This window comes from Lepidochelys olivacea (assembly GCF_965140295.1).
Source record: "Lepidochelys olivacea isolate rLepOli2 genome assembly, chromosome: 3".
Classification (NCBI taxonomy): Eukaryota; Metazoa; Chordata; order Testudines; family Cheloniidae; genus Lepidochelys; species Lepidochelys olivacea.
In genome coordinates, this window is record NC_140413.1 from 65,957,608 (window position 1) to 66,245,965 (window position 288,358).

The window sequence follows — 288,358 nt, forward strand, 5'->3', positions numbered from 1 at the left end:
CCATAAGAGACCCCAAACAATAATTCAAAGTTGAATTCTTTAACCAGGTGCTAGATTGTGCAATACAGTCAGTTGAATAACGTTTCATGCAGCTCAAGGAACACAGCAGTATATTTGGGATGTTGTATGACATTCCAAAACTCCTCACTACACCTGAAGAAGACCTATACCAGCAATGCAGGGCACTAGAGACAGTGTTGACACATGATGACATGCACGATATTGATGCAAGTGATTTAGGGGATGAACTGAAAGCTCTTTCAAGATACATTTCAGCAGGATCAACTCCAAAGGCTGTTCTGGATTATATGTGCACAAATAAGATGACCGCCCTCTTTCCAAATGGTTTTGTTGCTCTGCGCATACTTCTAACACTTTCTGTAACAGTTGCCAGTGGAGAACTCAGCTTCTCCAAGCTGAAGAAAATAAAAACACATATACTCTCCACAATGACACAGGAGAGGCTGGTCGGCCTTGCAACCATCTCACTAAAGCATGAGCTGGCCCAGACTGTGGACCTTCAGCAGGAAGTAGTTCAAATCTTTGCAACCAAGAAGGCACAGAAGGCACCACTTTGATTATTCAAACTGATAAAAATGCCAGTGTTTACGATGCAGACAAGAAAAGTTACATTTGCTGTTCAGGCATCTGAAAGTTAAGTGTTACTTAAAAAATTTGTAACAAGGCATTTTAAGTTGTTAACTCTCCTTTATTGGGGTAGGTAGCAGAGCAATACCATGAGAGGTGTAGAACAGGAAGAAGGCAGAATTGAGGCCTTGTTAAAGTTTTGGACCAAGCAATGGAGCCTGGGTGCGTCATTTGAGCTCCCTGCCTCAGGTGCCAAAATGTTGTGGGCCGGCACTGGGTCAGGTACCAGTACTCGTGGGGCCCACCACACCCCCAGCAACTCTCCCCTTGTCCATACTGGGTGACCTGGGACCCTGTCAACAGCTGTTATCAGCCCTACCAGGCACCCTCTTATACTACCCAGGCTCTTCCTGCAACATCGTCGATCTCGGAGGAAGAGGTTGAAGCTGAGTCAGTACCACTGGCTCCACCGGTCCCTATAGCCACTTCCTCCTCACCAGATGAGGCACTAATTCCCCTCTCCCTCTCTCTGCCGGATGATCACCACCAGTACCAAGACCTGCTCCAGCAGGTGGCAGTGGACCTGGGGATCCCAGTGGAGGAGATTCAGGACCAGCAACACCAGCTCCTGGACATTCCTTCAGCCTCAGGGACCATCTAGGGTGGTACTCCCCATTAACGAGGCCATCCTCCATCCAGCACAGGTGCTGTGGCACACCCCAGCCTCCTCTTCCCCCATGCCTACGAGGGCAGAGAGAAGGTATTTTGTCCCTGCCAAAGGGGCAGATTTTCTTTTCTCCCTGCTTCCCCCAGCTCCTTTGTTGTCCATGTGGCAGTTGAACAGGCACACCAGCAGCTTCAGAAATCATCTGGACCTGTTGGGGGGGAAGGTGTCCTCCCCTGCATCACTACATAGCCAATTATCAGGCTCTGCTAGCCAAATACGATTTCAACAACGATACACGGCTAGCAGAGTTCCAGGACAAACTGCCACCAGAGCAGCAGCAGCAGTTTCAGATACTGGTGGATGAGAGACACTTGGTCACCAAGGTGGGCCTCCAAGCAGCTGTGGATGCAGCCAACATGGCATCTTGCTCCCTCACTACGGGAATCGTCATGTGCCAGGACTCATGGCTCCAGTCCTCCGGCTTTCCCAAGAGATCCAAACTACAACTGAGGACCGAGACTTCAACAAGAATAAGCTGTCTTCCAGAAAAACTGACAAGTTCCTTCATTCTTTGAAGGATTCCAGAGCCACATCATGATCCCTGGGGATCTATATCCTGGCCCCACACTGCAGACAACAGCAGCAGAAGTTCTGTCCCTGCTCACATGCGCCCTACCTGGTCTATTACCAGGGAACCTCCACGCCGGTGACATCGTTCCCAGTGATCACAATTCCCTGCTTCTGTTATGTCCACCTTCTCTGCCCCCTCGCACCAGCAACCAAAGTCCCAGTTTTTAAATGACTATCGAGACCCATGAACCTCTCCCGATGCCATCCATGGAGCCCCATGTTATCTTTGCGGGCTGTCTTGCCCTATTTCCCACAATTAGGGCAAGATCACTGTCGTGGTTCCTTCCCCACTCTGAACCCTAGGGTACAGATGTGGGGACCTGCATGAAAGACCCCCTAAGCTTATTTTTACCAGCCTAGTTTAAAAACTTCCCCAAAGTACAAACTTTGCCTTGTCCTTGAACCCTATGCTGCCACCACCAAGCGTGTTAAACAAAGAACAGGGAAAGAGCCCACTTGGAGACGTCTTCCCCAAAAATATCCCCCTAAGCCCTACACCCTCTTTTCTGGGGAAGGCTTGATAAAAATCCTCACCAATTTGTACAGGTGAACACAGACCCAAACTCTTGGATCTTAAGAACAATGAAAAATCAATCAGGGTCTTAAAAGAAGAATTTTAATTAAAGAAAAGGTAAAAGAATCACCTCTGTAAAATCAGGATGGTAAATACCTTACAGGGTAATCAGATTCAAAACATAGAGAATTCTTCTAGGCAAAACCTTAAGTTACAAAAAGACACAAAAACAGGAATATACATTCCATTCAGCACATCTATTTTACCAGCCATTAAAAAAAAGGAAATCTAACGCATTTCTAGCTAGATTACTTACTAACTAACAGTTGTAAGGCTGCATTCCTGATCTGTTCCCGGCAACAGCATCACACCGACAGACAGACCCTTTGTTTCCCTCCCTCCAGCTTTGAAAGTATCTTGTCTCCTCACTGGTCATTTTGGTCAGGTGCCAGAGAGGTTATCTTAGCTTCTTAACCCTTTACAGGTGAAAGGGTTTTGCCTCTGACCAGGACAGATTTTATAGCACTGTATACAGAAAGGTGGTTACCCTTCCCTTTATTTTTATGACAATCACCATGGACTGTTGGATACTGGAAATCATCCACCATGGATACTCCATAGAATTTCTCTCCTTTCCCCAGCATCAGCCCCCCCACCCTCCACCCTTGTTGGACAGCCCCAGAGGACCCTTCCCATCAATGCATTCTCTAACAAGAAGCAGGTGCCCTTCTCACGAAGAGAGCCATAGAGCAGGTATTGCCTCCCTACCTAGGAATAGGCTACTACTCCCCATACTTCCTCCTCCCGAAGAAGGGTGGAGGGCGCTGCCCCAGTCTTGGCGTTTGGCTACTAAACACCCTTATCAGAACATCCAAATTCCATAGGGTGACGCTGGCATCTATTATTCCATCTCTCCCACACAGGGCCTAGTTCGCAGCTCTTGACATGAAGGACACCTACTTCCACATCAACAATTCACCCTGTGCACCGGAAATTTCTCCTCTTCCAGGTGGGACACCACTACCACCAATTCTGAGTCCTCCCTTTTGGCATAGCGACATCTCCATGAGTTTTCATAAAGGTAAACAGTGTTTTCAAGAAGGACTGAATTGATATTTAACATTTGCAGAAATGCAGATGCTTAGAAGATATTATAGACCTCATTCTCGTCTCGCTTACATGGATTTTACTAGTGTAACTCCACTGACGTCAATATAAGTGAGATCAAAGGCCTACTGAAGTCCTAACATGGATGAAAGTGGTTGATCATTCTGCATTCTGGGATGTTTTAGTTTATAATGTGTATAGAAAGTCTTGATGTATTAATTAAAATGTGGTTTCTTAGATCATAAAACCACTGAATTCTGAATATGACTGATGTTGAGACTCAATATGAGGCAAGACAGAACTTGCAACCAAATACGAATATCCCTGAGCACTATATTTGTGAATTTATAACTATTTGGGCAAATAGTTAAGTTTGTTATTGTAGCTCCCCTATAGATTTGTCACCTAGAAAGAGATTTTTGTACCTAATTATAAATACTCTAGATACCTTCTTCTGAATGTTTTTACTAACTTTTCAATCATCTTAAAATAATAAAACATACACAGCCTAAAAAATTCTTTCATTCCTATAGTATCCTGGCTGGTGAGAATACAGGCACAAGTGATTAATAATCTGTTTTTAAAATGACATCTTTGGTACAATGAAACATTTTTGTCATGAGTTTTTAAATGTACATAAAAATAAAAAACTCAGATTTGCAGATTCCCCAGTATTAGTTTGCCTCATTTTTTTTCCTTAGAAAAATAAAGAGTATTGCACTATCGGTGTACTCGAGTTACAGTAATGGTACTGGGAATGTCCTAAAAATTTTGACTGTGTAGTTTAGTGAGGAAATGAATAACAGTGGATATGACAAGGGTGTACAAAATAATGAATGGAAAAGAGAAGGCAAATTGGATATTCCTTCTATTTGCTTTCTTATAGTACAAAGCCAAGAAGCCAGACAATGAAACTGAATGGCAACAAATTTAAAATTGATAAAAGGAAACTCTTTTACACTTGCACAATTAATCTTTGCAATTAATTCCATACAATCCCACTGAGTATAAGAATTTAGTAGGATACAAAAAAAATTAGACATTTATATTGATAATGAGAATATCCGGCGTTTTGCATTATAAGGGAGATATATGTATATAAAAGAATATGACTGCTAATGCTTCAGGGCATAAGCCACCATTAACTGATGTGAATAGGAGAAAAAATTCTATGAGTATCTTAATCCATAATTGTCCGCTTTCCTCTGAAACATTTGATATTGGCTGCTATCAAAGATGGAATACTGAATTTGTGGTCCACTGATCCAGTTTTTAATTCCTAACTATTATGGTGTTCTAATGAAGTTCAGCATAGACCATTACAAAGGTGCAATGCATGCTGAAAGGAACAATTTAAATTATTCTGATACACATTGATGGACCCTTAATTAGTTCTGAGCACTCAGAAAAATTATTTAATTATCATTATGGATAGCTCAACGATGCTGTCTGCGGAACACAGAGCAGTAGTCCAAACTGCTGCTCCAAAACCTATTAAGATGTTAGGCTTTATTAAAAAGGCCAGAATACTCTTTATTAGAGAATAATATACAACATATTATAATGACATTATATAAACTGATGGTACCGTACAACTTCCCTTTGAATGTTTCTGTCAGCTTCAGTTACCTCATTTCAAGATAAAGAATGGAAATAAAACAGCATCCAGAAAAAGTCAACAAAAAGTATCAAAGGTATGAGGGGGTTCCAGGGAGATTTCAGAGACCAACGGCCAGAATCTCATTTACACTAAGCTCACTTATACCACACTGGCAGTATAAAGGGGTCTTAAGGTGGGTATAGATTACATTACAATTAATTTACTGATCACATTTAAGTTACAGTTATGTTTACTTTATATACTGCCAGATCAGTATAAAAGGGGCCTTAATGTAAATGAGAATTAGGCCCCAAGGGTCTGATTCTCTGCTGTATTGCACCAGATTTACATTGCTGTAACTGCATTATAATCAGTAGCGTTGCACTGGCATAAAACTAGAATAACAGAGTGGAGAATCAAGAGTATCTGGTTTCGTAAAGTTTTAGAGTTAGAGAAATGACAAAGGTATATATAATATTAGCTGCCATTGAAGTCTATGGGAGATTTGCCATTGACAACCAGCAGCCAATATTTTAACTTCACTATTAAGCAGGATGCCCTTTCCAGACAGTCAAAATAACAGAAGGCTTCATCACAGGACTCTTACCTCTGAACACCTGGCTAACTGTGTAAAGCTAGAAGGAAGCACAGTTGGAAAATTGTTACAAAATTCCACCCCATGCCCATCTGTGTCTGTGGTTTGACTCTTAAAACAACCTAAAAATGACTTGTAAGACTGTTTACACTTTTCCTGGCATATTGATCATTTTTCCCCAAACGGGTGTCTCATACAATTTAGAAGTTCTGCATCTGTGCATATCCCCTGGGATGAACTGAAAGAGACTCATTAATCAATTTAAGCTATTTCTGGATATCATTTTGACAAGCAATTGCAGTTGAAAGGAAAGTAGCTTATTAAGGGTTTTTTTTTGCCCATCTCATATTATTTTTCTTGGCTAAATTGTGAATAAAATTTGTTCATTTTTTAGTTGAAAAGGAAAAAATTGATTGAGCTTTCTTCTTGTGATGTTTAATGTTATCTTTATACACATAGGTTTTACAGATGGTATCCTCATACTGCCTTCCTTATTCAAAGACAGCACAAGTACCACAAAATACCACCAGTCACATCATTATCACTCTTAGAACATATTTTTGTACCTTCCTGTTGTTAGAAGCTTGTGTAATATGTCTAGTTCCAAATATAACCTTATATGCAGTTATATTTTCTCTGGAGGTGAACGCAGACAGGTTGAATGTTGGCCTGTTCCCTCTACACCAGCGTTTCTCAACCCATGGGTTGTGACCCAAAAGTGGGTCACAAGAATGTATGAAAGGGTTGTGAACAAAATTTTCTTTAAATAGATGACACTTGTGCTTCACTGTATTTTAACATTGTGCATACCAACAAAGTTATTTGAACATGCAGGTGCCACCAATTAGCCAATCAAATGCAAAGCACGAAGAGTTATGCGAAAGACCACTCTGGGGAGCGGGGGTCTCATGTCCCAGTCCCCCCAATTGACTACCTCGGGAAGAGATGTGGCGGGAATTATTGGCCAGCCCACCTATTGCTGCCATGTGCATGGTAGCTTCTTCTGGTGCCCAGCTGCCCGCTAAGCTGCTTGGAGGACATGTGGCAGCTCTAGGGGGAGGCAGGTGAGAGAGCAGGAGATGGAGAGCTACAGGTGAGGAAAGCAAGCGCAACCCAGCAGGAGGGAGCTGCCTGGATCTCCCGCCCAGCCCCAGCACTGTCTCTAGGTGCTACTGGGCAACTTTCAGAACCCTGGGTTCATCGTCTGGCCTTAGGCTGTAGCAGTCTCAAAAGGGAGGATGCCCCCGAGCAGCCCCTTCCTGACCCAAGGCAGCTGTTAAGAACTGGGAGGTTAGGAAGGGGGATTATTCCTGCCTCACAAAGCAGGGGTGGATACTGGAGTCCCGGGGGGGGCTGGAGTCCTGGGGGAACTGAAGAAAGGGGAGAGGCCCTGCAGCGTGCCTTGGCAGCCAGTGCACCTGGCGCTCCGCAAGTGGGTGTCCATGCAAACTTTGCTCAGCGTTCTGGTCGCTTGCAGTGGAGCCAGGGTTGGCTGTGCACACTGTGGACCACTGGATCTGCTGGTAGCGCTGCAGGGCTTGCTTGGGGGCCTGGCAGGGCTGACTTGAGGGCTGGGCTTGCTGCATTCGGCCTTTCCTGAGAAGTTGGCAGTGTTGGGCAGCTTGGGGGCAGCTGAGCGCAGCGCCCCCTGGAGACCAGAGGCAGTGGTGGAGGCTCTGGGACTGTGCTCCACTGCGGGCTGGTACCGTGCTCCTGGGGAGGCTGAGTGGAGCACCAAGCAATGGGTGAGGAAGTAAATGGGAGGGAGGCTACATCAATTGCAGGGCTTGTGACAGGGCTAAGACTGCGTGTGCAAGGCAGCGGGAGAAAGGGGAAGGTCATGCTGCGTAGTGGGTAAAAAGTATTTTGGGCCCAAAATACTTGTGTGTTTTCTTCTTAAGCTATTTACTGGGTCAGGACTGGCTATCTGTGTTTACAAATGGGTCCTGGTCCATAAAAGGTTGAGAGCCACTGCTCTATATTGTCAGCATGCTTCCTGGTCAAAATGACAGGACCCTCAGGGTTGTGATCCCTTCCCACAGTGAAAGGGGGAAACTGTGACTGTGCAGCTCTGTTTTATTAACCTGCAGATCAGTGGGGGCTAACGCCACAAAGAGACTTAGGTGCTTAAATGCTTCATTAGACTCCTAAGTCTTACATTTAGGTGCCACTGGCACTCACAGATTCCCTGCTCAGCTGCTGCTTAACCCTGCAGGTGCCTGAAGCCCCCGAGGCATGTACATGTATGTCTACTCTGCAAAAAAACCCTGCAGCAGCAAGTCTCAGAGCCCAGGTCTACAAACTTGGGTTTGCACTATTGTGCTAAAGACAGCCATGGAGTCGTTCAGGCTCGGGGTCCGAAGCCGGGGAGGGTTTCAGAGTCTGAGCAGGTACACAGCTATTTTTAGCACCACTGCAAAAGCCCACAGCCCATGTCTGTCAGCCTGGGCTGCGAGACTCACTGCTGTGGGGGGTTTTTGCTGTGTAGACGAACTCTGAGTGTCCGCTGGTGGACATGTGCAAAACTGCCGAAGTTCTGATGCCACTGAGCTGCTCAGTGCCCTAGTTCACGTCCAAACCCCAGTGAAATTCTCATATAAGGTGCTCACGCCCCTGCCTAGCTGACCTGTGGGCCCAATTCTGTTTGCATGCTCAGAGCACACCTAACCTGCACAAAGACAGCTGGGGATGAGATATTGTGGGGCTATATGTGCATCTGTCGCACTAGCCCAAAGATTAGCACACTTGCCAGGTTTGACTCCCAATTTTGTGTGATTCATAATAGGGACTTGAACCCATTTCTCCTCCATGAGTGCCCTAACCACAAGCCATTGGGTATTTGGGGGGCAGGTCTAACAGCATCTCTCCTGCTGAAGATGTTCCACCTTGAATACATTAACTATTTCTTGGAGAAGGGCTAGACCCTAACTCCCCCACCTTCCAGGGGAGCACCCCAAGTACTGGGCTCTAGGGTCTCTCTCTGGTCCAAAGAATATGTAATAAGTTATACAAAATTATGTAACCAATTACATATTCACTGGACCATAGAGAGAGAGAGAGAGAGAGAATAAGTGAGAGAGAGACTCCATAGCCCATGGTTAGGGCACTCTCATAGGAGTCCTATGTTCAAGTCCTTGCTCCAGATCAGGAAGAGGAGGGATATGCAAACAGGTTTCTCACATTGCAGCAGAGTCCACTAATTGCCAGGCTGTAATGGGGTGAGGATCTCTCTTGCTGGTTTTTCATGAGAGAGGGCTGACCTGTTTTAGGTGCCTAACTCTAGGATTTACATCTGTGAATCCTAAATGGAGATAAGTGATTAACTACCCTTGAGAAGCAAGGCCTAAGCCCCCACTTCCTCCCCAGCATTTTTTATTGGCTGGCTTAAGTGGCTCCTCACTGACCTTGCTGGCATCTATGAATCCCATTCTTAAGTGCCTAAATCTCCCCATACAATGTTGGGTGAGCCTGGGCACCTATCACAGGACTGTGAATCCCACTGGATGGCAATGTGCATAGGACTTAGGCATTGCAGCACCTAAGTCCCCTTTGTGGATCTAGCCTGAGAGTCTTTTGCTGTTGCCATTATAAATAGTTCTCTCTCCCTGTTTACTAGTATGTCACATTTACTTAAGTAAGTAAGCATTTCTGAACAGTTTCACTGTATGAGCCATAGATGAAACGGTCACCAAAGCAATGTAAAGTGATATTAAAGATGTGAAGTGTGAAAGTAGATGCACCTTCAGCCAGATCTCCCACGTGGAACCAAAACCATTCAGATATTACCATAGATTTTGGGGAGAGATGGTGCTTCAAAATAGGGTCCCTTGCACACACATTCTAGCTTTTGAGTGGGGCCCAATGTTATACGTGTGTTCAGAAAATGCCTAAAGCATCAGGTCCAGCTGGAGAGAGAGGTGTTCCTCCATCTGCTTTGAAAATCCTGCTTCGGGACCACCAGGGATGCAGCTTCAGCAAGGGCTGGAAGCAGCATGTTAGTTGTGGGATGGCATTAGCTGTTGTCGGGGTAGGTTGTAGGGCTGCAACTAGTAGCTCAGACTCTTGAAACACATATGGACTTGCTATAGAGCTTCCTTCTTAGAGAGAGAGAGACTAAAGATGTTTTCAGTATAAGATCCTTTATTACACCCCAGGTATATCTGTGGTATGCACACATATTAATAAGGTGATAAGTAACAGTCAGCATGGATTTGTCAAGAACAAATAGTGTCAAACCAAACTGATAGCTTTCTTTGACAGGGTAACAATCCTTGTGGATACAGGAGAAGTGGTAGATGTGGTATATCTTGACTTTAGTAAGGCTTTTGATATTGTCTCGCATGACCTTCTCATAAACAAATTAGGGAAATACAACCTAGATGGAGCTACCGTAAAGTGGGTGTGTAATTGGTTGGAAAACCGTTCCCAGAGAGTAATCAGTGGTTTACAGTCAAGCTGGAAGGGCATAACGAGTGGGGTTCTCCTCAGTTTTGTTCAATATCTTCACCAATGATTTAGATAATGGCATAGAGAGTACACACATAAAGTTTGCAGATTATACCAAGTTGGGAGGGGTTGCAAGTGCTTTGGAGGATAGGATTAAAATTCAAAAATATCTGGACAAACTGGAGAAATAGTCTGAAGTAAATAGGATGAAATTCAATAAGCACAAATGCAAAGTACTCTTAGGAAGGAACTATCTGTTGCACACATACAAAATGGGAAATGACTGCCTAGGAAGGAGTACTGTGGAAAGGAATCTGGGGGCCAAAGTGGACCACAAGCTAAATATGAGTCAACAGGGTAACACTGTTGCAAAAAAAGCAAACGGCATTCTGCGATGTATTAGCAGAAGTGCTGTAAGCAAGACATGAGAAGTAATTCTTCCGCTCTACTCCGCACTGATTAGGCCTCGGCTGAAGTATTGTGTCCAGTTCTGGGTGCCACTTTTCAAGAAAGATGTGGACAAATTGGAGAAAGTCCCGATGAAAGCAACAAAAATGATTAAAAGTCTAGAAAACATGACCTATGAGCAGGGGTGAAAGTAACTTAAAGGATTTACTGGTACTCCGAAGTCCTGAGCAGTGGGCGTGGCCTCAACTGGAAGAGGCGGGGCCTTAAAATACCCAGGCCCTTTAAATCAAGATTTCAAGGTCCCGGGGCTCCGGCTGGGGGCCCAAGGCCCTTTAAATCACTGCCAGAGCCCTGCTGCCACTACTCTGGGGCTCCGGCAGCCAGGCTTGGGCGGAGATTTAAAGGGCCTGAGGCTCTGGCCGCTGCAGGGAACCCTGGGCCCTTTAAATCGCCAGCCTGCGGAAGCTGGTCCAGTCTGGCATGGCATACTGGCTTACTTTCACCTCTGCCTATGAGGAAAGATTGAAAAAAAATTACATTTGTTTAGTTTGAAGAGGAGAAGACTGAGAGGGGACATGATAACAGTTTTCAAGTACGTAAAAGGTTGTTACGAGGAGGAGGGAGAAAAATTGTTCTTCTTAACCTCGGAGGATAGGACAAGAAGCAATGGGCTTAAATTACAGCAAGAGAGGTTTAGGTTGGACGTTACGAAAAATTTCCTAACTGTCAGGGTGGTTAAGCACTGGAATTAATTAATCCTGTCTCTTCTCTAGCATGAAAGACACTATCTTTTCTATGCCACTCTGATTTCTTGGGTTACAGGGCTGGTTGCAGTTTACCAGCAAACTTGCAATGCCAGTTGCCAATTACATTGCATTTCTAATTGTGTGGGCTTACCCCAAAGGGTTTGTTATGCAAAGACAAATGGGCCAGATCCTCAGCTGTTGTAAATCAATGCAATCATTGGCTTCAGTGGCGCAAAACTGATTTAAACTAGCTGAAGATCTGACTAAGGCTTTCTCTACACTGGCAATTGAAGGACAAAAATTTTGCCGCGACAAGTGCCTGAATGGCATGCTGTCAGCAGGAGCGCTCTCCTGTCAACAAGGCGAATGCCGCTCATTGAGGGTGGAAGTATTTTGTCGGCAATAGTGCTGACAAACAGCGGCTACACCGCCCAACTTTTAGCGACACAGCTGTCGCTATGCAGTTTTTATGGCAACTATACTAAATCCCAAACACCTGTTATCAAGGCAAGACTAAGACACTTCACTTAGTGAGAATGACCATGACCTTGAGTAGAATCTAAGTTTGTATTTTAAAATAGATTTCTAGCCCTTATTTCTCCAAACACTGAACTGAACGTAACTGAAACTGCAGCTGCTGGGTGGTGAGCGAGCAGTCACTCTGTTGGATTCGTAGGAGGAGTTTCATCCACTCTCCCTCAGTACACCATTAGAGTGAATGGAAGAGTAACTTCAACACCTTGCCCCCTTTCACATCTGAATTCTCCTGGCTTCTTTAAGTTCTCCTATCCTGTGTTGATAAGGGAAAGAGAGAGAGAAAGTGTGACTGGGATGGGTGGGTGTGTAGAAAAAGAGATCATGTCTGGGGTTGGTGAATGAGAGCGTGAGTGTGCATTTACAGATACTAAATGTACTCAGGAGCTCGAGCAACAACAGCTGCAAGAGGACTATATAGTATTGTGACAGGTTCCCCAGGGGTGTAACCTAGAACTGGGGTACCGCTGAGCCCTCTGTCTGACCAACCTAGGCTCCCTCTCACACTGTGATGCTGTGACAAGCTGCAAACCTCACCAGGTGCTGCACTTACACAGACATCCACAGGCAGGGACACATCCAGCTGAGTTACATGAATGCTTCTAGACACTCATGAAATAACAATAGAGAGGCTCCAGCTAATTCACCCAGGTCAGGACCCCAGAGCTGTACCATCTTTCCCTTGCCAGAATCCTGACTAGTGTAAGTTTATTCCTCGGTCTGCCACTTCTACAAAGGAAAGTGGACATGCATCAGCTGTTGTATACTGAGCAAATCCCCCAAGCAAAACACACTGTTTTAGGTAAAATATAAACCAGATTTATTAACTACAGAAAAGATAAATTTTAAATGATTATAAGTAGCAAGCATACAGATCAAAGTTGGTTACCTAAGAAATAAAAAGTAAAATTGCAATCCTGAGTTCTACAACTTAGACAGGATTTAAATCAAGCAGTGTCTCACCCTGATGGTATAGTTCCTTAATACACAAGCTGGGATTCTCCTTTCCAACCTGGGACCACCTCCCCAGTTCATTCTTTGTTCTTCACACGTTTCTAGGTGTTTAGTTGTGGGGGGGACAAATGATGGTGTCACTTCCTCTCCTTTATAGGTTCCTCCTCGCAGGAAAGATCTTTTGCTAGATGTGAGTCAAACAGTCTCCATTGTTTATGTGCTCTCTCTGAGAGGTCTCCATTGCATACAATTCTTGGGGTAGTCCTTGTGGGTGTGTATTTCCTTTAATGGGCCATCATCAGTGTGTCTAGCTGCCCCATTGTTGTACCGGAAAGGCTGATTGTGGGTGTTTCAACTTCAGACAACATATTTCAGTAACATACACATAGCAAAACTTTATAACTTCACATACTATGACAGAACATACAGTCCAACAGTATATTAATATTCAACAGATCAAGCCTTTTAGAATACCATCTCAGAAGGCATACTTTGTACCAAAAATATCATAATCATATCATCATGGTAAATATGGGGGTGCCAGAGTGCTGCTTTGGGCTACAGAGTGTCACAGGTATCCCCCTTTCAATCAACACACCAGAAAGGAATAAGTATACTACACTTCTATTGCCATCTCAACCAAGTCGCTAGCACTCACTATTGGTGAAAGCATAGAGCTGAAAATTATTCTTGCTAATTTCCAGTATCAAATAAAGATCTGGAGAAAATGTCATAATTCTACTACCTGTATTTGTTTTGCTTTAAGATATTTTTATCCTTTTGCTTTTGTTTGGATTTTAATTTCAAATGCATTTGGATAAAGGCTAACTTTAAATTAATCCCCCAAAATGCACAGCATAGGAAACATAGGAAAGTGGCATCAACTAATGAGTTAAGCTCCCCCAGAGAGAAGCTGAATGATAAAGATTTTGTTTTAAGCTAAAAATGTGTCTTAAAAAGAAGCAGAGTCTCTGGTACTGGTCAGTAGCAGAAGCTGATAGTACTAATGAGGCCCCACGGCCGGTCTAATAAGGTGTTTTCTTTTCTTACCAGAATAAGTTATCTTGATACCTATGGGGGTTTTACATTTTTATACTAAATTTAGGGTGAAAAATTACTCCTACCAGGAGAAACAATGGATGGGAGGGAAATATGGGCTGCAATGTAATGCCTAATAATGGTCTGATTAAATCAATGAATTGCCTCATCTATGTGACCTGGGGTCAGGGATAAGGAGAATAATGGATCTGGCACAGGTGGAGAGACATGTCCATTAACCCGAGCTTGGCCCATTGTGCTAGTAGCTACCGGGTCTAACGTTTAGCGGGGGGGGGGGGGGAAGTAGCCACTGGCTTCGGTTTTGCACGGACCAGTAGCATTGGGGGGGCTGTGGCGAGTTGGCAAAGCGGCACGGTATTATTGTAACCTAGCACGCAAGTGGGTGAATTTCGTGCCCGGGGACAGCACCCCACTGAAACCCGCCCCAAAGCCGGAGCCACGTCGGCAGCAGTAAGCGCGGCCTCCAGTGCAGCGCCCGAGCGTCTTCCCAGCTCCCCCGCTGTGCTGCCAACGCGCCTCGCCCCCGCCCTGGGGAGCTGACCGGTTACTTCAAAGCGGGGCCGCCCCCCGCGGAGCCAGTCGGCAAGGGCGCCAAGCGGCGACGTTTCGGAACGCGCAGTGTCGGGGCGCGGGCTGGCACCCAGCGGGGCTTTCCCTTCCCTTCCCGCCCAGCCGGGGCCGCGGGGGATGGTCACGTGCCGCGGGCGTGTGCTCGCGGGGCCCCGCTGCTGCCCGTCGCGGTCAGTAAAAGCAGCGCGGCGCCGCCGGCGGGTGGCCACTCCCCGCCCCCAGGAGCGCTGAGTCGCGGTGCCGCCCCCCCCCACCAGGGATCGCCCAGGCGGCGTGCGGGGCGGGCAGGCTCGGGCGAGGGGCGCTCCTCGCCGCGCGGGTTCCTTCCCCCGGGGCTGGGCTTGCCGCTGCCGCCCGCGGAGCACTTGCCAGCCCGGCACAGCGGAGAGGCGCGAACCGTGCGCCGGGGGCGAGAGCGGGCCTGGCAGCGGGCGCCGGGGGGCGGGGCAAAGGCAGGCGGCAGAGCCCGGGTCCGCGCGGGGAACGAGGCGCGGCAAGGTAACGGGGGAAGCCTGGTCTCGCTGCCGTCTTCCAGCCTGCGCAGCTGGCCCGGGGACGGGTCGCGCCGGCCCGTTGTTGTTACCCCCCTGTGCGGGGGTGGGGGAGGCTGAGCGAGAGAATTACCCTCGGAACAGCCCGCAAAGGCTGAAGCTTGCCAATGCTGAGCGGCTCAGTGGGACTCAATGGGGGATGCTCTTGCCTGCTAAATGGCCATTGCAGCTTTCTTGTATGCCCGGGGGCGTTATTGCATAGCATGTTACAGGGGAGAAACGCAGACCTGTATTTCTGCTTTTGCCCCCTTTGCTTTTGTGTGAGGGTTTGGGGGTTTTCCCTTGGTTCTCTTCAGTGGGGTTTTTGTTACTATAAGAGGGAAATTGTTGAGACTTGGTTGGGAGGGAAGGGGGGGTGGGGTTTTTTTGTTTTTGTTTTTTTTAAATTCCATATTAGTGAACCAAGATTAGTTTTTGGTTGTGTGTATTACTTTCATTTGCGTTTAGACAATACCTCAGAATAGTTGCTCCGCAGTTTTATGCATCTGGTTTTTTTCCTGTGAATTCAGCAAAATCAGTGTGTTCAGAACAAAAGAAACCTCTGTAGCTATGTTATTAACATTAAACTAAAGCAAACACAAATTTGATAAATCTCAAGGCATAAGTAAATTTTGAACACATGCAATTTTCCCATTCAGTTTTAAATGTATTTACTTATTGCATTTGAACTAGGAGAAAACATCTTTTGAAACTGGTAAATTATTTTTAATATAACCAAAAATGGAAAGAGAGAAGCATTTGAACTAAGGACAAGAAATCAGTGGAAGTTCTACTTGAACTGTGGCATATGGTCTTATTTCAGAATTTAAACTCTTAAAATAGTTGTGTGTCATAAATATACTGCAAGTGTCAGAGTTTGTGTAACTGGGTATTAGAGGATAGTTCGTTATTCTGTTTAGAAATATACTGTGATTTAGGTTAAAACTTTCAAAAGCATCTAGGTCCCATTTTCAAAAGTGCCTTAAGTACTAGGAACCTAAATGTCATTGAAGGTTAGCAGCTTCCAAAGTGCCTATGTTGCCTTTGGAAACGGCATGGGGCACTCCTGGAAACTTTACCCTTTGTTTCAGAGTAGCAGCCGTGTTAGTCTGTATCCGCAAAAAGAAAAGGAGTACTTGTGGCATCTTAGAGACTAACAAATATTAGTCTCTAAGGTGCCACAAGTACTCCTTTTCTTTTTATCCTTTGTGCAGGTCTTTAAGTTAAAAGTAACCTATTCCTTTCTCTGTTGTTAAATCCAAGTATTAAAAAAATCAATCAAACTCTCCCCAGATCATGAAATTGTTTTTGGGTGGGGGTGGGAAGGGAAGCTTGTCTACCTGACACAGCAATGCAGACTGATTTCTAGAGTGCACCAATGTATTGGTGTAATAGGATGTGATATGTAGAATGTATGTTTTAGGTGTTGGGACATGTGAAAAGATGCCTACTTCTTATGCTTATAAGAAGCACATGGGATTTTTTTTTTTGTAGGGGAAAAGGCAATACGCTGCATTTATTGAAGATCCAATAATTAGCATATGCATTTAATTATATACATACACACACACACGTTGTCCCGCCAGTCGATGTTACAGTTACCAGTATAGAGTCCAGATCATTCTAGTGGCCAGCTAGGTTGATCACGGGTAGGTAGGAGCCGGGTTTTGTTGGTCGTGACATGGTGCTTCGGGGACGTTTTGGCAGGACAAATCCAAAGTTTTGTGGCAAGGCACCCTGTTTATATAGTGATTTTTTTTTTTTATTGGGACCATTGAGTTTTGCACTCCTGTGCTGTAATTAATAGTTGTCTTGACAAGTGCTTGTTTTTTTAATTTTATTTTTATTTTTTATTGTTTTTAGGGAGTTACCCCATGCTGGTTTTGATTACAGCTATTTTGTTTTTATTGATAAATGCATGTTTTATTTTTAGAGTTGTTAATTTGCCCTTCTCTGACATCTCAGTAGGGCGTGTTGCAATTTCCTGGTGCTCTTACGACCGTTCTCGGTTCCTTCTTAGAACATTTGGTCTGGTGATGGCTTTTCACTTATTTTTTTTAATACACACATTTTTTATTTATACACAACACAGAATTGATTTACAGAGAGCATTTGAACAGGAACATCAAATTGCAATGCAAGAGAAAACAATTATTGCATTTTTTTAACTTATTTTTAAAATACTAAACCTACAACAAAGCGGTGACCCTAAAAGGTCTGTTACTGCCTTGAAATTAGCTCAGATACAGATTCTGGCTGATGTGTCTTTACCAATGGCCCATTAGGCCATTCCTTTCTGCTTTCAGAAAGGGTGGCTGGCAGAATATGGTCAAATTATATACCAAAAGATTTAATACATGCTACTTTATTATTTTTTATTTTATTTTAAATTATACAAAATACAAACCTAAAATCCTACTACTACATGCTTATCTGTCAAGGAAAGAGAACAGCCAGGTAAAAAGGTTGATCGGCAACCTGATCAGGTAAACAACTTGGTAAACAATCAGTTAAACAGCTGACATTTAGCAAACTAATCTTAGTGTTAGGCAGAAAAGAATAACGAATAGCTTTGTAACAATGTATTTAAGGCGAACACCTGAATGCTGTGCCCTATGCTGTGCCCTTTTTTGGTGGACTGACCACTCACTGAAGCAGCAAATAAATGACACACTTCTTCAGCTCAAGAGTCTGTCTGTGAACCAGTGCGTTCTGGGTAGTGGGGAAAAGAACTGGTCAACAGTTGGTAATTGGCCTGTGTAGACCCTGCTGGAGCGAATAGTTTGGCCTGCTGTTTAAAAGTTCTCTACTGTGAGACCACACCCCTGCAGTGTGCAAGTTCTGTGGTGTAGGCAAGCTCTAAATATGATTATTTCTAAACTAGTAATAAACAGTACAATATTTTGGTGGTCTGTCTGATTTTTGAGAACTTAAGCCCAACTCTAATTTGTGTGTGTTCCTCCATTTCTGCTCAGAAAGAGGTTCCATTTATTGTGTCCAAATGCTGGAGAGGAGGAGCTATCATTTTCCCCTCCCCCCATCTCTTCCATTTCACTCCCTGCCCACTCATGTTCTCCTTCCATGTTCTTCCAGTCCAACTCCTGCTTCCCATATTTTTGCTCCCTTTACTTCAAGAACCTCCTTCTCGTACATTCTGTCTCTCCATTCCCTACTCCCAAGATCCCTTGATCTTCCTTATGGCCATCACCCATTCCCCTGGCTGTGTTAGTCTCCTTCTCTGCCCCAGTCCACATTCTGCAACATGACCCTCTTAGGGCTTGTCTATGTGGTGAAATTGACCAGTATAGATAGAGTGGATTAATTACACTAGTCTGCTATAACTATGCAGGTCAATTTCCCTATGTAGACCAGCCCTTAGCCTCCTTTCTGCACTTTTGCATTCCCTTCTCCCTTCAGTTTCCTATCCAGTTCTCTAACAATAGAGCCTGGGGTGGCAGCCATCTTTACTAGAGGCAGCATCACATGAAAAGCTACTGGAAAAAATGGCAGCCATCTTGATTGAAGGCAATCTGGCTTCATTCCTGCTTAAAGTAATGGGCTATTGAGGCCATTTTGTGTAAGGGTAGATATTCACAAAGAAGCTGAAGACAACAGGAGATAACTAATCTGTCTCAAAAAAGACCACCAAAAATTGTGAGGCTTGTGATAACATCAAGAAGGTTGACTACTCTGCCCTTTATCAAGTATTGTTCTTCACTACAGGTTTTGCAATGGAAGATGTTTTGTTGATAAAGTATGGCAGATATTACACAGTTTGGCCTGCTGTTTAAATGCAGTTGATTTCTGTCCTGCAATTGGTGATGGTATTCGCAAATCTTTTTTTGTTTTCTTCTCAGCCTGTGATAGAGACCAAGGAACGGAGAGGTAAGCACGGTATGTTTGGATCCAATCCTACAGTCTAAGTCATATGGGTAAGGGCTGTAGGATAAAGCCCTTTATTAGCTACCTTTGCATAGTAGTGTGTTGTACAGAGAAATAGTAGAGATTTAGAATAAGAAATTGATTCTCACTGGCACTCATTTTCATATATCACTGTCAGGTTTCACCAAGAGCTCAGCCTAAACTGAATTTTTCATCAGAGACAGCATAATAAATTCTCTTATCTTCTCCAACAGAGCTGGAAGGAAAAATTTCCCCTGAAAATAGGGGAAAAAAAAGAGAACTTGTTAAATTGCTTAGCAGCTTTACTCTTGAAACATCACAAATTGAATTCCTTTGCAATGGCAGTCTGAAATCCTCACAGACTGGATCTTTTTTAAAAAAAAATTCTCCATCATATGGTACGTAATAATGCTAGAACTTCTAAATGTTTGTAGTTATTACAGTTCATAACACTTTTCAAGAAAAGCTAAATGTAGCTTTATTGTTGTCTATAATTTTTTTTATTGAATTTTGAGAGAGTGTTATACCTAGCTAACTTCCTGTACTGAAATGTTCAGGCATTCAGATACCATGGGGCCAGATTGGGATTTCACAGTTTATCTGCAGAGGGGATCCTAGAATGTGTTTGCCCACGTGTGATCTAGGACTGATGCAGATACGAGTGAATGGCCCAAGTGTGACTATTTTCCAGCCTCATCAGCTTATTCTCTTCCCGGCTTCAAGGGGCACCAGGAACCATGCTTATTTATGGACACTGTTACAATGAGCACTCAGCAGGAAGCACTAGGGGAGAACTATACCAGGGCTAATCTGAATGTTCAGATCTAGATTTTAAACCAGATGGACAGTGTGTGTAACATTATTTAGAGATTAGACTTGTCACTTGAAATTGGAATAAATATTTACATCATAGTGCAAGAAACAAAGGACTTAATTTAGTGAAAGAGCAAGTGGCTTTCAAACACCTCAGCTAAGTTACCTTCATTCTTGCAGTTTCTGATTCAAGTTGCCAATGTGAAAAAAACCAACAACTTGGCTCTCTATACTTCTATGAGTTTTATTAAAAGAACAAGCAGATATGAAAATTTAATTTTCATATCTCTAAGACGAAAACGAGTAGACATAGGAATTAAAACAATACAACTATCAAATCAAGGTCAAATTGAAGTCCAGTCAATGAGTAGCAATGATATTTGGCTTAAGTCATCATTTGGTGAAATTAATACGGTGGGTAATCAAATGAGATTGATACAACAAAGAATTACTTCCTATTGAACCTGCAACAGGAGACTGAAGGAGGTCTTGCTTAGTCTAACCATCTCTCTTCTCCCGCCCCCAAAATAAAAGATACCGCTCATGGCAGTGAAATCAGTTTAGTTCAGGGGTTCTCAAACTGGGGGTCAGGACCCCTCAGGGGGTCACGAGGTTATTACTTGGGGGGTTGTGAGCTATCAGCCTCCACCCCAGACCCTGCTTTGCCTCCAGCATTTATAATAGTGTTAAATATGTCAAAAAGTGTTTTTAATGTATAAGGGGCGGAGGGTCGCACACAGAGGCTTGCTATGTGACAGGGGTCACCAGTACGGAAGTTTGAGAACCACTGATTTAGCTGGTGAAGGACATAACTATCTGTTCTGGTTTTAGACCCCAACCGAGAGAGAACCTGAAGTGAGAGAATCATTAGCTAGTCCGAAGGAGGTAGATACCAAAGTGGTTTCTTAAATTACAACTTCAGTGCTCCTGCATGGTTTCTTCTTAAATCTCACTGTTGTTATGGTGACTAATAGTGTCCTCTTCTTACTCCCCCACCTACAAAGCATGAGAGTTTACCAACTGATTTCAGAACATAGGTAGTTACTAAAGGACGCTTAAAGCTTCAGATTATACTCTTCCTTAATTGAGGAAGCACTTGGAATGGTTCAAAAGCAGAATTAGGATTTAGGGTTTGGGATGCATTCCTGGCGCCATTCCCAAGGTATACTCAATCCACACATTGACACGCTAAAACACCAACAGAAACATTTTCCCATGAACTAAAGGTAGAAAACAGGAAAAATGAGATTGTAACAGGGTGGTCTGCCCCTTTAAGTCCCAGGGTGGGGGGCTAGGGAACAACCAGTTCTGTTCCAAGGAAGAGCCCAGCAGGCAGGTGCTAGGACTCATCAGACCCAGCTGGACAATGTCAGGTGACTGGGTCTGATAACTGCCACTAGATGATACAGAAGTGGGCCCCAGCTCCATTAGGTAGAGCCTAGGACCATTCTAATGCCATGAGAATACTTGCTTGTGACTAAAAGCCCAAGTTGCAGACCATGCAGTGGAGGACAGCATGGGCAAGGAGACCCTGGAGAAGTCCCTGTGCTGAGGGAAGACTCTAACCACTAGACTGCTAGTGGCCAGGGGACCCACAATCTATACTGGGGAGTCGGGCAGTTACATTATGATGTTGTTTACACGTTCTTTTTGTGTTTCAACAATAAACGGAGCCCTGAGGCAAGGGAGCTAAAGACTGACTTGGGTGTGGCTGTTTATTCCCCCAGCTGGTGAGTGAGCTTAGCATTTTATAGAGACACTTAAGATAAAGGTTTGAGTTTCTTCTGCTTCATGCTTTTGTGACCTTTGACTTCATGGAGTGGGGTTCTGAGTGTTACTGGAACAAGGTGATGGAGAAGCTTGGTCATAGATCTTATCACCAGTGGGAGTCTCTCAGACAGGATCAGGCTGGTATAGCCGATGACCAGTCCTTTACCTCCTTTTCTCCTAGGTGACCTCCTAAAGGGAAATAGGAGTGTTTCTTTCAGATGTTGGTGGACTAGGGCAGCGCACATGTGTCCACTTCATTGGAAGGCAGGATACTGGGGTAGATGGACCTTTGGTCTGACCCATTATGGCCATTCTTATGTTCTTATGACCCTTCACCTTCATAGTTTTGTAGACATTTAGGTGATCTGTATGCACTGTCTGCAGTCAGTGTGGCCCAGTCCTCGTCAAGGTGAGCAAGCTTCGGCCTGAGGCCGTTGCGGGAAGTCCTGTTCAGGATGACTATTTTCTGGAGCAGAGGTCCCCAAAGAATGGGGCATGCCCCCCTAGGGAGGCATGGAGAAATGTCTGAGGGGGGCGTGGTGGGGTCTGGGCCAGCCCCCACTGGGGGTAGGGAGGGTGCACCACCCAGCCCCTCCCTGCCTCCAGCTCTGCTCCGGTCCCACTCCCAGCCATGTCCCTGACTCCACGTGCCATGCCTGGCCTAGGTCCCAGCCTTGGTATAGCTCCGCTCCATGCCAATCCCTAGCCCTGGCTGCTGGCTGTGGGTCCATTCCTGGCCCGGGGCCAAGGCTGGGGGTCAGGCCGGGAGCGGAGCTGCATGTGGCTGTGGGTCTGGCTGCCGGCCCCCACCACAGCCTGGCTGTGGCTCCACCCCCAGCCTCAGTTCCTGGCCATGGCCCTGCTCCTGACCCCAGCCTTGGCCCTCTTGCCCCTTCGGCGTCTTCCTCCCCCCCCCCTACTTCCTGGAGCCACGGCCATGCTCCTGGCCCCAGAAGGTTGGGGGGCCGCAGATCAGAGTAATGGTAGGGTTGCCCGGTGTCCGGTTTTTGACTGGAAAGTCAGATTTTAAGGCGATTGTACAGTCTCCAATCAGAAGTATTGACCAGACACCAGAAGTCTGGTTACTGCAGTTCTGTTGTCACCCCTTCCCCTCCCCACAGCCAACCTAAGGCCTCTTTTAACCCCGAGCACTGGCCCCAGAGCTGGGGAGGGGCAGAGCTGGAGGCCCCCTAGCTGCTAGTCCCAGCCTAGCCTGAGGAAGGGACACTTCCTCTTCACCTGCATGGCCTGCTCCCGGGGCTGGGTCAGACCCACCTTTGGGAACCTCCCCCGGCTGCAGGAAGCTACCTCCCACACTACTTTCTGCCCTCATCACTCCCTGCGAGCTCTTTGTCTCTGAGCTGCTGCTTCTGGACGGAGCAGGAGAGACATGGTCCTCTTCAGCGTCCTTCTTTCTGTTGAGTTGAGCCTTTGGTTGGGGATGGAGTTCAGGTAAAGGGTGAAGCCACCAGCTCCTCGTGCTGGGAAACCCCCCTACCTTGTCTCAGCACCTCAGAGTTGTTTTGGTTTTTGGGGGTGGGGGGATTGCTAAATGAAGCCCCTACACTTTCAATCTGAAGCCAATCTATCCAAGTGGCACGTTAGGGCAGGACATTGTGGAGAATGTATGGCTGCAGTCCCATCGAGGTGCACAGGCTCTGCCTTGGAAAGCAACTGCTGCAACAAACGGAAGGATTTGTTTGCTGTGAAGTGTATGCCAACAATGGCAAGTCAAAGCCAGTTTCCTTTCTCCTTCTGGCCCCCGTCATCCATCCCATTTGTAACTGTATCTTGCTAGTATCTCCATTGCTGCTGGCGAGTCTGTGTTGTGCCTGTTTGATAGTGTATGTGCTGGTAAGTATTTGGTGCAGAAAATGTTGACCACAGCAGTAGTGTCCTGTTTTGGGAAACTGGAAAGTTGGCAACACTAGGTAAGATGGGGCATGACCCTCAAAAGTCTGGGGATCATTGGTCTGGAGAGATCACTGTTACGGCCACATGCCATATGGTTCCCCAGAATAGGAGCGAGGGCCCACTTCAGGAGATGCTACCTCAGTCTTCCGTCTGGGGAAAACAGCCGTGGAGCCCATGTGGCATCAGGCTCTGTTAGAGGCCTAAGTTGTTTCTTAGTAATAGCTAACCACCTAGTCATGTCCATACTCTCACTCCTAGGGTGCTTTCAGCATTCTGGAAATAAACTAGCCTGTGGTAAGATGTTATGTCTTTGCATCAAGCAAGAAAATTAGTGAAATAACAGTGAGGTTTCACCAGTGTAAAAGACTGTACTTATACGCAGTAACGTTTGTCCTACAGCCAAAGAACTACTTTTACATCTTACCAACACAAATTCTGTTTAATATTTCATTATAAGTTAATCCAGCCCTAAATTGTCGTTTGGACTATTTCTCTGACAAGTCTCAATTCTGACTCAGAGTGGTAGAGGTGGCAGTGACATTTTAATTTATAGTCTCTGCAAGGAGAAAAGTAAATCTATGATGTGAGAGTTGGACATGCTAAAACAAAATATCAGTTAGAATCCTGGTATCATGGTCCAAAACAGAACAAGCAGATTGTAGAGAAATGCTTGAGAATTTACACCATTAAAGCAACATTATTGCAGTGTTCTTTATTTGAAAGAATAAGACCTTGGTTCCAAAACTGGAACAACCATGTTTCTCATTGGGCAACCAGATGTGATTTCTTCTCTGCCTATGAACAAGTGATCAGAATTTGGTTTTTTTTTTTCCTTATTTGACTTTAAGATTTTCTTGGTTTTCAGCTATTTACTCTTCAAATTCCTCTTAGCCATACTCATGTCTGTTCTACATTTTACCTTCCGTAGTTGATTACTCATTGGCTTTACTCGGGCTGGATTTCCATTTTTTCCAAGGATACTTGTTTGGATTGAATAACATTTTTGTGTGGAGCAGGTGTTGTGCAAGGATTTGGCTACAGAGACCAGTGCTCATTCTCCATCATGGGCAGTGGGATTCTGGACTGCAGGGACAGATTAGGAAACTGCAGCAGACTCTGGTTATGTGGTGATTAATGCTTTGAATAAAGGAATAACAGTTAAATACCAGCTTTTGTTGCTTAAATGCAAAGAACACACTCTTGTAACTTTGCTTTTCTCTTTGCCTTCCTGCTTTGTTTGTCTGTTTGTTTAGGTGTAGCACTTGTTCCGTCGGCTGTAGTATCAGACTGTTTCCTTCTCTGTGCTGCCTGGGCACCAGTAGTGGGTTGTTGAGAGCTCAGGAGAGATGGTTTCCCTGCGCTGTTCTGGTGCCTGGCATCACAGTGACTAGCAACAGCTGGGAACAGCAAAGGCAAGGGAAGTCCTGCAACCCTGGACTGGAACGTGCTCAGTGCAAATGGAATCAGAATTTAGCTACCAAACCCTAACAAATCTCTACTGAGTGTGTGCAAATTGATATTTTTCTAAGAATTTTAACTTAGCCAAATTTGGGTGGATTTTCACGAGCAGGGCCGGTTCCAGCTTTTTTGCTGCCCCAAGCAGCGAAGAAAAAAAAAAAAGAAAAACCCGATAGAGCTGCCACCGAAGAGGAAGAGAGGGAATGAAGGACCTGCCGCCGAAGACCCGGACATGCCAGCCCAGTAATGCACTGAGTGCCGCCCCTTTCTATTGGCCACCCCAGGCATCTGCTTCCTTCGCTGATGCCTGGAGCTGGCCCTGTTCACAGGAGTAGGAAAAAGCACATCCCTGACACAAAAGCCACTCCCCTGCCAAATTTCAAGTTCCTGCTCCAAAATATTGAAGTGCTAGAGCTTCTCAGTGAAACAGCTGTAAGAATTTTTTGAATGTGGGCAAAACCATGTTTTTTTCCCCTCCCCTTTCATCTCATTCTTGGAAATGGCTGATCCATATTTGCTGAAACTTTCCAAGACAATTCAGCCTAATGTGGACGCCCAGCATGGGAAATGGTGGACTGAAAGGTTAAAGTTTGGCAAATTTATAAGCAACTGAAAACAATGTCTGATTATGGGAAATATCGAGCAACCTTAAAAAAATAGGGATTATTACCAGCTCTACTTATATAATATGTTCAGAAAGTTCAGCATTTTAAAAAGTCGAATTCTTTATATGAACCATAAGATGTTTCCTTTAAAGCACTAAGGAAAAAAATAATGTTTTGGTTGTGATGCTTCCTTCAGACTGTGAAGATTATTAGAGTCCTGCTGAAATAGAGGCACTTAAATTATACTCACTTTTTCCCTCAGAAGTATAGAGAAAGTAGAAATAGTGGAAAATGTTTCTCTGTTTGATTTTTGCTTTACTGTCAGTATGTTAACTCAGGTTTCAGAGTAGCAGCCGTATTAGTCTGTATTCGTAAAAAGAAAAGGAGTACTTGTGGCACCTTAGAGACTAACCAATTTATTTGAGCATAAGCTTTCGAAAGTCTCTAAGGTGCCACAAGTACTCCTTTTCTTTTTATGTTAACTCGGTCCATTTGTCCCAGTTACCATATATGTCAGGTAGCACACACTATTTATATATACCAAACAGCTCAGGTAATGGTCATGCAGTAATTATAAGCTTCTGTATGGAGACAGAAAAATATTTGCAACTTTCTGTATATAAAATTTTCTAAATAAAAACCAAAATTATTTCTGACAATTTAGGACTTGATTCTGTTGTTATACCATTGTGCCAGAGGAGCTAAGTTGTCGACCTCGGTCTTTGTCCTGGAGCTTTAAGCAGTCTTTTAGGCGTCCTGGGCCGAAGCCATGGGGTGCTTTGAAGTTAAAGACTGAGACCTTGAACTTAATTAAAAATTCTATGGGGAGCAGAGGACAGGTGTGATGTGTTCATGGTAGCTTGCACGCTGAGGAGACACGCTGCAGTGTATTGTACTAGCTGGAGTTTCCTAAATGCTGATGGCTTCCTGCCCAAATATATTGTATTGCTGTAGTCCAGCCGAGAGGTGACGAAGACATAAACAACTAAGGCCTTTGTCTGCCAGTATGGGATGGAATCTCCTAGCCAGCTGGAGATGGTAGAAAGCATTACTCATGTCTATTGTGATGTGGGAGTTCGGCATCAGCGAGGAATCTGAGAATACTCCTAGACTACAGACTGAACTGACCAGTTGTGGATGTGAACCTTCAACCACAGGGGAGTCAACATGGCTGCAAACTCCTCAGAATACTATCCTCTTCCCATCAGCATCACCTGGTCTTCCTTGGGTTCTGCTTCAGCCAGCTGTTCTTCATCCATGAGCTGATCTCCTCCAAGCACTGGGCCATCTTGATGGTAGGGGTATGTGGTGAAAGATAGGTAGAGCTGTGTGTCATCTGCATATTGCTGGCCTGTGAATCCATGTTGTTTGACCTGTACACCTAGTGGTTGCATGTAGATGTTGAAAAGGACTGGAGCGAGAATTGATCCTTGTGGAACCCCATAAGTGAGGGGTCTAGAGGTGGTGCATTTTCCCATCACTACTTTTTTTGGGTGTGTCCCTCCAGGAAGGCTCAAACCATTTTAGCATGTTATCCTGGACCGCTGCCATCTCTCTCGGGCGAGACTGCTGTATTTCATGGTCAGCAGTGTTGAACACTGCAGAGGGATCCAGGAGGATGAGAATGGATGTCTGTTCTCTATCTTTTGATTGGAGGAGATCATCTGTCAGTTCCATAAAGCTGTTTCAGGTCCGTGTCCTGGCCTACACCCAGATTGTGCCGGGTCTAGAATGTCGGCTTCAGTTAGATGAGATGATAGGCGGCCTTTGACTAGCTCCTCTATGAGCTTGCTCATGAATGATGGGTTTGACACTAGGCGATAATTGGCTGGGCGTTTACTTGATCTTGAAAAAATAAACCATGGTTAAAATGACTTTACCCCCACACTCCAGAAAGTCAATAAAAGAATATCACGTTTACCTAAACAATAACAAGAAGATGGGTATTATCCAGTGCCTTTCCTGGGCCAATAAAAATAGCTCTCTGAATTAATTGAAGCAGATATGGTGTTACACAGACTTTCACTGAGACAGTACCAAATAGTGAACTATTTTTCTACCTTTCAAACAAAGGGAAGCCTTATGCCTTCTGTTATTTACGCCAATTCACTTTGTTGAACTTATTTGTTTTATGAAAGATGAAAGCAAGCAAATGCTAACGAAGAAAAATAAATGACTCTGATGTTCAGTTGAGCTGTTCATGAAGGTTAATATTTGCATTTGGAGTGGAATTTGGATACCAATTACACAGAAATATGATCAAGAGGAACATTTTCTTGGCAAGCTGCTTGCATCTTTACTTGACCAAAAAACTATTACAGGGCCAGACATTTATTCTTTAAATATCCCCTTTTTTGGGCGAATCCTTATGCTCCATGCTAAAATATAAATCTTGGCAGCTTTTTCTTTCTCAGTTTGTACACGCTGGGGTTTATAGGGAACTAAAGGGGAAAAAATACTGGGGAAGATGGAAAGGATTATAGTGTGTGAAAATGCATATAAATGAGCAGTGCGAGAGAACACGGGTCACCTCCTGAAAGCAAAAGCCATCTTGCAGCTCTCTCTCATCTGATAGCCTTCTGTAGCACATCATACAAGCTGGGCTTGAGTCTGAGACTCCTTCCTCTCCGTAACTTCAGTGAGAATGGTGCATAGTGAACATATCTCTGGTTGTGGCCCAAGAGGGGGAGATAGAGCACAGCAGTCTACCTGACTGTCATGAAAGAACAGAACGTGCACTGTCTCCAGCATTTTTGAGGGGTAGCTATTATTCTGCCCACTCACTATCCTCCTGCTCTTTTGGATTCAGCAAGTTGTATTTCCCTCCCGTCTAAATCTAAAGAAAAAGGTACCAAGACTAAGGAACTGAGGTTCCCAATGATCCACTGATACTTCCCATCACCCAGAATTAGAATAACATGTGCATCATTATAAGGGAGTGCTTGTTTGAATATGGACATTTTTGGCCAGGTGGTACAATATGATCTGTGATGCAGACACGTTTGTGAGAATCTCAGGGATGGAAAGTTTGCCTCATTTTCAAAGCTTACGCTTGGCAAGATGAGTGGGGTGGTTTTTTGAACAAACATTTGTTCCTTCTGTTATTCCTGTATAACCCTTAAAAATGCTTAGTCCTTTTTCTTAATACTTCAGAAATTTAGTAGAAGTCTTAGCTATTAGAATAGATGCAGGCAACTCTCTCTTTGTGCTTTGTTTTGCAGTATGTGCGTATTGTAGGAAATTACCTAAAACTGAAAGAACAATTAACATACTTGTAACAATGTACTATCCTGATCCTGCAATGCGATGCATGCAGGCAAACCTCTACTCCCATGTGGAACCCTTTTGATTTCCATTGGAGGATTGAAGCCAAAGTAAGCACTATGTCCTGCTACCCTTACTCATATAAGCAGTATATTGAAGCCAAAGCAACTGCTCCATGTGAGTAAAGGATGGATCATGAATTTAAATCTTTGATACATTATTGAATCTTTTGTGCAGTGTATGAATTATTTTCAGCTTATCTGCTTTTTAAATAGCACCAAAACAGTACAGCAAATATGAATGATTGACCAAAGGATTTTTTTTACAGTAAAAGCATGACAATTTAAAACCTCTTTCCATTTAAAACATGGTATTTAAATCATGGTTTCATGATTATATCATTTATTTCAAAGATGAGTCAGCTCCCTACTTGGATTCAGTTTTTAGCTCCTAAAACCAGTGGAATCTTATGTTGGTTAAAATCATACATGGCTTACTATTAGAGCTATATATCAAAATGAACACAGAGTGCCAACTTTCTTTGGAATAGCGACACTGAATTAATGCTCTGGAAGTCTACAGATTATATTTTTTTTTTTATCATGACGGGAGTTGGCTTTCAGATCTTTTTGTTAAAATACAAAATAATCTTTCTTGTACATTTCTTTAAAATGTGCACCTCTGTGAGTTTTAAAGGGACTATCTCACTTTATTTTGTTTTATCTATTGCACGAGGCAAAAAATTACAAAATACACAAAGGGCCTAATTCAGCAATTAAAGCACATGCTGGACTTTGACTTCCATGTGTCTATTCAAGTGTTTAAAATAAGCACTTTGCTGGATTGGGGCCATAATGTGAAAACTGAACCTGTTTTAAAAAAAGGACTTTTTCCTTCCCCATCTGAAAAAACTCCTCTCCCACTCCACAATATTTATAACTGATCAGAAATTTTCCTTTAGAATGATTATTAGGCTTGATTTTATATTTTCTTGTTGTAGAGACCTACCGAAAACAAAGCCTGGTGCAATTGAGACCTGGTCTACACCACGCTAAAATTTAGGTAGGCCTGTTTACATTGCTCAGAGGTGTGAACAGTTCCTAAGCTCTGGTGTAGGAACTGCTAGATTGATGGAAGAACCTAGCTACTGCCTCTTGAGGGGGTAGGTTTACGACAGTGATAGAAACTGTCTCTCTGCCTACACCATAGGGCAGGGGTGGGCAAACTTTTTGGCCCGAGGGCAACATCTGGGTATGGAAACTGTACGGCGGGCCATGAATGCTCATAAAATTGGGGGTTAGGGTGCAGGAGGGCTCCGGCTGGGGGTGCATACTCTGGGGTGGGGCTGGGGATGAGGGGTTGGAGGTGCAGGAAGGTGCTTAGGGCTGGGACTGAGAGGTTTGGAGGGCAGGAAGGATATCCGGGCTGGGGCAGGGGGTTGGGGAGCAGGCTCCGGGGGGCGCTTACCTCAAGCAGCTCCCAGAAACAGTGGCATGTCTCCCTTCCGGTTCCTACATGGAGGACGCACAGTCAGACAGCTCTGCGCGCTGCCCTGTCCACAGGTGCTGCCCCTGCAGCTCCCATTGGCTGTGGTTCCCTGCCCAATGGGAGCTGCAGGGCAGCGCTTAGGGCAGGGGCAGTGTGTGGAGCCCCCTGGCTGCCCCTACACATAGGAGCCAGAGGGGGGACATCCCGCTGCTTCTGGGAGCTGCGTGGAATGGGGAAAGCCCCAGACTCCACTCCCCAGCTGGAGCACCAGAGCGGGGCAAGCACTGGAACAGGGCAAGCCTCAGACTCCGCTCCCCGGCGGGTGCTCGAGGGCTGGATTAAAACGCCTGGAGGACCAGATGCAACCCCCGGGCCGTAGTTTGTCCACCACTGCCATAGGGGCATAGCCACAACTGTGCCGCTGTAATGCTTGTAATGTAAACATACCATAAGACGACACTCCCTAAACCTCTGGACTCCCATTCCTGATGATCATTTGTATTTACTGTATTCGGCCTAGGGGAGGCATGTTCTGTCTGAGTGATGTGCTCTGATACTTGTGTGTGTTAATAGGAACATTCTGTGGAGATCCTCATATATTCCACCTTTCTATTAAAAGGAAGCTCTACGCAGGTTGGTGATTTGCCTGGAGAAGGGATAGGGCAGGGAAGGAATGGGATGGAACATGATGGCTCTATCTGAAGGAGTGGTGGAATTGGCTTTGAAAGGAACAGGTGGGATATGGCTCTTTATGCAAGGGTGGGGCATTGCTTATGAAAGGGACAGAGGAGGGGGAAAGCCAAAAGATGGCGCATGATTATAAAAACATATAAAGACAGTGTTAGAAATATTTCTATATACTAACATGTTTTGTGTTCACATTTTATGTCTGTACAGGTTAGTGATGTCTGCCCATAGGTTAATTTCCAACCGAACATCTCAGCAGGCTTTGTCTAACTCTGATTACACTTGGGAGTATGAGTACTATGAGTACGGACCAGTTTCCTTTGAAGGACTGAAAGCTCATAAATGTAAGTCCTATCTGGCAGTTCTGTATTCTATGCTTTGAAGTTCCTGTATTCTTAATGGATAGCTTTTCAAAAATCTTTTTCTGTGAATTGATTATCCCACACACAACTCCTTGAATTAATAGCTTCATTGATTTCTCTTTGTTGAAGTATTTTTTTTTTCTTATGCGTATCAGTAGTTTGGGATATCCTGGATACCAGTTCTTTGGTTCAAATAGAAATTTCCCCATGCTTTATGATCCACTGCAACATCCAGTTGCTTTATGGAGAATAAAAAAGTTCTCACTGATAACAAAAGAAACATGGCTGCTTTGTTCTTGTTAAAATATATCTGAAAAACCATTAAAAGGTTTAAAACCAATTTAGAAAATTCTTTCAGGTGAGACCTTTATCATTATATGTTTGCTAATAGTGGTGAGCATTAAAACAAGTATATGTAAATAAGAAAAGATCAAACAAGTGTGTATGGGTCTCAAGGGTTCAGGGGATGGAAATAGAATACAGAGATCGGGCTTACTGGTAGTGATGGATGTTTCCCTCTGAAAGCTGTTTGGTGGCTTGTGTCAAAGATACTGGCAGTGTCAGCTTGTTTCCGTTCTCCATGTCAGCATCATAATCTGCACTGCTTGTTATAAATCAATTATATAAAACAAATAGAGGGAACTTTTTAAATTTTAGAACCAGTTTATAGTGTACAAACCATAGGTTTGTATTTAGTCATTAGTCAGAAGGATCAAATTCACCATAAACTATTGTAAGTATAATTAAGTAGTGGGGGATAAGGAGAACAGCCCGTTCCAGGCAGCATGCTGAATCAATATGAAATGTCATGTATTTCATATTTATGCAGTTTTAATCAGAATGGAATCAATGTCCTATGTGTTCTACAGTCTTCCTGTAACCTGTTTTGAAACATTATTTGATAAATAGGAATATATCAATGTAAGGAGCTGTATAGTAGGCTATTGCAGAGATCTGCATTAGGTTTGTTATTATTTAACATCTTGATCTGGAGTGGGCTAAACAAAATTCTTAGTCCCATATTATACTGATGTGAGAGTTGTCAACCAGCAATTCAAACAAAAAAAATCATATAAAGGTGTAGCGGAGAGGTTAGAAATAAAATGAGTTTCAACTTGAACAAATACAAGGTAGTACAGCTGGGAAACATACAAAGTCTAGTCAGTGGACTTGATTCTGGTTTTACAGAATCTGACTAATGCATGGTCATACTGTAATTCTCAATGTCTCTGACATGGCTGTGTAGAGAAAAGTCCTAGAGGCTTAAAGTTCTACCTACCTGTCTTGCATGAAGGTTTTAATGGCAACTCCTCTGTATTCAGTAGAATTCGCCCTCTGGCCAGGAAATCAGCTGCAAGACAGGTAGAATGTTAAGGCTACAGGACTGTATTACAGAGGTAAAATATGCACTAGGTTCCTGCCCACTGCAGGAAAAGCTTCGGAAAGCAACATTAATGTGGGTGCATAGGGGCATCTAGATAAGAGTAGGTGCTTTGGTATTACAGTGTTGAGGGCCATATAAGTACCTGGGTGGATGGATGCCAAAGTGTTCAACAAAACTTGTTTTCCAGGGAATATAAACACCTTTAAAGGGAGAGGGCTATATCTGAACTTGGGTTTCAGCCTTAATTATAGCATGCTTCACTGTGCCTACTGTCATTGTCAGACCCTTATGACTCAATTGTTTTTTATTTTTTAAAAGACTAGATATTTGACAAAAGTAAAAAGAAAAGGAGTACTTGTGGCACCTTAGAGACTAACCAATTTATTTGAGCATAAGCTTTCGTGAGCTACAGCTCACTTCATCTGATGCATAAAAGTGGAAAATGCAGTGAGGATGTTTTTATACACATAGACCATGAAAAAATGAGTGTTTATCACTTCAAAAGGTTTTCTTTCCCCACCCCACTCTCCTGCTGGTAATAGCTTATCTAAAGTGATCATTCTCCTTACAATGTGTATGATAATCAAGGTGGGCCATTTCCAGCACAAATCCAGGGTTTAACAAGAACGTCTGAGGAACGGGGGGTGGGGAAGGGGTAGGAAAAAACAAGGGGAAATAGCTTACCTTGCATAATGACTTAAGAATCATAGAATATCAGGGTTGGAAGGGACCTCAGGAGGTCATCTAGTCCAACCCCCTGCTCAAAGCAGGACCAATCCCCAATTAAATCATCCCAGCCAGGGCTTTCTCAAGCCTGACCTTAACTTCTAAGGAAGGAGATTCTACCACCTCCCTAGGTAACGCATTCCAGTGTTTCACCACCCTCCTAGTGAAAAAGTTTTTCCTAATATCCAACCTAAACCATCCCCACTGCAACTTGAGACCATTACTCCTTGTCCTGTCCTCTTCTACCACTGAGAATAGTCTAGAACCATCCTCTCTGGAACCACCTCTCAGGTAGTTGAAAGCAGCTATCAAATCCCCCCTCATTCTTCTCTTCCACAGACTAAACAATCCCAGTTCCCTCAGCCTCTCCTCATAAGTCATGTGTTCCAGACCCCTAATCATTTTTGTTGCCCTTCACTGGACTCTCTCCAATTTTTCCACATCCTTCTTGTAGTGTGGGGCCCAAAACTGGACACAGTACTCCAGATGAGGCCTCACCAATGTCGAATAGAGGGGAACGATCACGTCCCTCGATCTGCTCGCTGTGCCCCTACTTATACATCCCAAAATGCCATTGGCCTTCTTGGCAACAAGGGCACACTGCTGACTCATATCCAGCTTCTTGTCCACTGTAACCCCTAGGTCCTTTTCTGCAGAACTGCTGCTTAGCCATTCGGTCCCTAGTCTGTAGCTGTGCATTGGGTTCTTCCGTCCTGAGTGCAGGACCCTGCACTTATCCTTATTGAACCTCATCAGATTTCTTTTGGCCCAATCCTCCAATTTGTCTAGGTCCCTCTGTATCCTATCCCTGCCCTCCAGCGTATCTACCACTCCTCCCACTTTAGTATCATCCGCAAATTTGCTGAGAGTGCAATCCACACCATCCTCCAGATCATTTATGAAGATATTGAACAAAGCCGGCCCCCGGACCGACCCCTGGGGCGCTCCACTTGACACTGGTTGCCAACTAGACATGGAGCCATTGATCACTACCCGTTGAGCCTGACAATCTAGCCAACTTTCTACCCACCTTATAGTGCATTCATCCAGCCCATACTTCTTTAACTTGCTGACAAGAATACTGTGGGAGACCGTGTCAAAAGCTTTGCTAAAGTCAAGAAACAATACATCCACTGCTTTCCCTTCATCCACAGAACCAGTAATCTCATCATAGAAGGCGATTAGATTAGTCAGGCATGACCTTCCCTTGGTGAATCCATGCTGACTGTTCCTGATCACTTTCCTCTCATGTAAGTGCTTCAGGATTGATTCTTTGAGGACCTGCTCCATGATTTTTCCGGGGACCGAGGTGAGGCTGACTGGCCTGTAGTTCCCAGGATCCTCCTTCTTCCCTTTTTTAAAGATTGGCACTACGTTAGCCTTTTTCCAGTCATCTGGGACTTCCCCCGTTCGCCACGAGTTTTCAAAGATAATGGCCAATGGCTCTGCAATCACAACCGCCAATTCCTTTAGCACTCTCGGATGCAACTCGTCCGGCCCCATGGACTTGTGCACGTCCAGCTTTTCTAAATAGTCCCTAACCACCTCTTTCTCCACAGAGGGCTGGCCATCTACTCCCCATGTTGTGATGCCCAGCGCAGCAGTCTGGGAGCTGTCCTTGTTAGTGAAGACAGAGGCAAAAAAAGCATTGAGTACATTAGCTTTTTCCACATCTTCTGTCAGTAGGTTGCCTCCCCCATTCAGTAAGGGGCCCACACCCTCCGCTTTCTTCTTGTTGCCAACATACCTGAAGAAACCCTTCTTGTTACTCTTGACATCTCTTGCTAGCTGCAGCTCCAGGTGCGATTTGGCCCTCCTGATTTCATTCCTACATGCCCGAGCAATATTTTTATACTCTTCCCTGGTCATATGTCCAACCTTCCACTTCTTGTAAGCTTCTTTTTTATGTTTAAGATCCGTAGGATTTCACCGTTAAGCCAAGCTGGTCGCCTGCCATATTTACTATTCTCTTGACTCATTGGGATGGTTTGTCCCTGTAACCTCAACAGGGATTCCTTGAAATGCAGCCAGCTCTCCTGGACTCCTTTCCCCTTCATGTTAGTCCCCCAAGGGATCCTACCCATCCGTTCCCTGAGGGAGTCGAAGTCTGCTTTCCTGAAGTCCAGGGTCCGTATCCTGCTGCTTACCTTTCTTCCCTATGTCAGGATCCTGAACTCAACCAACTCATGGTCACTGCCTCCCAGATTCCCATCCACTTTTGCTTCCCTCACTAATTCTTCCCTGTTTGTGAGCAGCAGGTCAAGAAAAGCTCCCCCCCTAGTTGGCTCGTCTAGCACTTGCACCAGGAAATTGTCCCCTACGCTTTCCAAAAACTTCCTGGATTGTCTATGCACCGCTGTATTGCTCTCCCAGCAGATACCAGGAAAATTAAAGTCACCCATGAGAACCAGGGCGTGCGATCTAGTAGCTTCTGCGAGTTGCCAGAAGAAAGCCTCATCCACCTCATCCCCCTGGTCCGGTGGTCTATAGCAGACTCCCACCACTACATCACTCTTCTAAACTTAATCCAGAGACACTCAGGTTTTTCTGCAGTTTTGTACCGGAGCTCTGAGCAGTCATACTTCTCCCTTACATACAGTGCTACTCCCCCACCTTTTCTGCCCTGCCTGTCCTTTCTGAACAGTTTATAACCATCCATGACAGTACTCCAGTCATGTGAGTTATCCCACCAAGTCTCTGTTATTCCAATCACGTCATAATTCCTTGACATCACCAGGACCTCCAGTTCTCCCTGCTTGTTTCCAAGGCTTTGTGCATTCGTATATAAGCACTTGAGATAACCTGTTGATCGCCCCTCATTCTCAGTATGAGGCAGAAGCCCTCCCCTCACAGACATTCCTGCCTGTGCTTCCTCCCGGTATACCGCTTTCCCACTTACCTCAGGGCTTTGGTCTCCTTCCCCCGGTGAACCTAGTTTAAAGCCCTCCTCACTAGGTTAGCCAGCCTGCTCGCAAAGATGCTCTTCCCTCTCTTCGTAAGATGGAGCCCATCTCTGCCCAGCACTCCTCCTTCATGGAACACCATCCCATGGTCAAAGAATCCAAAGCCTTCTCTCCGACACCACCTGCGTAGCCATTCGTTGACTTCCACGATTCGACGGTCCCTGCCCCAGCCTTTTCCTTCTACGGGGAGAACACCACTTGCGCCGACTTAGCCACTCCCAGTCTCTATTCAAGCCTCAGTTAATTGTATCCAATTTGCAAATGAATTCCAATTCAGCAGTCTGTCGCTGGAGTCTGGTTTTGAAATTTTTTTGTTGTAATATCACAACTTTCATGTCTGTAATCGCGTGACCAGAGAGATTGAAGTGTTCTCCGACTGGTTTATGAATGTAATAATTCTTGACATCTGATTTGTGTCCATTTATTCTTTTACGTAGAGACTGTCCAGTTTGACCAATGTACATGGCAGAGTGGCATTGCTGGCACATGATGGCATATATCACATTGGTGGATGTGCAGGTGAACGAGCCTCTGATAGTGTGGCTGATGTTATTAGGCCCTGTGATGGTGTCCCCTGAATAGATATGTGGGCACAGTGGCAACGGGCTTTGTTGCAAGGATAGGTTCCTGGGTTAGTGGTTCTGTTGTGTGGTATGTAGTTGCTGGTGAGTATTTGCTTCAGGTTGGGGGGCTGTCTGTAGGCAAGGACTGGCCTGTCTCCCAAGATTTGTGAGAGTGATGGGTCGTCCTTCAGGATAGGTTGTACATTCTTGATAATGCATTGGAGAGGTTTTAGTTGGGGGCTGAAGGTGATGGCTAGTGGCGTTCTGTTATTTTCTTTGTTGGGCCTGTCCTGTAGTGGGTGACTTCTGGGTACTCTTCTGGCTTTGTCAATCTGTTTCTTCACTTCAGCAGGTGGGTACAACTACAATACCCACCTGCTGAAGTGAAGAAACAGATTGACAGAATTTCACATTTCAGCATGAAATCTTCCCAGTGTTGGTCTCTGCCCAAAGGTGGATTTATATGGAAAGTTCAAGCACCAACCCCTCCCCTACACCCCCTAAAAAACAAAACAAAACAACAAAGAACACCCCAGCCTTTTTTAAACAACCAAAGGTGGTGCTGCAGGATGTCCCAGTTAATGGGAGTAGTTTTCAGAGTTACCACTACCTTAAGAAGAATTAGAGAGCGGACTGGATTAATGCTTCCCCTGGCACCTGTCCTCTTTCCTCATTAGTTTATTAATAGTGATGGCTGTTGGAGCTGGTTACAATGAGTTAGTTATCCCTTGGTGAAGGGGGAGACACATCTTGGGAACAGTTATATATTGAATTCATACTAATGTGCTTGATTCCAAACAATGATCATAGCCAAATTAATCTAGAAACCTTGACGTTATTAGCAGATAGGCTATACTTGAATAACCTGGAGCATTACACTATGAAAAATGGATGCCAACTGTGGTATGTCTGCCAATTTGCTTACCTGTGGTCTAAAACAATATGGAATTAAACATTAGTTCTTTGCACGGAATATATTAACACAAGTCATGATCACCGTCATGCCAGGTAGCTGTTAATAACTAATAACAGTGGATACTACTACTAATGTTCTTGCAAATGGTTTAATGGAATCTGTTTAATGCTAATAAGGAATATGTCCTCTTTCAAGGTAGTAGCAGTTAGGCAGAAATTGTGGGAGGTAACAATGGTGTGATTAAATCTTTGCCAGTTCCTTTTGTAGGGCGTGCTAAGTGTTTTCTCTTATAACCTCCAGTAACGGTGCTTTTAAGCTCTCAAATATACTCAATCCCATTATCTCCCTCCTTCCCCTCAAAAAAATTTGTTAATTTTATGACTGCCAAATTTATCAGCCTTTTTAACTAAGATGTCTGTCTTGCAGTTCCCTTTTAATGCAAGCTACCTTATGACTCCTTAATGCAGGCGGAACTTAACCCTTGAGTCAGGGGTACAAAAATGTGAAACCGTAAACAAAAGGAGTAAATATTTTAATTAAAGATGGGCCCCAGGACAAAAGCCTGGATCTCAGAACACCTGCACGTTAGTAGGTGGTGAAGTGGGAATTCTAACCAACACCCAAATATCAGTAGCCCCATCTCTGTAATGAACTGGGTTGGAACCCTTCTGAGCATTATGGCTTTCAGAGCCAGCTCTGAACCTTGAAGCCTGGACTTGTCTCTAATTTTAATTTCCTAGTTCCTAGCGTATGTATCTGTCAGTTGGTTCGGACTTTCTGCTACAAATTATTAAAAGATACTAAGTGACCAGGCTTTCTCACACACCTTAAAATATAGGGCCAAATTCAACTTTTGGTATATCAGTGCAACCCCAGTGAATTCACTGAGGTTACACTGGTGCAACTGAACACAGAATTTGGCCATTAGTCACTTAAATTGTGTATATGTGGTTCATGGTGTCAAGATGTAGCAGTCAGTGGAGGAGCACTGTGACTTCTGGCAGATGCAGATAAAGAAGCAAATTTGGAACAACCCTTCATTCTCTCTGCATCTTGAGACTTGTGGGTGAAGTCTTCCCAATGGAATTCTACAGCTTTTAAGGTGTTATGAGAGTGTAAAGGGATGTAAGGGAAGGCAGGTAAGGGTCGTGGCTAGATATACTTGAATTCTTTTTGTGTGATTGAGGGGGAGGTCCTCCATTTTTAAAATGGCTTAGCTGGCATATGTTTGGTGTAGCTGGGGGAGTAGAAAAGGGGAGAATATCTAGTAAAACAGGAAAAATCCTATCCCATAGTGATAATGCAATTGAAAGCCCTGCAGGCTTCGTAGAGCAATTATTTAGTATTTCATTACTTTTCACTACTCCCAGTTGGGTGAAGGGAACAATGTATTTTTTTCAACTACCAATTAAATTTGGAAAGCGTATGTAGAAATCCTCCAGGCAACTGGCGCCTGTATTTTAACCACTGTGCAGCTTTAGGTTTCCATAAATATTCATCATTTTCCGAAAGGCAATTCAGTTTGAAATCACTTTTTTATATGAAGTCATGCTTGTACTGTTAATGCTTTGTCTGTTTTCCTTCTTTTTTCCCTCTGTATTTAAAATCTATGGAACTGGAGTCTGGTTATATCGCCACTCATTAGGGGGATATTAACAGCTGCAAGAGCTGAAGATTTTTTGTGTGTGTATGTGCTGCGGCCTTTGAGCTAGGTCCAATATTCATTAAAGTCTGTGAAGAGACTCCCATTGACTTCAGTAGTCACTGGATCAGTCTCTTCGTGACTATAGGAATAAGGTTGTTGACAAAGTTGTGGTGTCTTCCTGGTATGTTTGTTTTCTACTGAATTCTAGTGATCCTGGGCTGGCAGAATGGGCTGCGGTACCCATTTCAGTTTGCACAAGTTATAACAGTCCAAAGCCTGCCTTGAGGATCTGGGAGGGAGAGAAATGTAGTAGAACGCCTAATATGCCTCACACTGAGCCAAGCAGTGCTGAGGGATACCTCAGAATCTAGCCATGGCCACTAACTATCATTGAGGCCAAGAGCTTAGTAGTATTCCAAAAAGGCTTTAAACATTTATATGGTTGACAACTTCTGTTACATTAGAAAGGAAGAAAGATAAAATTTAGAAGGGATACAAACCTTTGTGCTTCAGGCCATAGGCCATCCCCTAATGGGACAGGTTATCGTTCACTGTCAGTTTCTTGCACCTTCCTCTGAAACATCTGGATCTGGACACTGTTAGAGGGAATATTGAAATAGGTGGACTTCTGACCTCACCTGGTATAGCAAATCCTATATTCATAGATTCATAGATATTTAGGTCAGAAGGGACCATTATGATCATCTAGTCTGACCTCCTGCACAATGCAGGCCACAGAATTTCACCCACCACTCCTAAAAAAGACCTCACACCTATATCTGTGCTATTGAAGTCCTCAAATTGTAGTTTGAAGACCTCAAGGAGCAGAGAATCCTCCAGCAAGTGACCCGTGCCCCATGCTACAGAGGAAGGCGAAAAACCTCCAGGGCCTTCCAATCTGCCCTGGAGGAAAATTCCTTCCCGACCCCAAATATGGCGATCAGCTAAACCCTGAGCATATGGGCAAGATTCATCAGCCAGATACTACAGAAAATTCTTTCCCGGGTAACTTGGATCTTACCCCATCTAAAAACCCATCACAGGCCATTGGGCCTATTTACCATGAATATTTAATTACCAAAACCATGTTATCCCATCATACCATCTCCTCCATAAACTTATCGAGTTTAATCTTAAAGCAAGATAGATCTTTTGCCCCCACTACTTCCCTCGGAAGGCTATTCCAAAACTTCACTCCTCTGATGGTTAGAAACCTTCGTCTAATTTCTAATCTAAATTTCCTAGTGGCCAGTTTATATCCATTTGTTCTTGTGTCCACATTGGTATTGAGTTTAAATAATTCCTCTCCCTCTCTGGTATTTATCCCTCTGATATATTTATAGAGAGCAATCATATCTCCCCTCAACCTTCTTTTAGTTAGGCTAAACAAGCCAAGCTCCCTGAGTCTCCTTTCATAAGACAAGTTTTCCATTCCTCGGATCATCCTAGTAGCCCTTCTCTGTACCTGTGACATCCAAACAAAACTTGGAGGACACTGGCTCTGTTTCTTGGGGAGATCCACAGTGATACTGACAGTAACACTTGTCTGCCCCGTCATTGGCTTTGGAAAACATCTGGATCATCTAACTGAGACTCAAAGTGGCAGATCCACCACCGTGATTAAGTAGCCCACTTTAGAACAAGCTGTTTTAAGAACAAGATGTGGCTGTTCGAGCTGAACGTTCTTGAGTGTATGTGGATCAATGTCCCAACTAACAAAGCCCAGGAGAGGGTACTAGTGTGGGGTTTGTTACAGATCATCAGATCAAACCAGAGAACACTGAGTTACTCCGCAAGTACTTGTGTGGGAAGAAAAATGGTGGTGTTACGGGGGACTTCAGTTTGAGAGACATCCGTGCTTGGATGCTGTCAGTAGTAAAACATCATTAGAGTTTCTAAAAATTATAGATGATGATTTTCACATAAGGTACTGCATCAAAGATGAGGTGACTCTAATTGAATTAGTCAGTGTTTCTGCATTCAGTGCTGTGCATGCTTGATGTATCTGATGCTGAACTAGTCACTTTTATATCCATTGGCTTTTTCCAGAGACATAGTGCCCGGTACATTGACCGGTCAGGATGTTGAATGTGTCTTGTAATAAGAAACAAAGCCTTTCTGAACTCTGAGTCATGACACATTATGTGGAATGGAACCTGTTTACAAGCGAAGGTGGAACACTAATCAATTTATTACCTCTCTCCTGCAGATTCCATCGTGATTGGATTTTGGGTCGGTCTGGCAGTTTTTGTCATTTTCATGTTCTTTGTGCTGACCTTGCTGACGAAGACAGGAGCACCGCACCAAGAGTGAGTCTGATCAGAGTGTGACAGCAATGTGATGTGCTGATCAAATGTTTTTCCCATTACAGTGATGGTCCCTTCTATTGAGTTATTTGTAAAGGGTACACTGTCAAGGCTAAACTGCCCAGAATTTTACCTACTATAAAAAAAGGAGATTTTTTTTTTTAAATACTCTTCAGCTGATACTAAAACGTTTGCCTATTCAGAAGCCAGAGCAGCACAATTTCTAACATCAATCATCTTTTGCGGAACAGACGACAAATCCAGGGTGCTTGTTTCTATGCCGTTCCAGGATGTGTTTTGTCAGTGCAGATATTATACCACCCTTCTACTCTGCCTGCCTATTTTGTTCTTGTGACCAGGTTGATGGCACCAAAATATTCGAGAAGCTTTGTTTTCAGAACTCATTTGAGAGAGCACTTCTGTATAGTATGTTTTAATACCCCACCTGCTTAGCAAAATCAGAATGCAGTAGAGAGGAAGGACAGCATAATGGGCATACGCGCACACATTCAGTCTAAAAGAAAGATGGTAGGCTCCAGTTTAGGCCTCCGAACCTTGATGACATTCCTTTAGAGGTACATCTACACTGCACGCTGCCCAGCCTTCTGTTCTATCCCCCTGTTTGCCAGAGGCTGGGAATGGGCGACAGGGGGATGGATCACTTGATGATTACCGGTTCTGTTCATTCCCTCTGGGGCACCTGGCACTGGCCACTGTCAGAAGACAGGATACTGGGCTAGATGGACCTTTGGTCTGACCCAGTAGGGCCATTCTTATTGTCTTATGTTGAGACTGGCAGGGGGGAAAAGGGTAGTGGCTTCTTTAAGAGTTCCCCATCACTTGAGAGTTGGAGGATGAAAAGGCGTCACTTGAGCTGGTGGGTGGGCCCAAGGGGCTCAGGTAACTCATTGGCCCTTGTGCACCTGTGGGAGGGGATCTAAATCCTGTCCCTCCAGTCCTGAGTCTCCGCTCATGCCTGGATGCAAGTGTCCTGAGCAGCTACTCATTCTATAGGGGGTCCAGTTCCCTGATAAACTGAAAGTGGGCTTAGGAGAAGGCATCCCCTAAAGAAGCCGGATAATGGGATTGAGGCTTCTAATATCTAGAGACAACCCCCTTTCCCCAGGCCCTTAACTCTCATATGAGGGGAGGGCAATGGAGTCTCAGTAACTGGCTTGGACCAACTTTGGAGTGGAGGGGGACTGATGGCAGCCCTGTCAGGTTGAAATGATTAAGGAAGGGTAAAGCCTGGAAGCATGAGTTATTGTTGGATAGTTCCCAGATGAGTTAATAAAGTTGCAGCCTAGTTAAACCACATCCAAACATGGGACAATGGGCTAAGGAGTGTCAGTGTTTCATTTATAACACAAACAGGAGACACTTTGATCTAGAAAAGAGAAGATGTTTTAATCAGTACCAGCTGCCCTTAATCTGTTTTATTTTTAAAATAATTATTTCAACTATTGTCAGTAGGTTACTCCTGGGGGAATTCTGCCCACTGCAGAATTTTGCAGAAATTAATGTTATGCGCACAGAATTTCCTTTCCCTCACAGAAATGGGCTACAGTACTGCTAGCTGCCACTAGAGGCCGCTGGACCCGCAGAGCCCAGCTTGCACATAGAAGACACTGCTGGGGGGATGGGAAGAGAGCTAGAGGGTTCAGTTGGCAGCTTCAGTTCCCAGCATGCCCTGAGGGGAGGAGAGGGCGGCGCACAGCAAACTCTGAAAGACTGGGACCCAGCATCAGGCTGTTCCTCCCTCTGGATCTTTGGGCTCTGGGGTGGGAGAAGGTGGGTGTCTGGGCAAGGGGGGGGGCCTTGCCTGGGTTCTGGGGGGAAGAGGGTGCAGGTATCTGGGCCGGCTGGGCTCTGGGGGAGGGAAGGGGCAGAGAAATAGGAACTGGGTTGTCATAGGTGTTTCTTTAACTCTCTACTCCTGGGGGAAGTTTTGAGTGTCTGTATTGTTACAGACATACTTGCTGACAGGTATTTTGAAATAAATTACCAAAATAATTGCAACTGGCGTGATTATGTAGTATTATTTAGACAAAATTTGCAGAATTTTAAAATACTGTGCACAGAGTTTTTAATTTTTTGGCACAGAATGCTCAGAGGAGTAGTAGGAGTAGTGCATATTATGTCTAGATTTCCAGGCTCCATTGTAGCTCATTTAAAAATGGCCTTAGGAAAACTAGTATATGCACCTCATGAGTCTGTTTTTGTAACCTATACTTACAAATTGTTGACTAATATAATTTAGCAAGGCAGACTAATATAAACAGAAAAAAGAGAATCTGTATTCAATCATTGTAGCCTGTATTGTGCCCAATAGTGCAAAGCTTGGGAGCTGGTAAACATCTAAGCCTCTTTTGTTTTTTATATTTATTTTTGTTTTAAATTTCCCAGGAATTTATCAGTTTTTATTCAAAAATTTAAAAAGCGTGAGCAAATTGGTTCAAAAACTGAAAACAACGGGTAGTGACAGTGTTCTCTGTATGTGGCAGCTGAGGAAACCTTCCACTGCCTGCGGTAGTTGGGTTGTCTCAGCTGCGCGGGCCCGATTCCTTGCCTGTCTCATTCCACCAGCCCCCATGCAGGGGAAATGAACGGGGCATCCTGAGGGGCTGGGGTCAGGAGGGGAGTAGAAGGCTATATCCTGTGATTGCTCGCCCCACCAGATGCAGCCCTCTCCTGACTCCATCCCTTCAGCTCAGCCCAAGCTGTTTCTCCTTCAAAAATTCCCCAGGTCCCAAAAATGGAAGGGAAGGGAGGGGAGGGGAGGAGGAATCAGTAAAACCTGAACAATGGCTTTTTCAAAAACTTGGGAATTTTGGGGGGGGAAATGGTAAATATCAATAACAAAGGGTCTTAATATAGTAAAGCCTAAGTGTGTTGTGGTTTTTGTAACTGTATATTCTCTTCTTTACAAAATTTAACTTCCTCTGTGCAAATCTATTAAAATCTATTAGAACACGCTTACTGGTTTTGTAAAGCAGAGGATATTATTGTAATGGAAATTCTACTAATAGAATACTCTATAAAATGACAATGTTTTTTGCTCTTGGGCAAACTTTTCTAATCCTACTGAATCTGATATACCTGCGTTTTATACCATATTGATCTTCTCTGTGTAACATAGGGTTTAAACGTTATGCTGCTTATTTATCAATATTGACACATCATATAAAAGCCTTATTGAATAAGATGGTTTTCTACTACTCTTTAGGTACCCAAATTAACCAAAGTTTGACACCTGAAATCTGTATTTATGCACCTATGTATAAGCGATGACTCTTCTCCCTGCCCCACCCCCAGACATATGGTGTACCCAGTGCTCCAGGAATTTAGTGGGAATCACTCTTGCTCAACAATTCTTAAAATTTAGATGCATAAATGTAGATTTAGTTGTCTAACCTTCACCATCTAAACTTCAGTCCAAGTTTGGGAAAGCTGAGCTTGATCTTTTTCTGTACCAGAGACTTATTTTGAACAGGTTGTTTTATTTATTTATTTTTATTTATTTTTAGGGGAAATGTGTGGAGTGTTTTAAATGACCTTTTGAGGTGCACTGTATCAATTGCTCCACTTGCTTACACTACGGTGACAATTTGTTCAATATCTTTTAAAGCCCTAAGATCATGGGTTGGACAGGTGTCTGTTGTAGAAATGAAGGTGGTGATACACAGAAAAGGGGAGCAAAGTACCAGATGGCAGAATGAAACATTTAGAGTTAACTGCTGTATGGTCTGGGGCCCAGATCCTTAAAGGGTCTTATGAGCCTAATTGCCTCTTCAGGCACCTAAATTCATCATTAAGTGCCACTGACATTTTCAAAACCACCGTTCAGCTACTGCTGCTGCCTAAACTGATAGGTGCCTAAGTCCCCAAGACATCTTTGTTTCTGCCAGCAGGCACATGCAAAGCCACCTAAGTCCTGACACCACCCTGCAGCTAATGAGCTGCTCAAATCAAAGCCCCAGAGACCCCCAAAGTGGAATTGTCAAACTAGGTGGGGGAACACCTATCTTGCCAGGAGAGCCCAATCCTGTAGACATACTCTGAGCATGCCTAAAGCCTGACACCAGTTAGGCTCTGCAGTCAGGCCACCGACAGGTGGGAAGAAAGAACTTGCACCCACACAAGACAGCTGTGGACACAGGGAAACAGGCGAGCAGGAGAGGGGTATAAAGCAGTAGACAGAGACTGATAGTTTTTGCTGCTAGGTTATGGGTTACCTAACCTAAGTCACATTGACCATTTAGGTGCCTAACTCTAGAAGAGGGTTCCTGGCTGAGGATCCTGAGCAGAAGGAGGCACTTATCTCTGGCCCATCAGTCAGGTGCACCAGGTCAGCCTATGAGGTGCTTAAGCCTCTCTCCTCAGCATTTCACTCCTGGCTAGCTTAGGTAGCTCTCCTATCAGCTTCCTGGCTTCTGAGGATCCCTTTCTTAGGCACTTAATGATCTCCATGCATATATGGAGAGCCCGGGTGCCTACTTGGGGCTGAGGATTCCACTAGGTGGCAGGCTGCCTAGAGGTGAGATGTCACAACACCGAGCAGAGAAATGCCTAAATACCTAATGAGCATTAGTCTCATTGAGCCTTAGTTCCCCATCTGTTAAATGGAGAGAATAGTACTTCTACAGGGGTGTTGTGAGGATAAATGCATTAAAGATTGTGAGATGTTCAGATCCTACGGTGATGGTGGCCATATAAGCACCCTAGATAGCACTGCATCTGAAATACAGTCAAATAATGTCATACTTTGAAGATACCTTAGAGATGGTAAGTTCTTGAGTCACACACAGTACATTCTCAATACCTTTGTTCATTCCAGCATAAATTGATTTCCTCTATGGGTCTTCAGTCATTTCCCTTAGGATACGCCTCCACTGTCAGACTTCAGCACTAGAAAACTTCCCCTCCTATCCAATCTTCACCACCATCCTTGGTTCAGTTTCCTCCTATTACTCCTGGTTATACTCACCCACTTGAGCTGCTTTACAAATAAACCATTCCTTGTTGTTCGTTTGTTTTAGCTTGGCTCTGCAGGAGGGATTCATATATTCGTAACTCAGTCCTTCTAGCCTTTTAATCTTTGCTTTTCTTCCTTCCACTTTGTTCACATTCCCCCACATGGGGATGTCTAGAACTTGTACCTAGAGTTCTAGGCTTAGTCTCACTAGCTACATGTATGCAGCCTAAATTTATAGAGACATTTTCTCCCACTACATGGTATTGTAAATTTATATTTAACTCCTTTCCTCTTTCACTCTTTAAGGCTTTTTCAGTACACTTATTCCCCTCCTGTTGAATGTGTGTTGGATTATTTTCCTTCAGTTCTCGTCTGCATTATTTGTTGAAATATTTTATGTTCTGCCTAAATAATACTTCACCTTGAAATGCAAAATGAGATGTGTGTTAGCTAACGCCCACCTTTAGAACTGCAGGTCTGTACATGACAGGCATTGCCTTTCAATGAAATCTTCAGGAGTGTTTTGGTTTTATGGCAATAGTCTGTGCAGTATGAAGTTAGCTGACCAGTTCGAAGGAACTATGAGTTAGTTAGGATATAGCTCTCAGAAAATGTACTGGACAGCGGTAGCATCTGAGAAGCAAAGATCGTTATGATAATGATTAACTACTAGCTAAACTCAAATGTTAAAGCATTTAGGGCCAGTTTTTTAAAGATATTTGGGTACCTAAAGATGCAGCTAGGTGCCTTGTTGGATTTTCAAAAATGCCTAAACTCCTATGGATTTGAATCCCAGGAGACTTCTATCTGCAACTGTAGGCACCTAACATCCTTTTAAACCCTGATCCTTGGTGTTCATTTGTTACATCATTCAAATTTAATGAGTTTCACACGTTTATTTTAACAAAACTATGACATTCATATGTGACATTCTGATTTTCAAGTACTGATCTCAACAGTGTGCCTATAGTGCCTTTCATGTTCAAATAACCCTTTTATAATACTGTGACCAAAACAAGAAAGTAGACTAGCAAAGAGTGCATTAACACCAGGAACCTTTGTCTGTAGCATGAGATTCTATGGCCTAACTATATTTAGATTCATGCACAAGTCTGTGTAGACTGGAGCTATCTTGAGTTTAGAGTTCTCTTGGACACTCAATGGATGCTATATCATTCCTTCTGCTGTCTTCCCTTGCTTTTCTCTGTTGAATTTCTTAGTCTCCTAGCTATTTATCCAGCCTTCATAGCTATCCTGCTGCTCTCCTGGCCTTTTATATTGTCCTCAGTTTGAAACAATGGCTGAAATCCTGGTTCCATTGAAATCAATGGGAGTTTTGCCCTTGGCTTCGATGGAGCTGGGATTTCATCCAGAATCTGAGAAGTGTGGGTATCTTAACCACTGGGCTATAGAGTATTCTAGAGTCGGTCTCTCTGTGTTTCATGTTGAAGCTGTTCCACTTTGTTTAAATAATTAATATAGTCATTGGAACAGGAACTTGAATTTGAGTCTCTGAGTGCCCTAACCATAGGGCTATAGAGCATTCTCACTCTGTCTGGCTCATATTTTTACATAATAGAATAGCTTCATCAGGAGACAGGTGAGAGAGCAAGCTACCCCAGAATAACCCCAGTGGTTAGTTTACTCTCTCACTTGAAACTTGGGAGATGTGGAGCAGGGATTTAGACCCACATCAGGCAGAAGGGGGATTTGAATCAGTCTTCAACATCCTAGGTGAGTGCGCTAACCACTGCGATAAGGTTATAATGGGGGGACACCAGCTCCTCATTTTTTTGGTGAGAAAGGGCTTAGGTGCCGAACTGCAGGAGAGGGTCTAGGGCTGTGAATACCAAGCAGAGAGAGGCATTTTCCTTCTGGTTCAGACATAGGCACCTAAGTCCTTTCGAGGGGTGGGACTAGGCACACCCCTCTTGTCATTTCCTTGGAGGAAGTCCCTTCGCTTTGGGTGTGGTGTGTTTTTTGTTTTTTTTTAATGTCCTGGGAATGTATTTGGTTTTTATTGGGGAAAAAATTAGTAAAATAAAACAAAAAAACCCAAAACAAAGTAAGGGCGGTGGGAGGGCAGTTGTGGCTGGGGGGAAGGGGCGTGTACACACCAAGGGCCAGTTGAGGAACCTCCTGCGCCAGTCGTGCAGGACCTAGCCCGTTGCTCATCTCCCTCTCTCCACCCTTGGAGGGGGGTGAAAGACTGTTCCCCAGGAGTACTAGCCCCCCTGCTGGGCAAAGCCTCCTGCTAACCCTACTGGCCCTTATGCATGGCCCCATCTGCTTCCCCGTGAAAAATTCCCGGGTCTTGGAAAAGCCACAATTTCAGCAAGTATCAGCAACACCTGAATACTGGCTTTTTTAAAACCCTGGGAATTTTTCTGGGAAAATCAGTAAATACCAATAACGAAGGGCCTTACCTATTGCCTAGCTTATGTGGCTCATTGCTCAGCATGCTGGCCTTTGTGAATCCCATTCTTAGGCACCTGACTCCTCCCCAGGTATGGTTTGGAGAGCCAGTGCACCTAACTCAGGGCTGTGGATTCCACTAGGCAGCAAGGGCTCCTAAACATTAGGTATTGCAGTGCTGAGTATACGTCCCCTATCTAGATTTAGGCCCTTAGACTTCAGCTTCATAGATGCCTCCGCTGACCACCTGCTAGTCAAGTGATTACTAGTCACAAAAGAGACATGGAGGCAGTACCCATGGCATACATCCCACAGATGTCAGTTAATGCTTTGTAGAATGCTCTGAAAATGTTAAGTGCTGCTCTAATTATTACTGTTATTACTCCATAATACTAAACGAGGAGTTATTTAGCAGTAGATTCAATGAAATGGGAGGATCAGGGTTTTCTAATACTTAGCATATTAAAGTACAATATAGGAATGCTGGCATTAATGATCTATTCCAGCACTACAACATCTATAGAAATAAACACCTACAAACATTTTACAACAGAAAAATATGAAGTAGATAGTCTTTTAAACATGCCCTAGGTAAATGAATATTTTTGTATTTATTCCCAATTTTGATGCCCGCTGAAGTAACATTTGATGCTCAGAGGTAATCATTTTGAAGTCTAATAGCTATTTTTATTTCCATGGTTATTTTAGTATATATAATTTTGCTTTTTTTTCTCTCCCCCAGCAATACAGAACCTTCTGAAAAAAGATTTCATGTGAGTAGCTTCGTGGCAGACTTTGGAAAACCTCTGGAGTCAGACAAGGTTTTTTCACGTCAAGTAGCTGAAGAGTCCAGGTCACTCTTTCACTTTTACATTAATGAAGTGGAGCATTTGGACAAAGCAAAACAAAGCCATAAAGCCCCTGGTCTGGACAGTAATATTCACTTCCAGGAAGTAGCAAGGAGTAGTGGAAGGCTGGAGGAGGAGCTGAATTGCCTTACAAAATTTAACATTCCCAACTTCGTGAACACTGACCAGAGTTCTTCACTGGGTGAAGATGATCTGCTGATTTCAGAGCCCCCAATCATTTTAGAAAGCAAACCAGTTATCCAAGCCTCACGTCAGATCCTTGACTGAAAAACATTGATTTCTAAAGCAGAGTGTTTTTATTGTTTCTGTGGTATCAGGAACTCTTATTCAGCTGCTAACATCAGACCTTTTGCCTATTTCAGTAGAAAATATTTCATATCTTATGCCTTGTGTTTTATTGTGAATATTGAACTGATTTCACTTTCATATAAAGTGAAATACTTAATATTTTATGTCAAGACTTATTTTATGTCACTTTCAAGTGTTTCCTAAGATCAAAACCTTCTTCGGCATTGCTGTTGTTGCTTGCTATTTGTTTTATTTAACTAGCCATCATGCCCAGCTGCCTAGTGGTAGCAGAACACACTAACACGATACAATAGTTGCAATGCACTTAACTTTGCTTTGTGGGGATTGCTGCAGCTGCACAGGGAGGAGTATCACTGGATTCTGAAAGGAGTGGTGTGGAACTGGTTGTCCAGGAGGACAGTAAACTCAAATCAAGACTGAATGGAGGAATAAAAAGAGGAAGCACCTTTTCGGGCCTCTGAATCTCCTCTCCTCCCCTGCCCCCTTTCAAAAGGCAGATTATTTTGAAACATAACCAACATAATAGAAATTTGCCTCCCATTAATCTGCACCCAAGACTCCTATCCGCTTTTAGAGGCTGCTGAAACCCCATGTATCAAAATTCTAGTGATGCTGTTTTGTATATTATATTCAATGGCCATATTTAGCTTTTCAGAAAATTTCATATTCTTGCAGTTGTGGGTGGGTGACCTAGAATGAATGCGTTCTACATACAATTAATAACATTGTTTGGTGGACTTGAGTGTCAGTGCGAGCCTTTAACATAGTGAGCACAGGATTTAATACAGAAACAATAGGAAACAGGGTAGAAAACATTCCTGTTTTGCTCACAGCACAGCAGATGTAGCCAGTTACTATAGTGTATGTTTGTAATGGATTGATACTTGCTGCTCCTGTACTTGACTCAGGGCTTGGCTAACCTTGCAAGTTAGAGCGCATTAAAGCAGCCCCAGGTGCCCTAACTTCCGATGTGTCCACACTGGCAAGGCACGTAGAGCGCCTGGACTCTGCAGCTGGAGTGCTCCTAGTAATCCACCTCCCCAAGAAGCATAAAGTTCACTGTGCCCCATCTGAAATGCCCGGGCGTCCATGTGAAAGAGGTATTGCATTACTGTGCTGTGATTGGCCTCCAGAAACGTCCCATAATCCCCTGAAGTCAAGTGGCCACTCTTCTCATTGTTTTGAACTCTGCTACAGGAATGCAGCTATCCCCTTTCAAAGCTCAGTTTCTGACAGCTGGCATGCTTATCGGCTCTGGGACAAAGCAAACCATTAGTGTGGAATGCTGCTGTTGTGAGTGTGTGTGTGTGGGGGGGGCGGGGGCGGTCTGCTGCTGTCTGAATGTAGAAGACAGCATGCTGACTCTCTGACTCCCCCCACATACACACAACACACTCCCTGTCACACTCCAACACCCCCTCCCCCATTTGAAAAGTACATTGCATCCACTTGCATACTGAGATAGCTACCACAATGCACTGCTCTTTGTGACATTGCAAGAACTGCTAATGGGGCCACGCCAGTGCGCTTGCAGCTGTCAGTGTAAACACACAGCAGTGTTTTCCCTGCTGTGCTCTCTGAAGTCTAGTTTAACTCCCAGCGCTCTACCTCTGCAAGTGTAGCCATGCTCTCAGAGAAAGTGAGCAAGTGCTGCACAGTACTTGCAACTGTAGTGTTCACGCATTCTGATATTTTTTAGGTAACTGCAAAACCACTGAGACCTATCCTCTAACAAAATAAAGAGTTTGGGAGAGATTTAGTTTTATTGCAACATTTTTTTTTCTTCACCTTTTAAAAAAGACAGTTACTCACCTTTGTAACTGTTGCTCTTCAAGATGTGTTGCTCCTATCCATTCCAATTAGGTGTGTGCGCACCACGTACACAATTGTTGGAAGATTTTTACCTCAGCAACGCTCAGTGGGTCGGCTGAGGCGCCCCCTGGAGTGGCGCCTTCATGGTGCCGGATATATGCTCCAGCCGACCCAGCGCCCCCTCAGTTCCTTCTTGCCGGCTACTCCGACGGAGGGGAAGCAGGGCGGGTTTGGAATGGATATGAACAACACATCTCTAACAACAGTTACAAAGGTGAGTAACTGTCTTTTCTTCGAGTGCTTGCTCATATCGATTCCAATTAGGTGACTCCCAAGCCTTACCTAGGCGGTGGGGTTGGAGTGAGATGTCCCGAAGTGAAAGACCGCTGAATCAAATGCAGCATCACCCCTGGACTGCTGAATTATCGCAGTGGGCGGTGAAGGTATGCACCGATGACCAAGTCTCTGCCTTACTAATCTCCTGTATGGGTACGTGTGCTAGGAAAGCAGAAGATGAAGCCTGAGCCCGTGTGGAGTGGGTGGTATGGTGCGTAGTTGGGACACCAGCCAAGTCCTAGCACGCATGGGTGCATGATATGATCCAGGACGAGATGCACTGGGAGGAGACGGGAAGGCCCTTCATCCGGTCTGCCACAGAAACAAACAGCTGCAATGTTTTCCTGAAAGGTTTTGTTTGCTCGATGTAGAAGGTGAGGGCCCTGCAAACATCCAGGGAGTGCAGCTGTTGTTCCCATCGAGAGGCGTGCAGCTTCGAGTAGAAGATGGGGAGGAAGATGTCCTGGTTGAGATGGAAGGCAGACACCACTCTTAGGGAGCAAGGCCAGGTGGAGTCGCAGCTGTACCTTGTCCTTGTGGAACACTGTATACGGTGGTTCCGATGTGAGTGGCCTGAGCTCAGACACACGCCTTGCCGAGGTGATAGCTACGAGGAAGCCTGTCTTCCAGGAAAGGTACAGGAGTGAGCATGGCCATCGGCTCGAACAGGGCAGCCATGAGTTTGGAGAGGACCAGGTTAAGATCCCACGTAGGGACCAGTTGTTGAATTCATGGGAACAGGCGCTCCAACCCCTTGAGAAATCTGCTGACCATGGCATTGGAGAAGACTGAACGCCCGTTTTTGCCTAGGTGGAAAGCCGAAATAGCTGCAAGGTGCACTCTGATGGATAATATCGCCAAGCCCTGCTGTTTTAAGGACAGGAGGTAGTCCAAGATGATAGGTACTGATACCTGTAGCGGGGCCGTATGATTCTGAGCGCACCAGCAGGAAAAACGCGTCCACTTGGCTAAGTACGTGGACCTGGTAGAGGCCACTGGCCTGCACCGTCCTCGCCCTGCTCCTGGGCGTGGTAGCCATCTTGTGAGCATGACCACCAAGGTGGTGCCGTATGTGTCTGCGCAGAGTCCCCCAGTGCTGTATGGTGCCAGGGACCAGTGGCGTGATGCAGAACGGTACTGAGACTTCGATCGGTGCCTGCAGTCTTATTGGTACTGGGAGCCTGATCTGGATCTCGATGGTGACCTCCGGTGAAATCGGCGCCGGGATCGGCTCCAGGTTGAGTGTTGCTCTGACCAGTACCGGGAGCGGTGCCGGGAGTCCGATTGGTACCGGCCGTACCGCAATTCGGATCTCTGTGAGCTGGAGCGGCGTCGCGAGTACAACTGGTGCCGAGAATGAGATCGGTGCCGGGACTGCGAGCGATGCCATGAAAGGGGCCGAGACCCAGATCGGGACCAGTGCAGTCCTGCTTCACTCGGCAACGGTGGTCGTATCAGGGACGGTTTTCCCTTCGACGGCACTGCCCACACCGGAGATGCCGCTGGCTGCAGGGGAGTCAGCTCTGTGAGCGCGATCAAGTCCCGTGCTGTTGAAAAGGTCTCCAGCGTGGAGGGCAGCCTCAGCTTGACCGCAGTGTGCACCGGGGGGCTTATATGCACCGGACTCGATGGCCCTTGTGGCGCTGGAGTAGATGGTGCAGGAGCTGTTACTTGTCCTGTGCGCTCCGGCAATGGATGCGGCTCCAACTGTGGTGTAGGAAGTGTCGGTGGCTGTCAAACCGACAAACAAGAAGCAGTCAGAACCCGCTTGGGCTGCTGCTTCTTCTGGCCCGGAGATAGGGACCGGTGCTGTGGTGGTGGAGGTGCCGGGGGGACCTGGTGCCTCAAGTCTTTAGTAGAGTCCGAACGCGGTGCCGGACCAATCGGCGCTGCAGGCGTACTCCGCACCAAAGATGCCGCCAAGTCTGGGTGCGCGGAGGAAGGGACTGGGCTAAGTGCTGCCTCCATAAGGAGCTGCTTCAGTCTAAAGTCCTGCTCCTTTTTGGTCCTCGGCTTGAAGGCTTTGTAAATGCGGCACTTGTCCGCTTGGTGGGATTCCCCCAGACAGCTTAGGCAAGAGTGTGGGGGTCTCCCATTGGCATTGGCTTCAGGCAAGCCGAGCAGGATTTGAAGCCCGGAGACTCAAGCATGGGCCCGGTACCGGGAGAGGGGAGAAGACCCTGTTCCACCCCACTAAGTAAACTAAGTCTAACTATACTAAGAACTACTAACAACTATTAACAACTAATCACAAACTATTAACAGGTAATAAAGCGAATGCTAGGGAGAGTGGAGATCAGCTATGCGGTAAGAAGGAACTGAGGGGAAGCTGAGTCAGCTGGGGCATATATCCAGCGCCATGAAGGCGCCACTCCAGGGGGCGCCTCAGCCGACCCACCGAGCGTTGCTGGGGTAAAAATCTTCCGACGATCGTGCACGCAATGCGCACACACCCAATTGGAATCGATATAAGCAAGCACTCGAAGAAGAACTGGAAGAGGTATCGACTCTGAGGTGACAATTATTTACAGAAAACTAATAAATAGTTGAGGCCCAAATGGAAAACCCTGCCTAAATTTAAAATTTGTAGCATCCCAACACATTTTTATGATGGGATTAAGTGATTTTTTTAGGGAGATGTGATATTATGCAGTGGTTAACTCTGAGAATTATGGATACTTTTGTAAATCATGTCAAATTGCCATCACAAATTTCTTGAAAAGTCAAAGTAATGCCTCTCTTTTAACATGTGTATAACTATGCATTAATTTCATTATGGCAAATCTACCTTACATCTTCCCTCTGCTTGTTGTTTTGTCTATATGTGTAATTTATGATCTGCTTACACAATGATCATTTACCTGAGAAATCCATCAAAGATGATCTCTATTTCCCTCCATCAGTGGAGGAAGTTATGAAAGCCATGAAACAACAGAACTCTGGCAAAGCATCCGGAAAGGCTGGTATTCCAGCAGAACTTTATAAAGCAGCAGGCTCCAAGGCCATCGAGGTGTTTCATGACATCTTGAGTAGCATTTAGGAGAAGAAATGCCACCAGACTTCAAAGATGCTATTATTGTATCATTGTTCAAAAACAAAGGCAGCAAAGCTGCTTATAGAAACTACAGAGGCATTGCTCTCTGTACAGCAGGGAAAATACTAGCTCGCACTTTACTGAACAGACTCATTGCAGACATATCTGAGGAGAATCTGCCAAAGTGCAGTGTAGTTTCAGACCAGATCATAGTACTATGGACATGATCTTTGTCGTAAGGCAGGTCCAAGAAAAGTGTTTAGAGCAGAACATGGACCTGAATGCAGTTTCCATCGATTTGATGAAAGCTTTTGATACAGTCAACAGAGAGGGTCTATGGGCTATTTTACATAAAATGGGCTGCCCAAGAAGGTTCATACAAATCATCCATCTGTTCCATGACCACATGACCGTGCAAGTGCTCCCCAGTGGTGACTTTTATGATGCATTTGAAATCGCGAATGGAGTGAAGTAAGACTGCGTACTTGCTCCAGTGCTGTTCATCTTGTTCTTTGACTGTGTCCTCAGCCACGCCACAGGGGACTTGGATGAGGGGATATCTTTCACTTCAGAGGGAGTTGTAGAACAAGAAGTCTATTCTTATCGCACAAAGAACCAGATACTCTCTATCTACTTCATGTTGCTTTCATAAGAATAACCTCAAGTAGTGGTGCAGTCTCTGAGAACTGCAATGTCAGTGGCTGGAGTAATTTTATTCACAAGTTGGAAACAACTCAAACTTTGGGGATGTACTGGTGTGAAAGATAAACCAGCCCACGCCAAAGCAGCTGCACTTGGACAACAACTATGCAGAATGTTGCCAGCAGTACACATGCTGACTGGGTGTAATTCAACCAGGAATCTGGCATGGTTTGCAAACTAAACTTTATCAGGAAAAATCCACACAAATTTAGAAGCCTTGCCAATTTTGGCACTGTGGTGGAGATACTTGTGCTGATTTCAGCTGCGCAGGAACTTCTGATAACCCTTCTCTGACACAACGGCTAACTCAGTAGATGTAAATGGTGTGTGATACATACAGACCAGGAACAAGGCCCTCCCCACAATTTATGATAGTCTTGTGCAACATACCAAGCATGCAGATTACCAGACCTTTATCTGGAATGATGCCATGGAGGCTTGACCTGACATCTCTTCTCTCCCCCCATGGAAATAGCTGGCATCACAAGGCTGGACAGATTTCTCCAACACTAATGACACAGCCACTTGCCACTGAAGCACTCCCGGAACCCATTACATGTAGATGTAAAAAGCCAAATGTGGAGGCAGCCGTAGTTGTTCAAGACAGAGCATGGCATACACATTGACTTGCTTGTGTACTGGTCGTGAAGACTGTTTGACACTGACAATTTTGTGATGAGTATAATCTAAATGAGACCAACTACAGATTGTTCAGACTTAGACAAGTAGCATATGTCAAATATATTGAAAAAGATTAGTATATACTGTCATATTGCCCATCACTGAGAGGAGTCCAGTGGCTATTAGTAGGGCCCTACCAAATTCACTGTCATGAAAAAGGCGTCACGGACTGTAAAATTTGGTCTCCTCCCTGTGAAATCTGGTCTCTTGTGTGTGTTTACCCTCACTTCTGCACTGCCTTCAGAGTTGGGTGGCCGGAGAGAGGCAGCTGTTGGCTGGGCCCCCAGCTCTGAATGCAGTGCCCTGCCAGCAGCACTGCAGATGTAAGGGTAGCAATACCATACCATGCCATCCTTACTTCTGCACTGATGCTGGCAGTGGCTCTGCCTTCAGAGCTGGGGGCTCCCAGCCAGCAGCCGCCGCTCTCCAGCTGCCCATCTCTGAAGGCAGTGCTGCGGCCAGCAGCAGCACAGAAGTAAGGGTAGCAGTACCACAACGCCCCTAAAATAACCTTATGACCCCCCTCCCCCAACTCCTTTTGGGTCAGGATCCTTACAAATACAATACCCTAAAATTTCAAATATATATAACTGAAATGAAATTTAAGATTTTAAAAATCCTATGACTGTGAAATTGACTAAAATGGACCATGAATTTAGTAGGACCCTAGCTATTAGTTTTTGCTAGCATCATAGTGTGAAATAGTATACTCAGCTTGTAATATAATGAATAATCTCTGCATTTATCAACACAAAACACAAGGCCAACATTCTTTAAGTAATGAGCCTTATTAATTTGTGTCAAACTATTTGGATGACTAAATTTTTTTTGTATGTAGTGTTGTTGTAGCCATGTCAGTCCCAGGATATTAGCGAGACAAAGTGGGTGAGGTATTATCTTTTATTGGATCAATTTACGTTGGAGACAAGTTTTCTGTTTGACCCTGTGTTTAGTTGACACACTGAATACCCTTTCCAGACCTGAAGAAGAGCTTTGTGTTGCTCGAAAGCTTGTCCCTCTCACCAGCAAAAGTTGGTCTAATAAAAGATATTTCCTCATCCATCTTGTCTTTCTAATTTTTTCTTTTAATGTAAATTGTTTAAATCGCCTTTTCATGTTTTCTTTCCAACTTGTCTTGACAACTTAAGTACATTTTTGTGGACTTTTCACTTACACAAAAGGTTGTTTAGACATAGGTAAAAAATCTTGCACTGGCATCTCTTGCTACTACCTTAGAACACCACATCCACCGTAGAAAGTACCGAAGGGACACATCTATCAAAATAAGTTGTTGCTTTCTGCGGGGGGGGGAAGGGCCCTACATCTCCCCCCCCCAAATTTCTGTTGGCCCCCAGATGAAAAGTGGGTAGTGGTAGGGCCAGCCACAGGATTTCTTGGGCCCTAAGCTGTTGGAAGAGAACATGGACAAAGTATGTCATGTGTGTGTGCTCTAATCCTGTGCTGGAAGGTGTGGTGGTTTGGCAGTGAGCTCTTCCCTCCATCTCACTTGATAAAGGGGATATACTCTGTTTTGTGAAGCTTGTGGATGCAGAGGCTGCTTGTGTTCAAGGTCTACTGTGGATACTGCATTTACTTTGTACCAATGTAAACAGTTTTAAAAGATTTAACTAATTTTGTTTGAATTAAATCTGCAGCTGTTGGATCAAAACCTTTTGAACCTGGATTCTTCAGAGGTGGTGAGGAGCGTGTTACAATGACTGAAGGTGTGAGATCTTTAAAATATAGGCCATTTTTTGACTTCACAAAGTGGAATGGTGAAGGGTCAGACACAAAGGGAAGGCTGTTTAAGGTACCAACTAGTATTTGTTGAAAGGCTATTTCCTAATATTTCAAAATTCACCCCTGTAGCAAATGATTGATTAGTGTAGTTGTGCTGCATTTGATGCATAATATCTCTTGATACTAAACAAAAAGATTTTACAAACGGCTATCCCCCATTATGTCAAGTGAAATGCAGCTTCCTCTGCAGTGAATTGTTGATAGCAGTTTAAGAAAGTGTAACAGCAGCTTAGATTAAGAAGTGAAAGATACCCACCCCCTTGAAACTGCTGGAGGTAAAGTGCATGTAATAACTGGTCCCTGAGTGGCATACTGACACGAACAAGTCAGTGGCTCTTTAATGATTATAAATTCTCCAGGTGCTCAACTTCAAGACCTCCCCTCAAGCAGTGCCTGAACACCATGTGGAGGTGTTGGTTTAAAACTAACTCAGAAAGAAAAATGTTACATCTTGAATGAACACCTCTGCATCTTGCACAGCCCTCTATTATCTGAATTCTGACCCAGCCACACCCTTTGCTGGGGGGCAGTCTGATCAAAATCGCAGCTCAAAGTCCTAAGTTATATGTTGACAATACACGGCCATAGCAATGTCACTGTAGCTATGCTGTCATAACGACATGGTTTGTGTGCAGCCTACACTGCTGGAGGAAAGGTTTTTTCTGTTGGTATGGGAACACTACCTCCATCAGAGGACATGTTCACGGTGGTCAAGTGGTATAGCTATGTAAATCAAATAGTTAAGTGTATTTTTCTCCATATTGCTAACATAGCTATGTTGATTTAATACAGAAGTATAGACCAAGCCCATCCCTGTATAAATATTCATAACCAACTGCTGCCCTCACTTACAAATCCTTGGGGAGCGGTGCCTGCATAGGTTGGGGGCTGAATTCAGCCTCTAGCTGTGTTGTGCTTTTTTTTGAGGGGGGGGGGAGGGAGAGGAGAGAGACAAGTGTATTATCTGCTTCAGATAAAATTAAAGGATTCTAGCACAGAGAATATCAAGCCTTCATAAGTGCTAAGGTAGCTTTTGAGCTGGGAAGGAAGCGTTAAAACTTAGCTTCCAAAGTAATTTTCATTTTGCTTGGGAAAAAGATTTGTCTGAGTGTAAAGGAATTTGCCATGTCCACCCAACCGAATTTGCATCTCTGCAGCAAACCTGCAAAATAAGCAGTCTATGATGGACTGCATTGGTTGTTGAACAAGGTGTGGAGGAGCAAAACATTGACAGCCGTATTTGATTGTCAGTAAGCAATTAAACCATTTTCCTACCAATGAATTTAGTGTAGCCCTACCTAGAGCTTATCTGTTCTCTCACTGTATGATTGCTTGCCATGAAAGAGATTTAGTCATGGGCAGCAAGGGAATGTAATATTTTACATTCCAAATATATATTTTTTAAAAGTAGTTTGCTGGTAGCTGTGATAAAAGACCAGAAAATTGCTGTAGACAGTCCAGTTAAGAGGGACCAAAACCAGGATAGGTTCTCTTCTGGGACCTGTTTCTGGACTCCCGCAGGTGCCAGGATTATGCTTCTATTTCTCATTGGAGTGGAATTGTACCAGCCAACTGCTCGCAGACTGTATCATCCCTCCCTGACTGCCAACTGGGCTTGGCCCTGCTGGAGTTGGAGTCTGTGGCCAGGAACAGTGGGTAGTGACACAGAAGCACTTTCTCCAAAGCAAAGTATGATTTATTTACCCAAATGGTACAGAGGATTTAGAGCAGTACATATGTGTCGGTGGGCTCTGGTAGTCCCTGCAAGTCCTAAGGTAGCCATGCACATGGGTGTACACTCCTCCCCCTCCAATTATGGTACAAAAAAAATGCAAACTTGAAAATATCTGCCCAGCCTCAATTTATTTTATATAAAAAATAAATACATAAAACTAGTGGTTCAACTAACCAGCATAGTCCCCTGTCATAAGATAAATCATAAATTGTATGACTTTAGTTAGATTGAATAATTCTGTGTAGGAAGCCAAAAACAGATCAGATAGCTCCCCAGCAGTACCCACAAGGAGAAGACTCATGACAAAGTACATTTTTTGTTTGAGAATATATATTTTTAAAATTCTTTTTATAGGGACACTGAGAATTTATTAATACAGTAGAACCCCTTTTATCTGATCCTTCATTATTTGGCTCGGCCCATTAACTGAAACACCATCCACTTCTGGTCCTGTGTGTGCTGATCTCTCCTGTGGCTGCTAGACAGAACAGTAGCCTCCCACTTTCCAAGTCTCTGCATTATCTAAAGTTTTGATTATCTGCTCTGGCCCTAGTTAGTTTGACTACAGGGTTCTGCTGTATTTTAAGTTTCATATTTTGAAACAAATTCAGCTAATTGGACTAGCCACTGAGCTGCCTGAGAACAATTTCCTTTGTGCTTGTGCTGTATATTTCACAGTATCATTTTTTTCTAAAGGGGTTCTGGGACATAAGATGCAAAGCTAAAATTTGCTGTACTGATTTATAACCTCTAATATAACACACTACAATGTAACTTCTTATACAAATGAAGGAATTGTTATTCTTAATTCCCAAGGAACCTGCAGTACTAAATGTTACCAAGCAGTATATGTTTGTATATGTTCTATGTCCCTACACTACATGTAAGGTAAAACCAGCTATTACTTAAGGGGTACATATTTCCTAGTTTTCAAACATGGCTATTTATGTATGTCCTCCAGTGTAGTAAAACTAGAGCCGTGTGCCTGTGGGTAGTTTTTGCATGTTCTCTCATCTTAATAATAAAATCGGAGGTAAAAACTCTTACTCTAGTTTTATTAACTATTGACCTTTGTTTTCCTGCCAGTGTCCACATCGTCTTGCTGAATGAGTGTCAAAAAGCTGCAGCAACTTATTCCTTATTTTCCCATAATGCTTAGCATTTACAGAGTACATTTCAGCTGTAAATCTCCAAGTGCCTTATAGAGGGGGGTGTTATCCTCATTTTAAGAATGGGGAAATTAAGGCAGAAATGGTGAAGTGTGACTTAGGGAATGTTACAAATCAGTGGCAAAGTGAGAAAGAGAGGTAGGAAAGTCTAAATTCTGAGTCCAGTGCCTATCCCCTGGCTGTGGAAGATGGGCTAGAGGAGAGCAAGAGAGCCACATAATAAGCAGACTGAAGGCACTGCAGCCCACAGTTATGAGAACATCTAGCAGCTTCCCATACAAACGGGACAGGATGGAATTGTGGAAGCTTGCACCCGAGCACCCTCATGGAGAGTGAGCAAATACAAAACACAACCTAGTACACTACCTTATCCATCCTTGCCGGGGCATGCCAGGCCAGTTATCTATGGCAAAGGCTACTGCTATACTATGTCTAGCAACATTAGTATGGCAACCTGAAGTTTTCCATCCCCAGAAGATGGATCAAGTATATCAATTCAGTGGTTGAGATACACCCAGTCTTGAAACCTTGCTAGCAGCAGCCCAGGACACCTGGAGTGGCCTGCTACAAATTTTTGGATACTTTTTCCCATAAAAGACAGTTTCAGACAAGGTACTTCATAACATTAGGGGCTGACTTATTCAACTAAGGCCTATCTCCTGCCTATTTAAAGTAGTTAATCTCTGCAGTGGTCTATGTACTCCCGATTGTCTTTCAAAACCAATAAAGGGCATAAGTCTAATTTGCAGGTGTAAACGTGACTCCCAAGTTCCAGCAATGGCATATGCAGTACTTTAAACTTGCATACAGATAGTTTTTATAAATCATGGAGTTATATGAACAGTTTCCTCACTTGTTTCAAAAGCAATCTGAAAAAAACCCCAACCCTAGTTATGTATTTGATTCCTTTTATATAGCCACAGCTCCCATCACAAGATGTGATACTCTGCTGCATATCCTATTCTTTAGTGATGCAGATTTTCTCTGTTTAAAGTCTGCCTAGTCTAATCTAGGTCAGTGACTTATCAGGCTAGCTATTCTATTTTTTCAAAACATTTCCAGTACATGAAAATAGTTCCCTCCACAGGGTTTAAAGTGGAAAATGGCAACTAACATAAGGAATCAAGGCTCTGCTTATTTCAAAATGTAAAATCTGTTACAGGGGAACATTTTTAAGGATCAGGGCATCCATTTGCAGTAACAGATTGTGGAAATTTGTACTAAATGTCCAGGATTATTTCCTAGTTTCCAATGATACTACAAAGAACTCTACATTTTTAGTTTTTTAAAATATCACTTGTAAGCACAAATGAATGAGGATACCTCTAATGTAGGAAATAAAAGGGGGACAAAAGCACCAAATGAACATATAGAATTACCTATTTGACAGATACACTAATTCCACTATAGGAGGATTTTAAAATAAAAGCCAATGAGCTGTTTTCTCAGTCCGCTTTTGCTCTGTTTCAGGAGATTTTCCTTTTTCTCTACACTCAGGAGGTATTGTTGCAACACATGGCTCCAACTTACTTCAATTTTAGGGCTTAACATCCTCAGTTTAACTCAGTGGTTCTCAAACTAGGGCCACCGCTTGTTCAGGGAAAGCTCCTGGCAGGCCAGGCCAGGCCAGTTTGTTTACCTGCCACAGCTGCAGGTTCGGCCGATCTTGGCGCCCACTGGCCGCAGTTTGCCGCTCCAGGCCAATAGGGGCTGCGGGAAGCGGCACTGGCCGAGGGATGTGCTGGCCGCCCTTCCTGCAGCCCCCATTGGCCTGGAGCGGTGAACCATGGCCAGTGGGAGCCGCAATCGGCCGAACCTGTGGACACAGCAGGTAAACAAAGCAGCCCAGCCCGCCAGGGGCTTTCCCTGAACAAGCGGCGGCTCTAGTTTGAAAACCACTGGTTTAACTTATCCATTAGGCAGAAAGCATCTAAAAATGTTGTTTCATAGAACAGTAACTCCATACGGTCACCCGAGATGTTACAAAGTACCTGGGAGATATTACATCACACCATAACTGAGCACATAAGTAGTTTGTATACTGTAGAGAGTATGTAAGTTTTCTGTATCCTGGAGGTAGCAAGTTCTTTCCTTTCCCAAATGTGTGTTTCAATGAATGTATCTTCAAATAATGACATATTAGAAAAGACATATGGATACATGTCTTTTTATAATAAAGGGCAATAATATACGTGCTCAGTTAATTTCAAAACTAGATTTCCTTCCAACAGGGCAAAAGGTACCAGTTTTGGCCCTGGACTATGTATATCAAACATTAGAATTTCTAGAAACAAAGTTGTTTGTGTTAATATTATCTTAAAAAATGCAGTTAAGGTTTTCCTCTCGATGACCTGGGAAGCAGCAGACTTGAGAGGAGTTTTGTTGGGAGTATAAATGGACAGCTTGGAGACGTTAGGGTTTCCAGTAGCAGGCAGAAAATTCTAATTTGCTTCAGGCAAAATCCTGAACTGTCTTGTTGCTAGACATTCTTGTCCCAGTTACCATCCCCAGAGTACCTGCTTCAGAACCCTACAACTACTGGCTCCCAGAAGGTAATGCCACAACACATGAATGGTTTATTATGTTATCTGAACCCCTTTATGTAATTAGAGCTTAATTGCATATACTAAAAATGCTTCAGTATGTAGAGTTACGTATTTCTTTAGAAAAAAAGAAATCAAGGGAATCAACTGTGTCGTAAGGTAACTGAGAAGCTAAAGATGTAAATATACTTATCAAAAAAGGCATCTTACAATAAGTTAAGATTATGCTCTCTTTACTAATTAAAAGATTTCACCACACTTCAAAATGTCCCATCAATTGCTACTTCAAAAGAGGATACCATACTTTTATGGCAAACTAAGAACTACAGGATGAACTGAAAAAGTTACTCACCTTATGCAGTAATGATATTTTTTGCGATGGATGTCCTGGTGGGTGCCCACTGCAGGGGTGCTTGTGTACCTGTGCTGCTGACTGGAGAACTTTGGAAGCAGTGGCCATTAGGCCTGCACATGTGCTGTCTCTCCTTGTGCTGTGCCACAAGTCTAGTCAGCGCGCACGGGCTAATACCCATCAGCTCCTTCCCTACCGCAGAATCATTTACAAGAACTCCACAATATAGAGGGGATGAGGGCAGGTTGTGGAGCACCTATAAGGTAACATCTCTAAGAACCATCGTTACTGCACAAGGTGAATAACTTCTTCTTTTAGTGTCCCTATGGGTGCTCCACTGTAGGTGACTCCTGAGCAGTACCCCTTCTGGAGGGCCAGGACTTCATAATTGTGTCAGTAGAAGATGACAGCACTGTGGGGCCGAAGATGGCATTGGAGGCAGAGACTCGAGTGACTGCATAGTGTTCTGTGAAAGTGTGGACTGATGCTAGTATCACCACTCTACAGATCTCTGAGACAGAGACATTCTTGAAGGTGACAGATGAGGACATTGACCTTGTGGAGTGTGTATGAATAGGGCCTGGAAGGGTCATGGTGAGATTTTGGTAACGCTGTCTGATGCAATTCAAGACCTATTTAGAGAGCTTTTGGCTGAGATTGCTGAGCCCTTGGATCTTTCTGCGATGGAGAGAAAAAAATCTAGGAGACTTCCTGAAGACCCTTGTCCTGTCAAGGTAGAAGGCCAGGGCTCTCCTGACGTCTCAGGTATGTAGTATAGCCTCCCTTTTGCCTTGGTCAGGTGTAGGATAGAAGATTGGAAGGTGAATCAATTGATTCATGTGAAATGGAGAGATTACCTTAGGGATGAATTTTGGATGTGACCGGAGTGTAACCTTGTACGGAAAAAAATATTGTGGCGCTCTCTCCTATTCTTCTGGCCGAGGTAATCACTACTAGGAAGGCTGTTTTCATTGTCAGGTACGTCAGCGAACAGGTGGCCATAGGTTCAAAAGGAGGCCTAGACAGCCATTTCAGTACTAGGTTTACGTCCCACGTGGAGATAGAAAGTTCAGGTTGAGGAAAGAGGTTTACTATATCCTTGAGGAACCTTTTAGTGGTTGAGTGTGACAGCATTGAGTACCCCTCTACAGGTTAGTGAGCTTGGAGCATACATGAGTTGTTGGATCTGCTGGCACTGTGGGGAGAGGAGGCTGTGTAGTCCCAGCTCCGCTCCAGCCGTAAGAACTTCAATACCTACGGTCACATTTCTCATGGCACGTTGGATAAGGGCTATGAATGGGACATAGTGCAGCACTTTGTGAAGATAAAGGAGCTGAGGCAGGCATACCAGAAGGCAAGGAAGTCAAACAGTCCCTGTGGTGCTGAGCCGAATTCCTGCTGCTTCTAGGAGGAGCTGGACGTCATCCTTGGCAGCAACTCCACCTCTGTTGCCAAGAGCTCCGTAAAGGAGGTTGAGTTGGAGGATAATGTGGAGCACAAGACAGGGTCATCGAGTGGTGCGGTAAGTCAGGACCTCTTTTCCACTCCGGAGGGGTCTAGCCAGTCCCCGCAGTCCGTGTCTAGCATGCATGATGCAGGAGAGGGAGCTCTGGTAAGTGATCTTTTTGAGTTGATGCCCCTCAATTATATGAGGTAGAGCTGTTCTTTGCTTTGTTACACGCTTCAAGTGGGTGAAGGGATAGAAATGTACAAGACTAGCTTGTGTTTGTGTGTGCTTCACATTCCCCTGTGCAGCTAAGCAGTGTAGCAGAACTGTTGTTAATGCACACCGAGATTTCATGGGAATCTTTCCTGGAGATACTCACCAATCCTTTGCTGAAGGTTCCTTGGCAGAGGTGCTTTGTTCCTTCCCCCCCCGTAGGAAACTCCTATGTCAGTCAACAATCACTTATGCAGGAACCAAAGTGGCACACAGGCAAGCAGCATAGGGACCTGGTCTGAAGCCGCAGACATGCAGGAGATGCTCCCTTGCTTACCCTCAGGAATGAGATATCAGCTTCAACGACCCCCTGCCTGTGGAAAACGTTGGCAGAATTTACAATATTGTCCCTAGTCATCTGCACGGATACCCTTAAAAAAAAAACAGGATCTTTTGCCCCATCTTGAGCACCACCACCTCCCCCCAGGCCGAACTCATCATGCTTAGGGCGTTCACTTAGCTGTGTATTTGCCAAGGGACGATGAGAAACTGATTCATATTTTTAAAAAGGTGCATTTTACTATAATGATTCAAGGCTGTGCATGCACTAATAATCATGATTCTATTTGTTTCTTGTGATTCTGCAGATGTTCTTGTGATTCTGCAGATGTGATTCTGCAACTTCCTACACACTGGCAGAGCGCCTCCACCAGATAAGGAAGCAACCAAGGAGGAGCAAGGAGGACATTTTGAGAGGTGCTCCAATCCTCAGAGGCCAAAAAACAACACAGGGCGTGGGGAGGGACCCTGAAGGGAAAATTTAAAATAGAAAGGAAGGACAGAAAGGAAAGTGAGGAGCGCATTGTAAAGGGCCAGGAGCAGGTGATAAAAGTGATGGAGAAGCAAACAGAGATGTTGAAGTCCCTAATCACACTCCAGGCAGAACACGTGTGCTCTCCCTGCGCTGTAGCCAGTACAGAGCTGCTTTCCATGCCCTCCACAAACTCCTCCCACCACATTCCTTGCAACTTCCCAGAGCATCTTAGTTCCCTGTTCACTTCCCCCCTTCGGGCAGCTTCCAAAATGATAGTTGGACTTACACATAGCTATATGAGCCTACACTGCCCTTCACGGTTATCTCCCTTCCCATCCAGCATTTTGTATGTGTTGTTAATTGGTATTTAATAAAAACATACTCTCTGAAAGATAACCAATCTGTATTTGTCTCCTACACACAGTATTTGCTGCTGGAATTAATACACAGTGGCAATTTGATCATCTGTTGAGTACAAATCATGATCAGGAATCAAAGTTTTCATGCAAGGCAGCAAGTTAAAGCATTGCAGAGTGCTGTATAGAAAGACCTTACTGGAGCTCATTCCCAAAATTGTACCTCAAAGCCTCTGATTCAGATAGCACCCCGCTGTGCCCCTCTACTAGCCCTGGTATCTGGCTGCTCAAAATCAGCCACCCAGCGATCTGTCTCAGCGCTCCACCTGGGGGGGAAATCTTTTCACCCTTAGCATCACAAATCTTATGGAGCACACAGCAGGCTGCTATGACTATGGAAATATTTTCCTCATTTAGGTCTAACCTGCCATAAAGGCTGTGCCAGCGTGCTTTTAATCTGCCAAAGGTACATTTTATGGTTATTCTGCACCTGCTCAGCCTATTGTGGAAGCGCTTCTTGCTGCTGTCTGGGTTTCCTGTGTAAGGCTTAATGAGCCATGGGAGTAAGATCCTATTCTAGGATCGCTATAGGGATTTCAACATTCCCCATTGGAATCTTCTGGTCTGGAAAGAAAGTCCCTGTTTGCAGCTTCTATACAGGCCAGTGTTCATGAAGATGCATGTGTCATGCACCTTCCCAGACCACCCCACATTGATGTTAGTGAAACTGCCACAGTGATCCACAAGCACCTATAACACCATAGAGAAATACCCCTTTCTACTGATGCATTCCATCGCAAGATGGTTCAAAATTGGGATATGCATGCCATCTGTTGCCCCACCACAGTTAGGGAATACCATTGTAAAGCTATCCAGTATTTCATGCATATTGCTAAGAGTCACAGACCTTCGTAGCAGCATACGATTAATGGCTCTTCACACTTGCATTAATACAGCTGCAACAGTGGACTTCCCAACTCTACACCGATTTGCTACTGACTGGTGGCAGTCTGGAGTTACCAGTTTCCACACAGCGATCACCATGTGCAGCTCTCCTTTTGTTGTCCTTGTGCCGCAGTACTGGGGCAAGCTCTACACACAGTTCTAGAAAGGTGGCTTTCCGCATCCAAAAGTTCTGCAACCACTGCTCACCATTCCAGACATGCATAATGATGTGATCCCACCACTCAGTGCTTTTTTCCCAGAGCCCAAAAGTGATGGTCCACCATGTTCAGCTGCTCTCTGAATGCCAAAAGTAATCTGGTGTTTTCTTTCCATGGCACACAGCAGATCAGGCAGCTCTGATTCCTGTTCAGATTGGGTGCTCATAATATATTGCATGACCAGATGTGTTCATAACACTGACTACAACAGTAGAGAGCAGTGCAGGATCCATCCTTTCAGACACAGATGGTGGGTGCACAGTAAACAGGGGTTGTTGAAAAATGCCATGAAATGCAGTCGGAAGCCCATGGAATGATGAGATGGAAAAACTGCGCCATGAGATATTGAGCCCGCACCCATGATGCACTGTGATCCACTCTGCCTTCCCATAAGTCCTAGCTGCACAAGGTGGTGAGTAGCACAGTGGGATAGCTACCCATAGTGCACTGCTCTCTGTTGATTCTCTAGCACCAACTGTGGACATGCTCTGCCGACAGAAGGAGCCTTGTGTGAACAGGCACAAACAATGTAATTATACTGGTTTTTGATTGTCAGTGTAACTTGTGTAGACAAGGCCTAAGAGAACTTAGGTATAATCCTGACTTCAAGGGAGGTGTCAGTCTTCTCGACAAAGAGCTTTGTGCCCTCAAAGGGAAAGTCCTCAACGGTAGACTGCACCTCTTTTGGTAAACCAAACAAATGAAGCCATGAAGCTCATCGCATCACCACGTCTATGGTGATGACCTAACCGCCATGTCAGCCATGTTGAGGGCAGATTGCAGCGATGTCTTTGCTACTAATTGACGCTCTTGGATAATGGCCTTAAAGGGACTTGTGATGTGCCTCTGGCAACTTTTCCAGAAAGTCATTCAGTTTAGAGTAATTTATGTAGTTGTATTTTGCTGTGAGGGCTTGGTAGTTGGTGATATGGAACTGTAGAGTGACAGAGTACGTTTTTCTGCCAAAAATATCAAGGCACTTCCAATCCCTATCAAAGAGGGCAGCCCTTGACTGGTATTGTCGGCCAAGAGAGTTGATGGCATCCACCACGATGGAATTGGGAGGGAAAACAGGAATTCAGATTCCTTGGCGGTGATATAGTATTTTTTGTCCACTCACTTGCTGGTTGGCTCCACTGATGCCACGGTTTGCCACATAGTCTTTGCCGGGTCCAAAATGGCCTCAATAATCAGGAGGGCAATAATTGAGGACGATGAAGAGTGGAGGATGTCAAGGAGCTGATGGTGGGGCATCCTTGACTTCCTTCAGTAGTATCTGGAGGATGTCTGCAACCCTTTTCGCCAGCTCCTGGAAAAGACAAAAGTTGTCTGCCAAAGATGGTAGGGGAGGCATGATGGCTTTGTCCGGAGAAGAGGAGGATATGATCCTCGATGTCATTTCCTCCTCAGTACCAGCTTCCTGTTCTTCTATCTCTTGAGGCAGTTCCAAAATCCTGGATGCTGTGGCTGAGGGGGTGTGCTTGGAAGGTTCTTGAGTGAGGCTTAAAGCTTGAGAGGCATGCTGTCGGTGCCCCACACAAGGATCCCAATATGGCCACTGGGATGGCAGAGAGAATGGTGGTGGCACCTATGGTGGCCGTACCAAGTCGATGGTGGTGGAGGGGCCATCTGTGGGTATATCCTTAGGCTCCGTTGGTAGTGAGCACCATATGGAGCTTGGGAGGAATACTGTGACGCTACCTCTTCTGGCTCACTGTCTGAACCCTCGCTAGAGAGCAGAGGGAAGGGGCATAGCATAGCATGGCAGTGGGAATACTTCCCGTGACTGGTAGAAGCTCAGTGCAGAGGTCTCGGTACTGAGAGGTGGGAACTCGGGTGCACCCAGCATGCAGAGGTCTCTGGAATGGCAGGATTCCACTGGTACCAATTGTCGCAGGGTCAGTGGTGGTGCCAAGGTTGGGGGGTGGCAGGGGGGAGACACGGAGGCCTTGGTCTACACCTGTCTTTCAGGTACCAGGCGAGCTGTCACTGATGAAGTGGACTTGCATGGACTTTTTAGAGTGTTTACACTTGTCCTTCGGTACCAATGACTCTGTGCCCATGCCCATCGGGTCTGCGAGCCTGTCAGTGGTACCAGTATCCGTTGGTCTTCGTGAGGCATGGTTGTCAGACTGAGATGGTCTCGGAGCCAGCGAGATACCAAGCAAGATGGTGATCACTTACGGCTATCTCAGGGTTCACTAGGGGGACTTCCCAGTCTCCTTTTAGGTGATCTATGAGAGGGGTCCGCAGCCTGTTTCTTCAACCCACATCTCTTAGATGTAGAAGGCTGTGAAGACTCATGTCTACCAGGCAACTGGGGCCAGATAGGACCTCTTCTGACAGAGCTCTCTGTCTTTATGGAATCTTGGCCAGAGTTGTTGGCAAAGACCACACTTCTGCTATATGTGGCCTTCCCCGAGGCAGCAAATGCACTGAGAATGTTTACCTGCAATGCCTCTTTACAGGTGTGGCACTTCTTGAAACCTGGCAAACTGGGCATACCCCTTTGAGGGGAAAAAAAAAAAAAGCAGGAAGAATATAAAATCTCTTTTTCTTAAAGGGTAAAATAAGAAAGAAGACGAAGAAACTCTACAACTAATACTATAACTAAGAGGCTAACTATAAGTATGTAAAACAAGAGAACAATAGTCTTAATGGACTGCTAATGGCTCTGTCTCTCGCCAAAGGTGGTTGAGAAGGAACTGAGGGGGCACGTTGACTAGCCTTGTGACGCAGCATGAGGAGAGAGAGTGCATGTGTGGGCCTAACGGGCACTGCTACTGAAGTTCTCCAATCAGTAGTGCAGGGATGCAAGCACACCTACAATGGAGCACATAGGGACACTACTCGAAGAAGAAATGATGGGTTTTTTTTTGTTTTTTTTTTTTTTGTTTTTGTTTTTTACACACTTTTGTATTTGCAAATAAATCACAAGAGCTGGTACATGATGAAAATACAACATATTTACTAATGATTGACATTTTATATACAAATATTTATCGTCCTATTTACATAATTTATGACTATATATTAATGCTTCCAGTTTATTCTTGGACAAAATCATCCTTTTTAATGAAAATTAAACTTTTATGGAGTTTTGGAAAACATCTGAATGAGATAACCAAAATAATTATTGCATTAATCCCAACCTTATCATTCGTTTTACAAACAGACATCATGTACAAACACTTAGGGAATGTCTACATGAACAATTACACTGCAGCCAACTGGGGTGTGAATATACCCCACACTGTTCTTGTGGACCCTGCTCTACATGTTAGCAGTCTGTTAGAGGGCTTTGAGCTAGTCGCATTTCAAAAAGGACCAGATCAAAGCATTTTAATGAACTGTTAATACACCAGCTGGGACAACATGAATAGTCAGACCATGACAGGCTAGTGCCCAGGAGCTTCACGCCCCAGCCTGCTGTGGTCCAACGTTCATGCAGGCTAGCCCTTACATACAGTGTGTGTATTTTTACATGTATGTATAAAATATATAGCATAACTATAAACAAATATTGCACTGCAAATCAATTATGGGCACTCAAGTGCATTTTAACAGGAACTTACGAGATACAAATTGGTATATAACTACTTTTTATTTAAATCTTGCACACTCACTCGTGTGGCCACATAATTTACTTATGAAAACATATCTTCTTTCATGGTTCCTCCAAAAAGCCAATCATCTATAGCTATATATGTGCTGCTCTAGACCCATACACTAAGTTATTTCAGCTTTGACTTAACTCTTAGCATCAGTCAGTCAGCAAATACCACCAATTATGCTAAATAGAGCATTAGCATGAATGGCATGGCTTTGTAAGAAATATCTCAAAACTGAAAGAAAATGGTTTTCTAACGTTATGTCTATACGTGGCACTGCTGCAGCTACGCCATAGCATAGACACTTCCTATGCCAAAAGAAGGAGTTTTTCTGTTGATGTAGGTAATGCTCCTCTCCTAGCTGCAGTAGCTAGGTTGACCAAAGAATTCTTCTATCGACCTAGCTGCATCTAGACCAGTGATTAGGTTGTCTCATAACTATGGCACTCGGGGGTTAATTTTTTCCACACCCCCTGCGTCCTTCTAAATTTTAACTGTAGACCAGACTTAAGTCTGGGGTCATTATTGTCATAGAAACAATCTGCCCTAGTCCTCCACACATTTGGAGAAGTTTAGGGGCCAAAAAGGGGAGGGAAGAAAGAAAAGAGTACTGAGTGAAAAGATGAGAAGAGAGAAGTGTTGGAAAGATAGAAACAGGATTTTGTGCTCTAATTATAAATAAGGTTGATATTACTGGGTTAGCAATTTCTGTATAAAATAGACCATGTTATTCAAGATTTTCATAGAAGATCTGACACAGGGGAATACAACTGAGCCATCAGTTACGCTATATGAAACAGACCTGTACATCTTCTGTCAAAAATATTCAGTAATTTTCCACAGGCTGTTGGAAGAATACGAAATGCAGATTTCTTCACAACAATTCAGTTTATGGGGGAAAAAATCATCTGGCTCAAAATTCGTAATTTTTTGTTCAGGATTATTTCACATACAAATTTATTATTAAGAAATTCTGAGACACAATATGATCAATCAATTGTTCAGTAAAAACCTGCCTTTAGACAAGTGAATTTCAGATGAATTTATGGAAAGTATCTGAACTTGCAAGGATTACACCAGTGATTGTTTTATATTCACAGCTGTCTAGGTTAAAATTCTATTTCTCTGATCAGTTCTTACCCAGTCACGTCTTCCAATATCTTTCTGGTAAACTTAATCCACCTGAAACAGGTACTGGAATAACAACCCCTTGTTTCTGCAATTCCCGTAAAACATCTAATATTGAATCTAATTCCACTTGAAACTTCTCCAGCTCTTGATTCTTTAGTTGGGCAAGTTTTTTCCACTTCTCAACTTCCTGGGTTTGCTGCACATCAGCAACATGTCGTGTTTGCTGCACTATCTGTAAATGAGAAGTTGGTTAACAAGAAGTATATTGATTTCCAGTCATCAGTTCACTGAACACTGTCCCTTAGTTCAGACAGTCTCTTTGCAAAAATACAGACTATTGTATTTTTAATTAAGTTTCTGATGTTAAATCCCAAAGCCCACTGCTAATTATTATATGGAAATATTTGTTCTGAACACTGGAAAATGTCCTTTTGATAGTAGCAATAAATTCCTTTAGACATTAGTGGGGAAAGGAATGGAGGTTAATACCCAGTTCAAATTAAAGAAGCCTCACAAGAGATTAGTTTATTTTTTCCAAAGCTCCCAATTAAAAGTTTGAGCACTTAAGACTTTGACAAATATTTAACACTTTTGAATATATCAGGCCCCGTGCTATTGCTATACGTTTAAAAATCTGTGTAACGAACTCTATAAATGCACCAAAAATAGCCTATAGTGACATTGCCCTGAGGCTGTTGTGGATATGGGTCTGAATGAGTTTTCACTCCTAACCTCACCAAATTCCAACAAGCTAATTTAAGCATGTTAGTGTCAAAGGAAATAAAAATCCATATGCCATTCTGAAAATGTAATGGCTATTCCAGACAGAGTATTTTAATTTTGGAATGTGCTGTATAAAGCAAAGACATAATTTCAATCCTCTGTATTAACAAGATATAAATTGCCAGTCATTTTTATTATTCATGTGTATTACCGTAGTGCTGAAGGGTAAATCTACATGGTAAGCAGCCGCCCACGGCAATGAGTCTCAGAGCCCAGATCTACAGATTCAGGCTCATGGGGCTCATACTACGGTAAGAAGTTCAGACTCCTCAGGTTCTGAAGGCCAGGAATGGGGGCTGGGTTTCAGAAACACAAAGATGCACAGCATTTTTAGCACTGTAGCGTGAGCCCAATCTGTAGACCCAGACTCAGACTTCTTGTTGTGAGCTGATGCTTATCATATAGACGTACTCAAAGAGCCCTAGTCATGGACTCTGATGCTTCTTAACATTCAATACATTAGAATGTCCCTTTTTTAGTTTATGCATTTATTTTTACTGATTGCTAGGAGTCCCATTGCAGATGATTAAATTTGCAAGTTGGGAAATAAGCAAAAAACAGACACAAAATAAACCCCACAACAACTCGTCAAAAGGAAAATTACTTAACAGTGATTGGTGTTTCTTATAGCATTGCTCCTCTTTTACTGTACAAAAAAATCCTCACTGTAAATATTGGGTCAGATTGTTTATTTCAATGGTGTTACACCAATAAAGAATCTGGCCCTATGGTCCAGACAGCAAGGCAGTAAGGAACTGCCAATCAAGTCAAAGCATAAATCACACCTGCCCACTTGTATCTAAATTAAGGAACTTTCTAGAGTTGAAAAAAAAAAAGGAAGTTACTCAGTACCTGAGGTTGTAGAGGTGAGTGGGTGGGGGCATGAGAAAGAGGAAGAAGAAAACAAATGTGTTATGTTAACTTGCTGCATTAACTTCTAAAAACTGACAGCACAGGAATAGAAATAGGGCATTCATTGATGCTAATGAAGAAATAAATTGCTCCACCATCAGGTCTTATACATTTGATAGAATAACTTTCTTCTTTAAAAGAATCTAAGTGGACAGTTCCACCCTCTCTCTGGCACAACGGGACTTCCTACCATCAGGGTAAAGCTTGCAGCAGACAGGGCTTGCAGCTTGGGGGCCAGTCCAAGACTATGGAACAATGTCCAGAGGAACTAGAACCCATTATAAACCTCACCACCTTCTTCTCCAAGTTCAAGGTACACTTCAACTTTGCCATCTCCATTTACCAAAAAAATATTCCCCAAACGAAACCACTTAATTGCACATATAATCCTCTTCCTAGGAGAGCATGAGAGAAAGAATGAACCACATGTGACAGATACTAATCACACTGCTTAATGCCTCTCTTTAGCCTCTCTCAGTTCTTCGAACAGTTTTGCCATCTAAAATGAACAGCACTAAGATGCGAAAGTGATGAGGGAAATAAAAGAACCTATACAGAATAAAGTAGAAGTAATTCTTTAGATATAAAATGATCCTTATAAAGATTACTAAGAACACAGAGGCTAGATCCTCCTATAAAATGAGGTACAGGAATCACTGAGAAATTATTTTACCTAGTTGAAATTATATATGGCTGTATGTTAGGTTTTAAAAAGAAACCTTAATTCAGGTACAAGTGGTCTGGAAGGGTTTATGCTTTGACTTCATTGGCAGTTCCTTACTGCCTTGCTATCTGGGCCACAGGGCCAAATTCTTTTTTGGTGTAACTCAATTGAAATAAACAATCTGACTCAATATTTATTGCGAGAATTTTTTTTGTTTGTAGAGTAAAAGAAAAGAAACACTATAAGAAGAAAAAAGATCCAACTCACCAAACAACCATTGGATTATACAATTGTCTAATATTTTTAATTAGCTTTTTGTGGATTTGGGATAAAGATAGTAAAGAAAGTCTATGGGCATTTTTTGTGAAAGTGCAAGGAGCATATGAGAAATATTTTGCAAGTTTTTTCTGTTTGTGTAATGTTTAGAAATTGAGCGAACATCTTATGTTGTTGAGCTCTATTTGGGATCTCAGACAACTCAGTCAATATTAAGTCCAGCCTAGTTTATAAACACACCGGTCCTCATTTTCTAAACCTAGTGTTCCTGTTTGTGCCCATATATGGCAATTTGGCACCTACAACTGCTGTCACTTTGGATTTCTAAGTATCTCATTTGAGATCCAATGTACAAGTTACTTTAATTGCCCCTGTAAATAACTGGGTCCAAGATTGCATGCACATTTTTTATGCACCAGTGGGCACAAAAAAGGAGGACGACTTTGGTCATCGGTCAAAATGTATTTGATCCCTGCAGTATGGTCTGCAATAATTTGTACAAATGCTGTCAAAAATACATAGGAGACAAGTACAGAGATGCTCTATTTTACCTGCTGAAGTTCTTGTTCTCTTTGTGCATGTCTGATCTCCATATACTTGATTTTCCTTTCTAGACACAAGAAGTGTTTCATCTCAGGACTTTGCCTCTCTTTAGCCTCTCTCAGTTCTTCGAACAGTTTTGCCATCTAAAATTTGAGGTATTTGTTATTTGTAATGAAGTAGTGTCAACTTTACTAAGTGTTGTATAAACAAACAAAGGATTTCCCATCAAAATGCATTTACGTTTCCTTTCACAGTATTTTAAATGTTAGCTCACTGTTATAATCCAAGCTTATTTTAGAGCCCAAAGGTTCTTGCCTCTTATTACTTTCCTCTATGTTGCAGAAGCCTAATCTCTAATAGAATCATAAAACCATAGAAGATTAGGGTTGGAAGAGACCTCGGGGATCATCTAGTCAACCCCCTACTCAAAGCAGGACCAACCCCAAATAAATCATCCCAGCCAGGGCTTTGTCAAGCCAGGCCTTAAAAACCTCTAAGGATGGAAATTCCACCACCTCCCTAGGTAATCCATTCCAGTACTTCACCACCCTCCTAGTGAAATACTTTTTCCTAATATCCAACCTAGACCTCCCACACTGCAACTTGAGACCATATTGCTTCTTGTTCTGTCATCTGCCACCACTGAGAACAGCTGAGCTCCATCCTCTTTGGAACCCCCCTTCAGGTAGTTGAAGGCTGGTATCAAATCCCCCCCTCAGTCTTCTCTTCTGCAGACTAAATAAGCCCAGTTCCCTCAGCCTCCCTTCATAAGTCATGTGCCCAGCCCCCTAATAATTTTTATTGCCCTCCGCTGGACTCTCTCCAATTTGTCCACATCCTTTCTGTAGTGGGGGTCCCAAAACTGGACTTAATACTCCAGATGTGGCCTTACCAGAGCCAAATAGAAGGGAATAATCCCTTCCCTTGATCTGCTGTCGATGCTCCTACTAATGAAGCCCAACATGCCTTAGCCTTCTTGGCAACAAGGGCACACTGTTGACTCATATCCAGCTTCTCATCCATTGTAATCCCCAGATCCTTTTCTGCAGAACTGCTGCTTAGCCAGTCGGTCCCCAGCCTATAGCGGTGAATGGGATTCTTCTGTCCTAAGTGCAGGACGCTGCATTTGTCCTTGTTGAACCTCAGATTTCTTTTGGCCCAATCCTCCAATTTGTCTAGGTCACTCTGGACCCTATCCCTACCTCCAGCGTATCTACCTCTCTCCCTAGCTTAGTGTCATCCGTGAACTTGCTGAGGGTGCAATCCATCCCATCATCCAGATAATTAAGATGTTGAGCAAAACCGGCCCCAGGACCGAAATCTGGGGCACTCTGCTTGATACCGGCTGCCAACTAGACATCAAGTGGTTGATCACTACCCGTGGAGCCTGATGATCTAGCCAGCTTTCTATCCACCTTATAGTCCATTCATCCAATCCATACTTTTTTAACTTGCTGGCAAGAATACTGTGGGAGACCGTATGAAAAGCTTTGCTAAAGTCAAGGTATATCACGTCCACTGCTTTCCCCACATCCACAGAGCTAGTTATCTCATCATAAAAGACAATCAGGTTGGTCAGGCATGGTGCTCTTGGTGAATCCATGTTGACTGATCTTGATCACCTTCTTCTCCAAGTGCTTCAAAATGGATTCCTTGAGGACCTGCTCCATGATTTTTCAGGGGACTGAGGTGAGTCTAGTCCCCCAGACTCCTTTTTTTAAAGATGGGCATATTTGCTTTTTTCCAATTGTCTGGGACCTCCCGATTGCCACGAGTTTTCAAAGATAATGACCTATGGTTCTGCAATAACATCAAGCAATTCCCTCAGCACCCTCGGATGCATTTCATCCGGCCCCATGGACTTGTGCATGTCCAGGTTTTCTGAATAGCCCTTAACCTGTTCTTTCACCACTGAGGGCTGCTCACCTCCTCCCCATACTGTGCTGCCCAGTGCAGCAGTCTGGGAGCTGACCTTGTCTGTGAAGACTGAGGCAAAAAAAGCATTGAGTACTTCAGCTTTTTCCACATCATCTATCACTAGGTTGCCTCCCCCATTCAGTAAAGGTCTCACACTTTCCCTGACCACCTTCTTGTTGATAACATACCTGTAGAAACCCTTCTTGTTACCCTTCACATCCCTTGCTAGCTGCAACTCCAGTTGTGCTTTGGCCTTCCTGATTACACCCCTGCATGCTTGAGCAATATTTTTATACTCCTCCCTAATCATCTGTCCAAGTTTCCACTTCTTGTAAGTTTCCTTTTTGTGTTTAAGCTCACTGAAGATTTCTCTGTTAAGCCAAGCTGGTTGCCTGCCATATTTGCTATTCTTTCTGCACATCAGCATGGTTTGTTCCTGCGCCCTCAATAAGGCTTCTTTAAAATACAGCCAACTCTCCTGGACTGCTTTCCCCACACATATTAGCCACCCAGGGGATCCTGCCCATCAGTTCCCTGAGGGAGTCAAAGTCTGCTTTTCTGAAGTCCAGTGGAGGATGGCTAGCAGTCGTTTTCCTTCAGAACTCTCAATGCAAATTCATACATTTGCCAAGAAAAGGGCTGGAAGGTACCACTTACTCTCCAGCTCATGCAGCTCCTGCTGACAAAGAACCTCAGAGGGCCTGATCCTACAAACCTTTACCTATACAATGGGACAACTACTCATGAGTAACAGTTTGCAGAGCTGGGACCACGTTGGACCCTTTCAGTCAAGGACTTTCTGAACCTGCCACCTGAATTCAGTATGTTTTGCTACCACTTACATGTAGACCACCACACTAGAAATTATGGCAAACAAAAGTAAATGCATGTATAGGAAAACATTTTTAACCTGAATGCTTAAATCTCTGTTTAGGCTCTTAAATATAAGTGACCTGATTTTCCAAGATGCTTAGAGGAAGCTGCAGGCACACAGCACCTCGGAAATCAACACAGGGATTTGGATGCGTAGCTTTAGGACCTCACATTTGTAAGTGTTGGCTTATATTTTTAATTTAAATCACACAATCAGAGAAATTAGAGATTAAAATGATCTACTCGTCCATTTCTCCAAGCCAATGTATAATTATTCCTAATATATTTTAACCAGTCCAAATTTTCTCAGTCCAAATTATTTATTTTTTACTCAAAGCACATTGAGATATTAATTAATCCACAAATACAGTAACTTCTCACTTAACGCTGTCCCGGTTAATGTTTTTTCGTTGCTGATCTATTAGGGAACATGCTTGTTTAAAGTTGTGCAATGCTCTCTTCTAAGGTTGTTTGGTAGCTGCCTGCTTTGTCCACTGCTTGCAGGATTCTCTGGAAGAGCAACCCCTTCTCCTGGGGATTAGAACTGGGGGGAGAGGGGAGCGGAAGCCCCCCCACATCAGCTCCCCTAAATTCCCTGTAAGGTATGTGGCTCCGCAGCTGCCCAGCAGCAGTTCAGGTGGCCCTCCCCCTACTGCCATGCTGCTCCTGCCAGGCCCTCTGCCTCAGAGCTGCTCCTGGGAGCTTCCTGCTTGCTGCTGGGGGGGGGAAGAGGGGAGAAGAGGGGGAGGGGAAGAGGGGTGCTGATGTCAGGATGGCCCCCTGCTCCTGCCCTCTGCCTGCACCATAGCCCCTCTCCATAAAGTGCAGGACAGGACAGTCACAGGGCTCCGGGACAGAACAGGGGAGTTTGCAGGAAGCTGTTGCTTCCTGTCTGATCTGCTTAAAAGGGCAACGTACTTGAAGGGGGGTCAGCATAGGTAAAGGGGCAATGCATCTCTCTCTCTCTCTCTCTCTCTCTCATAAATGCAACCCCCAGCACTTTGGAAAGTCAGCACCTGTGCATCGCTGTCAGGAGGAGGGAGTGGTGCGCTCTAGCTGGATAGCGTGGGTTCATCATCATGTTCAGCTTTTGCAGGGAAGTGTTTGCAGCTACTGCCCTGCATCTATTGTGTTTCCTCCCTCCTGCCTCAGTCCATGCTGCCTTGTAGAGTGTGAGGCTACATTAACAGCAGCAAAACAACAAGGAGCCCTTGTGTCAACTTAGGGACAAACAAATTTATTTGGGCATAAGCTTTCATGGGCTAGAACCCACTTCATCAGATGCAACAACAGCGGATTAATCCTTGAGGGCTCAGCCAAGTGCTAGTTCATCATTTAGCAGCAAGGCATTCCCTGGGAAATATTCCACCCTCTTACTCCACCACCTCAACCAAGCTTCACAAAATCACTCATTGCTGTGTATAATATTAAACTGTTTGTTTAAAATGGTTTAAAACTTATACTGTATATAATGTCTTTTGTTTGATGAAAAAAATTTCACTGGAACCTAACCCCCGCCTATTTACATTAATTCTTATGGGGAAACTGGATTTGCTTAACATTGGTTCGCATAAAGTCGCATTTTTCAGGAACATAACTATAGTGTTAAGCGAGGAGTTACTGTAAAGGAAACAAATGTATAATTGTAAACTAAAGCCCTTCTCTCCTTTTACATAATAAAATAATGTACTAAGAAATAACTTTTCACAACAGTTTTCAGATACAGACTACATATTACTTTTAAAAAAAAGACAATTTGCACAGAGACAAACAATGTTAGAAAAGGTAGTGCTGGAATATATAACACAGGGCTAACATCTCCTCTTGTCTAATGTTACAACTTTAAACTAATAATCTGAAAATTACCTCATCAATGAATTAAAACTTCGTTTTGGAGGGAAATGAATGGTTGAGGGATTTTCTCAAGAGGCTACTGACTGACCCTCTGAGCCACATAGGACAATCTTCAGAAATTCGATAAGTGGAGGCGGGTACCTGCTAGAGCTCGGGGCTTCAGCCCTGTGGCCGGGTTAGGGGTTTCTGCCCTGCGGGGAAGGGGGTCTCGGGACTTCAGCCCCGCAGGGTGTACATGCCGGGGCTCTGGGCTTCAGCCTTGCGGGAGATGCCTGCTGGAGCTCGGGGCTTCCAGCTAAAGCCCCGAGCCCTGGCAAGTGCACTCCATGGGACTGAAGCCCAGGGGCCCCCCTACCCATTGGCCAGAAGCCCCTAGCCCCACTACCCTGCCACAGGGCACAAGCCCTGAGCTCTTCCCCCTCAACCAGTCTGGTAGACGGAGAATGGGGGGAGGTGTGAGGGACTCCGCGAGCTTGCACTTTAACTGTAAAAGAGCCGCATGCAGCTCACGAGCCACGGTTTGGCTAAGCCTGCTATATAGGTTACTTTCTGTTCCTTGTGTTTTTAAGTGGTACTGCAGTTTGATGCATCTTTGTTCCTCCAGCCGCTATCTATACATTGGTTAGTCTCTAAGGTGCCACAAGTACTCCTTTTCTTTTTACAAATATCAGTATGTTCACATCCTCATGCAGTACCATGTAGAAGCAGATCCAAATAGAGGGCATTTTTTGGTTAAAGTCTCACATTTTTAAGTCAAAGTTGTCTTCTAGTGAAGCTAGGAATCTGTTATCTAACAGATTGGTGTCGTTAATGTGGCATGGCTGTGCACAGCAATTCAGAGGCAGATTAGCATTCAAAATACCTGAATTACTTGTGGCTCTCCCAAAATGTCCATATCTTCATTTAAGGCACTGATAGTTTAAATAGATGAAGCTCAACCCCATCCCATTTAAGACTGCTAATAGTGATTCCCCTGTAATGACGAATCATATTTGCAGCCTCCATTTGTTTTATTTTCCAGTTTAACTAAATTTGGATTCTAGGCACGAAATGGTTAAAAGTTATTTTACAGTAACATTAATAGTTATTACATAAACTGAACAAAAAAAGGCAAGTGAAGTTTTACCTTGAAAAGTTACAGTCTCAACGATTTCTAATGCAAATTGCTCACTTTACAAATACAATTATGTTTTTTCTAACTGTCAGCCCTTCAAACTCAACCTAGAATCTGTAGTTCAAGTAGTAGTCTTTCTTTCTTACATATCATCACCAGTAATAAAAGGACACACTAGAAACAGATCTTTTGAGTAAGAAGGTGCTATTTTTTACATAGGCATTTTTCGGAGTAGAGCTGAACTTTAAGATTCATAGAAGATGAAGATTAAGCATCACTAGAAGGACATTTTGAAGTTGTGATAAAGCACAAGAACTCCTCTTGCTTGAGCACATACCGTTACAGAAGATGTGAAAGAAACAGCAGCAAGGGCTATGGGTAAGATTACTAAAATTTCAAACATTTAAAACCTTACAATGGAAAAAATTGAAGTATTGCTAAAATAAAATCTATGGTATTCCTACCTTAACACTTCAAGTTCAGTGCATTAAATTTGCCAAATATGCCTACCACATAAGCTAATATAATCAAGAAGTCCATATTATACACATAATCTGCAAGGTCGGTTTTCCAGAGGAGGAAAATTCTGATTTCGTCTTGCAATTTAAAGGCACACTGTAAAACTTTCATACATGACAACCCCCAGTCTTCACTGTGAAACAAAAGCTGAGAGTAGTCAGAGCCCATCATTTCACACATTGTACTAAGACCATGTGTGTTCACTACCCGGAATTTTATAAAATTTACAATTTTAAAAACAATATTGAGGGCCATGTGTACTTTAGGTTGCAACTTCTTCAATACCAAAGTATAGTGACGAATCATACAGCTTGTCCAAATGCCTGCTGGGTCTCTCGACGGCTCCAGGGCACTACGCACCGAGGAAGCTGGAGCCGACGTCGGGCGCTCCGGGCCTGGTGGCTGCAATGCGGCCTCCATCAACAACTGCTGCAAACAAAAGTCTTTTTCTTTCTTTGTTCTTGGCTTGAACGCCTTGCAAATCTTACACCGCTCAGTTTGATGTTCTTCCCCCAGGCAACGTAGACACGAGTCATGGGGGTCACTAACTGGCATAGGCTTGCGGCACGTGGCACAAGCCTTAAACCCGTGGGCCTGCGCTGAAAGCCTCCAAGCACCTAATCACTTAAGTATCCACAACAAAGGTCTGCTAACTAACTGATAATAGCTATCCAACTCTGAGAAAGGCTAAGGGACTGCTCTCATAGGAGAGAGAAAGAGAGGTTGTTCCAACGCTGCCATGGACAGTAAGAAGGAACTGGAGCACTCGGGGGGCCCCCCGCCGGCCCGACAGGAGCCGCTAAGGGGAAAAAAGTTTCCAACGCTCGTGCACACAGTGTGCGCACACCTAATGTGGAATGGACGTGAACAAGCACTCGAAGAAGAACAGTTGCTTCTTTAGACATGACTTTTTGTTTGCCACTTTAATTCTGTTGGTTTCTGAAGGAAAACAAGGTGCAGCTCTCATTTACAAATTCCAGATGTTTGGGTAATAAATGTCTTTGTAGTTTCCCTGGCCTCACACTTTCATTCATTAATGTATGCAAAGAAACACCACATTGTGACTGTGGACTTTCCACAGTAATACTGAGACACAAAAACCAAAACTTCATGTAATTATTGTATTGTCTACTTTTCATCCATTTCTGTTTAACTTTATTAAAACCATGATCTTCAGCCAAACATTTGCTACATGTAGGCTTAGAACTTGGTAAAAATCATTCCCTGAGGAAGATAAGATGCCCCTGTCTATCCCTCAGCCCCTTTCCCCCCCTCCATATGTGCTGATGAAGTTGCTGACAGCAGTGGAAGCCTGTCTTTGCCTTCTGCTCCAGCAGGGCCTTTATAGCTGAGAGACTTCCTGATGAACACTTTCCCCAGCAGGAATGGAGGGCAAAGAGGCTCACAGTCTGGCAGCAGCAGCTGCATAAGACACAGGCCTATAGATAAGATGCAGGTGATTTTTAGGCCTAGTTTAATAATCTCTTAATTAGAAAAACAAAAGCAGGCATATCAATTAAAATCTTTTTCCAAACATTTGTGTCTCCCCTATGAATTCTTTGTGGTTCCCCAAAGAAGCCATGGCTCACACTTTGGGAAGCACTGCACTAGGTGACCTAATAGAGTTTTCTGTAAAATCTCTGAGATAGTCAAATTTTAATCTCTATTAAAAACAACAAATTATAGTATCTTTACATGGGAAGGAGTCTATTAAAAACGTATATTACCTGACAGTCCAGTCAATTTCTTTTCCCACTTAGTTAAAAAACAACAAACCACCAGCCTCTTAAAAAATTAATTGCATCTGAATTATCACAATGGAGCAGTTTTCACACACATCAGTCACTTCTAATCATGATTTCACAGAATCAAGTACTAGAGACCAAAGCGAAATGGACAAGCATTATGCAAGTTAAATTTTCTGTTGCATGTTCTGCTTCTTTGCTCACATAAATACCTATCCTATCCCAACCAATTAAAATTCACAAAGATAAAGAGCAATTATTAAACTTAATGCTAACCAACTTAATTTACCAAGACCTAAAGTGGACATGGAATCAGTCATCTGTTCGCTGTGCAACGAAATATGGACGGAGGAGAAAGTGTCAGAAGAATGGACCCTCGTATCATAATCAAGTTACCAAAGAAAAGAAACCTAAACAATTGTTCAAACTGGAGGGGAGTAACACTTCTATCTGTCACAGGAAAAGTATTAGCAGCAGTACTCCTGAACAGAATGAAAGGAAAGATGGATACCATCGTACATGAACAACAATCTGGATCTAGACAAGGGAGATCGTGCACAGACGCTATTTTCACCGAGATGGATTACTGAGAACACAACTGAATTCCAAGGCAGTCTTGCCATCAATTCTGTGGACTTTCAAAAGGCATTCGATAGAGTAAACAGAGAAACAATGCGGAAAATTGTGGAACAATATGGAATTCCAACAAAATTAACTAACATTATGCAGGCATTCTATGCCAACTCAAAATGCTGCATTAAAATGGATTGAGTAAGCTATTCAGCATCAAGACAGGTGTAAGGCAGGGATATGTCCTGTCTCCTTTTTTGTTTATGCTAGTCATTGACTATGTGTTAAAACAATGCGACAGTAGTACATATGGCCTAAAATGGAACAATTCAAGGCTATCTGATCTAGACTTTGCTGACGACATCGCTCTTATCAATGAAGATGCCAATGGACTACAAAAATGCACAAACCAAGTAAATGAAGTAATGGAGAAGATGGGTTTGAAATACAATGCAAAGAAATGTAAAGTCATGTTAATGGGGACTATAGGGACAGAAATCAAAATTGAAGAAGAGAAACTAGAGAAAGTGGACAATGTTACGTATCTTGGAAATACCATCAGCCAAGATGGTACTAGTTCCAAGGGAAGAAGAAGAAGAAGAATTGGGAAGGCAAACGCTGCATTTGGAAGACTCAAAAACATCTGGCAACTCAAAAACATCTCCCTTAAGACAAAACTGAACGTGTACAAAGCAATTGTTATTGCCATCACAACATACAGCAGTGAGACATGGCAACTTACCAAGAAAGATACGCAAAAGCTGGATACATTTCATCACAAACGTCTGAGAAGAATATTGGGAATAATATATAGAGATAGAAAGACAAATGAAGAAGTCAGAAAAATTACTGAACAAGGCACCCTCTCACAAATAATCTACAAAAGACGACAGTAGTTGGGACGTGTGCTGAGAATGGAAAAAGAACGCTTACCAAATACCGCCCTTGAATGAAAACCAGAAAACGCAAGAAGAAAGAAAGGAAGGCCGCAAATAACATGGAAATGAACAGTTCTGAATGACACCAAGCACCTCAACATAAAATGGGAAGATTTGGAGAGAAGGGCAGTTGACAGGCAAGGACGGCAAATGTGGGTAGTCCAATGTGCAGCAAAACACGGGATGGACTAAGGTAAGGTAAAGTGGACACAAGCTTGGATTTTTGCAGGCTGCTTTCATTTTATATTATTGGAAATAATAATATAAAAATCTTTTAGAAATAAAACAAAAGATTTCTTGTTTTATAATCAGATAGCTCAAAACTGAAAAAAAAATCACAACAAACCTCTCATTTACCTCTTTTTGCAAGATTTCCTCTCGCGTTTGTGAAACTGCAAGGGCCTCTTGATCTCTGTGCAGCTCATTAACTTGTTCTTGTAGATGTCTTATTAAGATCTAAGGAAATATTTTAAATATTCCTCATTAACACTGACAGATTTTAAAACCTTCAAAGTAATACATAAAATCAATTCTTGAATCTTAGAATTAAAATATATGAAAGCATTTCTTGAATCTTAATATTAATAGTAATTGTATTGTACAAAAGCCAATAGTTATGCAGTTAATTGGTTGTGTACTGGATTTGAATTTAAAATATTTCCATCATATCATATCTTTATGCCCTGTATATTCTCTACATTTTTATTAAGTAATATACATATATTTGTTGAGAATGTCATATTCTTTTAGAAATGGGACTTATTTTAAAAATATTTAATTTCTAAATCATCACAAATTTTGACCATTTTCTGTTAAAGTCATAGTTAATAACTCTTAACATTCATTAGGACAATAGGTGTATAACTGTTTTATTTTACTTCTTGTCTTGAAATTTTGCTATTTAGTTCAGCTACTTTAGAAGCAGAATGTTCCACTGCATGCTGACAAAGAATTTTCTCTACTTCTCTCTGATGGGATGCTCTTAGAGCTGCAATGTATTCTGCTGTATCTTCCTTTGTCCTGTAAAAGAAAGCTATAAATATAGCTGTTTCCCAAAATTGTAGCAACAAAATTATATATGCTTATACATTTAAAATAATTAAATTATAGGCCCCATAACTTCAAAATTGCACACGCTTCATTTCTTAGAAGTTACAAAGATTGCAAACACCATGTGTGTGACTGTAACTGTAAATGAAATTATGCATGTGTCTAATTTTGAAGATTTGGGCTATAAATATTAGTATTACACTATTAGATGAAAGACAAAGGCATCCATGCTGCAACAATTTATATTAAATAAGCTTGTTCTTACTCAAAGCCATAACAAATTCTAGATTTATTAAAAAGCACTCATCTGGACCTGCCTGAGGGCTTAATAGCAGTGCTATACTACACAGAAGTCCTCTTCTCATCATATTGTTCCTAAATGAGGGTAAGGACTCCCGTGAGGGAAGCACACTTTGCCTCACATTCTCGTCCATTCAAAAACATCAATTTTATCCAGTCATCTATGACCAGAAAGATGCCAATTAGCGCCAATTTAGGTGGCAATTTTTGTGACACGTATACACTTGACTATGAATATGTGTAGAGAAACCACCAACTAAGTTAGACGGTAGCATGAGAAGGTAGCAGCTTTTAGGTCATTACTAATGTGAGCTGGATTCATACATGTGATCTATTTGTCAAAAGGCACTGTATCATTACTGATCTCCCACCAAGACTCCAATGTTTTAATAAATGCATGAGATGACTGTTTTACCTTCGTATGTTACTTTCAGAATAAGCCAGTGTTGCCTGAGACTTCACTCTCTGCTGGCTCATTTCTAGAGACAGTCTTTCTAGCTCATCTTTTAACCTTGCATTTTCTTGCAGAACTTCTGAAATATGGGAATCGGCAAAGTTATGTGGCTGGTATATTTTATCATCAAGAGTGTCTGGGAAGGGTTCATTGGTACTGGCATTCCTTTTACTTGTTGCTAAAATATCCTTTTTCAAAATTTCTGTAGACTTTTCCTTATTGTCAGTTTTGTCACTTGAGTTATGGTTTGACAACATCGTCCTTCTCTCTTTTTGAAGTCTCTCCACAGTTTTTGTTAGGTCCTGTATCTCTCTGCTTTTGGTGATTAATTCTTGATTTAGTCTTACCAACCTGGCTTTAGCATGAGCTTGTTCCACTTGGTATTCTATTGATTGTAAGTCTTCATCATCTCTTTCACATTTTTTGAGTTCTAACTGGGAGTTTTGATTTTTAAGATTTTCAATTTCTGTTTGAAGATTTTTTACTGTGATCTGATGGTTCTCCTTTACACTACGAAGTTCTTGCTCAATTGCTGTAAAACTGGCTTTGCTGTCATGCGGTTTTTGTGGTTCATTCATCAATTTATAGGCAAGGAGTTCTTCAAGCTCTACAAGTCTTTGCTCATACTGAAGCTGGGAAAAAACAGCAATTTACAGAGTTGCATATTTATTACTCCCTCTTTTTTGTATAAATTAAGGGATTAAGCACCTTAAGTAAATGTTTAACATATTATATATAACAAAACCAGGAATATTTACAACACTATAAATTAGGTAGTTCAGAAAGCAGCCTCATGAATGTAATAACTCATTAAGACTACCTGCAACAAAAAAGCACAGTATATCAGCAAACTAAGGAACTATTTTTAGTAAGGATAGATGGGCACCTTATAACTGTTAGAAAGAGAATAAATAATTAAAGCCAATTATTAGGAAAATGAGTGTTTCCCATTGTATTATTGTGCTGGATTATTCTATTCAACTATCAGTCTGAACAGACAAATTAACATTCCATTCTCAGTTTAACATTAAGAACACGTTGACTCACTAAGAAATTCAGAGCATTTCATATTTTTGTTAAACATAGCATTTTAACTGTTGCTAGTTTCCACTTTGCAAATATTTAATAGCTTGTGATGGGACTGCCCACTGCCATATCCTTAGGGACCCATATCATGGACAAGAATGTACAAACAGAACAAAAAGATGATTCTTTCCATCCGGGTGTGTATGGGGCAATCAAGATCATTAAACCCTTGTCTCTCTTGAGCTCTGTCAGGACATTCTGTTTCAGAGGTACTAGTAGATAGATACACAAGAAAGCTCTCTCTCAATTGGATGGAGAAGGCAAACCTTAGAAACGTATTTTCTTCTCCTGGTGTCACAAGCAGAAGGCTGGTAATTTCTCATTCAGGTGAGTGCTAAGGTTTACTCAAAAGGGGTCTATCTCCAGCTGATTCAGTCTTTCCATGTTCTCCTTCCCTGCTAGGTAAGCAGCGACCAAAACAGGTCCTGTGGAACAAAGCCCACTGCCATACCAGCAGGACTTCCCAACACAGGATTTCAGAAATGGTGCCAAGATCCTGGCAGAAGTATAAGTTTTCCTGGGCAATGGCAACCTAACACCTACTTTTCATGCTGCAAATCAGGGCCCAGGACAGTTTCTGCAAGAATCCCCAGTCCATGAACCCCCAACTTAACAATTCTCTGTTCTGGACATCCATGAAGAAAAAGGTGGGGGCACGGATTCTGACTCAACATGCAGAAGAGACTGCAATTTGTAAGTGGACTATGCCACTGCTGCCTGCACACTTATTTCACTTGTGTGTGCAGCTCAGTATGTGTGTACCTCCGCTCTGTATCCTGTAGGACCAAGTCCCCTTCCTCTATTTATGAAAAGTTTTTTAAGACAACCCAAGCAATCTCTCTTGCAAGTTTAATTCCTCCTCTGTCAGTTTCAAAATGCTTTTACATGACTATATTTTAAATGCACAAAGCTTTGGAATTTCTGGCCCCAAAATATTCCCCAAATGTTATCTTTTCCTTCGTTTTGCAATGCTAATACTTAGAGACAGATACCCTTACATTCAGTAGAACCATTCTTCACTACCTGTGGAATACACTGCCACTCAATGTAAGGGCCTGATGCTGATAGCCTTAAGTTAGTTACCTTTATTTTTTGAAACTGTTGTTCCATAGCACGTAGACTTTTTTTAGCTTCATCATCTTTCCCCTCAAGTTCTGTTTCTAACTTTTTTATTCTTCTTTCCAGGAAATCAATTGTATTGGATTTAGCCGAAATGTCACCACCTCCCTCAGATGCTGCAGCAGCAGCATATATCAAAGCAGGTAAAGAATTTGGATGCCTTCTTTTTAAAATTGCTTCCATTTCTTTAATCTGTCAAAAAAAATATAACTCGTTAAATAGAGATTTGATAAATAAATATTGTGGTTTTCACTGTCAATAAGAACATAAGAATGGCCATAGTAGAACAGACCCATGGCCCATTTTGCCCGAGTATCTTCCAACAATGGCCAGTGCCAAATGCTTCAGAGGGAATGAACAGAAAGGTACAATTATTGAGTGATCCATTCTCTGTCATCCAGTCCCAGTTTAGGTGCACTCAGAGCATGGAGTTGCATCCCTGACCATGTTGGCTAATAGCTATTGATGGCCCTATCCTCCATGAACTTATCCAATTCTTTTTTGAACCCAGTAATACATTTGGCCTTCACAACATCCCTTGGTAATGAATCGCACAAGGTGACTTTGCATTGTGTGAAGTAGTACTTCCTTATATTTGTTTTCAACCTGATGCCTATTAATTTCATTGGGTGTCCACCTGGTTCTTGTATTATTTGAGGAGGTAAACAACACTTCCTTATTCACTTTCTCCACATCACTCATGATTTTATAAACCTCAATCATATCCCCCTTTTGTCATCTCTTTTCTAAACTGAACAGTACCAGTCTTTTAAATCTCTCTTTGTATGGAGGCTGTTCCATACCATTTTGTTGCCCTTCTCTGTACTTTTTCCAGTTCTAACGTATTTTTTTTGATGGGGTGACCAGAACTGCAAGCATTATTCAACTAGTGGGCATACCATGGATTTCTATATTATATATTTTCTATCTTTTTATTTATCCCTTGCCTAATGGTTTCCAAGAGGAGGTTTCTTACATGTGACTGGCGTTCTTTGAGATGTGTGCTCCCTATCTGAATTCCACTGAGGGTTATACACATGTGCCATGTGTCTGGAGCTGGACATTTTGAAAGTAGTAGTGTCTATTGGTCCACGCATGCGCCCTTGCATCATGTAAGGCAAGTAAGGGCAGGGTGTGGTGTGATTCACCACCACAAATCAAATTGATCCGCAGTAAAGGGGGAGGAGGGTGGGACTACAATACAGATAGGGACCACATATCTTGAAGAAACTTCAATTACAGGTATGTAGCCTCCTCCTGTTCTTCTTTGAGTGATGACACCTATTGTATTCCACTGAGGGTGATTAACAAGCAGTACCTAGTTAGGAGAAGGGTGAGAGGAAGATGATGGAACTGTGTGATATTGGATTTGACTTCCAACTTTTAAAGGATGTCTTTTTGTATCATACTGCCTCTTTTACTCTGTTTAGCCATTGTGGCATTTTTTGGTCATCTTACTGTTTTTTTAAATTTGATGTATACATTTAGTTTGAGCCTCTGTTATGGAGTTTTTAAAAAGTTTCCATGCTGCTTGCAGGCATTTCAATCTTGTGACTGTGCCTTTTAATTTCCATTTAACTAGCTCTCTCATTTTTGTGGAAATTTTTTTTTGAAGTTAAAATGCTACTGTGGTGGGTTTCTTTGGTTTTCTCCACCTTACAATGATGTTAAATTTAATTACATTATGGTTGCTATTACAGTGCTGTTCAGCTAGATTCACCTCTTGGACCAGATCCAGTGTTCCATTTCAGATTAAAACAAGGATTGCCTCTCCCTTTGGGGATTCCAGGACTAGTGGCTCCAAGAAACATTCATTAATGAATGAATGCGAAACCCATGGGTGTGAACTTCTATGTCTATTGTAATAAGACTCTGCCCTCAAGTCCTCCTTGGGTGTTTACTAACATGAATATTTAGACCCCTAGAGACAGTGAAACTTCCCTACCTCCCTCAGAGTCTGACAAAAATGTATTGTCCTTCTGCAGAGAAGGAACTGTGCCATCTGGTGTGCCTGGACTGCCCTCAAACTGCTCTGGATGAAGTGTTGATATACTTGGTTCTGGTATAGGAGCAGTGGTTGGTACTTGGGATTAAGCTCCTTCACGAAGCCTAATAGAGGCGTGTCCGATACCAAAGAGACCAGTAGGTCTTTTGACATCACACAGGACTTTGGTACAGAATACAGTGGTACTGAAGACAGATGAGTAGATAACATTGGTACCAGGGTAGACAACGGTACTGGGGTCCATGTTGCTGAGAGGTTGGGACAGCATACCCATTTTGGGCCTTGGGCTACTCTGTCTGAGGCTTGAGAAGATTTATGGCTTGACCTAGAACTCATCGCCCTCTGTCCCGAGATTTTACCAGGCAAGGACGATGGATCTTTAGGAGTAGGAACTTCAGGTCCACATGTGGAGCACTTTTAGATGATGAGTGCTCAGAGGTTTATGCCACAAGCATCCCAGGATCTGAAGAGGGATGCATTATACTCTTCAAAAGGAACATTTTCCAACAAAACTCCTTCGCTTTCTGGGTTCTCCTAGAACAGAGGTGGGCAAACTACGGTCCGCGGGCCCATCCTGCCTAGTCCCTGAGCTCCCGGACGGGGAGGCTAATCCCCAGCCCCTACCCCACTGTCCTCCCTCCCCCGCAGCCACGCCCTGCGTGGGCAGCGCAACTTTCCAATAAGCCTGTCCTGCTGCTCTGAATGGTGTGGTAAGGGGGTAGGGAGGATAGGGTAAGGGGCAGGAGGTCCCAGGGGGCAGTCAGGGGACGGTTGGATGGGGCGGAGGCAGTCAGGAGACAGGGAGGGTTCGATAAGCGGTGGTGTCCCGGAGGGGTCGAGGGGTCCCAGCGGGGTGAGGAAGACAGGGAGGGGGGTTGGATGGGAGTCGGGCGCAGTTAGGGATGGGGGTCCATGGAGGGGACAGTCAGGGGACAAAGAGTGGGGGGAAATGGATGGATCAGGGGTCCCAGGTGGCATGTCAGGGGGCGAGGGTGTGGATAGGAGGTGGGACAGTGAGCAGGTGGGCAGTTAGGGGCAAGGGGTCCAGAGAGGGGGCAGTCAGGGGACAAGGAGCAGAGGTGGTTGGATGGGTTGGGGGTTCTGATGGGGCAGTCAGGAGGCGGGAAGTGGGAGGCACAGCCTTCCCTACCCAGCCCTCCATACAGTTTCGCAACCCCGATGTGGCCCTCAGGCCAAAAAGTTTGCCCACCCAGTCCTAGAAACGGATTTACAGAAGGCACATCCCTCTCTTTCTAATGTGCCCCTCACCCAAACACAAGTATTTGGTATGAAAGCAACTGAATCAATGAGAAAGTTTGGCCTTACAAAAAGAGCAATTATTAAAGCCTGGAGATGTACGTCAGTCACAGGGCATTGTCATCACTAAAAAGTTTACTTGGGTCATCAGCACCTCGGTCTGAGCAACCAAGTTAGCCCAGCCTAGCTGTGAACAGTGACCCTAAAGCCATATCTGAATTACTGTGTCCTCACTGGTGCTTCACTCACTCAGGTAAGTTGCTCTGACTTCTGGAGGCATATTCCATAGTTCTTTGTACTTCAGTAAACTGAGCTACTCTCAGATTCTCTCTCAGTGAATTGTGGGAGAACTTGTCTATCCTCTGGGCACAAAGGGGGGATTCTGAGAAGGCACTAGAGGAGTATCAGCACTTGAGTGATCTAGCTGGTGTCCTCACTACAAAGTGGGCAGGTTCTCAGACCAAGTGAAAGCAGCACCCAAGCTCTAGGTCAGTGGTTCTCAACCAGGGGTACACGTACCCCTGGGGGCACACAAAGGTCTTCCAGTGGGTACATCAACTCATCTCGACATTTGCCTAGTTTAGAACAGGCTACATAAAAAGAACTAGTGAAGTCGGAAGCACCTGGCATTGGCCACTGCCGGAAGACAGGATACTGGACTAGATGGACCATTGGTCTCAAGTCAGTACAAACTAAAATTTCATACAGTCAATGACTAGTTTATATTGCTCTATATACTATACACTGAAATGCAAGTACAATATTTTTATATTCCAATTGATTTCTTTTATAATTATATGGTAAAAATGAGAATAATCCATTTTTTCAGTAATAATGTGTTATGACACTTTTGTATTTTTATGTCTGATTTTGTAAGCAATCAGTTTTTACGTTAAGTGAAACTTGGGGTATGCAAGATAAATCAGACTTCTGAAAGAAATACAGTAGTCTGAAAAGGCTAAGAGCCACTTCTAGCCTATTCCCCTATCTAGGCCAGACCGATTGGGTTTAAAGCACCACCAAATGCAGGTATATGTATTTTGTGTGTGGACAGAAAGGAATAACACCGAAGTAAGAACCTAAAGGCATGTCTGCATTAGCGAGCTTATAGCTGTACCAATGCAGCTGTGCCACCGTGAGATCACTTGTGTAGCCGGCGGGAGAGAGCTCTCCTGTTGACATAATAAAACCACCTCCAAGAGCAGTGGTAGCTGTGTTAGTGGGAGAGCTTCTCCCACTGACATAGCGCTGTCCACACCAGTGCTTCTGTCAGTGTAACTTATGTCAGTGGTGGGGGGGGGGTATTTTTTCACGCCCCTGAGCAAAATAAGTTTTACCAACAGAAGTGATAGTGTAGACATGGCCTAAGTTAACTCTGCAGTGAAGAGATAGTCTTGGTACCAGGATAAGCCACTAACCCTGAGGCAAAAACAAACAACCAAGTTTCCTTCTAAAGGGAAGAAAGGAAACACTAAACCATTAATGTTAGGTATTTAGTAGTTTACAAAATCTCTAACTATCTATAACTAACTATTTACATAAGAAAAGGTCACATGAACACTGCAAATTCCAAATTGTAGCCAGAGAAGGAACTGCCAAAGTTGGGCTCAGCCCTACCCTTTATGCCTTTGGTTAGCATGAGGACCCACAGGGTACAAAGAGTGGCCACCAGCAGGCACTACATGGTCCTGGTTGCATGTACACCATCAGTGGAATGTATACAGAGAAGCATTTGAAGGAAAACATTTCACAGAGTTATTTATGTGAAGGCATTACCACCAGTGTACTTTCAACCCTTAACATTTATATCTAGAGAAAAATGCTGTAGGATAAATTTTCATTAAAAAAAATATAATTACACTTCTGTGATCAACAGTCAGACACTGACCATCTCAAAAAGCAGTTTCCTGGATTTTGAATTAAAAATCTCTTATTTCTTACTTTATTACCATTCATTTAAAAAAGATGAAGGTGGCAATTTGCTGGGGGATGATTTGTAAAGAGGACACAATGTTTAAAAAGATACAGAGGCACATGCGCAAGCAGGCACGCACCACAACCCCAATGCAAGAACAGGGATTTATTTTCGATTTTGAAATAGTCAGACAGGACTCATTAGCTGCATTGTGGGTTTAGTAGTTTGATTTAAACAATCTTTTTCTAAGATGTCCTTTGATTTAAATGGGTTATTCTTATACTCAGATTATTTTAGATAGAGAAGGACACTACTTCAATGCACCCTCCATTTGCTTTTTGACACTTTGAAATTTCAGGGCGATATAAAACAAAATATTCACGGCTTTCTGGGCTCTTTTTCCTTTTCCCTCCCATCCTATTCACCAACTAATTTGATTCTACCATGATCTCAGTGTTAGTCATATGATATCCAAATCACTCTCCAAGCAACAGACTAATGCCATTATTACTTCACTGTAGGCCCCAGAACATTCATCCTGGATGTGAGGGGAAGAAAATATTCAAACGAAGTCTTTAGACATGGAAATAAGAATTCAAAAGTGTACTGATAAAGTAAGTTGCCACTTGAAATACTATCACTTTTAGGGTTTGTCCCAGCATGAGAACAATTTCTCATAAATGAATTAATATTTGTAATGTCAAGATAAGACAGTTCCATGAGGACAAAAAATGTTTACTTTATCATGGGACTTTTCCAATACAGCAAAGTGTAATCTTGATATTTCTGCCAACATCTCTCAACAGCAGTCAGCATTACTGTATTTTTCACAAGCTATGAAACACTGAGAAAAGTAACGTTATTACATACTTGTCGCTCAAGATCTTGAATTTTTTTTGCATCTGCTGCTCTGTCCTTTAAACGTTTCTTCTGTTGCCCAGACTGATTCCCAGCTTCAGTTCTGAGATTATCAACCTATTCAACATATTCAATGGTACATTACAAAATGTATATGCAACAGGTTCACTTCATTAGCACAGTTGAAAATATTTTAAAATTATTAAAAATTATTTAAAATATTTTAATTATTTCAAATTAACTATAATGAAAGAGCTCCATATTTGAACAGGACTAGTGCAGAAGTCTATCCTAGTTTTCAGTATAGTTTGTCTGATAGAAGTCTATGAACTATATTCTCATGCTGGGCTATGGCCTCTTTGTGCCAGATGGGGTAACGGAACTGTAACCAAGCTGCAGAGATCTAGCAGAGAATTCCCTTATGAAGGGAACTCCCTGGGAGCAAATTTTTGCCAGGTCTGTGCCCTGAGCCTCTTCCCTCCCACTCTCTTGACATGCAGAGGAGGGGGTGGTATGGTAGAGCTAAGCTATGATGTCTTCCACTGACGTATGATCAGTTAAGGGCACAATTTAAGCATTCACAGCTTTGCATTCAGTGATGCAATTTAGAGATGCCCAGCAGCAGCTCTAAATTATATCTAAGATGGGCTGGCTCTGAGGTTCAGGGAGTCCGAACCAGGCGCGCCCCTTTCTCCCCATCACCAAGAAAAGCTCTGTCACAGGAGAAAATTTGGCCATCAAGGTTCAAGTCTAATATCTGGAGATTCCAGTGAATATTAATATTCCAATGCATTGCTAGAGAAATATTGGACTGTTAAATGAACGCACATTCCCATTATCTACTGGGTAATAATAATGCTTCGGTGTAAAGTTTAACCTTTGATGCACAAAACTGTTCATCCAAATGAGAGCAATCTTACTGTGTTTCCCAAATGTTTGAAAATGAGCCTACTTTGAGGAAAATGAAACCAATGACAGCTCCTCCCCACCTACCATGTGTTGTTAAAGGCCTACATATATCTTACTTTGCAACCTCCTCCCCCACTTTAGGATGTTTATAATACAATACTTCCTCTGTTTTCTACATGCATTCATGAGCAGGGAAATAGTATCACTGGCATCTGACTTAGCGTCCACTGATATAAATGGGGCAGTTCACACCCACAGATATTGCTTCAGGCTCTCTGCATTGGTTTTACTGGTTTCATGTTTTGAAAGGTTTTCTTTTCAACCATTACAGGTAGAGACTTTTCCCTCAAGAAAATAAAGCTTCCTCTGACTCTGGAGAATGACTGAGAAGCCTGTCCATGTCCCCTATAGCTATTTCCTTCAGCCTCTGAGGCATGCATGCCACGCACTTTGGGTAACACTGCTTTAACCACTACAGTATGGTATGTTTTTCAAATGTTAGTATAATAACGTAACTCCTATCTGGTAGTCTTAGTCAATGATTTGCATGGCCTAAAGAACTATTAATTTAGAATTATTTCCAGAAATGCCACTGAAGTGTCAAATGCAAATAAAAACAGTTTTAAGCTCTCATACATCTAAATCCTCCATTTTACACATAATAAATGTACATTCTCCATATCAGGCCCTCAGTATTTAAATAAAAGATTTTGATGTATTCCAATACTGCACTTAGAATAAGATAGATAACATATACTGAAAAAACAAGTTGTATTCTATGGACACTATTTCTATAAGTACTAATTCACAAAAATAAACCTTGAACTGTTGTGATCACCTGTAGTTTCAATTTCTCAATTTCTTGTTTTGCATCTTTAAGACGACTTGCATCTCTGTCCAAAAGCTCCTGATTTTCTGCATACCATTGAAGTCTCTTTTTCAAAAGACTAATTTCCTGTTTGTATGATTCTTCTATAATCTTTATCTCATAAGATTTTTCACCTAGAAGGCAAAAATACTTGATTTAATATACTCCTCTTAGAAATCTGCAACAAAGCTTTCTCAGATATATTTCAGGCACTTTGCCACTACTTTTTCTTTACTAAAATTTAAAGGTGCGACTCAAATTAAGTTTTCAAATATAAGAGCATTTCAAAAGCCTTTATATCACATTTATTTAAGCCCTTCTGTATTACAAATAATTAAGTGTTATATACATTTATTTAGTGAAACACAGGTAAAGAGCAATTATCCAATTATTAACTGGAATGAGAGCCTCCACAAATGAGTACTTTACCTGAAGTAGAATCAATTTGGGCTCTTGCCAAATCTCTCTCTCTCCTCATTTGTCCCAAATCTACTTCAAGAGCTTGTTTGTCTTGCTTAAGCCGTTTTATCTCTTCCAGCAATTTGGCTTCTTCCTTCTTAATATTCACAGAAAACATGTAAAGAAAAATAAACCAACAGAACATACGTTTTCTACAAAAAAAAAAGTAACTGGTGTTTTTCCATCATAAGATGGATCACAGCTGCTGCACTGGTCCCTTAGCAGCCGATGTGATTGTCTATGTTGGATAGTATCCTTTCTACAATACAGTGCAGGAAGACTATATGAGGTTAGTCACGCAATAGAGGCTGAATCTGAGGTCTCTTATAACATAACAGGCTCTTATTAGATCAGTCTTAGAAGCCAAACAATCCAGATTCAGTCTGTAAGTAGACCACAGTTAAAAAACAAAACAAAACTTTTTTTAGTCTCGGCACAATGGCAAAAAATATGAGTTTACATATATCAAGAACATAAACCCATTCCCAAACTTCAGTCTACTTCATTTGCATCAGCGAGCACTAACCTTTAGCCTTACTCCGGCTATGCCTTCTTGGAGACCCTTCAAACCAACAATTTGCTTCTAGGTCTCCTGCTTTCCCAAGTCCAAAGGGAAACGAATGAGAAGGATGGTTTCTCAGAAATCCACATGCCTCCTTGTGAGATCTATGAACACTTGTTGGCTGGATATGGTTCTTTCTACAACCTACTGGTTTTCTTCCAAGATGCCAGGTCTTTCCCTTTGAGTGCGATGTGACCTCACACTCTGACCACCCAACAGAGAGACTTGTTCCCTCTCCTTTGCTTTGAGAAAGTGACAATCTTCCTGCCTCAGCTTCTCCATATTTAAAATGGGAGATCTGCCCTCATTCCAGTATACTGACACTTATACGAATAGCATGGGAGACATGGATTTTATTCAGATAATGGGGAGTTTAGATAATCGAGAGAGCAGGGAGCCTTGCTCACTCCCTCCCATGACAGCAGGGCTGCAGAGGGCTCCCTGTGCTGCTCCTTCTTGATTATTGCAGGCACAAGATGCCCTGGGGCAGGGGAGAAGAGGGGCATAGTAGTCATGGGAGAGCACAGCAGGGAACCCCAGCTGGAACTAGGCTCTGCCCTGTCAGGACCACCACTGTCCTTTGGCTGTACAGGGAGCCCTCTGCAGCTCTGCTGTCATGGCCCCACTCCCATGACAGCAGGACTACAGAGGGCTCCCTGCGCTGCTGCAGGAGTTATTTAGTAGAAGGATGGCCTCCCTTCTGGCCAGGTCTCTGCTCTATTGGTGGACAAGGAAGGGATAAAGCAAAGGTTCAAATAATAGGGTTTTGGAAAATCCAGAGGGTATCCTATATCTGTAAATTTATCTTCTCAGGAATGACATCTTTGGCTGTCTATCACAAGAGCAAAACCTTCCCTTGCAGAATACAGAAACAGTTCAAAACTCTGAACTGGCAAAGGCACCCACCCTCCAGCTATCATCTAGAACCTAACTGAAAAACACTCCTTAAACACTACACTAAACTTGCCTGAGACTAGCATGTATTCTTTATCGGTGTCTCAACAAAATGTGCACCTGTAAATGTCTGCATACCACCTTGCTGGCTACCATCATTCTCATAGAACATTTCAGGATAACCACTGAAGCACCCACAGAGATGATAATGGCGAAAGGCATCTTTGGAGGCTAGTTTTGTGCATTCAGTTGATTATTCATTCATGCTATTTTCAAGTATTAAAGCAAGACAAGTTTTTAATAAAGACTATAAAATGGTACATTATTTTAGCATAAGGAAATATGCTACAAAATTTCCAATTTTACTTTACACAATAAGTCTATGGTATCAATGGATATATTTATTTTACATGGAGAGATTAATATTTAAACAGGTATACAATTCCAGAACACAAAATCCACTTACCTGTGCTACTCGAAGTTCTGAAATCAGTTCTGTGAAACTCTGGTTTCTTGTTGGTTTAGAATCCTGCTCTAACTGTGACAGGAAGTTATTTTTATCCATCTGTTCTCTAATGGAACAATGACAAAAGAGAACATTATGCAGTTTGGTGATCTTACGTAGCTTTCTGCTTCATTAACACATTCAGTGGTTTCCCTATGAAAGGATCATGTCTACAAATTCTGGCAAATATTTCTTTTAAATCATTAAAAAAAGAATAAGCACTGAAATACATAAGTAAAACAAAGCCCAAAATTACTCCTGGGATATCAGACACCAGTCCATCCATCTTCATAAATGCTAACTTGATGATTGTGATGCTGTGTATAAGAAAGATGACTGTTTGTATCATTGTTGTCAGATGTCAATGGAAAAGTTAAGATTTGCTAAGTATGATTATCTTGTTTACATGAATGTATCATTATTGTATCTGAAGTTATGAAGACTGGCTATGTACTTATGTCTTTCACAGGTGTTGTATTCCTGGGTGACACCCCCAGACAGAATTTACATTAGGGCTAGACAGCTGTGCGTGATGGCCTCGCAAGGACACTCCACTCTTACAATGGACTACTGAAGAAACTCATCCTGTCCAGATGGCTCTTCTGGAGGATGCCTCAGATGGCAAGGAGTCAATGGCCGCCACCCCTCTCCCCCGGCGTTTAAGTACCAAAGGTTAAGGGCATGTGATATGCTCATATGATCCTGGGCTGCATTTTGGACCAGTAACTTTCAACATACAGGTGCTGTGGGCTTTGTTTGGGACTTCCATGCACATTGCAATACAAATAAAAGACCTCTGATATATCCCTGTGTTGCCTCTTTCCTGCTTTAATTCTCTGGACTGTGGATTTACAGCTAAAAGGAGCATTTTGAACTATGGACTGAGGACCTTCCAATCTTTTGGGAGTTACCAGAGAGACTTTACATGCCAGCAGTCTATTCCAGCACTGCTGAAACCTGATATAAGGACTTGGCAATCATTTGTATGTATATGATTTATTAACTATTTATAACTCCTTTTCTTTTATTAGTAAACTAACTAAAGGCTTATTAAGGATTGGTGACAGCATGATATTTGGGTAAGATCTGAGATTCATACTGACCTGGGATATGTCTCTCATCCATTGGGATTAGGAAGAACTTCACATATGGTTAATTGGGGTTTCAATAACCTCTCACTATATTAGATTGGATTGACTGGATGGGAGCCAACGGCTGGAATGCCTAAAGGGGACTATGTTTGGCTTCTGGATACTTAGGTGTGGTACTGCAGAAGTTCTTTTGTTACTGGCTTGGTGAATCTAACTATAGAGTAAACCACTAGTTTTGGCAGGACGGTCTGGCCTATTTCTTGCAGTCTGCCCTGACTGTGGCATTCTCAGTGTGGCCCATCCCAGGCACCAGTCACAATGATAATTAGATAAAACAAAAGAAGACAAGTCATTATTTGATCAAAATCAGTAAAGGTGATATCTACCCCCTTTCCTGCACAAGCCACTATGTCTACACTGCAATTAAAAAAAAAACAAAAAAAACCACAACACCACTGCAGTGGTGAGTCTCAGAGCCCGGGTTTACGGACCTGGGCACATACTAAATAAAGCCATATAGATGTTCCCACCTGGGTTGGAGCTCAGGTTCTGAAATCCACCCCTCCTCCCAAGTTTCAGAGCCTGAGCTCCAACTGAAACATGAATGCCTACACAGTTATTGGTAGCGCTGCAGCATGAACTGTAGACCTGGACTCGTAGACTCGCTGACGTGGATTTTTTTGGTAGCATAAATAGACCCATAAACTCCAAATAAGCAACCTTTGCTTAGGAAAACCACATGCAAGTCTGGGGATAGAATCTACTCCCCATGAATTAAGCTCAGCTGTGAGCTCCTATACAAAGATTTGTAAATACTGGATTTGCATGGTTGCTGACCCTCCATGCTGTTACAGACACAGATCCCAGTTTTACAGAGGGGGAGATTCCCCCTATGTAACCACTGCTCAGTCACTCACAACCTCAGCATGGTGATTCCTTTGTACTGGGGTCTTCTGTGACCTGAGCTGCTTGATGAATTTCATCTTATGAGAATACTTATGTATAATAATAACCAAACATTTTAACATGGCAGATAAAATTATACTATCAAAAGGCATGCTCTCGCCCCGGCCTTCATTTAATTCTGTGGCCCATTCTTTGTATGAACAAACATTCAATCTTGAGATTTAGAATACAACCATCTAAGCTACAAGCCCTGTTTACTCCAATAGGTCTCTAACAGAAAAGGGAAGGCTAAGAACTAAATTTGGACACTTCTTCCACCCCTCCCAATTTCAATGGAATAGGAGCTCACCAGTCACCTATCACCATCTATGACAAAACAAAACAAACAACAGGATATCTGACAGGCTTGCTAGTTCTGCTCTTATGGTTCTGCTTACTGAAGGCTTGTCTGCATGGTGAGTTAGTCTGTGATAAGCTAGTGCAGACTAACTGGCCTGTGTGGACCCTGGTGTGCACTAGAAGTTCCCTCGTGCATGTTAATGTTGTCCCGTTTCAGACAGTATTATGTTAATGCACAGTAGGGAATTTTAAGTGCCCAACTGCAAGGTCCACATGGGCCAGTTAGTGCACAAAATACTAGTGAAGACAAATGTATATCCCACTAGTGCAGACTAGCACACAAGCCCTCAAACTAACTCTGAATTTACGTGTCTTTAAAGGCTAGAAGTTTAAACACACTCACCTTAAGGACGCTAACTCAGATGTTAAATGTTGATTTTCCTTAAACATCCGTTCCTCATTTTTCTTGTTTTGTATCTGGAGTTCTTTCATTTGCTTGTATAACCTTTCATTTTCCTAAGACAAAAAAGACAAACTTAACCCACATTCATGTATTAATAATAATTTTATCTGGCTCAACAGCATTTTTACTGTAATCTACATGTGTACTTTGCTTCTATCACATTCTTAATACTTAGATTTCATAAAGCAATTACTCTCTTACCTCAGTCATAGAACACAGACTAAGCATAAATGACAGTAATTTATAAAAAAGAATAGACAATAATAGGTCATATAATTGTAATCACTGAATACTCACACATAGTCAAACATATTTATGTTGGATGAGACTTTGATGTTTATAATAATTTGTTTTTAGAGCACATCTGAATATCAAATACTTTTTTATACAGCATGCTAAACTACATTTAGTACACATTTACCTTGGATTGTATCGAGCGTCCAGGCTGAAAACACTCATTAAAAAATGAGTTAATTAAATTTGTAATTGAACTCCTTCGGAGAGAATTGCACGTCTCCTGCTCTGTTTTACCCACATTCTGCCAAATATATTTCTTTTTATAGCAGTCTTGGATAATGACCCAGCATATGCTGTTCATTTTAAGAACACTTTCACTACGGATTTGACAAAAGGCAAAGGAGGTACCAATGTGAGATTTCTAAAGACAGCTACAGCACTCGACCCAAGGTTTAAGAATCTGAAGTGCCTTACAAAATCTGAGAGCATGCTTTCAGAAGTCCTAAAAGAGCAACACACTGATGTGGAAACTACAGAATCCGAATCACCAAAAAAGAAAATCAACCTTCTGTTGGTGGCATCTGACTCAGATGATGAAAATGAACATGCGCTGGTCCGCACTGCTCTGGATCATTACCAAGCAGAACCCGTCATCAGCATGGACGCATGTCCTCTGGAATGGTGGTTGAAGCATGAAGGGACATAGGAATCTTTAACGCATCTGGCACATAAATATCTTATGACACCAGCTACAACAGTGTCATGTGAAATCCTGTTCTCACTTTCAGGTGACATAATAAACAAGAAGTAGGCAGCATAATCTCCTACAAATGTAAACAAACTTGTATGTCTGAACAATTGTCTGAACAACAAATAGGACTAAGTGGACTTGTAGGGTCTAAAATTTTACATTGTTTTGTTTTTGAGTGCAGTTATGTAACAAAAAATAAAATCTACATTTGTAAGTTGCACTTTCATGATAAAGAGATTGCACTACAGTACTTGTATGAGGTGAACTGAAATAATACTATTTCTTTTGTTTTTTTACAGATTACAATATTTGTAATCAAAAATAAATATAAAGAGAGCACTGTACATTTTGTATTCTGTGTTGTAATTGAAATCAATATATTTGAAAATGTAGAAAACATCCAAAAATATTTAAATAAATAGTATTCTATTACTGTTTAACAGAGTGATTAATCATGATTAATTTTTTTAACTGCTTAACAGCCCTAGTTCTGAGTCATACCCAATCCCAGAACAAAAGTTTCAAGCTCTGTTCTCTACTTTTCAAGCTCTGTTCTCTGTTTTCTACTTTTCTACCAGTGCAGTCAAAGACACAAGTTGTACCTCTGGGCTGAGAAGAAGATGGAGAGATGATGCAGATGCATGCTAATAGAGCCAAGCTTACCTCCACAAGCCTAGTTTTTCTTGGGAAAACTAGTTTTCCACGTGTTTTGGGGACAGAAATGTTGATTCTTTATTGGCCAAACTGTATTTTATTTGTTAAAGTTTTCAGTTCACAGGTTGTATTCTTTTAATGCCAGGTAACACTATACAACTTGGGAAGAGCTTACTCAAAACTAGAGAGATTTTGAAATGTGTGTAATTTATTCATGCCCTTCAGAGCTACACCTCTACTGCTTTTTAGAAAAAGATATCTCCCTTAAGTAGAATAGCAGCAACTAGTCAAGGATTTCAACTAGGAAAGTTTCATTCTCAGAAGAATGAGTTTAATAATTCATAGGTTTTCCATTTACAAAAGGCCCAAGTAAGACAGCTTTTGAAATTTTGAAGAAGTAAAGGAAACCCCAGAAAATTTTATTTGGTAACAATTCAACTAAGTGTTTTTAAGTTAAACACAGATGCATCTTGTATGTGGAGAAGCGCAGAAACACTTAACCTCAACTATGGATACAATGACCATGGCAGATGGGAGCCTAACTTCCTTATATGCTTTAGAAAATCCCACCCTAATGTTACAAAAACAACAAATAGTTTATCTGATCTTTTTGTTTTTACAGCTAACCAGAGTTCACACCACCACATTAAAATATCACTCTACCTGCTGATAACCGTGAAGAAGGTTCTCTTGATCTTGAATTTCCTTTTGGATTTGCTTTAACTTTTCTTCAGTGACAGTCTCTGTTGCCCCAAGGTGAAGCCATTTCTTTTCTTTGCTCAGCTCTTCCATACTATTTACCTTTCAAAATATACAAAGCACACAAAGTGTCAATAAAACAATTGTTAGACAAAGTTCTCTGGAGAAAGCTTTGCACTAAGTTAGATGGCATCTATTTTCCTTTTTATTAAAACACACACACACGGAAACAGAGTACTCTGAGCCTTCAAAAAAACTGGTGTCATAGAAGCATTATCTGAAAAAGTGAAGCACATGCAAGATTGTAGTAATATGCACAACAGGCCCTGTTCAGTATAAGGGCTTGTCTATATGGGGAAACTTACCAGCAGAACTATACGACTAACTCCCCACGTGGACACTCTTATTAAGAGTGTTCATGTGGTAAAACTGTAGCAGTATACTTGAATTGGTAAAGTTCTGGTGGTAACTTTCCCCAAGAGCCAAGCCTTAAGCATAGTTTTGTAGAAAAAACCATCAGGAAGTGTATATAATTCTGCTTTTATTTTACCAGAAACTGACATTATATTAAAGGTTTATTTATAGTTATAGCGTAAGGATTTATAATCTGAATGCTGCCCTGGAATGTGTAACACAGGATACGTATACACCACTGGTGGCAGCTATATGTATACTACTTGCCGCCATACGCTGCGGTTAAAAGCACACTGCATCCACACTGCAGCATGTAGCCACAGATATCAGTGACATGCTCTGGCAGAGGAGAGGTAGTGGGGAAAGGCTTTAGCAGCTTCCTGCTGCCAGAGCCTTTCACTGCAGTCAGGAATAGTTTTGCTGTGGGGGAGGGAGTGGAGAGGCAAAGGCTGAACCTTTCCCTCTCCCCCACCCCAAGCCCTAGCCTTTCCCCATTGCTAAAGTCTTTTCCTGAGGCAAGGAATGCTCTAGCAGGGGGAAAGGCAAAGCCTCTCCACTGTCAGAGCTTTTCCCTGCAGCAGGGAATGACTCCAGCAGCAGACAGCTTGCACAGCCTTTCCCTGCTGCCTCCTCATGGTCAGAGTTCTTCCCCACTGGAGGAGTTAAAAACAACAGTGTAGACAGGCAGAGACAGCTTAGGCAAGTAGAGTGGGTAGAGTATGTATTCACATACATACACACACTCTTCAGGTGTCTTTACTTGTCTAAGCCAGGCCTCACCAGCTACACTGTTATTTATACCCACGCTAGGGGGGCTATGCGGATATGTACTCTACATGCTGCCAAAAGAAGCATGCGGCATACACGTATCCGGAGAGGAATTAGACAACCCCTAAGTAGCAAAGCTTCTAAGTAGTAGCCTCCACTCATCTTGTGACTGTGTGGCTTAGAGAAGAAAATTGGTAAGTAAATTGGTTGAGGTGAAAGTTCAAGACCATCTTTAAAAAACTTGGGGTGAGACCTGGTAGAAACTTTGTCCTTATTTAAAAAACAAAACAAAAACAAAATAAAAAAACATGTAGGAGGCCCTACTCTGAGGGCCTGCAGTTCCCCCATCCTCCTGGCCAACATGGTAGCCATAAGGAGTGAGTGAAGAGCATAACTCAGTTTACCCTCTGGAAAAACAAACAACTTTATGATTGGTTTCAGATGGAACAGCAATAGCGTGAGTGTACACCTTGCACCCACCCTCCCCGTTTATTTCCTGTTAATTGGTTCAGAGCAGGAATGACTGAACTAAGAAATACTGAGTGTTGTTTTCAGAAGCAACTCTTTCCCTTTGTCTGTGGTGGAGGTGGTACAGCACCTTCGTCTGAAGCACATAGTTTTCTTGACTCAGCCGTAAAAGCTCTTTATCATGTTGCATTTTCATTTCTACCACCTTATTCTCCATTTCCTTCTCTTTCTGTGAAAATGAGTCTTTTAGCTGCTGAATTAAATCATGTGCCGCTTTCAATGTTTCCTCTGCTTCCTTGACTCTTTTTAGCAAATAAAGCTCTCTCTCACTGTTTTTGACAGGGAAAAGTGAGGAATCCTGGTGAAGAAAAATTACCAGAGAAACACTGCATTGAGATCATTGATCATTTTCATTTCATTTCAATAAGATGTATTCAAGATTTAAGGTTAGCAATACTACATCATCTTTCTGTGAACTATTTCACTGAGCACTCTGAAAATATAAAGAGTGTTAATACAGTTAAGCAAGATTAAGTGCCCAAAGCCAGCAGATATCGGGGTGCAGGAGAAAAGAGTTGGGAAGGATCTTCACAGGTAAAACATACGATAAAAGTGATAAAATTATTGTCTTTAGGTTTTGGGTTTTTTTTAAAGCAAGTCATGTTAAAATGTCATTTAAAAATAATATTTATACTATGGTTCTGGTAAAAAATGGCACCAACTTCAAACAGCTTTTCCATGTATGTGTGACAAATCCTATAATCTTACTTTAGAGAGAAAAATGAATTTCTAACTACTTTTACTCTCCTTAGCACTAAAGAGCTAATACTGCTACGAGCGAATCAGTTCGATTCTACTTACCTATTCTGTAACTGTTGCTCTTCAAGTGATTGCACATGTCCATTCCATGTGAGGCATGTGTGCCAAGTGCACTGAAGCCAGGGATTTTTTTCCCTAGTGGTATCCGCTGAGGTAGTGCCTGTGCCTGCATGTACTCCTGGCCCAGGATACAAAACTTGGAGCCACTCTGGCCCTTTTCACTTCCTTTGCATTTGAATCCATAACAAGCTAGACTCTGAAGCAGAGGGGAAGGAGGGCGGGGTTTGGAATGGACATCTCGAAAAAACAGAACAGATAAGTCACTGTTTTTCCTTCAGGTGTTTGCACATGTCCATTCCACGCTAGGTGACTCCCAAGCAGTTTGAAATGGAGGCAGAGCTCAGATTCTATCTGAAAAGGGACTGTAGAACTGCCTTTCCAAAGCTGGTATCATCCCTAGAAGCTGCAGCAATAGCATAATACTTGGTAAAGGAACGTGCATGTGTCAGAAATTGGGATATTTTCCCAAAATGCTGTTGAAGTCGCTTGAACTTCTGAGGAATATGCAGAAATCTTTGAAGGAGCAGTGGTCTCAGCAATCTCATAACACACTGATATGCATGATGTGCTCTAATTTGAAATTCTTTTCAAGGAAACTGCCAGCTCCTTAATTCTGTCCGCAAAGGAGACAAACAGCTGAGGGATGCACAGAATGGCTTAGTTCTGTTGAAGCAGAGGCAAGGGCTCTATGCATGCCTAAAGTGTGGAGCCTCTATTCATCTTGTAACTATGTGCCTCAGTGAAGAAAATTGGTAAGTAAATTGTTTGGTTGAGGTGAAAGTCCAAGATCATCTTTAAAATACTTGGGGTGAGGCCTGGTAGTGGCTTTTATTTTTTAAATTAAGGACGAAGTAGAAGGCCCTACTCTGAGGGCCTGCGGATCCCCCATCCTCCTGGCCAACATGGTAGCCACAAGGAAAGCCACTTTGACTGAAAGTGATGTAATCAGGAGAATGCAACCAGTGACTCACAAGGTGGGCCATTAGAAGTAATACTAGGTTCAAGACCCAGGACACAAGCAGTGAGAAGGTACTAAAGAGGAATCAGAGTGTCTCCACCCTGTATACTCTTGGCTGGGATTACAAATAGATGCAAGGCACACAAGCAGCCCTCATTGGTACTGCTATGTGAAAAATCTCTTTCCAGTTCACTGGGTGTGCCCACACTTAGTGTGGAATGGATATGTGCAATCACTTGAATTGACAGTTATTCCCAAGGAAGAGTGAACACAAATTTCAGAACCCATGCAAAACTGCAGTACTGGCTATATATAAAAAAAATAGAAGGTTTACTTGTAAACTGAACAAAGTTAATACGGAAATCACCAAGATGAAAACATGAAGCCCCACAATGACATTTTTAGTCACTTTTCAGAAAATAAATGCACTTTAAATTTATTTTTGCCAATATTTTAAAAAATATTTGTTTGTTGTGGCTCTAAGTCTAGCTTCCCATACCCTCATTGGAAGCTGCATAGAGGTGCCAGGGAAGAAGGAAGAGCAGCACTCTGACAGGTAGTGCAACATCCTATGCTCTTCTCTTTGCTTTCAAGATTTCCTTTGGGCTCTTATGAGCCTTTATTCATCTTGAAAAGGTTGCTGAATAGAAGGTTCAAAAAAATGGTAGCGACCACACACAGCTACCTGAGCTGCCTTACTCCATGTCTTGCTTACAGAAAAGCAGGAAGAATCCAGAGATAAATACCAATAAATGCATAAAATTTCTTGTAAGGCAAAAATAAATAAATCAATCTTGCTTTCTTATTAGCTGCCTACTGCCTGCCTGAATAAAAGAGGAGAAAAACTCTTTGCCGTGTTAGCCAAGTCATTTTTCTGTTGACATACTATTATATGCTCAAGCACAATATGCAGTACTAATACAAAGACAGACAAATACAGGTACTAACTTACATGCTAAGTATAATAGTTTTATTTGAAAGTTTTATTTAAATTAAACCTGTTTGATACTGAAATATTAATGTTTAGAAATTAGATAATGGATAACATTTTCACAACAACATTGACATAAAACTACCAAAACAGACTGATCTGGGAACCTAAAGTGGCAATATGACTTTAGCAATATCTTTTAGAAGAACATCAACATCTTATTAAAGCAAACTCTTAATGCCAAGTTTCAGCATTTATTGATCCTATTATAAAAGGTATTACAAAAAGCTTTAACAAAACTGGTATGCAAATTCTTCATCACGGGTGTTCCAGTTTTAAACAGTAATAACTTAAAATACAACACTTACTTTTTGAGTCTGCACACAAGAATCCATTTCCTTAATCTGCAGTCCAAGGGCATTAATGACTGACTGGCCAGACATAACCATATTGCTGACCTTTTTAGAAGCTGATTCATTTACTGCAGATCTTATTATCCTAGTAGTAAATAACGTTTCTTCATTTTGAGAGGAAAAAGCAGAACAGAACAAAATTCAGTGAGTGACAGACTGCGAAGGTACTGTGCTATAAAACCAATGAAAATGTTTATTTTCTACTTGTTAACAACACATAGTGTATGTATATGCTCTCAAAAAGTCAAGTATATTCATATGATCCACCAGTGCTAAGTCTCAAGCTTCTGGATCACAATTCAAGCACTCCATAGTTAAGATTTTCAGTTAATTCAAGAGCATCCACAACAAATTATGTGCAATGTTACTGGAGATGGAGTAGCCATCATTTCCTTTATAAAATTTTTATTTTATACTTAAAGAACAATGAGAAGTATAACGTAATAACCAGAATGCCCTGCAGACCAAAAGACCAGGATAATTATCCATTAATTGGACAGCAAATAAGCTAGCTCAGGTTTCAGAGTAGCAGCCGTGTTAGTCTGTATTCGCAAAAAGAAAAGGAGTACTTGGGGCACCTTAGAGATTAACAAATTTATTTGAGCATAAGCTTTCGTGAGCTACAGCTCACTTCATCAGATGTTTTGTGAACTTTCTTTAAAAAGAACCAAGCAACCCACATATATGTGAAGATACTACCAGTCACAGCATAATACCAGTCACAGCAGAAACACCACCAACCTTAGAAATAGACCCTGTAGCAAAACACCCCACACACACACACAGTTTAATTGAGAAACTCAGCATCTATTCGTAACAGACAACATGACATTGGTGTATGCAGTGCTGGTGTAGCTATGTTGGTCCCCGGATATTAGAGAGACAAGCTGAGTGAGGAACTCTCTTTCATTACATCTCTGTGTGGGCTCAAAAGCTTGTCTCTCTCACCAACAGAAGTTGACCCAATAAAAGATATCATCTCACCCACTTTGCCTTTCTAACTTGACATTGGGACATAAACAGTGAAATTCATCCTAGGGTATAAATTCAACAATTTATAGCTCGGCAGCCTAGAACATGGGGGTTTTCTGTAACTACTGAAATACTAGAGACTACATACACTCCTGCCAAAAAAAAGCCTGAGCTGATGACAGGAGTTTCTACATATAGTGCAGGAAAATATATTGGTAAGTGACCATGTTGCAAATCAGATGCCTTTTGTTCTTCTGAAGAGCTGGTCTCTTTCAGGTTTTAGCCCTGCTACTGCTGGTTGTGAAATAGTTGTTTGCTTCTAGGACTACCTGAGGTATTTTTCCTGGGAATTTTAAGGAAGATAAATATACCTTTCCTTACCAACCACCTCTGTCACCATTTTATCCAGAAGCTCCCTAAACTGTCGGCCTCTCAAAATAAGGGAACACAGACATGAGCTGTTTTACCCTACAGTTTTCTCCATGTGCTTCCTGGAGACTACATTAGTTGCTATCGAATGTGCCGAGAATGTGAGAGCATCCACAGAGTGGATGCCTGTAGTACCTCAGAAATAACAAACAGTGCCCACAAGATGCCAAAACTGATTAGGAATTTTACAAAGTTCAAATGAACCAAATCCTGAAATTCTGTCTTTATTTGTAGTTCAGTCTCTGCTGTACAAGCCACTTGGAAGCAGAGAATTCTAGAGGAGGTTTTTTCTTAGTGGGCAACCTCAATGTCACATTAATGGGCATTAAGGAAAAAACTAATTCTGGAAATAAATGGGAAATAAAAGCAATTGTTTCTTTGTATTTTCTAACAAGTGCCAAAATGCACAACTGAGGATAAAGATAAAATGCTTATAAAGAACAGGACAGGCCACACTGAAAGAGGTTACAATATCACTCCAACAAGTTGAACTATCCAAAGGGATTTTAACAGAAATGGAGATTTTTTAGTTGCAGAGAATACTTATACTTACCAGAGTAGAAACTATGACAGACATACATGTGTTTTTGAAGGCAAAATTATTTTCTATTCAGTTGGTCAGCAATAGTTAAATAAATGTAGTGGAGGAGCACGGGCTTTGAATAATTACATATGACTAGAGTAAAAGGCTGGTCAAAAAATATTTTTTCCTCCCTATGGAAAATTTTGAATTTTCATAAGAAAATTGAAAATGTGTTTGTTTTTTCATTAAAAAAAACTATGGTTTTTGAAGACAGCAGGCACTTTCCTTAAAAGTTTGCATGTCGTCAAAATCGACGGAAGATTTGACTAGCCCGGTAAAGGAAGGTTTGAAATCCATATGTAAAATATGCTACAAAAAAAAGATTACATTTCTACAATGAGTTCTGGGTAGGCCTATTCAAGCATAAACTGATTACATTTATTTTTCTTATTTCACTTTCGGACTGACTATGATATGCATGAGTCCGTGATATCAAAATGCATCAATTTGTTCAATGCAGTAAATATCATACAATCTGACTGCAATATGAAAATATGACATCTATCCCAGGAATCCTGGGAATCTCACATGGATTTATTCTTTCAGGAAAAATTAACACTGCTATAAGACTCATCTTTAAGAAGTGGAAAAAGTATGTCACATAAAATCTAACACTATTTGTGCGTGTAACATCAAAACCAAAAGCTCTCTGGATTAAACAAAAATTAACCTCTGAACTCTTCATTTAAGATAAAATTATGTGTATAAAACTAACAGTTTACCTTTTTGCCTTGCTTTATCTGGAGGTGATTTGGCTTTCAAACTTGGCTTTTTGAGAGCTTCTTTTGATGCTCTCTTTTCAGTAGTTGTGGAAAGTTGTTTTAAGGGTGAAGTGGGTTTACCATATCCAGAACTCCTAACCAATATATGAGGTCCAATGGAAGATTTCTTCTTATGTAAAGGAGCTGTACTTTGAGTGCTCTTGTGCATTATTTGCTTATTAATCACTGAATCCAATCCCTTGTTCCTCCAGGAGCTGGACTGATGTGCCTGTGTAGAATAAGTATAGTTTGTAACAACCACATTAGACTGTAATAATATCCAAAGGTAACTTCAGTTCTTTTCCTGTTTATTTAAATATAATTCTAGTAACAGAATACTGGGCCAGTTACAAGAGTTATACTTAAACAGGAATAAAATTCCTGATGGAGCTGAAAATGAATAATTCAAACCCAAACAAATGAAAAATGTGTAATTCTATAAAAATCTCCAGTGCTTTTAAGGTAGTGAAAAGAAGACATCACACCAAGTAGGGAAAATTGCCTATTAGGTGGAATGGACAACAGGGTAGAGATGAAAAAGACCTATTAGGTCGTCTTGGAAATTGGCATTCAGCTTTGGAGTCATGACCCTAATGAGTAGATAGCAATAATGTTTTCTTGGGAATCCCCAAATTATGGATAGACATTTCTAGCAAATATGTTTGTAAAAACAATCTTCAAAATGTGATTTAAAATTATTTTAAACAGATAAAAGATAGCTAAATATGGCTTACCTTATTAATTTTGCTGTCCTGATGCAACAATGCAGAATCTTGTATTTTTTGTCTCAAAAGGTCAAGCTGCTCTTTATCAATCTGGTCTTCTTTATCAGTCCCTTTTTGATGACTATCTTCACTACTTTCTTTTGCAGTTGCCTGGAGAAAAACACTCTCTTCTTCTTTACTACATTTATCAAACAAAAAATCTAAACTTTGCTTCTCCAGAACTGCATCATTTTTGTGTTCTTTAATTGGCAAACGACTGACAAATTCAGCTGCTCTGCTGTCTGTTAGTTTCACCGGACTAAAAAAGAAAAAGAAAAAGTGCATTTAACAAGACTTGCAATTTGCTTACAAATATTTTTTCTAAAATTGACACACAAATGCAATGTTATTTCCATTGCCAGGTCAAAAGACTCTTCATTTTTGAAATAGCTACTTGCAATACTTCTAAACTCTGTTTACTAATGGAGTAAGTCTACTGGAAATAGATCTTATTTTCAAAAGTGGCCAGACCAACTCAGAATACATATTCACTTTACAGATCAGCACAAACTACACACAGTAGTACTAAATTATCTAGCACAATAAAAATCTAGATTCCTAGCTCAAAAATGACCCTAGTTATTCAGAAAGATGATTTTCACAAATAATTCATGGACATTAAGATGTTAAAACATGCATTTTCTAAAACAAATACCTTACAAGCTCCAGATCAAAGCCTCTTGCATGAGATGAATCTGCTCTAATGGGTTTCATTAATTCCTCTACAGTGAGCAAATCTAAGGAGTGGAATATATTATTAATTTTAAGTATAATATTTAATACACAGTAATAAACTAGTTATTTTAAAAAAATTATTACAATTCTGAGTGGGTGATAGATTTAGAAAACATATTTTATCAAATGCTATAACTTAGTATTTGGCAAAAATATCATGTATCTTTCTGAAACATGCCCCTTACTGATTTAACTTGGCATCAAATAGATTCCAAGATACCTACCATATAAAATAATACACTGATGTTGCAAAACAAACAAAAAACAAAAAAAAACCCCACACTTGTCTCAACCATAAAAGTAACTTTCAAAACAAAAGTGTCAGAATCATTAATTTTGAGTGTTTTTTTTGTGTGTGTGTCTTGTTTTTACAAGCACCCTCATTGTCCAGAAACTACATACAATCTCTCAGGTGTTATTCAGCTATTTTAAGTTAGGCACAGGTATTCCAAATGGTATAATTCTGCCTGATTATTGCATAAAATATTTATTGGCATTTTTAACTTAAGTCACTAACTATGTTTTAAGTGCTGCATTGAACACATTGATAAGGATAATACAAAACCAGTAATAAATGAAAGCTGTGTTAACTTGAACCCCATTAAAAAGCAAAACAAAAAAAGAGATACTGAGTTAAATTCTGCCAAACAGTAATCTGTAATTCTCCAAAATCTCCAGTGCTTCTAAGGTAGTGAAAAGAAATCACAGACAGAAAATAGAAATGGAAAAGACATACTAGGTCATCTCGGAAAATGGTGTAAATTAGGAATAACTCTCCTCAATTCTTTGGTGTAACTAAGAGCAGAACTTAGCCTGTTAATGTTTGTCACACAGAAAAAGTGGGTAGAGAAGATCTTGTTTCTAAGCTTTAAAAAAGGTGTTACAAATATAAAGCAAATTAAAATCTTTTCTTAAAATAGAAATTTATGTAGTACGAATCTTTGTAGGCCAGATCCTATCCACCTGTAGTAAAACCCATGGGAGAGAGCTGTTGGGGAAGGAGGTCTTTGCAAAGATTGGCTCCTGTCGATTTCCCTATATTGTCCCATTCAAGTCTGAACCTGTGTTGGGTAGGGTAATCAGAGCTGTTGAAGAACATGACAGATCCCCTGGCATCTGCAGGAGGCCATCCACATGGAGATCCTTTACCTCTGCATCAGCTCTGGCCCCCACCAGCTCTTCCTTGGCAATACAATGCTATTGGAGAACTCCGTTCGCCCTGGATGCCTTTGGGATACCAGAAGGGTGCTTAATGGAAAGATAACTGTATCAGACTATATTATCCTTGCTGGGAATGTGCAACCTGCCTTCTCATTCCTATCATCTGTGTAGTCTTCCCCCTCTCTACCACTGTAGATCATGATCTGGTGTAGCACTCTCTAAGAGTTTGAGTAGAAGAGAAGAGACAGTGCCACTGATGTGGCTGATCCCACATCTTGTGGAGTAGAGATTCACATGCTGAAGATCCACTCCCTGGTTGGATTTCAGGGAGAAGATCTAGAGTCAAATTTTCAAAAGTGCCTAAGTGATTCAGGAGCTTAAGTCCCATTTTCTAAAAGCACTTAGAAGCTCAAGTCTCACTGAAAGTCAGTAAGACAGACTTAGGAGAAAAGCTGGTCAGAAGAATTCCAACAAAATATTTTTTGTCATAATTTTCTGATACATGGAAATCAAAATATTTCAAGGCAGCAGTTTGAATTTGACAAACTTCTGATAGAACGCAGGAAGGCTCCCTGTCATCTCATCTCTGGATTCTCAGCAGATGGGGCTTGCGGGTAGGATAAAGTGGAGCTGGGACCCTGGTAGACCCAGCTCAGCCAGGAGTCTCAGAGCTGTCACTCCCAGGGTTGCAGCTTCAACCCACCAAGTATGTTAGAAAGGACCCAAGGCTTCCCAGGTCCCAGCAGTTCACCATATGGGCTGCAATGAAGCCAGGGACCCTGGAAACTACAGACTGAAATTGACATGATTTTTATTAGGTCCATAGCTGCCCTTCAGTGAATAGCAGCCCTGAAGCTGACCAGACTTTTGTCAAATTAAAAGGTCTGGTCAGTTTCACCGCTGTTATTCAGTGATAGACAGCAGTGAAACTGATAAGAATCACATCAATTTCACTCTGCAACTGCCAAGGCCTCATTGGTCTCCAGCTTCCCTGCAGCCTGCCAAAGAGGCACCCAGGAATCCTGGGAGCATATTTTGTTTCAGAAACACCAGATTTTGGTGTTTCCAAAATGAAATGTTGCAGGATTTCAGTTCTGTGAAAATTCTGGAGAACAACTTTTTGTCCTGAGTCAGGATTAAAAAAATTCCGAAAACTCTAAAGTTTTCACAGAACTGAAATTAGGTTTCCCAGCCAGCTCTACTTAGGAGCCTAAGGCCTGGTCTACACTACGGGGTTAGGTCAAATTTAGCCACGTTAGGTCAATTTAAAAATGACTGAGTCCACACAACCAACCCCGTTCTGTCGACCTAAAGGGCTCTTAAAATCGACTTCTGTACTCCTCCCCGACAAGGGGAGTAGCACTAAAATCGACCTTGCTGGGTTGAATTTGGGGTAATGCGGATACAAATCGACAGTATTGGCCTCTAGGAGCTATCCCAAAGTGTTCCACTGTGACCGCTCTGTACAGCGCTTTGAACTCTGATGCACTAGCCAGGTACACAGGAAAAGCCCCAGGAACTTCTGAATTTCATTTCCTGTTTGGTCAGCGTGGTGAACTCAGCGGCACTCAGCAGGACAGGTGACCATGCAGTCCCCCTATCATCTCCATCCCTGAGGTTATCGCAGATTAGAAGGCGAAAAAACCGCACTCACGATGACATGTTTTCCGAGCTCATGCAGTCCTCCCGCAATGATAGGGCACAGCTTAATGCATGGAGGCATTCAGTGGTAGAGGCCAGGAAAGAATTAAGTGAGTGTGAAGCGTGGAGGAAGGATGCGATGCTGAGGCTAATGGGGGACCAAATGGACATGATGAAGCGTCTGTTGGAGCTGCAGGAAAGCCAACAAGAGGGCAGACCCCACTGCAGCCATGTACAACCGCCTCCCCTCCTCCCCATGTTCCATAGCCTCCTCACCCAGACTCCCAAGAACGCGGCACGGCAGAGGCTCTGGGCACCCAGCCACTCCACTCCAGAGGATGGCCCAAGCAACAGAGGGCTGTCATTCAAAACAGTCTGATTTTTAGTGTGGCTACAATAAGCCATGTGGCCTTGTCCTTCCCTCCTCCCTCACCCGACTCGGGCTACCTTGTCCGTTATCTTTTTTTTTTTTTTTTAATTAAGAAAGAATGCATGGTTTCAAAATAATAGTTACTTTATTTCGAAGGGGGGGGAGTGTGGTTGGCTTACAGGGAATTAAAATTAACAAAGGAGGAGGGTTTGCATCAAGGAGGAACACACACAACTGTCACACCAAAGCCTGGCCAGTCATGAGAGTAGTTTTCAAAGCCTCTCTGATGCACAGCGCGCCTTGCTGTGCTTTTCTAATCGCCCTGTTGTCTGGCTGCTCAAAATCGGACGCCAGGAGATTTGCTTCAACCTCACACCCCGCCATAAACGTCTCCCCCTTACTCACAGATATTATGGAGCACACAGCAAGCAGCAATAACAATGGGAATGTTCATTACACTGAGGTCTGACCTAGTCAGCAAACAGCACCAGTGAGCTTTTAAAAGTCCAAAGGCACATTCTACCACCATTCTACACTTGCTCAGCCTATGGTTGAACTGCTCCTTACTACTGTCCAGGCTTCATGAGCCATGGGAGCAAGGGGTAGGCTGGGGTAGGTGCGACCGTGTGGTGCTGCCAGCTGGGAGAGCAGCCTGAGGCAGAAGCCTCCAGCTCGCAGGATATTCCAGGCCCGACTGAATCTCCATGAGACAAAACTTAAAGAAGAGAATGACCTGGAGTCTCTGGCTCCCATTCGGTGCTCTAAGAGGAGGATAGCCATGTCTGTCCAGGCACCCCGATCGACGTCACCGAGGTCTGCCAGGAGCACCCAGGAGATGTACGACAGCTATCAGTCCTACTGCACCGTCTGGCGCGAAGGCAAGGAGCTGCTGCTGTGCAGCAATGCAGTACTGCATTGGAGACGTACGGTGACGGTGAGCTGAGCAGGCTGAGCACGGGTAACCCAGGAAGAAAGGAGCGAAACGATTGTCTGCTGTTGCATTCACGGAGGGAGGGGGACCTGTACCCAAAACCACCTGCGACAATGTTTTTGCCCCATCAGGCATTGGGAGCTTAACCCAGAATTCCAACGGGCAGTGGAGACTGTGGGAACTGTGGGATAGCTACCCACAGTGCACCACTCTGTAAGTCTATGCTAGCCACGGAAGTGAGGATGCACTCCACCGATTTAATGCGCTTAGTGTGGACATACTGAATTAACTGTATAAAATCTGTTTCTAAAAATCGACTTCTTTTCTAAAACGACCTAATTTCGTAGTGTAGACAAGGCCTAAGATTCTCTTGAAAATGGAACTCAGGCTCTTCTGAAAAATTTTATCCCTAGGCTTATATATTTTACTTGTGTATGTGATATATTACAGTTTTGTTTTTTCAATTTTTAAAAAGAGATTTGTTTTATGGAAGAGAGAATATTGGAGTCAATTTATGTTATAAATGCATAAATTATAATTATGCATAAATGCATAAATAAGAACAGTCTGCTTTAAGTTTTAGCTCTTTGTTTGAAATAATTCCTTTAAGTAACTTGAACACACTTCTCAGGTGTAACTTGAGCATAACCCAAAACATACACTGATTTTACATAATTTGAACAAGAAAGGAATTATAGAAAGATAATATACTCAAGATTAGTTGAGCATGAGCAATACAGTCCACGTTACCAGAAACCACAGCTCTTTTTAACCTAAATGAAATGGCAAATAGCTGCTCTCTGTACTAGTTCTATCCATAGAGTTTGAATGTATCATTTCCATAATGTAGTACTGTCAACCAGGGAACGGCAATAGATGGGAAATCACAACTCTGCTTCCATGTGCAGCATCTACCTGATTCAGTAGTTGAGATGTTTTTTGCACAGTCTTCGTTGATTTGTGAAGCATCTTGGACTGGGCACTCTGCATTTTCCATCGTACTAAGATTAATTCTTTGCTCATCAGTGTCTCCTAGAGATTGATCAATATGACAATAGGCCTGCTGTAATGCTTCAATATCACTGTTAGTTTGTCCATAGGAAATACCTGCTGGAAATTAACAATCAAGATGTAGGGAACTGGAAATTCATTAGAGAAACAATAAGTCAACTCAACACATTGGAAGAACAAGTTTCAGTCACTAGCATGATCTATTAACAGATAAATGTAACAGCATTGTGACAAAGTAATGAGAAAAAGAAAAGAAATCCAACAATTTACTTATCTTCTCTCGACTCAATTTCAAAATTTACAGGGAGCAACTATTGCTGAAAACAGCAAACTTCATTTTAACTATGAAAGTGTTTATTAAATAATACTTGCTCTTCTCTACAGTCTTTTCCTGCAATTATAGGTGTTTCCATTTTTATAAATATTTTCACTACTAAAACTCTCACAAATGAGACGTATATTTTGTTAGATTAAATACAGTGTGGCTATGATGAAATAAGTGTATTGTAAGTCGTCATGGAGTTATATATTTTCTCATTGTTTTGATTTCTCTCCCCCATTAGAATTTTGAATACAATTAAAATTTTAGATGCTGTGAACGTCTATTTCTGACTTCTAAATGAAATTCAATTGCTAAAGAGTGTGTGTGTGTGAGAGAGAGAGAGAGAGAGAGAGAGAGAGAGAGAGAGAGAGAGAGAGAGAGAGAGAGAGAGAGAGAGAGAGAGAGAGAGAGAGAGAGCAGCTTGCAGTGATCAAGAAAAAATAAAAGAAAATATTTAAAACTTAAGTATCAGTTGTCTGGAAAAGACCTTTATGAAAAAAAATTTAAGCCTGAAAAGAAAAAGCATTTCTTTCCTCAAGATTTTGGTCATTACCAACCAGGGCTTGATTTGCATAGGCAACATAGAATTTCCTTATTTCCTCTATCCAATCCTCTGGAGCCATCAGGTCTCCAGCTAAAATACAGTCTAAATTAAAACAAACAAACAAAACAAAGACAAAGCAGCCTTACCAGTTCCATTTATTTCATCCTTAGTGACTTCAGGTGTCTGATGTTCAGTCACTGCTGCATCTTGCTGTTCAATGACCTTTTGGGTTTCCATGGTGGAGTCTTGTGAATCAAGCAACACAACTAAAAGGATACAAAAAGATAAACCTGGGACTTTAGGGAACACTGTCACTGATGTGATATTACACCTTCTCCATCCTGGCCCAGTGGATGCAGAATACAATTTTAATCAGTTAGGAACAGATTAGCACCTTGTGATCCGTCATGCGTATGGGTCAATTCCTAGTTGCACTTCCACCAGCAGCAGAGCAGACCTTGAACTGTGACACAGTCACAATTCAGTCTCTGCTTCCCTCTTGCTCCTTGTGGGAAGCAAGCTACTCCAGCTCTTTTCCCAGTGCAGCTTCCCTGCCCACTCTGCTCCAAACCAGCTCAGTTGTGCTGGCTGGCACACTAGACAAGAGGTGCTAAGGCTCAATCCACACCCCATTCCTGCCTAGGAGAGGAAGTAGTGGCTTAGCAATTGCTATTTCCCCACCATGCTATGACAAGCAATGTGAATAGTCAAATGGGTGTACACATCCTTATACTACGCTGCACAGATAGACTCATAAGTGAGCCCTTTAATTAACCCTCATGAATTAAGCCCTCACTTGGTTTTGTTATTAATAGGCCTTTACCATTTATCCCTTCAAATTCAGGATTAGCATACTTGAACATAAAACACTGTCAGAGTAGTTAATATTTTGTTAATTCACCAGCAGGTATTTTGTTAGTGGTGTAGGCCTTGTTTGAGCCCTACGCACAACTAACAGTGTGAACTAAAGGCTGTGAACCACAGTAGGCTTGGCCTTGGCAAAATAACTAATACACTAGATATTGGCTAACCAAGTAAGCACATTCCTGACTGGAGAGGATGGTACAAAAACACCCAGAGTTCTCAAGTAACTATGTAACTATATTCCAGGAAGTTAATACAAATACATCCCAACCTAGCACAAGATAAAATAGTTTGACAGAATAATTAATAGGGGTGTTTTGTCCAAGACATCTGGAGTAAGGTACAACGGGAGGTAACAAACAGATGTCATGAAACACGTAAGGTGGTATGTAAGTTGTTTATCCCAGTTGTTTGTCTCAGTCTATAAATGTCGGGGTACCTCGCCTTAATCCTTTGTGCGGCCGAGGGGACAACAGAAATTCCCGCCGCTGTCTGAGCCACTCCTTGCCATGAGGCACTCATGCGTTAATGTACTTGTGCAAGTTAAGAGAGTCGTTAGGACGTGCCTAGAGGGCAATAAACCTGGCAGAGTGCCTTAGTCACTGAACCTTGTCTGTGGTCTCTCTCTACAAGTAACATCAAGGTCCGCTGAATTAGCAGGCTGAGCTTTCTGCTCATGCTGGTAACACTGAAGCTCCAAGAACAGAAGCACTGAGCAGCTGTAACAGCTTAGCAACCTTGACCATGTGGCCGCAGCAACAACTTTCCTCTGCACTTATGAACTGGCTAAAGACAATTAATTTGTTAGACCCCACACGTTCTGCAGACACACCAAGTCTTGCCTCTCTATAATAAGATTACTCTAAAGGACTCTCCAAAAATCAGCACGGTTTTATTTTATTTTTAATTGCCAAAATAAAACCCGTTTAGCAATTTCTGAATTATTTAAACCCCCCTTTTTGGAGGGAGGAGACAAGTGAGAATAGGAAAAACATTCTGTTAATTTCTGAAAGACTTCTTGTGCACCTCATGATCTCACTTCCAGACAGGTAGGTAAGCAGGCTGCAGATTCTCTTCTTCATTCTGGTGAGGGGGAACGCTATAGAAGTGACCAGTAATAAAATATCCTTTTCTCCAGAAGTGGGTGTGTTATGATTGGAAGTCAGAGTGCTAGACAACAAGGTTAAGATTTTCAAAGACAACTAGGGGATTTAGTTACAACTCCCACTGAAATAAATAAGGCTGGATCCCTAGCTGGCTCTGAAAAAACTCAACCCAAGTTTGTTGGGTTGGTGGCTTTGGCTTTCAACAAGTAGGTCACAAAAAGCATGTAAAACACTGGTGTCCAACCTTCCATCACAGGGCCAAAAATATTATTTCAAACTATCAAGGGGTTACAATCAGGAGGAGAGGTGCAGCTTAAGCTGGTATCTTTTTCGCTTTGGTCCCTAACTTTAGGTTCAAAGATGCTTAATTGCTCCCACCCCGCCAAGTATCAGTTGGGCTTGGAGAAGGAAGCTGGGGCTTCATTAATCAAGTCCTGTTTTTAGAACATAAGCACGGCCATACGGGGTCAGACTAAAGTCCATCTAGCCCTATATCCTGTCTTCTGACAGTGGCCAGTGCCAGGTGCCCTAGGGGGAATGAACAGAACATGTAATCATCAAGTGATCCATCCCTGTCACCCATTCCCTGCTTCTGGCAAACAAAGCCTAGGGACACCACCCCTGCCCATCCGGGCTAACAGCCATTGATGGACCTATCCTACATGAACTTATCTAGTTCTTTTTTGAACCCTGTTATAGACTTGGCCTTCACAACATTCTCTGGCAAGGAGCTCCACAAGTTGACTGTGCCTTGTGTGAAAAAATACTTCCTTTTGTTTGTTTTAAACCTGCTGCCTATTAATATTATTTGATGACCCCTAGTTCGTGTGTTATGAGGAGTAAATAACACATTTACTTTCTCCACACCAGTCATGATTTTATAGACCTCTATCATATCCACCCTTACTTGTCTCTTTTCCAAGCTAAAAAGTCCCAGTTTTATTAATCTCTCCTCATATGGCAGCCATTCCATACTCGTACTCATTTTTGTTGCCCTTTTCTGAACCTTTTCCAATTCTAATATATCTTTTTTTTTATATGGGGCGACCACATCTGCAGGCAGTATTCAAGATGTGGGCGTACCACAGATTTATATAGAGGCAATATGATATTTTCTGTCTTATTAGCTATCCCTGTCTTAATGATTCTCAACATTCTGTTCAATTTTTTGACTGCCTCTGCACATTGAGTGGATGTTTTCAGAGAACTATCCACACTGACTCCAAGATCTCTTTCTTGAGTGGTAACAACTAATTTAGACCCCATCATTTTATATGTATAGTTGGGATTATGTTTTCCAATGTGCATTACTTTGCATTTATCAACACTGAATTTCATTTCCCATTTTGTTGCCCAGTCACTCAGTTTTGTGAGATCCTTTTATAGTGCTTCGCAGTCTACCTGGGACTTAACTATCCTGAGTAGTTTTGTATCATCTGCAAATTTTGCTACCTCACTGTTTACCCCTTTTTCCAGATCATTTATGTATATGTTGAATAGTACTGGTACCAGTACAGACCCCTGGAGGACACCACTATTTACCAACCTCCATTCTGAAGGCTGACCATTTATTCCTATCCTTCGTTTCCTATCTTTTAACCAGTTACGGATTCATGAGAGGACCCTCACTCTTAACCAATGATAGCTTACCTTGCTTAAAAGTCTTTGGTGAGTGACCTTGTCAAAAGCCTTCTGAAAATCTAAGTACACTATATCCACTGGATCACCCTCTACATTTCAACACTCTGGGCATGATTCTGAAACATGGCTACTAAGGCCCCAGTTCTATGAGCTCCACCTGCGAGGACTGCAGTGCCTGCATTGAGCTCACTGCAGGATCTGGCCCTAAGTTTCCAGGTGTGAAAACATGGAAATTGAATTTTTGGTGAAAAATTAGAGACTGTGTTGAGGCCTATTTAAAAATTAAGACATATGGATCATTCTTAACTACTTCAGTCCATGATTAGGGAGCAGTAAATTCACATTCAGAAATAAAACAGATTTACTTGCTGTATGTTTTACAAATATTTTCACGCTACTGCAAATTTAAATTTTTACCTTTAGCCAGCATGCCAGTCTTTTCATCCTAAAACAATTGAAACAGTGAAGGATAGTTACTTTGTGAATTTGAAAAAACAAAATAAGTTTATATTTAAAGAGATTAAAAGTTTGCTTTAGTTCATGTGCAGTTCAATATTTATAGTATGAGTTTAAGCTGTGCAACTGCTTGGAGCACTATGAAGTTATGATACCAATAGATGAACTGGGACCATACATCTTCCCCATTCTTTTACTCTGCTTCCCCCTTAAGGGTGAGGTGGAACTAGATGCTAAAAATTACATTAGCAAAATGCTGTTATTGCAAATTACAACACAAGAAAATCAGAAAATACCATGTTAGTGTCCTTATTACAGCATTCATTTTTCATTTCCTAACTGCTTTGCCTTCAAGTTTGAAGCCTTAAAGTGATATGAACAGGGGCGGAGGTGCTGTTTGTTTGTGGTTTTGCATTTATTAGCACTAGCATTTCAACTAATACTTGTTTTCAAAACAAGCTACAAAAATTTGAGGGTCATCAATTGGAGATTAATGTGAGCTGTTCTAGACAACAAAATGTAACGTAGATAAGCTGTAATCACATACATGGTACGCCCTACTAAATAAAGTTTACCTCGACTATGTTGCATTGAATTTTTAAAAGAACTTTGCTCAGAAATAAGAATCATTTTATGGACCAGTGTTTTGTTTTTCAGTCTTAAGGAACCAGAAGTATCTGAAAATACGTTTATCGTATTTTCTATAGATGTGGTACAGTACATGGATACAACACAAAATATCCTTACAAAAGACTTATTGTCTTTAATTTTGCATTGAAGACTTACCTCTTGGTCTCATTGTTTTGCTTACATAAAACACACTGGCCCCAATTCTTAGACCCAAAGGGTAGGAAAATGAGACTTTAAACCACATTTTTGGCCCCTGGATTTTGAGGGTGATCCTGAAATGGTTTGGCCTCTGGTGAAAGTTAGAACATTCTCAGAACTGATCTAACCTATGCCAAGTGATCCCAAAAAAGCTGTTGCAGCACTCAGAAATAGCCAGAGCATACAGCCACTCTGGCCTGCCTTCTATGCCAAAGGCAGCTGGGAGCAGGTATAGAGCTACTGCACTTTCTCCATGCCACTCCGGCATTCCCCTATAGTGACAGAATTCCAGGTGGCTAGATCCACTGGGTTCATGATTGATGATACAGATAGTCCTGACCACCCCTTTACAAGTCATCCAGCAGATCACTAGCCAACAGATGTATGCACTGTTTGGGAGAAGGGGTGGAAAGGAAAAGTTTGATTCCCCTTTTCATTCTAAAGTTCTATGGGTCAGAGGCTTTCCTTTTCCCGAAGAGCTCAATAGCTTTTTCACCCCCGACTCCCTGCCCCAGGCCTCCCCACAAAAAAAGAGAGAAAAGCTCCCTGTCATTCTGAAGCGCCGTGCAGTGCTTTTAAGTACTGCACTTACCATCTGTGATCGTTAACTCAAAATGCAAATAAGCAAGTACCGTAGATATGTCAAGATCAAACCACCAGGAACAGTACATTCTTCATGGAAAAATACCACACCAAATACCTCTATTCTTCCTTGTATGTAATGCAAGTCCATTAAAAAAAAAAAACTATAGCTACTTGTGTTCTTTTACATATATATTTGTGTACTTGTAGATCTCTATAAACTCAAAAAAGTAGTTTAAAAGCTCAATTAGTTTAAAATAATAGATTTTTAAGAAGTGTTTTAAAACTGGCAGTTTGGTCTTTGTCAGAATTATGATGATCTTTAAAGCAGATACACATAGCAGAAAATGTCTCATACCACAAAATTCAACAATTTAAATATTTAAATATTATACCTGTCCTTGAATTTTTAAATCAGCTTCTGATCTGACAGTTTGCTCAACTTCATTATCTTCATTTTTAGAAGGATAATTAGATTCGGTCTCATCTTCAAAATCTTCACTATAATTGTCTGAAGTAAAATTAAGCAGGGAATAAAGATGATTTTTTTTTTTTTTTTTTTTAAGGATACAGGCAGTGTCAGGAAAATACTTTGCTAACAACAAATAATGTGTTGCTCACAGAGCTTATTTTGTAACAAAAGTTAGCATGAAGAATAAGCCAGGTATAGTCCCTCCAAATTCAAATGAGTATATAGTATAATTGCTACAAACAGGATTTTTTACCGTTCCCAATGATATTTTTGTTTGACATTTGATGATTCAAAATGTATACTTTAGTTTCTGATTATGTAGTACAATTGTTACTATACGAGTTTCACTATAAGAAATTACAAGACTATAATTATAGTCTATATATACACACTACAATAACTACATAGAAACTAAACTGTTACTGTAAGAATTTGTATTCTTTTATCTTTGTAAAACTACAAATTTGTTTTAACATTTCTATTATAACCCTTGAGCTGACAGTGCACCCATACATTTTAAAGAAAGAATATTTCCTTTAGTTATTTAAGGTTTGCAAATACGCATTTTACTTAAATTTAGTAAGAGTTACGTTTATTAAATTCAAACTTTCCAGAATGGATTTCTGGACAGTTCAGCTAACCAATTAATTTGTTCCGTCTCAAAAAAGGAATTTGCCCTTTTAGTATAATAGATTAAGAGGCTGGGATGGAATGAAATAAACCAAGAAAGAGCTATAAGTAAGGGGAGAGGGAGGAGCAGCAGCACAGTGAAAGGGAAAAGTAGAGACGGGCTGAGAGGGGCAGTGTCTCAATTTGGGAAATCTACAATTTATGAATTTGGTGTGCAATTATGAACTCTCTGAATGTGACTTTACCAAGCTGCTAACTTCATTTTGATTGTGCAGCCCTTTTCCTTCTCTTTTGTTCTTTTACTTCCATGTTGGACTGAAAGTTCAAGTGGGAGTGATACAGGGCTGACAACAGAGCGTCCTTAAACTGGGATCTGCCTCTAAGCATCCTAGACAATAGGCAAGCTCTTGCCCAGCAGAACTGGTTTGTCAGGGGAGATGTCGCCTGGAAACTAAGCTACCTGGGAGGTTCTGATCACCTGAGGAGGCTGATCTAGGAATCACCTGACAGAGGTCTTGTAAAGTTATAAAAAGGCAGATCCCAAGCCCTTATTAGTACAGTTAACAAGAAAATCACCTTGACTTTCAAATAAAAACAGGTTGCATGCATTGGGACGAATATTGATGTGAAAAAAATCCAGATGAAAGAACACCTGGCTCCCATAATACCCCCACTACCCTTTCAGTGATGTTGCTATACTATCTTGTCTATCTGGAATATGCAAAAGGAGAGGAGCCTCAAATTTTCTGGCTCACTTTCTCAAAGAAATATGGAGTAGGGGACAAACAAAAGAGTTTTAAATTGTATTTTTTCCTTTCCAGGTCTTCAAAGCATGGTCCATTGGAATTGTGGAGATCCTGCTCTACTCTGATATTCCAACATGCATTTTTCTGATGACTTCAGTAGCTTCTATCATTAGCACTTCTATAATTAGAACTTCACCTTTTGTTAATTATTCAGCAGTTTTATAAAATTTTCTCTATTCTTAGTTTACACTGTTGGGTATAAAATAATGCCCAAAAGACGACACTCCACAAATTAAACAAGAAATTTTACACGCATTATTTGTGAAGATAAGACTATTACCACATTTCTCTCTGTGTTTAGATTCATCTTCCACTTGTTCTACATTTTGTTCATTGCTGGGGGCGGAAAAAAAAATGTTACTGTCTCCCTTGTCATTTATGAGCACCAGTTTAGATTTTTTTTTTAAATCTGTTCTTCATAAAAGCTTCCTGCCTCATACTGGTAATTGTAATAATATGTGCACATTTTTTGAACTTATCATTGATATTCTATTTTATATTCTACTGGTGTAAGTGTTGTTATAGCTGTCCACACAGCTAGAACTCTCATCCCCAAACCTCTTCCCCCTTGTAACTGCAACAGCCTCCTCTCTGGCCTCCTTCACACCCACATAGCCCCCTCAAAACAAACATGCCTATCATCATCATTTTTGCTTCTTGTTCCAACTTTGCCATGCACTCCACCCTTTGAGTTCCTCTCTTGGCTCCCCCTTTTCTACTCCAAAGTCAGGTTGTTGTCTTCACTTTTAAAGCTTTTCAGAACTCTCCCTCTCCCTCCTTATCTGCTCTTATATCTTAAGAAATTTCTTTTCCAATCTCTAAGTACACGCAAGTAGGCCAGCCTTGACTGCCTGTTTGTCTTCTCCCACAGCTTTCACACAGCCTCTTACACATGGAATGACCTCCCTGGTCTAGTCTATAAAGTCACTACTTCAAATCCCTCCCCAAGCCTCACTTCTAATGTCATTTCTATAGGAATATGTCAAAAGAAAATGGCTAAGTGGAAGGTTAGTATGGATTACCAATATCTTTATTTACATGTTATAGTTAAGAAAAAAAAATTAAATATCTTGTAACTATCAAGTTGTGCACAGGTCTGTATAACCATGCGCACTATCACTATGACTCTCATCCTCCCTCCCCTCATTCTCTCCTTTCGCTAATCTCATTTGTGTCTGCCCTAGGTTGCACTTTGAGCCAAGTGTGCGATTCCCATCTTGAGGAGACAAGCTCTTATCGGACTAGGACACTAAATGACGAGCATGATGGCAGCAGCATGACGGCAACATCCTGATTCCATACACATCTGAGACCATAGCATGTAGTTGGATGACTAGCCCCACCCACCAGTCAAGCAGCCATTACCACACTTTTTACCATGCTAGCTTGATCGCAGCTAGCAAATGTCTCCTCGAGCTGGGAATCACAACCTCAGCTTTAAGAGCAGACATACCCTTCAGTTATAAAGTTTCCGAGTAACAACCACATTGTTTTGTATGCTCATACAGTACCTAGTACAATGATGCCTGATTGTGATTTGGGCTTCTGAGCTCCATCATAATATATATATTTATTAAAAATAATGGAGTAATTTCAGTGTAGAGTCCCCACACATTACCAGGCAAATGCTGTTAGTAATATAGAATCATTTGAGTCCAGCTCTTTGTTTAATCTTGAATAATCCATGGTAGATGAAGCTCCTTTTTCAAGTTTAGCAAAGAATCTCTCTTTTTCTTCTTGTTCTTCCAAAGTATCCAATCCAGCTCCCAAAATACTTTGATTAGGTCCAGAAGCCACAACTGAATCTAAATTTAAAAACATATCACAATCTAATTACAATAATACAATCTCAGTCCAGGGAATAATCACAGAAGTTTAATTATAATAAAAGACAGCCACATGGTATTAAAGAAATACTAAATAGTGTACAGGATCCTGCAACTGATTCCATGCAGATGGACCCCATGCAGAATTACTTGCAGGATCAGGGCCGAGAACAATGTTTTAAGGTAACAGTTTCACCAATTCTCACCACTTATTGTGTTTATTTTTAGAAAAATATATTCTTCATTTGTAATAACTTGACCAGCAATTTGCTAATAATCTGATTAAATGGTTCCTCTCTCTGTTATTTCTTACCATCAGGTTCCAGGCTCTCTCTACTTAAGGATATAGGAATGCCATCACTTTTTTGGAGCTGCATTTTTCCTGTGTGAGCCTCCTCATCCACCTCTACAATAGGGTGGGAATCCTTTTGAGACTTGAGAAAGCTTCCATTTGTCCATAGCATTCCTAAAAAAGACAGTTTTGTACACAACAGAGATTAATTACAAATGACAATTTGTACTGCATGGTTAAGTCTTGCAGTTGCCTTTTTAGAATGAGTGAAGTTTATATACTTTATCACAGTAGCAAAGATATTAAACTTGTTTGCATCCCTTAGCTCCGATTAAGTTCTGTGACTCAGCCCTTTGCATGTCTTGTTTAGCTTAGCTACTCTCTGCTTTACAATTTTTTTATTTTCACAGTCACGTTTTTAACACCAGCCTAAGATTCTGGTGAGGCGAACATCGTATGTTATGAAATACATAGAGCCTATTTTGTAACCTCTTCACAAAAGCATTCATGGAAGCCAATTATATCCAGAAGTGTTATAAAGAGATTAATATTTAGTGGTAAACATAGTTGGCAGCCCAGAGAAAATGTAGCTTTGTATTTGTTTTCTTTTATATATATTTAAATAGCACCCATTGCTTCAGCAGCAACTTACAATATTTAAAAAAACAAATTTAATTTAATTAAAAAACTACAATAAAAGAACATTCAGGTTGCATGTAAGTATTCAAAAGTCAGGAAAGAAGAAAGTTAAGGATGAACCTGCGCATTGTATGTATTACAATAGCCTTTAATGAAATGATCACATACTAATTTTCAAATAATATAGCATATCATACTTCCCCTTCCACACATGTTTGTATCTTAAAATATTTCTTTGTTGTATGTTTGCATTAATGTCATTGTCCCAGCAGTCCAGTATGTTTGACAGATTTTTTATAGGAATTCTCTTCTCTCTAAGCCACTTATTCTCATACATTTTTCCTTTGGAGATAAATACAGCTCTGACTAATAACTTATTGCTAGGGTTGCCAACTGTCTAATAGCACAAACCCAAAGACTCCTGCCTCACCCCCTCCCCAAGGCCCTGCCCCACCCTTTCTCTGAGGCCCCGCCCCCGCTCACTTCAGCCCCCCCCCTCCCTCCGTTGCTTGCTCTCCCACACCCTCACTTACTTTCACCAGGCTGATACAGGGGATTGTGGTGTGGGTTCTGGGCTGGGGCTGAGGGGTTCGGAGTGTGGTAGGGTGCTCCAGGATCAGCCTAAGGCAGGGGTGCAGGCTCTGGGAGGGAGCTTGGGTGTGGGAGGGGGATCAGGGATGGGGCAGGGGGGTGGGGTTCGGGAGCAGGTTCGGGGTGCAGGCTCCAGCCGAGCAGGGCTTATCTTGGGTTGCTCCTGGAAGCAGCAGCAGCTCCTAGGTTCAGGAGTGGCCAGGCCACTGTGCATGCTGTCCCCGCCTGCAGGCACCGCCCCCACAGTTCCCATTGACCATGGTTCCCGTTCCCGGCCAATGGGAGCTGTGGAGTCAATGCTTGGGGCAGGGGCATGGTGCAGCAACTTCTGGCCACGCCTCCACCTAGGAGCCGCTGCTGGACATGCCAGCTGCTTCCAGGAGCGGCGTGGAGCCAGGGCAGGTAGGGAGCCTGCCTTAGCCCCACTGTGCCGTCGGACTTTTATCAGCCTAAAATCTCCCAGATTGGCTTCAGTATCCTCTGAGAGATTGAGCCTGATTCCAGGAGACTCCCAGCCAAATCGGGAGGGTTGGCAACCCTACTTATTGCTGTGTCTAACAAGCTGTTTCTCAACAAAGTACACTTTTAGGCCCAGATTCTTTGCTGTGTATAGCTACACTAATTCTCTACCCAGCCAGGCTGCAAACACAGCTTTCTGAGCTGTGCCAGCTGGGAACAGCTTACCAGCTTGGAATAGCCAGACTACAGAGTGCTCTAACCAAATTTCTCCTTGCCCTTACCATATTCCTCTTTACCTCCAATGCACTCTGACAGGGACTGTGGAAGAAAGTGGTGTAAAAACTGGCTACACCCGCTCTACCCTCTTCAAAAATTCCCCCCAGTGGAGGAAACCTCAAAAGCAGAGATAGGGCCAGTTTCCATCTCCTTGGTACTGAGAGAAAAGTCAGGGAAGAGAATATGGCCCTATAAACTTGTATCACCTGTGTACATATTTCATTATTTCTGTTATACCATGTCTCTCTTGTAAAAGTGAAACTAATTTGTTTTTTCCAGTGACTTATCCTCAAACTGTCTTAATACATTCTAAATATTAGATGTACTCTCTTTACATTGTTAAACTTCCTAAAAAAAACTAACTAAAAATATATGGCCTCATTCCAAACCCACTGAAGTCAACTGGAATCTTTCCATTAATGTCAATGGATTTAAGCGTACAGATTCCCCCGCATCGCCAACTGATTTGAAAGTCATCGGTCTATTTCAAAGTGGACATGTACAGACAAAACAACACATTTCCAGATGCTGGATATTTAACTGTATTAAACAGCAATAGTATATTTACAGTGAAATGTTTTTATAACACAGTCAATACGGACATCCTTTTTAAAAGTAGAAGTCCTTACCTTGCATTCGGATATGTAAGGGTACATCATCTCTGCATCTGCAAAGAATCCCACTGAAGTGGATGCGGTCCACCTGCACTGATTTGATTGCATGACTGAAGCCTAATTTTGTAATAACATTTTAAGTACCTATACTAGTCCATGATGCTCTTCACTATTATATATTTGTATTACAGTAGCAGAAGAGGAAAGGGCTTCCTAAAAATACTTTGCAAAGTTTTCCAGAGCAGTATGGAAATATTCTTGGGACAAGTCAGTTCACAGCAAAGTTAAAATTAATTATGTATGCAAACAAGACCAGATTTTCACAAGTGCTTAGCATGCAGCAGCTCTCATTGAGAGCAATATAGCTCAACTCTTGAAAATCTGACCACTTATTTAGGTGCCCTAAATGGGAGCTGTGGGATGCTGAACATTTCCTGCTGGTTATAACACACTTTGCCACCTGCAAATGGGAAGTCTGGGCAAATAGTCCTATTTTCCAGATGAGGTAAATGAAACACAGAGCAGTTAAGTGATGGAGCAAGTAAATGTCAGGGCAAGTACTAGAACTAAAGTCTTTTCTATCTGAGGTCAATGCCTAACTAGGCCACAGTGGCTCCTATTTACACAGCCCCTGAATCTTAATAGCCATATTTTTCAGATAAGGTAAAGACACAATTTGCTCCCATATGGAATTTTTTCCATCTATAATTCTCAGTGCTGTTCAAAAGGGTAGGCATGAATATCTTGATTTCTGGAGCAATTTGTCTAAAAGGGACTGTAATCCAGTTGACAAGATATGGATCTACAACAACAGAATTCAGGGATCTGATCCCGGTTTTGCCACAAACTTCCTATGTGACCTTAGACAAGTCATTTAATCACTCTGTGCCTCAACTACTCCATCTGGAAAATGGGAGTATATATTACCATCTTATAGAGCAGAAATGGTGAGGCCTCACTAAATAAGTATTACCAAGTCAGATGGAAGGATGTTGACAGATAACAACTCCTAGCCTCATACACATTCCTTTAGACCATGGGGGATTCTGCTGCTGGTACTAGAGAAGGACCCTATTTACCAGATCTTGGGTTTCCCACAATGTTCAGAGTACATCCAGGCCAGTCTGGACTCACCCTGTGAGCAAAGATCCTGCATTAAAGCATGTGAGTGGTCCCAGTGATTTCAATGGGACTTGTTTAAGTGCTTTGCTGGACCAGGACCTAAGGAACTTGTTATCTGTTTGTTGTTGAACTGAGCTATTCAAGCAAGTGCAGTTCAGTTCTAGGTGATCACTTAGGCCCTGATCTTGCCACTGCCAACTCTTGCAAATATTCTGCAAAACTCACAATATTTGGCATTTTTCTTAAACCCCCAGCACCTGGAGTCATGTAATTACATGAAACTACACGATTTCATTTAAAAATAATGTTTCTATCCATCATGGTTGCAGAGAAAAAACTGAATACATGAACCCTAAAGGCTTAAAATCAAGGAGAAAAATAGAAGACCCCATAATTTATTATTTTTTAAAATCTCATGATTTGGAGGCGGGGGTTTGACACAAGATTTGTGAATGCATTGAGAGCCACAGGGAACCCCCATTGAAATGGGGGCCTGCCTACTTGATTCTCAGTGCAGGACAGGAATTTAATAAACTAAAACAACCAATAAGAAAAGAGGATTTCACATGCTCTGTATGTAATTTTCAGAGCCTCATAACATGGCCAAATCAAGATCAATTTCCTTTGGAACAATGCAATGTTCTCAACAAGGGCTATTTTCATGCTGAATTACAGCTTTTAAAAACGTCACCTGTTTTTGGCAGTAGGCCATATCCAAAAAAGGTTGCATTATTTTATTTTAATTTTATTTTATAACTGGACAAGAATTTTTCAACAAACAAATGATTTTTGATATTTTTTTAAAGTCACCTATGGGATAGGAACTAGAGTAAGTATGTTACCCTTACAACTGCCTGGAATGTCAGAAGCGGCATTTCCCTCTTCATCTTTCTTGGCCTTATTAAATTTTTCCAGTATACTGTATTTAGCCAATGTCTTGTTGCAAGATGCACTGGAAAAAGATTTTGCAGAAACAACTAAGCTCACACACAACATTCATGAATATTTAGGTATAATAGGGAGTAAAGAGAAAAATAAGTCATGAGAATTTAAGTTACAACACTGAAAAAAAAAACCCCGGATTATTTCTTGCAGGTTGAACTATATCAATTTTATAGCTGCTACCAAAAATATAAAGTTACAGTACAGCAGCTGCAGTAATTGTTGCTTGTGGAGATTTATAAATATACTATTTTCTCTTTTTAATGGATTTAGCTGTTACTTACAATGTGTCTTATCTTATACAAAAGTTTTATTCTAGCATGAATGGAAGGGGATGTCAGACTGTCTGAAGATAAATACTAATGTAGCTATGCCAATGATAAAGCAAGTTTTGTAATACCAGTTTTCAAAGAAAGCATCTGGATCTGTTGAAGCAACATAACAGTGAAAAGCAGTGATAAAAAGGTGGTAATAGCCTTGATATTTCAATATCTTAATTACAAGAGTTGCACATCTACAACTCACCTAAAATCTCATAGGAATTTATTTAAAGCCCAGTGAAGACAATGGGAGACTTTCTGTTAACTTTAATGGGCCTTGGTTCTGGTCAAAGTGAATCAGTAGCAACACTGGAAATTGAACCAGACCTTGATTCCCAGGCTAAAAGAGATGACAGTATCCCTTTCATTATATCAACTCAGAAACGAGACATCCCTTTACAACTTCCTTTTCTTTTATTATTAAAAATAGAAAAAAAATACCTCATTTCCCATGCCCCCAAATGTTGCCACTGTAACTTGAGAAATTTCTTCAGTTTTTAGTGCTTTCATCTCCCAGACTGAGATGCTTTACAGTTCATCAGACGAGCATGAGGTTGATCAAACACAGAACAGCACATTCATTTACAAAGCTAGACATGTAATAGAAGGGAGATTTCCTGTAGAACTGAGGAGCCATCAAACATTACTCAGAGGACCACGCAACAAACATTTCACTTATTGTGGACTCCTAAACTATTGACAATATGTGAAATGGTTTGATTTTGACATCAAAACATACTTAGGACTCATCTACACTTTAAAAAGTTTTACTGATATAACTGTTAGTTATGGTTTGTGATTTTCCCCCACATAGCTATAGCAACACAACCTCTACTGTGGATGCAGTTATGCCAGCATAAAGGTTAGATGACACAGTTATTGCTCTTCCCATACAAGACTAGCTATGCTGGTATAAAGCACCTTTTTTTTGGCTAGGATAACTGTGTCTACACTAATGGGCTCTACTGCTTTAACTGTCATTATTGTCAAACCAGTATATCTTTCTAGTGTAGACAAGGACTTAGCCTATTACTTGCCAATTACTCACTGCCATTATTATTTACACACAAATGCCATGGCCCAGCCATCATTAGTTGCAGCTATGAGAGCAACAAATCTTCTTGGGACTCCTCTTATGTTGCACCATGCATAGGTCTGTGCCTAAAGATATAATCTATACCTTAGAAATAAACTGCTTGATTCTTCTACAGTTGTCTGTTACAGCAGTTTTATGCTGGTGCAACTGCAATGGCATGATTCACGGGATAACTTACTACTCAACATGAGTAAGGGGGACAGAAGCAGACCCATAAAAATCTGCAGAATGTTGGTTGGATTAGAATCTTTGAACTGATGTAAAGGTATTATATTAATTTTACAAATCGCTAGAGAGTGATATGTACACAAGTTCTTCCCATGATTTCTATGCCAGTGGTTTTTCCATATCTGGCCAAACTATTAAATGTATTCTAATGAAAAATGACATTGTTACTGAACTACACTATTGCAACATTATAAAGTCCACAGTTCCTCTAGTTACTTTTGGCAATGCAAATGACAAAGGGCAGCTTGGTTTCATGAAAACATTGTGATTAACTGGAAAACTAAGGGAAGGAATTTCTATAGCAAATACAAAAGTAGCACCAAACTGACGTCAACAAATATTAGAAAACTTGATTACATCAAGTACCAGATTGGAAAATTGAATGAGGCATCTTCTGTTCATTATCTCCAGCTATTTCAGCATTATTTTCGATTACTTTCTTCTCTTTCTCCAGTTTGACAAATCTTATCTGAGGATCTTGAGAAACAAGACAGACAGCAAGAATAGACATGCAAGCTGGACACAGACTAGACAAGAATTCTTATCATGCTGTCAAGGTTCCTCCCCCACTCTGAACTCTAGGGTACAGATGTGGGGACCTGCATGAAAACCTCCTAAGCTTACTTTTACCAGCTTAGGTTAAAACTTCCCCAAGGTACAAATTAATTTTATCTTTTGTCCTTGGAATATCCACTGCCACCACCAAACTCTAACTGGGTTTACTGGGAAACGTAGTTTGGACACGTCTTTCCCCCCCAAATCCTCCCAACCCTTGCACCCCACTTCCTGGGAAAGGTTTGGTAAAAATCCTCACCAATTTGCATAGGTGACCACAGACCCAATCCCTTGGATCTGAGAACCATGAAAAAGCATTCAGTTTTCTTACAAGATGACTTTTAATAGAAATAGAAGTAAATAGAGGTAAAGGAATCACCCCTGTAAAATCAGGATGGTAGACACCTTACAGGGTAATTAGATTCAAAACAGAGAATCCCTCTAGGCAAAACCTTAAGTTACAAAAAAGAGACACAGACAGAAATAGTCATTCTATTCAGCACAATTCTTTTCTCAGCCATTTAAAGAAATCATAGTCTAACGCATACCTAGCTAGATTACTTACTAAAAGTTCTAAGACTCCATTCCTGCTCTATCCCCAGCAAAAGCAGCATACAGACAGACACACAGACCCTTTGTTTTTCTCCCTCCTCCCAGCTTTTGAAAGTATCTTGTCTCCTCATTGGTCATTTTGGTCAGGTGCCAGCGAGGTTACCTTTAGCTTTACCTTTCACCCTTTACAGGTGAGAGGATTTTTCCTCTGGCCAGGCGGGATTTTAAAGGGGTTTATCCTTCCCTTTATATTTATGACACATGCTCTTTGTTTTATCACTAATATGGTGAAAAGAACTAGAAGCTGTGATTAACGAGGATCAAATGCATCCAAGAGGAGGGAAAAACAGCCCATAGGAATAAAGGCAGTTTCTTAATCTACCAAACATGAAAGTCAACAGCTGGAAACATACTCCACAAATCAATTCAACCTTAGTATAAAGCCAAAGGAAGATGAGATCAAATATAAAATATACAGACACTACGAGTTTTATTTCCATTATTTTCTTCTCAGCCAACTGAACAGCAGTCAGTAGAAACCACTGTATCTTTTAGTTTATTAATTAATATAGAAAACCAATTGAATTGCTTATTATTCGATGAAACTCAATGTCAGGGCCTTTCCATGATGAGAGGGCTAGGAAAAGATAATCAGACTAGAGATTTACACTGCATGATAGATGACAGAAAAACTAACACTCCTACAGATTTGCATAGGAGTTTGTTTGCTTCACATTGACAAAATACTTTTGACAATCACGTTTGAATGACATAATGCAATTAGCAGAGTGCCTAAAGCACTATAAGTTTAATGCTGCAGATCTCATGCAGGTACCTCCTATAGACTTTAACAAGAGTGCTGTCTGCAAACGAACAGCAAGACCAAGCCTAAGGGAACACAGAGCTCTGCAGAATTTCATGGAACATTAAGTTTAGACCTCACAAGTTAAATTCAAAGTTAATTCCCACATTTGTTACCTTTGAAGCAATATCATTTATTTTTCAGCAGTGCTAACCGTTACTTTGTTCCTTATGCTGCACGTTAATAAGCGTACATCTGACTTGCAAAACAATATAAGATAAGAAACTAGATCACTCGTTCAATTTATCTGTTGCAGCAATTTAGTACTGCAGCATTGTTCAGCCACTGCTCAGTTGCACAATATGACAACGTACTGGACAATCTATTTGAGAATATAGGCCTGGATCCTTGGATCTTGCTGAACTACACTTGACAAAGGACCCAAGAATGGGGAGGCAAGACAGGTGGCTGTCGGTCACCTCTTTGCTCCAGGATTCCCACAGATAATGGGGCCAGTTCAGCCTCCAGTGCAAACTAGAGCACCCTCAGCCTTTAACTTCTGCTGTCTTATAGCGCCTATTGCTCTAAACATGGCCCTGTGCTCAGAAAGGGATCACAGAGACACAGATGCACTGCTTTACGCCATCCAGAAATTTCCCTATGCCAGGGTAATCCCCAGCTGCCCAGTTACAGCAGCTTTATGACCTCTTTACAATGCAGGATTAGAACAAGGGGGCCAAAGTGTGAGCCAGAATCCAGCACACTATGTATGGAAGATTCTGTATTGGCAAAATTGGCCTAGATTACCTACTATTTTCCAGCTTTTAAGTGAAGTTCTACTCTTAAAATTGACCCTAAAATTGTTTGGTGGGTCTCCAGGTTTATTGTATCAAATCTGCTCAGTTTATAAAGATTTTTTTCTTAACTGCCTATCCTGCAGCCTGGGCTTTAAGATTGCATCTACTCTAGACAACTGAACTGTTCTTAGCTGAACCAGTGTGATAGAATTGGTTTAAGCAGAAATGGCTCAGAACGTCCATACTAACTGCTGACTTGTGCTGTTCTACATCATTTGGTTGCACTGTTCTCCGAGTACCTATCCCACAGTTCCCCATACAGCTCCCAGTAGTGGCTTCAGAAAAATTTCAAAAGGCTTTGTGGGTTACCTCAAGGACCCCAAAAGGAAATGTAAGAGAAGAGGTCAAACTTTCCATAATCCCTTGAGAAATTACCTTAAATCCCTGGAGCTAATACCCTTTCAAAGCCATTTTTGCAAAAGGAGTGGCCAGGTGGAATGCTCAGCTTGCACTCCTTGCTCAGCAAGAAAGTTCTCTCTCAGAGCTTTTGAAAAGCTATTGGGAAACATCTGAGATAGGAGTTTTCCAGTAGAACCTGTGAAAAGTCAGAGACCAAGATGAGCAACTCATGGAGCTCATCAGACAACAGCCAGACACTTGCTGAGTTCTGCATGTTGTATTTGTGGATTAAGTAAATATGTAGTATTTGGGTCTGGACTATGACCACAGATCAATGGGATAGAGTCATTCTTAAAGCCTGAGATGATCAGTGGCGTTTACGTAACTTCCAGGGGATACTTCCGGAACTTTCTGCTGAGCTCACCCTTATATTTCTGCAATGGATCATGAAAATAAGAGACACCATTCACTGTGAAAAAGCGACTGGCAATCACCCTGTGAAAGCCGACTCCCGAGATAGTTAGAGGTCACTGGGAAACCAACCTGAGTCAGGTGGTTCCCCAGTGGAGGTTTGCAACCAATATATATTTTCTTGTAGGAGGATGCAATCAAGGTAGTTACTGCACAAGAGATCATGCGACCCACCAAGTCCATAGGTTTTACCAATACACTACAGGTCTGTGAAAAACCTCCATCTGATTGAGGATGGGAGAACGGTAGCATGTTTTTGCTTTTGTTGTGAATTTTCTCCTGCACTTTCCCCACCCCACCATATGAATAGCTGCAAGTATAATTATCATGAATACAGATCTCTTATTGTTTCAAAATTGTTTATGTTTTTCCCTCTCTCCATTTTTTAAAATGGAGATCTACAGATACGGAGTAAGAAATTATGCTTTACTATTGACATTTTGTGACCCCTATTAATATTTGTACACTATATTTTCTAATAAATTATCTTTTTGTGATTCAGAATTTATTCATCTGATATAAGGGTATCTCAATATTTTATGAACTTTAGTTAACCATAAAAGTAAACACAGTATAATACTCATAGCTTACTAGCTTGAATTTTCTTTCCAATGAAGATTTGAATCAAAACATGTTTAATGAATTCATTTAATTTTGTATTCTGCAAACATTACTTGTTATCACTGTGATACAATAACTACATTCACATTACCAGTTTTCCTCAGGATGCAAAAAAAATATGAAAAAAAGAAAAAGATCCTGCTGACACACTGTGGCAAAAAGAACTGAAGTTATATAGAAATGCACAGTATTTACCACCATCATCAGAATCATCCTCTGAGATCCACCATGGCACAGGATTTTTCTTCTTCAATTCCTTTTTCCTGGGCTGTCCCAGTGTCTCAAGAACGGTGGATTTTTCCTTTGAATTTCCAAATGAATCATCTGAAAGAGACTGAATCAGAAGTCCACAAAATTAAAAATAGTTCTGTAAGGAACCATTAGAATCACAGAAATGTAGGACTAGATGGGATCTCGAGATATCATCTAGTCCAGCCTCTTGTGCTGAGGCAGGACCCTGTGTACCTAGACCATCCCCCTGACAGGTGTCTGTCTAACCTGTTCTTAAAATCCTCCAATGATGGGGATAGTTTAGCTTAATTATCCTCATAGGTATGAGGAAAAACTTTCTAACCTAAATCTCCCTTGCTATAGATTAAACCCATTACTTCTTGTCCTACCTTCAGTGGACACAGAACAACTGATCACTGTGCTCTATAAAACAGCCCTTAACATATCTGAAGACTGTTATCAGATCATCCCCTCAGTCTTCTTTTCTCAAGACTAAACATACCCAGTTTTTTTTTAAATCTTTCCTTACAGGTCACAGGTTTTCTAAACCTTTTATCATTTTTTATGCTCTCCTCTGGATTCTCTCCCATTCGCCAAATCTTTCTTAAAGTTTGGCACCCAAAACTGGACATAGTACTGCTGCTGAGGTCTCACCATTCTGAGAATAGAGCAGGATAATTACCCTCCTGTGTTTTACACACAATACTCCCATTAATACACCCCAGAATTATATTAGCCCTTTCCACAACTGCATCACACTGCTGACTCATTCAATTTTTGATCCACTATAACCCCCAGATGCTTCAGTAGTATTGCAACCTAGCCAGTTATTCCCCATTTTGTAGTTGTGCATTTGATTTTTTTTTTCTTCCGAAGTGGAGTTCTTTGCACTTCCCTCTATTGAATTCCATTTTGTTGAATTCAGACCAATTCTTCAGTTTGTCACAGTCATTTTGAATTCTAATCCTGTCCTCCAAAGTGCTAGAAACCCCCATCCCCAGCTTGGGGTCATATGCAATTTTATGAGCGCACTCTCCATTCCATTATCCAAGTCATTCACGAAAATACTGAATAGTACTGGACCCTGGACAGAGCTCTGCCAGGCCACATTAGATACATGCCCAGTCCCTCTCTGTTTGACAGCAAACCATTGATAACTACTCTGAATACAGTCTTTCAACCATTTGTGCACCTACCTTATAGTAATTTCATCCAGACCATATTTTCCCAGTTTCCTTAATAAGAATGTTATGTGGGACTATGTCAAAAGCCTTTTTAAAAATTAATATATATCATGTCTATACCCTCCTCCCTATTCACTAGGCCAGTAACTCTGTCAAAGAAAGAAATTAGGTTGTTTTGGCATGATTTGTGTTTGACAAATCCATGATGGCTGTTACTTATAACTTTACTCTCCTCTGGGTACTTACATATTTAGTTACTTTAACATTTTTTCTGGATTTAGATTATATTTTTAATTGAGGATCAGACTATTATAAAAAGGGCACAATGAAAACATTTCCATTGTGTTTTCAACATGACTGAAAATTAATCCATGATCTTTTGGTAGAGTTGTTCAGGAGCCTCCCTTGATTCCACACAGTCCACCCTTTTTGGCTTTTCATATTAGTAGCATAAAGTTGTACAAGAAAACAATAACTATACTAGGATATGGAGTAATACTGTGTACTATATTTCTAGCACTGATGTTTAATTGGCAACAGTTGGTTCTGGAAAAATTATCTGATCAGCAACATACATTTTCAATTTAATAATGTAATCAGATTTTTATTTTAGTGACAGTGTAAGAACCTATGTATAATAATTCTTTTAAATAAAAAACTTGGGCCAAATTCTTATCACGTCCCTCCAGAGGACAGAAGATGATGTATAGTTTGGCCTGACTTTTTACCCTGAGCAGCATTGTTAAAGTCCCAAAGGTAAGTCATTCCCCAGCGCCCCCCCCCTCCGAAATAACCATGAAGCCTTCCTCACTTGTCTGATAATGGGCAGAATTCAGAACTCCACTCTGTGCTTTCCATGCTCTTGGGAATTAAATCAGGTAGACAGTATGCCTGAGCAGTTCCACCCTGACTATCAAGTTTGTGTCAATGCACAACTAACAGTTAGCCATAGGGATTCAGACTGGTAGGTCCAACTCAGAGCCAGTCAGACCACTGGAGCAAAGTTCTAAACTCCTGCTAACTGAGATAAATGGGAAGGAGTGGGGAGAGGAAAGATCCACAGCCAGTCTACCAGGTCACAAGGCTGTGTTGAAGTAGAGACCTGACCCATGCCCACAGAGCCAACTTCTGCTCCTTCTCTCCGACTCCCAGGACAGCTCTGGGGGAGTTATGGCAGAAATAGGGCCACAGTGAACTTTTCAGATGCTGAGTGGGGGAAGAGAAAAGGGGCATGAAGTATAGGAAGCCTCACATATCCCTGTCCCCACCAGAACCTCATTTGCATGAATTTCTCTTATCACTGCCACCCTCAAGTAGTTCACAATACACTTCCAATCAGTAGATTCAGGGCAGTATGGATTTTATGTGCTACTTCATAGTCTCATAAGATGACCTAAGCCAATAATGTTTTTTAAAAAATTCATTAAAATAAACTTAAGCTAAATGCAAAAAAAATGTTAGAGCAATGTTAAGTTTGTACAGTTGTAAGAGTCAGCAAAGAGCAGAAATGCAAGAGGCGGGGGTTCCCCCAGCTGTGGCGGACACTGCTGTATATTCTATTCCTATTTTTCTCTCCTGACTGTGTAGGTTAACACCGCATATTATTGCTTATATTTTAAAATATACCAGGAAGTTAATACCACTATAGAAATCTTAATTTTTATATTTATATTTGCGGTCATTTTAACAGTGCAGTCTTGACTGGAATCAACCAAGTTTTGTGTACTTAAATCAGTATGAAGCCAAGGAGCAGTTAGCATTATTATAATTATTACATTTCCCATAAAGGACCACCCATATATTAAGATCTAAATGAGCTGAGAACATCCATAAATCAAACGTGAATGGTCTAAAATGAACAATCCTTTAGCAACTGCTAACAAAAGGAACAGTAACACAAAGAAATATTACAGTGCTCTAACCAATATCTCCAAAATCCACCATCATTTCTGAACAATTTTTTAAAAATTAAGTTTTACAAAAATAAAAGTTTATCATATTTTCAATAGCCTCAGAGAGAATCTTTAAGTACTGTACTGAAAGCCCTGCATCACGAATACTAAGCAATTTAATAAAAAATTGTAAATTATAAAGCTAAAAAATGACAGCACATACTATAAACTCTTTTGGCCGAATTGCTCAACAGGACAGAATAAAACACATTTTTAATATATGCCCTTAACAAAGTCAAAATAATTTCCTTATTCTAGTCACAACACAGGTATTATAGTACCACTGTCCCACAAGGACTGTGTGCCTCTCGCTAGCTGGGAGTTATCGACAGGTGCTTGATGCAAGTTCTGTTATGACTAACTGTATCCTTTACTCAGCAAGCAGGACATGCATGATGCTGATACTCCTTGGAGTATCATAACTGAAGAAACTGAAACCCCCAGATGTTGTAATTCAGATCTGGAAACTTTCTATGTCCAGTCATCTTGTCAACTGCAAATAGTAAAGTAACACCTGGGATAGAAAACTTTTACACAAAAATTACTACATTTTCCCCAATAACAACATTTGTCTGATCACCAAGACTTACTGAAAATGCTTATTTTTACAAAAAACAACAACAAAAAACAAACAAACCCCACAACCTTTTTTTCTGAACAGTGAATTCTCAATACTAGTTTTGATGGCTAAATAAACTTAATGTTGCCTCTCAAAAATACTGAGAAGATAGATTTCAGAGTAGCAGCCGTGTTAGTCTGTATTCACAAAAAGAAAAGCACCTTAGAGACTAACAAATTTATTTGAACATAAGCTTTCGTGAGCTTTGAGAAGACAGAGTCAGAGTCAATTATTTTACTTCCCACTAAACAATAATGGTACTTATTAATTAGACAGCTAAAAAAAGATTAATTTTAAAAACATGCATAAAGTCAGACCAATTCTTTAGGGACTTGGACACCAATCCTGCATTCATTTAAGCACTTGCTTAACTCACTACCATGAAGCAGTCCATTGTCAATGGGACTACACATGGCAGTAAAATTAAGCAAGTGCAGAAATGCCTGCAGGATCAGATCCTTGGCATTTAACACTTCACAGAGCAAGAGCGTTCCAGTCATTTAATGATATACATCAAAGTACCATTTTCTTGACATTTTTACATTAGTTTTTTTTTAATTACTTTTCTTAGCACAAGCTTGTATTATACACATCATTTTATACACACAATCTTCTGAAAGGATTAGGATTCCCTCAATATGTAGTGTTAGTCTTTCAAACAGGTTACTCTGCAGGTTCTCCAATTAAGTGAATAATCTCTCTTTTCAGCTGCCCATGATTATCACTGTAGAGCAGCAAAAATCAAGCTATGGCTCTTTAGAGCTCCACTTGCAGATGTCATGAAGCCTTAAGCAAAGCAACTGGAGTACTGAGCATGGGAACACTCTCCATATTGCGTGACACACAGAAATCTCAGAAAGGATCACTGATATAGTTCAAGTCAGTTTTCTCACTGTGCAGGGAGAGGCTTGACAGGAACTAGGGATGTGACGGATGAGGGAAGCATGTTGAGAAGGAAAACTCTGTGGGGGCATGGAAGGAGGCAGGACTTGTATGTGGAGCTCTATCGGGCAACTGAGCCTGTTTATAGGAGGGTATGGGGGTGAAAACAAGTTTCTTTAGTAGGACACGGAGAATGAATAGAACTGTGCAGAGGAACCTGCACGGGGAACTGGACCGTATGGGGCAAGTGACAATATATGCAAAAGAATACATATAAAACCACTGGTAGCAATCCATTTGAATAAATACAATTGATAGAATTTCTTTAAAATTTTGAAAAATCTCCCCAACACACTTCACTGATAGACAGTTAAAACTACTCAAGGGCATGCAACACCATAATAAAAAAGCCAGGAAATCACACACCTAAAAGTGAAAAGAAAAGGAGTACTTGTGGCACCTTAGAGACTAACCAATTTATTTGAGCATGAGCTTTCGTGAGCTGTAGCTCACTTCATCGGATGCATACTGTGGAAACTGCAGAAGACATTATATACACGGAGACCATGAAACAATACCTCCTCCCACCCCACTCTCCTGGTGGTAATAGCTTATCTAAAGTAATCATCAAGTTGGGCCATTTCCAGCACAAATCCAGGTTTTCTCACCCTCCGCCCTCCCCCCAACACAAACTCACTCTCTTGCTGGTAATAGCCCATCCAAAGTGACCACTCTCTTTAAAATGTGTATGATAATCAAGGTGGGCCATTTCCAGCACAATGGATGGGCTATTACCAGCAGGAGAGTGAGTTTGTGGGGGGGCGGAGGGTGAGAAAACCTGGATTTGTGCTGGAAATGGCCCAACTTGATGATCACTTTAGATAAGCTATTACCAGCAGGACAGTGGGGTGGGAGGAGGTATTGTTTCATGGTCTCCGTGTATATAATGTCTTCTGCAGTTTCCACAGTATGCATCCGATGAAGTGAGCTGTAGCTCACGAAAGCTCATGCCCAAATAAATTTGTTAGTCTCTAAGGTGCCACAAGTACTCCTTTTCTTTTTGTGAATACAGACTAACACGGCTGTTACTCTGACACCTAAAAGTGGCAATTCTTCAACAAAAAAACTTCAAAACCAGACTCCAACGTGAGACTGCAGAACTGGAATTAATTTGCAAACTGGACACCATCAAATTAGGCCTGAATGAAGACCGGGAGTGATTGGGTCATTACAAAACCTAATTTCCCCCATACTAATTTCTCCCTACTGTTTCTCACACCTTCTTGTCAACTGTTTGAAATGGGCCACTCTCATTATCACTACAAAAGTGATTTTTCCTCCTTTGGTATCCTACTGTTATTTGAATTGTCTCATTAGACTGACCTCCCAATTGGTAAGGCAACTCCCATCTTTTCATGTGCTGTGTATTTATACCTGCGACTGCATTTTCCACTCAATGCAGCTGATGAAGTGGGTTCTCGTGCACGAAAGCTTATGCCCAAATAAATTTGTTAGTCTCTAAAGTGCTACAAGGACTCGTTGTTGTTTTTGCTGATACAGCATAAAATAGCTAACACTCAAACAAATTTAGTGCTCACACAACCCTTGCAATTATGATTTTGCCTTCTCCACATTCTTTCACTCAGCATATATGCCTCTGACTCCCAACAAAACAGGCAGTCTTAATTCCAGCCGCAGCCATCAGTTTCTGAAAAAGCAAAACCAAATCACCGCATTTCTTCAGTAAAACACAGAATCGTAGGACTGGGAGGCACTCAAGGCAGGGCTAAGTATTATCTAGACCATCCCTGACAGGTGTTTGTCCAACTTGCTCTTAAAGATCTCTAATGATGGAGATTCCACAACTTCCTTAGACAATTTATTCCAGTGCTTGACCACTCGGACAGGAAGTTTTTTCTAATGTGCAACCTAAACTGCCCTTGCTGTAATTTAAGCCCATGGTTTCTTGTCCTATCCTCAGAGGTTAAGGAGAACAATTTTTCTCCCTCCTCCTTGTAACAATCTTTGATGTACTTGAAAATGGTTATCATATCCTCTCTCAATCTTCTCTTCTCCAGACTAAACCCAATTTTTTCAATCTTTCCTCATGGGTCATGTTTTCCAGTAATTTGTGTTGCTCTTCTCTGAACTTTCTCCAATTTGTCCACATCTTTCCTGAAATGTGGTGCCCAGAACTGGACACAATACTCCAAGCAGAGGCCTAAATAATGTGGAGTAGAGTGGAAGAATTACTTCTCGTGTCTTGCTTACAACACTTCTGCTAATACATCCCAGAATGATGTTTGCTTCCCCCCCCCCCCATCTCCATAACAGAACACTACTATACTATAAACACTATTAAAAACATCTGTGTAGTAGCTATTTATTCACATTGTTGTCAGAAACAGCAGAATTTGGCCTTGATAGCTGATGGAATACCTTAGGTTAAAAAATGCCATTTTGGTTTCCCAATCTCTCTATTCAATGCTGTTCAATCCCTAGGGCTGTAGGGATTCCCCCTAGCTGCATACTTCAGGCAGGGATAGAAACCAGCCTCTGAAAATCAAAAGCTTCAGAGCAACCAAGAAGAAGGAGCCTCCTGACTAGTGCAACTCTGCCATGTAGTTTAATTACTTACACAAACGTTTAAAATATGAACATATTATATATAATTTAACTTGGTGCCAACTGTCTTACATCACATATGCCCCATGGCTGCACCCCTAGTCTGAAAAGGGCCTAAGTAAGTGTGGCTCACATCATGCTCACAAGTTTCAATAAACCACAGAGGGAGTTCCAAAGTCACAATCCCTGAATCCAGCCAACAGAGCCTAAGAGATCAACTCTAATTGCACCACAGTAGATCTCAATTACCAAAAAGGCAATGGGAAAAATGCAGACAATCTCTAAGGTAACCACATCCAGAACATTCAAGGCCTTAATTAGGTTAAACAAAAGATTAAACTATACTCAGAAACAAACTGGAAGCCATTGGAGAGCAGTAGTATAATGAGCTCACATTCTTTCCTGCTTAAAAGGCAGAAAAAACAATTTTCCATTAGTCAAAGCTCCAAGTGTCCTTCAAGACTGCTCAACACATACAATGGTAGTGAAGTAGAAGAGAAAAATGAATGGAAACTGTAGCAAGGTCTGCATCAAAAAGAAGAGACCACAGTTGCTTGGCTAGCCAAAGAACATTCAGAGCTGCTAACCAGAAGCAGTGATGGATCTAGTAAAATACTGAGAAATTATGAATTGCTTTGACAATAGACAGGCATACCTCAACAAACAGAGCACACAACCCCTGCCAAATCCTCCAGATGTTTCCCCGCTACTAACGAGCATCATTTCCATCTTATCTGGACTGACCCTAAGTCAACTTGTTTTCATTCATATGCTGGGAAAGTAATAGACTACATAATACAGCTCCAGCGAAAGAAATGCAGCGCTGGAGATTTATGGTGTTTTGATTTGTCAGAACCAGAAGTCTGGAAAATCTGGATACTTTTGGCTAGATGTAACCCTTTGCTAAACACTGGGCACCATCAGTGATAAAATCCTTCAGCCTAAAACTTTCAAACCACTACAGTTGGCTCCCCTTTTGTTAGGTTTATTTTATAGCAATGAATTTTATTAGAATTTAGAGCCGCTTTTAAGTGAAATTATATATTTAAAAATAATACAGGAAAAATACTTGATGAAAGTAGTTTTAAATGCAAATTGCAATATTATACACATATGGAAAAGTTGCTATTGGTCTCATTCCATGTATTTTAAGTCAAGCAGATCAATTTTAAACATCTGCTGCTAGCGCTGAGTCTGGCTCTCAAATTTAATACCTTGAATAATGTAATCACAATTAATCATATCATAAAATCATGTAGCAAATGAGCTTTCTAAGGCCCCAGTCCACCAAAAACATGCACACGGGCTTAAAATTAAGCACAAAAATATCCCATTGACTTCACTGGCACTACTTGCAAGTTTTAAGTTAAGCCGGTCTGTAAGGCTTTGTGCAGTCACTACCTAAGAGAATTATTCAATATAATATAGCTGTGTCATGTCTCTCCTGCTCTACCACACCCAATCATCAGTGTTTCCACATTTTAATGGGATAAAAAAGATATGTAATCAATTTAATATTAAAATGGAAACATACCTCCTTCAGAAACTGTTCAAACTGCTCATCTAGTTCTGCTTTTGAAAATCGATGAGCCATAGTCAGCAATCTTAACTTCCAAAACAGTTCAATTACTGGAAAATACTAAAATTAAAAATAATGCAGTAAATGAGGCAGTGCTTTTGAAATCATAAACAACCTCGTAATTTCCTACTAGCTTTTCATGCAGGAAACATTAAAAGTTATCTACCAAGACTAAATTATACCACATTTGCCCCAAATACTGTATTTACTGCAAACAAAGGTCCAAGCACCACATCTGAATTGCCTAGATTCCCTAGAATCATAGACATAAATACCAACAGGACTGATTTAGCCCTTAAAATTTGTGAGGTTGATAAAATAGGAACTTCTTCTCATACTTCATTTTCCTCTTCAAAATGCAGCTCTTCCACCAACGTTATCAGGAAGGAAATGTTTCATTTATAACGAAAGGGAGAAAAACACCATAAACATCAGTTTGCATCTATACCATATACACTTGCACAGTGCTGGATGTATTTTAATTGTTAACTGTTTGTTTTCCAAAATTGTGAACACTCTGGGGCAGGGAGACTTTCTCTAGAGTCTGTCCAGCACTGAGCACACTGCTACAGCATAACAAATAAATAATGATTTAATCCATGGAAGTCTTTCAGGTTAGCTCTTAAAGACAGAAATTCTGTCTGCTCTGCATTCACATAGAAAAGTCAATAGTGCTTTTTGTAAAGGGAGGATTTATGTTGGTTTTTGAGAACAAATATTCCCCAGCTTCTCAACAGCATGCAGCTTTTAGGTATCTCCCTGCAGACTCGAAGTGGCTGTTTTACAGTGGTGCCATATATAGTTTTGAAGTACTCTGGAATCCTTCAGAACAAGAAGTGATATAATAAATTCAAAATAGATTAAGGGTTTGCAGATAAGGTTTTACTATTAAATATGAACTTTTTCAAGTATAGATCCTTGTCAGAACATAGAACTATTACCTAACTAGTAAACTGATTTTGGCAGGCGAGTTCTGATAACTGTTTCCTGCTTTAACTCTTACTTTATCCAAAGACTACCCAACACTTTGGCAGTACTAAAGAAAATTGCTGCAAAGACTGCCCAGTCTTTGAATTAAATAAGATACCCCTATGTAAGCACTTGGAAAGAGTCTTAAAAAACCACACTAAGAGGATTAACAATGTGACCTCTCATGACACTCATAATCCAGTATGATTTTATATTTTTACAACAAGAAGTCTTGTGAGCTGTGACATTTTAATGTTACTACCTATGCCAACGGCTTAAGCAAGTGAAGAATATTTATTTGCAAGCTTGCTAAGAAAAAATGAATCCTGATCTTCTTCTTACATTTTACCGTGGTTTCCTGTGCATTACATACATCTATACACACAGATTTCTTATAAATATTTACATTGCATCTTATAAAATTTCATCTGATGTTTTATTTTTCAAAAAGTTTTTTTTAAAATCAGTTGACATCCATTTGCCCACAGGTAATGCCAGTTATTAACTAAAATCAAGCACATGCTTCCTGAAAAGACTTTAGGCAAGTTTCACCCTTAATAAGAAATAACCTTATATTTATGTCTTTAATGTAGAAGGATCCCAAAGCGCTTTGCAAATAATATATACACACACAATATCACAAAATGCAGCCATTTCTGGAAATGAAGGGTGGTTGCCTGGCAGCACACTGCATCATTGCAGGAAGGGGAAACTTTGGCTAGAAGATTATTAAAAGCCTTTTTCTCATGGCAAATGCCATAATATTTCTAATATCTCATATGAAAAGACACACAGAATAGACTTCCTAGAACTCAAGTTTATCTTCCCAGGAATGATGGAAAACTGACTTAACCCCACTGGGATTTGAAGCTGTGATCATAGAATCATAGAATATCAAGGTTGGAAGAGACCTCAGGAGGTCATCTAGTCCAAACCCCTGCTCAAAGCAGGACCTTTTTGGTGGTGGTGGTTGTTTTTTCACTGCCTTGGCACATGGTTATGTTACTATTAATCCAAAAATATCACCAAAGGAGTCACACTCTTCAAACAGATAGAGTCTGTTTTTATATTTTTATAAGACTTAATAGAAACATTTGCATAACTTGTATTTTATACTGTTTTGTGTTTGAATTCACACATTCCTGAAATCCAAACTCATCATCAGTGAACTAACATTTGAAAGCCATGAACTGCACAGTCTATTTCCAATGCCTCAGTTGAATAAACTGCAGGAAGTAAACAGCAACAATGGTAATAGGTGAATGGGATGTTGAAAATCTATTCAGTTTAAAAAGAAAAGGAGGACTTGTGGCACCTTAGAGACTAACCAATTTATTAGAGCATAAGCTTTCGTGAGCTACAGCTCACTTCCTCAGATGCATATCGTGGAAACTGCAGCAGGCTTTATATATACACAGAGAATATGAAACAATACCTATTCCCACCCCACTGTCCTGCTGGTAATAGCTTATCTAAAGTGATTTCCAGCACAAATCCAGGTTTTCTCACCCTCCACCCCCCCACACAAATTCACTCTCCTGCTGGTGATAGCCCATCCAAAGTGACAACTCTTTACACAATGTGCATGACAATCAAGCTGGGCTATTTCCTGCATAAATCCAGGTTCTCACATCCCCCCACCCCCATACACACACAAACTCACTCTCCTGAGTTTGTGTGTGTATGGGGGTGGGGGGATGTGAGAACCTGGATTTATGCAGGAAATAGCCCAGCTTGGGAAATAGCCCAGCTTGATTGTCATGCACATTGTGTAAAGAGTTGTCACTTTGGATGGGCTATCACCAGCAGGAGAGTGAATTTGTGTGGGGGGGTGGAGGGTGAGAAAACCTGGATTTGTGCTGGAAATCACTTTAGATAAGCTATTACCAGCAGGACAGTGGGGTGGGAGGAGGTATTGTTTCATATTCTCTGTGTATATATAAAGCCTGCTGCAGTTTCCACGATATGCATCTGAGGAAGTGAGCTGTAGCTCACGAAAGCTTATGCTCTAATAAATCGGTTAGTCTCTAAGGTGCCACAAGTCCTCCTTTTCTTTTTGCGAATACAGACTAACACGGCTGCTACTCTGAAACCTGTCAGTATTCAGTTTAAAGTGATCAGGAGGGCTGTTAATGGACTGCACAAGTGGGGAAGAGTTCACTTTTCAAACGCATGAAATTTAGTCTTATGCTGGGGGAGGGGAGGGTCAGTGTCCCTTTAGTCTAAATCTGGCCCTTCCTATTTATTTCGCTTTTTAAAAGGTTCCCACTCAGCATGGTGGGTCGATCTGCAGCCTTTATACACCATTCCAACAGGACGCAAGAGGCAGAGCTCAGCAGAAGAAACTCCCAATCCCAATCCTCAGCGTGCCCAGGAGGCACTAGGCCCAGAGCATCAGGAAAGGCGGGCTTAGCCGCAAGCCCCCGCGGCGATCGCCCTGTGGGCAAGTGGGCGTCTCTCTACCCCCGGGCCAAGGCAGGGCAGCGGCGTTTCAGGCAGCAGGTCTCCTGGCTTCCCAGGGCAGGCGCACGCCGGAGCGACCCCGGCCCCGCCCAGGGCACAGCCTCGGGCTAGCGGGCTGGCACAGGGCTCCCGCAAGGGCCGCGCGCACAAGTCTGTCAGTCGCAGCTGGAGCTCTGTTGTTGGGCGCCCAGAGGGTGCCGCCTCCGGCCGGCCACCTACCTCCCTGTCCCGGGCCAATCCAGGCCGAAACGCCGGCAGCCGCTTCCCTTGAAAACCGGTAGGTTTGTCTCAGGCGCCGGAACTAGGTTACCTAGGTAACACACCTAGCTCAGGTCGGCCACCGTAGTTCCCGCGACCAACGGCCAGGCTCAGCGGCAGCGGTCACATGACGTCTTCCTCGGGCTCGTAGAGGATCACGTGAGGAAGCAGGTGCCGCGGCTGCCATTGCTACCGAGGCAAACTCGGCTCGGCTCGCCCCCCCCTCTGCAGCCCAGTGGGAGCATCAGCACCTCTAGTCTCCCCATCCTCCGTTAGCCGGTCTGACCGACGGGGGGCTGCCACGAACCTAGGTGGTCACGTGATCTAATTCCCCTCTCTCCATGTCGTGCAGTAGCCCTTGGGCGTCACGTGACCTGTGTGTGCCCACGCCCGCCAGGCGGAGTGGGGGGATTGAGCGAGGGGGAAAGGGGAACAGCGCCCCCTGCCACAGGGAGGAGCGGGGCGGGTGGGCGGAGCAGAGAGTAGACGGGAGGGCGGCTGGGGCGCGAGGAGCTGCCCCGCCCCCTCCGCCATCGCCCCCTGTGCGGGACGCCCGGGCCCCCCCGGCTACAGCCATCTGCCGCCGCGGCGCCCGCGGGTGGGAGGGTAACGCGGGGACTGCGGCAGGGGCGGCCCGTGCGAAGGCAGCGGGGCGGGCTCGGCTCGGCCCGGCCCTAGAGTTCATCCGAGCCGCTTGCTCTACAGGTGTTCGCTGTCGTCCCGGCCGGGGCAGCGGGGCTACGGCACCCCCAGGGCCGGGGAGCGGCTTGGGCTCGCTCCCAGCGCCAGGCCGCTTCCCTCCCCCGCCCAGGGAAAGGGGCTAAGGATGAGTCGTGACATGTCAGTCACAAAACCAACCGCCCCCCACAACAAAATGGACTTTTTCCTTTGTTGCTAAAACTGCCCCTTTAACGAGCGTATACAATTGTTATGACTGAGCAATAATATAACTTGAGTCTGTTACAGTGCGAATTTAAAATCTTTTGAAAATAGAACAGTTTGGTATTTTTAAGTGTCTGTTCCTGCTACTAAAACTTGAACCAGGGGTGTCATAAGAGGGTGAAGTTGCCCCCTCTAGACTTTGGTTCCTCACCCCAACACCCAGTCTTTTCATAGGTCTGCATGCTCCACTCCCCCCCCACAACTTTGCAGCTGTAATCACATATGTTCTGTATGCTGATACACCTTTGCCTCTCCCCCTCAAATGTTTCTGAAATGATGTCCCTGACTTGAGTCCTGCGTAATGACAAAATAATCAGGTTTTATACAACTGTCCTGCATGGGAATATGAAATCTGTTCCCCCATCTGAGGGCAGTGCTCCCTGTACTGCTGGGGTGAATGTGGTCCTCAGCAGGAAACTGAAATCTGGTTTTGGTTGAAGATGTCCATTATGCACATAGCTATTTGTATTATAGCGTATTGTATTTGTATTATAGCGTAGCTCATAAATGCACTACTGGGCTTCTGGCAATTATCCCTTAAGCAAGATTTGTTTAAAAAAAAAAAAGGCAAAAAACCTAGAGTACTAAATGGCATTTGTAAAATACATGAAAAAGGTTCAGATATTTAGCCTACCAACTTCCACACTGTTCAATTAAAGAAGACTGTCGTACCTCACTGAGAAACTCTACGGGGCTTACACTGACCCAAAAAGATCATGGCTGGGAACCAGTAGAGCTGCCTGAGGTCACAGAAAATTTGGTTGGGCTTTCTGAGACTTACTGTCTGAGACATCCTGCTGCTAAGCATAGGTGTAAGGGAGGGCAGGCACTGCAGGAGGACTATTGGCAAATGAATAAAAAGCAGGCAGTGTTCAGAGACGGCATCTGAGAATTGTGAATAGATGGGTTTTGGCACAGATGCTCTGATGTCACCTCTAAAAGCCGCTCCATCTATCTCTCCTTGTTTCAGCAGGGTCAGAGTTGGTGGTCCTTTGGCAAATCTTGTTATCTAGGCTGCCTGAAGCCAGAGGCTGGAACTGAGCAGCAGGAACAGAGATACAGGACTTTAGCTTTGTTTTTCATTCCATTGCTGGCAGTTCTTCTAAGTACAGAAAGTTTACTGTTCTTTTTGTTCCTTTATTCCAGAAGCTGTGCTGGAGCCTGTGGATGGAATACTCAGCCAAAATGGAATTTAGTGTACAGTTTTTCATTCAGTTGCCATTTCAGGTCTCAGCTGAGACCCTCATTGCTGCCATTCCAGTCAACTTCTGGGACTAATGTGATGGCCACTTCTAACCAAAGAGCTGTTAATCAAAAGGTATGAGAGACATATCACTTAAAAAATTACTCTGCTAATATTTAGCAAAAAATAAAAGAGTACTTTTCTTACTGCCAGTAATGACAAGAACAAGCAACCCCTTCTTGCATTCACACACAATCCCTTTCTAAAACTTTTCCAACATTTCTGCTTCAAAGTGTGGTTACTTTGTTTTAAATACATTTTAGCACATATCTGCAAATGTTTAAAATATTCCAGAAATTAATGACCCCTGTCTCCTTGACCACTGACTTTCAAATAGCTTCAGAACAATAGCAGTCTGTGCTTGCATATGCTGTCCAGCCTAAGGGCTGTCAATTGTGTTTGTTGTGAGAGTCACGTTGCTTTAGGAATTTTTATGCCAGTATATAGTAAATGGTAAAATATAACAAAGGTCACTTACGAATATAAATACACATTATTCACACACATGCATTCTGGTCCTCTCTGCTGAAAACTCTTGAAACCAAAAGATTTTTGTAAGGCAGTTTTCTTCAAAGAGCACTAATACTGCATACCAAGTTGCATATGTAGGGCCATTTATAGCATTTCATCTACATGCACAACTGCTGTTGACAGTCATGGGAAATGTGCAAGTCAGGCTAGGACAGTATATGGCCTTAAGAGTTAATATATTAACACAACCACAAGTTTGTTAAACATGACAACATCCCTTCATAAAGCTGGCAGAAATATCAGTGTCCAGCATTTGCTCTTTTCCCTCCTTGTATAAGAAAGTATAATTTGAGACAGAGCATCTGAAGATAAAACAAATTAATTAAGAGACTGCCCTCTAACAAATACATGGTTTGAGCCTGTTCCAATTTAAGCCAATGTGAGTTTTGCTATTGACTTCAGTGGGATCAGGCCCATAGTGATGAATGTGACATCATTCATTGACAGTGGGAGTTATTTCATTAGCAATCAACTACATAAGCCTACAGCGCTACAGGCTGCTGAACAGTGTTGCAAGCTAAGCAATGATGTTAACTTCCCTGTTTGCTTAATATCTGTTCAGCAAGGCTCCCACGTAGTGTGGAAAAATGTCCGTTGGGCTCAGCACTGTGGAAACCTGAGCCCACATGATGATGGAGATGAGAGAAAAGGTATACCCTGGCTTAGATGTTTAAATGGTGTGAATACTAATGTTCCCACTTACCATATAAAGGATTTTCATTTCCTTCTAACAGCAACCAGTTGCAGCCACATTCTCGAGGGCACGTAACTGCAGTATTTAACAAAAACAGAGAGCAGGGGTAGCCATGAAGATCAGCTACTGCCAAAAAAACATGTCTGAGGGTTCTAAGAAAATAGAGTTCTGTATCCACTGTGATATACACTTTGGCAGGAGTGAGTACCAATTAATAGGATGAAATTCTGCCCCCACTGATGGCAAAGCTCCTATTGATTTAATCAAAGTCAGGATTTCACCCATGTAGTTCAGTGATGGCTTTTTTATACATATACCTTTTCCTTAAGATAGCTGAAGTGTATGGCTTCATATATTATAACAACAGTGTCAAACTATTGACTATAAAATTAAAAGTATGGATATTTTATACTTTTTGTGTAGAAAAAAGTTCAAATAAAAAGTCTGCTGCATCTACTTTGGCCGACACATCGGATTAGATAGTGTTTCAGTACTGAACTTGCAAATATGTGAAATAGGAGATTATGATAATAAATATTTAGCTATATTCTTAGTTGTGTTTTTTTTTAAAGGTTAACAATTTCATACTGGATGAAAAGTAAACAAACAGTGGTGAATTAAGAACTTTCTTTAAAACTTATTCTCTGTTCATGCCCACTGTAATAACACTTCCTTACATGACTGTGTAACAAAAATACCATAGTGTATGCATCAGAAAAAGAAAGAGCTTGCCGTACAAGTTGTATAGAAAACAAAATTTGTTGTAGCCGTATGGAAGAAATGATATAAGATGAGAAAAATCATCTAACAGTTAAATGGCAATAATTTATTTGTGACATCTTAAAACTAGATATAATTGTTGTCAGCTTAAAAATGCAATGACTTTTTTTTTTTAAGAAGTTCGCATTTTTGTTTCACTGTAGCCCTTATAGTGACCTACAAATAATAAATGATAAGCCTGAGTCTTCAAAATCCAAGACACCAAGGGCTTCAAAATCCAAGACACCAAATTTATCCTTAGGTAGTATAAATTTTGTAGCTCCATTAAATTTAGCATCTCTCCCATTCCCTCACTACCTCTCTTCTCTCTTGTTCAATCATTGCCCTAGTTAATCATTCAATTCTGCATGGTATTTAAGATTATGCTGGGGGCTTAAAATAGCTGGTCTAGACTGTGACTCATACTAATGTCCCATGGACTGAGCTACAGCTTTAGGAGCCAATCCCACAAGGCGCTGAGTACTCTGAACCTCCATTGGTTCATTGTCCACTGGGTTCAGGCTCTCATGCTTACAAGCTTGGTATAGTGGTAACTCCAATTAGTGGAGAAAGATCTCGCTGTTAAGAGCTCTCACCTTCGGCAAACCTTGGCCAAATCCTGGTTTCCTCGCAGGAGTAGTCCCTTTGGAGTCAAGAAAGGTTAACATGGATCTGGCTCATCATCTCACTTGTATCACCTCACATTGCAGCTCCTTGTTTCTCAATTAGAATGCTCAGCAACTTGCAGGCAGAATCAGTGCAGTCCAGAGGACTAGGACCATAGAGTCTCATTGTCCAAGATGATTCCTCTGTTACTTATTTTTAAAAGTTTCCTTTTTACCATGAACCTCAGCTATAAATAATTTTCTCCTTTGTATGAAGAATGTTAGAGAAAAAGTATTGTGGTAAATGTTTTTGTGTATGTGAACGCATGTATGTGAATTAGAAAAGATATTAACCACGTAGAGCAGAAGGATCACAAGTAATAATGAGTAAAAATTAAATATGTTAATACCAAAATTAGATCTATATAATCTTTTGTTAATCCTGGCATCTCCTAATGCTGGCAGAAATACTTGGTTTGCATTTCAGATTTTCACTTGGTTATTTTTAGTTCTTCCGAAGCCTGGGAAATAAGAAATATAACTGCTTTGAACAGTCTGAAAGAGCCAACTATAGCACGGCCTCTGAATCTGATTAGATAAAACAACAAAGAGGTTCTGTAAGGGCAGAGGCAGGAAGAACTAAGGTGGGTGGCAATATCTGTCATAACTCAGGGGAAATGTAACCTCAAAGCACTCAAAAGTGGGTGAAAAAAACAACATAAGCAATAGACAACTTTCCCACATCTTAGGTCACTCTCCAAATGCAGTTTGAAGAATTTTCTTTGCACTCAACTTTTTTTGGGGGGTATTTTAAAGTACAATAAACACCACATGAATGTGTGTTTATCTTAAAAAGCTTATTGAGGGGAACATCGTTTTTCTGTATCTATCACTGCCTTAGTAACTTAATTGCTTGAAATTAATAAGGCCAGTGCACTTACTGTTTCAGGAACAAAATTTAAAAAATCCAGATTATGTCCAAATCGCATTATAATTATAGAATAGCTCATTTAAAAACCACGTTCCTTCAGGATTACCCAGTAGTTCCCCCCCACAAAATGTTACCAGGGATAATATTTTGTCATATTTTAATTCCACTTGCTGAATAACACAAGATGTTATGTTTAATACAACTAGGAGGTCTTCAGGATTTGATTTAAAAATGGTGAGCTGGTATTAAAACTGGAAGAACTTGGAACACCTACCTGGCCAATAAACTCTTTTCTTTTCATTTCTTTTCTTTTCCAAATAGTTCTTTTAGGTCGCAAGCTCCATTAAAGTGAGGAGACATGACGGACCTGTCCATCCTAGCCTTATATCTAATAAAAATGTTTTCGAAGTCAGTTTAGCACATCCACAGTGTTATGATTTGTCTCCATTAGAGGGCTGAACCACTTCATGTTTAAAAACTGCAACTAAGCGTTTCTAGCATGGTTTAGGGACCACAGCCCACTCTCATGGTGTTTTGTAAGTATTCACTCAAACCATTGATATACCGCCTCATTGTGGCACCTCTCTTTAATTCCAGGCATACCTTCCTTGGAATAGATACAGAGAATGATGGTGAATACAGATGTACATAAAATATGTATTTGTACCTGTTAACATTATACTGTATTTGGTTTGTTCCAATGGCCTTGCCCTAACCGCAGATTCACATATATGTTCTGAGGGTTAAGGGCTATGCCCTCACACAAATATATGCAGATAAAATGGCAGTCACTGTCTGCTAGACATAGTGGGCTTGAAAGGCCTCAGATACCATCTACAGGTGCTCTAAGTGATAAAATTCATGTTTTTATTCTTTTTATAATCCTTTGTAGAATGTTTATCATTGTAATTGAAGCCAATGGGAGTTAAGTATGTTTAGAACCCTCCAGGAAATGGTCTCATGTGCCTAACCAGTGACTTTTGATGAATATAGTGTCATTTGTACTACAGTTTGGTGTAGAAGAAGGGGGATCTGAGCACCAGAGTTCAGGGTTGAAATCCTGGCATGACTGGAGCCAGTGGGAGCTAGTGAGTTCAGTGGGGCCAAGCTTTCACCCCAGATTTCTGGAAAAAAGCTTGCTGCAGCTACAAAACTGATTCTTGCTCATTTTACTGTGTAGTTATAAATGGATAGAATAATTTTTGGGATTTAAAGGTAGTTACCTTGCTAATGCATTATTTGCTTTGCCATATGCTATGCTAGATTTTTAGAATAATTTTTTTGGAAAGGACATCAGTGTATGTGCCAGGAGCCTGACTTAACTTCTTACCAATAATCTATTCTGCAGTTTTCCTCCTTTCATGTCTATTATAAATAGTATCTCTGAACAAAATGTCTTGTCATTGGTATTTCAAGAAGACTGAAAGCAGTCAGCGTGAAAGAACTTGAGCAGAAAATTAATTCTGATTACTTTTCTCACTCAAGCTTTTGCCTCATTATAATTTCACTATAACTTCATCTGCTCTATGTGTGCGCGCACATGCACTTGTGTATGTTTAAACTGTATTATTGGGTTCAATCTTGAATTCCTGGACAAGGGACACAGGGTTGGGCCTGCGTATAAAGAGGAAAGAAAATCTGTAAATGAAAAATCAAAACGAAACAGTTACAAATATATGCCCGAATTCTTCAAGATGATCCATGTTGGTATATTCCCAGTCTAAACACAGTAGGGAGTGAGCAAGGCTTAGCTAGTGAGAGACTGGATAGGTGGCAGTGGGCAGACCTGTAAACTGGAAGGATCATGCCTCCCCAAACTGATTGCACCTTACTGAGATTCTTGTGCAACACCAGGAAACCTGTGAAGTGATGTTGTCATAAATATAAAGGGAAGGGTAACCACCTTTCTGTATACAGTGCTATAAAATCCCTTCTGGCCAAAGGCAAAGTCTTTTTACCTGTAAAGGGTTAAGAAGCTCAGGTAACCTGGTTGGCACCTGACCCAAAATGGCCAAAGAGGGGACAAGATACTTTCAAATCTGGAGGGAGGGGAAAAGGTTTGTCTGTCTGTGGGATACCTTTTCCGGGAACAAATCAAGGATGCAAGCCCTCCAACTCCTGAAAAGTTAGTAAGTAATCTAGCTACAAAATGTGTTAGGTTTTCTTTGATTTGGCTTGTGAAATTCGCTGTGCTGGAGGAAACGTGTATTCCTGTTTGTGTGTCTTTTTGTAACTTAAGGTTTTGCCAAGAGGGATTCTCTATGTTTTGAATCTGACTGCCTGTAAGATTATCTTCCATTCTGATCTTAGAGTTGTTCTCTTATCTTTTTTCGTTCTTCTAATAATTTTCTGTTTTTTAAGAATCTGTAAGGGTTTTTTGGGTCTTACAAATCCAAGGCTGGTCTGTGCTTATCTTGTTTATTCTCAAGGTTCCCCAGGAAAGGGGGTGTAAGAGTTTGACGGGATATTTTGGGGAAACAGGAACTCCAAGTGGTCCTTTCCCTGATTGTTTGTTAATCACTTGGTGGTGGCAGCGTTTACCTAATCCAAGGGCAAAGACTTTGTGCCTTGGGGAAGTTTTAACCTAAGCTGGTAGAAATAAGCTTAGGGGGTCTTTCATGCAGGTCCACACATCTGTACCCTAGAGTTCAGAGTACGGAAGGAATCCTGACAGATGTAAATGCAGGAGAGCTATTACGAGTCTGGTTTTTGTGCAATGCAGCCTGAAATGTAGGGAGATTCCCTATCTCTCTGTTGGGGAGCAATAGCTTTTAAGCAGTTGAAGGTAGCTGTTACATTATAAAGGAACATTCTTTGCCCTGTCTCTCATGAAGATTTAGGTCCCAGTCCCTCAGGTCTAGGAGAACTGCACTTGGTACAGAACTGGAAGCTGGGGGGCATCAAAGGTGGCTGTAGTCCAGCTCTGTGCTCCCTGATCCCCAGGGCTGCCAGGGACTGGTTCAGCCATCTGATGTAAGTTAGAACAGCATCAGGGTTGCCTGCACTGCCCCTACCCTCCCAGGCCCATGACTAGGGTAACCAGAGGTCTCATTTCTAAAAGGGACAGTCCTGTATTTAAGCCCTCCTGGTAGCGTCTCCTGACTTTTTATTAAAAATGGGTAAATTGTCCTTATTTGCTGTCTCTCCCGCCCCATCAGTACTGGTGGGTCCTGCTGCTGGCCAGATCCCTGCTCACCAGCTGCCTGCTTACCAGGGGTTAGTGGGGGGGTCCAGTGGCCAGTAACGGGGGTGGGTGTGCAAGGCTGTTTGTGGGGTGAACGTGCAGTGCGCGGGGCTGGCCACTGCCCCTGCTGGACCATAAGCACAGCCCCTGGTGCGTGCCAGCTCTTGGGCAGGGCCCTACCCTGTTTCCAGCTGGCACTGGCTGTACGTGTCACCTCCGCTGCCTACCCACTGGCCCTTTACCTGCTTCCCCTCTCGCTGTTCTCTCCCTGCTTTGCCCCACCCCCAGCTCCTCCAACACATCCCGCTCCCAGTGCTGTGCAGAAAACCAGCCCCTGGTCAGAGCACTGAGCTCATCAACAGCCTGGCTGGCAGGCTCCTTCCTTTCCCCACAGCCTCTGGTTGGGCTGACGCCCTGGGAAAGCCCAAGATCCTCCTACGTGGGGCACTGGCCAGGAAGAGCCTAGCCCTGCATGTGCCAGAGCACCATGCAGCGCTGGCATGGGGAAGCCTCTCTACTTCTCAGCTAAGCTCAGGAGTGGCAGGGAAAGCGATTTCCAGCCTGTTCACACCTCAAACCTGCAGGCTCCACAGCAGCCCCCTGGGCAGGGGTGTAGCACCCTCTTCACTTGCCACCCCTCCCCCCAGTCCTGGGTCCTGCCTCCAGGGAACACAGGGCTGCTCCATCCCCTAGGCACCCACTGTTGCTGAGCCACCTCTCTGGCTGGGTTTGCTGAAGTCCCTGCAGTCAGGTTCCCTGGGCCCTGGTGCACAATGCATCCTTGGGGCTTAACCCCTTCCTGCCTGCCCTGTAACCAGGGGACAGGAGGTGGCTGGGTTATGTTGGTGGCTAGCAGCTAGCAGCCTGGCAGTATTAGCTGCTTTTTGACACTGTGGGCAGAAAGGGACAAGCTGCTTCCAGCCACACAGGAGCAGTGGGCTGGGAGGGAGAGGAGTTCTGCAAAGACACAAGCCAGGTAATCCCTTCCCCTCAACCCTCCCCTACAGCTAGAAGCAGCTCCCATCCCTTCCCTGCTGCACAGTGCCAAAAGGCTGCTGCTGCTGGCCACATTCTGGTGTGAACCCTGGCAGAAGTCTGGGGAGGGGGGCATGTGACCTTGTATGCTTCCTGCTCATGTGTTGCCTCATGAAGACATTGTGCCAAGTACTAAGAGAGGTGGGTCTGCCAGGCAGGGAGGGCAGAGAGTGTTGGGCCGGTTCACTCGGTCATCCCTTGTGAGAGAGGTGTACGGGAGTGCATGTGTGTCTGTCCCCTCCCTGTGTGAGCCCTAAAGCCTTAAAGATAATGAGGTAAATAAAAAGAATCCAACTGCACAGTATTTCTTTTCAACAGGGGCTCAGTCAACTTGATGTTAATTTGAACATTTGTACGACTGATTGCCATTGAGCTCGCTTGAATGTGAGTCTTTTTACCAGGCATCTATATTCAGCTTAGGGAAATATGGTCACCCTACACATGACAGCTCTATGCCACACAGAGATTCCTCAATACCGGCTGGCAAAGCAACCTTGTTGGCACCAGGAATCAGGCCCTTACATTTGTTCTCTATTTGTTGTTGCCATAAAGGTCACCCAGCCTCCAAGTCCATGTGTGCTGTTTGTGCATGGAAAACAAAAGCAAACCAAATACAGTATAAGAAAACAGTAGAACAAGGCTCTCAGATATGGTCTGTCAAAAAGTCTAACAATAGTTCCTGCGATAGGGAGATGACCTGTCATTACTTAGGGATTTTCAGCAGCTGAACATTTGACATCAGGCTGCCACCCACATAGTGCCAAAAATGCCACCAAGAAATCTGCTGTTAAAGTACTAAAACAAGGCTATAAAGCCAGGGCTCAAAAGCGTATGACAGCTGCTCTCCTGTGTCTTCTCTTTCTCTCCTTATCTCTCCCACTAATCACCTCTTAGCTCCTAAGGTATAAGAAATAAACACTGGCAGAGACAAGGTTCAGACACCGTATGCTAAGACCTGTGAAGTCTGCCTTTCCCCAGCGTGTGTCTTGAAAATACCTAGATTAAGACTTTAAAACCTAGTGGAGTTCTTTGTTGTTTCAGGCTTTTGGAAAGTGGTCGTTTTCCCTAATAAACTGAAACATTTTCAAAGAAACAAGAATTTTAGCTGTGTAGCCAGTGTGGATTAGTAAAATTGGAAGTGGCAGTTAAATGAATACCTTAATTATGATGATCTCTCTCTTTTAGCTGGGATATTTCCTTAATATATTCCAAAGCAGTAGTTAAATAATCTATCTAGAGTGTTTTTAGTGTGTACTTAAATTACTTAAGCACTAAGGGTACTTTGCAACTTAACATTTGATTTGGCATAGTTAGAGTTCACAGAATGCTTTGATTTTTTTTTTTAAATCACAACTTCCTCAAAGTTCAGGAGTGGAGGGGGGAGAAAACCTAACACTGAGGCCTCATAAGATTCAGGAATAGTGCTTAAGCTCTGCATCTGCAACTAATAATAAAGACCATGCAACTTAGTATGAAAAGATGTCTAATTATCACAGCAATGAGAAGATGTCTGACTCATCTTCAGCGGTTTGCGTTACATGTGTGGGATTGTGTTTTGGATGGAGCACTCCAGAATAGCAACACCCCATCAAAAACACAGTTGTACACCTGTATTCCAAATGGCTGAATAAGGAAAAACACATGTCACCAGAACACTGTGAATCAAATTAAAAAAAAAAAGCTGGAAGAGAAATAAAGAAATGTACTATAACACTGGTGTGTGTGAAGAGTTGTTTCTCTAGAGCTCTCCAAATGATTTATCTATCACTAAACCTCTGTTCACAAGCCATGTTTGATTTTGCTTGATGCTGATATAGATGCTGCAACCGGATCTTGCGGAAAGTGCTGCCAACTAATGTTTGATCCTGATAGATAAATTACAATAGCAGGTACAATTTACAATGAGAAGCTATTGCTGCTTATGCCCCTAATGTGTGATGTGGTTTGAAAATTTCATGCACCAGATGCTCATTTACGCTTAGGTCCCTTCATACTGCTCTATGTAAAAAGCTTTAAAGTGGGAGTATATAACATTTACAAAGAGAATCAGGTCCATGAATACACAGTGTCTTTGGAAAGTTAAATGGTGACTGACGAGATTGCCAGTTTCATGATATCTAGCTTAGGATATAATCACACAAAAAAAATATTTCTGTATTTCTTAATACAGACAATGGACCAAATTCAGGTGGGATGGGTAAGACTATGTGAATTAGACTCCCATATGTCATTGTTTTGCAGTAGCACGCAAAGGGTCCCATCAGACTCCTGGCTACTATTACACTGTGTTGCACAAACACATCGGAAGACAATCCCTGCTCTGAAGAGCTTTGTGTCCAGATGTGTAAAGTATTTAAGCACCTAAAAATGCAGACAGACAACTAGTGGGATTTTCAAGAGTGCCTAGGTGTCACTCTACATCTTTAAATGCCTAAAGACCTTTAGCAATCTGGCCCTCAGATTCACTTAGACTGACTTACACCGACTTGCCAATGTGTACATGAATTTAAGTTGGTGCTGGTCACTTGCTGAAGAGTCAGAAGAAAGTTCAATGTAAAGAGGAGGGTGGTGCAAGTGGCCTGTTTGGTGACCTTTCTATGAACTAAGCAGTACAGTTTATCCCCACTAGCTCCTCCTACCATACCAGGCCAAAACTCAAGATATTATAGGTATAGGTCGACAAGATATTCCATTACTGCATGTGCACTGTTATGAGCTATCTGTCCTAACATCCTCATTTAGGCTTTGTTTAGCAGAGGGTTGCCCGAATAAAGACTGAGTTAAGGGCTTCAAGGTTGGAGCCAGAGTATACGCACTGTATTTATAAGTTTTCAAATGTCTATCGCCACATTAATAGAATGCATTACAGTCTTGAAGGTTATTAGAAGGTACAAACTAAGCGCTGCTCTGGTACTGTGGCTTTTAAAACCATATGCACTCTAAGTGGGATGCCAAGATATACTGTTCCAGCAGCAGTTGGCAGAGGCAGTCTGATGACAGAGGCCAGAAGCTGGAAGGATGTTTCTGGAGCAGTGACAAGGTGGGTGAGATAGTATCTTTTATTGTACCAACTTCTGTTGATGAAAGAAAAGCTTTTGAGCTACATAGAGCTCTTCTTCAGGCCTGGTGAAGGCACTTCAGTTGTGTCTACACTACAAAATTGTTGACCTAAGGTTGATGCTGCGTTGACGTAATTACATCAATGTAGACTCTGTGTTGCTTACATCGACTCTGGCTGCCTTTCAGAAGCCATCCCATAATGCCCCACACTGACAGTTAAATTGGTGCAAGCACTCCTGGTGAGGATGTGCACTGCTAACACAAAGAGCATAATGTGGACATACAAAAGTGATTTAATTACTGCGATGGCTGTATGTTGATGTAACTTAGGTCAACATAATTTTGTAGTGTAGACTTGCCCATAGTTCAGTGTGGGACATTGTGGGATGGCTTCTGAAAGGCAGCAACAGGCAATGTAAGCAAAGCAGCTTCTACACCAGATGTGGACAAACTATGGCCCGCGGGCCACATCTGGCTCATGGGACTGTCCTGCCTGGCCCTTGAGTTCCCAGCTGGGGAGGCTAGCCCCTTACCCCTCCCCTGTAGCCTCAGCCTCAGCTTGCCGTGCCGCCAACACTCTGGGCGGTGAGCTCCTGCCGGGCAGTGTGGCTCCAAGAGTCGTCAGGTGTAGTGTATTAAATTGCTCCCCGGAGGAACGTGCTACTTACCTAGCACCAGGACTGGAAGCCGTAAGTAGCACATTCCTATGGGGAACAATTTAATACACTACATGGCCCTCCATACAGTTTTGGAACCCTAATGTGGCCCTCAGACCAAAAAGTTTGCCCACCCCTTATCTACACTGACACTGCGTCACCCTAACTACATCGACTAAAGTGCTATGCCTCTGATGGAAGTGGAGTAATTAAGTAGGTGTGGTTGGTAATTTACAGTGGCGGGAGTGACATTTTAGTGTAGACGCTTACAGAGTTAGGTCAATGTAAGCTGCCTTACGTCAGCCTAACTCTGTAGTGTAGACCAGGCCTCAGAGTGTCACAGCTAAATACCAGGTGGAACAGATTTTTTAGCACAAGTAGTTAACATGTATTTTAAAGGGACCATTCAAAGTGAAATAGCCCATTAAAACCCCTATAGTCATAGGACAAAAAAAAAAGGGAGCTGGGGGTTACAGATTGTAATAAGCCATAAATCCAGTGTCTTTATTAAAACCAGGTTTCAGAGTAACAGCCGTGTTAGTCTGTATTCACAAAAAGAAAAGGAGTACTTGTGGCACCTTAGAGACTAACCAATTTATTTGAGCATGAGCTTTCGTGAGCTACAGCTCACTTCATGCTCAAATAAACTGGTTAGTCTCTAAGGTGCCACAAGTACTCCTTTTCTTTTTATTAAAACCATGATTTAGAGTGTCTAGTGCCTGGTCTACATTACAGAGTTAGGTCTACATAAGGCAATTTACATCAACCTGATTCTGTAAATGTCTACACTAAAACGTAGCTTCCACCAATGTAACACACTCACTACACCGACTTAATAACTCCGCCTCCATGAGAGGTGGAGCATTTTAGTCAATGTAGTTAGAGTGATGCAGCATCCATGTAGATACTGCATTACTTACATTGCCTGTTGGCAGTCAGCCCTTGGGCAGAAGGGCTCCAGCTGAGAGCCCCATGCAGCTCAGGCTGTCAGCCCCTGGCAGGGGAGCTCCAGTTGTCAGTATCCCACACAATTAAGTTGATGGAATTGCTCCTGGTGAGGATGCACCGACAAAAGGAGCATAGTGTGGACATGAAACACCACTTTACTTACTATGGTGGCTTTACATCGACTTAATTTTGTAGTACAGACATGCCCTAGCAAAGTTATAAATTTAACCTCCCAGGTTAACCTTTTGATGGGTTTTTCCCTTGAGGATGAGGATTGAGAGGTCTAATGGAGTGATTGTTTTGTCAAAAGTGTTCACCCACAGATGTGGTGTATTTTTGTCTTATATTTTTCTGTGTGAATTCATTCAAGAGCATAGTGATTATATGGGTGGAGCCAGACAGTTGTTCTTGGGGCATTCAGTGCTCTGGATGACGTACACCACATGTTATGACAGGCATGCATAGGCAAGGTGTGTTATGGGGGGTATTGATCATTGTAGCAGTGGAGCAGCTACAGGTTTTGTATCTGTTGTTATGGCAAGATCTGGTGCCACTTTGAGTTGTCATGTCCTGGTCTGTGGGGAGCTTGCTTCTAATGAGGAGTTTGGTAAAGTTGGGGAGTTGTTTGAAGGCCAGAAGAGAGGGTTCAGGAAAGAAATCTTTCCGTATGTGGTCCCCATTGAGTATGGGTTGTAATTGTTTAATGCTACCCTGTATAGGTTCCAGAGTGGGGTAGTAGGTGACAACTAGGTGTGCGCAGTTGGAGAATTTTTTCCTGTATTGAAACAGGTTCTCTTGGGATATTTGAGTGGCCTGTTCCATGATGAGAGCTTTTCTCTGACAGAGTTCTTGTTTGGTGAAGGCAATTTTAAGTGTGTTACAGTGTGTATCTTGAACTTTCTCCTCAGAGCATATTTTGTGGTATCTGAAGGCCTAGCTGTAGATATCCGATTTCTTGGTGTGGTTACTGGATCTGTAGAGGTTTCCTGTATATAGTTGTCTGTAAGATTCCATTGTCAAAGCTGATCAGTGTCCAGGAAGTTGATGTTGGTGTGGGAGAGTTCTAGAGAGAATTTGATGGATGGGTGGTGGTGGTAGTGGCTGAAGTTGTGGTGGAAATCATCATCATTTAAGTCATCAATCCAGAGGATGGAGATATTAATGTATCTTAGGAATATCATTAGTTTTGTCCAGAAATTCTTCCTCGAGATGGGTCATGAAGAGGTTGGCATATCGAGGAGCTGCCTAGTACCCACAGCTATTTTCACAGTTTGGACAAAGTTTGTTGTTGAATTGTTACAGGTGAGGACGAAATGGATGAGTTTAGCAATGTGTTTTGGGTGGATATTTGAGCGTTGTCCATTGTCTTGTAGATAGCTGAGAGACAGCGATGCCATCATGGTGAGGGATGTTGGTGTATAGGGAGGAGACATCCATGGTGGCAAGGATAGTGTTCTGAGGGAGGCTGTTAATGTTGCAGAGTTTCTGGAGGGACAGAGGTAGGTAGAACGCTGCCAGGAGTGGCTTTGAGGTGTTATCTCCTACACCCTTTGAAAAGGTATAATGTGTGCTCCTCTCAGCATGGGATTCCAGCCTCTAGCAGGTGCCAACAGGGCCAAGACCATGCTTCACCCTCTGTCTCAGCCCATCTCGTTTGGGATGTCTAGGACAATTGGCATCAATAACATTCCCTAAACCTGGTGTCCAGGGACACAGGATTGTGTCTGTGTCCAGTACTTCTTCCCCAAGACACACACAGTGCACTTAACACAGGCACAGCCTGAATCTGTCTCTAATTTTCTCAGGAAAGCAACTGTGGGCCCAATTCAGCATTGCTTTTTAGCTTCTAGAGTCATATACACCAGCCCAGAGGGTATTCTGATTTTGTAGTATTGTACACTCATTCAACACTAGTGTAAATAACTGCACAAGTTGCAGGACATATGCTAATACAGCTGTTTTGTGACTCAGCCCCCTAACACATTTATGGTACTTCATTTGCAAGAATAATGAGCAGTGAAATTAGGGAAAAGTGCTGCTAAAAACATAATGCACATGTAGACCATCCCTGACAGGTGTTTATTAAGAACACGGGAGATTGTCTAACATGATGAATCATAGAATCATAGAATATCAGGGTTGGAAGGGACCCCAGAAGGTCATCTAGTCCAACCCCCTGCTCGAAGCAGGACCAATTCCCAGTTAAATCATCCCAGCCAGGGCTTTGTCAAGCCTGAAATAAAAAACCTCTAAGGAAGGAGATTCTACCACCTCCCTAGGTAACGCATTCCAGTGTTTCACCACCCTCATAGTGAAAAAGTTTTTCCTAATATCCAATCTAAACCTCCCCCCCTGCAACTTGAGACCATTACTCCTCATTCTGTCATCTGCTACCATTGAGAACAGTCTAGAGCCATCCTCTTTGGAACCCCCTTTCAGGTAGTTGAAAGCAGCTATCAAATCCCCCCTCATTCTTCTCTTCTGCAGGCTAAACAATCCCAGCTCCCTCAGCCTCTCCTCATAACTCATGTGTTCTAGACCCCTAATCATTTTTGTTGCCCTTCGCTGGACTCTCTCCAATTTATCCACATCCTTGTAGCGTGAGGCCCAAAACTGGACACAGTACTCCAGATGAGGCCTCACCAATGTCGAATAGAGGGGAACGATCACGTCCCTCGATCTGCTTGCTATGCCCCTACTTATACATCCCAAAATGCCATTGGCCTTCTTGGCAACAAGGGCACACTGCTGACTCATATCCAGCTTCTCATCCATTGTCACCCCTAGGTCCTTTTCCGCAGAACTGCTGCCTAGCCATTCGGCCCCTAGTCTGTAGCGGTGCATTGGATTCTTCCGTCCTAAGTGCAGGACCCTGCACTTATCCTTATTGAACCTCATCAGATGGGGTTTCTATAACTCCCCTTGAAATCCTATTCGAGTACTTAACTATCCTTCTAGTAGGAAAGTCTTTCTTACTTATCTAACCTAAACCTGCCTGCTTCAGATTCAAGACCATTATTTCTTGTCCTACATTCAGTGAACATGGAGAACAATTGATCCTTTTTATAACAGTCATTAACATATTTGACGACTGTTATCAAGTCCCCCTCAGCTTTATTTTCTCAACACTAAACAGCCTTTTAAACACAAACACAAGTCCTTGTAGGTGAGGTTTTCTAAATCTTTTACTTTTATTTCTCTCCTCTGAAATTTCTCCAATTTATACACATTTCTTAAAATAGGACACCCGATATTGGACACAGTACTCCAACTAAGGCCTCACCACTGCTGAGTGGAGTGGGACCAATTACCTCCCATGTCTTACATGGGATAGTCCTGTTAATACACTGCAGAATGATATTAGCTGCAATTGTGAAAGGCTATCTACTATAACCCCAAGATCCTTTTCAGCAGTACTGCCACCTAGTCAGTTATGCCCCATTTTATAGGTCTGCATTTGATTTTTTTTCCTTCATAAGTTTAGTACTTTGCACTTGTCTTTATTGAATTTCAGCCTGTTGATTGAAGACCAATTCTCCAGTTTGTCCAGGTGATTTTGACTTCTAATCCTGTCCTCCAAAGTGCTTTTAACCCACCCAACTTGGTGTCAACTGCAAATTTTATAAGCATGCTCTTCACTCAATCAGGGTCATTATGCAAATATTGACTAGTATGAGATCCAGGACAACCCCCTGCAGTAGCCCTCTAAATATGTCCCCTGGCCTGACAGGGAACTACTGACAGCTACTTCTTCAGTGTGGTCTTTCAACCCGTTGTGCACCTGCCTTATAGTAATTTCATCTAGATTAGATTCCGCCCCCTGCCATTTGCTTTGTAGATCTAAACTAAGAACTTGCAGCTTCTATCCTGTTAGTTACTTGAGTTAGGACAAGCAGGTGCACAGTAACTACGTTGTACTTGTACATACTGCTATCATATTATTGTACATGCAGTGCTAAGGTGCTAAATAATAGCACATACATACTGTTGCACCTGCTTGTCCTAACTCCAGTAACAAAATAAAAAAAAATTTAAGTATAAGAGACAGCAGTGGGATTCTGCTTCTCATCTAGTGACATATGTAAATGTAGAAAATTAGCTTCAGCTGACTAACATCACATCTGGTTGTTGCTACATGGTGTTACACAAGATTTAATAAAGATTCTCCTCAGCCATTCATGCATCCCATGCACTTTTCCTCTTATTGGTCAGGGTAATACCTTGACTATTTCAAATTTCATAGTGATTCAGATCCATTGAGTTGGCAAATGTAAACCTAGCCGGTTAGGTAAATGTCAGCATGAAGAGCAGAAATACCAGCAGTGAGCACATATGGTATTGTTTGTACTCTTTAAGTATGAAAGAACTAAAGAAGTTCACAAATGCAGATGTTTAAAACCAGTAAGAGTGTTTAATGAAAACAAACAGAGTACTGTAACATATAAACTAAAACCTGTTTGCCTTTTGCTCCTTTTGACCAGCTGGCAGTACTGTTTTTGACCCTATACCAATGAGTCTGACATTTAATTACACAAGGGACTTCTTTTTAGGGACTTTAGTCCCTGCAGATGGTGGGTGGTACTGGGGGAGGAGGATTTTCATTCTTAGTTAGTCAATAAATCACCTTTACAAGCATGTGTGTTCTATGATTGAACATGTAACAATAATACTGGATTAGTAAGAACAAACTGTTTCACTGAAAATATGTTGTTTCTGATTAATATTGCACACAATGGAGTTTTTCCTGTAAAATTAAGCAAAGGATTCATGCTATTTTTCATTAGACAGTGTCCTTCATCCCTAGGAGTCCCACTAACCGGGAGTCAAATTGTGCTCAAAATTACATTTCTACAAACTGAGTAACTCCAGTGCGTTCAATAAAAGTCATTCCATTGACTTCAAAGGGCATTGGATCAAATCTCATGCCTCCTCTATAACCCTCACTCCTTTCCTGAGAGAAGCATTCCTGGACTCTTTGACCCCTTGTCATGGGTTTTACCACAAAAGGACATGTTCCCATAATAGGCCAGAATGTAGCCAGCTGCTAATTGTCCAAGGAAGGACGTGAGCATGACCCATTCCTCCTCTGCACCTCTTCCCTCACCTCATGCAAGGTAAGAGCAACTGGACTCTGAGTGCCTTCCACTGTGCTAGCCACCCTAAAGGGAGGGTGCATGCCCTCTGCACAACAGGGAGCTGGAGGGAAGCATTGTGCTTCTCTGAGTTGCTGTCCTTTTTGGGGGGGTCTCTCTCCCAGTGCAGGACTGTGCCTATCATGCACAACATTAACATGGGAGTGAGGAAAACATTACTCCCGAGTTTGCTTTTTATTTGAGATAAAATATTCCAGATAAAAGTTCTGTCCTTAAACATTAGGTCCCTGCACTAAAAGAAGCCTGTTCATGCCCAATATGCTCCTTCAAGTGTCATCTCTTCAATTAGAGAGGCTGGATAATAGCTTACATAATCTAAAGGTTAAATTCTGTGTCATGGTGGTTTCTAGGAAAATATGTTTTCCTACTTACCCTGAGAGTTGTTGTAACAAATGAAAACACTGTTTAAAAAAAAAAGTCTCACGCTTTAGATAAGTGTTGAGCTATTACAACAAATGATATCCTATTTGGCTCTAGCCCTTGGAAATGAAATGGAATTTAAAAATATGACAATTTCTGGTAGCAATGTCATACCCTCTGCTGAAGTTTCAAACAAAACTGACAAAAATCAACTTTGAGGAAATGGACTATTTTTTATATTACACATTTATCATATTTGTTTTTGGGTTAATCTCTGGAGCCAGTGCAAGGATGGATGAGGTAACATTTGCACATGTTGTGGATAAGATAGAATAGAAATGGATTTTTTTTAAGCTAAATGTGCTATGGAGACTTGGTGACTGGAATCAGTATGAGCTGTTACTGAGTAGCAAAGCGTGAAAGCACCAGATTAGAATGGTTTTAATATACACTATGATGGCCTCTGAAATTCCAGTGGTGTGTACAATGTGTTGCGAACAGGGGTATTTGCAGGAGGCACTAAGATAAGTGGTAGGCTGACCTAATTCTGTAAAAAGCTCTCAGAGCCAACACATTTAGTGGATAAGCTCAAGGACTTATTCTCATTGAATTAGTTATGAATATCAATGATTGAAGCTTCAACAGAGAGTTGGAATTTGATGAGAGCCAACTTAATGATGTTTGTATGCAAGTACAGGAAGAGAAGTACAGTACAGGAAGAGAAGATAACACTGAATCATACACTTTACTATATAAGGGTTTTTATTTATTAGAAATAACAGCTATCTAAGGACTTATTTTGGGCCACATTTTAGTTCTACTTAAAATACACACCAATTATAACTGAAGAACTGATGAGGAATTCCATTACCTCCTATTTGTATGCATTTTGTGAAATCATTTTAAAAGTTTGCCCAGATATTTAAGACAAACATTCTTGGCAAAAGCCAAAGTTTGAGCAGGATTCACAGTGAATTACCGATTGAAGATTAATATTGTTGCTACTGATGAGATAAGCAGTTAAGGAGACTTTAATCCACCTTGGTGCTCTCCTGATTCTGGACTGCTTTGGGGGCTAGACTGGTCTGAAGTTACAGCAAGCTGCTCACAGTTGTCTTTGAGCAGCAGTGCTGCCCAGAACCTCCACAGTGCTGCATTCTGCAGCCTTGCCTCTAACACCTGCAGCCACGCTCTCAGTATGCCCCTGTAAAGGGGTTGCACTCACCTCTCGCAAGCACCCCCTGGCTGAGTACATGTGCCTACACACTCTCTCTGTCTCTACGTGTTTGCGGTGCCTCTTCACTGACTCACCACTCTAGCCAAGACATACAGTCTGTCTGTGAGATAAAAGCAACACAAACCCCATTCAGGGTACAAGTCCAACAGGAGCCTCACTCAGTGCCCTCTATAATGCCTCTCTGTTTGTCCCTGCTCCGGACTAGAGCAGTGCCCCAGGGGGAACACCTTTGCCCTTTCAGGGCCTGTCTGGCCCCAGCTCCTCAGCTGGGCCGCTACAGTTCAGTCCCCTTTCCAGGGTGCCTCAAAATCCAAACAATTTTCCTAGTGGCTGGGGCCCACCCTCTACTCCAGGTCCCAGCCCAGGAACCCTATAGATAGCAGCCATCCACAACATCCCTTTAAATAAACCACATTGCTGCTATATTCCCTGGGCCACTGCCACATAGCTCCCACACATTCTTCACCCTTACCTCAGGGCCTTGTCCCTATAGAATCCTAACAGCCAGCCTAGAGCACCATCCACTCTCCTCCAGCTCTAGTAAGTAAATACACTCAATTGGGCCCTGCAGCTCCACTCTCCTCCAGCTCTAGTAAGTAAATACACTCAATTGGGCCCTGCAGCTCTTCATATACTAGCCAGCTGGGCCCTGATTGGCTGCTTCCCACAGAGCTGCTCTAGGCAGCTTGGAGGACCTCTCTTCTGCCCTTTTCTGGAGCAGCATGTGGCAAGGCCGCAAGTACTCCAGCAGGGGGCCTCAGGACCTAGTCCATCCTGTCACAGCCCCCCTAAAGCAGAGCTCGATTTACAGCCACTTTATACTGCATTGGCCCCTTTACCTGGCATACAGGATCAGAGAGGGATGGGGAGTGTGGGACTCTCACCCTATATATTTTCAATGCACTTCTGAATTTTAGCTCACTGTGCCCCAAAATTCTGTTCATCAGATGTGAACAACTGGATTCATTGGGTCTGTTTCTCCACTCCGCTGAGGCCACTTTGCACCTCCTAAGCTTGCAAAGTGGCCTTACAGTGGCTGGAGGTGGCCAGCAGAAAATTCCCCCATGCAGAGAAATTCTCTACCAGCATAAAGGTAGTGAAGCTGCCTCCTTCACCACCTGCCACCCACCCTCTCTACATCCCTTGGTGTAAGAGAAAAGTGGGGATGTGCCAGGGATAGGGCAGAATGGAACTCTGCTTTTCCCATTCCCCATTATTGTACAGTCTCTGAAGAACATTATGCCAGTGGTAAAAGTTAGCACTACACAGGAGCAGCTCTACCAAGCACCAAAGCTAGGTGACTTTGAATCAAGGAGCCACAGCCAGCCCCCTGAGGCCCCCCCTCTCTGCTTCCTTTGAGATCCACTCAAACAGAATGTGTATAATTTCATGATTATCCATGGAGAGATTTACATGGCACAAGGATACAGTGCTCAAACAAGAAAGAAAAAGTGATGTCTCTCTATTTTTTATATTGTTCCCCACTCCTCTTATTTTAATGAGTCATCACTGAAAGGAGATTAAAAGTGTTTGCTGTTAAGTATGTATTCACCTGACGGTTATTCTCATCACAAGAGAGCTAGTTATTAACAAACATGAAAAAGTAAAAGTTGGCCCAGGGGATGGAAGGACTGAGATGCACATTTTAACTTTTGATATTGTGAATTCCAAGGGCGGCATTTGCCCGCTGTCTATATGAGCAATGAGAGCATAAGAACAGCCATACTGGGTCAGACCAAAGGTCCATCTAGCCCAGTATCCTGTCTTCTGACAGTGAGCAATGCCAGGTGCTTCAGAAGGAATGAACAGAACAGGTAATCATCAAGTGATCGATCCCCTGTCACCCATTCCCAGCTTCTAGCAAACAGAGGCATGGGACACCATCCCTGCCCATCGTAGCTAATAGTCATTGATGGACCTATCCTCCATGAACTTATCTAGTTCTTTTTTGAACCTTATTATAATCTTGGCCTTCACAAAATCCTCTGGCAAAGAGTTCCACGGGTTGATTGTGCATTGTGTGAAGAAATACTTCCTTTTGTTTGTTTTAAACTTGCGACTATTAAAAATTTTATTTGGTGACCCCTAGTTCTTGTGTTATGAGCAGGAGTAAATAACACTTCCTTATTTACTTTCTCCACACCAATCATAATTTTTTAGACCTATATCATATCTCCTCCTTAGTCGTTTCTTTTCCAGGCTGAAAAGTCCCAGTTTTATTAATCTCTCCTCATATGGAAGCCATTCCATACTCCTACTCATTTTTGTTGCCCTTTTCTGAACCTTTTCCAATTCCAATAAATCTTTTTTGAGATGGGGTGACCACATCTGCATGCAGTATTCAAGATGTGGGCATACCATAGATTATATAGAGGTAATATGATATTTTCTGTTCCTATTATCTATCCCTTTCTTAATGATTCCCAACATTGTGTTCAACTTTTTGACTGCTGCTGCACATTGAGTGGATGTTTTCAGAGAACTATCTACAATGACTCCAAGACCTCTTGCTTGAATGGTAACAGCTAATTTAGATCCGGTCATGTTGTATGTATAGTTGGGATTATGTTTTCCAATGTGCATTACTTTGCATTTATCAACATTGAATTTCACCTGTCTTTTTGTTGCCCAGTCACCCAGTTTTGTGAGATCCCTTTGTAATGTTTCGCAGTCTGTTTTGGACTTAACTATCTTGAGTAGTTTTGTATCATTTGCAAATTTTGCCACCTCAACTGTTTACCTCTTTTTCCAGATCATTTATGAATATGTTGAATAAGACTGGTCCCAGTACAGAACCCTGGGTGACACCACTATTTACCAATCTCCATTCTGAAGGCTGACCATTTATTCCTATCCTTTGTTTCCTATCTTTTAACCAGTTACTGATCCACGAGAGGACTTTCCCTCTTACCCCATGTGAGCTTACTTTGTTTAAGTAACAATGGGGGTGAAAGTGTTTTTGTAGCTGTGGTGGTTGGTGAGGTAATATCTTTTATTGGGTGAACTTCTGTTGGTGAGGGAGACAAGCTTTCAAGCTCACACAGAGCTCTTCTTCAGGTCTGTGTAAGTTTGAAAGCTTGTCTCTCTCCCCAGCAGAAGCTGGTTCAATAAAAGATATTACCTTACCCATCTTTTCTCTCAAAGGGGGATGAAAAGGAGTCAGATGTGGGAGGAAAGGCTTGAGATTATGCTATATCTGTGGCATCATCTCCCGACTGGGTGGAAACATTTCTGGATGTGCTTTGCAAGCTCCACAGTTCAGGAGGGGCTGTGGCTGTTCTCTGTGGCGGCGTCCCTTCACCAACCCTGTGGGGATTTCTTGAGGAAGTTAATGCTTACCCTGGCAGCATTAATATATACAGGTGCCCAACTCTGGGATGTTAATTCCATCTCTCTTGCGGGGGAATCTCCATGCAACAGGCAGAGGTATTGCATATAGTTTTCATAGTGAAAAAAGATAAGAGGAGGCTCAGGTGGGAACCAGTGAAGACACAAAGGGCCTATGTGAGTCTTTTATGCTGAATCCTCTCTTACTTTGGAACTCAACCTTTCCCAAGAGAAGAAAACATCAGAAATGAGGGCCACATTCCATGGTAATGGGTACCTTGCAAAGGCACAGAGTCATAAGGCCACAGATGAAGAAAGCATTAGATACGAAGTTGTCATATTTTGCAATGGAATCTAAAAAGTTCTCACTACTCCCTAAAAGAGAATTACTGCGGAAATTGACTATGAACTTGTGTACAGAGCTCATAATGACATTAGCAATGGTTATGGCTTTCTGTAATGTCAGGTCCAAATCAAGTAGTAGCCATTTTCTAATGCGGGTGACACCCGGGCACCCCAATATTCACCACTGTCAAGTAATTAGGATATGTTTTGTACAATGTATGCCTTGTGAGGTATCATTCTAAAAGTCTTGATCTGCTAGACAGTAATATCTCATTGAATTGTATGTGCTCTAGTCGTATGTGAAGTTATGAAGTTTGGCTATGTGTGTGTTACTGAAACATGTTGTGAGGTTGAAAACAGGTACAACTGTAAAAAGGCCAAACAATGCTAATGGGTTATTGAGGAAATGCACACAAGCACAAGGATTACCCCAGGAATTGTGTACAATAGAAACTTCTCAGAGATAGTACCACACAATGGAAACTGTTTGACCCAGTACAGCAAAAGAGCTTTCCAACAAGTGGGAAGAAGATATAAAAAGGGGACAATGACATCATGATGGGACCTCACGGTCCTTACAAAAACACACCGGGAAACATCTGAGGAACAAAGACTGAACAGGGGAAAAGTGATGGTTCCAGGATAGAGGAATTTTTAGCCTGTGTATGAAATCTGGGAAAGCCAAGGTAACTTGTGCCTTAAGAATCTTCCACTTTACCCCTATTTATCACTTAGGGTGAGAATTTGCTAATTCATATCTAGTGTGTTAAACTCAGTTTGCAGTTTTGTTTATTTACTAAGGTAATCTGCTTTGATCTGTTTGCTATCACTTATATCCACTTAAAATCTATCTTTTGTAGTTAATAAACTTGTTTTTGTTTTGTATAAAACCAGCATGTGAAACATAACTTGAGGCAGAAAGCTGTTCCATATCTCTCTCCACATTGAGTGAGGGGTGCAGCATAAGATGGTATAATTTTGGGTTTACACCTCAGAGGGGGGGTGCATGCCTTAGCAACTGGGTGATGCCTTAGCTGAGCCTTCCCATGCAGAGCTGATCTCAGCATCTGTGTGTGAAGCTGCAGCTGGGTGTGTCCCTATTTATGTGTATGCTGGTGAAAGAGCAAGCTTGAAGAGCTTGGCAGCTTGTCACAGCACCACAGTGTGAAAGGGAGCCTAGGCTGGTGGGTCAGGCAGGCTCAGTGGTACCACAGTTCCAAGTGGCACCCCAGGGGTAACCCATCACAATGGGGCACAACCATTTTCTCCACAAGCTCATCTTCAATCATTTAGTCTGCCATGTGACAATCAATTCCCTTAAAGCAGCAATATACTGATCTGTTGACTTCCCTATTTTCCATTCACGATGGTGGAATTTACAGTGTTCATTTACATTAGGCACAAAAAATTCTTTAATTGAGCAAGTGCAGTACAATATTTATCATCGAGAATGGGAAGAGTGTAGAATATACACTGCCCTTCTGCTCCAGGGTAGTGAATAAGCAGAGCATGTTTTCATGGTTAGGAAAGTTCTTTGTCATTAATTGCACTCTAATCCAAACATTCAAAGCAATTGGAGGCTCACCTGGGCTTTGAAGAAAGGATGAAGGCAGATTCAGGGGCTGGAGAGATACTTCATCATCACCAATTTATGGAGTAGTGGAGGCCAAGACCGAAAGAGTCAAATCCAACAAGTTTTTTCATTTAGACAATAATCATGGAGCTCCAGAAGCTGCTGCAGCAGCAACAGCCCCTGACCCAGCTGTTTTATTCAAACACATGCACTGTGCTTCCTGCTAGTTTTTTCTAAACTCAAACACTACAACTCCCAGCAGGCAATACTGGATCTAGCAACACCATACTTGGGTACTGAGATATTAAGGAAGTAAAGAGCTTTATCAATCTCTCTTTTCCTCCATTCCTTCCCAAAGAATCTCAGTTATTGTTATGTTTAGTTTGAGCTGGTGGAAGGCTATTTAAAAATATTTACATTGGGTAATGGGTACCTCTGTGAGTAGTTACACATAACATAGACATTAAACTAAGCAGTGTTTAAACCTACAGAAGGCATTTTCATGGTTTCCCAAGGACAGAATTTACCCAATGTCATCTTCTTGAACTTATAAACAGACTATTTTTCACAACAGGGTCAGGCATCAAACACATCATGTAAGGAAATGACTGAGCAATTACATTGACAATAGCATAGGAAATATTACAAAACAGATGTGAAACAATACAAATAATATTCTAAAGAATACTTTCCATCTAATTTAGCATGACAAATCTATAGCAAAACACTTCTGATGCTGACTGGATATGCAATGAAAATAAATGTGTGATTTACCAAATAGAAATTCCAGGCTGAACTTCTTCCTGCTGGGTGATAGCAACATATTAAGTGTATTGACACCAACCAAATGGCACTGGGATTGAACTTTCCTTATAAAACTCTGGAACATTTTGCAAGATGGAGAAGAAAGAACAGCATCAAAATAAGAAGAGAGATATTAGACCATCAGTTCTAATTTGGTCTACCTGGACCCTTTAATAGGAAAGGTAATGAAACCTACAACAGCAGCACTGTAATAAATCTTTACACTTATATAGTCCCTGATCTCAAAGTGGTTTACAAAGTTTACACTGCAGTCTGCAGAAAACCATTTCACCATCACTGAAATACAGTTAACTCTGGGGTGAATGTGGCAAGTGTTTAACAGTGCACAGCAACACTGCTCTGTAGTTTATGAGAGAGGTTAAAGAAGAATGTAACCATGATATATAGTGAATATAGGTAGGCAGAAGGTAATAATTCAGTTTGAATTTGGCCAGAATACAGAAGCTAATATATATAATATACTATACTGTATAATCAAAGTAAATACAGTATATGTGAATTTACATTTCTTTCTTAACGACAAACAAAGTATTAGGTTTCTGGTAGAAATGTGCTGAGGTAAGCTTTTATGATTTGTGTATGCTGGTACTTCATATTAGATCTTAGGCAGTACATCTGGCCTCACTTGGTCATTTTCTAACTTGCCAACCTTATCACTGACGTATATTTTACTAATATTATTTCAAACTAGCCACATCATCAACTATTATTTTTTGAACTGTAAAATGTTCATGGAAGTGTGTATCTGTTTTGATTTTGTTATTGTCAGATTGATGTGGAAAATAAATTAAATGTAAGCATATGCATTTCTTGACATCACGAACTAGAAAAATTTGCAAACTTTTATTCCATTATTAAAGGAGAGATGTAGTCATGTGACCATATTATCATAAGCTTCTGCCAGCTGTAAACCTCATCACAGTTCCTGTAAAGTACATTTCCACAGATCAAGTTACTGCCAGGGAAGACTTTAACAATATTCTACCTTACTTTCAACCAACAACAATTAGTATTAGCAAATGGTCCAGGCCACTGCCTGGAATCACATATGACTTCTATTCAAGAAAGACAAACTTTTATTCAAACCAGACCCATAAGCTAAACACGAGTTCTCCTGCTTAAAATAATGAATCTGAAGTAGTTTCTATCATTCATTTTACAAATCACTCTTAGCTTTGAAATCAAGTTGGCTATTTTCCCTTGTCTATGTTAGCCATCTGGTAAGGATGACTTTTGTAGCACTGATGTCTAGGGCTAGGATTTATTTTAAAAAAATATTACCCCTTTTGTCTTTTTGGAACTTGGCCTTTTAATATGGCCCAAACACAGCTTTGAAAACAGAGATTGTCCTAGGAAAAAAAATACCACACATGGCATAACTTCCTCTATCCAAGTCTTAATATATTTCACAGTCAAATTTTAGTTTTTGAATGCAATGATTCAAAAAAGTGCACACATGTTTCGGGTCATTAAAACTCATTGTAAAAATAATAAAGACACAAAGGGCTTATTCTTGAGAAACAATGTGCACCCTTTACTCATGAGATTTTGAAGATCTGCTTCATTTTTCAATGCAAGACAAGTTCACAATGCAGTTTCCTTACCACATACCTCAGGGGAGCCTGACCTACAAAAATTGAAAATGAGTGGATTTAGATATAAAAGAAAAATCTTGGCACTCAGTGTTTTAATCCTCTTCTTAAATAAAAGAACTTTAAAATGTATCCTCTTCCTGGCTGTTGTTACTAGGTAAGGGGGCTACCATATCTCATATCATAAACCTTATTCTCCATAGATACAAAATGAATGAGTCAGGAAGTTCAAACAATGTGGACACTTCATTGTAACAAGCACTACAGTTTCAACATGCCATATAAAAGTGCACCGATGACCCATTACCCATACTGTGGATATAAAGAAAATACCTCTAGAATGAAACCATCACTTTTGTTCAGTAAGAATTTCTGATCCAAGAAATGAAGCAAATACAAAGCTTGATCCGAAAGGTTCTGGGCACCTACAGCTCAAACTGAAAGCAATGGGAGATGCAAATGCTCAGCTCCTCTCAGGAAGGAGCCGCCGTTTCTTCTGAAGTTAATGGCAACACCCTGATTGACTTCACTGGAAGTAGGATCAGCCCATAGATTTAAAAAAAGCAGCCACACAAAATCATAGATTCCAAGGCCAGAAGAGACCATTGTGATCATCTCGTCTGACCTGCTGTAGAATACAGGCCATAGAACATAAAAGATCATGGTGTAAGTCATCATGCATCCAGAGCATGTGTGCAAGTAGGAGAACAAACCCAGGCCCAGATGACTACTGGAGTTATTTCTTAGTCACTGGAGTTATGTTCTAAGTCACCGGAGAAAACAGAAATGTGATACATTTTTAACACACTTCACCCCAACTATGTTCATATTGTATATGGGCCAGATTGCAGCACTTAGTTACTGAGCTGAGTATGGGATACTGATAGATGAACAATCCAGGAGGAACAAAAGGAAGGATTGTGCCTCAGAAGTAAACCCCAGGTCCATATTTAAAAGGAGAAAACATTAGAAATTTGAAAAGAAAAAAATAAAAGGCATTGAGAAGAGGAAAAAGGAAAATTTCCTTAGTTAGCTGTGAAAGAGGAGCACAGAGTGCCAATTGCTGTTGCATTGGCTATGATAAGAATTAGGAGTAAAATCCAAATCTCCCATTAGCTTCAGGGGGGAGGGACTCACCATGGTTAGGTCATCCTGCTGGTTTTGGGAAGAAAAGTGTTCCCTTTTGGTATTGTACTGCATGATTTACCAGGTGCATTATGGTACTTTTGAAACATCAAGCATTGGCAAAGTCGCATAAGGGATTATTGATCTGCTCTAGTATGGCAAACAATGTTCTCATAGACTGCAGGTCTTTGTTTAATAGAACATACTTTAATCAATTCAGGCCTACATTCAGTGTAAGTATTGTATCACCCCAACGTAGAGTCTAAATGAGCATAAGGCAGTCTATCTTATACCACTGTTTATAGCTCTGAATTTGTCCTGACTGCAGGTTAGCAACATAAACACTATGTCAGACAATAATCTAAAAAAGATTATAGCAATCCTCAGAGTAGTCTTGGAATTACAAAGAACAGAAAATAGTCAGCCAATACCTTATGTGAGAACCTGGGATATGTGTGTCAAGGAATCTACACTGGTCCTTTATGGTAAAATGCCTCAAACAATGAGAACATGCAGAGTCCTCTCCATGTATGACAATAAACAAAGCAGCTTCAAAATATCCAACCAACTCTCCAGCTTGTATAGTACCCTACTGTTCATTAACCAGTAACCTCCACATTAATGAGGAAAGCAGGAAACAATAGCCTGGCATTAAGTATCAGCACTTTCCCAGCTGACAATAAAAAAGGGAGGAATGACTGCCCTGAGATCTGGAGTGCCGGAGAAAAGGACAGCCAGTGCCTGGGTAGGACAGGAAGAACAATACTAAGTCAGCCTGCAACCCTCTATAAAGAATATGAAACACAGGGATTACGAAATGACCATCTTAAGTTTCTGACTGATCTACCAGTCTACTATCTACCAGTCATTTAAATTGTACTCAGCAGTTTCACCTCTGCTTTTTCGCTGATGTGGACATCCCTGGGGGCAGTTTTCAAACCTGCCCCTCTAACCTACATGTCAAAGTACCTGTGGCAAATAACCTTTACAAAATTTTGGTTAGTAAAGGCATTCACCCTGTTGTCTGGGATTTTTTTCTTACAATCTCATTTCTGAGAAAGAATCAGAAACCAGATTCAGTAGGGAGCTGATGCATGGTTTCTTGGAAAGTATTCTTGAAGCATTTCTAGCACCTAATGAATTTTGGGCCTGGTTCAAAAGTGCACTAGGTTCTTGAATTAATCATGAAATGTATATAATTAATTAATTTCAGGGGTTCTCTCAATACATAGGCAACTGTCACCCTGCAGATATATGGGTATTATTTTTAACAGGTTTAGAGTGAAATTGGTTTATTTTAATGGTCATAAAAGTGAAGAATTGATGCATAGGTAAAACTGAAGAATTGTGAAAACTTTCCCCCATGATATTTTTGAGCTACAACACTGCTGTTTCCATTCCTGTATCTCTCCTGAGCAGACATTGCTGATGATGCCAAATTAATTATTGGTCTGATGATATGGTTGATACCTTCCTACATGAAGTGACAGTACCATGTTTCTCATCACCATTAGCAGAAGTTCAAGCTCCACAAGATAGAATTACAGATGGCAGTCAGAGACGGAGAAGACCTATCTAGTGAGTATTCCTGTCAGCATAGGATTGGCTCCCTGTTACCTGAACTGCTGACTAGCTGGTACTTAATGCCATTCCCAGATGTACAGTGTCACCATCCCTAGCACAAATATAATTGCCCACATCCTACCTTGTGGCCCACTGAAACCATCCTTTTTCTTTGTGAATTAGGAGTAAACGGCAAACTCAATCACATGCAATGGCACATTCTTAGAGTGTAGCTGTCTAGACCACTCTCATTGGCCGGGAACCGTGGCCAATAGGAGCTGCAGGGGCAGTGCCCATGGATGGGGGACCGCGTAGCAGAGCTGCCTGGCCGCACCTTCATGTAGAAGTTGGAGGGGGGACGTGCCGCTGCTTCCGGGTGCTGCTTGAGGTAAGCACCACGCAGAACCTGCAACCCTGAGACACCCCGCCCAAGCCCCAACCCCTGCCCCAGCCCTGACCCCCCTCCTGCCCTCCGAACCCCTCAGTCCCAGCCTGGAGCACCCTTCTGCACCCTCATCCTCATCCGCACTCCAGAGCCTGTACCCCCAGCTGAAGTCCCCAGCCCTGATCCCCCTCCCACCCTCCAATCCCCTCGGTCCCAGCCTGGAGCACCCTCCTAAACCCCAACCCCCTCATCCCCAGCCCCAGCCAGAGCCTGCACCCCCAGCCAGAGCCCTCACCCACTCCCCCATATCCCATCTCTCCTTCCCCAGCCTGGAGTCCCCTCTCGTACCCTGAATTCCTCATTTCTGGCCCCACCCCGGAACCTGCACCACCAGCCCAGAGCCCGTACATCCTCCCACACCCCAACCCCAATTTCGGGAGCGTTCATGGCCCGCCATACAATTTCTATACCCAAATGTGGCTCTCAGGCCAAAAAGTTTGCCCATCCCTGGTCTAGAACTGTATTTTTAAGTCATTAGTTAGAGAAAGAGCAGATATTTTAAATGACCCTTGTGCCCCATGAAAGCCAGTTTTTCTGTACTCTCCCTTCTGTACTCTTCACAGCCAGGCTTACTTAGAGTGACCCACTTCCTGAGAGCTGCTGCCATTCAGGAGAAGCTTCCTTATAGTCTTCCTCTCCAGAAGCTGCTAATTGACACCTTATCTCTGGACTTGATCTTTTCCTTTCAGAGCTGCTATTAAGGTTGCTCTTTAGAATAATCAGCAGGGGGTGCTCCTGCAGCGAGACAGCCTGCTCCCTCTGGCATACATAAGTATTTTAAACAATATACCCAATAGGAAGTATTGGTTTATAAATTATTAACCACAGTTCTCAGACACACTAGCAGACTCACATCTGTGGACATTTTATGTAAAAGACAAGTAATGGGAGAAGGTGAGATCTTCAAAGTGTCTTGTAACTCAAGAAGGTCTGTATTATATAAGCACAGAAGGCAGCAAGGGATTATAATAAGTTGTGTTTGGGCTACAGTGTAGAGCCCCTGCTCTTAAGACTGTTGCTTGATTCCTAGTGCCAGCAGTGCCTTTTGTGAGCAGAAAGCTTCCTGTGCTCAGTGCTCAAGCAAAAGTCTACAGGGAATATTTCAATCGCTTTTCTCCTTTTGGGTGGGCAGCCCAAGCCAAGCCACTGAATATTTGCTGGCATTGCTAGACACCATGGGGTGTGGGTATGCACAGTATGTGTGTATGGATGGGAGGTGAGAGGAGGAAGCCAGCAGCAGAGTAGCACAATTTGAAGCCGCGATCAACATGAGTACAGAAAAGCCTGCTACTGAGAGGAGATGTGGGATCAAAGAGAGAGAGAGAAAATACTTCAGAGTCCCCAAACAACTCCTCTTGGCTTCACCACATTTTTCTTTTAATCGGCCACTGCTTTTCTGAGTATTTTTCAAAACTACATGGTGTATATTTGCAAATAGAAGGTCATATCGACCCTGTGTGATATAGATGCATATACCTGAAATCTAGGATGACATATTTATACCTTGATTATCCGGATGATTTATTTTAGAAAGCTGCATTACCGATACACAGTAGTCTCATTAGATCAAGTTAACGTGCATGTTGAACTCAGCTGTGGTATAATTTTTCTGGATAAGGCTTCACATTTGGTAGTTTGCTAATGTACAAAGCCAGCAGAGGTTAGGAGGTAAGGTATGCAGAGTTTCTTGTTTGTAAACTAATTTTGTTTTTAAAACTCTCACGCTGCATGTTCTCATTGTTTGAGGCATTTTACCATATTGAGACAATCTAATACAATTTCTGTTTATCCTGGTGCTAATCAAAAATAAAATAAAATAAAAACTACCAGGCCATATAATTAGCGACTCAAGGATATAACTATAACATCAAGATGAATACAAACATAAATTAGGCCTTAACTGCAGCTAAGTGAATACCCTCGCTATTGAATCACTGTTCAGCCAGAAGAAATTAACTGAAAAACATAGTCAATGAATATATTTTTCTGCTTTTTAAAAAGTTCACGTCAAAATCTCCTATGTGGTCCCTTATGCCGAAAGGGAATGGGTCTGCCACACCTCTGTATTCTCCAACTTCAAGTCTCGCCTTAAAATACCCTTTCCTAAAAGGCCTATACACCCCAGTCCTCCCATCCAAGAAGCATTTACAAGTCAGAGGAAAATATATTTCAAAAAAATCCCAAACAAAACAAAGCTCATGGAACTAATGAGGTAAAACAATGTTTTTCATTGCTTCCCAGCCCTTGTGTATATGTGGTCCATCGAGACCCTGTTTCTGCTCCACTCTATATTCATGCAGAGGCTCACTCATTTCAGTGAGGTTTTGAAGTCAATGAGATTACTCATAGTGTGTAAAGCTAAGCACATGATTCAGGACTGGGGCCCTAGATTGTAATCTATTTGGAGCGGGGACCTTGTCTTATCTGTAGCTATCATTGCTATGTAAACCATCATACACAGTGAAATAAGGCGAGTTTGTCAAATTAGGCTGATACTGTAAGTTAACAGCATCTACTAAAAAGTAGCTGCAATTCATAGAATATACGACTCTTTGGTAAAACTCAGTTTCCTGATGGAAGTGAGGAGTCTTTTGCTCACAGTATCCATTCCTAATGATGCCCATGACTGAAAGAGTCTTTATAAAGTGCAGACTTTTTTTTTTTAAACAACAAAAAAATAACAAGGTGTAACATCAGATGTCCATTAAGCCAGGGGCATGGAAGCCACTGTTTACATCTAAAATTCCTCGGATTATCTTTCCCAGTGACACTATTAACTTGTTCTGCCTTCAAACAACTGCAAATCAGAGCATTTCCCCAGACATAATTCCTCTGGATATTGCGTTATCCAAATGAGCCAGACTGTGTGAAGTGGCTTTTTGTTCCCTGGACACACAGGATTAAGCAAGAGGATGTGTTTTGTGCGGACTTAAAAGAAAAAGACATTCAAAGTCTTTCTGTATGGGACACCTTTAATGTGCATAATTTCAGTTTTATGTCAATCAATCCTCAGTAGTCCTCTATAGACAAACCTAGTTTAAAACAAATACATATTTACTTTGAGAAGTACTTTTAAAGTGGGGACTAAATAATGTTATAGATCTATATACTCTGTAGGCTTCAGAGTGGAATAAGGAAGAACAATTTCATTCTAGATGATTTAACAAAATGTAATACTGAGCCATCCTTACTTATGTTGCTTGGTAATTAAAATTTAGTGTGTGTGTTTTGAATAAGTTTAAGCAAGTGAAATCTACATCGGTTGTAGATCTATCATTGAGAAAGCAAAAATTTTAGATGTTACATGTGAAAAGCTACTTAGAGGGCAGGTGAACAATGGTAGGTTAACTACATACGAATTTTAAAGGTATTTTTTCTCCAATTGTGTCCCGAACCTCCACTAGTTGAGCTGAATGGCAAAATTTCCATATATGTTAGGAGGATTGGGTCCATGGGCTTGAACCTGAAAACCTTTAATCACAAACATATCCCCACTGAATTCAAGGACTACTCAGATGCATACATGTTTGCAAGATTTAATTGGCTGCATATAAGGATAATTTATGTGCGTAGCAGTTTGCAGGATCAAGCCAGTTGCAAAATGATTAATTTAGGATTGCAGCTACTTAGCTTTGCCAAATTTAAAGCATGCCGCACAAAGTTCCTAACAGGCAGAGATTGTGCACTGGGGAGTTTTAGTAGAGAACAGGCCATCGTAACGAAAGGTGCTCTTTGGGACTGGACTGAATTCCTACCTTTTCGAGGTCACGGGATCTGGTTGAAAGGCATCTCCATCTCCAGCCTGGTGTCTGAAACAGCTCTGACTTTTTGTTGAGATGATTCTAGAATAAAAACTGAAAAGCTGTTTTTATATCTGCTCCTTGTGGCAAAGCTCTGATCCAGCAAAGAACCTAAGAACATACTTAACTTTAAGCACCTGAGTAACCCTGGTAAAGCCAATAGCATTACTTTCCAATTTAAAGTTATGCATGCGTTTAAGTGTTTTGCTGGACTGGGGCTTGGTGTACTGCTACATCACTGGTGACCAGGCACTCAGCTCAAATATCAGATTGTCAGCAATGAATACTTACAATGAACAGTCTGTGATCAATCCATGGAACAAAATGTAGTCATCCCAAAGAATTCATTGAATTAATGAGAATGAGCACATTTGTTAAATCATTATCTATTTATAGAAGACTTTTGATTAGAAAAAATGGCTAAACTCATCAAATAAACTATGGCTAGCTATAGCTCGTGTGCTTAGCGCTAGTGGGTAGGTACTGAATTACCGAACTCAGACAGAAGGCGTAGCTTGAGAAGTGCAAGGGGCTGTATAAAATGTTCAGAAAAAGTCAAAACTCTGGAAATTTGAGGTTTTTCACATTTTGTTTGGAATTTCCATTTGTGAAATGATTCTGAAATCTTAGTTTTGTACTTGAAAGCTGGACCGTTTGTAACAGAAATGGGTCAATTTCACCCAAAAATAGTCCTATATTGGACCAAAGACCTCTCCTTTTTAAAAAAAACTCAGAGGTTTGTTTAGACAAAGATTGACATTCAAAATTCTGAATTTTTGGACTTTTGTATGTGAAATTGGTTTTTTTACAAAAGAGTCCCACAAAACCTAAAATGTGCCAGTTGCAAAATGGCCAAGAATGAAGTTATAACTTTTTTCATAAAATGTGTCATCATTTGTGTTGTGTATAAAACGAATTAGACTAGTGGAAAATTACTCAGGTTGAGTCTCTCCTGCTCCTAGAATATTTTCTTGATGTCCAGCTGAATTAACTGTCCTTGCGCCCATGGAACATCCAGCTATTTCATGGCTGGCAAAGATCGATAGACTATGGTTAGAACAGAGGTTCTCAAACTGTGGTCCATGGACCACCAGTGGTCTGCAAGCTCTTTCAGGTGGTCTGTGAATAGTTGTCTCTAAGCTGCACGCCTGGGTGGCTACACACAAGAGAATGAAGGGCCACCCACCTAATTAGTGGAGCCACGCAGGCATGGCTCCACTAATTAGGTGTCTGGACCTTGAAGAAGATACACGCATAAGGTGAGGTGGTGGCCTTGCGAGGTAGGTAGGAGGGGGCAGTGGGGTGAAAAGAGGGGGTGGGAGGGATGTGGGACATGCAGGGCTGCGGTGACCAGAGAAAGAGGTGACTTCCCCCAGCTCCAGGGCTGCAGCTGCCAGGGAGAGATGGCCCTTCTCCCCAGCCTCAGCTCTGTGGCTGGTGTGGCGGCGGAGAGACCTTCCTCCTTTCCAGCCCCAGCTCTGGGGCTGCTGCGGTGGGGAAGAGCGAGCAAGACCCCTCTCCTTCCCAGCCCCAGCTTGGGTGCTGCCGTGGTGGGAGAGAGAGGGCACATCCATCGCATTAGAAAGGTAAGACTACTGATATTAAAATATGAATTGTGTGCTTTTATTTGTAGAACAAAAAATGTTAATTATTATTAAGGGTTTTTTTATATCGCGCTTTTATCCAAAGTGCTTTACAATAGTTAGCTAATGGTACAAACAACATTTGGAAAGATCATTAAGTGGTCTGCTGAGACCTTCAGCAATTTTCAAGTGGTCCACGAAAAGAAAAGTTTGAGAACCACTGGGTTAGAATAAAAATCTCGATTTTACCTATCTGAACTCCTTCTGTATTAGGAAAATGACACTGTACCCTCAAAGAACTTGTTTGATTTTTTCACATTTTAATGGAAAGATTCTCCTGGACTACGCAGCTTCAAAGCAGCCTGTACATTTCCTCTGCGCAACGACATCATGGAGAGAGAATCCTGGCAGAGTCAGAAGAGTTGGGAATAGTCCAAATTCAACAATTACTGGGATATGTGGATGGAGCCTACATATATAAAGGAGTGGAGTGAAACTCTAGATCCAAGTTCCTTGGAGCCACTGCAGTGAAACTTATGGACCACGAATGAAGATTTGGAGCCTCATGTCAACTCACAGAACAATATTCTATGTTTGGGGGCCGGGGGAGGGGAGATCTTAACTGAACAGAACCCCAAATAACTAAATAGCATTAGATTCATTAAACAGATCAAATCTTTGTTCTAGGGATAGTTCTTTGAGAAGCACACCTGCCACAACAAGAGATTCAGCTTCTGTTCTCAGAGAGTGAGGGGAAGGACTAGGGGATTACAAATTGCTTGCGTGTGCCACACGCATTGTCTCAGACCACTCATATAAAGAAAAAAACACTTTTTAAGATCATGACTGCCCCAAGATAGGTAGTTTTCAAGGAAGAAAAAGAATAAAAAATTAATAAAGGAGGAGACTTTTTAAATGTTTCAAATTACTGTTTTTAGAAAAGCTGGAGTATGATATGTGGAAAAACTTAAACTCTTTAAAGCATCTTTTAATATGTTAGTTAACTGAGTTATTTATTAACTGATTTATTAGGTTCTATGTTATTGGATCCAGGTCAGTACAGGAAATATTCAGCTGCAGTGGGTCTCTACAAAAAAAAAAAAAAAAAAAAAAAGGTCAGACTATCCATATATCTTTTTCTATTATTGGGAAATTACTTCTTAGATAGGACGACAGTAGATGTGGAAAAGCAAGTTTTTTGCATTTCTAAGTATCCCCAGTGGTCATGCAGTGACTTCCTGTACATACTGTTCCAATGCTTCTCTGTCTAACTCCATAAAAGAGTTCACTTTGTATTCCCCAGAATATCATGAAATATAGAGGCAGTCAATTTTTCCAGAAGAGGAGCATAATGTTGTGGCATTATGAGAAAAAATAAATGGTCAAACTATGCAATTATATATTGGCAGAGTCTCATCATCTCAGAAGCATAAATACTACCAAATCCAAGAGACAGTCTCCTTTTTTCAGTAAAAAATACATTTCCCTTTGAAAATGGTATATAATGCTTTTAGTAACAGAATGTAAATTAACTTCCATTATATCCTTACTCATTGTGATTCTAAACCATATTGAGTTACTTGCTGCAGATTTTTATTCTATTTTATGGCATATTTGATATATATGCCTGGATGTAAAAATAACAAAAAGGGAGCTAGAAAACTGCAGCGTAAATGAGATGGTGTGCTCTCTTGGGCAGAAAAATCTTGAAATTCTCTCTACTTACAGTAGGTGTTATCACAACCTCTCAAAAAATATCTGTAGGAAGGCAATTCAGAATTTTATCTTTGCTATATGACACTGAAATACACTAGTACCAAATGCATTAGTACATACAGCATGCATGCCAGACCTGCTGGAGTTAATTAATCAGCAAAACCTACAGCACAAGCAGAAATTGCAAAATGTTTTAAACAAAGGTTAAGTGACAAGCGAATGAGGGACAGAGGCTGAGCCAGTGGGAAGAGTGAGTGTGCATGAATTTGTGCATGATTTGAGCATGAATTCAAGTAAACTGATGAGATATCAGGTTGGCAAATATATTTTTGAATTCCTTTTCAAAGGAATTTCACTAGATGAAGGAAAGGATGGCAGAACTGACAAAGCAGGTTAAACACTATGTGAAAGCGCAAGATCCTATGTTTTGTGTTTGGTGGTGTACGTAGACAATAAATGCCAAATCAAGAGGAAGGTGCCATTTTCTCAAAGCTAGGTGTGCAAACGCATCCTTTTCACATGTTCTGCAAACTCCTTTCATATAACTATAGTTCCTGTTTCCAGGGTAAAACATCATAAGTCATTTAAAAGGTTTATTAATGTCTTTTTCACTCATTTCCTATTTTTACTTCTAAAAGTACTCTGCCCGAGGACTCCTTGGCAGCTAGATGACCAGTTCACCAAGTGGCAGTATGATATGAATGTAAATAAGATGATTAGACATTATACAAAGCATGTACTTTTCTGCTTCTTACAAACCACTTGCAAGTGTAAACAATAGAGAGCCACATCATCCTGAGTAGAAATGTTGGGCCAGATCCTCACTGTAAATTGTTGTAGCTCAACTGTATTTAACTGAAGTATTTCATTTCACGTCATCGGTGGATCTGGTTTGTGGTCTTCAGTTAAGCTTCTGAAGTACAGTGGTCAGGATCATAGCTCACTAAAGCCAGTACAATGCAGGTGACTGTCATGATATCATCCATTAATTTACTTCTCTTGTTATTCTAAACACAGGTTTTCTCGCTAAGCATTCTCAGTTAAGTCATTTTGATTAGTGATGGAAGTACATGGAACAAGTACAGTAATTAAAATGCTTTTAGAACTTAATGAGTTTAAGAATTCAAAGGCTTGTACACATTTGAGAAAAAATTATTTGTTTGAATTTCAATAGTACCTAAAGGTGCCAACTAAGAACAGGACCTTGTTGTGCCCAGTCCTGTACAGCCACATAGTAAGAGACAGCCCAAGCTCTGAAGAGGTAGCATTTTAAATAGATAATTCAGACAAAGGGTGGGAGATAGAAAGTATCATTATTCCAATTTTACTGAGGGGGGAACTGAGACCCTGAGAAATGACTTGCCCTAGGTCACACAGGAGGTCTGTGAAAGAGATGAGAGTGGAAGCAGATCTCCAGGCTGGTGCCTTAACCACAGATAATGTTTCCTATCCTTTCAATCCTTCTGTGACAGATATTTCTTTTTCTTTTTGAGGGGGTTAGTGGAAGAGAAGCAGTTTTTCTAAATGATGCTCTAAAAAGTCACTGAACCTCTGGAACATTTTGGAGCGTTCTGGAAGTTTCTTAACTCCACCCCCCTTTGCTGGGTTTCCTTTTCACTAAGTTAAATGTCATCACCTAAGTCATTATGGTTGAAAACTCATAAATTAATTTGGGATAGAAGGAAACTTTAGTAAATCAGCTACTCCTAATTCACACAGGGCCATGAACTGGAAATGTTAACTCCTCATTAACTGGAAGAGTGGAAACCAGGGGAATAGGAAATATCTGTTGTTAAAGCCTGTGTGTAAGTTATACATAAGGTCTTACTAAATAACATTTTGACTCCGAATATATTTTCAAAAGTGCCTAAACCTCACTGACTTTCAATGAAACAGTGCCCAAGTCATTTTTGAAAATGTTATCTCAAAAGTTTACATTTGATGCAATGGAGAATGGGGAGCCAGAGGAGAATGTGAAATGCAGATTCTGGCACTTTGGCCCAAGCTCTGATTCCCAGGATATCAAGGTGACCTGTGGCCAAGTAATTCACTGGTCCTTCTGTATGATTGCAGATGAAACGGGATTGCCCTACTGCTCTGCTGGGGGAATGTGGTCCACTGACATGGCCCTTGTTGATCCCTCCACTTATCCTAGTGTTTATCTGTCTAGGCTCTGCTACACACTCGGGAGCAATGAGGCAATATCTAGTGTACCAAGCTGGGGGATACTAGTGATTTTCCAGCCTCTTTACACTCCCCCAATCTCCAGGGATGCTGGGGGCTAGTTTGCCCCCTGTTGTAATTTAGGGCAGCCCAAGGGATCATCAGAGCATATCAGGCTGTAGTCACAAACCCTCCTGCCCCCAACATGCTTCCATGGCTGGGGTGAGGCCAGGAGGGCGTGGCCTAGGGCAAAATTTATGTTAGGGCTTTTCTGTACTTACAGTTCTGCACTAGCTGCCATAGCACTTAGTGAAGTTACTGCCTGCACTGATGGGAGACCTGTCAGTATAGACCCTCTACCTCCTCGAGAGATGGTAGCTATGTCAACAGGAGAAGTTCTCCTGTTGACAAAGTGCTGTCTACATCAAGGGTTAGGTAGGTATAACTATGTTGCTCAGGGTGTGGCTTTTCCACACCCCTGAGTGATATACTTATACCAACCTAAGTTGGTAATGTAGACTGAGCCCTACTCTCCTAATGACATAGATCTGAGTGGGTGAAAGATGGCTGTCACAACTGTATTCTAGCAAAGCCTAACTGAACTTTGCTTTAGAAAGGTTATACTATTTCTAACATTGGCTGCCTCCCAAAACACATATGCCATTGCAAAGGAACATATGGGAGAATTATCTAGGAAATGGATCACCATTTAGATATTTTTTCCTCATATTACATTTTATTCTCTAGTAAAGATCAACACTTTCTGAGTGTCATTGTAAGAGAACTGCGTTGACAGAGAGATTTTGCCATTTGGTTATCCTCTAGCCTTGGTGGTATACAATTAATGGGAATTTGCAAAAGGCCTTTCCCTAATCCTTAAAGAAAAGAGTCCTGGTGGTTCTGCCTATTTTAAGAACTATTTATCAAAGGAATATGAGAATGTCATGGAAGTTAATATCCCTTTAGGGTGAAAGGGGAAATCAGAAAAGTTGAGTGATCCTCTTTTTAGCACTTTAAATTACTCTGTTAAACTGACCAGGTTTATATCTCAAATTTACATTCATGCTGTCTCTAATCACTAAAGGCATTATCCCACAAAAATAAAAATGCAAATTAAATGGTTTTGGCCTCTCTTCCAGGTTTCCTATCCGCTGGGAAAGACTCTAAACTAGATATGATGTGAAGAGATAACATGAGTACCTTAGATGTGTTCTGTTTCTATGGTGAAGACGACCATAAAGGAGAGCGTAACATTTCAATCCTGAATCAAGTTTAGGCTTGGAAGAAATGAACTGATACCTGTAAATAATGGATTTAAGGTTAAGTCTAGACGGCAGCTGAGATGTGTAATTGCCAGCTCTGGCAGATGTACACGCACTAGCTCTGCTTGAGCTAGTGTGCTAAAAATAGCAGTGTGGCCACAGCAGCTCAGGCAGTGGCGCAGGGAAGCTGTTTTAGTATGTACCCAGGATCTTGGATGGGGTTACGCTCAGATGGCTAGCCTGAGCCACCACTAGTGCTGCTTCAGCCACAATGCTATTTTTAGGCACAAGCTTGAGCATAGCTAGCATGTGTATGTCTACCAAATCTGGGAATTATCCCTCCCAGCTGCTCTGCAGACATACCCTAAGTGTCTGAAAAGGAATTGGTTTCAAAGTTAACACCTTTCAGTAACACAATCACGCCGAGGTGGTGGAAGATGGAAAAGGATTGAAAATTTACCATTGTGTGTTTACACTTTCTAATAAATATCTAAGCAATAAAGACAGAAGTAAAGTAACCCGCCTAGGCCCAAAATAGTTTAATAAGGACAATGAGTGCAAAAGTGAATGACTTTGGGGAAAACAAGAACAGAATAAAATCTCAGCTCCTCTGGCGACAAAGACTGTCCTGGACAATCTGCAAAATATATGGCACTGGAATATTGCACAGATTTATTTTGGCACTGTTACTCCTTTCACTGGGCAGTAAGTCACAGATCACAGAAAAGGATACCATGCCCATTGTCTTCAAATAAGGGCCTGGACCCTTAAGCCCTTTTTGTATTGCTCAGTACTGATATCACAGATTTCAGAGCATGGGCAAGATTTCCAAATGAAGACCAGGGGAAAATCTGTGGACATCTACTTTGCCCTGGCATATTACCTGAGCTGCTTTTGCTAACTTTGGAAACAATCCCACTATTGTTACTAGAAGAGCCTTCCCCTACAGACCAGTTCAGCTTCAGACAGCTCTCTCTTTCCTGCCCCTTGTCTCTCTCCTGAAATGATGAATCTGAATCAGTCACTTAGAACATAAAAAGGTACTGTCTATCTCTGGATGGACACATACTGAATTTTTATAGATAAACAATATTTGTTTCTCTCTCACACATTGCTGGTCTTCCTGCCTTTTACTCATCATGGAACATCTGTAGCATGCACACGCATGTTCTACTGGAGCCACATCCAGGGTGACAATCAAGAAAACACAGGAGAGATAATTAACATATTGCTACTTTTCTCTTTGTTCTCGAGTTACTAACATGCTGCTCTGTCATGGCTCTCATTAGAGTTATAAACTTTTCTGACATATGGGCCATAAGCATTTCTATGCACAACTTTGAATTTTTATTAGAGCAATTTGATATAAGATAGAAATTTCAAAACTCTCTTATTGGACCCAGGTTATGAAGTTTTATAAGATGTAGTTATTTTAATTCCCAGGGTCAGCTTGCTTGCTCTTCTTGGACACTGTTTTCCACGGCAAATTTTGAGCTACATCTACCTCTAGTTGGTAAACACACCAACAGGCTATTGAACTATCAAATAAATGATTCTGTACAATTGTTTGTAAGTGAACTTAACCCGTTAAAGGTGTTGATTCACTAGTCTTGGACACTGATGTTCTCAATATATTAATTGTCCAAAAACTTTGTTAAGATTGCCCAATGGTGCTTCATGCCTTTCCAGAATGATGAGTTCAGTTATGCTCAAACCTCTGTGAACCTAGAAATACTGAGTTAAGATACACACCATCCTTGTAACACAACCCAAACTCTGCCCCCTGGAGCTGGCAATAGCCAGTGGGAATTGTGTGGTAAGTGGTGCTACCATAAGTAGACAAGAAGAATGACTAAGGCAGTGTGCCATTGTTTGTGTTGTGTTCTACATAGTGATCTGCATGCAATCCAGCTGCACCCACGGTGTTAGGTCCGGCTGTATTGAATGGTGGTGGGATTAGTTGGAACAGGTTGGTAGAGCTGGTACTGTGATCTGAGGAGAGGTGCACATGCACCTTGAGGGATCAAATATGTCTCACTGCAGCACTAAGTTCTGTAGGCTATGTCAGCAGCGATTCACAAAGAGTCTCTCTACACTGCAGTGTAAGCCCAGGGTTTGCAGACCGTGAGTTAGCAGGCCCTGGGTTTGTTAACCTAGCGCTTGAGCATCTACACTCCTTTGTAATCCCAGGTTAGGCATTGCTGGACTCAGGCTAGGGCTCTGACATCTACACTGCATTTTGTGGGGCTCAGTCCAATCCCCTATATCCCAAACTTCTTGGTTTCCTCCAAAATGTGACTGTTCTAGCCCTTTGTTTTTCATGTGGTGTGCAAAAGCTTTACTCTTGACCAAACTTGACTGTCCAGAGAACCAAGTAAGTCAGCACATGGGATTGTGGAATACTTTTGGTGGACTACCAGAGCATGAGTCCAGTGAGGCTGTGTCTACGCAGCAAAGCAATAGGTTTTGAACCCTGGGCCCTGGCTTGAGTCAAGCTCAGACCCTCCATCCCCATGGGGTCCTGGGACCGTGGGGTAGCACAATTAGTGTGTAGACAGAAGGGGGATTAGGCTTGAGCCTGCGTTTGAACCCTGGGCTTACACTGCAGTGCAGACATATCCAGAGAAGTCTTTTTATTATGGGGGTTGTCAGCAGTTTAGTGGCATACATCAGAGGACTGACATAATGTCAGTGATACAGCTATATTAAAATAGACTCACTTTTTATTATCTTAGATAGGGCATACAGTCAGGGTAACCTGATCAGATTACTGCCCTGAGAGGAGTGCACCTTATTTTCTGAAACTCAAGGTAATTGCCTCTGTAGGTTTGTATCCTTGCCATGCACTCATAAGTAAAATATTCAGGCAATTTAAAATATTATTCAATCCATCTGGTGATAACTTTAAAACCCTATAGCAGTAACATGAGTTATTGCTTAGGCTTTTGCTCCCTTTTGCAGTAGTTCAGTATACGACCTGCTCACGTCTCTATTTTAACTGAATATAGGACCAGAACTCAGCTAGTATAAATCAGTGATGCTCCACCAAAATCAATTGAGCTATGCTGATTAACACAAGCTTAGAATCTGGTTGATTGATTTTACAGTGAATGCACAGGATCAGCGCATCAGTATTTGATTTGTGTTTATTCTGTCAATGTGCTAGGTTTTAGCATCTGAGAGAACATCGTGCATGATGATTGATTTATTAGTCGAGGCAGTATATATAGTACAATGGCTATGCGAATGAAAGGCATTTAACAGCCCATCCAAAAGCCAGTCCTTCTGCTCAGACAATGGAATCTTAAGTGCCCTGATATCCCTTCATATTGTCTCATTAGCTCATATCAATTGCTTCTTGGCCTGGCTCAGTCATTTCAGTTGCATCTCTAAGCTACATATACCATCCTCCCTCTCAAGTAGTTCAAGCATGTAAACCTTGCGTGGAAGGTAGAACTGGATCTTCATTGTGTTTGCCTAATTAAGTCTGCACTCCCTTCTTCAAAACAAGGCATTCCAACTTTTCGTAACCTCTTTACCAGTGAGATTCACCTGACCCAACATCATCTTCTCTAGTCATTTCCTTGACTCTCCTTCAGATCTTTCTCTGTGGGAAGCCAAGAATGTTATGAATGGTGGATTAATTTCCTAAACAAAAATTACCCTGTCTGAGTCTTCTGTAGCAGTCTTCATTCATTCTTACTTGATAAAGACACTAACAAGAATTGTACTTCATTTCTCCCCCTCTCCCCACAACAGTGGTAGTATATTTTGGCACGTGAATACTTACCACAATGGAAACTCACTTTCCTTAGATCTATGTTTAGCACATTTTTGTTCACTATTTTCTATGTCTGCTACATTTCAGTCGGAAAGCTACCTGCAAATTCAGAAAAAGACAAAAATTGGTCAAAGTGCTCTTTGGACCATCCTTTTATATAGAAAAGTGTATTTCCCCCAGAGCTTTTTGAAAACTGCCTTACTGCCCTTCCCTGTACTTAATGAGACCTGTGGGCATACAGCTGATTCAGTGGAAACTAACAGTCAGAGTTTAAATATGCTCTGATGACAGCTGACTTTACTTGCTAGAGCTGTTGCAAAAGGATTTTGCTAATGATTAAAGCAGATGGACAGAAGGAAGAAAGCAGAATGTTAGAATGTGTGAGAGGTGAAAGGTCGAGATGAATTAGCCTAGTGATTTCCTGTGGTCTGTGGGTGTTTTGTGTTGTATACTGAAATAAAGAATTGTTTTTAATCAATGAACTTTCTAAACTTCAGGGGCTTAATTGAAAATATGAACTTACAGCTATTCACTTGTTCACTTTCAACTTGGAAATACAATTTAGATATTATTATGGTGGAGTTTTAAAATAATCTTACTTTACACATTTACTCTGTTACTTTGAAAACACTGAATTTTGGACTGACCCATTAGAATCAAAATTTGATTCTATCATCACATTCAATAGCACTTTATGTCACAATTAGTCTTATTAAAACCAATGGAACCACTTGTGGAGTAAGGTTCTAGTCAGCAGGAATCAGGGTATCAGAATCTGATTCTGTAGATTCGTTGATATTTTCAGTTGCTTTGTTGACACTTAGTGTAATCTTCCTTCTTGTTTTAATTCCTGTAGTCCTGTTACCAAAACACTGTAATTAATTTATTAACACTTAGGAATTGCTAGACTGGACCAGACCTGTGGAAGCCACTACCCTGTCTCTGACAGTGGCCAACACTTGATGTTTCAGAGGAGGGAGCAAAAAACTCCACAGTAGACAGATTTGGAGTAGTCTGAACTCCATGAAGGTCTCATCCTAATTCCTAATAGAGAATAGATTAAATTCTGAAACATGAGGTTTTATCTTTTCTATAATACTCCTTTTGTTAGCATTAACTGTTGTAATTCTGGGTATTCTTGTTATCCATATAAACATCTAATCTATTTTTTAATGTTGTTAAGGTCTTAGCCTCAATGGCATCCTGTATCAATGAGGCCCACAGTCTAATTTTGCATTGTGTGAAAAAGAAATTCTTTATCAATTTTGAATTTGTCACCTCTTATTCTAATGCAATGGCCCCCATTCTGAAGATGAATATCTTAATTCTGTTGTCAGCTACAAGGGTGCCTCGCCAAGTGACTTTTATTTTCACATGATCACAGTGGTACAATGACAATCTCTGTTAGTATCCTCTAGTTATGTAAAAGGTTTGTCCATTTATATTGAAGTTAAAGAAAAACTCAACAAAACAAATCATGTCTTTGCTCCTATTCTATCACAGATTTAGAAATAAAAATGTTGTTTTCAGTCAAGGAAATTTGTTGTGGCTCAAAAGGTTAAAATACGTTTGCTTTGCAGAATAGTATAATTTAAACCTCTAAGGAAACAACATTCTGTACCCTTGTCTGTCATCTGTAACCTGGCCATCTGAAAAAAAATTTCAGTACTAGCTGCCCCTATTCCTGCAGTATATCCGCTAATATTAATTTTTTCCACAAGGAGATACTGATACATCTGCATCAGCCTCATGGTAAAAATGTATTATGCTTTAAAATCAATTATTAATTAAGCAAAACGGAGAAGCTAAGTATGTATGCAAATATGAATGTAGTAATGAGAAGAACGGTTTATAGCCTAGATGCCCAAAACTTTTTATGACCGAAAAAAATCAGTTAGAGACCATAATTAATTACCAGGACCTGGTATAAAAATTGCAATGGACAGGAGTTCAAAAAAATATCACATTTAGCAGCTGGTTTTTCAGTTTTCACACTGATAGTACCAATAGGCTATGACTTTTCTGCTCTCCGTAGTTTAACATTATGAAAAACTACTTTGTCTGAACCAGTGCAATGATGATGCCTATTTTATTCAAGAACAGGACATTCAAGTAACTGTGAACCCTGGGTGGTCTGTGATGGGTATATTAACCCTGCACCAGCATAGAAGGGGTTAAGAAGGTGCTGTGGACTGATGTGGCTGCACACCTATACACCTGCTAATCATGCCAGGACTGGAGGAGTTAAAAAGAGGGAACTCCACACAGATGGGGGCAACTCTGGGAAGGGAAAGGCTGTTGTGCTTCCCAGGAATGAGACAGAGACAGACAGATTAACAGCCATCAGAGCCCCTGCTCTCACTGAAGGAGGGCACGGATCCCTGAGCTAAGAAGGGGACTGAGACTTGTACTGGAGACTCAGCAAACTCTGAAGGGGATTGTGAAGCAGGCTTCCAAGGCCTGCTGAATTAAGAAGAGGCCCATATCTTTACCGAAGCTGCCTATAAGTTTTCTCTTCTGTCTTTTCCTTTGTGGTTTTATTAAACCTTATTTGCTGACTGGAGACTTTTGTTTGCATCACACGGGACCCTGAGAAGGGAACAAAGAGCCAGGAGGCCTCAGCCAGAGGACTGAGCAACCTACTAGAGGGACGCATCCCTGCGGTGCCCATTGGGGTGAGGGTAAATTGACTCAAGCCTTTGTGATCCCCACATAGGTCTGAAAGCGGGTGCTCTGCAAAGGACAGATTCATGACATGGTCATTCTGTCTTTTTAGTTGAGACCCCAGTATCCCTTAGATGAAAGGTTCCCTAGTCAGGAGAAATCTGTTATTTATGGACAAATATGCTTTGAGATTCACTGGAGGTGTACTGTGAGATGACTATTTATACTATGGTGATCATAAACAGATATTGATCAGAGAAGGCTTTTGGAGCCAGAAATCAATATCAGTTTTGCCACTGATATCAATGGCAGCAGAATACAGCCCTTGATAAAAACATTTTTTGTAGAAAATTGGAACTAGGTGGGGTTTAATGAATTAGGATTCTTCAAAACACATTTTTTCTGCTCTATGTTTGTGTGGGTAACATCTGAGCTTTGATTTCAGTTTTGGGTTCATTCAGCTGAAACTGCTTAGTTCTCTCTGGGTTGAGGGTCAGAACCACACAAAACAAGCAAGTTCCCAAAGGTTTCTTCCAGAGATAATAAATCAATGCAGGATAGATTGAAATTTGTCCCACATTTTCTCCAAACTGAGTGAATATTCAACAGCTTGGGCCCAGGTTTTTGGCTTGTAATGAATTTCCCAGTTTGTTTGGCCTGCTTTGATGTTTGGATCGAAGACAGTTACACAATTCTGTTGTAACCCAAAAGTGATCATTGTCAAATAATGCAGAAAGGAGATCAACATGGACATATTTGTCCAAACAGCCAGATGGACAGCAGCGTTTCCAGACCTCACTGGTGAGTGAGAATCCTCAAAAAGCAGTGGCAGTGACATGGGCATAGTGGTATCATGGAAATTGCTATGAAGTCAAAGTTACTTATCCTAATCACTTAGCTGAGTTTTATTCCGATTTACGCCAGCTGTAGATCTAGCCTTTTGATTTCAGGCAATATTGTGTCAGATTGGTACAATATAAAATTATGAAAAGTATAATAAGATAGTGTAATTTTTTTATCTCCCTGTACAACTGGGCTTTTTCTTAGCCATTTTGAACTGTCTTTCCAATACACTGAAAACTGAAAATGTAAGAATAGCACAACATTAATTGGATTTAATATCAAAAGAAATAGCAATGAGGGTTAGGTACTGATTGTATGATTCATTGTTCCATTCATTCAATAAAATCTTCAGTTCCCAAATTGCAGTGAAACTGCCTCAGACTTTCCAGTCTGCAGCTATGGAATGCTACAGGAACTGTGGATTTGGCTTGCAGCACTGCGTATGGAGACATGGTCATAGTAAGGGATGGACCCAGGAAGCGTGGTGGTTGACACTTTTGAAATTCAATATTTCAACAGCAAAAGAAATCACAGTAAAAATAATTCCTAAAATCCTCCTGTTTTTTGACCAGATCCACTCAGCAATAACATGGTGAGCAGCAACATTGCTTCTCAGCACCATTCAGCATGTCCAGACAAATGCAGCCATGGGTGAGGCACAGTAGCAGACCCAGCAGCACCACCGCCATGCACAGTGTTCTGTAAGACCCAGTGATGTCCTGCTGCAACAGATCCTTGTTGAGAAGATTGAGAGAGGCCCAAACCACTTCTTTGCACACGCCAAGTATCTTTTGTTGAATGCTGACTTCATATATGCTGATTGTTTCTGTATGGAGGGTGATGGTTTCCAGGATCTGTTGGCTACTGCTGCTCCAGGGTGGCAAATGCCAAATCATACCCCCCCGCCAACACACACTCCCCAAAATTAATTGTGCCAAAGTTTTGCCAAACAGTGAAGGCTGAAGTATAAAATACCTTTGGTAGCTGTGAGATCTCACAAATCTTGGGAGACAGGCCAGTCCTTGCCTACAGACAGCCCCGCAACCTGAAGCAAATACTCACCAACAACCACATACCACACAACAGAACCACTAACCCAGGAACTTATCCTTGCAACAAAGCCCGTTGCCAACTGTGCCCACATATCTATTCAGGGGACACCATCACAGGGCCTAATAACATCAGCCACACTATCAGAGGCTCGTTCACCTGCACATCCACCAATGTGATATATGCCATCATGTGCCAGCAATGCCCCTCTGCCATGTACATTGGTCAAACTGGACAGTCTCTACGTAAAAGAATAAATGGACACAAATCAGATGTCAAGAATTGTAACATTCATAAACCAGTCGGAGAACACTTCAATCTCTCTGGTCACGCGATCACAGACATGAAGGTCGCTATCTTAAAACAAAAAAACTTCAAATCCAGACTCCAGCGAGAAACTGCTGAATTGGAATTCATTTGCAAATTGGATACTATTAATTTAGGCTTAAATAGAGACTTGGAGTGGCTAAGTCATTATGCAAGGTAGCCTGTTTCCTCTTGTTTTTTCCTACCCCCCCCCCCAGATGTTCTGGTTTAACTTGGATTTTAACTTGAAGAGTGGTCAGTTTGGATGAGCTATTACCAGCAGGAGAGTGAGTTTGTGTGTGTATGGGGGTGGGGGGATGTGAGAACCTGGATTTATGCAGGAAATAGCCCAGCTTGATTGTCATGCACATTGTGTAAAGAGTTGTCACTTTGGATGGGCTATCACCAGCAGGAGAGTGAATTTGTGTGGGGGGGTGGAGGGTGAGAAAACCTGGATTTGTGCTGGAAATCACTTTAGATAAGCTATTACCAGCAGGACAGTGGGGTGGGAATAGGTATTGTTTCATATTCTCTGTGTATATATAAAGCCTGCTGCAGTTTCCACGATATGCATCTGAGGAAGTGAGCTGTAGCTCACGAAAGCTTATGCTCTAATAAATTGGTTAGTCTCTAAGGTGCCACAAGTCCTCCTTTTCTTTTTGAGATAGGGATGGTACACCTGACCCCCCAGACCTGTGGGTCAGTGTTCTAGCCACTGATTACATACCCATTAGTACACACTGGGTCAGCATTAGCAGCAAGATCAGCTTAAGGATCATGCCTCAGCATACCACATTGTGCACGTGTGGATCTGAGAAGCAACCTACTGCCATCGATGTATTGGAAGAAATGGATACTGACACGTTCTCTCATCTGGATTTATCATCTTACACAGTGGACAAAACTATGAGAAAGGCAGTGCATGACACATATATTCCCACTCCTATCCTACTTTGTGCACTACTTCAACCTAGTTGTGAAGGACTTAGTCATGATCTTGACTAAGGTGGAAATTATTCTCTGCATGTCCTAAAAGATCTCTGCCCACTTCATCCAATCTTGTATTACACATGTTCTTTGAGAGCTTCAGTTACTGAATCAACACCTATGCCACTAGCAGAAGCAAGTGGTGGTTATGTGGTGGAGTTTCACACATCACATGTTAGACTGGGTCCATGAGCAGATGGCTGCCACTAAGGTTTTACCAGAATGGCTCCATTCAGGCCCAGAAGGGCAGCCACTTACACTTCTCATCATCCGACACACCATTAATGATGATTCTTAGCCTGATTTTCAAAAGTGCTGAACTTCTTTAGTTCCCACTAACTTTAGTGCAAACTGTGAGTAAAGTTGGGTGAATTTTTCCCCTCAGCAAATATAATTTGCACTGAAAAATGCATTTTTGGGGGCTCAAAAATGATTTGGGAATTTGGATTGAATTAGGCAATAATTTTGGATGAAAATCTCCCTCTCCCCACCCAAAACGTCAAAACAAAATGTAGATCTGAAACAACGTTTGACATTTGAAACATTTAGTTTGGCAAACAATCTTTTGGGGGGTTTTCCTTTGGTGAAAAATCAAAACAATTCCACGTCAGTTCAAAACAAATCCATGTTTTCAGTTCAGAGCCAAAACATCAGTTATTCACTCAGCTGTCGTCAGGAGGGTTCAGCAACTTTGAAATCGGACCGTGAGTATGACATCCTCACAATTACAAGGAGGCTCGTTCATCAGTGGGGCTGATGCTGCCATGAGCCAGAACATTTCATTCATGGGCTTATTGGAGGAGGAAAGTTACCTCAGTGGTGGAAAAGTCAGTGCAAGCAACCAGGCAAGACAGATGTAGCCCTGGTACACAACATGTGGGTGCGTGCTGAGGCAATCACCACTCCAGCAGACACATGAACGTATTTTGGCTACATATGTTCCAAATTATAGTTACATATGTTAAAATACCAAGAGTTTCTCCCTCCTGCATGACGCAGATTCAGACAAACCTGGGAAGGAACGACTAAGTGACAGAAGGAGAGGCTGTGCAGGCCAGGGAATGCAGCATGAGATTGGACTCAGGATACCAACCTATGGTGTGAAATTGGGTGAGTCACTTTACCTCTCTGTTCCTCTGTTTCGCCTTCCATCCTTTCTGCCTTATGTTTAGATTATTAACTCTTTGAGGCAGGGGCTGTCTCCTACCATGTTTGTAGCACAGTGAGGCCTCAGTCCTGGTTGGGCCTCAAAGGCCCTACATCATACAAATAACAACAGCGATACAGTGGCTGAATGTATTTAACAGACTCTTGAGCTGAAAGCCAGAAGGCACCAGGCTGTTCATAGAGAACGGCAGCCAGAGCAGCAGTTCAGTGGTGGAAGGACCCTGCGGATGCTGGGCTCAACAGCACTGCTCATGTGCTAACTGGGTGGTTGTAATAGAAGGTGTGATGGGGCAGCACAGCTCAGAAGGTCATCCTCCATTTTGGAAGGTGGAGCTCAGAGCTGCAGGCTGCAATCAGCACCTGCTCTGGTGGCTGTTGGGTTAAAGTTACGTAAGCTTTAAATAAAGAGAATTTAATTGTTAAATGCAAGCTCTCCGTGCCTTTATACAAACAGCACAGCCTCCGGCATGATTCATCATTCGGCAAAGGGATATCTCCAGGTTTACCACTGTTGTGCCTGACAGTGCAACCCATTGCTGCATGAGCAGCTCAAGGGGGATCTGAGGCTGGCAGTATGTTACTGTGGCAGGGCGACGACTCACCAGCACGGCACCTCCTGCTGGTTGTCCAGGGAATTAGGTCTTTCCAGCCCCAGAGTGCCCTCTACCAGCTGATGTCTTGCCTGCCGCTGGCCCCTGTGTCCCTCCTGGACCCTGGTGCCCTTTACCCAGGAGTTCTGCCCACCGCAGCAACCCACAATGTGGGTCTCCCCATTCAGAGGAACCTCCAACCCCCTATCCCCGCCTCAGTGGCTACCACCAGTCATCATCTAGCCCCGCTCACTGGGGCCGACTGCAGTCTGTAAAGGCCACATCATTGGCAAAGGGAAGGAGGGTTGGACCTGCTGCTTCTGCCTATCTCAGGGCTGCCCCTCTGCAGCCCCAGTACCCTTTGTAGGGTACTAGGCCTGCAGCCTGAGGTTTTGCCTGCCTGCCTGCCTACCTCCCTCTGCCCTTCCCCAGCACAGCTCCCAGGTAGCCAGGCCCTTCTCTCTCAAGAAAGCTAGAGAGAGTATCTGTCCTTCTTTCTGGCCCACCTCCCTCTTATAAGGGCCAGCTGGGCCCTGATTGCAGTGGCTACAGCTGTGGCTGCTTTCCCAATCAGCCCAGCTTTTCCCCTGCCACAGCCCTCTCCCAGGGCTGTTTTAAGCCCTTCAGGGCTGAAGCGGGGTAACTCCCACTACAGTTACATAGTGGTACACACCTACTCTGTCCCCTGTCCCCTAACATTTGTTTCCAAATGATTTGGAATAATTTAAGCTACAGCTTTCAGCATTAAACTATAACTCTGGTGCTTTAAACATGGCTAACTTTGAAAAAAGCCCATTATTTACTGAACAAAAATGGAAAAAACTGAAACTAAACAAAATTATTCTCCCATTTCCAGGGGAAACTGGCTGGTCCTGGGAGCTCTCTGTTTCAGTCCTAGCAACACCAGCAGGAGGAATGGGAGCAGCAGGATTAGGAGGAGCAGGTTGCAGTCCAAACATCTGGGGTAAGCCCGCTGCAGCCTCCTCGTGCGTGGCATCTGATGCTGGTCCTCTTCCAGCTCCTACATGTGCAAAGCAAGCAGACCCATGAACTCCAGCACTCCCTATTCACACGCTTCCAGCAGCTGTGTGGTCTCCTGTAGTGCCCTCCCTCAGCATTTGATGTCTCACTGCTTCCCTAGCAGAACATCTAAGAAATGGTTCCACCCTTTCCCATGATGCCTACAAAAAACTTGACAATGGTTAGGCTGCAGGTGTGCAGAGACTACTGCCTATTATGATGACCGATACTGTGTCACTGATTACTCCCCTGTCTGTCTGTCTATCCATCTAGAGTCTCATCTCATACTTAGATTGTAAACTCTCTGGGGCAGGGACCATCTTTGTCCTGTGTTTGATCAGTGCCTAGTGCAACGGGGTCCCGGTCTATGACTGAGGCTCCTAGGCACCACAGTAAAGGAAATAATAATAATCAAAGGACGAAAAGAGGATGCGCTGATGCAGCTAACCACAGAACAGCCTCCACAAGCAAGGTACCTTTACAGGTCCTGGCAGGAATTAAAGCTGCTTTCCCTTACTGGAAACACCAAGTTGAGGCAGCCAGTATGCTCCAAATGCAAAGAGTCCTTGTCGGTGCTGGGAAGTGTAAATTAACTCCCCCTGCCAGACTCAGTGAAGCTTGCCCTATATTTGTTCTTACTTGCTGACTGGATTCCATTTTCCAAAATTACAATAAAAAAAATCCTCCAAATCAAGTTCCAAGCAATTTATAATATTTCTTTCACCTTTACTTGGGCTCAGTACTAACTAAATTAAGGAAAGGATTTAATTCCATCTCAGTTTAAATAGCCAATTTGCAAAAAGAACCCACATTACATTACATAATGTTCTCCCATTAAAGGCTTATTTTCCTCTTGGTGTTTTTAGATAAAACATAATCTCTTGCTGCAACTGTGGTTTAAGAATGGAGAGAGAAAGACAACGGTTTGCATTTTTGTTACTTTTAATGGAGCTATTTCTGAGGCTGCCATAAAACCATTTAACTTGCCCAAATTGGTTGTTTAGAGTGCCATGGTGGATTTGTCTTTTAAACATAGCCCGTGGTTAAAGTTCACTTGGAACTGAATTTGAAGTAGATCCTTTACGCTTTAAAATGAAATCTGTAATGCCTTTGGTGTTTAAGGCTTTCTGACTCCAAGTTAATTGTTTTCCTTTAGTATGAACAGAATTACGTATATTAAAAATCAGCAGTTGGAGCACATAATTGTAGCCTCCCATCTATTCTTCTTGTGGAAATGAAAGGAATATTGAAAGACTTTCTATTTTACAATACCAGAGGTGGCCAAGCATTTACAACTCTATATATTCTTTTAGCTGAATTCTTCTAAACCTCACGCCTGGCTAGCAGTTTTCTCCCAGACGATTTTCATTTTCAAAACATTCACATCCAATAAACTGCACAAAACATAGTGTGAGAGAAAAAAGGGGACAGGAAATGGCTCTGTTGCATGGTTATTACATCCTATTGCCTGTGGGTTGCTTTGTTATGAGTTTTAACTATGTAAATATGACGTATATGACATCAGAATTTAATCTAAAGCTACTAGGTGGGAGATAGAGTGTGACTTTATTGTTAGGACTAAAATCAACTGGGTGTTGACAAGTCTCAAAAGTCACAGAGTATAAGCTTGAAAAGAAAAAGCTCAGACTGATAAGCTGTTCCTTGATTGACAACTTCAGGCCTGACTGCAAGTATTGAAAACAGTTGGGCAAGTGAAGGGAAAAAAAGCTTTTTTCATAAGAAACTATACTGGGAAATACAGGAGGATTTATAGGCTGATGTTGCACAAAAACCTAAGAAAAACAGGTGTGAGGTTTATAAAATCTGGAGACTGGAAAAGGACATTGTCCGTGAATGATTTCCCCATTATAGTTTAATTAACCTTGTAAAAGCAGCTATGCAAAAATAATGCCATGCGGTGGAGGGAGGGGGGATAGAAGAAGGGGAGAGAAGGGGAAATAAACCATTGGTGTCCACTAGCTTTGACTTTCAACAAATCATATGTCAACAGCTCATGGCAAGAGAGCTAGGTTAGGGGAAAAAATAAGAAAGAAAATATAAGGGAAAGGATTTCAGTGGGAAATAAAAGCACAAGGGAATATGCAGCTTTTTCATCTTTCTAGTGAAGTTGGACCAATTTTTGGCACTGTAAAATCCATTATGGAGACAATAAAATAAATACTGTTTAAAGTAGCAATCGTGACTTGATTGAAATGTTATGATAGCTACACATGCTATATCTTATCAAATATTATCCATAAGGAAACATTCAATTCATATTGTGCCAATCATCATACTATGTGCATCATAAACTTTTATTGCTTGTTATGGAATGCCACTTGGCCAACTTTTTTTCTTCAGATATTGCATCATCACATTCAGATGGAAAACATATTCCAATGTGGCAAAGTGTTAAAGAAATCTAATACTCCAGGGCTGAATGAAAATGTTAAGGTTCATCTCCTGGTTAAGAAAAACAATTTATGAATGCAATATTCATTTCCTGGGGTGGGCATAAGCAAAAAAACTCCTCTGAAACTTAAAACTGAGATGTTGGCCTTTATGAGTTTCCTTAGTTTAACTCATTGATGTCATGTATTATGGACCATTGCTAAGACTACATCTGGGAAGAACTCACTTTTTTTTCAGCTTCCCAGATTACTTTTACAGGGAACTCCTTGTATAATTGCATGTGCTGAGAGCTCAAGGGCTGAAGTATCACATTTCACTTTTAATATATAATTGAAGGTATCAAAATAATCTGCTTGTTTTATCTCAGCCATGCTAGCTGATTAACAGTTTGACACTCTAAATCACAGATGTAAATAGTACAGGGGAAGGTTTCAGCAGAGCATATGAATTACAATGGCGCTTTGTGAAGTTACTGATCAGAGACAAATAGATTTAGTTAAGCATTTGCAGTATACTGAGCAGTGCTGTAACTATTTAGCTCTATCAGAAGGAACATTTGCAACAAGATTTATAAAGATGATCCATTATAAATGGGGGTGGGGGAGAGGTAGCATCGGTAGCAGCTCCAAGCCTGACTATGATGGGATGGAAATATTACTTGTAGTGGTGACAGTACTCAATGCACATAGAATATTGGGAAGAGCGGTTTAATTTTTCTTTCAGGATCCTCACTGGGAAAGTGGGAGAGACCCAAAGCCCTAATGTAGATATAACAGCATGCTTCTGTTGCACTTTCTATTTGGAAAAATTAGAGGGGATATTTCAAAGCAGTTGAGTTTATGTTCAGCACAAATAACGAAGCTCATGTGAAGTTGGCAGCTGGATGACTGTGGAAAGAGTCCTGCTTTTCTTGCTCATTTAGTGAAACAAAGGGAGCCGGATTTGGCTTTATTTTTCTAACATTTTTAGCAAAACATTTTGATGTCTATATAGCTTTTAGTGCTTGATACAAAATACTGTAGCTGGATTATTACTGATATTGGGATTTTCCCACTAGCTTCTGAAAAATTTAACAAATTGAGGGCAAGATTCTGGAATCCCGAGGACCTGATCCAAAGCCTACTGAAGTCAATGGAAAGACTCCAAACAAACAAACAAAAACAAACAAAACCCCACACACCAAGTGAGATTCTTAATCCAAATCTAAAACCAAATTTAACAACATTTTAAGTACCCCTGCTCCATTTCCTACCATCCATTTATTTTATGTCTTCTTTTTGATTTTACTACTTTACAATGAAAGTGCACTATCTCTCTATGCTCCCTTGGTAATATTATAAAAATAAATTGAAAATAAGAGACCTGTCAATCACCACAAATAATCCAATCAAATAACCCAGTGACAACAGAAATATAAATATAAATATAACTGCAGTTTGTTCCTACAGCAATGAAAGAGAACAAATGTCTGTGTCACATACTGAATATTTTTTTAACTCTTTTTGGAATAAAACTATTTTCCCATTCGGCAGTGCTTCAGAACCGACATGCTATTCAGGAACATTTGTCAATGAATTTCATAATCCTTGTGTGACAGAATTGACCACTAAATAGCTGCTGTTGTTACAGCTGCAGGAAGACTAAGGGCCTTGATCCAAATCTCAGTACTACAAAGATGTGGGAACACAGTACGAAAAAAGATGTGGGAACTTCAACCCCGCAGAGAAGCCAGAGAGGAATGGGAAGGGCGTCTGTTTACCTCTGTTTATAGCATCCTGGTGAGGCTAAGGGACACTGTAGTCAGAACAACAGGTCAAAAACACCCCCAAGCTTCAAAATGAATGGTCTTTGAGTGGCTGTTCTGTCAAACCACTATTTCCAGTAGGAAAGGAATGTTCTTGAGGCACAAGTAAGCACTATTATTGATTGCTGAAGTGAGGAACCTTCCTATAATGGTGGCTGAAGACACACTGTGTTTATCAGCAGAGATCAAACCTAGGTGCTTCATCACCAAAATTTAACCCTCTAACACTAGAACTAAGAGACAAGTGCTTTAGCTGTAGGTAGGAGACTGTTATAGTTACTGGGGCAGCCACTAGAGGGAGACATGATCATACTGATAAGCTGTTTGGAGTGGCTCATGACCGTGACTACCAAACTCAGTGCAGACTGTTGAGAAGCAGCACACAAACCCCAAATTGGTTGGGTGTTCTATGCTTAGATTTCAACAACCAGGGATCAGATGTTAACTTCTCAAGCACTATAACAGCATTGACATGGAGTCACAGAGAGTCCCTTTGGGTACTCCGGTCTTTCTTGTTACCTAGGCAAGCTTGCCTTTGTGATAGATGGTCCCTACAACCAAAAATCACAATATTAAAGTTACTTCCAGTTTGAAAGTTCTAGTCACTTACTCCAGGTCACGTGTACCTCAGATCTCGTACCAAAGACAACGCTTGTGTTCAATCCTATAATAAACTATCTAAAGGTTTATTAACTAGGAAAAATAAATGAGAGTTATTTACAAAGTTAAAGCATGTAAACATACACACACACAAATGAGTTTCATTTTTTGAAACCTAAGACTATTAGAACCTGCTGTAATGTGCAGGCTCTATATTCCTTTAGGGATAACCCAGCCTAAGCAGCTTGGGGATCCTTGCTTATGCTGAGAAATATTGCCTTCTCCAAATTCCAAGCAGCTTAATGATAAGAATTTTTCTTGACAGAGGTTTTATCTCCTTTCTGCAAAACTTAAGCTAACAGGGTGAGAGTTTGTGCATGTCTCCACTTCATGGGTGTGGGAGGAGCAGTCAAAAAAGTCTTTTGTCCACTGATGTTTTACAATGGCTTCTCTAAATGTCTACAGGCCTTCTTTTGTTGGGCAGGAGATAACACCTCTTGTGCAGGGGTGGTGGAACAATTTGTATAGTGGGGGGTGCTGAGAGCCATTGAACGAAACTGTAAACCCTGGATATGACGAAAACCACTTCAAGCTGAGGGTATGGCAACACCCCCAGTTCCAGCACCTATGCTCTTGTGGCTATCTAGTATATCCTGACAGTGGGGGTTTACAGTTTTAGAGCAAACACTTTTATAGTTACAGAGCAAAACACTTAAATATTATCTTATAGCATGTGCTAAAATATTGTAAGTGAGATTAATCCATGCAGCAACTCACAAGCATTTCATAAAGTCCAAACACTAAATTCATTCTTCTACCTCTAACACACAGGTGAGCCAGACTGGTTTCCAGCTGTGCATTTGTCAGTGTTCAGAGAGGCAGGGCTGTAACTGGGGCCAGTGAGTAGGGTAGCTCCCAGGGCTCAAAGAGGGGGAGGGGGAGGCGGAAAAATGGGGTGGATGAAAAAAAATGGTAGGAGCTAGAGCCCTGCAGCGGGACCGGGATCCTGCAGATCCCCACAGGACCTGCTGCCAGGAGTGGGATAAAAATTCAATAAACAATGTGGGAGCGGGTAGGAGTGGGTTTGTGGGGTGGGACGGGATTACAAAAATAGTCCCGTGCAAGGCTCTAGTAGGGGGTGCAAATATGCTTGCTTGCCCCAGGAGCTAAAAATACCTAGTTACGGCACTGCAGTGAGGCTGAGGAGCCTAGGCATGAGCTGGCATCTGGTCTGCCAGCATCACCCCATCCCCAAAGGTTATTAGAGCTTTCACTCTGCTCTTGAGCCACCTCTGGTACTTCAGCGGAGTGGCTAATCCTTTTGGACTGGCAGCAGCAGTAATCCGCAAAAAGAAAACCCATAAGTCGGTGTAGCAATATCTCAAATTATAGCTGACAAAAAAAAAACAAAAAAACCCCCAAACCCTCTGTGTAACCCTTCTGTCAGGTGTTGTTGACAGCAACAAGGGGCAGGTTCAAATAGCTGGGGAATACACACTGCCTGTTTGAGTCCCCACCAGCATTTCTGAGATCTCTAAATCTCTTCCCTGGGTGCCCTTAACAGGCAATACCTGCTCTCACTCGCAAGCACTGAAACTATGTGTGAAACAAGGGAAACTTTGTATGGAGGTGGGAAGGGAAAAGCATTGACTTGGGAAAACACAACAATGCTCTCGATATACATTATAAATAAAACAGTCCCTCATGGTAGCTTTGGCAGGAATACATCAATTTACTTCCCGAGCTGCAGGTTCAAATGTCCAATAGGCAAATATCTCTATCACAACACTTCCCCATCTGCTAAAACTCACTCACTGTTTAATGTCAGTGGGCAGCACAGTCCCAGAGTCTTGAGGTGAACTCAGGCAGGCCCCTTTCCAGTTCCTTGAGAAGTACTGCCTGCTCCTCTCCTGAGGCTCCAACACTTAACCCAGCTATTACAATTTCAGCTTCATTTAGTGGCTGGATAGGGGATGCTGGACCAGAGCTCAGTCAGTCCTGCTGCTGTCCTTTGCATCTTCAGCAAAAGCCTTCTCTATATTGCACCCCATCAAGGAGCTCCCTCAAGCAGCCTCCTTAGTCCGAGAGCACTCCCAATAGCATAGGATCCTCAGAGCAGTAGAACCAGTAGCATTGAGGACCTTAGAGCAGAGTCCTTGCCACAAGATAGGAGCCCTTCCCCTCCCGCCTCCCCCCTCTCAATTCAGTTCCACTGTCGAACCAGTTCTGAATTTGTGTTCAATTCTGGTCTCTCTCAAAATGTTACTGGAAAAATTCTGTTTGAAAAGCTTATGCAAAATTAACTCTTTGTAACCATACTTCCCCATTTATCAATAGATTGGGTCAAAAGTTCCTCCCCCACAGAAGCTTCTGTCCCTCTGGAGTTCTGGGTAAATAGCTTATGCAGATGAAGGAGCTCTGTGGCTGTTCTTCCCCCTGCACACCAGTAATGGAAGCAGAGCACTCCATACCCTCTAGAGCTTCAGGCCATTGGGCTTACACCTTCAACCAGCCAAAAGGTCTGAGTTATATTTGCCCTGTTGCAAAAGCAGAGATACCACTGAATTCTGTTGCAGCAAACACAGAATATAAAGCATACCAAAAGAATAATCTATCTACTTGGGACATCCAAAATGACCAGTGCTTCCCCTGGATAGCAGGTTGGGGATCATTCACATGTGGACAGCTCCAAATAATGAATAAGGAATTGTGGACCTAAGGTTGTGTGTCTGGGACTGGTAACCGCAGCATGTAAAAATAAACTTACTACAGAAACAGACACCAGGAGCCCTACTGGCATGCAACAGCCTTGAACAAGAGATCAACGTCGTGTGAAGAAGATGATGGGCACTGGTCAAACCCATAAGAAAGCCCATATCCTGAAATGTTCCTTGTTCTAGGCCAAATCAATAATGAAAATCTTATTTTGGAATGTGAGAACAATGTACAAAGCTACAAAAATTGCTCAAGTAATTAAAGAAATGGGTCTTGCTGTCCTCGGGACCAATGAGTGTGGACGACCAGGTTTGAACAAACTACATGTTAGAAGCAGTGGTTCCCAAACTTGTTCCGCCGCTTGTGCAGGGAAAGCCCCTGCTGGGCCGGGCCAGTTTCTTTACCTGCTGCATCCGCAGGTTCGGCCGATAGCGGCTCCCAGTGGCTGCAGTTCGCTGCTCCAAGCCAATGGGAGCTGCTGGAAGCGGTGTGGGCTGAGGGACATACTGGCTGCAGCTTCCAGCAGCTCCCATTGGCCTGGAGCAGCGAACTGCGGCCACTGGGAGCCGTGATCAGCCGAACCTGCAGACGCGGCAGGTAAACAAACCGGCCCGGCCCGCCAGGGGCTTTCCCTGCACAAACGGTGGAATAAGTTTGGGAACCACTGCGTTAGAGGAACAAACAAGACCATCATCTACTTTGGGAGTGAGGATGGTAGACATGATGCTAGCATAGCAACCCTAATGTCGAATGAAGCAGAGCAGGCAAAGACTGAGTTGGGAATTAGTCAATGACAGAATTATTAGAGCTCACATTCAGACTGGATTCTTCAAACTAACAATCAAACAATGCAACGCACCAACCAATGAAAAGCCAGATGAAGAAAAAGATGCTTTTTATGATTTATTACAAGATGTGTTAACAAAGGTTCAAAAATATTGTATCATAGAGACTATGGGTGATTTTAACACAGAAGTTGGAAGTAACTATGATGGGTTGGGGAAGTTATGGGCAAGTGTGGCAGGGGGTTTGGACATGAACCAAAATGATGAATGATGAGAAATTTGCAGTGTAAACAGTCTACTAATAGGTGGAACAATATTTCCCTCAAAGAATTCCATGAAGTGACATGGAACTCCCCAGAGGGTACTATAATAAAAAACAACAGATTGATCACTTCTGCAGCTCATGAAAGTTTTGCAGCTTGTTGGCAGATGTAGTGCTTACTGGGAGCAGATATGGACAGTGATCATAACCTCTAAATTGCTAAATTGAAGATCAAGTTAGAGAGGATGAAGAAGGTTACAAGAAGACTGTGCAGCAACCGTACACAGTTAAGAGACCCCAATGCAAAAAGTGCTTTTCTGATTGAACTGAAGAATAGGTTCTGTGTTATAATGGAGTTAACTGAAGAAAATCAAGACATTGCTACTCTGTGGGAAAACATCAGATAGCGCTATCTAGAAAGTACAAAGACAGATTTTGTTGTTATTAGAACTAAAAGGGAAGAACAGATTAGTAATTCTACTTGGGCAAAGTGTAAAGCAAAAACTCAAATGCTAAGACGTGTGAAAAGACAGGCAAGTGGCAAGAAGAATACAGTTTTGTATACAGGGAGGTAAAAAGGAGTGCTAGCTGAGATAAAAAAGGCATATATTGTTAGAAAGTGTCAAGAGGCTGAAAATGTTAGCCAAAGAAGTAACCTTACAATCTTGTATAAGAATTAAACAGCTAATAGGAAGCTTTAGCAGTACTGGAAACTCTATTAAAGATGTAAATGGCAATACTCTTAGTACAGGAGGAAATACTCTTAGTACAAAGAAAAAGACAGACAGAACATTTTCAGGCTGTTTTAAACAGACCAAGCCCAAGACAAATATTAGAAATAAGGGATGAAGACCTACCACTAGAACTTCATATTGATTTAAGAGATACCATGAGGGAAGAAGTTAGAAAAGCCACTAGTAAACTCAACAATGGGAAAGCCCCAGGAGAGGATAACATTACTGGAAATGCTTAAAGCAAGTGATGAAACAGCCCTCCAGAATTTCCTGGTGTTTTTGGTACTGTATGCAGTGAAGAACCTAACCCAGTGAAAGAGGCCATATAGTAAAATTGCCAAAGAAAGAGGACCTTACCAACCGCAATTAATCTCGGTGCCTGTGAAAATCTTGTGCAACATCATCCTGGAATGTGTCAAGAAACAAATAGCTTTTCAACTTGGAAATGAGCAGATTTTAGACCACTGAATCATAGAATCATAGAATATCAGGGTTGGAAGGGACCTCAGGAGGACCCATCCCCAATTAAATCATCCCAGCCAGGGCTTTGTCAAGCCTGACCTTAAAAACTTCTAAGGAAGGAGATTCCACCACCTCCCTAGGCAACGCATTCCAGTGTTTCACCACCCTCCTAGTGAAAAAGTTTTTCCTAATATCCAACCTAAACCTCCCCCACTGCAACTTGAGACCATTACTCCTTGTCCTGTCCTCTTCCACCACTGAGAATAGTCTAGAACCATCCTCTCTGGAACCACCTCTCAGGTAGTTGAAAGCAGCTATCAAATCCCCCCTCATTCTTCTCTTCCACAGACTAAACAATCCCACTTTCCTCAGCCTCTCCTCATAAGTCATGTGTTCAAGACCCCTAATCATTTTTGTTGCCCTTCGCTGGACTCTCTCCAATTTTTCCACATCCTTCTTGTAGTGTGGGGCCCAAAACTGGACACAGTACTCCAGATGAGGCCTCACCAATGTCGAATAGAGGGGAACAATCACGTCCCTCGATCTGCTCACTGTGCCCCTACTTATACATCCCAAAATGCCATTGGCCTTCTTGGCAACAAGGGCACACTGCTGACTCATATCCAGCTTCTCGTCCACTAGGTCCTTTTCCGCAGAACTGCTGCCTAGACATTCGGTCCCTAGTCTGTAGCTGTGCATTGGGTTCTTCCGTCCTAAGTGCAGGACCCTGCACTTATCCTTATTGAACCTCATCAGATTTCTTTTGGCCCAATCCTCCAATTTGTCTAGGTCCCTCTGTATCCTATCCCTACCCTCCAGCGTATCTACCACTCCTCCCAGTTCAGTATCATCCGCAAATTTGCTGAGAGTGCAATCCACACCATCCTCCAGATCATTTATGAAGATATTGAACAAAACCGGCCCCAGGACCGACCCCTCGGGCACTCCACTTGACACCGGCTGCCAACTAGACATGGAGCCATTGATCACTACCCGTTGAGCCCGACAATCTAGCCAACTTTCTACCCACCTTATAGTGCATTCATCCAGCCCATACTTCTTTAACTTGCTGACAAGAATACTGTGGGAGACCGTGTCAAAAGCTTTGCTAAAGTCAAGATACAGTACATCCACTGCTTTCCCTTCATCCACAGAACCAGTAATCTCATCATAGAAGGCGATTAGATTAGTCAGGCATGACCTTCCCTTGGTGAATCCATGCTGACTGTTCCTGATCACTTTCCTCTCATGTAAGTGCTTCAGGATTGATTCTTTGAGGACCTGCTCCATGATTTTTCTGGGGACTGAAGTGAGGCTGACTGGCCTGTAGTTCCCAGGATCCTCCTTCTTCCCTTTTTTAAAGATTGGCACTACATTAGCCTTTTTCCAGTCATCCGGGACTTCCCCCGTTCGCCATGAGTTTTCAAAGATAATGGCCAATGGCTCTGCAATCACAGCCGCCAGTTCCTTTAGCACTCTCGGATGCAACTCGTCCGGCCCCATGGACTTGTGCACGTCCAGCTTTTCTAAATAGTCCCTAACCACCTCTTTCTCCACAGAGGGCTGGCCATCTATTCCCCATGTTGTGATGCCCAGCGCAGCAGTCTGGGAGCTGTCCTTGTTAGTGAAGACAGCGGCAAAAAAAGCATTGAGTACATTAGCTTTTTCCACATCCTCTGTCACTAGGTTGCCTCCCTCATTCATTAAGGGGCTCATACTTTCCTTGGCTTTCTTCTTGTTGCCTACATACCTGAAGAAACCCTTCTTGTTACTCTTAACATCTCTCGCTAGCTGCAGCTCCAGGTGCGATTTGGCCCTCCTAATTTCATTCCTACATGCCCCAGCAATATTTTTATACTCTTCCCTGGTCATATGTCCAACCTTCCACTTCTTGTAAGCTTCTCTTTTATGCTTAAGCTCCGCTAGGATTTCACCGTTAAGCCAAGCTGGTCGCCTGCCATATTTACTATTCTTTCGACACATCGGGATGGTTTGTCCCTGTAACCTCAACAGGGATTCCTTGAAATACAGCCAGCTCTCCTGGACTCCTTTCCCCTTCATGTTAGTCCCCCAGGGGATCCTACCCATCCGTTCCCTGAGGGAATCAAAGTCTGCTTTCCTGAAGTCCAGGGTCCGTATCCTGCTGCTTACCTTTCTTCTCCCAGGATCCTGAACTCAACCAACTCATGGTCACTGCCTCCCAGATTCCCATCCACTTTTGCTTCCCCTACTAATTCTTCCCGGTTTGTGAGCAGCAGGTCAAGAAAAGCTCCCCCCCTAGTTGGCTCCTCTAGCACTTGCACCAGGAAATTGTCCCCTACGCTTTCCAAAAACTTCCTGGATTGTCTACGCACTGCTGTATTGCTCTCCCAGCAGATATCAGGAAAATTAAAGTCACCCATGAGAACCAGGGCATGCGATCTAGAATTAAAGTCACCCATGAGAACCAGGGCATGCAATCTAGTTCATGTGCAGACCATATTGTTGTTCTCAGATGTATTACAGAACAAGGCATGGAGTGGCAAGCATCTTGTGATAAATTTTCTAGATTTTTAGAAGTCTTTTAACAGTGTACACAGAGACAGTCTTTGGAAAATTATGGCATATTATGAAGTACCAGTAAAAAAAAATGAGAATCATTTAGGATCTATATGATAATGCCGAATGTGCAGTCAGAGATGGTGACAATATCAGTCAATGGTTTGCAGTGACAACTTGCATAAGGCAAGGTTATATTAAGTCCCCACTATTGTTTGCAGTGGGCATTGACTATGTCATGAGGAAAGTAACCACAGAAGGAATTTTATGCTTACTGTAAGAGAAGACCTAGCTTTTGGCAGATACAGTGAAACAAATTGTTTTATTCGTCAAAAGGGGAAAACAAAATATATGGCTATCAGTGTCCTCAGAGTAACCATCAGAGTGGATGAAAGAACGCTCGAAATAGTAACAGGTTTCAGAGTAGCAGCCATGTTAGTCTGTATCAGCAAAAAGAACAGGAGTACTTGTGGCACCTTAGAGACTAACAAATTTATTTGAGCATAAGCTTTCGTGGGCTACAGCCCACTTCATCGGATGCATAGAATGGAACATATAGTAAGAAGATATTTATACATACACAGAACATGAAAAGGTGGAAGTACCCATACCAACTGTAAGAGGCGAATTAATTAAGAGGAGCTATTATCAGCAGGGGAAAATTTTTTTTGAAGTGATAATCAAGATGGCCCATTTCGGACAGTTGACACCTTCATGACCTTCATGTCAACTGTCCGAAATGGGCCATCTTAATTATCACTTCAAAAAAAATTTTCCCCTGCTGATAATAGCTCCTCTTAATTAATTTGCCTCTTACAGTTGGTATGGCTACTTCCACCTTTGCATGTTCTGTGTATGTATAAATATCTTCTTACTATATGTTCCATTCTATGCATCCGATGAAGTGAGCTGTAGCCCATGAAAGCTTATGCTCAAATCAATTGGTTAGTCTCTAAGGTGCCACAAGTACTCCTGGTCTTTTTTTTAGAAATAGTAAGTCATTTTACCTATCTAGGGAGTGATAAGTGCAATGATGTCGACACCATGATAGATGTCAAGCAATAACTACTAAAAGCAGCAAACAACTTTCATAAACTTGAAAAGATTTGGAAAAATAGCATGATTGGCACTGACACAAAGTTATGAATTTTTAACACTGGCATGTCCATCCTCTTTATGGACCAGAGTTGTGGAAATCTACAACAGAAACTGTTAATTCCAAAGTAAATGCCGGCAGAAGATCTTCAGAGTCCCTTAGAAAGAGTTTCTTGCAACATCAGCAATTCTAAATAGAGGAAACCAATCTAAAGCATTAAATATTGTAAGAAGGCAACAAGGGATATATTTAAGACATGCTTTAAGGATGCCACCAACATGACTTCCAGAGCAAGTGATAAAATGGACACTACCTGGAAAGAGACAAAGAGGCCAACTTAGAGGAACAGCATGGAGAACAGTAGAGAAAGAAACCAGATCCATCAACATGACACTCAGAAGCCTGAACAGATCAGTACTAGACTGAAATAAATGGTGGAAACTGGTGGATGCCCTATGCATCTGAGGGTGAGGGATAAAGGGGGAAAAATGAATACTTTACACAGATCCTGTGCCTTATGCATGAATCTTGGGGCCTGTATGCATATACTGTCTTTAAGCTATTCACTACTCACCATGATGTAGAGAGTATGATCGACCTAAGTTAGCTAAAATCAGTTGTGGCTTCTGCACAGAATGCTGAAATACACCAACAGCCAAACTGTGTGTCATCAACAGCAACTGGATAAGGTGACAATTGTACTTGACAGAGGATGTTAATTCTAGGGTAGATACCTCTTGTTTCTCCTTTCTTTCAGACTACTTGGCAATTCTAGGTGGGCACAGATCATTCAGTGAAAAAGGACCTAGAGGAGAATAAAAAGCAAGGAAAAAGACCAGTCCTTTTCCTGCTCATTTTTGAAAGCTGCATCACATTTCAGCATATACCAAAGGGTCTGACTGATGAGTCTCCAGGGCCTGGCGACTCACTATTTCATGGCTGAGGATCACTAAGAAGCACAACTTATCAGAAGTTTGTAAAGACCTGTAGTGGTTGCCTCTACTATTGCTTAGGAGCGATGGATGAGGTTAAACATAGGTTTAAACATGGTTATTGCTAATATAATTTCTATACTCAGTGTAGAAAGGACATTTGAGAAAGAAAAGAAAGAAAAGCCGATAAGGAAATCATCACTGACTATACACAAATACTCCTCCCAAGAATCAGCCTTCTTCTCTACTGGAGAGTGAAATTTATCCCCTTTCCACTGGACACCATCTGCTCCTGAACAGAAGATAATCATCAATTTTTAGCAGCCCTCATTCTTAGGATCCCTTTGAAAATAAAACCAAAACAGATTCTTTTCTTGTTAGGAGGACTAATGGCCACTGAAGCGGACACTGGACTCCTAGGTCTGTCCTGAAGACTTGTAAGGCCACATCCTCAGCTGGTTTAAGTCAGCATTGCTGTGCTGAAGTCTATACAGCCATTTCAATTTACACCTGGTGAGGATGTGGCCATAATGTTTTGCTTCCTGGCTTTGATTTACATGCTCTATATATTTATAATGCTTACCAACACATGCACACACAAAGCACCAAGCTAGTGGAGGAAGTCTATTTCTTAACAAAGCCAACTACTCCCAACATTTCTTGTACGCCAGCTGCCTTGCTTTTCGGCATCAAATATTAACTACTTTGAAGTGAAATTGAACATAAAGTAGCAAGACAGCCAGTTTCAGACCCAACAGCCAGGCAGAAAGTTAAATTCATGGATTGATTGGGGTTTAGAGTGGCTTATTCATTAGAGTTCAACTCCATGGCAAACAGTAGCTGTAAATAGGCTGAGTTATTTATTTGCTGATTAAAATTCTGTGATCAAATTCTGCTCTGTTACATCACTGTAACTCAGGAGTAACTCCACTAACTTTCAGTGAGAGCAATGTTTTACTTGTGCAAATTTTCATTATCATGCAACACATATGCCTTATTTTGCCAATAGTTTAAGATGTTCTGATTTTTCAGCTCTGCTTCTATGTTGTAGATGTTCTATGGTCTGATAACATATGGCAAGAATATGTTCATTTCTTTTAAAACAGAAAATTAATCAAAGCTTCAGTCTTGCCTTAATGCCTTTCATCCCCTTGTAAATGCTTTAATTTGTTTTGATTGCCTTCTGAGAACAGGTCAAGAGGTAAGATAAAAAATCTGCCATTACATCGAAGCACCCAGCTACCTACATATCAGAACATATTGTAAAGAAAAATTTAGGAAAGGAATATTTTTCTATATTGACTTTATTGAACAAGTTGCCTGCCTTGATAGAGATTTCAACAATGAAATCATTTTATATATATTTTTTGTAATTCCTCTATTATCATATTTTTAACAGTCACGTTTTTTGTTGCCAGATGTCCAGTTAATCAATGCACATGGGAATGCCTGTGATCTCCAACTGAGTGTGCTGGCAAAACAGAAACAGATGGCCATGGATTTGTTCTCTAATGCATCTTTACTGCAATGTAGCCATTGCATAGATTTCTCCACTGCACTAATTAACTAGTGTTTACCATCTTAAGTTCTCCACACCACAAGTCACATTCCACCTACTGATCGAGCAAGGAATTGAAACTTATTTATTCATAAGTTTCTTAGGCCTGGTGTACACTACAAAGCTGGGCTGCCCTAAATTGACTTGTTTTGACTTAGTTCTGCATCTACCCCTAAATTTGTCTCCCGCCAACATAAGTACCCTCTTACATCAATGCAATAACTTCCCCACGAATGAGCCAGAGCCACAGTCCACCTACTTCAGTTGAGACAGTGCAGCTGTAGACTTTGTATTGCCTGTGTGGATCCTAACAGCCCTCCAGCAGCTGTCTCACAATGCTCCTAGCCCCACAACAGTGGGTACTCTGGTCACAGTTATGAACTCCACTACCAGGGGTCAGAGACACTGGAAACCTGGCCCTCCCCTGCCTTTAAGTCCCCAGAGTGTTTTTGAAGTGCCTTTTCCTGCACACCTACAAGCCCAGTTTTGCAACCATAGACCATCCAGCTCCATGAACATGGAGAGCTACTAGCCAGAATCCTGCCTGGAGCAGGAAAGAAGTCATGGATCTCCTTGACCTGTGGTGAGAAGGGCCTGTGCAAGGAGCAGCTGAAGAAATTCAGCTACACTGCATCTTGGATTGTGCCTCTCTGTCTGAGTAGACACTCATGCAGCTCTGCCCAACTTAGTGCACCAAAAATAGCAGAAATAGCATGGATGTTGTGGCACAGGCTACTCTTGGTAGCCACCTGAGTCCAAACCTAGTCAACCCTCTGGGTCTGAGCTTGGGTGGCTAGCCTGAGTCACTGCCTGTGTCACAACATCACACTATTTTTAGCACACTAGCTCGAGCACAGTTATCATGAGCCTGTCTACGGAGGCTGGGAGACTCACCCCCAGCTGCAGCTCAGACATACCCATAGACATCTATGCGCAGATGGCACCGAGGATGCTAAACAGGGACATGACAGGGATGAGGAACAATGCTGCATGAAAGTGAAGGAACTTAGGCAGGCATACCAGGAGGTGAGAGAGACCGCACAAGAAATCTGCAGCTGACCTGCAGATCTGCCACTTCTACTATTAACTGCATGCCATATTTGGGGGGGACCCCATGAGCACCTCGAATGGGGCTGTGGACATGTCATGAGAGCCTAATGCAGTGACCCTTGCCACATACAGTTAGGAGGAGGAGGAAGGGAGACACAAACCTTGTGGGGCACCAGGAGCTGTTGGAAATTCCATCGGAGTCAAGCCAGTCCCGACAGGCAGGTGGCGATGAGCCTGGTGATGAAGGATAAGGTATCCCAGGTAAGTGTGTATATGTTTTATTCCTTGTAAGTATTTGTTGTTTTTGTTGCCTGAAACCTCCTGTCTTTCCCTTTTCACCCCTTCTTCCCTATTTAAAAATGGCACCTGTTCAGAGAACAAGGGCATTACTTTTGTTTGCTCGCTTTACTTGTAAAATGTTAGAACAGTTCAAACCAATTAGTATGACAAGGTGGGTGAAGTAATTCCTTTTATTGGACCAACTTCTCTTGGAGAGAGAGAGAAAGAAAAACAGAGAGGCTTTCGTGCTTCTACAGAGCTCTTCCTCAGGTCTGGGATACGTAAGCTTGAAAGCTTGTCTCTCTCTCCAACAGAAGTTGGTCCAATAAAAGATATTACCTCACTCACCTTGTTCCTCTAATATCCTGGGACCAACATGGCTACAACAACACTGCATAAAACAATTAGTACTGCAGGCTAAATTACACAGACCACATCCGATCAGTGTTCTGTGCTTGGATAGAGTAGAAGAAATATATAGCCTTATTTATAGTTATGGGTTACTTTAAACAATTGCCTACCCCAAAGTGATGGTTTCTACCTACTTTAATCTGTGAGAGTTCAACCCCAAAATTGACCACAGTAAAGAGGTTAGCAATAAAAGGGGAACCCCATGGTGTACAACTAGTGTACAACTGAGTACTAGGGTTGCCAACTTTCTAATCTCACAAAACCGACCCCCTTTGCTCCACCCCTACCCCTCTCCTTCCCAGAGGCCCTGCCCTGCCCCTTCTCTGAGGCCCCACCCCTGCTCACTCCATCCCCCCTCCCTCTGTCGCTTGCTCTCCCCCACCCTCACTCACTTTCTCCAGGCTGGGGTGGGGGTTGAGTATGGAAGGGGGTGAGGGCTCCGGCTGGGGGTGCAGGCTCTGGGGTGGCACCAAAAATGAGGGGTTCAGGATGTGGGATGGGGCTCCAAGCTGGGGCAGGGGGTTGGGGTGCAGGAGGAGGTGAGTGCTCTGGCTGGGGGTGCAGGCTCTGGGGTGGGGCTGGGGATGAGGGGTTTGGGGTGCAGGAGGGGGCTCAGGGCTGGGGCAGGGGGTTGGGGTGTGGAAGGTGGTGTGGCATGGAGTGGTCAGAGTAAGAGTTTGTGCCATGCTGAGTATAGGGAGCAGCAACCATAGAGTTTTCCATAGATTGGAAAGACTGCCGTGGCCAGGGTCTTTGGGCACATAGCTGGATAATGCTCTACAACATCTGCATTTGTTGCCTGAGCAAAACCACAATGTCCTGGTGCATTTCCCACTGCACCTCTTGGCTCCTTTGCTTCTCCTGCAGCAACCACTCTCTCCATTCTTGGTCCTTCACCCTGGTTTCGGATATTCAGGCCCTCCAATCCCTGTGTTCATAGGCAGCAGCTGTAGAGAATTGGAAGATCTTACAGAACATATCCTCCAAGGTACGCTTCTTTCTTAGCCTGATCATGGTCAGATATTCAGCAGGTGTGGAGGGGGCACCTCTCAAGCAGAGGTTGCTGATTATGGCAGACAGAGACACCAGGCAAGTTGCAGTCACAATGGAAAAGGAGGGAATTTTTGAGACTTATCTTACATTAGTCCAAAAAATATCTCTAATAAGAAAAGTTAATTGTCATTTTAGCTTTGGTGCACCTCTCTGCAGCTCAAGCCATGGTGATTATGGCCTGGTAGGGTGGTGGTCTGTTGCATGGAAGCTTTAAATACTGAGTGCCCTGGGTATGAGCATAGAGAAAGTGCCGTGAATATTGGCAATGTTTTCACAGGCAGTGGTGATCTTGGTTGATGTTTCACTCTGGAGGGTGACAAGGCACAGGACGCAACTGCTGCTGTAGTCCTGAAGCTGTCTTGGGTGCCAGCAGAAGTCATTACAGCAGTGGTTCCCAAACTTGTTCTGCAACTTGTGCAGGGAAAGCCCCTGGCGGGCCGGGCTGGTTTGTTTACCTGCCGCATCTGCAGGTTCGGCCAATCGCGGCTCCCATTGGCTGCGGTTCACTGCTCCGGGCCAACAGGAACTGCTCGAAGCAGCATGGGCCGAGGGACATACTAGCCGCCCCTTCCAGCAGCTCCCATTGGCCTGGAGCAGCGAACCACAGCCGCTGGGAGCTGCGATCGGCTGAACCTGCGGACGCGGCAGGTAAACAGACCAGCCTGGCCCTCCAGGAGCTTTCCCTGCACAAGCGTCAGAACAAGTTTGGGAACCACTGCATTACAGACTGGCAGGGAAAGTCTCCTATCACGGGGGAAGAAACAAGGCTGCCATCCCTAGAAATGTTTGGGAGAAGGTTGCAGAGTGCCTCCATGGAAGCTTCAATATTGTTCAAAGGATAAAAGAAATTTATTTCCCATTTCTTTGCACACAATAAAGTTAAAGTTAATATTTTAGCAATGCTGTAGAAGGGTGACCCATATTTAAAAAAACATCAAAACAACAAACACATATTTACATACTAAAAACGTAACACAATGTTTCATGTTACAAAATTTGTAGTGCATTGTGCTTGGTGGCTGATCCCATGGTTATCTCAGGTCAGTGTAATGGTAGTCATAGTTCCACTAATTGCCCTTGTGTCTGGCTGTTTAAATTCAGCAGACGGGCAGACCTCTTCACTCCTCCACCCCACCAGTAGCCTTTCCCCTTTCACCTCACAGATATCACATAGTACTCAGCATGTAACTAGAACAATGGGAATGTTTGCCTTGCTTAGATCCAGTCTAGGCGATCTTTTAATCTACTAAAAGGACATTCAACAGTCACCTGGTACCTACTGAGTCAGTCGTTGAATCTTTTTTGGTGCTCTCAAGGTAAACAGTGTATGTCTTCACAAGCTAGGGGAGCCAGGGATAGATCCCCCAACATCACTACTGGCATTTCAAGGTCACCAATGGGAAAGAGCCAGTCAGCGAAGAATGTCCCTGCTTGCAGCTTTTGGACAATTCCTGTGTTCTTAAAGGAGCAAGCATCACATACGTTCTCTGACCAGCTCACACCAATATCAGTGAAACATCTCTGATGATCCACTGCGGCTTGCATAGCCATGGAAAAGTACCTCTTTCTGCTGGTGTACTCAATGGTGAAGTGGGGTTATAGCAGAATAGAGGTATCTGTACCATCCACAGCCCCATTGCAGTTTGGGAACCCCATTGCTTCAAATCCATCTACTATTTGCTGCACATTGCCAAGAGCCACAATCTGGTGCAGCAGGATAGGTTTAATGACCTTGCGCCATTAGATAATTACAGCCCCCCCTGTGGATTTTCTAGCTCCAAATTTGATTCCCACTGACTGGTAGCAATCTGGTGTTGCAAGCCTCCAGAACATGATCTTCACTCACATAGACTCTTAGATTTTAAGGCCAGAAGGGACCATCATGATCATCTAGTCTGACCTCCTTCACATCACAGGCCACAGAACCTGACTCACCCATTCCTGTAATAGACACTAACCTCTGGCTGAGTTACTGAAGTCCTCAGATCATGGTTTAAAGACTTCAAGTAACAGAGACGCCACCATTTACACAAGTTTAAACCTGCAAGTGACCCGTACCCCATACTGCAGAGGAAGACAAAAAACTCTCAGCGTCTCTGCCAGTCTGACCCAGAGGAAAATTCCTTCCCGACTCCAAATATGGCAGTCAGTTAGACCCTGTAGATGTAGATGGGGCTTCAGCTTTTCCATTCTTTGACTTGTTGGGCTAAGACCCACCAGCCAGACACCTGGGAAAGAATTCTCTGTGGTAACTCAGAGCCCTCCTCATCCAGTGTCCCATCACCACCGTTGGTGATATTTGCTGCTGGCAGTCACAGATCGGCTACATGCCATTGTAAGCAGTCTCATCATACCATCCTCTCCATAAACTTATCAAGCTCAGTCTTGAAGCCAGTTAGGTTTTTTGCCCCCCGCACTCCCCTTGGAAGGCTGTTCCAGAACTTCACTCCTCTGATGGTTAGAAAACTTCATTGTATTTCAAGCCTAAATTTGTGGATGGCCAGTTTATATCCATTTGTTCTTGTGTCAGCGTTGTTGCTCAACTTAAATAACTCCTCTTCCTCCCTGGTATTTATCCCTCTGATGTATTTATAGACAGCAATCATATCTCCACTCAGCCTTCTTTTGATTAGGCTAAACAAGCTAAACGCTTTGATTCTGCTCTTGTACAGCAGATTTTCCATTCCTCGGATCACCCTAGTAGACCTTCTCTGCACCTGTTCCAGTTTCAATTCATCTTTCTTAAACAAGGGAGACTAGAATTGCACACAGAATTCCAGGTGAAGTCTCACCAGCGCCTTGAATAATAATACTAACACTTCTCTCTCTCTACTGGAAATATCTCACCTGGTGCATCTTAGGACTGCATTAGCCTTTTTCACATCTGCACCACATTGGCAACTCAAAGTCATCCTTTGATCAACAAATACACCCAGATCTTTCTCCTTCTCTGTCACTTTCAACTGATACATCCCCAGCTTACAACAAAAATTAATAGTGCAAAGTGGAAGGGACTAACAACAAGAAATTTCATCCCATTTCCATTACTCCAGTTTACAAGGTTTACTTCTCCACTGTCAGTGCAGCTCTCATTCTGGTGTCTCTGCACTGGAGTAAGCTCAGCACACAGATCCAGGAATGTGGCCCTTCACATTGGAAAGTTCTGCAGCTAGACTGTTTGGGGTTTACCTTTTCAAGCTTTTATCTGTAGCTGTGAGGGCTAGACACCTACTTTAAAAAAAAAAAGCTGAGATTTTGAAGTAATAACCTGATTCCAGCAGCTGGAGTGCTAACAAAGCCACCAGAAATCATGAGACTTGCAATAAAATTATGAGAGCTGACAATGCTACATACAACAAGCACAACTATTCCACAACCAGAATATGGAGGGGTAAAGGAAGGAAAAAAGATGTCTGTTTTTTTTTACCATTGCTTCTGCATATTACAGCTGCCCTCTCAGGAGCTTTGGCAGCAATTGATCCTCCCTTTGTCTCTTCAACAGTGGATTTCATATTAAGAAGCACATTCTAGCTGCACTTGCAAGCGTGTGTTAAAGGGAAAGAAGGGACAATCTTTTTCTCCATTCAATACATCCATAGATGGGTATGCTGTGGCCACAGTAAAGACCTAGTGCTCCCTTAGCACAAGACTAGGGCCTGGCAATGGGCAGTGATCAGTGGGCCACAATGGGGTGTGTCCAGGCCAGCCTTTCCTCTGTAGGCCTGCTGATCTCTGTGGCTGAGAACACTCCTGGAGGACTAGTCTGGGCAGATGCTGAGTGCCTCTTCCTGAACTAGTGCAGGCAAGGCCCTCAGGCTGCTTTTGCTTGGTTGCTACAGCTCGGGAACCTAATTTTCCATTGCATGGAGTGCAGGAAGCCACAGCTTTGCCCTTAATGTTTCAGTTTAGTTGAGTGGCCTTTTTGTTTTACTGCCTTATACATTACAAGGATGTTTTTACATACTCAGTGGCAAGGTTTATACAAAAGACAATATAAACTTAAAACTCTCCTACAGTATTTTTAAACACATTTCTTTTCCTTTGTTATAACAAAGAAAACTTGGAAAAATTTCTTCTAATCTGTTTGGCTCCAAATCAGCTTTTACCAAATGTAAATGGGCGTCTCTTTAAAATATTTTCTCAAACCCCTTTTGGGCTTTCCAAGTAAAAACGTTGATGTGTTTTTGGAAGTTTGTGAACAATGGAATGTCAGATTTTGGTTATTGCTCTTAATATATTTAACCATTGACCATACTGTAACTGGCTCAGACAAAAGTTATTTCCCATACAAACAAGACCCAAAGGATGATGAAATAATTCTGAAATGTCACTCTTCAGATATGTTTTTACTAACATTACAGAAATTCCACGGGTCTCGATTTGGAAGTAACAATAACATTGCCAAATACAGACAGACTTTTAAAGCAGAATCAAATGAAGTGATTTTTACTCTAAACATCCATTTTGGATTAAATCTTCCTATTTTTGGAATAACAATAATTTCCAAACCCTGTTGTATTTGTGACTTTCCAAGGAGGAAGTACAGGGACTAATTGGTTTAATTACATAGATATTAAGCTTTTCATTTGAGAGCCTGAACAAAATCTCTGCTGTTCCAGTTTGAAATGAGGGTTTTTCATCTCTCTTTCTCAGAATTATCACACATAATTCAAACTAGTCCTGTGCTTTGGTTTTTAGATCATAATTGCACGGAATCAATGCCCAGTCACTGCAGTCTGTGAATAATGTTTATCTAATCGATTCTCTCCTATTGTATGTGGCTGTTGTTATTATAATTACCATTGCACCTAAGAGCCCCAGTTATGGACCAGGACCCCATTGTACAAACACAGAACAAAGAGACAGCACCTGCCTAAGGGCTTACAATCAGTGATGATACTCCTTTTAACTTTGGTAATCTAACTCCAGAGATAATATGAAGCAATGTCAGTTGATTACACAATCTCTATTACTTCACAACATGGAAATGATGCAAAACTCACATTACCTAGACAGGGCTTGATCCTGTAAAGGTTTGGGTCCCCTCAATTCCCATTAACCTCTGCTCAGCACCTCACAGTACTGGACCATAAATTTGGCTATGAAATATACATTACAGTTTTCCCCAAAGCACTGAACAGAGATGTAAGAATTACAGTAACTGTGAGGGGTTTCATTCATTCCATTTTCAATCACTGAAACACAGATAGAAAAAAACATGGGCCAAATTCATCCTTTGGCTGCACCTGTGCACTTCAAGGGAATTATTTTTATTTCAGTAGGGTTGATTTCTGTGGGGTTGTACTGGTGTAGTGTTTAGAGAGAGTCACACCAATCCATATAGGTGTTTTCTTTTCCTTTTGGATTCATAAACAAGCCTCTAGACCTGAGTTCAGATTGTGATTGAGGAGAGACGGGTAATTAGGTCAGACTCCTCCCTGCACACTGCTATGAAGATAAAAATGAAAAAAAAAAAATCCAAAAAAATGGGAGTATCCCAATCTATTCTATGATCAACTCAGAGACATTCTGTCACACTCTGACCTTGAAACAGGGGCCCACATATTCGTGACCTCAATTATTGCGATGCAATGTGCTTAGAGATGAAGCCTCCTGCTTTAAAAAAAAAGGCTTCAGTTAGTTCAAAGTCCAATATCTAGCTTAGTGACCAACCCAGGCTTCTGAGGACAAATCACCTGAGTGCTGCACTCCTTACATGTGCTACTCCGTGAATAGCGGGGTCAAGTTCAAGGTTTCGCTCCTGGAGCTTCAAAGCTGTCCATGGAACTAGCTCTAACTGTCCGATACTGTGCAGTCATGACTACTCACAGTTCCAGCTTTCCCTGAGACAGTGGGACGGTCAGCCGCAGGAGTGAAAGCTGTGAGTTATTTAAGCGACGGTAGGCGACTCAGAGATGTACAAGAGAAAAGAAGACATAGTCCTGTTAGGTTATCCATACATAAAAAATAAAACATGTATTTTTGGTTTTGATTACAGACAGCAGCAAAATGAATATAAAATCTCTGGCTGAGTGACCGTTCAGCATGGTTCTCTCTAAGTTTCTCTAACTCGAACCCTCTCCAAACCCTGCCACTGGCAGACAGGCAGTCATATTTCCGACACTTAAAGGAGTAGTACAAAGAAAACAGAATCATGGTTGTATATACCACAGGTCCCCATTCTGAGGAGCTTACAATCTAGATAGATCAACAAATACACAAACTGGCAGATCCAGAGTTTCTGTAAATGTGCAATTCATTCTCAAGGGCCAGGTTCTGTCATCTTTCATCGCAGTGGCTCAGATCCTAGACACCTAATTCCCATTGAAATCACTGGGAGTTAGGCGCTATGGCAAAGCTGCCACCCAGAACAGCTCTGTGTCCAGAGTTGGCATTGTGGTAGCTGCATCTCAGTGTCCCACCTCACTGTCCTATCGCCCTCCAGCCAGACCATTTTGAAGAGTCCTTTGCCCCAAGTCCCACAGCAATGTAACCAAACCAAAACTTCAGCCCTGCTGGGCTCAGCTGGTAGCCACAACATCCCAGGCATGCCTCTGCTGCTCTCTACTGGCCTCCTGGCTACCCAAAGGCTTCTGTGCCTTGCTCAGCCCCACAGCCCAGGGGCTGGCACATTCCTTCCCTCACTCAGGGTTCAGGCAGCCTGCAGCTCCCTCAGGGCCCCGCCTCCAGTCAAGCTTCCAGCTCACCCTTGGAGTAGCCTCAGCTCTCCTTCTTAGCCTTGCTACTACAGGCTGTTTTCTCAGGGCAGGTCTACACTTAATATGCTGCCGCGGCACAGCTGTCAGAATAACAGCCGTGTTAGTCTGTATTCGCAAAAAGAAAAGGAGGACTTGTGGCACCTTAGAGACTAACCAATTTATTTGAGCATAAGCTTTCGTGAGCTACAGCTCACTTCATCGGATGCATACTGTGGAAAGTGGAGAAGATCTTTTTATATACACACAAAGCATGAAAAAATACCTCCTCCCACCCCACTCTCTGGTGGGAGGAGGCACAGCTGTGTTGCTGTAGTGCTTAAGTGAAGACACTCTTATGCCAACTGGAGAGCTTCTCCCGTTGGCGTAGTTAACCCACCTCCCTGAGAGGTGGTGGCTATGTCGACAGGAGAACACCTCCTGCTGACATAGCATTGTCTACACTGGGGTGGGGGGTAGGTCGGTATAACTACATTGCTTAGGGGTGTGCATTTTTCACACCCCTGAGCAAAGTAGTTATACCAATATAAGTCTGTAGTGTAGACCTGGCCTCAGAGACAGGGACTCCTCTGCCTCTTCTCAGATTCTCTTCCCAACAGCTGGGCTCATCCTATTGTTTATGGAGCTAGACCCTGCTTTCCCCCATCTGGGCTTTATTTCTAATTAGGCCTGGCCCACCCTCCAGGGGCGAGCAGGCAGGTTAATTGGCCTCTCAGGCCCATATTAACCCTTTCCCAGCATGTGTGGGGGGTGAACAGGACTGAACCTCACCTAGCACTGGGGCCTTTTTGTCTGGGGTGGGGAATACAGAATATCCTCTGGATACACTAACTGCCTATCTCCCTGCATTGCTTTTTTGCTGGACATCTTCCAGCCACAAATGAAGTCTGACCTTCTCATCTTCCAGAAACTTTCCTCATAAGCACAACTTGGACTTTTCTTTAAACCTTTGCTTCTTCTCTAGCTGGGCCATCAGCAAAACTTGCTCTGTTGTCACCACCTTCTCTCAGCAACTTTTTGTCTCCATCACCTCAGTCAGTCTCCTTGGTCCTTCCTGCTACCCGTGACACCCACACAGCTCTTTGCTTGAATTTCAGCCCACTCATAGGTGTCAACAGTTGTTCCTAGATCACCTATTTCTATTAGGGACTCTGACTGCGTACTCCCCCAGTGAATTGTTTTCACCTCCATCTGTACCCCAACTTCAGCAGGGTTTGTCACAGGAGTTATACTCCTCCCTTCCCATCCCCTCCAGTCTCCTACTCAGGTGGATCTATTGCATATCTGTGAGGGCCACCATCCCCACTGTCACATCTCTCTGACTGTTCTCCACTACAGGGATGCTGTAAGACCATCTGCTCCTTTTTTCCCCGATTGCTGGGACCCTGTTCCTTTGTCTGGCTGCAGCTCATTCTCCGCTGAGGGCAAGACCTTATTAAATGCCCTGCTTCTCCACACAGAAATGACATAGGCCCTGTCCATAGTTGGGCAACAGGCTGAGCATCTGAGCATCTCCCATGATCTGCCCATCCAGAATAAGTCTTTGTATCATAGTTCACATAGGGTTGGGGTAAGACACTTTCTGTGTGCAGATTGCCCACAGGCACAGCATACTCTGGACTGGACCTCAGACCTCTTGGCCTGGATATCTTTTTTTTAACCCACTATCTGTGTCCGGTGAGTAATTCTTTTCTCATGCTTTCCAGTGGGCTTTTCTTCTGTCCCCTCCAATACAGTCAGTTGCCTCTACAGCTCCAACTGTACCTCCCACAGGTTTTCTTTCTGTTTCAGGATCTGCAGGAGGGCAGCCTGGATCTGTTTTGATTGCTTGGCTGCCTCTTGCAACTGGAACAGGACCTCCAGTGTCTGTGACTCCCCTTCACTACCCCAACTTGGGAGGGTAAACAGCGCTCTTCTAAAGATGACGTCTGCCTCTTTTAGCTCCATCTTTTCCCAGATCCCTCTTTTTCTCAGTGGGAGTTTTCAGTAGCTCCTGGAGAAGGCCCAACTTATGGCAAAGTTACTGTTCCAAAACACCCACTTGTGGCCAGATGTAGAGTTGCAGTAGCCGTGCCTCAGTTTCCCCCCAACACTGTCCTCTCTCTCCAACTCCTACTGTAAGAGTGTTCTGCCCCTCTGGCCAGAGCACTTTGCTGAGTCCTACCCCTTCTGATGCCACAGAGTCAGGCTTCCAGATGACCTCTGAGGAAGGCTGTCTGGTCAGGTCTGGTATGCTCTCCTTCTCAGCATTCTTTCAGGTTGCTTCCCAGAGAGAAGGAACTCTCAACCTCATTTCCTCTTCCCAGCTGGGCTCACCCAGCTCTTTATAGAAACAAGCCCTGCTTTCCTGCATCTGAGCATTATTTCTAACTAGACTGGGCCACCCTCCAGGGGTGAGCAGGAAGGTTAATAGGCCTCTCAGGCCCATATTAACTCGTTCCCAACATGAATACCTCATAATGGGTGCCTTTGAGGATTTGGGGCCTGGAGCCTGCTTACAGAGTAAACTATTGCACAGAATGAGTGACAGTGGTAAAAATCTGGACCCCAGTAACCGCAAATTACTGAAGGAATGATCATACTGGAATTATGGTCCATCTAATCTAGTCTCTGACAATGGTCAGTACCAGCTGTCTCAGAAGAAGAAGAAACCTTGCAGTAGGCAGTTATGGGATAACCTAGCCCAAGGACAATTTCTTCCTAATTCCTATTCTATCCCACATATATATACATACATATCCTTCTGGAACTCTTCTTTATTTTTCAATCTCTTTATTATCTAGATAAGTGTCCAAACCTTTTTTGAATCCCGCTAAGCTCTTGGCATCAGCGATATCTGGTGGTAAAAAGTTCCACAGCCCAATTATAAATTATGTGAGAAAGTCTCTCTCTTATCAGGATCCTGAGATGCATAAACAGTGGAATCTCGAGGAGGAGTATTGCGATTATTTTATCTCTGTATTTGGTGACTGCCAATGGAATACTGTGTATAGTTCTGTAGCCCACAATTCAAGATAGATGTTGATAAACTGGAGAATGTTCAGAGAAGAGCCATGAGAGTGATTAAAGGATTAGAAAAGATGCCTCACAGTGATAGACTCAAAGAGTTCAATCTATTTAGCTTCACAAAGAGAAGGTAATGAGATATCTTGATTTACTGTCTGAAAGCATCTACACTGGGAACACATAATTAAGCATCGGCTCTTCAGTCTAGCAGACAAAGGTATAACATGATCCAATGGCTGGAAGTTGAAGCTAGAGAAATTCAGACTGGAAAGAAGGCGTAAAAAAGGGTCGTGGTAGATTCTCCACCACTGACAATTTTTAAACCACATTTGGATGTTTTTCTAAAAGCTCTGCTCTAGGAATTATTTTGGAGAAGCCCTATGGTCTGCGTTATAAAGGAGGCCAGTTAGATGATCACAATGGTCCCTTCTGGCCTTGGAATCTATGAAATTGGCTGGTTTTTAATTTCATTGTTTTAATTGCTTTGTATTGTGAGAAAGGGTGAAAGGAAGTTTTTGATCTAGACCTTAAGTCTTTTCCTACAGAGTCATTTTCTATAGCTAGAGTAATATAAAAGTAATATTGTTTTCTTTTATTCTCTCAGCTTGCTAAGCTGTTGTGCCTTTTTAAAGCACATATTTCTTAAATTCCTGTGTTAGTTCACACCTAGTCCTAAGTTTTTATTGTGATAATGAATAATGATAACTTTATTTATAAAGAACTCCCTTTCACCAAAATGCTCCAGCTGCTTGAAAAAGTCACAATAAAACACAATTAAATGTTTAAAAGAATAAAATATTTAAAAGACCAAATGCAGAAGGTGGCATAATTAAAATGGATGTAGCTACCCCAGAACCAACAGTAAGCAAGACAAATAAATCTCTTACAAGATAGTATTGTGCTGATGGACAGTTTTATTGGTTTTCAGTGTTTTGTGGGAATCTGTATGAAGTAAGATATGTTCTATCCCAGGCTGAGTTCAGTAGCCAATGTAGCACATTCTAAGGGTAGGGAATGTGCAATAACTGAAATGGGTGTAGGACCCTTGTCAGTCAATAGGAATATGGAAAGGTTTTGGCCTGCTGTAGAGAGTTTGGATCATAATGGGCCATTGAAGAGAAATGAACTCTCAAATTCTTCTTTAAAGATGGTGGTGGTGGAGTGAGCAGTGGGGGATGGATGTTGTAGGTGGGTGCTGACATAGCAGGGCCCCTAAAGCATGGGACTTTGAGTGACACCACATGCTTTGTGCATGGTTAGGACTGGCATTATGCTGTATCTAGTTATGCCAGTGTTCAATGGGCGAAGGTGTGAAATCTCATATTTTGAAGAGTTAAACGGTTATTTTAAAACCCCATTATAGTCACCTTCCTCACACCACCACCACCTCATAACAACACCTCAGATGCCTGACTGCTAGGAATACTGTTATGATGAGAGAGAACTGAAATATATTTATAACGAGTATAGGTCAATGGTCCAAGGGGCAGTTTCCTATTATGGGAGGGATAAAATAACTAAAATCAATAAATCTCCAGATCATAAATGTAGCTACAGTCTGGGCAAGGTTAAGAAAATTATTAGCAGAGCCTCATGATGTCTGGATATTGTAGCTTGTAAATTTCTACATACATATGTGTGTGGTTATGTACACGCTTGCTATTCGTCCCCCACAGAATTCAGTGAAACACTCAGTGGAATGTGCATTTGGTGTGCCTTTCATTCTGTGAAAGAAAGAAAGAAAGAAAGAAAGAAAGAAAGAAAGAAAGAAAGAAAGAAAGAAAGAAAGAGACACCCAAACAGTCCCAGAATGCACTGCTTCATTGCTGTGGTTTTGCCTTTAAAATCATCCAACATGGTAAATTTTTTCAAATAGCAAAGACTGCAAAGAGGAATGACAAAACTGTTATAGAAGAGTTGAGCTGAGAGCTCCATCAAGGACACTGCAGGATTTGGTGGTCACAAAATTTTGCCTCTCGCTTAAATACATTTTAGCACCCTGGCACACCCTTACCCATAACCTTAAGCTATTCCATGATCCTTTTCAATAAATTTTTATAGAACCTGTATCTAAACGGTTTAATATTTGCACATTTGAACATTGAAGAAGTTTTTTATCCCAACAACAGCATGAATATTTATTTCAAGATCTTAAATAGCTGCAATAAGGTGCTGTAGGCCAACCAGTAGAGGGGATGAATGGAAAAATCTCTAACCTCAGATGATACAGTATATCATTTAGGCGGGCAGTGGGTGTGAGAAACTTCTTTTATCTGCTGTATTTTGTCGAGATGAGTGCCAATCAAATCAACTCACCGTGTCTGAATGCCCATCAATTTGGGTATAGATTTAGATCTGAATTTTGCCACCCAGGCTTTTTTAGAATCCCATCAATCAGACTGTGAAAAGGAGCTTATTGCAATAAAAGAGCAAAGGAAACTTGGAAAAAGCCAGACACTCCATGTTCCTGTAGCCTGTTGTTCCGACACCAGACCCACTGCTATCTTTGTTGGTTTTGGTCGTGAGAAAGCCACTTGTCTGCTCATCTCAACTTTAAATTAAAAAATCCTGAATATATAGACAGGGGAGTGACTGGAGGAACCTTCCAATTCCCATCAGCAACTTATTTGCCGTTCCATATATGCAGTGGCAAATATGATGTTTCAGAAGTATCCCCAAGGCTAGGAAACAGTTCATTGGTTTGGGGAGGAGGGTATTCTGAGAGGAAGCTCTCTTGTACCTGGAATCTTCTCTCCTCTTTACAGGACGGTATTTTTTTAAAAAGATTTGAAAGATCAATGGATTTTTTTAAACCTTTAAAAAACCTTTAAAAAAAGATTTGAAAGACCAATGATTTTTTAAAAGGTTTTGGGTGTTGTTCTAACAAACTGTTAGCAGTTATAAATAAGGAATGTGTTAAAACACTCTTGCCAGTTAGCCCAACTGATTGAAAACCTGAATGGGCCCTGGGAGGGGAAATTTTTGCTAACTGAGCCGTATAAAAGAACTTAGTTTAAAAGAGGTGTAGAAAAAAGCATGGAAAAGGAGCCAGGAAAGTTATGAGGTAAATGAAAAACTCAATGTTCAGAGCCTGGGTTGGTGTTTTTAATAGCTGTCAAAAGATTTATTTAGCCTTTTAACTTTATTACAGAGCAACAGAGAACAGGCTGCATAAACTGGCAGTACATTGGGTCAATCCATTCAGGGGACAATCAGGCCAGGGTGTAAAAGGGTGGAAAGGGGAAATAACTTCATAGTCAGGGGTTGCAATGCTTCTCAGGGTGGGAGGAATACGCTCATAAAAATGAGCTCTGATATGAATCCTAGTGTTATCCCTCCCTCTCCTGATCCGCTAGAGCTGTAGTAACTCCCTCCCTGATTCCAGGAAGGAGGAGCGACAGGATGTGACTTGGATCCTTTTTTTTTTTGAATGGACGGACACCCAGCACATTACATTTGTGACAGGCTGGATGAAAAAAATCACCAGGAATCTAGCTCAAAGGGGAAGCAGCCACTAAGTACAGCACTTTGAATGAGTCCAACCAAAGAGTTTGGCTTGTCTGGGAATTAGCTGCTGAGTGGTAAACATCTAGTGACTAGCCACCGTAGGAGTTCTTAAATCTAGAACAACTGAAAAGTTAGCCTAGCACTGAATGGGGAACTGTGGGCTAGAGCAGTGGTTCTCAAAGCCGGTCCGCCACTTGTGCAGGGAAAGCCCCTGGCGCGCCGGACCGGTTTGTTTACCTGCTGCGTCCGCAGGTTCGGCCGATTGCGGCTCCCACTGGCCAATGGGAGCTGTGGGAAGTACATCCTTTGGCCTGCGCCACTTCCTGCAGTCCCCATTGGCCTGGAGTGGCGAACCGCGGCCAGTGGGAACCATGATCGGCCGAACCTGCGGATGCGGCAGATAAACAAACCAGTCCGGCACGCTGGGGGCTTTCCCTGAACAAGCGGTGGACCAGCTTTGAGAACCACTGGGCTAGAGAATTCCTGAGGTAATACAGGGTATGTCCACACTGCAATTAAACACCCGCGATTGGCCCTCATGGGTGGTCAGGTGGCAGGGCTATAAAATTGTGATGTAGATGTTTGGGCTTGGGTTGGAGCCCGAGCTCTGGGACCCTGCAGCCCAACCCCTGTGAGCTCGAGTCAGCTGGCACAGGCCAGACATGAGTGTATAGCTGCATTGTAGACATACCCATAGTGGCTTGACCCTAACAGATTCCAAAAAGTGAAGAGAGATCTTGAGGTAAGAAGCAACAGTTGCTATAAACAATGGCTACTGAAGGATCCAAGATAATGTGATGTGAAACATGGGTGACTTCCCTGCTTCTGAATGAAGATGATGAGGGCTACATATGTATAAGTGAAAAATATTTTCCATTTTGGGGGAAAGAATGTACAGCTTGAAAGGCAGCTGAAGTTGCTGAGTGAGACAAAGCATAATGACCAAAAGGATACAACTGTCAGAAGACACAATGCAGTGTGCACACATCCTCTGGAAAACCTGGATCTGTGGGACCTGCAGTTGTGGACTCAGTGTTTCCAGGCCTGTGCTTGGGTTTGCACACTGCTTTGTAAACCTGGGTTTCTAATGGCTGGAACCTGGTTTTCAGAGCCATGCTAATGTCTTCATAATACACTACTCAGACTCTCTGACTCAAGTCTGCAGCTCGAGGTGCGTCCATACTCCAAAATGACAGCTCTTGGACCTGAGTTTCAAAGGACTTGGGTTCTGACCCAGGCCACTAGCAGGATGCCAGGGCCTGGATCTTGAGTGCCTGTTGACCTGAGTCAGACTGATTTGTGTGTGGATGGAAATGGGGCTTGAACTCAAACCTGAGTCAGAGCACAGGCTTAGTGTGCAGTGTAGACATACTGTAACAGGTGGCTTGCTCCTGGGCTGGAGACTAGGGTTGCCAACCCTCCTGGTTTTGCTGGGAGTCTCCTGGAATCACACCCTATCTCCCAGAGGCTACTGACACCAAACTGGGAGATTTGAGGTGCTAAAAGTCCAGCAGCGCAGCAGGGCTAATTGAATCTGGACTAGATCATTTGTCCCAAACATGAGTGGAGTTTCAAATTTTGTCCAGAAATGTGCTGGGGCTGGGGGGAAGAGGAAGGTTGTGGAGTTCTGCATATTTGCATGTAGCCATAAGAGACTAAGCCATGTGGAAGCTAACAGAGCATTCTGTTAATTCCTTCATGAATTCTGACCCAATCCTGGGTACCAATCGCTGCTTCAGGAAAAGATTGCGAGAGCTCCAGATAGGCAGTCACGTTGCAGGAAAGGATGTATTTTCCAGGGCCACCTCGGAGACTAACCAGCCCACTCCACTCAGAGATGTGCTATTCAGTCACTCTATGTTTGAATATTTCGCTTGCATACTCTGCAGGTTTCCTACCAGCAGCTTGGAATAACATCTCTCTTTGCCAATCGGGCACCACAAGAACTGTTATGTCCTCCAAAATATGAAAGACCTGAGATGACAGAAAAAGCTTTTGTCTCACCCCCGGCCCCACAACCCAAGTAGTTTTGCAGTTTTCTAACATCAAAAAGACTGCTTTGCAATTTTAACTAACCATTATGCCTGCACTTCTTTCACTAAGATTAACCAGACTGTGTCCAAGGTGCTTCTGGGGACTGTGCCATCCCTCCCATAGTGTACTGAAATTCAGTTTGGAAAAGTAACATTTGGTGTCCTTGAAATTTCACGAGGATTTTTTTCTGTGCTCCTGCTATTTGAGACAATAACCCTCTGTGTCTTGTACTATTGTAGGCCCCTCCCCCTCTGCTGGCGGCAGCCTCTGCAGCTAGGCCGCAGGGCAGTACAAGCCTGGCCCAATGCACCTTCACGGATTGTTCCAAAAGGAAGCATTTCTGTGATGAACTCATGGCCAAAATTCTATCCAGGGCCAACAAGCAGGTCCTAGTACCAAAACCAGAGGGACTTTTGGCTAGAGAACAGGCCTGCTGGGAGCCAAGAGGAAGGGCTGAGGCTGGCTGCACAGCTTGAGGACAGGGTTTCAGCGCGGTAGCAGGCACTTGCTTGCCATTCCTGGAGCAGGAACGGCAGCTAAGGGAAGAGGGCAGAGCTCAGCAGACAGAACTGTTTGAGTAGCTGGTATCAATAATGGCTACAAGAGAAGCAACTCCTGCTGCCTCACCCACACCATGGCCTGAGTCCCCTGTGCTGTACCCTCGGATCAATCCAGAAACCACTTGGAAAACTCTGTGGAGGGAAGGCCCATGCAATTGGGCCCCATGTGTGGTCAGGCAGGGCAACTTAGGCCCATGCAGTCCTCCTTGATTCCCCTCTCCTGTGGATTCTTCCACCCTTTCTCCCCCAGCACCAAGTACATGGCAAATGGAGAAAGAAGAGAAGAAGAAAGGAGGCCAGATGATATGCAGTGGTAGGAGGTTTCTGTCTTGTACATGGTTTTACCGTTTGCACTTGTTCATGCGCTTTGGTTTTTGTTTTGGAAAGGTTCTGTTGTTACTGGTGTTTTGGTGTGGTAATGGCAGCTGGCCTGCCTGGCAATGGGTGACTTTTATTATAATGTTTATAATAAAGCTTTTTATGTCATCAAGAAAGTTGATTGCTGTCACTGCATCACATCATACACTGTTTTAAAATAATAAAGGAGAACGTGATCAGCGACAACGAGGAAGTAATAAGCTTTCAACTGTTCATGATAGAATTTAAAAACTTCAGTTAAATACATACAGTTCTTCATTTAAAAACGGTATCGTGTGGAAGGGAAAAAGCTGGAAAGCGTGACTGCTGAAAGACAAATTCCTACTGCATTTCTAATGTGAGATGGTGGCAAGAACAGCTGATGAAGAGACAGCACATTACGTATGCAGAGAGATCGTGTCACAGACCTGTGGTGACTCCAGCTGGATTCATTTCTGGATCTCTCAGTGCCACAAAGATAGTCACACACTGGAGGAATTTCTAAAGGACAGCAATAAAGGATTAGAGGGCAGGGAGGATTGATTTATGAAGACAGCATGGCTCTATTGTAGCGTGATGACTAAGCAGAGTTTGGGAGATACAATACTATAAAGGAAGTCGGGTGACACCAAGGGGTTAGAGCTAGGAATAAGGGGTTGACATTTGAATGGGACAACTTCCCAATGGTAAGATCTTCCCAACTATAAGGCTACAGCTACATTATACACCACTGGTGGCTTGGCTGCCCGCCATAGTGAAAAGCAGGCTGCATCCATACTGCGGTGTGTAGCTACACATGTCAGTGAAAGACTCTGGCAGAAGGGAGGCCGTGGGGAAAGGCTCAGCCTTTCTCTGTTGCCTTCCCCTGCCAGAGTCTTTCTACACTGCTGAAGTCTTTCCCTGCTGTAGGGGAAGGGCTCCAGCAACAGGACACTGCACAGCTAAAAATAGCAGTGTAGATGGAGAGGCATGGCTTGGGCTCAGGTATGTACTTGCTTACATGCCCCCACCCTTCAGCCATGTCTTTACTCTGTCTCAGTCTGCGCTGTTTATACCCAGGCTAAGGGGGCTGTGTGAGTTTTGTATGCTATATGCCACTGAAAGACTCATGCAGTGTAAATGTACTCTGTGTGTGATATGGAAATGATGTATACCCTATTTTGGGGATTTAGAACTAGATAGGACAATGAACAAATTAATGCACTGTAGGGGAACTACTGGCAGGGGAATGAATTGGATGACCTTACAGGTCTTTTCTAGCTCTGATTTCTATGATGCTGTGAAATGCAGCTACTGCAGTTTGCCAGCTCACTGGCTATGTGGTAGAAAAGTATCCGTGCCTTCCTTGAACTGATCTTGGGGATACCAATTTAGACACATACAGTTTCTACACGTTGACAAAGCCCATCTGAGTCCAGAAGGGGCTGTGAAGGGGGGTGGTGCAAACACTGGTGCAGAGGTGTCCACATTACACTGTTGAAGTGCGCTGGTCAGAAGGGATTTTTATGCAAAGTTGGCCCTGTCTCTTATCCCTGTACATGCAGATCATAGTTTGCCTCTTCATAAGTTCTTCTCCTGCTTTCTCACAGATGTTTCTGCTTATGTAAGTATAAAAATATAATTTTAATTTCATTTTTTCCAGGTTTGGTTACTTTTTTATGCAGGAATGGAGTATTCTGGCCAAAAACAGGAGAGGTGAGGACAGGGAGAGAGAAAACAGAACAGACTGAAGCTGTAATGCAAAGCTTTTTCCAACTTAGGGTTACACTGGTCAGTGAGGGGATCTATTTTCTACCAACAATGCAGTGTTCAGAATTTTATTCTTATGCTTTCAAGTCTGTTATTTGGAAGTGTGGAGAGATTAATATTGAGATAGAGTGTGGGCCCTACTGCAAGTGCAGCACCTTTTACTGCTCTGGAAAACCAGGAGGGGATTAAAGTCAGGCAGGAGACTCTCTAAAGTAGCAGGTGATTGCCCTGTGTCGGCTTCACTGAATGCCCACTGAACTGCTCAGCAGTACGACCCTTCTGCCTTCTTACCAACAGCCCCATTTCTATCCTGGAGGGATGAAGTGCTTCTCTCCTGCCCCCCCCCCCCCCAAGAGTACTTCCAAACCCATGCAAGTCTTAGAACTGCTGCTATGGGTAGCAACAGCCTGTTACCTTCAGGCAGTATCTACAACCTCTTTCCCACTGCTGTGCTCCCCACTGAGGATGAGTGAAGCAAGTCTCAGTAGGAGATGAGGCTTAACCCTAGACAAGGGAGGGTCCCTCCTGTGTCCCTCAAAAGAAGTACATTAATATTTTAAAGGTATACACTGACTCATAGACTCATAGAAATGTAAGGCTGGCAGGGAACTTGAGAGGTCATCAAGTCCAGCCCCTTGCATTGAGGCAGGACCAAGTGAACCTAGACTATCCCTGACAGGTGTTGGTTCAACCTGTTCTTAAACACCTCCAGTGATAGGGATGCCACAACCTCCCTTGGCAGCCTATTCCAGAGCTTAATTACCCTCATTGTTAGAAAGTTTTTCCTAATATCTAATCTAAATCTCCCTTACTGCAGGTTACACCCATTACTACTTGTCCTATCTTCAGTGGACATGGAGAACAATTGATCAGCATCCTCTTTATAACAGCCCTTAATCTGTGGAGACTACATAGGTCCAGGAACTTTGAGAGGGATTAACTGCTGCGGAGTAGGCCCTACAACAGGGGTGGGAAAACTTTTTGGCCCAAGGGCCACATCTGGCTATGAAAATTGTATGGTGGGCCATGAATGCTCATGAAATTGGGGGTTGGGGTGCAGGAGGGCTCTGGCTGGGGGTGCAGGCTCTGGGGTGGGGCTGGGGATGAGGGGTTGGGGGTGCGGGAGGGTACTCTGGGCTGGGATTGAGGGGTTCGGAGGGAGGGACGGGGATCAGGGCTAGGGCAGCGGGTTGGGGCACAGGAGGGGGCAAGGGGGGCAGGCTCAGGGTGGCACTTACCTCAAGCAGCTCACAGAAACAGCAGCATGTCCTCCCCCCAGCTCCTATGCAGAGGGGTGGCCAGGAGGGTCTGCACGCTGCCCTGTCCGCAGGTGCCGCACCTGCAGCTCCCATTGGCTACAGTTCCTGGCAAATGGAAGCTGCGGGGGCAGCAGCAGCATGCAGAGCCCCCTGGCTGCCCCTACGCATAGGGGGGACATGCCGCTGCTTCCAGGAGCTGTGTGGAACAGGGCAAGCCCCAGACCCTGCTTCCTGTAGGGAGCTTAAGGGCCAGATTAAAATGTATGGAGGGCCGGATGTGGCCCCAGACTATGTGTTAGATGATACAAATTATTTGTTTACCTGAGTAGATGACTTAGAGGAAGAGCTGAAGTGACTACAGGGCACATACAGTGAAGGGGAGAGAGTAGCCTGATGGTTACTACCTTGAGAGGGGTGAGTGTGATGGAGCTTATCTACTGTAAGGCTAGTGAATGCTCTCAATTTGCCATGCTTTGCACCTGGAGAGGGGAATAGCTAATTGGTCCCCCACCAGAGGGGGCAGAACTAAGCCATAATAAGTAGACTAAAGTTTTTGGCCAGTTAAATGGGGAGATGGGCAGAGGAGACAGGACTCTCTGGTTGAGAGAAGCCCCAAAGTTAGGGTACATGGACAGAGTCAATGAGGGCATGCACTACAGGGGCAGAGTAGGCTCCTGCAAGGGAGGCCCTGAGATATAATTCATAAGTAGAGAGCAAAAGACTTCAGCAGCCCAAGAGGGTAGGAGAATATTCAGTTTCATTTGGACTTTTGTTTGGACTTGTTTATGATACCCACAAGGGGGGCATGAATTTAGGGGATTTGGCCAGAGGGCTGAGCCACAGAAGACCTGGGGCTGGCAGGATGTGCTGGAGCTGAAGATAGTTACCATGTCCCACACCAATGCAAGGGGCATTCCAAGGGTGAGAGAGACCTGCCACCGATAGGTATTTTAAACTGTCAGGGGGTAAGCACCCCCTCCCTCCTTTGGGGCAAGTGGGGTGTGACCCCACTGGGGTTACAGTCTGCCAGACAGTCCTCTGGCTGAAAACAGCATGGTCTAGTGGGCAGAGTCAATATACCGGCTCTTGGGGTCATTGCTATGTGACCCAACATCCAGAGTTAATATACTGTCCTGGGGGCCAGGGCTGCTTGGCCCAACATCCAGAGTCAATATAATCACCCTGGGGGTCAGGGCTGTGTGGCCCAACATCCAGAGACAATATAACCGCTCTGGGGATCAGGGCTGTGTGGTCTAGAGGCCAAAGTCTGGGAAGGAGGCCACTCCCGAGGGGTGGGTAGTGGCTATGGTGGGGGACCCGGGCCCTCCCTCTCTACCGGGTCCCAGCCCAGGGCCCTGTTGGTGATGGGGTTGGTCATCACCCAGTCAGCAGGTAATCCTACTGCAACACATCGACTTTGCTTGGGTGGTAGATACCACTCACCCTGCCTCCCTGGGCCACTTCCTACCATGGTAGCAGTCACTGTGCTGTCAGGATCTCCAGATTCCCTGGCTGGGTTAACTCCCTGGAACTCTGGCTCTTGGCTGCTTGTTGAGGGTTACAGGTCACCAGTCTGGTCTCCAGGTCCGTGGGCTCTTGCGGCTGTAGCAGCTCCTGTCCTGGAGCCTCCACCAAGCATCCTCTTTCCTCAATGGTCCACCTAGTATGAGCTGGGCTGCTCACTTTTATACTGTGGTAGCAGTTGGAGCATGCCCAGCATGGTATTAAGTATCTGGTTACCATTAACTTTTTAAATGAAGACTTAATCAAAATAGGCATTAAACACCTCAGCCTTCTTGATGTCACCACTTATTAGCTCTCCTTCCCCGCTAAGTAGAGGACCTACACTTTCCTTTGTCTTGTCTTGCTCCTAATATATTTAAAGACCTTTTTCGTATTGCCTTTTATGTCTGTCTCTTCCTACGTGTAACTCATTTTATGCCTTAGCCTTTCTGATTTTGTTCCTACATGCCTGTGCTATTTTTTTGTACTCTTACTTAGCAATTTGTCCATGTTCCCACTTTTTGTAGGATTCTTTTTTGATACATTTGATTACCCTGACCCTTGCTGTTAGGTTCACAAAAACGACGACTTTGGCTGTGTTCTGAACCTTCCCAGGGGTCTGAGAGTTTTGCACTATATCTAGTCTTGTTACACCTTTAGTTCATGGAATGTGAGAGTGGTTCATATGAACAGTCAAGCCACAGGGTGCCAGAGCTAAGCCTGTCCTGTGCTGAAAATAGAATGGTTAAGCATTACATGCAGGTTATTAAAGATTTTGCTTCGCTTTACAATGGTCTGTTAACAGCTCTAATGTCTTTAACATGTGCAGCCTATTGACTTTTAAGTAACATTTTATTGAAGTAACTGCCGTGGTTATTAGGCAGTAAGATTTACGCTTCATTTTCAGTCCTGAATCTGGAAATCTAAAATAGGGGTGGGAGGCCTTCCACTGAACGGTGGAGAAGGTACCTTGTGAGATAAGTCACTGAATCCCTGCAGGACATTGTTGGTGTGTATACCATGAAATGCTTCCAGCAAGTGAGAACATATTGAACAACTTGCTAATAGAGGAGATACAAGCAATTCCTTCCTCATTAATGGAAATACAATATAGGTAGGGGTTTTACAAAATATTTGCAGATGTGAGCTAAGGGAGAGATTTGTGGGACATTTGCTTTGTAATTCAGCTTAGATTATGTAATTGACACCTGCCTTATAGTTCACTGAAAAATTAATGTAAATATCAAGTTTTCATAGCCCATGCGCACTTATGGCAAATAGTGTACTCAGAACATGATACTGTACATTCCCATTGATTTGGTGCTTTAAAATCTTACATACTATATACATCTCTTTTTAATACTAATTGAAACTTTTAAACAACTTGTAAAACAATAAAAGGCTGGAGTTTTTCTACTCAGCTCTTATGAGACAGTTAAAAACTCTTCATTTTTAAAGAAATCTTGTCGGTTTATGAGCCACTACTTAGAACTAGCTGAAGCACCCACGTGCAGTGATTGCTCTCACACAAGTTTTTAAGAACAGAGATAAGAAGGTTCCGTACATTATGGCAAAGCAGAGATTAGAGCCCACTGGTTGGTCTTGGTCAGCATTAATTCTTTTGTTTTCAGAGATGTAATCTTTTTTTCCATCCCATCGCCCATCTCTGAACTGATGGAAGATGATTGCCTGTCATACTCCAGGCTTAAATTACTAGCATTTCAGCTGTACAGAGGCCTTGAGAAATGTACTAATATATTCACAACAAGAGGAAACTGCCAACAGAAACAGATCCTGAAATGATTTCCAAACAGGATGACAAAAAAAAGTCCACTCAGACCACACACAATTCTGTTTTGCATGTGGGCCCCTGTTGCACACACTTGCTTTGCCGTAGCTGTATAAACAGCAGACACTGAGCTCTTTGGCTGGATACACTAGTGCTTTTAGTTTTTAATGACATTTTGCGCTTAACTCAGCAACTGAAAATTTGTGCTGGTAAAAATTATACATTTCTTGTAAAGTTGTTTGGTCTCCAAGGGATGAGTCCTTTTGAAAAATATCAAATGTACCTTCTTCTAACCAAGTCCTGAAATTACAGGTTATAACAAGACACCTGCACATACAGTAAATTACCGACAACTCAAATATTAATCTTTGATCTCAACTTCATTTTTATGTCATGCAACATAGTTAAAAACAAACAAGCAATCAACCAAATACACAATTGCCATTTTAAAGATACAGAATGAGCCCAAATTGGTTTTTAAAAGTCAAATCTGATCAGGCTGTTTATGGGAATCTGAAAAAATTTATATGAGACTATATATTTAAATCAATGAAATAATATATTTGGAAATAGGATTTTTCAACTCCTCTATTTTCTTTCACACAAGGAATAGAGTTCCAGAGAAACCAAAATCAAAGCTGTGTAAAATGTGGTGATTAAATCTAAGGCACACAAGCACACAGTAAGACAGCAAAGCCTAAAGTACGTGAAGTACATTTCTACTTCAGAATAATTGTAAAAGTAGTCAATCGTACCATGCAAAGCAAGTTTGTTGTAAGCTGAAAACGATTGGTCATTAAAAATTCCAAAACTAATATAAAGCCTCTACAGGAGACTTTTCCAACAGAGGTTAATAGTCTAGCCCAACACCTTTAATAAAATCAAGGTGACAGACCATGACAACATTTACTTCAGCATGACTGCAAATCTGATACTGTTGCTGAAAGATGCCTCAAGGCATCTGTACATGCCTTCAAGAGAAGTAGTGGTGGTGGTGCAAGTAGGCATGGGGGCTTTGGCCAAAGCTCCTTAAGGACAATTGTTGTACCTTTGATATTTTAAACCTCTTAGAAACATAAAAAGCTGAACTCAAATGCTACAACAAAGATTGTGTGGCAGACAGTGTCATTTAAAGGCAAAATTTATTTTCCCACAAAAATTAGTGGGGGGTTTTGGGCGGGGGGGGGGAGGGGACATGTTCAAGATTACATGAGGATGTGGTACACTGGTAGAACATGAAGGAGGTGAAGAAACAAGCATGAAATTATTTCACACAGCAGTGCACAACTCACACTTCATCAATCATTATATGACCAGACACTGAAAATGTAAACTATATAATTTCACATAGAAGAAAAATAAATAAACTAATAAATAAAATAGTAACGTTAGCAACTTTCAAATACTGTATCCCATATAAACAACTAGAGGTAGTTTTGTAACTCCCTGGATAGGAAGCAGGTAATAATCAACCTTAAGTGATTTCAGAGGTTTTTCTGGAACAACAGATTCTGTTTAGCAAATCTTTGCAGTTAAAAAGAATAAATATATATATAAAAATCAGACTTATTTTAAACAAGTTCCCTCTTTTTTTGTCTGAATGCAAAAATTTCAGAGTTCAATTATTTTATAAAATTTTACGAAGGGTTTCCAAAACGGATTTTTTCTTCGTGTATTTCCTTTTAGACCGCAGTTATGAGGAAACTGCAACTGAATAATATCCTGGCTAGAGTCATGCTTTCTGAGGGAGGGCGAGCTGATAGGGCAGCTTATTGAATGGAGGGTTTGAAGTATCACACTATAAAGATTTTTAAAAATCAGCTGTCTTGCAGGTGGAATTTTCAAAAGATTCTCAGTGAATAAGGAGTTCAACTTGCACTGATTTTTCAATGAATCAACGGGTGTTGGATACAAAACTTAGAAATTTGTGCAACTCCCACCCTAGCTGTTTCCAAATACATAACTCCCTTAGGCACTTTTTCAAAATCCCATCTTAAGTGTTTGTAAAAGTGTGATACCAAAAAGGGATGCATCCAAAATAAAGTCATCACAAAAGAAAGAACTGAAAAAGATTATGAACTATTAGGAAGGGAGTATATTTTATATTTTGCTTAACCAAACCAATTTTCTATGCAATATAGGAGTGACACTTTTTGTTCCTAAGTTCCAGAAATCATTTGTCCAGATGGATAAATAATAAAAGAAAAGAAAAACAAATGAACAAACAAAAGAGGAACTGCATAATGCTTACAAGAAAAACAGCAAATTAACGGGCTTGTTTACCAAACGTTAGAAATGTAAAGTGTTCTACTCAGACAGAGGTATGAAAAAGTTCCACTACAATGGTCTTTATTTTCTAACTTTAGTAACCCAAATGGTTGTTAAAGTAGTGGTGGAATGTGGAATTATTTGAAAAGTTCAAAATCAAGGCTGAATTTACCAAACTAGAGGCATTAAGAAGATAAAATTCACCCATATGCAAAAAGGCAGCACAAGGCCTATAAACCACTAAATTCTCGCTTAATCATTGTTTTGAGGCCTTATGTGATACATAAATCTTGTGCTTGTCCTCTGCACAGTGGTAAATTTCACCGAGACAGAAATTAAGGTACAGTAGGGACACTTCCTATCTTTGAAAGCAAACTTTTGTGAGACAGAAAAAGGGACACAGAAACAGATTTTCCCCCATCGGTCAGTAAGCTGATGTTGCCTGTATATTTGTGATGTGCGGTTCCCCTTTTTATTCTTTTAAAATTGAAGCAGAATAATTAATTCATATAGGAATAGTTGTAGAATAGCAAGACACTATAATAGCATCTGAGCATAATTCAATTTTGGTAAATATGCATTCAGACCTCCATCATCCTCTCTATAGAAAAAAATACGACATAAAGGGGTGCTCATTTCTTTGGTACATGAGAAGATGAAAAGCATATTACATATTATATTAAAAGAAAACAGTTCAAATTGCTGAGAAGTTCTACCTCTCCCATTCCATCTAACAGTAGGGATGGCTGCTTAACATTTATTTTTAGTTATTTTTTCCTCCATTGCAGTTGTCGAAAAGCTAAGGCAAAGAGGTGGGTTCTGCACTTTGACCTGAAGGTGGTGAGATTCAAGGCTAAGGGGCAGTATTTTCTTTATTTTAACACTGAGATAAAAATTTAGTCTGAACGGAAACTTGCCATGAAACTTCTTAGATCTGGAAATTGTTTTGTTCCTTTCTTTGTTTATTTGGTTTTTGTTCCATTTTTAAAATAAAAATTAGACGTTTTAGGGTGTGTTTTTCTTTTCCTTTCCTTTTCTTTTCAAACTCTTGTTTTGCTTCTTTGCAACAGCATAGATTTTAACTGCAAACAGTGCAGGCCTGCAGGCTTATAGGTCAGAGAACGTGGACAAGTGCCTTTGGGTATTTAGAGAAAAAGAAGAAAATAAAAATGACAGCTTTTTATGTTTAAAAACACCTCCGGTTGAGCAGGCTCTTACCAATATTTTTTCAATCAAAGTTTCATGTGGATTTTTAACATGCAACAAGCTCAGTGCTTGTGAACAGCTGAAGAATGTAGAGATTTAAGAGTCTCTAAGTACTCGTTGACATTATAGACCGTAGCAGCTCCTTGTGTATCGTGTCAAAAATCAGCTTTTAAAAACTCCCCAAATAGGTATTTCCACAATGGACTGTTAAAACTCATAATAAGCCATCATGGGCTATCAGGAGAATGACATGCATTGTGAAAAGTTCCTAAATACCTATTTATATGATACAGTAATATGGGCTGGAGAGAGCTTTTGAAGAGTCTGTGTCTGTATATTAAAATTATTTTACATTATGTATGGACGTGACAGGCACGAAGAGCTTTTACAGTGCCTTAGATAAACAAAAACTTCAGACACTGCCTTAAAAAAATCAGTATAAAATCCCTTAACTGAACCATAACAAAACCCATTCACAGGCAACTATGTTAAAATGAGATGACAGGGTGCAGGTTAATGTTTAAAATATTTCAAACGGGGGGCACATTGAGTTGATTTGTCTCTTCCCGTTACTGCTGTATGTTCTTAAACACAAGAATGCCAAGAAGCTTAGAGCCTGATTCTGATCTCACTTACTCCAGTTTTACAGTGATGTAACTCCACTGAGTTCTGTGGATTTACTCCACATTTACACCAGTGTAAATAAGATCAGTTTTTTAGAACAACAGAGCAATGCTGATATCCTGGACCGAGTTCACATTTCACTGGAGTTATTTTGCATTTACATTTGTGTAACCAAGAGCAGAATTTGGCCCTCTATAGTTAATGAACACCTGTATGCAAAGGTATTGCACATACCATGGTCCTCTATCAGGATGCTCGGTCCCCCCATCTCATACAGCCACACTGGCCCCAAATTGAGCTCTTACTGAGTTGGGTCAGTGCTTGTGAGGAAATGGTGATAAGGTGCTGTACTACTGGAAGAGCTGGCTTTTGGATTAGATGACATAAAACTGACATATTGATTTATGACTTTTAGTTACTCAAAATCCAGTGACATTTATGAAACTTTTCACACTTCTTGCACCCATGACCAAATTACAATCTGGAATAATTACATTCCATCTGCCTAAAAATTCCCCTTGTACTTCCAGTTGGAAATTTTTCTTCTTTTTCCGTCAAACTGTTTTTAAGCTGATTTAACTATTTTTCTTAAAAAATATGTATTTCTCTGGAGGCAATACTAGTCTCTCTCATTAAAATATTTCTGTATAAAATCTATACTTAAAAATAGGTCAATGTTTTGAAGATATTTTTCTAGAGTCTGTCTCCTTTTTGTTCGCATAACACCAAAGAAAAAGCATGTCAGTGCTTAGGGACACTGTTTATTTTTTAACTTTACTGACGTGGGATAAGAAATGTCAACTGGCATTTAGACCACTGGATGAAAGTTGTATCCCTAGCACTACACAACCATCTGATCCTGTGAAATGACGATAGTAAAGGTCTGTCTTGTCTCTTGTCACTGAAAGAATAAAAGAAAATCTCACCATGCAAAGAATGAAACAGAGAAATTGTGCACATGGTTTCTGAAAGAACTTCAATGTGATCAAAAGCCATTACAAAAAACTATGTTTTCCTGTAAGTTAAGACTGAACAAAAGCTACTTCAATAAAATCCATAGAAGGAGCATCAGGCAAAAGAGATCATAGAAGTATTTGGAATTCTGCTAGTCAGGTTCATTCACTGGACTCACCATATGGTGGCAGCCTAAGGCATATGTTGGTCAGACATTCTCATCTTTTTAACTGCAGCTGGAAACAAATGTCCTGCTTTCCCTAATGTTGCTGCTGTGGCACTTTCCCTGAGTAGATAGCAAGGAATTTATATTAACAACATTTTAGGCTACACACAATTGAAAATGTAATTTAAAATATAAATCTACTAAATTATGACAAGTCTGTTAAAAGTGAGTCAAGAATATAGGTAATATTGATAATATTGATACATCAACTCAAAGAACTGAGCTGAATCTACTAGATAATTTTAAGTTATCCTCCTATCCAGTGTCTTCATTTCCCACGGCAGTTTTCTTGCATTATTGACCAATATACATATATATTTTTTTCCATTTTCCTTTCTCTATTTGCGTATATTTATTTTCAAAATATTCAGTAACAATCCAATAACAGAATCAAGATATTTAGAGTGGGAAGGCCCTTTGAAATCCTCTGTGACATCTCTTTGCCATTGCAGGATTATTATTCCTTACCGTATATTTTCTAGTACTTTGGTCACTGTAGTTTTAAATTGCTTATGGCAAAATCTCAGAAGTTAACAGAGACAATGATAAAGTTTCTGTAGTTTTTTTAAATCATCCTGTAGAATTTTATAGAAAACCATGCCCATTCTGTAACATTTCATAGGTGGTTGAAAAAAGACACTAGATAAAGGATGTCCTTCTCTACTAGATCTATTTAATTTAACTAGATTAATTCTAGTTTGATTCATAGCTATAGAACTGTATTCAGTATCACTCCCAGGATGTCTTTCCTGCTCTTCAGCCTATTTTTTTCATCCTTCATCAGTTACATCCCCTGAACCCTTTCAATCTATTCACCGAAGTAGGTTTTCATAATGGCATCATAGTATCAAAGTTCCCACCGGAAATAAGTCCCCACCTTCTGTATTGCTTACATCATTCAGATATCCCTATTATGTTATGCTTCCATTGAACATTGGTTAGCTATGTTATTTCATTCTTTGAGTCAGTCCCTTCAGCCTTCTAATCATTTCTGTGGTTCCTTAAACTATCTCCGATTTGTCAATATCTTTCTGGTAAAGGGGGCTGGGGGGGGGCTAAGAAAGTTAGATACACTCAGTTTAGTATCACTCCAAATGTTAATGTTCTGTCTATCCATCGCTTCCTAACTATTAATCAAAATGTTAAAGTGGGACCTAACACCTATCCTTGTAGAACCCCATTGAATACTTCTGTTCTCTACCCTAATCCAATTCAATACTTTTTAAAGGATTCATCATAACCCTTTTATTTATGGCCGTTCAGTCAATATCCATTCAACAGAACAGCATTCATATCTAAACCTAAAGAATTAATGTTCAGAGTAAGATTTCATGGCACGCTATATCAAATGCTATACTAAAATGAAGTAAAGCCACCAACAGTTCAGGGACCAATCACATGCAGATCAAACCCTCCGTTGTAGAAGGCAGGGTCCTGTTCAGATACCCAAGCAGGACCAATCCCAATCCATCTATGAGTCGAGTCGAGGGCTCTCCAGGCATTGTGGGATAAGGTCTGTGCCTCCACCCTGGCCAGCCCCTTCCCCTTGTAGTCAGGTGATGTAACCCATTGGTAAGTGTGTGATACAGTCCACCTCTGTGCCTCACTTGCAGAGGATATGAGTCTATTACAGCTACAATTAACCAGCCTTGGCTTTTTAGTTCAAGCTGTAGCAGCTTATGTATATAAGCCTGGAGGTCTCTGGTTCAGTCCCTGGTGTATCAGGGGCATCCCATCCATCTCACATGATGACAGAGAGCCTTGTGGAAGGGCCCTTTTCTGCTGGTCAGATTGGGGAAGAACTGAGTCTATTGCCCATTTTTTGTTCCTTGCATTCTTATTTCCCAGAGGAAACTGAGTCTGTGGTATCTCAATCATGTTGCACCACGGGCACCTCCGCTTCCACAAGTAAAACTTGGTGCTGTTCTCTGCCTTTCAAGCACATGGCTTAGTTAGCCGTGTACTTTCAGTACTTTACTCATGTCACAACCATAAGGAGTCACTTACCGTGTCACAGCAAATTACTGAAGAAAGGATTTCATAATTTAAAAGGACAACAAAACAAAGAGCTCTGCAGAACAGCTGAATTCAGAATTGTAAAGATGACAATCAAGTAATGAGAAAAATATTAAATTTATATTTTGTTGAAGGCACAGTAGCCTCTATCCAAAGAGGCCCTAGCCTTTGCTCAATCTCTCCAATAGCACCCAGTGCCAGAGTGAGGGAGCAGGGGAGAATAAAAAATACTGAACGGGGAAGGAAAAAGAGGAACAATAGAGGTAACATCCCTCTCTCTCTCTCTCTCTCATTGGTTTAACAGACCTGATAAGCTGTAACCGAAGAGAGATGGAGTGCAAAGCCCAAAGGTTCAAGGGCAGTTGAGGAATCCACAGAGGAGAGCTGCGCCAGAGGAGAAAACGTGGGATGAAGAAGCTCTTGCACTGAGCTTCACCACAGAATCTGTCTCCCAAGCTGACCAAGAGCGCCAACACCTCACAGAAGCATAATGGTTGAGTGATGTTAGATAGAGAATCTAACTTCTTATATACTATGTTCATTGCTGTGGTACCTGAGTGCCTCAATGTTGGCCTGTCAGTGTTCTTCAGGGGCCTTTACCAAATGATTTTCCTGCCAGGGTGAACATACACCTCATCATACAAGCTTGGACTCTAGCTATCCAGTGAAGATTTGCTGTCTGCCTTACTTAACTCTCCTGAGAGCCGAGTGATCCAGATTTCTCTGTGCCTGAATTCTATTCCCACCTCTGCTAAGGACCAGGGAAGTCAATAATCTCTCTGTGCCTCCATTTTGCCCTCTCTAACATAGGCAATGATGATTATTCACTGGTGTAAAGTTCTTTAAGTTGTTACAAATGAGAAATGCCACATGTTATTGCACAGTACCTATGTTGCTATTGGTTGCATATACACACACATTACATTAATAATTTCTTACATAAGAAGTATTTGTTGTACCCCTTGTTTCCTAGGCTATATTAAAACTCTCTTTTGGAACCCAAACAAGCCACCCCCACTTTGGGTTGACGAAAGGTGAAGTTCATCCCCTATTCCTGTGTATGTTTATTGACCCCTAGGAGAAAGGGATTTTGTACTTGATTCCTAGCTAGCATTTTAGAGTTATTTAGGCAACAGCCACTTTTGAATTATTAGAAGTGGGCCCATAGAGTGCAGTCTACTGCACCAATGAAGAACTCAACTGAAGGAGATTACAAGTGCTACCATTCTTGTGCATCAGACCCAGATCCTCCCCTCAGCTGGGTACAAACAAGGGACACAAGAATGATTAATGTACATTATCTCAACTGAAGAAAGACACGAGTTTCAAGAATGGGTAACCATATAATGCAGAATTTAAATTAAATATTTTCAGAGCCAAAAAAACCCTGAAAGATTTAAATAAAAACATTCTGACTTAATTTACTCCTTTGTTAAGTATTACATGAATGTTAATAATTAGTTAACTAAAATATTCATTACCTTCTACATTTCCTAACAGCATTGTTCTGTTGACTTTCACTTAAGGTCCTTCTCCATATTCAGTAGTTTTCGTGTCCAAGATGCAGAAGTGAAGGCATTTTTCCAGTATCCACAGTTGTTTTACACTGAATCATATAATGAAACTAAGCATTAGCTCCTTATTTAAATCTTTCAAGCAAACATCAAAACATGCTCACATTGTTCTGAGGAAGAAAACACTTTCTACACGTAAGTGTAACTATTTGTTAACATGATCACTTAACATAATAGAAATAAATATTTGTTTTTAAGATGTATCACTAAGCCAAATTCTGTGGTTTTTACTCAGGCAAAACTGTCACTGATTTCAATGGGAGTTTGGGCTGACAAAAGTCTACAGTATTTGAGCTAAGAAGGTTACAGAAGCAGGAAACTTATTGTTGAGATCACAGCCTTAAAGTCTGGAGTGTCACAGAAGGGATGGGTTCACTAACAACTACTCAAAAAGGGCCAAACCCTGTCCTACAGAAGTCAATGGGAGATTTGCCACTGACTTCAAAAGGACCAGAATTTCATCCATTAAGAAGATGTAAACTAGGTTTATAAAATGGTGCGGACTATTGTAGTAGGAGCTATGCAGAAGTTAATGTGGATTCATGTGAAGCTCCTTTCTGGTTTTGATCCAGGTGGATTTGATCCAGAGTTTTTTTTACTGTGTATCATTTAAATGAAGCCAAAATCCCAAAGTGAAATTTAGTGGAAGCCATTGGGTTGAACCAGGTTTCTCTTCAAAACCATCAGTCAGTTAGTGTTCACATAAAAGAGGGCCCCAGTTCATATATCTTAGTGAACCTTTTCAAACATGGACTGAGTTTCACGTTAGCAATGAAACTTGAAATCAGGAGAGTTGTGTGTGGCTTCAGGTTTCATATTGAAAGTTTTGCATAGCTCTAATTATAAGTCCCATTGTTGCTGGTTATCCATCTGTGGATGCCTGTCACTTTGGTGAAATGAATGACACCATATTGTCTTAACCCAGTATGAACTGGTACATTTAAGGATTTATTTGGATTACAGTCTGTGACACCCATCTCTTCGCCCACCTGGCACAAAAAATTTGGATTCTCTAGGCTGGCTTTAATGCTTTCAGCTGTTATCACACTTCACTGATTGATAGTAATCGCTTGTTTTATGTTTTCATTTCCAGATGCCCTGTGAAAAACTGCAGTACCTTTATGTTTAATTTTTAATATCCTGTAATTCTAACATCTAAGTGAGAACCACTGTATAGCAATTTACATTTGCCTCTTGATCTTATGGAAGAACATTGTCTGAAGGTTCTAACCCACTCTACAGTGCATCCTTTTCTGGTTCAAAGGAAACCCACATCTATCTCTCAACTTGGCATCGTTATTTAAAACATTCCCACAAAAAGAAAAAACACAAAACAAAACCCACCCACCCCGCAGAATTTGTACAGATTAATGTTTGTTGGCACTTACAACAAATTCCATTGAACTGACCACAAATATTTGAAATCTCTTTCATGGGTAATAGGAGCACAATGGGACTGGAATGGGATCATTGCACACCTGGAAATCCAGACTCCCAGAATCAAGGGGTTAAAAACAAGGGATCATTTGTTCTTAATGTATACTTAAAAATACATTCGCTAAACAGCTGCTTCAGAATTTGAAACAAAAGCATTTAAGTGGCAGTTTTTAATGCAAAAATCATGAAGGGAACACACACTTTCTCAGATAATGGCATATCTTATAGCATTAAATCTATTTGTTCCCCTAGAGCCAGCAATAGTACAAGAATTCAGCTTGCTCTCCTTTTGCCTGACACATTTGTATCTTTCCTTCAAATAGCCTGCATTGGACAAACTCCACCAGGGTTGAATTGTATCCGTTTGTGGCTGCCATTTCCAATTGTTCATTAGAGAGAGAGGAGTGTTAGTGCCTGGTTTTGTGACCACTGTAGTTAAGTACCGTAAAACCGATAAGTCAACTTGCCTGTAAATCAAAAAGGCAGAGAGCTTTTGCATTTCATCAAGGTGTAGTTTTACTGTCTGCTGTCACCACAGCCGTCAGCAGGATGCTTAACTGCCTTAATTGTCACAAAGGCTCATTTCCCTACCCCTAACTAATTGTTTAGATCTGCTAATCTGTATCCATCATCTGTGAAAAGGCTAAAGCAGCTCTCACCCTGCAGTTTATAGGGATCAGTTATAGTGAGTCCATGATAGAATCGACAGAGTATGCCAGGTATCATGTGACAAGAAGTTTGCTTGTGACTGGATGAATAATACTGTCTCATAAGCTGTTGGATGGGTGAAGATAAATCCCTTAGGAGACAGTGAGCCACCAGCAGGAGTCCCACCCAAACAATAACTACTTAGGGAGCAGTACAACTCATAAACAAAGACAGCTCTGTAATAATAAACCCAACTAGGAACTGATAAATGGATCACATCAGAACTTTGTTTAACTCAACTCCTAAGCAGACAACATATTATAAACAAAATACATTTTAAAAATGTAGCTACAAGAAATTAATGACATTTGTGCATGTATTTAAATTGCTTCTACGCTTTTGATCCTTTTGCTAACCAGTCTAAAACTGTGCTGTAAATTTCCATTTATTTTTCTTTTAATATCTCTAGACATGTCTCATATAAAGCATTTCCCCTTAAAATTGTTTTAATTGCCATTTGTCCAAATATATGAACATACGTATACATTGTCAATCTAAAGTTTCTTGATTTGGGGAGTGTCATTGGTGGACTATGCAGAAAAGGATTCTGGTCCATTTCTTTTAGAAAAGGAATAGCATTCTTGGGGGTTTTCTGATGTCTGTTGCAGAATTGGTGCTGAATTTGAGTACCACCATTGAGCCAAATATTCTGTGTAATTAATTATCAAGTTGAAATTTTCTAGAACAGCGGTTGCCAAACTTGTTCCGCTGCTTGTGCAGGGAAAGCCCCTGGAGGGCTGGGCTGGTTTGTTTACCTGCCGATCGTGGCTCCCAGTGGCTGCGGTTCGCTGCTCCAGGCCAATGGGAGCTGCTGGAAGCGGGGTGGGCATAGGCACGGAACAAGTTTGGGAACCACAGCTCTAGAAAGATGGTAGGAGGCCAGATCTGTAAACATGTGCTTAAACCAGGAGTAAGCCCCACTTAGCTAAGTCAGGTCAGACTCTGAGTTGCCTTTATCTACAGTAGGAGTCAGCCCTGGTGTAGCTATGCCGACTGTAGGCCACTGATTGGTGAATCAGGTCTATTATTCCTGAGTGTAAGCCAGGTCTAAGATAAGATGCTGTCAGATCACATATGCAATATTATCTTCACAACTATAAAGGCTTTTCTTTCTTTCTTTCTTTCTTTCTTTCTTTCTTTCTTTCTTTCTTTCTTTCTTTCTTTCTTTCTTTCTTTCTTTCTTTCTTTCTTTCTTTCTTTCTTTCTAATTTAAATGGAAAGCTTGCATTCTATAGAATCAAAATCTGACATGGGAGCCTGTTAAATACTTCAACCTGGCTGGATATTTGACTCCACTGCTCTCAACCAAATAAATCAGGCAGCTACACAGCTGCCAAATTTTGTACAGCTCTACATGTGGCATTTTATTCAATTTTTAATGAGTTATTTTGCAAATAATTTTTCCTCCCCTATCCCTTTTCAGCCCTGTCCTGTGTTGCTCCCATTCTCAGTCTTCCCTGGCTGTGTTCCTTCCTCACCAGCTGCTGCTGACACCACCTCTTTCTCCTTCCTGACCTGGTGCCAGCAGTGGGACCAGAAAGAAGAGACAGAGCAGCCACCTGAAATCAAGCACCCAGCAGCTTGTTGCTGCTGGACTTGGGAATTACAGTTTCTACCTGCAGCCCAAATGGATGTATGAGGCTCTTGCTGAGATGAGGGAATGTGTGACAGGGCAGATGTGTGAATGTCACAAGAATTGTGTGACACTTGGTAGCTCTAAAGTTGCCCTGACCGAGAATGTGGGAGATTCCCCAGTTCAAGTTGCTCCTCTTCCTCATGCGGGGAAGGGATTTGAACAGGGATGTGCTATCTCTGAGCTGAGTGCCCTACCCAGTGGGCTATGGGATATTTGGATGTGGGGCTTCCTCAGTCTCTCCCATTGAAGCTGTTCCACTTTAATTCAATACTTAAAGAGCCCTTTGGGCAAGAGAGCAAGTGAGCATGTACACACCCATACAAGCATGGGAATGACTCTATAGCCCGGTGGTTAGAGCACTCACCCAGGGATGTGGGAGACTGAGCTTCACTCCAAAGTCTTCAACTGGTGGTCTTCCCCATCCCCAGTGAGTACCCTACCCACTAAGCTAAAAGTTATGACAGAGATCCTCCTCCTCCCCTAGGCAAGCTAATTTGCATGCAGGTCCCACTGTGGATCAGACCCCACACACAAGTTAGGTAGTCGAATGCCTACCTTTCCCTGGTCTGGGAATCGTTCTGGGGCATAGGCGAGAGGTAGGTGCCCAGATGCCTAGAGTGGGGCAGCAGTGCACGTGCCTACAGGCAGAAACATAGGTACAGAAGGAACTTTGTACACAAAAAAACATAGGTGCTGAGGAAGTTTAGGGGCCTACAGGGGTTGGCGGGAGTTTTGTGAATCGCAGTGGAGCCTAAAACTAGGATTTAGGGACTGTCATGGGGCAGAGTGGCCCCACACTGGTACCACAGGGGTTAACCCTTCCCTCTTTGCAGAAGAAGCCACGCCCCGGAAGCTCTGCTGGGCATGCTCCAACTGGAGAACAGGTATAAAAGCCTGAAGAGCTGCTCAGTTAGGGCTGGTCCCCTGGAGGGGAAAGTGGTGTGCTGCCTCCGCCTCCTCCTGAGGAGAGACTGCCTGTACTCCCAGATTCAGTGGTCAGCCAAGCTGGGATGCGCCCTGAAGCCCAGATGGAGGATGCCATGGGAGGAGAGCAGGCCGGAGGACCCCCTGAAGTGGAGAACCAGGTGGTTCTGGTAAGAAGTGCCCCAGGGGAACTCTAGAGACAAATGATGTGGGAGCTGCAAGGGCACTTGGTGTGTTGTGGGTGGATACTTGCTGAGCTGGGGCCAGGGAAACCCCACCACTAGCAGGACCTGGTGGAGAGGGTGGGCCTGGATCCCCCTGCTAACTGCCCTGACATGTGGGGTGAGTTATATGGACTTGGGCCATTGGGCTGCGCTGCCCTGCAACTTGGGGAAGTGATATGGACTCTGGATGTTGGGCCACACTGCCCTGATACTCAGGGTGTATTCTATAGACTCTGATCATGGGGCTACACTGCCCTGATACTTGGGGTGTATTGTATGGACTCTGGCTGTTGAGCCACACTGCCCTGTGACTTGAGGAAGTGATATGGACTCTGGCCACTGGGCCACACTGCCCTGAGACCCAGGGTGAGCTACATGGACTCTGGCAGTTGGGCTGTGCTACCCTGAGACTCAGGGTGTATTGTATGGACAGGAGCCATTGGGCCATGCTGCCCTCAGATGTGGGGAATTATATGGACTTGGGCTGTTGGAACCCACTACCCTGACCAAGGGACAAGTGTGGGGAGACCAGCCATTAGGGCACATCAGGATGCCCTTAAAGGGGTGGGTGTGGGAACTTGAGAGTGGTGATGTACTGACACCCCACCCACCCCTGCCACAAAGGGGTGCTGCAATGCCAGACCCATCACAGGCACCTATACTAAAACTTAGGCACTTAAGTTGTTTTGTAAATCTAAGCCTACATGACTAGCCCAAGGCACAGGAAGTCTGTTGCAGAGCTGGGAACTGAATCTGCTCTCCTGAGTTCCAAGGCATAGCCTTAACCACCAGACCATCCTGCCTCTTGCTGTCTCTACTGTGTTTCAATCTAGGTTTTGTCTTGGGGAGGGTGGGCAGGGGGAAAGAGGTATACCATGGCTCATAAGATAGCATTTTTCCATTTTGGAAGCATTCAGTGTTTAACATAACACTGTTAAAGGAGCTTTCAGATGGACTAAATTACGTACCAAATAATAAAATATCAGATGAGGGAATCTTTGAACTCATCCTACCATTGATTTATGTACCGGCAAAACCTTTAGATTCAAACTAGGTTTTCTCAGCAAATGGCCTTAGTCAAAAGGTTCATTGCAGTACATTTCAGGAATTAATCTGACTGTGAAACCTAGAAAAACTACTGTGCCACAGACAGTCTGCTGCTGTAGGTCTGAAGCTAAAATCAAACTGAAGAAAAATATACTTTAAAATCTTTAGGTTGATAGGGCTCTGTCCAGCTCGCACATGCATCCTGGCTGCTGGCCTGGCAGAAGGGAGTTTTGGCCTAACCTGCTCACCAAAGTTGGTCCACTACTCGAGGCTAGAGTTAGACTTCAGTGAGCCCAGTTACCATTGCTGTCAGAAACATGGGAACAACATGCCACGCTAAGTGCATTCTGCACTGCCCTACCCACAATATGCTCTTGCTCAGTTAACAGAGATCAGACAAGGGCTACGGTGGTCATGTTCCCTTACCGGATGGGTAACTCCAATTAAGAGAAGCCATGTATTCCACAGATTACTATCCCCATCACTCAAATACACATGGAACTGGGGGGGGGGGGGGTGGAGGGATCCTCCTGAGACTCACTTGAAGTCCTACACTTAGAGTCCTGATAAGAGAGCCTTCCAGTTTGACATAGCTAACTCAGCTCTCAAGTAAGAAAGAGGCTGTCTTCTCCCTACCATGGTCTACACAGGTTCATTATTCCTACTTTGGGGCTGTAGGGTCATTGTAGCAAGATGGGGCAGGGGGCGGGGCAAAGAGGTCCAGGCTTAGGGTAAGGATTTGTAGTGCATAGTTTTCCCTGCTTTTATTTGTACTATTGTAGCACTCGGAGACCCAGCAAAGAACCAGGACCCCATTGTGCTTCAGACAGAACAAAAACGTGGTCTATACCCCAAAACATCTTAAATCTAAGTATAGAACAAGAGACAATTAGCCAACAGATAGGGGAACACAAAAGAAATAGTGAGACAATATTGGCCAGCATAATAGGCAGTGGTCTCAGCACACCAGCAGCCTAACCATGGTCAAGTTTTTTGTAGGCTTTGTGGCAAAGGAGAATTTTAAGGAGGGATTTGAAGGAGGAGAATTAATTAGTTGTACACATGTTTATGAGGAACTCCTCTCAAACATGTGGGGCAGCATGGGAAAAAGTACAAAGGTGCTTATTTGAAAATTTAACAATGGAGGTGATGGAGCTTGCCATCATAGGCTGATCAGGAGTCAATATGTTGATAGTAAATAGGGAAGAGGAGTCCTTTCCTATGAGGTGGGGAAGTAGTTGCCCCCTCCCCCAACTTTTCATAGATCTGTATGCTCCATTATGTGTTCCACTTTTTCTCCCTCCCTCCAACTTTGCAGGATATAATATAATCACATAATGTTCTATATGCTGAAGAACTCCTCCCCCCCCGATTTTTTCTGACATGACACCCCTGAATGAAAGATGACCGGTAAGGTGGGGATAGGCTGTGGAGGGCCTTGAAAGTGAAAACAAGTAGCTTATGGTTGATGCAATAGAAAAGAGGGAGCTAGTGGAGGGATTGAAATAGAAAGTTGACATGGACAAAGTGATGGGCTAAGAAGGTGACCTTTGCTGCAGCATTCTGAGTGGATATAAGCAGGGTACCATTGCATTTGTCCAGGCCAGAAAGAAGGATGTTGGATGACAGTTTTAGCTGTGTGAATGGATTGGAAAGACCATGTCTTTGATGTAATGCAGAAAGAATCTGAAAAACTGACACAGAGCCTGGATGTGAGGATCTGGAGAGAGGCCCAAGTTAAAGATGACACCTGGGTTTAGGGCTTGAAAGGCAAAATGGTGGTGCTGTCCACAATAATCGAGACAGGAGATTAAGAGCTCTGTTTTAGCCATGTAGAACTTGAGTTGTTGGCTACACATCCACAAGGATGTGGTACTGAGATTTTACCTTGATCAGAAGGAGACAGGGCTGGAGAGAGATCTGTGAGTTGTCAGCATAGAGATGGTAGCTGAATTTGTTTGCAGTTGAGATTACCCAGAGATAAATTGCAGAGTGAGAAGAAACTCTGACTAAGGACAGATCCCCGAGGAACCTCCACAGGAAGCTGAAGGGGGCAATAAGTAGTATCCTCTGAAAGACATTATCAGGATGGTAAGAGGAGAAGAGGATAGCATCACATAAGCCAAAGGAAGACAAGATTTCTAGAAGACTGGCATGGTTGACTGACTGTCAAAGGTGGCTGACAGGTCAGGGAGGGTGAGGATGAAGTACTGGTTCTGAGAGTTGGCTAAGAAGAGGTCATTAAAGAGTTTCGTGAGAGCACTTTCAGATGAGTGCAAGGGGTGGAAGCCAAATTGAAGAGGATCTAGGGAGGAATTAGAAGAGAGGAACTCCAGACAGCAACTGTAAACAGTGCATTCAATGAGCTCAGAGATGAAAGAGAAAGGGAGAAGGGGTGGTAGTTGGAGAGCCAAGTGAGGTCAAGGGTGGGTTTTCTTATAATGGGAGACTAAAGCATATTTTGATCTTGCCCACCTGGCTAGTTTGTATCTTGGAGAGACTGACCTATGACTATATTCAGCCAACTGAACTTGCACATTCTGAAGGCTGTGCATAATTATGTACAGATAGTATCCAGTATATACAGGTCACATTGCCAAATTAACAAGACAACGCTAATCCCTTTTAAATGGGTGTACTGTTACTGAATGGAAAGCCAATAGACTGATTCAGCAAAGCACTTATACATTTGCTTAAGTCCTTCCCTGTTCCGCAATTCATTTACGCACATGTCTAACTGATTTGCTGACTCAGTACCATAATCAGCTCTGGTACTTCTTACAGGGATAATTGACTCAGTCACAAAACTGAAAGCTGACATATTTTGACATGATAGGTATTCAGGTCTGTCTCTCTACTCAAGCAGTTTATTTCTTATTACATTAGTAGCATAGCTCTGTACAAATAAACAAAGCATCAGTTTCCTGGGAAACATGATGCTTATATAGCACTTACTGTTCTCAAAGAACCACTGTTCGATCTCCACACTAATGTGGTTTCACAAGAAGACTGAGATTATTTCATTACCCCAGGATGCCAGGAAATTTTCATTTGACTTCCTCAGATCTTTGGGATAAAAGTGGGACAGTGAGGAAAAGAATTCCCTTTGCTGTCTTATATTTCTGTTCAAGAAAATATGGTATGTTTTCTAAGATCTGATACTCTGTCATTTATTTTTAACTCAGTTACAATATTTTAGTTTCTTCCCCCGGCAAAGGAATATCTCACCCTCAGCTACTTCTTGCTGCTAACCTTTTTATAGGCCTTCACTTCTGGGCATAATATAGGTAATGCCTTTCACACTTCATAGGTTTATTGGGTGCATGTTTCCTGACTTCATAGAAAGCAAAGAAATCAAACATTCTTAAAGTATCACAAACATGTCTACCATTAATTGTCAAATAAACTAATTTCCTTGTATGATATGATGTAGTTATATCACACATACAAAGGATTCAGAGGCCAGGTGTCACTAGTCTAGGGTTGCCAACCCTCCAGGATTGGCCTGGAGTGTCCAGGAATTAAAGATTATGTCACATGATCAAATCTCCAGGAATACAGCCAACCAAAAATTGGCAGTCCTAGACTGTGGGTTAATGAGATGAAGCATCAAGACCATCTGTGGAGGAACAACGGCTACATTTTAAAAAACAGTGCGTGCTTTAAATCAATGTGAATTTCAAAGGCAAAGATATCCTAAGGATCTGATTCTTCACTCCAACTAATCTGTGCTCAAATAGAGTAGGGGGCAGCCACATGAGGACAGCTGCAGCTCCCTTATCTCCAGCAAAAGTTAAGCAGATCCAATGCTACTCTCTAATGCCACCTCTCCTCCTTGCCCCTATCATACTCCTTACTGTCTCTTGTGCTGGAGGTTGTGGGGGGCAGGGGGGAGGGAAGGGAAGCTGGCACAGCAAGTAGCAGAGCCTCCTTCCTCAGAAGTACATCTGAGGAGAGTTTGCCTGCACAGGAAAAAAGTTCTTCATTGGCTGTCTCCAGCCATTTCAAGACCTCTTTGCGCCGCTCATGTGGCACAAAGTAGCATTTGCAGACTGGAGAATCTGGGCCCATGACTTTCCAAAGCTCTTTATTTGGGGAGCGCCAGACAGATTTTTGTTAAAATATTTGTTAAAATATCTGCATAGATTCTGAAAAGGATCCAGAGGGGAAAAAAATCTGCTCCAATACCAAAAAAGTCTCCATCTGTGGCCTGTATTCTACGGGTGGTCTGTGAAGCACTTGATGGAAACTCAGTATTTCCAGTATTTTTCTGGAAACTCAGCTGGTCATATGGTGCTGGCCCTCTTCCTTCTTTCCAGCTGTTAAATTGTGTTAAAAGACCACGAAAATACTTTATTACTACTATTCCATGTAAACAAGTGCTTGTGTAGTCAAACAATCCATTCCATGATTGCTTAATCTGGGCCAGATTAAGACAAGCCTCTGTGGTAATATTAAGATGCAAACTGTGTCCTTATCCAGCAAGTTGGAGAGCCAGGGAGCTAATGAGTCTGTCTTTGCCAACTGTGTCCACATATCTATTCAGAAGACACCATCATAGGGCCTAATCACGTCAGCCATACTCTCATAGGCTCGTTCACCTGCACATCTACCAATGTGATATATGCCATCATGTGCCAGCAATGCCCCTCTGCCATGTACATTGGTCAAACTGGACAGTCTCTACATAAAAGAATAAATGGACACAAATTGGATGTCAAGAATTATAACATTCATAAACCAGTCGGAGAACACTTCAATCTCTCTGGTCACTTGATTTCAGACCTAAAGGTCGCAATATTAGAACAGACTTCAAAAACAGACTCCAAAGAGACTGCTGAATTGGAATTAATTTGCAAACTGGATACAATTAACTTAAGCTTGAATAGAGACTGGGAGTGGATGTGTCATTACACAAAGTAAAACTATTTCCCCCGCACCTACTGTTCCTCAGACGTTCTTGTCAACTGCTGGAAATGGCTCACCTTGATTATCACTACAAAAGGTTCTCTCCCCCCTGCTCTCCTGCTGGTAATAGCTCATCTTAAGTGATCACTCTCCTTACAGTCTGTATAATAACACTCATTTTTTCATGTTCTGTGTGTATATAAATCTCCTCACTGTATTTTCCACTGAATGCATCCGATGAAGTGAGCTGTAGCTTACGAAAGCTCATGCTCAAACTGGTTAGTATCTAAGGTGCCACTAGTACTCCTTTTCTTTTGTGAATACAGACTAACACGGCTGCTACTCTAAAACCTATGTGTCTGACATCCTGAATAAAGAGTCTCCATTGTGTCTACTTCACCTGCCTCCTCTCTGTTGAGAAGGACTGGTTGCCATAGGGATGTGATGTCCTCATGAATGCTGGGGAGTCTCAAATTTTATGAAAAGGCTGAGAACCCCTGCTCTAGAACAGAAGTGATGTCACTTAGGCATATTCTTTGGTAGAGATAAAAGATTACATGTTACAGGCATGTCTATTTTTGTGGCTCAGAGAAATTTTACTATAAACTGAAGTCCAAGTCCCGATTTTTCAAACGTAGGAGTCTAAAGTTAAGCACCTAAATAAGTTCTCTGATTTTTTCATAGGTGTTGAGCACCTCCTGCTCTCAATGAAATCAATAGGAGTAGTGGGTACTCAGAAACTCTGAGGATCAGGGCCCTTTTATTTAGGTACCTCAGCAGAGTAAAGTGTGCCTAATTTGAAAACATTGGGCAAAGTGCTCATTTCCGAATATGCTTCCTCTCTGCTGCTGCCAGTGGAAGTGCTGTGGGTGTCCTGGGCTATTTGGAGGCTGCTTTGTAATTTTGGGAGGGCAGCACGCTGTTGTAGAAAGACAGCCTAAGACATAAGGACTTGTATCAAAAGCCTGGTGTGAGGCCTAAGGCTCATAAGGTTCATAGAACCTGGCAAGAACAGGGCTAGTATTGCAAAAACACACCCACTCCTAAGAAAGGCTAGGCACAGGACACTCATGCAAACTCATTCCAGAAGGCAGGTACCAGAATACCCTGATACCAAGTTTAGTACGAACATCCAAAGGTAAAGAGAACACACTGACCCCACCTAAAGATAAGGTCAGGATGACAGTGTGATGGATAGAGATGTTTTGATCAAACCAACATGTATAAGATAATGGGTGGTAATAGCCCATGTCAGGGGGCAATAACTAACCAGATCAGAGAGGAAATATGTAACTTGTTTGTACTGATGTATAAAATGGAGTCTCAGAGGGAGTGTCTTTGGCCAGCCAAGGCGGGAATGGAAAGTCCTGCCATGCACTGAGCTGTGACCATTGTCACAAGCATACATGTCTTAGTATCCTCATAAAGTCTGCCAGGTACTATTACTATGCTTTGTCAACAATAAATCTGGCCGGTGCCTTTGTCTCTTAATGGATCTTGTGGTCATTGGGCGGTTTGCTCAAGGTCTGCTATGCCAGCTACCTGCACAGAACTGGGATGGCATACAGCGGGAACACACACAGCCAACATCTAGCCACATCTAACACACCCCATTGCAGTCATTTCCACATCCAGATCATGTGACTTTCTCCAACCCAATGGCAATATATGGCAAGTGGGGACAGTGGGATTCTGTTGGCAGAAGCACTACAGCAGTATCACCTATCCCAAATGTTCAAAAACTATGAGTCAGATGGCAAAAAAATCATGATGGACTGAAAAAAATCATCTATTTTGGGGTTCATTGGCCTTTGGGGTTTTGAGGCTTCAGGGTTCATATTTCCAAGCGTTTCTCCACTGCCACGAGAGTTAGTGACTTGCATTTTTTTAATGCAAGTTGCTAAGATTCTCACATAGGTGTGAGACAACAAGAGCTGAGGCTTAAAGAAAAATACCACATCTCACGATAAAATTGCAAGAGTTTGCAAGATTGAAAATAGCTTCCCTGCTTTGACAATTAGATTCCAAAAGGTTCTGAACCTAAACTGAAGGAATACTTACAAACTATATTAACCTAACATCTATTTTAATGTACTCTTTTTTGGATTAAAAGGAAATCAATCCTTAGAGTGAGATTATCCAAAGTATTCAGGGCTGACCTAGCTCAATCAATTTTACCATTGACTTAAATACCAGCAGTTATCCCAGTGCCAAGCGTGTTTGGAAATTCTACTCATAGGCTCCAATTTTAGGTTTTTCTTAAAAAGAAGATTGACAAGCCTAATATGGCTAGAAAAACTGGCAGATTTATTTTTTACACTTCCAGAACCATCATTTCTATTGATTTAAACATTCCCCTGTAGCATTCCTTCCAATTACTCTCTGTGAGGCAGGTGGGGTGCTCACAGATCCAGCCCAGACTAACAGTGAAAAGGGAGTCACAGAAAGAGCAAAATTTTGTCCTCAGTTACACTCAAGGAGCCCCAGTGAAGTTAGTCACATGGATGTGACTCTAAATAAGTCTCTAGGCTTGCAGGGGCATAGTTACTGCCTGCAGAGATGGCTCTAAATTGTTAACTGATTTCAATTCCAAACATCTGTCTGAATACAATAATTATCTTGGTAATATAGGTAAGGAAGTTTTTTTTAAATCTGAATTCTACAGAATAAAGTGCAACACATTTTAGGAAGCTTATTTGGGCTGACTTTGGCCCTGATCTTGCAAACACTTAAGTACATGTGTAACTTAATCATGAGAGTGGTGCAACTGAAGATATTCAAAAGTGTTCTCTGAATAATTTCTATGAATAATTCTTGGTCTGCACTTGTTTGAGACCACTTGGGACATGCGGCCTGTTTCTGTTCTCTAAAGCCCTGATACAGAAAAGAATCCTTCAGAAAGGGTGCTTAAGCATGTGCTTACGAGCTTTCCTGAACTGGGACTTAAATAGATGAATGCAAATCTTAGACTCAGGATTCTATTGAGTAAGGCCTTGTCTATGCTAGGGTTTTTTGCATAGCTGTAGCTGCACTGGTGTAAAAAGTGACTTGCCCTGATAAACTTTAACTCCGTTTAAAAGTTCCATGAAAAATAGTAGTAAAAGTTTTCCATTCTTATTCTGAGGTTGATTTTGATTCTCTTCTATAATTACTGGTTTTATTTTTCCAATCTTTGATAGCCTCAGTTATCTTTTTTCCAATCTCTGTAATGTGATTGGATCATGGATACAAATTTAAGTTTTATAAAAAATCTTGGGTGGGATTTTCAAAAACATTTCATTGACTTAGGAGTATAAGGGTCTTTTGAAAATTCCATCTTTGTTCTGAAAATGGCACTTGAAGTACTAAAAATCCACTTCCGAAACACCCCATCATTTCGGAATCTGAATCTAGTCCAGACCGTGAAATGTTGTTTCAGGCATGAACAAGGCTCCACCATCCCAGTCTATCCTGGGCTGCTCTTTGCGTGTCCTCTGTATTGTCAAGTACCATGAGTTTTCCCTCTCTAAGTACTGTTTGACCCTGGATGTCTTTCAGTTTGCCTCTTTTACATGTTCCTACAACTGCCCAATGGCATACCTTTCAAGGCAGATGCTCTCACTTCATTCTTAGCACATTTCCCAGATATTTCCATCTTCTTTTCTGCATAATCTTGGAGATAAGGCGTTGTTGAACTCTAATAAATCTTGGCATTTGTTCTAAATTAATTCCATTAAATACCTAATATTTTTCTGAAGCATTTTCTTTTGAAGGCATCTCACTGTCTGTACTTTTGGTGGATTTCCAGCTTTCACATCTACATGTTAAGACGGAAACAACATTTCAGTTGAAGATTTGGAATTTGGTCATTAAGTTATAGATTTTTGATGACCAAATCTTGTTTAAGCTGGTGAATGCAGCTACCACCTTGCCAGTTTGTGCCATTATTTCCTTCTGGAGATCTCTACACACTTGCACGGTACTGTCAAGGTATGTGACTTGTCTCATCTCTTGTATTCCTTTTCCTTCTAATATAGTGCTTGAATTGGGACCTGCTGGACTCTCATTAGATTTGCTTCCTCTCCCCCCCAACTAATTATTAACCCCAATTCTTTCTGATGTTGGACAGTCTTTCAGTCTTTACATGCATGTTGATTGAGCCGTCACTTAGAAGAACTATGTCAGCAAAATCTAAATCTTCTAGTGTACAATCGTACAATGCCTGTGCTGTATCCAGCTACACTTTTTCCTTATAACGAAGTCAGTTCAGTGCCCAACAGGAGATTTGAGAGACTGCATTATTGTTTGACATCAGTGCCTATTTAAACCATTCACTCAGATATTTTGCACCCAAAAAATGGCTGTCTCACCTCATGTCTCATTACAGATCCAATAGCAGGGTTCTGCAAGTAGACTTTCATACTGTATTATTAAGACTTCCTGGGCAAATCCAACTTTAGTAAAATTCCATTGATTTTAGTGTAATTATATCATGGATTAATTTGGCTCCATTATTTTTATAAAATGTTTGCAATGCATTTGTTCAGAATTGCTAATAAAAAAAACTGCATACAAATCCTTGACAGTACACTACGTGCCTGTTTAAAGAGAATATTGCTTTTCAGAAACTTAGTGTCTCCCCAAGCAGCATCTTTCATCCAGAGATCTTGCTATCCAAACAATCCAGTGGTCTTTGAAATGGAAATCATCTCCACTAAATAGCAGTTTTAGCTTTTCCTAGGACTCTGTCCCTTAAAACCTCCATGACAGAGGCAAGTTCAGCATCTAAATTTCTTATGCACTTGATGTTTGATCTGATTATCTTGCCTCCACGTTTTAGTTAATACATAAACTACTGTTTAAACTATTTCAAGGGAAGAGAGAAAGGGTTTCACTATATAGGTGAAAGGTGATCTATACAGTGGAGGAACAATGTTTTAATAATATGTCACACACTATTTAGTTTAAGAGTCAGAAATGTGTATGATCAAAATGTGACCAGGCTATGTGACTTAATATTTTGGCCATTCAGTTACCTATTTTAAACTTACACATTAAAGATCTCTGCTACATCAGATTTACCTACATCATGGAAGGCTAAAATTTTAGTCAGGTTATGGTATTATGCATTACATTACTTTCTCATGTAAAACATTTGTTCAGACATATGTTTTTTCCTTCAAACCTTGTTGGACTTTTTATGCAGTTTTTATAAGACAGCCTTGACTCTGCACTAAACCATGCCACTAACACATTACTTAATCTAACTGGCACATTGTAAAATTTTACACATGCGCTCATCCAGATAATTACACAATTAATTTTCACTTAGTACAGCTGAAACGGGGATAATGAAATTTCCACTGGTGTACTGTTACGTCCGGGGGTTAGAGGTCAGCTTCCTGTTTGGATAAGGGTGAGTTTAAAGAGGATTTCTGACAGTCTTCTTACTTCAACTGAGTCTAAAAACATTGCAATGGAATTTCAATTTACAGCTAAGTTCAATGAAAGAAGCAGATGTTGGGAGTGTGCCACTGCCATTCTGGGAGTGCTTTCAGTGCAGGTGTAGGCAGAAAGTCAATGTCCTTTCCTCACATTTTTTTAAAAAGGAAGATACTATTTCTTGACTGAAATGCAACCATTCAACGGTTTACAGTACTGAAGAAGGGAAACCTCTAACATTTTTCTCATCGCTGACCTATTTGGGAGCTGTGTTCTAAGCGGTCTACACAGAGCGGGTCTCGCATAGTTTTCCCCCCTTAGGCATATGTATTAGAGAAGTCACTACAATAAAATATGACCATGTACGCTCTTCACCCTGTGCCAGATCTTCGTATTGTCATGGAAACTTTTGCTTCAGCACCAAACTCCACAGCAAAACATAAAACCAAGCAAATGTATATACAATAAAAAAAACAAACCCTGTGAACTGAAAAGAGAATTTTGAACTTTTCCACAAATTTGTCATAGTTCTGCTTCTAAATTGTAACAAATTGGAATCAGAAGCTTACAAAGTTCAAATATTTAACTACATAAGCCTATTTACTCTGTACCTAAAATTTCCCAAGACACACCTGCTCTCATACACAATGGTTAAAATTCTGATTGCCGTTACAGTGATGTAATCCCAAGGTAACTGTACTTAAATCAAGTGTTACTTTGGATTTGCCTGTGTGTAATCAATCAGAAGTTGACCCCATAGGGTTCCCCTTTGCCATAAAATATTCCCTTGGAAAATTAAAAATATTGTCCTGCATCCTACATAGTCCATTCCTGTGTACACATGATAATCCTTGTTCAATCTGAAAAAAAATTATAATTTGAACACAGCTGTGTGCATGACATGTCTCTCCACCCTTGTAAGCCTGTACATTCATATATCATTGGTGCTGCCATATACTGTTCTCTGTCTCCTGTACCTACTCTCTCCCTGCTGCTGGCACAGAGGATGTAGACACGAAAACAGGGGTATGGCTGAGGTGCTCCTATGGTGTGCCAATCCCTAGCTAAAGTTTCAGGTCATATGTATGACTAGCATCCAGAGTAATTTTGAACAGACATTATTAGGCTGCTTCAGCTAACTGTGAGCGGCCAAGGATTGAGAGCGCATATGGGTGAGTTTTGCACCAACCAGCACTTAATCTGCACTGTGTGTAGTTTGGCTGGACCTTAATTCTGACCCTACATGCCAAATATGGTCCAAGCAATGTTTTATTTAAGAGATATAAAGCTGAGTCATAAGAACATAGCAAACTTTACTTAGCTTTTGAGTCTGAGCCTAGATCTTTCCTTTGTAATGACTAGATCCTGCTCCCAGTGAGTCTGTGACAAAACCGCCATTGATTAAATCCTATTAGCATAGTATACTGTCAGTGTTTGGTAATAAACAATATGAAATCTGAGCATACCTTGTGTGAACAAGTTACTATACAGCTATTTGTGAGTGTGACAGATGTTTTGCATGCATTGTCACCTCATCTACACACACATACACACTCTCTCTCTCTTTTTTTTTAGTCCCCGTGATGCTTCTTAGATTGTGCAGCTCAAAAGCCATTTACACATTAATTTGCAAACTGGATACAATTAATTTATGCTTGAATAGAGACTGGGAGTGGATGGGTCATTACACAAAGTAAAACTATTTCCTCATGTTTATTCCCACCCCCGCACTGTTCCTCAGACGTTCTTGTCAGCTGCTGGAAATGGCCCACCTTGATTATCACTACAAAAGGTTTTCCCCACCACCCCGCTCTCCTGCTGGTACTAGCTCACCTTAAGTGATCACTCTCGTTAGTGTGTATGGTAACACCCATTGTTTTATATACATAGAGAACATGAATCTCCCCACTGTATTTTTCCACTGAATGCATCTGACGAAGTGAGCTGTAGCTCATGAAAGCTTATGGTCAAATAAATTTGTTAGTCTCTAAGGTGCCACAAGTACTCCTTTTCTTTTTGCGAATACAGACTAACATGGCTGCTACTCTGAAACCTATATAGGGCTCATTCTCTCCTTTCCCCCTAATGTCGCTGATGTTTCATTTTTAAAATCATTTAGAAGTCCTGCTTTATTTAGGACCTTATATTCCTTGCTCTGTGTTCATCTCTTTGATGCCTTACACACATTTAAAGCAGCTTTTTAGTATCTTAAATTACATGCTTCCCTTCCTCAAGTAGCTAAAGATGTGACTAATAAAAAGCATCCTCTGGCAGACCACACCTCATGTTATCGGTACCCAGGGACTAACTTCATACACCCTGGAACTACAGATGGATGCACTATATAACCCTGTCTATCAGACATGCCCACACATTCCTTAAGGATGGTGGAAACCCTCCATCACAGAGATTTCAAAGGAAAAATAATACAGCTTTACTGATTCATTGGAAAAAAAAGACACATGAATTCAGCTTACCAGAGATCCGCAGACACCCTTCAAATATCATTGTAATATCAGGGCTACCTGAAAGCAATGAAGACGTATCCTTTATAAAAGGAAGAAGGTAGTATACTATGCTACAGTCATAATTTATCACACGATGCACTGATTTTGTTCTTTGTATTACATTAACTGCTACCAAATTTATACAGCATTCATTTAATACAAAAAAGACTTTTTTTGGGGGGGAGAGGGTGCTGACATTGTTAAAGTTCTGTAGTGTTTCTGGCTCATTGATCATCAATTCAATGTCAATCTGATATGACTAGAAGTCACATTTTAACACAAGAGAGAGAACACATCAGTCTTAGACAGAGAACCCCACATATTTATTTTTCATTTTTGAGTTCTGAATGATTGTACATGTACCATCAACCTTTGGCAACAGAGTGAGTGAAAATTTTAAAAGAAATATACAATCAGATATTTGGAACCTAATGTTTTTATCTATGGAACTAGAAATAGGCCTGCCCGGACACTTGGAGTGCTTAAAGCTAAATTTCACAAGACAATAATTATTTTTAACATGTTTCTAATCTGATTTGCTCTTTCCTGTTCAATAGCATCTTGTACATTTGTGTTACACACTGATGGATGAAAATCCAACCGAGTACTCAATCTGTGTCCTAAGCCAAACATGATTGCACAAATTCAGCGAACCTCTCATTTTCATAGCTAGCAGGCCTTTACTAGAGGTGCCCATTCCATCAGACCAAATTCACACTTAATTTCTTCAACTCACCATACAATCAACCCTTTTCAGTTTAGCATCCAGTCTTCAATATTTTAATTTGGGTTGTTCTTGTGTATTTGTTTGCACCATCTTGAAGTGTTACAAATCTTTTCTGCTTTGCTGCCCAGTTGCTATATTCTGCTCAGTCACCCCTGTAACTACCCACATTCCTACTCCACAAGGTTGGCCACATATTGTCATCACAGTCTTTTTAAATGCAAGCAACTTGTGCTTCAGACTAACACTCAAAACCCAACATTCCTTCTTTTCTTCACCTCCTTATCTTCTTGGTTTCGATTATCATCTTACCATGATCCAGCACATAGACTCCTTAAGAGCTTCTACAGAAGTTTTGTCCTATTCTCTGAGACTCATTTTTCCTTCCACATTTTCTTTAGGCACGATTTTGTCATGTTTGTCCTGAATCTACATTTTTTTAGCTTAGGCATTTATTTATTCCTATGATCAGGGAGTAAAGTGATTTCAAAAAAGTTTAATGTGATCATCAATAGATTGTGAGGTACTTTAGGCCCGCATTAGTTTTGTGAAGATTATGTATAACACTAAGAATTGATTCAGAATACATCTGTAGTTCATTAGGTTCTTCACTTGTCCTATCTTAATTATTATAACTATTTAAATTACAATAGCACCTAAGGGCTCTAATCATGGATCAACGCCCCATCACGCTAGGTGTTGTACATACACTTACTAAATAGTTCATCCCTGACCCAAAGACTTTAAAACAGGACACAACAGGTGAGCATAACAGACAGGGGTGAGAGAGAGAGGAGGATGAGGTAACATGTATAAAACATCTTATGAAAAGGAGTATTAGCCTTGGCTTAAGCCCGCCATTGTTAGCTGGTAGTTTCTTCTAGTCATCAAGACAGAAGTGGGTTTTTAAGGGGAAATCTGAAAATGGATAAGGTAGTGACTGACTAATGCCACCGTTACATTATTTTAACTTATTTTTTTCTTCAAACTCTATTAATTACTCCATGAGTTAAGTGTAATCTTACTCCATCTGATTGAAATTCTGTGACAACACCACCTGATTGTCAAGTACATATCACATGATTACTACTTCAGTGGACAAGCTTCTTTAGTTAAATCTGCCGTACCAATTCCAAAACACATCTTCTCAAACAGCAAAATGCCAGCTGCAGCCCTGCTATGTTTCATACTGCAGGTACCCTGTCCTTCAGCAGGTATAAACACGTTATTTGATTTCTTACAGGGAAGTCGTATTCAAAGCTGAGGGTCAAGTTTAATCAACTATAAATTGCAGTCTAAGTTAACACCAGTTCCTCCTATTGCTTTGCACCTTTATGATCGTTATGGCCTATTTATTTTGTTTTACCATAATTTTAGAGATGTCTTCTGGTGAAAGTTAAAACTTCTACCAGTCAGTCAAACTGTACTCTGGAGAATGTCTCTTGTGTGCCACAGCTTCATTTCTTTTCTACTGCTTTCAGGCAGAGATTTGTGTGTGTGTAGAATTTAAAAACCTATTTTTCAGTGTTCTGTGGGATTTTGCACCCCTTCAGTTTTCCTTTATTCACAATTTTATGAAATGGCAGTTTTTGTATCAAACACCTGACAGACCACTCTTCAAGTTCCCAATGTAAAAGCAGTCTTCATACAAACTATAGGCTCCTGTATGAATTTGTAACAAAATGCAACATTAAAAAAAGTGAAAACACTGATTAAGGGTGATTGTGCATTTCAATGAGACTATTTCACTTACAAATGTTTATTTACTTCAACCTATCTTGGTAAGAGCACATTGTTCTGACTTTTCCCCTTAGCTTTGTTCATATTCTTTTGTCCAGATTTTAAACGTCTGTTATTCCTGTGATTGATTCAGATATCTCCTTATTTCCCTTCACATTCATGTTTTTTAAATTCTTCGGTCCTGCCAGTTCTGGGGCAGCTTTATGGATGTAATTCTATAACTTCTCATTCATGTCATGACAATAGTAGCCATGACATTCACAGCTACTATTGCCTTCCCAAAGCTTTGAATAATCCTTTGTTTTCTTTCTGGTATCCTTAAAAAAAACTGGCATAATAAAATCCACATTTATCCTTTACAACAAACCATGGACAATACTGTGGTATTTAGCCAGTCGCCTTTGCGGGAGGGTGGGCAAAGCTACCCCTTCCTGGGCAAACTGTGGCAGGGATTGTGGCAGGGATTGTGCCTGAGGAAGGCACAATGTTCTCTAGTTCGCTCACGTTTGGAGGAAAAGGAAGGGAAGGGGATGGTGTAGCACGCTGCCCTCTCTGTGACCAGGCAGGTCAATGCACAGGTGTAAAAAAGAGGTGTCGGGGGGGGGGTAGCCTAGAGGTGCGCAGAACATCATGCCCTCCAGCACAGGGATGGTATTGTCCCTGGAACATGGAGGATGAGGGGAATTGGCATGAAGAGAGATTCTTGCGGCCCTTTTCCCCGCACCAGGGCAGGGACAATCTAGACATATGAAAATCTAGAATACTTTATTTAAAATATATTTGGGGGACTTACTGGTACATGTTCTGTAATATACCACAGGACTTTTCAAGTACAGGCCTTTTTCTAAAGCAGAGTTTCCCAAACTTGGGATGCCGCTTGTTCAGGGAAAGCCCCTGGCGGGCCTGGCTGGTTTGCTTACTGCCAATCGCAGTTTGTTTACTGCTGATGGCGGTTCAGCCGATTGCAGTTCCCACTGGCCGCGGTTCACTGTGCCCGGCCAATGGGGGCTGCGGGAAGTGGCGTGGGCCGAGAGAGGTAAACAAACCGGCCGGGCCTGCCAGGGGCTTTCCCTGAACAAGAGGCGTCCCAAGTTTGGGAAACACTGTTCTAAAGGATGGACTTCCTATAAAGGAAGGAGAACCTAAAGGCCCAATTCTGCACTCCTTGCTCAAATAAAACTTCCACTGGGCCAAGTACTGAAGTCTTTACACAGGCAAACTGCAATTTCACCAATAATTTTGCCATTGGCCAACTCACATGTTACTTCCTTAGCTATGATGAGCTGCAGAAACCTGCAAGAGAACCCAACTCTCTGACATGCAAGAGAACACAAGATCACACTTGTGGCGGGATCTCTGCTCTTTGGCTCCTCCAGACCAATAGATTTAAGGGCTTGTCTCCACTTACGAGTTGATTGACGCTACTAACATAACTCAAATTGTGTCGCTTTGATCAACTTTCCCCCGTACTGTAGACCTGCCCTAAGCTACTTTTGGGCTTAAGGCACCCACCAAGGGCATGTCTGCATTGCAGTCAGAGGTGAAACGGCAGCACATATAGATATACCCAAGCTAGTTTTTGTTCTAGCTAGCTTGAATAAAAATGGCAATGAAGCCATGGCAACACAGCTGTATAACCCTACCTGAGATCCCAGGTATGTACTCACGTGGATCTAGCCCATGCTGCTGCCCACCTTGCCACCACTTCATTGCTATTGTTATTTGAGCTAGCTAGATCAATGCTAGCTTGGGTACATCTGTATGTGCTGCAATCATACCTCTGATTGCAGTGTAAACACCCCCCTAAGGCAGCACAGTACTGGGGCTTGTGTAAGGACTAGGCCCAAAATGATTTTACCTTCAGCCAAGGTCTGCAGATGTCTTACTAACACAAACGTTGGGTACTGTAAAAGCCCTGAACTATCTGGACCATCTCTCCTGAAAGAATGAAGACTTTTTGGAGTGTAAATACTGGTGTATACTTCCAAACTTGGTAAATTAATGTGTCTTTCATATGAGGTGGAATGCTTTGAATCTAAATTAACACGTTTAGATTTACTTAGTGAGAAAAACTGCTCATTACTCCCACGTAATTTAATAGTGATGTTATTCTAGGAACAAAAATATTTTAATGGAATCTGACATTTATGACTTCCACATAATATTGGCTGCTAAGGTAAGAAAACAACAACAAAAAATCCCTTCTAGTCAGAAAAAACCCTCAAACTAATAAGCATGATCCTGATATTAAAATCAAGCCAGAGATCCTTTTTACTTTCATTACTTATAATTTATGCCACTTGAATGTAGTTTAATAAGGTCATAAAAATGCCAGTTGTGGTATCTCATAATACTTTTTATAAACTGGTTTTACAGTCTACCCTTTGTTCCAGAGTTCAAAGTGACAATTGAAATGCACAGGTTGCCCAGGGGTTTAGACTTTTTTCTGGAAGCACTGAATGGTGAATACCTTAATTTCGAATACATATATATTTTTTTTCAAAATCTTGGTAATTGTGGGTAACATGCCTTTCCTCCAGATGTGCCAAAGTTGATATTTTTCAATTTAAAAAAAAATCAAGAATTCAGTAAAAGGAACACATTTTATTTTATTGCTTTGCTTTTTTGATGAAATGAAAACAGTGCAACATTTATTTCTAACCAAGTCAAAAATCAAACAATACTTCTAAGTGTTATTACAATAGTGGCATTATACTGTCCCTTGTCAGCTTTCAATTACTTCATCCACCTAGCTGATCACTGACTTATTTCCTGGCTTACGTAAATAGAGCTTTTGGTGTACTTCCCTTAAGTCATTTCAGAGAAGATAAATTAAATAATGATTGCAATTTAATATTGTGATAGTGCTAAAATATTTCCTTTAAGCTTCAAGTTTGACCATAAGTTTCCAATAATATATATTTTTTTCACTTGCTAGCTCAAACCTGAGGTTTTATTAAATTCTACAGCTGCAGTCAATATCTATGTTTTCATCTACTACATTGGACATTTTAAATAATAGAGCAAGGAGTTTATATATAAAACAGATAATACTCGCATTTCATTTAAGGTGGAAAATTTATTTTAAATTATTCAAAATGCACACAAATATGGCACACAAGGCCAAATTCCAAGCTCATTTGCACTGATGTAAATCTGGCAGAACTCCATTGACATCACTGGAATTACTCTGGGTTTATACCATGTAGCCAAGATCAAAATTGGGGCCCACAGTTCTTTAGGGATGTAGCACTCCACATCCTGCTTCCACTGTCCTTAAAGCCAGTCCAAAGCACACTGTATCAAAGGGAGCCTTTCTGTTGACTGTAATGGGCTTTGCATCAGCCATCACTAACTAAATTCTCATTGACATCAATAACAGCAAGACTGAGACCCTCATCTTCCTGAGTCTCCATTTTATGGAGAGCCGTATGCCGTAAGACGTTAAACAAATGTTTATGGGATACAGCAGATCCAAGTGTGCTTGTTTCACTTTCAAATTTCCCTTCGATGCCTCAGCTACAGATTCCCATTTTTATGGGATTTTTCTATAAAGGCATCCCTGGAGTAAGTGCACTAACTGCCGAAAAGTTACAATAAGGATGAATTTATCCCATTGTAAATCTTACATTTGAAAGACAGACCCCTTCCATTTTTGCATACAAATTTGTACAGATTTTATAATTGGAGAGGTAATATGTGTGTATATACATTTAAAAGAGCTCATCCCTGGGAAAATGACACAAACATCTTCCAGCTGATCTGATCTCTCTCCCTCCCACTGCCCTGCAGGAAATTCTGACTTAATGTTTATTTTCCTTTGCTTAAGATGCTAACTTAAAAAAAATGATTCCCAGTTGCAGCCAAGCTCAAACATGAAAATAGTTCAACAATACATAGTGCAAAGAATTCTAATGGATTTGCAAGTATAAAGCCTAACTACGAAAGAAAGAAGAGCATAGCAAGTCTGGTAATTGCACAGATGTGGGATTTGTTCATGCTACCGCATATATGTAAAAGTAAAATCATAGTGAGACATGCTGGGCCAAACTCATACCTGGTGCAACTCCTTTGGGGGCATTTAATAATGGAGCAAATCCTGGGTACATATAATGGGGGAATGAGGGCATGTAAGCACCTTTTACTCATGTATTCCAGCACCACACCAGCCTGACCTGTTCTGACCAGGTGCAAGAGGAGGCCAAGAGACTTCATATTTATTTCACACTGAGAGCATCAGAGCTGCCTAAAGAAGTGGAAAGTTCATGTAATTGCGTTCCCCGCCAAGTATCCCTCACTCCCGGCAGGGATTCTGGCAATCCTTTCTCCCCACACAGTGGGCAATAACTCCTGTAGAGAAGCTGCAGAGGGAGAGGAGAGAAAGACAAAAAGCTTCCCTTCCCTAAGGAAACAAAGTTATTTGTGTGGCTAGGGAAGTGAACCCAAGGAGCAATGCATCCTTTTCCTGATTTCAGGAGGGTTGGGTCTTTTGTCTGATGGGCACAGGTCATGTCCCATCTGACAGCTCTGTTCTTCTGAGTGCATGGACCCCTGAGAACTTCCCGATCACACAGACTCATGGAGGCACCATGCATGATTTAACTGGGAATTGGTCCTGCTTCAAGCAGGGGGTTGGACTAGATGACCTTCTGGGGTCCCTTCCAACCCTGATATTCTATGATTCTATATGCAGTATCTCTACAATATTGTTCCCAGCAGTGGTAGGGGAGGAATTCCTCTGTTTGGAAAGAGTGGGAGTTTGGCAGCCACAAAAACCAGGATTTCATTTAATACTAAATAAATATTTTATAAAGTTCACCCTCCTCCACAGACACAGCTGGGATGCCTATAGATACTTCAAATACAATACAGAATAAATTATCATGAAACAATGATACAGCAGATACAATGGGAATATGCACGTGAGTAAACTATGATGCATCAGGATTTGCAGAATCTGGGTCCATGTTTTCTAGAATGGTGGCAACTGTCCATTTAGAAAGATGATGGTGCAAGCAGCAAAGCAGTTCAGTTATTGTATGTCATGCTGCAACATTGTGAGTGACTAAGTCCAATTCTCGAGCGATGGTCCTTCCCACAAATAGGGCAAGCATAAGGTGCAGGGCCAGAGGATGAAGCCAGAGAATGACTAGCAGTTGAGGCCTGCTGCACTTTGCTTTCCTGTCTCTCTCAACCACCTTTCTTCAGCCTCTGGGACTCCCTGGCACAGCACAGCCCCCTGGCATAGCCTGTTACTAGCGGCATCTTCCCAGCTTGCAGTGTCGATGTTGAAAGTTTTCAAGTTCCGCTGCAAACATCCATGAACCTGAGCCGAGGCTGGTCTAGTGGCCTGGGAGCATCCAGAAGTTCTCCATATAGGAAATCCTTTGGAATGCATCCATCTGATGCAGAGGATCAAGCCAACTGAGACATCTGTGTTTGAGAGTAGTGATTATACTTGGCAATTTTGCTTTCTCAAGTACTTTGATGTCAGGAACTTTGGCTTCCCACTTGATATTTAGAATACAGTGAAGACCGCAGACATAGAAGGCGTTTCGCCTTCTCTCATGCCTGCTATAGTCATTCCAGGTCTTACACCATACAGCAGCATGCTCAAAACCACACATCTGGTCAAGGTTAGTTTCCTGTTATCCCACACAGGCTTGGTCATGTTACCAAATGTGGTAGCTGCCAGTCTGATGTAAGAATTAGGTTTTTCATCTAAAGATAGGTTATCCAATACAGTTAATCCTAGATAGCAGAACTTGTGCACAAAGCTCTAGACTGGTGTTGACTGCATCACAGGTTTCAATAGTGAACATATCTTGTGCTATTGGTTAGTCTTGTGCTAATGATTAGTCCTAATTCATCACAAACTAGTGAAAACTATTTGCTACAAGTTGCTGAAGCTCCTCTTTGCTATGTTTGACAAGCACTGCATCTCAGCAAAAAGAAGCTCTCATCAGTTGGTGTCTGACTTTGCTTTTTGCTCATAGATGGGCAATACTGAAGAGTTTTCCATCTGATCTTGAATGGAGATGTATGCCATTGGTGCAAGATGAATGAGGAAGCAACAGAGAAGAATATACTGAAGAAGGTGGGTGCCAAAACACATCTGTTTGACACCTCTGCAGATGTCAAAGTGGTCAATTGTTCACCATCATATAAGACCGTAGCCTTCATGCCATTGTGGAAAGATGAAATCAGACTGAGGAGGGTTGGGGGGCAACCAATTCTCTCAAGAAATTGAAAGGCCTTTTCTACTAAGCAGGTCAAAAGTCTTTGTAATATCTATGAAGGTCATGCAGAGAGATTTTCCTTGTTCGAGACTTTTCTTGAAGCTGCTTTGTTTCGAAGACCATGTCTATAGTAGATCTACTGGCACAGAAACCACACTGACTCTCTGGATATACACATTCAGCAAGAACTTGCAATCTTTTTGAGAATGATCCATGTGAATGCCTTGCCAGCAATACTAAGAGAAATTCCTCTGTAGTTTTTGAAATCACTCTGATCTTTTTTTAATACCATGTTAGGATGATGGCATCCTTAGTATCTTGTGGTAGCCCTCTTTCCTTCCAGCAGGCACACAAAACATTGTGCAGATTTTAAAGCATAACTTGATCTCCTTGTTTCAGTACTTCAGCTGGAATTCCATTTTTTCCTGCAGCATTTCCTTGTGCCAGAAAGGTGATTGCCTTTTCAAACTCATTTATAGATGGTTTTGTTTCTTGCTCATTGATAGTCTGGAGCCTGGGGATCACATTTAGTGCTGCTTCAGAAACAATGGTGTCATGTGAATACTGTTCATGATAATGTTCCATCCAGCATTGCATCTGTTTGCTTCTGTCAGTGATGAAGTTTCCATTCAGAGATTTAAGTGGGACAGTCTTCTTGACTGAAGAAACTGTTGCTTTCTTGATTCTAATCTACATAACTCTTAGATCTCCATCCTCAAAGGACGTTTATATCTTCTCGTACAATCAAGCCAGTACAACTGAGCACATTGTCTTGCTTTTTGTTGCAGTGTGCTCTTGGACACTCTGAGGTAAACACATGGCTCATGAGAGGGGTACATGTTGTGGGGGGAGAGGGGTACATGTTGTGGTGGAGATATTGAAGCAAAATGCATAATACAACTGAAAACATTTCTTCAGAGTATGTTGCAAACCAGTTTTTAATCTTGTACTATCTTTTTACCAAAAGCTGAGGTTACAGCTATGTAGACTTTTATTCTGTGTGTTCTATGCTTGTTTTTCTACAGCCTGACAAACTGTATGGTTGCCAAATCATCTTGATTTTTATTTTCTGTTTTGGGATTATCCCTGTTTTATCATGCAGGCCTCTCTTGTTCCAGGAGCAAACTATGAAAATCATAGTTTGCTCCTGGAACTTGCATGTGTTCAGGAAAGTATAAAATGCCTTCATCACAAAAGCAATATAGTGCACTCTTTGTGATAGGGAGTGTGGGAAACTCTCCGTTTAGTTCATTTTCATGACAGAAGCACTGAACCACATTAACACAGAAGGAAGATGTAGAAAACTTTTTAATGGTGCTGCAATACTTTGTTTATTCTTAGCTAGGCAGACATGGCTTTCAAATGAGCCCACTATGCAATGTGACTACATAAGGTTAACTGCTGGGTACATTAACCAAAACGCGCTCTCGCAGATGCTTGTTTTAGTCATCATTTCTGATCATTTATCAGACTTAATGTGCTACAGCAGACTGAAGGTCACAATGTGTCATTTCCAAAAGAACTTTGAGTTTTCCCTTTCCAGGGTCAGGAGCCGGTAATGTTTACCTGAGATCACTGCATTGCACCTCATGGCTTCCAATGGATCCATAGAGGCTGAAAAGAGTAGCTCTCGTTAGATCAGGGGATTGGTACCAATCATTTTAGGTGGCTAAAATCTGAGACAACCATCTAACCATAGATAGTTTGAGAAATTCAGGGTCATTATAAAAAAGCTAACTTCATTTTTGAAAAAGAAAAGACCCTGAAAGAAACAAAGTCAGTTGTTCTTCCAAACTTTTCAGGGAAAAAAAAACACCCTGGTTTGTCTCTGAAGAATATTAGACAGTGATTCACAGAATCAAGAGCAAGTTGAAAAAATTATGGGGAGAACATTTAACATGCAGTGTGAATGTCTTCCATTCCACAATTCAAATATTAAAAACTGGAGTCCTTTATCTTGTTTGTTCTACCATTGAGTGAATTATCTACAGCAAACAGTTTACTTGATTAATTTAGCCAGTTTTTCCTGGATAGGAAAAAATGTGGATTTTTAGGTTTCCATAGTTTTGTTTACAACCTAGGGTGCATTCATTTGTCTCCCTACAAGTGTGAATCCTCTTTAATATATTGGGCCAGATTCTGCCCTCAGTTACACTTGTGGAACTGGGACATAAAGAAGAAGAGTGGCTATATTAAAAAAAGAGATCATGGAATTAAGAAGACGTGCCTAGGATCAGCTCATACAGTTTTCCTGTTTGTCTCTCCCCTTCCTATGTTCTGTGTGAATAAACAAGTTTCATAGGTGGAGCTGTAGTGCTGACTGTAGTTAAGGTTGCCTGATACTTCCCATTTTAAGACCCTGTGCTTCTTGTAACTTTTGTCAGACTTTAACCTTTCAGGCTGAAATTTTCCATGCCAGGGATTTGCCTAAGGTTGATTTTTTTAAGTCTCAGTGTGACCGGGTGAACTAGGCCTTGAGGCCCCCGGCTGGAGGCCTTTTGGCCCTGCCACTCCGCACCCCCAAAAAATGGCAGTAGAGAGGTCCTCCAAGCTGCCTAGAGTGGCTAGTATAAGAAGAGCTGCTGGGCCAGACTAAGAACAGTTCCTTGTTAGAGCTGGAGGACAGTGGATGGTGCTCCAGGCTGCTTGCTGGGATTCCACAAG

General features: G+C 42.0%; 2 protein-coding genes across 12 annotated transcripts; one reads left to right on the forward strand and one right to left on the reverse strand.

Annotated features, from left to right (window-relative positions):
* Window positions 1–14,144: 14,144 nt before the first annotated feature.
* Window positions 14,145–61,426, forward strand: MRAP2 (melanocortin 2 receptor accessory protein 2). 9 transcript variants are annotated; one of them, XM_084622789.1, is made up of 7 exons: window positions 14,146–14,588; window positions 18,806–18,842; window positions 29,676–29,737; window positions 30,783–30,897; window positions 31,061–31,194; window positions 41,619–41,718; window positions 49,848–61,426. In XM_084622789.1, exons 5-7 carry the CDS (start codon window positions 31,068–31,070, stop codon window positions 50,239–50,241), a joined length of 621 nt encoding a protein of 206 aa, XP_084478915.1. In that variant the 5' UTR covers window positions 14,146–14,588; window positions 18,806–18,842; window positions 29,676–29,737; window positions 30,783–30,897; window positions 31,061–31,067; the 3' UTR covers window positions 50,242–61,426. The 9 variants fall into 9 exon arrangements, with proteins under 9 accessions (XP_084478917.1, XP_084478915.1, XP_084478916.1 ...); XM_084622787.1 differs by lacking the exon at window positions 14,146–14,588 and adding an exon at window positions 14,622–14,916; XM_084622791.1 differs by lacking the exon at window positions 30,783–30,897 and having other exon boundaries at window positions 14,145–14,588.
* Window positions 61,427–63,431: 2,005 nt separating this feature from the next.
* Window positions 63,432–153,418, reverse strand: CEP162 (centrosomal protein 162). Of its 3 annotated transcripts, XM_084624755.1 has the most exons (28): window positions 153,037–153,418; window positions 149,341–149,445; window positions 140,509–140,647; window positions 129,851–130,003; window positions 129,330–129,516; window positions 127,992–128,047; window positions 126,199–126,314; window positions 124,355–124,382; window positions 120,473–120,592; window positions 119,365–119,559; window positions 114,267–114,348; window positions 113,582–113,870; window positions 112,809–113,076; window positions 110,058–110,206; window positions 107,052–107,279; window positions 105,236–105,373; window positions 102,871–102,983; window positions 100,093–100,198; window positions 98,141–98,267; window positions 97,682–97,845; window positions 95,947–96,051; window positions 89,864–90,091; window positions 87,656–88,326; window positions 86,769–86,910; window positions 86,248–86,346; window positions 76,369–76,503; window positions 73,192–73,414; window positions 63,432–66,481 (listed from the first exon to the last, which is right to left on the reverse strand). In XM_084624755.1, the coding sequence occupies exons 2-27, from the start codon at window positions 149,398–149,400 to the stop codon at window positions 73,196–73,198; spliced, it is 4,317 nt and encodes a 1,438-aa protein (XP_084480881.1). In that variant the 5' UTR covers window positions 149,401–149,445; window positions 153,037–153,418; the 3' UTR covers window positions 63,432–66,481; window positions 73,192–73,195. The 3 variants fall into 3 exon arrangements, with proteins under 3 accessions (XP_084480881.1, XP_084480882.1, XP_084480880.1); XM_084624756.1 differs by lacking the exon at window positions 63,432–66,481 and having other exon boundaries at window positions 71,471–73,414; window positions 86,805–86,910; XM_084624754.1 differs by lacking the exon at window positions 63,432–66,481 and having other exon boundaries at window positions 71,471–73,414.
* Window positions 153,419–288,358: the final 134,940 nt, after the last annotated feature.

Excerpts from the sequence above, each read along its gene's own strand:
- MRAP2 (XM_084622791.1), top strand. The coding sequence starts at position 31,068 with ATGTCTGCCCATAGGTTAATTTCCAACCGAACATCTCAGCAGGCTTTG. Across the intron at positions 31,195-41,618 it reads AGGACTGAAAGCTCATAAAT|ATTCCATCGTGATTGGATTT; the intron begins GTAAGTCCTATC and ends TCTCTCCTGCAG. Across the intron at positions 41,719-49,847 it reads ACAGGAGCACCGCACCAAGA|CAATACAGAACCTTCTGAAA; the intron begins GTGAGTCTGATC and ends TCTCTCCCCCAG.
- CEP162 (XM_084624755.1), bottom strand. The coding sequence starts at position 149,400 with ATGGCTCATCGATTTTCAAAAGCAGAACTAGATGAGCAGTTTGAACAG. Across the intron at positions 124,383-126,198 it reads ATTTAAAAATTCAAGGACAG|GATGAAAAGACTGGCATGCT; the intron begins GTATAATATTTA and ends CAATTGTTTTAG. Across the intron at positions 107,280-110,057 it reads CTTGTGTGCAGACTCAAAAA|GATTCCTCACTTTTCCCTGT; the intron begins GTAAGTGTTGTA and ends TTTCTTCACCAG.